This window comes from Hemitrygon akajei, chromosome 6, assembly GCF_048418815.1.
Source record: "Hemitrygon akajei chromosome 6, sHemAka1.3, whole genome shotgun sequence".
NCBI lineage: Eukaryota > Metazoa > Chordata > Chondrichthyes > Myliobatiformes > Dasyatidae > Hemitrygon > Hemitrygon akajei.
Window position 1 is genome coordinate 41,452,057 of NC_133129.1, and position 252,396 is coordinate 41,704,452.

At 41.2% G+C, this 252,396-nt stretch overlaps 3 protein-coding genes across 3 annotated transcripts; 2 read left to right on the forward strand and 1 right to left on the reverse strand.

The window, feature by feature from the left end:
• Nucleotides 1-22,681: 22,681 nt before the first annotated feature.
• Nucleotides 22,682-37,232, reverse strand: bhmt (betaine-homocysteine methyltransferase). Its single transcript, XM_073048218.1, has 8 exons — nucleotides 37,080-37,232; nucleotides 36,238-36,370; nucleotides 35,227-35,345; nucleotides 34,487-34,678; nucleotides 29,778-29,925; nucleotides 27,300-27,482; nucleotides 24,082-24,310; nucleotides 22,682-22,928 (listed from the first exon to the last, which is right to left on the reverse strand). The coding sequence occupies exons 1-8, from the start codon at nucleotides 37,200-37,202 to the stop codon at nucleotides 22,736-22,738; spliced, it is 1,320 nt and encodes a 439-aa protein (XP_072904319.1). The 5' UTR covers nucleotides 37,203-37,232; the 3' UTR covers nucleotides 22,682-22,735.
• Nucleotides 37,233-37,396: 164 nt separating this feature from the next.
• dmgdh (dimethylglycine dehydrogenase) lies at nucleotides 37,397-151,057 on the forward strand. Its single transcript, XM_073048217.1, has 16 exons — nucleotides 37,397-37,662; nucleotides 39,107-39,284; nucleotides 47,271-47,369; nucleotides 53,569-53,733; nucleotides 55,851-56,055; nucleotides 94,120-94,368; nucleotides 97,641-97,839; nucleotides 101,657-101,826; nucleotides 104,462-104,615; nucleotides 120,424-120,589; nucleotides 127,509-127,639; nucleotides 128,693-128,910; nucleotides 140,488-140,645; nucleotides 144,517-144,576; nucleotides 145,134-145,268; nucleotides 149,236-151,057. Exons 1-16 carry the CDS (start codon nucleotides 37,523-37,525, stop codon nucleotides 149,452-149,454), a joined length of 2,646 nt encoding a protein of 881 aa, XP_072904318.1. The 5' UTR covers nucleotides 37,397-37,522; the 3' UTR covers nucleotides 149,455-151,057.
• Nucleotides 151,058-165,775: 14,718 nt separating this feature from the next.
• arsb (arylsulfatase B) lies at nucleotides 165,776-246,478 on the forward strand. The gene is made up of 8 exons (XM_073048219.1): nucleotides 165,776-166,084; nucleotides 182,688-182,874; nucleotides 183,844-184,034; nucleotides 186,740-186,947; nucleotides 210,296-210,539; nucleotides 225,632-225,702; nucleotides 243,606-243,734; nucleotides 244,929-246,478. Exons 1-8 carry the CDS (start codon nucleotides 165,788-165,790, stop codon nucleotides 245,189-245,191), a joined length of 1,590 nt encoding a protein of 529 aa, XP_072904320.1. The 5' UTR covers nucleotides 165,776-165,787; the 3' UTR covers nucleotides 245,192-246,478.
• Nucleotides 246,479-252,396: the final 5,918 nt, after the last annotated feature.

Below are 252,396 nucleotides of genomic sequence, written 5' to 3' on the forward strand. Positions count from 1 at the left end.
TCGCTGTCAGGTATGTGGGTGGGGGAGCTACTGCACAGGGCTGAAAGAAGCTTCATAAATTTGTAAAACTAGTCAGCTCCATCATGGCAACTAGTCTTTGTAGTGTCCAAGGCATCCTCAAGGAGAAAGGTAGCATCCATTATTAAGGACCCCCATCACCCAAGGCATGCCCTCTTCTCATTGTTACCATCAGGTAGGAGGTACAGAAGCCTGAAGTCACACACTCAGTGATTCAGGAACAGTTTCTTCCTTTCTGCTATCCAATTCCTGAATGGACATTGAACCCATGAACACTATCTCACTTCTTTATATTACTTCCAGTTTTGCACTTTTGAAAATCTATTTAATATACATATACATACCTACTGTAATTGATTTCCTTTTTTTTTCTTTCTATATCATCACATATTCATTGTACTGCTGATGCTAAATTAACACATTCCACGACACGTGCTGGTGATAATAAACCGGATTCTGATTCAGATAGAGTAGGTGGCTTTCAATAGGCTTAATAGACATAAACCACTTTTTTATGTTAATACAAACACTGTTGCATAAGCTACATCACATTTATTTCTTGCAAGGGATGGAAACATTACTGGCAAAAATCAGTATTTATTGCCTTTGAGAAGGTGGGGAAGGTAGTAAAGAATTGAACTGAATTGACTTTATTTTGTACATCCTTCACATACATGAGGAGTAAAAATCTTTACGTTACTTTTCCATCTACATGCACAATGTGCAATTATAGTAATTTATAATAATTTATAATAAATAGAACAGTCAGTGTAATATAGAGTACACTCAAATCAGTGTGAGTTCATCAGTCTGATGGCCTGGTGGAAGAAGCTGTCCCGGAGTCTGTTGGTCCTGGCGTTTATGATGCGGTACCGCTTCCCGGATGGTAGCAGCTGCAATAGATTGTGTTTGAGATGGCTTGGGTCCCCAATGATCCTACAGGCCCTTTTTACACACTTGTCCTTGTAAATGTCCTGAATCATGGGATGTTCACAACATCCTCTGGTGAGGTGCCGGAGGACTGGAGGATAGCTCATGTTGTTCTGTTGTTTAAAAAAGGCCCTAAAAGTAATCTGGGAAATTATAGGCCGGTAAGTTTGACGTCAGTGGTAGGCAAATTATTGGAAGGAGTATTAAGAGGTAGGATCTACAAGTATTTAGATAGACAGGGACTTATTAGGGAGAGTCAACACGGCTTTGTGTGTGGTAGGTCATGCTTAACAAATCTGTTAGAGTTTTTCGAGGAGGTTACAAGGAAAGTGGATGAAGGGAAGGCAGTGGATGTTGTCTACATGGACTTCAGTAAGGCCTTTGACAAGGTTCCGCATGGGAGGTTAGTTAGGAAGATTCAGTTGCTAGGTATACATGGTGCGGTAGTAAATTGGATTAGACATTGGCTCAATGGGAGAAGTCAGAGTGGTAGTGGAGGATTGCTACTCTGGGTGGAGGCCTGTGACTAGTGGTGTGCCACAGGGGTCAGTGCTGGGTCCATTGTTATTTGTCATCTATATCAATGATCTGGATGATAATGTGGTAAATTGGATCGGCAAATTTGCTGATGATACTAAGATTGGAGGTGTAGTGGACAGTGAGGAAGGCTTTCAAAGCTTGCAGAAGGATTTGGACCAGCTGGAAAAATGGGCTGAAAAATGGCAGATGGAGTTTAATACAGACAAGTGTGAGGTATTGCACTTTGGAAGGAAAAACCAAGGTAGAACATACAAGGTAAATGGTAGGGCACTGAGGAGTGCAGTAGAACAGAGGGATCTGGGAATACAGATACAAAATTCCCTGAAAGTGGCATCACAGGTAGATAGGGTATTAAAGAGAGCTTTTGGTACATTGGCCTTTATAAATCAAAGTATTGAGTATAAGAGTTGGAATGTTATGGTGAGGCTGTATAAGGCATTGGCGAGGCCAAATTTGGAGTATTGTATGCAGTTTTGGTCACCAAATTACAGGAAGGATATTAATAAGGTTGAAAAAGCGCAGAGAAGGTTTACAAGGATGTTGCTGGGACTTGAGAAACTGAGTTACAGAGAAAGGTTGAATAGGTTAGGACTTTATTCCCTGGATCGTAGAAGGATGAGGGGAGATTTGATAGAGGTATATAAAATTATGATGAGTATAGATAGAGTGAATGCAAGCAGGCTTTTTCCACTGAGGCTAGGGGAGAAAAAAAACAGAGGACATGGGTTAAGGGTGAAGGGGGAAAAGTTTAAAGGAACATTGGGGGGCTTCTTCACACAGAGAGTGGTGGGAGTGTGGAATGAGCTACCAGATGAAGTGGTAAATGTGGGCTCACTTTTAACATTTAAGAAAAACTTGGACAGGTACATGGATGAGAGGGGTTTGGAGGGATATGGCCCAGGTGCAGGTCAGTGGGACTAGGCAGAAAAATGTTTCGGCACAGCCAAGAAGGGCCAAAAGGCCTGTTTCTGTGCTGTAATGTTCTATAGATGTGCTGGGCTGCCTGCACCACCCTCTGCTGAATCCTGTGACCATGACTGCCTTCATGACACTTGTGGTCCATGTGTTGAAGGAACTTCCATGGACCTCTTTGAGAAAGTGCTCAAAGAATTTGACCCTGTGCTAATGAAGGACGAGTAAAATATTTCCAAGGCTTGTTACTGTGCACTTCATATATAGCTTGGAGGGGAGCTTGTGATGATGTTCTCATTTGCCTGCCGTCATTGTGGATTTTAGAGGTGCTGTCACAGAGATTTTATGGATACAGAATTGGAATCAGGTTTAATATCACTGGCACAAGTTGGAAATTCATGTTTTGCAGCAGTCGTACATTGCAATACATAATTTTTAAAACTATCAATTACAATAATATATATATTACTGATGGTAGCAAAATGAAAGTGAAGTAGTGTTCATGGGTTCATTGTCCGTTCAGAAATCCGATGGAGGAGGAGAAGTGGCTGTTCCTAAAATGCTGGCCCTGTGTCTCCAGGCTCCTGTATGGCCTGGAAGGTGGGGTTCCTTGATGATGGACATGCTGTCCTGCAACAGCATTCCATGTAGATGGTGGGGCTAGGGGCTTTATCCATGATGGGCTGTGCTGTATCCAGTACTTTTGTAAGCCTTTCTCTTCAAGGCATTGGTGCTTCCATAGCAAGCCATGATGAAATCAGTCAATATGCTCTCCAGCACACGTCTTTAGAAATCTGTCAGAGTTTTAGATGCCAAAATCTTCACAAACTTCTAAGTAAGTAGAGGTGCCGCTGTGCTTTCTTCGTAATAGCAATTACATGCTGGACCCAGGATAGATCCTCTAAAATAATAAAACTGAAGAATTTAAAGTTGCTGACCCTCACCTCCTCTGATCTTCGGAAGAGGTCTGCCTCGTGGACCTCCAGTTTCCTCTTCCTGAAGTCAGCTCTTTGGTTGCTGACATTGAGAGAGAGGTTGTTGTTGTGGCACCACTCAGCCAGAATTTCTACCTCCCTTATTTGTGGCTTCCTTGATTCAGCCAACAACAGTGGTGTCATCAGCAAACTTTAATAAGGCATTGTAGCTGTGCTTAGCCTCACAGTCATAAGTATAAAGTGAGTTGAGCAGTGGGCTAAGCACACAGCCTTGTGGTGCACCTGTACTGATGGTGATTGTGGAGGAGATGTTGTTGCCAATCCAAACTGACTGGGATCTTCAAATAAGGAAATTGAGGACCCAATTGCACAAGCAGGTATTGAGGCCTAGGTCTCGGCATTTATTGATTAGTTTTGTGGTAATCTAGTACTGATTGCCAAGCACCCTGATGTGTGCATCTTCACTATCCAGATGTTTCAGGGCTGAGTGAAGAGCCAATGAAATGGCATCTGCTGTGGACCCGTTGTGATGAAAGCCAAACTGGAGCAGATCCAAGTTACTTCTCAAGTAGGATTTGACACTTTTCATCACCAGCCTCTCAAAGCACTTCATCACAGTGAATGTGAGTGCTAATGGATGATAGTCATCGAGGCAGTTCACCACATTATACTGTCACCACTATAATTGAAGCCTTCTTGAGGCAGGTGGGTACCTCAACTGCTGAAATGAGAGGATAAAGATATCAGTAAACACACCAGGCAGTTAATCAGCACAGGTCTTCTGTACTTGGCCAGGTACCCTGTCTGGACTGGATGCTTCCAGCAAGTTCACCCTCCTGATGAATGCTTTCACGTTGGTTTCAGAGACCAAAATCACAGTGTCTGTGGGAGTTTGTGAATGTTTTATCAAGCATAAGAAAGCATTGAGCTCATCTGGGAGCAAAATCTTGTCACTTATGTCGCTTGGTTTCACTTTGTAGGAAAATAGCATTCAAGCCACAACTGGTAAGCATCCTTCAGTGATTTAAGTTTGGCCCAGAATTGCCAGTTCGCATATGGGATGTCTTTCCAGAGATCGTACCTGCACCTGTTGTATTTTACTGGACCACCGGACCTGAATTCCGCTGATCTGGTCCTCAGCAGATTGTGGATCTCATGGTTCATCCAGGGCTTCTGGTTGGGGAGACTCTGAATGACTTTGTGGGGACACGCTCATCAACAGCTGTTCTTATAAAGTCCAGGACAACAAAGGTGTATTTGTTCAGAATCACACATGTATGATTAAAGTGAAATATCTTAAATAAACATCTGAAGAAAAACATCAATTTCATTTTGAAATTTTTATTTGAGAGAATAAATATTAACTCATAAAATTAATTTTATATTCTTAAAATTGTTAAACAATAATCCTGACAAGGTACTTCATTTAATAATTCATTTGGAGCTCAGCAATGAGCTGTAATTTTCTACTTATATTTCAGAAAGACTAGTTGGCAGATCTAGTTTTAATTATGTTCCACATTAACTTTGGCTCTAAACTGTGGCTCTAAGTTTGTCTTCATATTTAAGCACCCAACCAACAATGACCTAAGCTCAGGAGCGCTCTCCATAAATCTGATTATCACCCTTTTCTCTTTTAAGCAACTTCCTTAAAGCTACTTCTTTTGGCTAAGCCATCAGTCATCTGCCTTCTTGCATTATAAACATTTTTTAAAATCTCTCCTTTGATGATGTTACTAGTGAAGTCCCTTATTCATCATTATCATGCTAAATATGCTACATAAATACAAGGTATCGTTACCAATGCAGTTCATCACAAGATTCAGTTTTAACCACTTTCATAAGCTAAATTAACTTATTTATCTTTGTATCTCCAGCTCTAAAGAAACACTAATTGGTGTAAACATAAAAACAATGAAGAGATTACAAAAATAATCTTTCAACATCATTTAAAAGCTAAAGTGAAAGATTAACTGGATGAATGTGTGTTCATTTTCAGGGTGAGTTTTAAAACTGATTTGAGCAAAAAAAAAGCTCTAGAATTTACACTAACAGCAACTTAATTTCCCCATTGCAATCAGCTTCTTGAAAGGACCTGAAAACTTGTTTAACACTACCTTGGACTATATTTTTCCTCTTATTGTATTCTTTATTTCACACATGCAAGTTACAGTGCCTATAAAAAGTATTCACATCCCCCTCCCCAGAAGCTTTCATATTCTATTGATTTACGGCATTGAACCACAGTGGATTAAATTTGGCTTTTTTTTTACACTGACCAACAGAAAAAGACTGCTTCTTGTCAAAGTGAAAACAGATCTCTATAAAGTGATCTAAATTCAAAATAAAACACAAAATAATTAATTGCATAAGCAATCACTCCCTTTAATACGACATGCAGAATCATCACTGGTGCAGCCAATTGGTTTTAGAAGTCATATAATTAGATGGCTACCACCTTTGTGCAATCAAGGTGTTTCAATTGATTGTACAAAAATACACCTGAATCTAGACAGTCCAACAAGTGTAATATCCCAACTGTTAAAGGAGACCAAGGCAACCTGACGGTTGTGTGGTTGGATTTAACCAATGCCTATGGTACAGTGCCACACAAGCTCATTGAGACAGCACTGAAACACTGCCATATCCTGGAGAAGGTCACCAAAATCCTGGCAAGCTGTTTCAAGGGAATTCACCTAAGGTTCAGCGTGCAGGACTACGTAACATCATGGCAGTGAGTAGAGAAGGACATTGGGACTCGCTGCACTATATCCATAGCCCTCTTCGTCATGGCCACGAATCTACTTATAGAGGTTGGGAAAAGAGAGACCAGAGGTCCAAAGACAAGCATTAATATCTGATGCACCATCAATAACTCTCGGAGATGGGAGGGGAACGATAGGCTTTTATTAGCTGCAAGAGACCACCACACAACATCCTGGAGACTGAGGGGGGAGCAGTGTCTCCAATCGCCTTTATACAGGGGTCTGTGGGAGGAGCCACAGGAGCAGTCAGCAGAGGGGCGTGTCCAGACAGGTATATGTAGTTTACCACAATATCAGACAGCTGCCAAGCAGAAGATTTATGGATGATCTTACAACTACAACCACAACACATATCCAGGCCGGATGGGTACTCCAGGCAATGGACGAGACAGCCACATGGGTGCGAATGAAATTTAAACCTGCCGAATCAAGGTGTTTGGTGATGAAGAAAGGCCAACTTACCCAGAAGTTCACCTTGAAGATCCAGGATGAAGAAATCCCGTCTATCATAGGAAACCTCATCAAGTGCCTAGGGAAATGGTATGATGACAGCCTGAAGGATGTCAACAACAGCAGATGCCTGGAGAAACAAACAACAGAAAGGCTGGTAAAGATCGACTAATCAGGTTTACCAGGAAAGTTTAGGGCATGGATCTTCCAACATGGGCTCCTACCCAGACTAATGTGGCCAATGATGCTGTATGACATTCCCCTGTCAACGATCGAGGGGATGGAGAGGAAGATTAACCGGTATCTGAGCAGGTGGTTAGGAGTACAGCAGTGCTTCTCTTAAACAGGGCTACACAGCAAGTCAGCCAAGCTCCGGTTGCCCCTCTCCTCGTTTGTAGAGGTATTTAAGGCAGGGAAAGCAAACCTCATCATGACCTTCAAAGACTCCAGGGATGACAAGATCAGTGAAGCAGGAGTCAAGATACAGACAGGGAGCAAATGGAAGGAGGCAGGGGCAGTAGAAGAAGCAGAGTCCTGACTTCACCACAGAGACATTGTCCGAAGACTGCGTAAGGGCAGACAGGGCCTGGGATGTGAGTCACAACCAGGTGGAGGGAGGTCAACCCTAAGGACAGAGACCTGACTTCGCCACAGAGACGTTGTCGGAAGAGTGTGTAAGGGCAGACAAGGCCTGGGATGTGAGTCATCAACCAGGCGGAGGGAGGCCAACCCTAAGGACAGATGGCACTTGGTCCAGCAGGAGATAAGGAAGAAAGAGGAGGAGGATAGATATGTGTGAGCAGTGGAGATGGGGAGTCAAGGGACCTGGACAAAGTGGGAAACAGAACAGAGAGTGTTGACATGGGATGACATTTGGATATATACATCTTTCCAACACCAGTTCTTACTGAGGGCTGTGTACGATGTACTACCAACTCCAACAAACCTGCGGAACTGGGGAATAACAGAAGACCCAATGTGCCAACTGTGCCAGAAACCAGCCAACCTAGAGCATATTCTTTCTTCGTGCCAGGTTGCCCTTTCCCAGGGATGGTACAGATGGAGACACGACCAGGTTCTGAGAGCTCTCACCCACACTTTGGAGACAGAGAGGAAAAAGGACCACAAAAAGGACAGCCAACCAAACTTCATCAGGACCGGCGAACATGCTGCAGCAACAAACAAGCGCAGAGACGGCATCCTGAGCATGGCAAAGAACTGGGAGATGAAGGTCGATCTTGAAAAGAAGCTGGTGCTCCCACCAATAGTAGAGACCACACTTCGCCCAGATGTTCTACTATTGTCAGAGAGTGCGAAGAAGCTCGTGGTGATAGAGCTAACAGTACCATGGGAGACCTGATGCCAAGAGGCCAATGAGAGGAAGCTTGTGAGGTACGAAGACCTGGTGGTGGACTGCAGACGGCAAGGCTGGCAGACGTGGAACTTCCCTGTCGAAGTGGGGGGCAAGAGGATTTCCCACCATGTCATGCTGGAAGATGATGGCAGCTTTAGGGATACAAGAGAGCCGTTAACACCATGGCTCAAGCAGCAGAGAGAGCGTCCAGTTGGCTTTGGCTGCGAAGGGACGATAGTAGCTGGAAGTCTGACCACCGGGGGTAGAAGATTGATCACCTTCTGCTGTTGCACCATCCCCAGAACGTTCCAGGTTAGGGGATGAAGTGTCTGGAGACAGATGGACCCGACTGATGACTTGACGGTCCAGCAGCGGGAACATCACAGCTGTTTAAGAAAATGCTCTTATTAACCATCTATCAGTATATATAGCAGAATTGGTTGCCATCACTTGGAGGAAATCTGTTCTTGCAAGATTGTAATTTGTTCAGATTTTTTTGGGGTTTTTACTAGTCTGAAAACAGGTCATTCCAGCAGTAGGTCAGATTTACTGCTGGAAGCTCTTCAAACTTTATTTCATGTTCAAAGTATTGGATTGCATGTCTCTTCTTTTGGGCCCCTGCACTTGGAGGTGTTGAGGGGAATGAGTGGGCTGATTGTTTAGCCAAAAAAAGCTGTTGAAAATTCAACTGACCCTCCACTTAGCAAATCTGAAGCTAAGGGGTTGGTGGGGCTAAAAAATTAAGGGATTTTGGCAAGATTTGTGGGACAATAGACACAAGGGGAGACACCTTTACAGAATACATAAAACTGTTGGATTGATGGGAGAAGGGGGTAAAACTAGAATGGAAGGAATTATATCGATTTGACTTAGAATTGGGTATAATTATTGCTTTTATGTTGTTGGAAACATTACTCTGGGTGTGTAGATTTTGTTGTCATTATGGAATAGTTGAACACCTTTTACAATGTGAAGCATATAAGGTTGAAAGAAAGCAAAAGCAGGCTGCACTTACCATCTTTGGGGGTTGATAGTTTTCATTTAAAAACTACTAAGTTATGGAAGAGACTTTAATTTAATTCACAACATTGTCTTCCATTTTTTATCATCTATAGGGATTTTAGTGGTAATTTAGTTTTCATTTGATAAAGAACTAGTAAGGGTTTTATTTCCCAACTCTGCACTGCACTCCTGTCCAGTTGGTGGCTGTACTGCACCCTTACATTGGACTGCCGACTGCCATTAAAAATCAGAAGAAGAAGACGAAGTTCCAGCTGCTGGTGAGTCAGTATCCTGGCAAAAACAACACCACGAAGGCAAAAGAACACTCCAAGCAACTCTGCAAAAAGGTTATTGAAAACCCCAAGTCAGGAGATGGTTACAACAAAACTTCCGAGTCACTGAATATCTCTTGGAGTACAGTCAAGTCAATCATCAAGAAATGGAAAGAATATGGCACAGCTGTAAATCTACCTAGAGCAGGCCATCATTAAAAGCTGAGTGACTGTGTAAGAAGGGGACTAGTGAAGGAGGCTGCCAAGTGACCTAAGACAGCTCTGGAGGAGTTACGAGCTTCAGTGGCTGAGATGGAAGAGACTGTGCATACAACTGCAGCTTTATGGGAGAGTGGCAAAGGGAAAGCCACTGTTGGGGGAAAAAAACTGACATGAAATCTCAGCCAGAGTTTCCCAGAAGGCAGGTGGGAGACTCTGAAGTCAGCTGGAAGAAGGTTCTATGGTCTGATGAAACCAAATTGAGCTTTTTGATCACCAGATTAAATGCTATGTTTGATGTAAGCTAAATACCGCGCATTATTAAAAACACACCATCCTTACTGTGGAGCATGGTGGTGGCTGCATCACGCTGTGGGGATGCTTCACTGCTGCAGGCCCTGGAAGGCTTGTGAAGGTAGAGGGTAAAATGAATGCAACAAGATATGACTCCAAGCATAAAGCTGAAGTTACACAGGAATGGCTTAAAAACAGCAATGTTAATGTCCTGGAGCAGCCACATCAAGTCCAAACCTCGATCCAATTGAGAACTCGAGAAGGACTGTTTATTCATGAGCCCCATGCAATCTGACAGAGCTTGAACAGCTTTGTAAAGAAGAATGGGAGGAAATTGTAGTGTCTAGATGTGCAAAGCTGACAGAGACCGATCCACACAGACTTAAGGCTGTATTTGCAGCCAAAGGTACATCTGCTAAATACTGGCTTGAAGGGGATGAATAATTATGCAATCAATTATATTGTGTTTAATAATTGTAATAAATTTAGAATAATTTAGACTTTGTAGAGATTTGTTTTCACTTTGACACAGAAGAGTCTTTTCTGTTGATCAGTGTCAAAAAAGCCAAATTAATTTCACTGTGATTCAATGTTGTAAAACAATAAAACAAAATAAATTCCAAGGGGAGGGGGGTGAATACTTTTTTATAGGCGCTGTATGTATAACTTGTATATACAGTACTATTGCAAAAGTCTATAGAGCTAGAGTGCCTAAGACTTTTGAACAGTACTATATTGACAGGCTGCACCTTCCAGATCCATGGCCACTACCATCTAGAAGGATGAGAACAGCAGATACCTGGAAACACCACCACTTGGATACCCCCCTCCAAGTCACTCACCATCTAGACCCGGAAACATATCACCATACCTTCACTGTTGCTGGGTCAAAAATCATGGTATTCACTCCCTAACAGCACTGTGGGTGTACCTACGCCTAAGGGACTGCAGCGGTTCAAGAAGGCAGCTCATTTCCACCTTCTCAAGGGCAGCTAGGGACAGGCAATAAATGCTGGCTTAGCTGTTGAGGCCCACTTCCCGTAAATGAATGAAAAAATATTTGCCAATGTGGAGCAGAGAGAGTTTGTAAATCTGGCAGAAACTAAGGATGTTGGCAGTGGTGAGGGTGGAGTGCTGCAGGAGGGGTGTGGGACGGGTGGCAGAGGAGGAGTTCCTGAGTGCGGGTTGTCATGGACACAGACACACCCAGCCTGAGACACCAGGCAAAGTAGTTTGAGTCCTAACAGTTGGTTTATTGATCATTACAGAATGTCTCTCCGGTGCTTCCTGCTCCCTCCCCATGACCCTTTCCCTCTCTCAGGGCTCAATGGGGACCCATATCAGAATCAGGTTAATCATCACTCAAGTATTTCATTTTTTTTGTGGTAGCAGCATCGTGCAATATGTAAAACTACTTCAGTACCATGCAAAAGTCTAATGGCACCCTAGCTATATATATGTGCCTAAGACTTTTCCATAGTTCTGTAGTTAATGTTAATTTCAGTTTGTGCTAATTTGTTTGCCCTCATATTGTAATGTATTGTGCAGCTAATTTTCACAGGCCTTCATACACAAGGTATAAATTCACGTTTATTCTTAGTGTATAAATGCCAATGACAATAAACTTGAACTTGTACACACCACTCTGGCATGCAGGGCAAATGAAACATGGCAGTTTATTGTTTTCTAAGTAAAATATTGATCTTTTAAAGAGAAGTTTAGGTGTTGAAATAGAGTGAACTACTTTAGAACTAAGAATATACCATATAATTTTATTGGCAGATATGAGCACAAAAGCAACAGCCTGGATTTTTATGAGCAGATTATAGAGGGCACTGGTCTGCAACTACATTAATTAGTAAGTACATTATCCAACATCTTATACAACTCTAAATATACAGTGTTTTAGACAGTTCCGCATACAAGGTTAAAATTCTTATTCAAGATTGCTTATGCATTTGTTGGCTGTTAATCTGGGCTGCTGTGAGAGGATGAACGCCGGAAAGCGCCCGGCCCAGATGGGGTACCTGGCTGAGTACGAGAGACCTGTGCTGATCAACTGGCTGAAGTGTTCAACAATATCTTTAACCTCTTGCTTCAGTATTCTGAGGCACCCACCTTCTTCAAGCAGGCTTCAATTATACAGGTGTCTAAGAAGAATGTGGCAACCTGCCTCTATGACTATTGACCAGACACACTTATTTCCACTGTGATGAAGTGCTTTGAGAAGTTAGTGATTGAACAGATCGACACAGCAACTTTCATCTGCTCCAATTTGCCTACTGGCACAACAGGTCCACAGCAGATGCCATTTCTTTGGCTTTTCACTCAACCCTGGAACACATTGCCAGCAAAGATGCATGCATCAAGATGCTTTTTATTGATTACAGCTTGGCATTCAATACTATCATCCCCTCAAAACAAATCAATAAGCTTCAAGACTTTGGCCTCAATACCTCCTTGTCCAGCTGGATCCTCAGTTTCCTCAGTTTTGGATCTCACTTATTTTGGATTGGCAACAACATCTCCTTCACAATCACCATCAGCACAGGTGCACCAGAAGGCTGTGTGCTTGGCCCCCTGCTCTACTCGCTTTACACTTCAGACTATAGTTAAACACAGCTCCAATGCCATATTTAAGTTTGCTGACGACACCACTGTCGTTGGCCGAATCAAATGTGGTGATGAATCAGCATGTAGGAGGGAGAATGAAAATCTGGCTGAGTGGTGTCACAACAACAACTTCTCACTCAGTGTCAGCAAGACCAAGAAGCTGATTATTGACTTCAGGAGGAGGAAACCGAAGGTCCATGAGCCAGTCCTCATCGGGGGATCAGAGGTGGAGAGGGTCAGCAACTTCAAGCTCCTCAGTATTATCATTTCAGAGTTCCTGTCCTGGGCCCAGCAAGTTAGTGCAAATATGAAAAAAGCACAGCAGTGCCTCGACTTCCTTAGAAGTTTGCGGAGACTTGGCATGACATCTAAAACTTTGGCAAACTTCTAAAGACATGTGGTGATGGGTATATTGACTGGCTGCATCACTGCCTGGCATGAAAACATCAATGCCCTTAAATGGAAAATCCTACAGAAAGCAATGGATACAGCTCAGTCCATCACGGGTAGAACTCTTCCCACCATTGAGCACAAAAAAAACGGAGCGTTATCACAGGAAAGCAAAGTCCGTCATCAGAACCCCTGCTACCGAGGTTCTGCTCTCTTCTTGCTGCTGCCATCAGGAAGAAGGTACTGGAGCCTCAGGACTCATGCCTCTGGGTTCAGGAAGAGTTATTACCCCTCAATCATCAGGCTCTTGAACCAGAGGAGATAACTGCATTCAGCCTCATGTGCCCCATCACTGAACTGTTTCCCACAAACTATGGACTCGCTTTCAAGGACTCTTCTTCTTATTTTCTTGTTATTTATTGCTTATTATTATCATTTCTATTTTTTGCATTTGCAAAGTTTGTTTCATTTTGCACACCAGTTATCCACCCTTTTGGGTGGGGTCTCCCCTTGATTCTGTCATGGTTATTGGATTTACTGAGTATGCCTGCAAGAAAATGAATCTCAGCGTTGCATGTGGTGGCGTACATGTAGTTTGATAATAAATTTACTTTGATCTTTAATCTTTTCAAGTCATGAAATCTCTACAAATATGTGGCGTGCATATATTGGTTTCATGTGACATGTCAGAAGCCTACCACAAAGTATATTATCATGGATACTTCAATACTTTACTTCACCTCACATACCTTGTAAGTCCAGTCAAATGAACTTTACTAGTTCCCTTCTCTTACCTGTCTTGAAATACCTCAGAGAAGGATTATACTTAAAGCAAAGTCCACAATCTATAAATAAATAAAACACCCGCTGTGCCTTTTTACTTCAAGTTAGTTCCAGATCATAAAATTCACATGGTGCTACTCCCAGCATGCTCTTCTGCACTGTTCGATGTCCACTGGACATGTTTGATTTAGTTCTTGTTACACAGTTCCCTTCTTTTTTCTCCATACTGCCTTTCCTCCTAATCCCCTACTGTTCTCCATCCTTGCTAATTGATGTCGAGTACCAGTCCAAAGGCCACTTTATCAGTTCTCTCCTGTACATAACAAAGTGGCTGCTGAGTGTATGTCCATGTTCTTCTGCAGCTGTAGCCCATCCACTTCGAGATCCGATGTGTTGTGCTTTCAGAGATGCTCTTCTGCAAATCACTGTTGTAACACGTGGTTATCTGAGTTACTGTGGCCTTCTTATCAGCCTGAGCCACCCTGGCCATTCTCTCTGACCTCTCTCTTAGGTAAGGCATTTTTCGCCCGCAGAATCGCCACTCACTGGATGTTTTTTTTGTTTTCGTTTAGTGTTTTTTCTGTAAACACTAGAGACCGTTGATCATGAAAATCCTAGGAGATGAGTAGTTTCTGAGATACTCAAACCACCCCATCAGGCACCAACAATCATTCCATGGTCAGACTCATTTAGATCATATTCTGAAATTTGGTCTGAGCTACAACTGAACCTCTTGACCATGTCTGCATGCTTTTATGCATTGAGTTGCTGCCACATGATTAGCAAATTAAGATTTGCATGAACAAGCTGGTGTAAAGGTGTACCTAATAAAGTGACCACTGAGTGTATATTAGTGTGTCCAACTCAGAGAGCAATTGATTCCATTGGAAGCCACCTGAAGTACTTCCGCACTTATCACTTATCATCGACCCAAGGAAAGGATGGTGCCCTAGCGACGAGGCATGGGTAGGGGTGACTTGCTTCATCAGATTAACCCACTGAGCCTCGGCAGGTTAGAAAATTCTCCACGAGGCTCAAGGACATGAGGGCGTATAAATTAATGTCACTCCTTGCTGCCATACCAAGTCTCTTAAACTTGAAATAACCATGGAAAACACAAAATAAAATTACCATTAGAGTAGAAAAATGTAAATTGATCTTTGTATGACAAAAATACAATCCTGGAATACAGAGAAATACTTCTGGAAATCTGAAGTAAAAACACACAGGGCTACAAATACTCAGCAGGTCAAGCAGCTTCTGTGAAGGGAGAAGGAGATAAAGTTTCAGATTAGTTGTCCTTCACCAGAATGTGAGTTCAGAAATGAGTTGTGCTTTATGTAGCAGAGAGGGACAGGCATGTGGATGGGTGGAATCCAAGGTTGATCAACTGATATAATGATTTGGGACAGTGCCGGTGATAGATAAATAAGAGCAATTGAAATGAGAGCAAAGCGTGTGTTGAAATTCTGAGAGGCCAAACGTAGCAAGAATGAAAACAGAATGCTGGAAATACCCCGCAGACCAGCCAGTATCTCTGGGGAGAGGAAAACAGACTGCTGATGGAACAGAACTATAAATAATGATCCCTTTGTTCTACTTCATGTGGTCTTTAGCTGTGCATGATTTAAAAGGGTATTAGCTGAATCATTCAGCTCCAAAATCATTCTATATTAGCTGCTATCTTTTACAAATGTTATCTTGAGCATCTAACTATTGTTGGCAGAATTTCTGATGATGAAAAGAAGGCATACAGGAGCAAAAAAACATCAACTGGTTGAGTGGTTTCATAGAGTCACAAAAAAGTACAGCTCAGAAACAGGCCCTTCTGCCCATCTGGTCAGTGTTGAGCCATATGAACTGCCTACTGTCATCAATCTGCCCTCCATACCCTTGCCATCCATGTACCTATCCAAACTTCTCTTAAGCATTGAGGTTGAGCTTGCATGCACTAGTTGTACTGGTAGCTCATTCCACACTCTCACAATCCCCTTTAACTTTTCACTTTTACCTTTAACCCAACACCTCTTGTTGCAGTCCCACCCAGCTTCAGTGGAAAGAGCCTGCTTGCATTATCCCTATCTATACCATACATAATTTTGTATACCTCTATCAAATCCCCTCTCAATCTTTTGTGTTCTAAGGAGTACACACCTAACCTATTCATTATTTCCTTATAACTCATGTCTTCCAAACCCAGCAACATCCTTGTAAATTTTCTCTGTACTCTTTCAACCTGTTTACATCTGTCCTGTATGTAGGTGACCAAAACTGCACACAATACTCCAAATTAGGCCTCACCAACTTCTTATACGACTTCAACATAATATCCCATCTCCAGAACTGAATACATTGATTTAGAAAGGCCAATATGCCAAAAGCTTTCTTTAAACCATATCTACCTGCGATGCCACTTTCACCGAATTATAGACCTGTATTCCCAGATTCCTTTGTTCTACCACACTCCTCAATGCCCTACTGTTCACTGTGCAAGGCCTACTCTGATTGGTTCTACCGGAGTGAAAAACATTACACTTGTAAATTCCATCTGGCATTTTTCAGACCGTTGTTCCATTTGATGCAGATCCCTCTTCAAGCCATGATTCGCCTCCTCTCTGTCCACTACATCCCCACTCTTGTTGTCATCCGCAAATTTGCTGATCAGCTGACCACATAATCATCCGGATCATCGATATAGATGACAAACAACAAAGGACCCAACACCAATCCCAGTGGCACACCACTAGACATAGGCCTCCAGTGAGAAGGGCAACCATCTACTACCACTCTCTGGCTTTTCCCACAAAGCCAATGTCTAATTCAATTTACTGCCTCATCTTGAATGCTGGGTATCTGAAACTTTTTGACTAGCCTCCCATGCAGGACCTTGCCAAATGCCTTGTTCAAGTCCATGTAGACACCATCCACTGCCTTGCCTCATCCACTTTCCTGGTAACTTCCTCGAAAATCTCTATAAGATTGGTTAGACCTACCATGCTTTAAACCATGCTGGCTATCCTCAGTCAGTCCGTGTCTATCCAGATGCTGATGTATCTGGTCCTTTAGAATACCTTCCAATAACCTTCCCACAGCTGATGTCAGACTCACTGGCCTATAACTTCCTGGTTTATGCTTAAAGACTTTTAAACAGTGGAACAACATTGGCTATCCTCCAATCCTCTGGTACCTCTCCTGTCGCTAAGGATGATTTAAATATCTCTGCAAGGGCTTTGGTATTTTCTGCATTTGCATCCCATAGGGACTGAGGGAACACCTTGTTAGGCCCTGGGGATTTATCCATCCTGATTTGCCTCAGAATAGCAAACATTTCCTTCTCTGTAAACTGTACAGGGGCCATGAAGTTGTTGCCGCTTTGCCTCACTGCTACAGACTCTGTGTCCATCTCCTGAGTAAATACTGATGTAAAAAATAACTTAAGATCTCCCTCATCTGTATTGATTCCACAAATGGATTCCCATTCTGGTCATCCAGAGGACCAATTTTGGCCCTTGCAATTCTGTTGCTCTTAATATATCTATAGAATCCTTCTCTATATATCTACAGATTCGCCTTCACCTTGTCTGCCTGAGCAATTTCATGCCTTCTTTTTGCCCTCCTGATTCCTTTCTTAAATGTTCTCTTGCATTTCTTATAGTCCATAAGTACCTCATTTGTTCCTACCTGCCTATACCTGCTATGCCTCTCCTCTTTTTCTTAACCAAGACCTCAATATGTCTTGAAAACCAAGGTTCCCTACATGTTATCTTTTACCTTTTATTCTGACAGGCACATAGAAGCTTTGTACTCCCAAAATTTCACTTTTGAAGGCCTCCCACTTTGCCAGAGAACAGCCTGTTCCAATCCACACTTACCAGATCATTTCTGATACCATTAAAATTGGCCTTAATCCAATTTAGAATCTCAACCCATGAACCAGATCTACAGTATCTTTTTGCATATTGACATTGAAACTAATGGCATTGTGGTCACTAGAAGCAAAGTGTTCCTTTACAGTAAGGGATTTTCAGTCAATATCTGGAATGTTAAAATCACCTACGATAACAACCTTATGTTTCCTGCAACAGTCTGTGACCTATTTATAAATATATTCCTCTAATTCCCTAGGATTGTTGAATGGTCTGTAGTTTAGCCTGATTAACGTGGTCATACATATCTTATTTTTCAGTTCCACCCATAATGCCTCACTAGACAAGTTCTTCAATCTGTCCTGATGGAACACTACCAGGACATTTTCCCTGACTGGTAATGCCATCCCTCCTCCTTTAATCCCTCCCACTCAGTCACGTCTAAAACAACAGAACCCCGGAATACTGAGCTGCCAGTCCTGCCCCTCCTGCAACCAAGTCTCACTAGTGGCTACAATTTCAGGTGTTGACCATGCCCTGCACTCATCTTCCTGTACTACGATTCTTCCTGCATTTAAGTATAAGCAGCTCAGGACACTAGTTGCACCATGCTCAACTTTTTGATCCCTGACTTTGTCTAAAGTCTTAACAAAATCTGTTTCCACAGTGTCTCCACTAATTGTTCTGGCACTCTGGCTCCTGCAACTCTAGATAAACCCCACCACGCAGCATTAACAAATCTTCCCTCTAGGATATTAGTACCTCTCCAATTCAGGTGCAACCGGTCTCTTCTGTACAGGTCCCATCTTCTCTGGAAGACAGCCGAATGATCCAAAAATCTTATGCCCTCCATTTCACACCAACTCCCTAGCCACGTGTTATATTGTATAATCTTCCTTGTTCTGGCCTCACTAGTACTTGGAATGGGTAGCAACCGAGATCCCAACCATGAAGGTCCTGCCCTTTAACTTGGCACATATCTCTCTGAACTCCCTATGCAGAACCCGGTCACTCATCCTACCTATGTCACTTTTATATACATGGGCCACGAGCTCTGGCTGTTCAATCTCCCACTTAGGTATGCCGAACACGCGATCCGGGATATCCCAGACCCTGGCACTCGGGAGGCAACATACCATCTGGGAATCTCGTTCTTGCCCACAGTACCTCCTGTCCATTCCTCTAACAAATGATTCCCCTATCACCACAGAATGCCTCTTCTTCCTGCTCCCTTTCTGAGTCACAGAGATGGACTCAATGCCAAAGATCTGATGGCTGTGACTCTCCTCTGTTAGGTCATCCCCCAACAGTATCCTAAGGGATGTACCTGTTGTTGAGGGGGGATGGCCACAGGGGTACTCGGCACTGGCTCCTTCACCCTTTTCCTCTCCCTAACTGTCACTCACTTTCCTGTGTCCTGCACTTCGGATGTAACTACCTCTCTATACATCCTATCTATCACTCCTTCAGCCTCCTGAATGATCTGGAGTTCATCCAGTTCCAGCGGATTGTTAGAAGCTGCAGCCAGATGCACTTCTCACAGGTGTAGTCATCAGGGACACTGAAGATCTCTCTGCCTTCCCACACCCCACAACAGGAGTATTGCACTATCCTTCCTGGCATCCCTGCTGTCCTAGCTGAGCAATAAATGTAAAGAAGGGAGGGGAAAAACTCTCCTATACAGCTTTTCTTTATTGCCTTCACTGACTTAAGCTTCTCTTCACTGAAGCCTCAATAACCAAGGCCTCAAAATCACCACTCTAACTCTGACCACTCCAACAATGGCCGCTGTGCTTGCCCCTGCCTTCCTTTAATTTGTTCCTGTTGATCAATCCCAAATGGCGAATGGTTGTTGGTCAGAGCTCCCAAAAAACCACCGTGAGTTGCTGCCAGAGTGATATTCCCCCCTCTCAAGGTTCTGATCTCCCGATCAGTGACTGGTCAAAGCTCCAAGAGTAAAAACTGCCACTAGTTGCTGCCTTTTTCTACTCGGTCAGCGGACCTGAGTTAAATCCTGATTCCGTCCTTTCAAGCTTCTGATCTCCCAGTCACTCGTTGGTCAAAGGTCCAAGAAGCGACAACCTTGCACTCAACATCAGTAAGACCAAAGAATTAATTGTGGACTTTACAAAGGGTAAGACAAGGGCACACACACCAGTCCTCATCTCAGGACCAGTAGTGGAAAATGTGAGCCATTTCAAGATCCTGGGTGTCAACATCTCTGAGGATCTATCCTGTGCCCAGCATATCGATGCAGCTACAAAGAAGGCATGACAGCGGGTATATTTCATTTGGAGTTTGAGGAGATTTGGTATGTCACCAAAGATACTCAGAAATTTCTACAGATATACCATGGAGAAGATTCTAACTGACTGCATCACCATCTGGTATGGTGGCGGTGGGGGGGGGGGGAGGGGGCTCTCTGCGCAGGATCTAAATGAACTGCAGAAATTTGTGAACTCAACCAGCTCTGTCACGGGCACTACCTCCCCAGCATCCAGGACATCTTCAACAGGCAATACCTCAGAAAGCCAACCCCTGACATTAAGGACCCCTTTTACCCAGGACACAGCTTCTTCCCATTGCTACTATCAGGGTGGAGGTACAGGAGCCTGAAGGCACATACTCAATAATTCAGGAATAGCTTCTTCCCCTCTGCCATCAGATTTCTGAATGGACATTAAACCCATGACCACTACACTACTTTTCTCTTTTTGCACCTTCCATTTAACTTTTTTTATATACACAGTATATAATTACTGTAATTTTTATTATTATATATTGCAATGTATTGCTGCCACACAACAAATTTCATGGCATGTGTATGTCGGTGATATTAAACCAGACTCTGACTCACAGCATTCATGCCACGTGCACACACTCATGGTATTGATACCATTCTGGTGCTTAGGCATATTTAAAAGACCCATTATGTTAGAACCTTTAATAAGACTTATTAGGAAAATAGATCATGGTACATATCTGCACTCTGTTTGTCCTTCTTGAAATGTGCTGCAGCTTTGCATTCATTTACAGAAGTAGATTAATACCAAATATTAGGTCATTTTGTAAGCATCCAGTGAACTATCTGTGGTAAACTATGTATACCTGTCTGGACACGCCCCTCTGCTGACTGCTCCTGTGGTTCCTCCCACAGACCCCTGTATAAAGGCGATTGGAGGCACTGCTCCTCCCTCAGTCTCCGAGATTTCGTGCTCCCTTTTTGCTGCTAATAAAAGCCTATTGTTCACCTCCCTTCTCCGAGAGTTATTGATGGTACATCACTATCTCCCAGTCACATTAAGTAAATGTTACTACAGAACTCAGAGGTGCAGTTTCATGAGGGAATCTAATTTGTCCTTCCATGAACTCACTAACTACAAGATCCTCAGGAATATTGAATACCACTTAAAAGCTAGGGAAACCTTTGTACAGAGTCATAAAAGTGCACTTTGGAAAACTAGCTGAACATTCTACTCAAAGCTAAACACAACTGCACTTATCAAATGTAGTTGTTTGCTCTTCACTACTTCTCAGCACTGCTGACTCAAGTATTTTGCAGAGATCTCTCAGTGTAAGTGCTATATTTGGGCTGCACATCTCCACCTTCTCAGGATTCATTTACTCTAATTTGATCAAAGATCTTCCTTTCATCAAGTGAGATGTAAATGCTGTATAAATTGAAGTGAGGGCCAAACATATACGTAGGGCCTCTGATTCACAACATCATTTCAGGATTCTGTGTACAGGCTGCTTCAAACTGAGTGAATGCTATTTGAATCCAAGTCCTAACAAGCTGAAGTGCTACTTTCCCCTTAAGTTCTGAATTTCCTTTTAAGGCAACTAAACTAGCAGTCATTCACTGTTTCTCCCATTTTGGGTAAAGCACTCTGTGCTAGTCATGAACCAGATAAGAGGAAGCTTTAATTAGGAAACTATATATACAAAATACTTCCAATTATGACTGAGTTCGGGAGAAAAGAATCATGAAAAGAAAGATGAATATGGTAAGCTGGTTGCTAAGTTACCAGCGAAAACATGGAATAATGTTTTTAGTGCTGTGGAATAGGCCTTCCAGTCACCAAGGAGAAACTGTATACAACATAAAAACCCTTTAAGAATGCCAGCCTTCTTGGCGATGTAGATGCAATTTTAAATTTGGTACAGTGATATTGTCCCTATATTAAATTGCGGAATCCCCTCATGTATGTATATCTTTTCACTTTAAATTTTCCTTGAAAGCACTCTATACGCAGTTAACATGTGCTTAGGAGTCCTTTTCACTAAACCTGTGCAACATGTGTCCACTTCCACTACCCAAAATTAGTAGAAAATATGTTCAAAGTAGCATGGTGGTACATTTTATAGAAACTCACCCACTAGAATAGTACCACAGTGAGAGGGTTGATTAGTCAGGGCTCAAATGCAATGGGGGTGGAGGGAAGAAGAGGAGAATTGGGCAGAATAGATTGCTCCTACGTCTTGTGGTCTTAGAATTTATTGATTAAGCGGAAGTTTTGCATTTTTTCCAGAATAGGCTAAATACACAGAGCATTTACTTTTCAGTTCTCAGTAATCTTTTAAACTGCAAAATCATCAGCCATAAAACTGCCTATTACTTCCCCCAGTAAACCATCATGTGAGAACGTAAGATCAGAAAACAAGGTTTAAAAGCACCTTCCCCTCTGCCAGTACTAGCTAATAGAATTTCATACCTATACATTTTGCCCTGGGGTGGCCAGGGATTACAGATAGCAGCCTAGAACTGAGTGACAGATGCCAAGGGCAGATCTCAAAAATGACATCTCTCGTATTTAAAAATAAATGCTCTTAACCCTTGTTGGAAGTACATTCTAACCCTGTTTTCGAAGAAAGCTCAACAAAACTTTATTGAAATGAGCAAAAGACAAACTGCTGGAGGAAATTGGAGGGTCAAGCAGAATATGTGGTGGAGGGAAGGATGAGGGAGGTCACACGCCTCTCACAGAACAAGCCCCTGCATCAGAATTGAGAGCGGAGTGGAAATATAGCCAGTATGCAGAGCAGAGGATAAGGGGGTGAGACTGAGAAGGGGTAAAGGATGGCGGACAGAAGGAGCCAAGTAGTGGAGGGTTTATTGAAGACTCGCTGAAGTGCTCAAGTCCTTGTAATGTGACTTGTCCTTTTGCCCACGCAATCCTTCATTAAAGCTTACTATGTGGTTAAGCAAACGCAGATTAGAGACAGTGGTGTTTCTCAGACCTCTACAACAGGAACACAACCAGCGTTTTATACTGGAATCAGGAAGGCAAAAAAAAACCTCACTATATACATAAACTCAATAAAATACAAAATAATATTCAATGGATCAAAGTTTTATTCACATATTTAGTATTTCTGTCTGCACAGAACATTAAGCTACCACTCCAGAAAAATTCTTCTGCTTCTCAAACACGTCTTTCAACTGCTTGACAGATGTTGCTTCCACTTGTTGAACTAGGTCAGTGTGTCCTTTGGTCATACCCCAGCTGTCTGGCTTTGAAAGGGAAGCTGAATATGGTCGGCCAGATGCAGGCTTTAGATTCTCCCAATATGCCTGCTGAGCTCTGTAAAGCAATTCATGGAAAATGCTTTAATATTAGTGAGGAACCAGGCACAATTTCAGAATCAGAATCAAGTTTACTATCACTGGCACGTGATGTGAAATTTGTCAACTTAGTAGCAGCAGTTCAATACAAAACATTATATAGAAGATAGATAGATAAATAAATAAATCTTACTCAGTATACTTTATATAGAATACATATATTGAATAGATTAAAAATCATGCAAAAAACAGAAATACTAAGTATTAAAAAAAAGCGAGGTAGTGTCCAATGTCCATTTAGGAATCAGATAGCAGAGGGGAAGAAGCTGTTCCTGAATCACTGAGTGTGTGCCTTCAGGCTTCTGTATCTCATACCTGATGATGACAGTAAGAAAAGGGCAGGCCCTGGGGCTGGAGGTCCTTAATAATGGATGCTGACTTTCTGAGACATCGCTCCCTGAAGATGTCCTGGGTACTTTGTAGGGTAGTACCCAAGATGGAGCTGACCAGATTTACAAACCCTCTGCAGCTTCTTTTGGTCCTGTGCAGTAGACCCCCCCCACCCCCCCTCCATACCAGACAGTGATGCAGCCTGTCAGAATGCTCTCCACGGTACAACTATACAAGTTTTTGAGTGTATTGATTTGATGACCTAGCAAATCTCTTCAAACTCCTAATGAAGTATAGACACTGTCTTGTTGTTTATACAATTTATTATATGCCAAAAAAAACGTCTATTGCATGTATCATCATGTTACCACATGATACATGCACGCCTTGCTTAAAGTAAAACACAAAGTTAGACTCACGTTTCAAGTGCCCATGTCTTCCTTTGAATTAATTTAATGGTTTGAAGTTACAAAACATAACAGGTACCTTAAAAATGTTGTTACCCTACAGTATTTCAGTAAAAGTATTTGAAAAAGACAAAATGCTGCAAAGTTATTGACTGAATCATTGAGAATTGAAAATTTACTTTTGAGCCCTGCTGTTGTAATTTTTGCCTCAGAATTTGTATCAAAGTAATGAGAATGTTGAATAGGTTTACTCAACTTTGCCAAAATTTGATTAAAGGTATGAAATAAAATAAAAGAAAGTTGGTGTCTGATATTTTGTATGAAATTATTTCCAATAGATTGTGTGAGATATATAACACAGGAAATTTCTCGTACCTTGCTCGCACCCAAGGCTTTGTATGCATGGCAAGACCACCTCCCCAGGCATCATGTTTCTCTGAAGCTACAGGAAGGAAGCCCCTCTCAGCTGTCAATTCTTCAGCTATGGCCCTAATATGATAAGGTTCAAAGCCACAGCAGCCTCCAATGTATCTGACTCCCAGGTTGTACGCACTCCTGGCATATTTATGAATGTCCCATCTGGTGAGAACTCGTGGCTCCAGAGCTTTTAAAAGAAAGAAAAAGAAATTTATAAGTCATTTTTCTACAAATTTTATGCCATATACTGTGTCCATTGGTGCTAAAATATCTGATCCTTAACACTAAGGAAACTCAGACATGGTTATTAATGACATGGGCGCACGCACACACACACACACACACACACACACACACACACACACACACACACACACACACACACACACACACACACACACACACACACACACACACACACACACACACACACACACACACACACACGATGTTGGAGCAACTAAGAAGGATGGCTTTTGCTGGCAACTAATATCTAGCTTTTAAGTTTCTGATTGCAGTGTGGCAAAATTCTTTCCATTCATCCAATTCTGGTGGACAGTACACCATAGTGGTGGTACCTATGAGAATGCATACACCGAAGAAGAGATCCAAAACAAGAGATATATCAGCTTCATCCTTTTAATAGCATGTGGACACTAGAAATGGAAACCTTACTGATGTTTACATTCACCTTCAGCATTAATCTTGAAAATGCCAATGGGTCAATACCAGAAGGTATAATCCTGGCTATGTTTCAAAGAAATTTAGGTACTTCTTTTCTACATTTTTGTCTAGTCATGTGTTAGAATACAAAATTTGCAAAGCCTTCCACATTCACCTTAAAAAAAATCAGATGAATACCTTTGCTTTTTGTCATTGACATGTGTAAATGGTACAAAAATCATTACTAATCAGCTACATTTTAATGCCTTTCTTCCAAGAAACCCACTGGGACTGGAATGTCAAATTCTCAACTTTTTACTGAATGATCCACATCTAAATATGTAAGCAATGTAGGGAGACATTTTGCTTGGACTAACAAGATTAATATAGACACAGTCTACCATATAACAAGAAGAAAATGATAGCACTAAAAACATTTGTGGTAATGAGAGATCATTGGCTTTGATCCAACTGGGCATGATAAACCTAGTGACCTTCTGTACATAATTTGTGCCTCAAGTGCCGGTAGATCATTGGTAGATTTAGAATCCAAGGACTAGCAGTAAGTCTCAGAACCAGATTATCAGGTATTTTTAGAGTACAGCGAGCAATCCAAAGTTAGGTAGAAAGGACAAGGTATAAATAACACATTATCACTGTACTACTGACTGGGTAGCATTGGGTAAAGACTAAAATAAATACAAGGACATTCCCAAATTCAGTTAACATTTCCAAATTTCATGCTCTCAAACTTACTGATACTTATTGGACATCAACTTAGATAATTAGAACCCTGTGAGTTTTAGCCATTGACAAAATAATTAGTTTGCTCACTGACAGAACACATTCTGTATAACAGAATTGTAAAGCACAGGGGAGGACTTTTGGCCCATGATGTTGTGCAGAAGTAATTAAGCTAATGACACCTAATTAAACTAATTCTTTGTGCCAAAAGTTATCCATATCCCTCCATCATATGCCTATCTAAGAGCCTCTTAAACACTTCTCTTGTATCTGCCTCCAACATGACCTCTGGCAGTGCACTTGAAGCACCTACAACTCTGTAAATAATTCCTCTACTGCATAGCTCCTTTAAAGCTACCCCCTCTCATTTTAGTTCATGTCCGCTAGTAATAGTTTTACTGACTATCTCTCTCTACCTCTCAAGCTAATAAACTTCTACCAGTCCACCCTCAGCCTCTGCCTCTCCAGGGAAAACAGCTCTAGCTTTTTTTCTCCAACTTCGTCTTAGAGCACATGCTCTCTAATCCAAGCAGTAGTTTGGTAAACCTCTTCTGCACCCTCTCCAAAACCTTCAATCATTGCTTTAATGGAGCTACAAATTAATGTGAAAGAAGATAACATTCTCCAAAAGATTTGCACAAGATAGTAAAATCGCTAAAATAATTACTAAGTTTTAGATTTATTCTCAGTAAAACCTATTTCTAGCTCTAAGCTGCTTGAATTCCCGTTACGGATTTTTTTTCTACAAATCGGTTTTTGGTTAATACTTTTTGCATGAGTAGGCTTACTTTTTTATTATTATCACCGGGGTGCAATGCGCCACTTCTAATCATCCAATGTGGCACTTTTGGTGCGTGCGACATAGGTTGGCCATCCCTGGCCTATGGCATACTTGCCTTTATTAGTTGATTTAGCTTTAAGAGTCAGAAAGTTATGTTGAAGGCTTATAAAACTCAGGTTGGTCTACAAGTGCAGCTTACCACTATCCCACTGTATCCTTTAACAGTGTTCTACACTACCTACACACTATCTTGAACTTCCAGTACTGCCCCTCCCCTCTATTCCCCATCCCCTTTCCCTCTCTCACTTTCTCTCCTTGCCTGTCCATCACCTCCGTTTGGTGCTCCTCCCCATTTTACTCTATTCCATGGCCTTCTGTCCTCTATCAGATTCCCCTTTCTCCAGCTCTGTATCCCTTTCACCAACCAACTTCCCAGCTCTTTACATCACCCTCTCCCTCCCGGTTTCACCGATCACCTTGTGTTTCTTCCTCCCCTCCCCCCACTTTCTAACTCTGACTCCTCATCTTTTTTCCTCCAGTCCTGCTGAAGGGCCTCAGCCTTAACGTCGACTGTACTCTTTTCCATAGATGCTGTCTGGTCTGCTGAGTTCCTCCAGCATTTTGTGTGTTGCCACAGCATCATCAATCTAAGTATCATCTGCGAACTTACTAATGCTGCAATCTACATTTTTGCATAGACCTCCAGCTAGAATAAGATCCAATGACTACCCTGTCTTCTATGGGAAAGCCAATCATGAATCAAAATGGCCAGGTTATCATGGATGCATTTTTATCTTCTGGATGAGCTTCTATGAGGGAAGCTTTGCTAACAAAGATCTTGACATTTTCTTGTTTCGCTTTTCTCCAGATTGTTGTCCCACCTCAACTACATAGAGATGCAGTGACAATCGGAAAGGGCCTAGTTCTCATTTCAGTCTTATCTGCAACCATGTCAGAAGGAATTTGAAGAAAGAAATTTAAACTTTACCAAATGGGAATTCTGGTAGATCAATGAATCCCTGCTTGTTACAGTCGGGTGTATGGAAGGCAAGAGGCTGCAACATTAAGTAAGCCTTCAGATTTGCAGCTTCTAATCCTTCTTTCATAAGCCTTATAGTTTTAAGGCAAGTGGTCGGATCAAAATGGCAGTTCACTCCAACGAGGTCAGCACCTAAAAAGTAAGAATTTGGACATTTAGCAGCGGAAACCAAATTTAGCAGTCTTAACCAAAATTTCTTAAATCATATATACAAACTATTATCTAAAATAAAACATTCAAGTACCTTCATGACCTGGAAATGGAAATACCACTTTTGCCAGTGACTGCAATATAAATAATTGGTGCTAATTTGTCATCATGATTTTGTTATATTTTGGTGCTACAACTCAACCTACTTCATTCTCTAGTCACTAGCCAAACTGTTCAAATTGCACAAAGAAATGCAGTAATGTCTTGATAATAATGGCATGGTAGTGTAGCGCAACATTTTACAGTGGCTTAGGGATCAATTCATGCCACAGTCTGTAAGGAGTTTGTACATTCTCTCAGAGACCATGTGGGTTTTCTTCAGGTGCTCCAGTCTCCTCCCATATTCCAAAGTTATACCAGTTAGGGTTAGTAAGTTCCGAGTATGCTACGTTGGCACCGGAAGTGTGGCAACACTTGCGGGATGCCCCCAACACAAATGATGATGCAAACAATGCATCTCACAGCGTGTTTCAATGTTGTATGTATACATGACAAATAAAGTTAATCTAAAGAGTTGGAGAAATTTGAAAATATGTACAGCATGCTGATCCTAATCAGCATTCTTTTCCCCAGTAGCGTATCAGTGAGCCGTGAAACTCCCCTCCTGCCAGCAAACAAATTGTGTATGTAACTGAGAACTGCTGGAGGGTCTCGGCCCGAAACGTCAACTGTACTCTTTTCCAAAGAGGCTGCCTGGCCTGCTGAGTTCCTCCAGCATTTTGTATGTGTTGCTTGGATTTCCAGTATCTGCAGATTTTCTCTTGTATATAACTGAAGTGCCAAATGAGGTGAGAACTTGGAAGTGCATAGGTAGAGTAGTCAATGAACCATCTAGCTAGAATAATGTACTGATTAAGAAGCTGATTCTGCTAAGTGTCTGGAGCATGGTACAGGCCAAAGAAATATTTATTCTTAGAAGGCAGACAGCAAAGTTGTATTGCGGTCGTAGTAGTGGCAGTAGAGGACTTCAAGGTCTGGTTATTGTGGAAAGAGTGCTGTAGGTACCATGGGAAGTGTTATGATTTCTTTATTCAAGTGACTCTTCAATATAGCAAATCAGATACATAAAGGACTTGGGCAGAAAACTTAGCCTCTGGGATACTTTGGTAGAAATGTTGCCAGTGAAATTCAAATTGTGTAGCCCCATGATGTCTGTTATGCAACAGGAATTTTATATCAAAAATCTATTCAGTAGATTTACGAATGTTGGCTTTGAATCTTAGCTGGGCAACTTGGAATTCAAAGCAGGAACTCTTCACAACAGAAAGAAAGGTTAAACATAGAACACAGAACAGTACAGCGAGGGAACAGCCATTCGGCCCACAATGTTGTGCTGAACCAGCTAAAAAGCAAATCAAAAACACCAAACACTAATCCTTCCTGCCTACACCACGTCCATATTCATTCATGTACATTCATGTGACTATCCAAACATCTCTTAAAAGCCTCCATTATATTAGCCTCTACCACCATAGCAGGCAGCACATTCCAGGTACCCACAACTCTGAGTTAAAAAACACCCCTCATATCCCCCTTGAACTTACCCCATTTTACTTTCAAGCACTCCCTCTGGTATTAAACCACATGGGAAACTGTAACTCTGAGGAGCCAGTGTAGGCATTTCCAGCATAGGGACTGAATTTTGTGTATTAAAATTTACCTGAATACAGACTTCATCACTCTCTGACTTGTCCAATCAGAAGCATTATCTGGCTAAAGAATGATTGTTGGCTCCGTACAACTGCACCAGCCAAATGCAGTCAATTAAAATTAACCAGAGAAGGTATTGTGGTTAGGAAGGGCTAGTCTGGTTGTGCCACAGTGGCATTTTCTGCTGTTTTGGTGGATTCCAGCCAGAAAGGAAAAGTGAATTGCTGTTGATCTGGAACCTTGCAATTTTCTAGACGGATGATCCCATTTGAATACAATTTAATGTAATGACCCGGCCAGTATTACCTAATTGATTTGAGAATTTCAAGCTTTGCCCTAGATAGTAATTTATACATTGTTAGCCAAATTCTTCACAAATAAGATATTATAAGGATGCAATTTTGTGCTTTAGTATAAGCACTGGTGACAAAGCCTGTGCATTGTCATAAATTTCCAGAAAATTAAAATGAAAGTATTTAATAAACTATATAAAAACAGAAAAATATACAAGAACAATATTGGGAATAGCTTCTTTATCCAAAAGGAAAGTTTGGGGAATTGTCTTACCTGCCTTCACAAGTCTGACAGCACATTCCCCAGCTGATACTCCATTCAGGTCACCCTCTGGACCTATGCACATGGTGGCAGCAACTGGTTTGCCGGATTCCTTCATAACATGGACTGCCCATTCTGCTTCCTCCACATGTTCAAAATACTGCAAGGAAGAGCAACAGGGCATAATATACAAATCTGACTTGCCCAGGATCAAGCTTCCAATTACAAAATAGTCCCACAAAAACCTACGGCTCGTACTTTCCTCCCAGCTGATGTTAGTGAAAGGTTAGTTGCAAGCAGAATGTTAAGGAGAGCATTACATAATTCATCTGCACTTAGTTTAAATGTTTCTATCTCTCAAATGCAAAAATGCATTGAAACAGATAGGTCAAATTATTTATCTGGAACTTTTTCTATGACCCAAGGCAGAAAACACACAAGTGACTAAAAGTATAGTTGAGTAAATGTAAAAGGTTTTACTTCTCAGCTCTTTGTAACAGGACAAAGAACCTTAGAAATACTAATATTCTACTTGGAATTAATTTTAATCTCCTCTAATTTATATATATAAAAATGATTTTCCCAGGTTTGCTTAACCTCGCTTATCATCTCTGTGGTATGTAAATACCACTTAACAGTAATTTACATTTTGTGTTAAATACAGAAAATATGCAGTATTTATGAACAGCAAAATATTTGGCAAAAATACCATCTGACAAAAAAAATTAGAATGAAACAAATTTCAAGTGAAAACTGGGAGAAGAAAGAAAAAGCACTGGAATATGGAGGGGACTGAGGGAGATTGAATCACACAGTAAACAGCTGTTGTCGCATTGCTCCAGGCGGCAGATGTGATACTGACCTTGGGCATCATTTGTGTGGAGTTTGCAAATTCTCCTCATGATTATATGGATTTCCCCTGGTGCTTTGGTTTCCTCCCACCTCCCAAGGGTATGCTGCTCAATAGGTCAATTGACTATCATAAATAGTGCAGCTCGAGTGGCAGAAATTAAAGTTTAAAGTTGAATTGAAGTCAGATGGAAAATTAAAATGACAGGCAAATTTGGAGATGCAAGATCCACTGAGTTTCTCCAGCAGTCTGTGTTTCGTATGAGCTCAATGTTCTGACAGGCTGGACAGAGACATACTGTAAGCTGTCACCCACTCTCTGGTTTTCCCGTATCTAGAAAAGTCCACATTGTAACCAGAATCCAGTGAAAGGAGCACAAGTACATTGCTGTTTCAGCAGAAGGATAGATAACATGGAAGGGTGGTGGGAAAAGGCCACAGGGTGTTGTATACAGTAACTTACAATTTGAAATGTTTTGCTTAAAAACTCTTTGATTTCCATTTCCATATTTTACAGAACTTGAAAAATGTATTTTGTATTATGGTCCAACATGTACTCTTTGTTTCTTGTGATTATTTTAAAAGGTTATCATTATTAGCTTGTTCTTCCAGACCATCTTATTGAATAAAATCATATTTTGATTCAGAAGAAATAGTTTGTTTGTGGATCTACTTGGAATACTGTATTTACATTAGAAAGAACACAAGCCAAAGTATTCGATGAAAGTGCAATTAAATTAATAGCAACTAATTAACTGGATTTTTTAAAAGTTTGAAAAGAATGGACATTTACTGCATTCCTAAAAGGGGTGACTTTTTAACAACTATGGCAAACTGCTTTGGTAAAGTAACTGTAGTAGGATAAAGGTGAAAGAAAGGTAGCTGTGGTACTAATGGATTGAGATATCATGTAGTAGCTCCAATGTAACATAAATGCATTAGGATATGATAAAGGATGATGCCAGCTGTCTGCTAAGTGTATTAAGGAATGCTCAACAACTGGCAATTATCACCAAATGAGCAAAGATCTGATTTTTCAATACATACCAAAAAGGACACATGAATCAACTACCAGGAGCCACTCACAGTAAAAACGAAATTTATTTTTCTTGCACAATGAACACAGCAGGTTATATGATGGTAAAAACAAATACATTTTATTTAATTGTTTGGTGCTTGAGGTGCAGGGTTCCTCATGTTGCAAACAAATGTTTGTCCTTGCTCCCCATTTGAGGCAGACTAATTTATTCTGTCCACCAGTGCAGTGAATATAGACAAATCACTGCCTACATCATTGTCACAGATATTCTTTCTTATACAACGATTGATAGCTCCACATTCATTAGTTCTGTGCCAACTGATTGCCCCTATACTATTCCTTAAGCTTCATTCCTGGAGCGCAGCTCTTCACAATAATAACTGGTTTATGTTTGCTTACAACACAAACAAGAATTCCAGCTGAGCCACACTATGACCAGATACATCATAGTGTGCGCATTGTCAACTAAACCATGCAAGTCAAACATTGGACTCGACTTGCAAGGGAAGGTGAGTGACCCCTTCTTCTGAAGGATAAGGGCAAAAGCTGCCTTGATCCTACATTGAAATTGGTTGGTTTGCAAGGGGACTTCCATTCTCCTATTTCAAGAGAAAAAGCTCTTCAAAGAAGTTTGAAGGGGATTTTTAAGACTTTAGAGCAAAGATAGACAATCTTCTTCAGGATCAATTACCTTTGCCTTCAAATGTTTGGCTGACTAATCAGTCCTCAGCCCTTTAAAATTTACATGAGACCCAGTGAATTCCTAATTCTTGGAGAGCCCAAGAACTTCCCTAGACAGGGAGGTGGTAAATTCACCTTTCACTCTCAGTAATTTTAATGGATAAATAGAAAAGATGAAAAATAATGCCTCATTCTTTTCTTTTTGAAAGGACAGTTTAGAGAATTTGCTTGCATTGCGCTCATTTGGTGCACCTGACTTTCTGAATGCCTTTTATAGCTAACTGCAAAAGTTCTCTGTGCTTGCTGAATCCAACTGTGAACATATATATTGGAGCTCACCTCCCATAATAGCAATGGGAATGTTCACAAGGAGCTCCTACTTTTTCTACTGTTGGCATTGTTATGCATGCTTGACACAGAACCAATCCTGCCAGATGTTATACACAATCTGACCTTCTGGCATTGTGCATCAAGGCAAACAAATCTTCAGCATTCAGGATACTAATAATGAGCAGATGGGGCCGCCTTTCATGCATCCACTGGCTGATTAACTGACACGCAAGCCATTCTGCCCTTCTTCCTCAGCATCAGCTTGATCCAATGGGAGATAGGTCAAGTGATGCTCTTCAGTTGCATCTACTGAACCAGTGAGTTCTTGAAAATGGGACATTCAGTACTTAAGTACAATTGTCCATTTGAGAATAGTTCCATCTCTATATACGTTTCCATGATTGGAATGATCCTGGCTATACAAAACCAAAATGCCTGGACTTGTTTAAATCCAGCTGAGACAATATCTCCATCATGAAGTAGTGCAATTCATGACAAAATGATTGCACTAAGGGCAATTAATTTTTTTGATTGCTGCAGATCACCTTTCACAGGAATTAGTCAGGGCAAACAAAGAAGTGCATTAACAGCCCTTCTATGCCTACACAGCCAACATCTACATCATGACCATGGTAATCTAGTACATACCCTCCAAACTCCAACACTCTGCAGACTCACCTTCCCGATTAAATCAGCTATTACCTTGCTTGTGTGTAGCGAGTGGTGTCTGATCATAGTGCTCCGTGTTATGCCCTTCTATAAAGTAGGGGATTGCCTTTAAACAGGAGAGCATGAGATGGTAATGTGGGCACATAAAAAAAGGAATTTTTAAAAATATTTATTTTCATACCTCAGTCAATGCAATTAAGCAAAGATTGCTGCTTCATTTCTGACATTTTTCTGCATTAATGAAGCAGTTCCAGCATTTATTTTAATAATTAATTTTCTTCATGTCCATCTATGGCCTGTTCTATTTTATAGCAATATTTTCACCTTACCTTTGCACTCTTCTTTAATTTCCGGGACCTCCTGTTGGGTCCTCAAATAGTTGATAGAGCTCTTCATCAGTAGGTTACTGTCACACTTGTTTACTTCTTAGAATATTTGGGATGATCATCCCTCACCAACAATCTGATTGGTGCTTCAATCCAAGGTAATCAATACCTGCAGTGCTTGGCCACTAAATTGTGCTTTTCTCAATCTTCGTTAAGCCATTTTACACAAATATTGTGCACTTCACAGCTGAAACTTTAATATTTATATACTGGTTAAGTAGCTTGTTAACTTCTTTTAGGAAGTGTTAAGGTGTATGGTGACTGGCTGCAATTTTTAGTTAAAATATAAAATGAAACCGCATTCTAAGCCACGATTGTTAGTGAACTACAAATAAACAGTAGAAGCAGCACTTTGAATTTTGAATAAAGAGGAAAATATTAGCCGCTGTTTATAAAACCGTAATGACCACTACTAAGCAGAAATACCCGGACTCTGGCTCAAGAAATTGATGTGTACTTACCAAGAATGGGAATAAGAGCTTTAGTTATTATTGAAAGATACTTTATCACTTGCTTGCTTAGAAAGAAAATGCAATCCTCATGCAGGAATAATTGCAGCAGTCTGCAATTATTCAACCAAGCACGATTCACATGGTCAAGTAATTAGGATTTGTTAGGCACTTTCCAACAAAAAAGTTGATAAAATGAGTATGTTAAAAGTCATCCAAGTAACTTGCATTGTTGCAATATGCAGTATCAACATATTGGCATTTTATTGTTAAAGAAGGTAAACATTCAGAAACTAGTTAAGTGGAAAGACTGCATACCTCGGCAATAAGGAAGTCCACATTCTTCTTGACAAAAACATCCAGTTGCTTTCTGAAGATTGCCTTTACATCAATCTCACTTTTGTTGCTGAGGTAAGATGGAGTTTGGCTGACACCACCAGCAACCAGGGCATCTCCTTCATTAGCTACCTCCCTAGCAATATCACACGCAGCTTCATTCACTTTAGAGCCCTGAATGAAGAAAATAAATTAATTTGCTTTAAAAAGCCAGACAGTACAGAATTATAGATGTTATGACAAAAACATTGCACTGTATATTAAGTCAATATAAAGCCTTATGCACAAAAATCTGAGAAATAGTTCAGTAAGCATTTCCATTTTATACTGTCATATTACACCTTCCAGTCATCTAACTCTTGGTCCCAGATGCTGCTCCTCTTGAATATTCCCTGCCCTTCTTTCCATTGTTTATGCCTGCACTTCTAGCCACATTGCTCCCAGGTTCTGAAATATCTTTAACTTGCTCTCACCTAATTACCACTTAATTTCACTATCAAGATTTGATTCACCCCTCCAAAAACATTCTTTGACTCTACTGAATTACATGTGCAAAACACAGTGGTACATTTTCTATGTTAACATTGGCATTTAAATACAAATTCTTGAAGGGAAAATATTTTATGATAAATATCCTAAACAGTCTACAATTACATTATTTAATATCTACATAGTGGCCAGAAACTTGTAGATAAGTAACAAATTAAACAAATTCATATTACTGTAATTTTTTCCTCCACGTAATTTCCCCTGTTCATCAACTTGTCTTCACTTGCATAAAAAGTGAATGTCTGTAAGACTGTGGAGCCAGCTCTGAGGAACTCACGGTGCAGCTGCTTCACTGTAAAAGTTAAAAATAATGTTAAATTACTTTAATTACTACCACATTAAAAAGATTAACTGACTATTCAGTTTTATAGCATTAAGTAATTTAGATAAAATTATTTATTGGTTAATGCTACTTTCAACTATGCGGGAAAAAAAATCAGAATACATCCTGGTATGATTATTTCATTGCGTGTTAATCAAGTAATGTATAAAAGAATTCTTTGCCAGTATAATTAAGATAACCAATTACCTTGTTGAGTAGATAGAGTCTATTTGAATCTGGATTAATTATGTGTGTTTATAGTTTTGATTATGCTTCAAAAATCTCTTCTGAAATAGGTTTAATTGATGAGCAAATTTCAATTTTATTTTCATTAAAAGCTTTTTTGCTTTTATGATTCCTGTCAAGTTTACTTGTCACAAACAACTGTTAGTTTGTGTTTTAAACAATTAAATTAATTGTAATTCCTGAAATTCAAATAGTTGTGTGCAAGTCAACTAATACGTACATCAGGTATAAATTTTAAACAAATAATCTACTGAAAAATTCATGGAACTGGATTTTTCAATTTGAGATGCAAATAGTCAGCTTTTTGAAATCTTCAACACTGATATGTAGCCAATAATATTCTGTAGAAGACTAAACCCTAATGTTCTTCTGGCAAGTTAGCAACCACCTTAATAAGATGGAGTGGAGAGCAAACCAATGGGTTCATTTAAAATGAACTATTTTATTCTGACAATGATAACTTGGTGCTCTAATCGCAGTGGTATTATCCAGTATGTTGTTGGATTTCAGCTTTGAAGATTTTAGACCTGCCAAATGACAGGAAGCGTGTGTGATAAAGTGTACAGAAAGTATTTTAAGTTGGTATTAAAGTCAGCTTTTGCTTTTGTGGCCTTACCTGCCTCTGGATGCTCAACTGTTGCTTCTGGAGTCCAGGGACCAGCTTTGACATATCCTCTCTTCTCAAGAGCAAAGACAAATCCCCCATCTCCAATAATGATCTCCCCAGCTGCTAAACGCTCCAGAAGTCCCTACAATAAAATGTCGCATCTTAACCATAATGATTCAATATACAGTTTACATATTAGAGTTTAAACATAATTTAGAAAGGCACGTTGTCTGTGTAATCTACCAGATCCTGGGCTGGGCTCACCATTGATGTTACCTAATTTCTCTGAATTCACCCATTAGGCAGTCATTTGGTTATAGTAAAGAAAGTGTTCAAAGTATTGAAATTTATAAATAAATAGTAAACAGGAACGCGAATAACCTTTAACGATCAGGACTAGCAAACCCGCCCGTAATTGTATCGAAGCTGCATTGCGGTAAGTGTGAAAGAGAAAATATCATCCTGGCCGTTAGATGAAGTTAGTTAAAAACAAAATAAATTGCCCAAGAAAGCCTGCTGCAGTAGACAACTTTCTCTTCAGTATGCGCACTTGGGGCGACTTGACGCCAGCCTTTATTCGGCGCGCAATTATCTGCGCCAAGTGCATCTCTCTAGTGAAGGTGTCGTGGCTGAGGACGGGAGGGTGCAAGCACCGCGCCCGGCCCAGGGGTGTCGCGACGCGTCAAGGAAACGCTGGAGTTAGGGAATCGCAACACCACGGCAGTGATACTCGTCCACCAAAGCAACGGCATTTCTTCCTATAAAAAAAGCAACAGATCCATCATTGACAACGTTAACAAGGTGACAACTTAGGCAAAGAAAGCAATCTTAAAACGACATAAAGATGTTACTCTATATGCTGTGCTCTTTCCGTCGCGTCCCACAGGTGGCATCTTGTCAGTCGCGATTGTGTCACTCCTTATTCCACTTGAACTTTCACCGATCTCCGCTGCACAACTTCGGTCCTTAAACATTTTTATACAGACCGCCAAACGTAACGCGGACGCCAGCGATCCACCCCTAACCTCTCATTGGTGGCTTGCGGCATCCTGGAGACGGCATGCTTCCCTCTCATTGGTGCTCCTTGCTTTTCTATCATTGGTCAGATACGATCCGCTCTTTCATTGGCGGGAGATATCAGTCTCCTGTTCTCTGATTGGTGGACACTTCTTGCGTATTCCCAGTTATCGACGGGACAAGGGTACGAAGAGTTTCGGCTTGACAGAAGGCTTTAGAGGTGCTGAGAGGCAACTAGATTTAATTATTTATTTTCTGTTTCGGGCCGTATTTGACAATGTCGCGGTTACTCAAAGCTTTTCAAGTCCAAGTTCTTCATCGAAAATTGCCATTACAGACAGCTTTAGCAGGACGCTGCCAGTGGATTCCTGCCCGTTGTGTGGGCAGCACAGCACCCACCAAACCATCCAAGGAAGGGTGAGTGCTTTCTGAAACCCTGCCTTTGCACGTCTGAAACTGTTCCGTTTCTGACAGCTCAGTATATAATCTTGTGGACGTGATCATATCAGTTTCAAAAAAGTATTCTGACCATATTGAAGCCAGTTTTTCTTTCACCTGCGCGCATGTTAGATCGTTTAAATATTGACTTTCTTGGATTTAACCTCTTGACGTGAAGTGCGGAAAAGTTAAATGGGGCAGCCTGTTGAGTTTAAAATGGGTGATGGGAGCGGGTTAAATTTAATGCTGAAGTGTTCTGGAATGAAGAATGAGAAAAGGCAGAATAAACTATAAAGTACAATTCGAAAAGTGTTGCTGCCGCAAACCAAATTGTACTTCAGGTAAATCAGTGATAATGAATCTGATTCTGATTTGAAACGGAGTCATGTGTTCATAGTTGAAAGTGGCAGGCTAGATTGAGGATGTAGTTAAAATGCAAACGAAGGGTCACGGCCCGAAACGTCGACTGTACTTTTTTCCATAGATGCTGCCTGGCCTACAGAGTTCCTCCAGCATTTTGAGTGTGTTGCTTGGATTTCCAGCATCTGCAGATTTTCTCTTGTTCGCACACGGGATCCTTGTTTTTATGAATGTAGGTATGAGGTACACCACTGAAGTATTGTCTCCCGTGGGAAAACAGTAAAAGATACGGAGTGAGTGCCAAAGATATTTAACAAAATTATTCCAGGATGATAGGGTTGGAGTCCTGTGGCGGCCACCTATAATCATGAAGGATAACGACAGAATGGATAACGAAAGTGAGACAGAAAATCGCTTTCCGTTAATGGTAATTCCAGATCAAGGAGACATACAAAGAAGATAATTGGCCAAAGGTGCAAAAATGATATGAGGGAAAGTAATAAAGCCTGCCTTTTCAGGGCTAATATGGAGGTAGGTGCAATTGTAGTGTTCAGCAGGGAGCTGGATAAGTTTCTGAAAGGAAAGTACCGGGCAATGGAGAACAGGTTTGAGGAGTGGGGCTGACAAGATTGCTTATTGCTAAAGGGATTTCCTAAAAGGATTATGGAGCAAATAGCCTCTGTCTGTGCTGTAACCATTGGATGTTTCTGTGAAGTATGTAGAGATAATCCAAGACTGTGAATTGATCAGGTATGAACTTTTGTCAACAGTCATTACTTCCTTGGACTTGCTCATCTTTTTGCACCGACGTGCCAGGTTCATTTCTGCATATCTACTGTACATGTAGTCAGCAGGAACGGGATGAGTTGGAGGGCATTTATGTTCTATAGTTCTCTATGCGTAAACATGCAGCAACAGTTTTTAAAGCAAGTTGAGGGTATACGCTTATGTACATGTATTATAATAGAATAATTACTAACAAAGTGTAATTGGGAGCATATTAATTGGAACAGTTGCCACACTGAATATACAAGACTAATTCTTTTGTCCCTTTGTAAACTAGGAAAGAAAATGAGCCACCTTCATCCTCCTTGAAAAAGTGGAAAGATAAAGCTGAAACGGTTATAATTGGAGGTGGTTGTGTCGGTGTTAGCTTGGCTTATCATCTTGCCAAAGCTGGGATGAAAGATGTTGTTTTGCTGGAGAAGTCTGAGTTAACAGCTGGTTCTACTTGGCATGCGGTAAGGAAATTGCCAATTAATTTTCAATCTATTCAGGATTTTCTTTCTAGCATGTTTAGCAGGTCTCAAATCAATATTACCTAATATAAAGCAGAAAATATGGGAAATACTCAGTGGATCATACAGAAAGTGTGAGAATAAAAAGTGTCCATTCAACCCAGAAGCTCTCCAACTTGCTGAGTATTTACAGCATTTTCTGTTTTATATGTCGTATTTACAGCATCTGCAGTATTTTGCCTTTAGAGAATTTGTTATATTTTCTGCCTGTTGAAGGAAAATAATCAACCATAACTCCATGGCCAACAGAATTGCAGTGATGGACTGCAGGGAAGAAGGTTTTGCCTTCGCACAGTGCTTTTAACATTTGTAGCACATCCCAAATATCTTCCCACCATTATATGTAATGAAATACATTTACAGGAGTCCAAGTAAATTAGCAGATATTTTGTTTTTACAGCAAGTATAGTCAAGCAGCCAAGAGGCAATTGATCCTTTTACATTGGTCATGATAGCTGAAGGGTGAATGTTCGCAAGAACTCAGGGTGAACCAGCTAGTACATCCTTTATGCAAACTGATAGCTGAAGGGTTGCACTATGAGTCAAGTCCTACTTTAGAGATGATGAACACACAAATACACTTCATGCACAAGTCTTAAGAGTGCTGCACTTCCAGGAGTGTCCTCTTGGATTAAACAAATCCATTCCAAAATTGAAGTGAAGATTGCACTGGTGACATTTTCAAGAAGAGAAACCTAAAACTAGCTTATCTGGTCATTGCAACATTTCTGTTTTCAACCTACCTGCTGCTTTTCTTATGACTACATTTCTTGCGACCACATGACTATTATTAAAAAGTACTTCAATAGATATGGAGTGCTTGAGACTGTCTGTAAAATACAAAATGCCAGTTTAATACCCAAAGATTGTGCACACTAATTATTTCATTGCAGTGTGCCAGGTTCAAGTGAGAATGAATTCTGGAAAAGCTTAAGTTTTGCATAATGCTTGAAATATGTTGCCAATCAGTATGGGGTTCATGTAAGAAACATGAGGGTAAGGATGAGTCGTTCAGCAATTCATATCTTCCATCTGACCTACTGTTAGTGTTAGTATTTATCTTCTCTCTGGGACAGAGCTTTGTACTTGGGGATTAAGTATTACTGAGTTAGTGTATGGAAGATGCACAGTCATCTCAGAAAGAAAGAGCGAGAGATAGGAGGGATATTTGAATTGTACTTTTTTGCCGTTGTATTTTTTGAGATAGGCTTTCAACCACATTCTGGAGTTGTAGTATTCTATATGATAACTGGAACCAGTGATATCATAATTGTTTTCTGTTAACTACTTCTCATTTTTTTTTTTGGAGGGGGTATCATGGGGCAACGGCAGACAACTGGCTTCCGCGACGGAATCACGTGATTTGATGATCATAAATATTATGGGATTTTGTAAGGAATTGTGTCCAGAAATTTTATTTACTGATGTATATAAAAACTATGATATTCCGTAATGCCTCAAATTATTCTTTTGTACTTATTGCACTTTGTATTGCATGTGTGGATCCACTGTAAATATACAGTTTAAATTTTCTATTTATTTTGATGTCAAATGAAAATTGTAATGTGATATTTTTACTTTTTCGGTTTTGCAGAATGTGTTCTAGTGCAGAATGTGCATGTTAAATGTCCCCATTTCTACTTTAACTTTATTAATGAAATCATTAATTAATAAAACATGTCAGTTAAATTGTATTATTGTAAACTTTTAAAAAAAATGTTTTTCTACCATAGCCTGTGTATTTGTTTTATTCAGGATAAGTTACTCCACATGTGCCAAACTGTTCTTAGTGTAGTATATATAATGTATCTACTGGTGTATAACCTGCTAAATGATTCTTTCCTATTCTTTATATAATTAAATCTATATTCTGCTGCATTCTAAAATTTCTTGGGCTTGGACATAAGGCTGAAAGGCCTCTTATACTGTAGTTTTCTATGATTCAATGGCGGTTAAATAAAAGTTAATAAAACTGTTGCAAACAGTGATATTCACTTCACTAGTACCAGCCTACCTACCATCAAGGAAATATATACAGAAAGATGCTGGAAAGGGGCCAGTAACGTCGTGAAGGATCCCACCGACCCTGCTCATGGACTGTTTGTCCCACTCCCATCAGGGAGAGGCTAAGTAGCATTCATGCTAGGACCAAATTTCAAAGTAAATTTATTATCAAAGTCCATATCTGTTACCATATACAACCCTAAGATTCATTTTCTTGTGGGAATTCACAGTAAGTACAAACAAATATAACAAAGGTTGTTATATTGGGGGTGGTAATGGGGACACCCCTCTACTTATTAAATGTTCCCAATGGCATGCACCTCAAATAGCCTCTGACAACCAAATTCAGCTCCTGGTCTTCACATGTGGCTTAGCTACTAAGCCCAGCAGAACAGTTTCTACTGACAGGAGAAGGAGCAAAGACAGGTTACTGGCAAATTAAAACCAGTTGCTTCGGGCAGATGGGGCTCATTAGCCATGGTTGGGAGCTCATCTAGGACAAGGAAACCTTCGCTGCCTTGTGGCTATACCCACTCATGGGTATACCCCGAGGGAAAAATCTGGAACTGGAGCCCCTAGGGCAGTCCTACATAAAGTTCCATGCTGACTGGCAACTCCTGTGACACTGCTGGTCTCTGCCATTCCTTTGGGTTCATCAGATGCTTGCTACATGGGAACAGCTTGCTCTCGTACTGCCAGGCTTGCATATCTAGACAGCTGGGACGCAACGGCCATGGTCAACTCTGACTGATAGAGATTCTCAAAATACTGAATACATGAGATGAAGGATCCTTGAAAGTATGTCTATTGGTTTTGAGAACAGTTCGGTGATGAGGCAAGTGAAGTTGAATGAATTTATCCCCCCTGGTTCAAGAGCCTGATCATTGAGGGGTAATAACTGTTCCTGAACCTGATGGTGTGAGTTCTGCTTCTCTTGCACCTCCTTCTTGATGGCAGCAGTGATAAAAGAGCATAGCCTAGATAGTGGGGGTTGTTGATGATGGATTCTGCTTTCCTGCAACAGTGCTCCATGTAGGTGTGCTCAGCGCTGGGGAGGGCTTTACCAATGATGGACTGGGCTGTATCCACTACTTTCTGTAGGCTTTTCCATACCAGGCTGTGATGCATCCAGTCAATATACTTTCCACTGCACATCTCTAGAAGTTTTCTAACTTCTAGATGACATGTTGAATCGTCACGGACTTCTAAGAAAGAAGAGGCACTGTCGTGCTTTCTTTGTAATGGCACTTACGTGCTGGACCCTGAACAAATCCTCTGAAATTGTAACACTGAGGAATTTAAAGTTCCTTTAAATTGACGTTCTCCAATTCTGATCCCCTGATGAGGACTGGCTCATGGACTTCCGTTTTTCTCCTCCTGAAGTCAATAATCAGCTCCTTGTTCTTGCTGACATTGAGTGAGAGGTTGTTGTTGTGGCACCACTCAGTCAAATTTTCAATCTCCCTCCCATATACTTGTTTGACACCACCTTTGTTTTGGCTAATGACAGTGTTGTCATCAGCAAGCTATGGCAGTGGAGCTGCCTCATAATGCCTCATAACTGTCATAAGCCTCACAGTCATAAGTGTAAAGCAAGTAGAGCAGGAGACCAAGCACACAGAATTGTTATGCAGATGGAGATCATAGAAGAGATGTTGTTGCCAATCCAAACTGACTGGGGGTCTCCAAGTGAGGAAATTAAGAATCCAGTTACATGAGTACATATTTAGGGTCCCCAAGCAGCAAGGCTGATCAACACCTCCGCCCACTAACCCACCCCTCCATATCCCCAACCATCATTACTTTATCATTTCCAGTCAGGTACCTTATGCATAGACAGTCCTGTACCTATCGTCTCTTATGGGCATATAATCAATCTATGTATATAAGTTATCTTATGTATTCGTGTTTATTATATTTTTTAAATTTATTACTGGGTTCTTTATCTTACTGTGTTTTTTTTAATGCTGCATCGGATCCAGAGTAACAATTAATTTTATTCTCCTTTACACTTGTGTACTGGTAATGACATTAAACAATCTTGAAAGTGTTTGGTTATTTCTTGGAAATTTTTACAGTCCAGTTATGCAGAAAGTGTGGCAAAGTTATAAATGGACACATTTTGCCAAGTTATTATAAGCTCAGATAGCCTTAACTGTTTTCTTTTGCACAAATGGTGACAGATGAATGAATGTGACACAGACTTCCTGACAAGGTGGGAAGAAACACTAGAGTGCAAAATGATATCACTTTCCACCATTGCTAATGTGGAAATGGAAGATTCATAAGGGAAGGTGATCAGTACCTCCATTTGGTAAATATATGATAAACAGAGGAGTTGAACGGGAGAAAATTATCAGCAAATACTTCAAAATGATATGAGTTAATCGTTCTAAAGAGTTAATTAATGTTTTACTTTTACCACTTATATTACAAAAATTGGTGTTGAAGAGGCTACAGAGTGATGTTGATCAGCTGTAAGTTGGCCAGGCCAATGGCAGGTAGAATTTAATCCTAAGACATTTGTGCTAATACACCTTAGAGTTCAAATAAGGGTAGGACATGTACCACAAATGTGAGTATTGAGGAACAAAAGGACCTTGGTGCACAAGTCCAAGGATGACTGAAATGTATTTGCATATGTAGATGGGGTTGCAGGCCTTCATTGCATACATGCAGGGAGGATTTGTAAACGCTATGTAAATCACAGCTGGTGCATTGTATACATTTTGGTCACCACACTATATGAAGGAAGTGATTGCACTGGAGACAGTGCAAAAGTAATTCACTAGGATGTTGGCCGGGATGGAAGTTTAATTATGAAGAGGGGCTGAACAGGCTAGGCTTGTTTTCCTTGGAGTAGAGGAGGCCAAGGAGGGACCTGACGGGTACTCAAGATTACGAGAAGCAGATAGAGCAGATGGTATGATGCTGTTCCTCATGTGACAGGTATCTGAGACTAGAGGGATAAGTTCAAGGTGAGTAATAAGAGATTTAGAGGAAATCTGAAGAATACGTTTTCACTAACTATGGCTGCAATTGCCAAGGTGTTCTAGGTTATAGACCAAGTACTGATAAATGGGTTTAGGAAATGTTAGTACCTTGTTGACATAGTGGTGGTAATCTGAAGGGCCTCTTTCTGTGGTGTATGTTTCCATGATTCATCATTATGAGACTTAGATTTAAAATTTTAATTGCATTTCTGGTCATTTTCTGGAATCGTTTTGAAATTCAAGGAATTTGGGGGAGGGAATAATAAATTAATTGAAATACAGTGCAGGCCTTTCCAGCCCTTCAAGCCATGCTGCCCAGCAACACCTGACAACCCTGATTTAACCCTAACCAAATCACAGGACAATTTGCAATGACCAATTAACCTACCCAGTATGTCTGTGGACTGTGAGAGGAAACTGGAGGATCCAGAGAAAACCCACACATCCCACTGGGAGGATGTAGAGATTCCTTGGAGAAAATACTGGGATTGAACTGTCAACTCTCATGCCCCGAGCTTTAATGGTGCTGTTTTAACTGCTACACCACCAGGGTGAATTATGCTTAAGCATCATCAGCAAAAGTAAATATGATAACAAAATGTTTGCTAAGCGTATTAATATCATCCAGTGACAAAACAATACAAACAATAAGGTAATTGAAATCAAATATGACTTTGGGGCTTATTTCTTGAAGGATACATCTGGAAGCAGAGGAATTGTTTTAAAGATGGTGAAATGCGTTGTTTGCTTCAGTGACCAACGAGGATGTGCTGGGGACATCCTGCAAGTGTCACCAGGCTTCCTTTGCCAACATAACATGCCCACAACTTACTAACCCTAACCCCTCGTCGTTGGGATGTGAGAGGAAACCAGAGCACCCAGTCACGGAGAATGTACAGATTCCTTACAGGCTGTGGTGGGAATCAAACCCAGGTCACTGGCACTGCTACCCACTAAGATAAACATATCAATGGTTATACAACATTAAAAGCCATTTTATTAAAAAAGGACATAAAGACACTAGAAGATGTGAGAATAAAACATTTGAAAGGATGATATCCAGCCTATATTACGGTACATACTATTAAAGGCTGAACAGATGTAGCCTCTGTATGGGTGACCAGTCAAAGGCCTTTAAAATTATGGAAGGCTTCAAAATGATGAGTCTAAAGAGATTTCAAATTCGGAAGGCTAAATATGAGAGCCGCTAATCACTCAGGATAAATTCATCGAACTGGGAATTTATTAAAAATATGCAGTTTGAATCCAGGAGAATTTGCTGCAATAAATAAGAGATTTGTTTGAAGAAAAGCTAATATATAAATAAGAAAAAATATTTTCTCTGATATGATTAAGTAAAGACGATTGTGAGGTGGATTGACTGGAGCACAAAAGTGATACAGACCAATTGAACTAAATGGTTTATCTGCTCTTTCTTCCACTGTATATAATTGTACAAAATAACAATGCAAAAGAAACTTCTGTTTTTGTAATTTAATCTCTTGAATCTACATTCTGTTTCACTTGATTCCAGCTGTGTTGCAAGATCTTATATTAATTGGGACATCGTTTAAATTATTTGAACTACTGCATTGAGTCCAAAGCTCCTGGGATGAGCTAAATTAGATTGGGACTTGCAAATTATTTCAAGAGAGTTAATTTATGAAATCCTATCTAAAGCATTCAGTACAGTGAATTGGAAGAGCATATTCTGATACAATAACAAACAATCTGCTGGAGGAACACAGCTGCTTGAGCAGCGTCTGTGGGAGAAAGAGAATTGACAACTTTTTGGATTGAAATCCTCCCACGGATGCTGCTTGACTTGCTGAGTTCTAAAAAGCAGATTATTGCTCCGCACTCCAACATTTGCTGTCTCTTGTGTCTACAGGAATACAGGTTCTGTTCTATGTGCATACCAAAATAACCAAACAATTTTCATTATTTAGCACCTTTCACTTGCACAGGTTATACAAAAGTTCCTTAAAAGTCACTAAATTGTTTTTGAGATGTGGTAATAATTTAATCAGCCAGTGTAGAAGTCAGTTTCCACACAATATCTTCCACAAAAACCAGTGAAATGAACAAATGGATCATTGGTCCTGGAGGGTGCTCTTGGATTAATGGACAAAAGTAGAAATCTCCTGCTCTTTCAAGCATTTTTCCTTTCACATAAAATGTAGGAGACCTAACACTTTTAATGGCTTAACTTCCTGACAAGGTGATAATCATCAGAAGTTGAGATGCAAGAGGATGCCGAAACTGGAATCAGGAGTAACAAGCAATCTGTTGCAGGAATGTAGGAGGAGAGGAATCGTCAACTTTTGGGTCAAAACCCAGCATCAGGATTTTGACCCAGTAGAAATCCCGGAAGCATTATTCTAGATTGCATTGAGTTAGACTTGTTAGACTTATAGGTGAGCATGCTATCATTAAGCCAGACTGGCATTGTTACTGTCCCTGGTTGACCTTGAAGCTGCCACTGTTATCGGTTACAGTACACGTTTGAAAATCAAAATTATAGGTTATTTTATTGAAATGGAAATAATAGCAGAACAATTCTCATTGGATTTCACAACACCATTGCTATGTCTTCAGGAGAATCCCATTGAATTTTTTTGTATAGAATTACCTGCTTTAACACATTGACTGCATTACAATAATGAACAATGAAGAATACGATATGCATATTGCTAGGCTTCAAGGATGAAGAGGCTGATATGAACCTTTAATAATTCGGCATTCAAAATTAAAGAGAGGCATTCGAAGATTTACAGTGATACTATGAAATGAATATTACTTTGAATGTTAATTCTTTATAAATTAAATGCATATTTATATCCCCTAATGACAAACCACCAACAGACTCATTTTGTTCAAATTTGCTTCTACAAATTTAGGCCTTAAACTCAAACATTTTATCTTCTTTCAGGCTGGTTTAACAACATATTTTCATCCTGGAATCAATTTAAAGAAGATTCATCATTACAGCATCAAATTGTATGAAAGTTTGGAGGAAGAGACAGGACAGGTGAGTGTCTTCATTAACCTGTACGGTTCTTCTCCATCTATTGTGTAATTGTACAGTTGATACCATATTCTTGACCACTCAGAAAAGCCTGTGACCTTTCAAAGTTCATTCTGAAATAGGTGGTGTTAGAGTCTGTAAAGAAGGCTATCAAAAATTACAGGGGGATCGAGATGTACTGGGTAAGTGGGTTGAGGATTAGCAAAGGGTTTTCAATTCTGATAAATGTTGCAACATGAGAAATCAAACCATAGTAGGACTTTTACAGTGAATGGTCAAAACCTGGGGAGCATTGTGGAACAGAGGGATTAAGAATCATGAGTACATAGTACGCTAAAAGCAACATTGCAGATAGACAGGATAGTGAATAAGACATTTGGCATGCTGGCCTTTATCAGTTAGGGCAGTGGCTTTAGAGGTTGGGATATTATTATTGAGACTCCACTTGCAATATTGTGTACAGTTTTCATCACCCTGTTATAGAAAAGACATCATTAAACTGGATTAAATGCAGAAGAGATTTATGAGGATTCTGCCCAGAACCGGAGCCCCAGTCAGTAAGGGAAGGATCGGTCAGGGAAGGTGTTGAAATACAAAATCGAAATAACAGGTGTGATGGGTCGGATAGTTTGAAGTGTGTATATTTTAATGTTAGGAGTATTATAGGTAAGGGTGATGAACTTAGATCATTGAAAGTACGTGGAACCGTGATGTTGTAACCATTACTGAAACTTGGTTGAGAGAGGGACAGGAATGGGTGACAATGTATCAGGTTTTCAAAGTTTTAGCAAAGATAGAGGAGGATGTAAAAGAGGAAGAGGGGAGTTGCACCACTAATCAGGGACAATATCACAGCTGCACTCAGAGAAGACATAATGGAGGGGCAGACACTGAGTCCGTTTGGGTGGAACTCAGGAATAGGAAGGGTGCAATCACTCTGATGGGATTGTATTACAGACCCCCTAATGTAATCCTACATAACAACCCTATTAATTTTACACATTTCCTTAATCTGATTACATGTCTGTCCGGGATATTGAGGGACAGACATGTAATCAGATTAAGGAAATGTGTAAAAATAATAGGGTTGTTATGTAGGATTTCAACTTCCCTAATATAAATTGTGACCTTCTTAATATGAGGTGTTTAGATGGGGCTGATTTTGTTAAGTGTATCCAGGAAGGTTTCTTAAATGAATATGTGGATGGTCCAACAAGAAGAAGGGCCATGCTGGAGCTGGTGTTGGGTAATGAGCCTGGACAGGTGACTGGTAAGGAGACGAACACAACTCCTTAACTTTCACGATAGCTATAGATAAGGATAGGTATGGTCCTTGTGGGAGAGTTTTAAATTGGAATAGGGCAAATTATGAGGGCATTAGGTAGGAATAAGAAGTGTTAATTGGGAACACCTTTTCTCTGGCAAGTCCACCATAGATATGTTGAAAGATTAACAAAGTTCAAGAAAGTTGTGTTCCTGTTAGAAGGAAGAATGGGGATGGAAAGATCACAGAACCTTGGATGTCTAGAGAGTTGATGAATTTAGACAAGAAGAAAAATGGAAAGTATGTAAAGGTTCAGAAGTTAGGATCAAACAAAGCACATGATGAATATAAAGAAGCCAGAAGAGAACTAATGAAGGGAATTAGGAAAGTCAGGAGGGGCCATGAAAAGTCCTTGTCAAGTAGGATTAAGGTGAATCCCAAGGCATTCTATACACACATCAAGAGTAAGAGGATAACTAGGGAGAGGGTGGGACTACTCAAGGAGAAGGGCGGGGGGGACATTTGCTTGGATACAGAGAATATGAGTAAGTACTTTGCTTCAGTACTTACCAAGGAAAAGGACGTGGAGGACCAGGAGATCTGTGCTGAATGTATAAATATGTAAGGGTGTTTACAAGTTAAGGAGGAGGAAGTGCTGGGCCTTCTATGAGCATTAAGGTGAATAAGTCTCCATGGCCTGATGGGATTTACCCCAGGTTATTGAAGGAGACAAGAGTCAAGATTGCTGGGCCCTTGACCAGTATCTTTGTGTCCTCCATGGCTACATGCAAGATCCTGGAGGACTGGCGAGTGTTGTACCTCTATGTAACCCCATGGTTAAAATTTTTACTCTTATGCTATAGGTATTTCATTTTAGCAGCTCTGCAAGAGCAGTCTGTTCAGCTTTCAGCTTATTTGAGTTTGAGCTAAGATAAAAGGCTTGTTATTCAACTTAGGAATGTGCTGTCAGTCAGTCAGGATAGTGGAATTGGGAGGAGGTTCTGGAGAGTGCTGGGTTGAGGGTCTTTGTTGCCGTGAGCTGGAAGAAGGCAGTGGAAAGGATGGCTGAGGGTGCTGTCCCTGTGGCACAAGGTACTTTGTGCAGATGAATAGCTTCAAGAAGGAAGAACCAATACTCCCGTAGGAGACCCGCTTGTTTGAGATGGATTTCGAGCGATGTTCAGAAGGTGGTGTGTGCTTTCACGCAGACCAAGGGCCCAGCATGAGAGTGACAGACAAGCTCAGGATTTGAGCAACTTAAGTACACATTTGACTGTTTAAGAGTAATGGGCCCTTTTTGTTTTTTGTTTCTTTCTTTCATTTAATAACTGTTTGTTTAAATTAACATTCTTAAATATACTTCTTTATAAATTGTATGCACTGTGTTATTTCTTGCTGGGGGGCAGTAAGTCATACAGCAATCACACAAACTGGCGTTTGAGTGGGCGAGACATCCCAACCTCATGGATTTGGCAGAACCAAAGTTGTATGCATCCTAGACATACGAAGCCGGAGAAAGGTGGGTTTATCACTGCAAAATCTAGTGGCTGTTAACAAGGGGCAAACAAGCTTGTTTTCCAGAGACGCCCAGAAAAAGGATGTTTCATTTATTTAAGAAGGGAACAAGGGAAAATCCTTGGAGCTATAGAACTATAGTCTCACATCAGTTGTAGGGAAATTGCTGGAGAAAATTCTTAAGGGATAGGATATATGAGTATTTGGAAGCCCATGGTATGATTAGGGAGAGCCAGCATGGCTTTGTGCCTGGAAGGTTGTACCTTACCGACCTGACTGAGTTTTTGACAAGGTGATGAGAGAGATTGATGAGGGTAGGGCAGTGAATGTTGCCTACATGGACTTTAGTAAAATGTTTGACAAAGTCCCTCATGGAAGGCTAATCAAGAAGATTAAGATGCATGGAGTCTGTGACAAATTGACTGGCTTCTGCATAGATGACAGAGGGTAGTGGTTGAAGGGACTTATTCGAGCTGAAGATCTGTAATTAGTGGATCTATGATGGGATCTCTGTTGTTTGTAATGTATATAAGTGACGGATGAAAATGTAGATGGGTGGGTTAGTAAATTTGCAGATGATGTCAAGATTGGTGGAGCTGTGGATAACATAGAAGACTGGCAAAGAATATAGTATGATACATAACAGTTGCAGATATGGGCGGAGAAATGGCAGATGGAGTTTAACCCAGATAAGTGTGAGATGTTGCATCTCAGTAGGGCAAATGGAAGGAGACAGTACACAATTAAGGGTAAGATCCTTAACAGTGTTGCTGAGCAGAGAGATCTTGAGATCCAAGTTCATAGCTCCTTGAAAGTGGCTACCCAGGTCAATAAAGTGGTTAAGGCGGCTTATGGTATGCTTGCTTTTATTAGTCGAGGCACTGAGTTCAAACATCAGCAGGTTATTTTATAATTTAATAAAACTGTTGTTAGGCCACATCTGGAGTATCGTGTACATTTCTAGTCGCCCCTTTATAGGAAGCATGTTGAGGCTTTGGAGAAGGTGCAGAAGAGGTTTACCATGATGATGCCGGGTTAGAGGGCATGTGCTATCATAAAAACAACCTGGGTTGTTTTCTCTGGAGCATCAGAGGCTGAGAGGAGATCTGATCGAGGTTTCCAAGATTATGAGAGGCATAGATAGAGTAGACAGGGAGTATCAGTTTCCCAGGGTTGAAATGTCTAATACCAGAGGGCATGCATTGAAGGTGAGAGGAGGCAGGTTTAAGAAGGGTGTGAGGTATAAGTTCTTCATTCAGAGTCGTGGATGCTTGGAATGTACTGCCTGATGTAGTGGTAGAGACAAATACATTAGAGGATTTTAAGAGACTTCTGGATAGGCACATGGATGTGAGGATGATGGAGGGATCTGGATGTGGTGTAGGTAGGAAGGAATACTGTTTGGGTGATTATGATTGCTTTTTAGCTGGTTCCACACAACACTGTGTGCTAAATGGTTCGTACCTGTGCTTTACTGTTCTATGTTCTGTGTTCTATGTAATAAAGGAAATAAGGCTGAAGAGAGGAAGGACTGGAAGAAACATCAGGCTAATTTATAAGAATATTTGGTGCAAGCAAGTGGCAAAATGAGACATATTCAAGTAGCTGAAGGTTAACAAATAAATAAAACTGAACCTTCATGTGCTTCATGGTCATAGAGGAAACTATAGATTTCTCTTCAGCTTTATAGTTAAATTTCCGATGTATGGCTGCTGGTGCAGGGTGATGGTAGAGAAGGTCTGAAATATTAAAGGAAATAGATTAAAGGTAATTGTACCAGTAATAATGGACTGTGCACAAATATTTTAAAATGCTGTAATCAAATTTAATCATGCCTTTACCTCTACAATCAGAGACAATTGTATTCACAAATTAGAAAATAATTAACACCTCTACTTAGAATGAGGAATATATGGAAAATCACAGCCTACAAAGCTCCCCATCAGTCACGGGTGAGCTGCAGTGGGGAGAGCGCATTGGGAGTGCATCAGCTTCCATAAAGAATCACGCTTCCCCTTAGATATCCACGTCCTGTGCCAGAACAGTGGAAGATGTTAAATACTTTATTTGAAACAGGATCCTGCAGTTCATGGAGAATCCCTTTCGGATTTTGATGAATCCCTTTCAGCCTTTTGAGTGGATTCTAGCCCGCAGGGTAGCAAGAACACACCACCATCACAGTCCGTTATGTCAAGTAGTTTTTACAGATTATTAGCTGCTTTCTCAGTTAGGTTGCTAGTTAATGTCTGGACATTTGCTGTTATGTTATTTTGTCTTTGGAAAGAAGATTTTCAGCTAATTAAAATATTTTGCTGATGTCTTTCTGTTGCTGGTCATTTTACAAGTAATGTGACTGTTGCCGTACTGCCATTATGGTGGGTGTGTAGGACATTGTACAGGAAGCATTTTAAAAGTTTGTGGCTGGCTCTGACAGTGCGAGGCAGCTAATGCAGGTTGAGCACCCCCGATCCAAAATTCCAAAATCCAAAAACCTCCGAAATCTGAATTTTTTTTGAGTGTTAACATGACATCACAAATGGAAAATTCCTCAAGGCGCTGGGAAGACCCTCAAGAGATGCACTGGTTTCCCCACACCACAGTCAGTTCTGATAAGTGACCTCACATATGTACTGAACAGAAGTTCATGAAAAATAGAAAAAAGACTGCATTAAGCGAAAAATGCAGATCTCACACTTGTATTGAAAGTGTGACATTGATGTCGGAGTGAACATATGCTGCTTAACGGTATGATGATCATGAAACAAGCAAAAATCTATCACGGCAAGCTGAAAATTGAAGGTAATTGTGAATATTCAGCAGGCTGGTTGCAGAAATCTAAGAAAAGGCATTACATTTTTAAAGATTTGTGGTGATAAAGTGTCTGCTGATCATGAAGCAGAGGGAAATTTATTGATTGTCGCTGATGAGAATCTAACATGCTGAACCGCCGCATCGGTACATATGTGTGATGAATACACGTAAGACAAAGACTGTAACACACAGAGTCGGGAGTAAAGACTGTCCAGCTGGACAGCCGAGGTAGTGATAGCTTACCTTCCTGATGGTTCAACGTGTATGTTATTGTTTTATGCACAAACTGATTACAATATGATATAGATATAGAACTGCCTTCAGGGTATATGTATAAGCTGTATATTCAATGTAAATGGATTTCATGTTTAGACCTGAGTCACATCCTCAAGGTATTTCATTAGATAAATGCAAATATTCCAAAATCTGAAAAAGTCTGAAACACTCCCGGCCCCAAGCTTTTCGGGGAAGGGTTGCTCAGACTGTCGTAGAACTGATAGCACAGCAAGCCTTTATTTACAACATATAATTTCTTGTTTGTATTTTTTTAAGTTGCATGAAAATAAATAAAAGGGTCCCCAAATTAATCATGCCTTGGTATGATTTCCATAGGCAGTTGGCTTCCATCAGCCCGGCAGTCTCCGAATTGCTACTACCCCGACCAGGGTGGATGAATTTCATTACCAGATGACCCGGACACGGTGGAATGTGACACCACAATTCATGATTGGCCCTGAAAAGGTGCAGGAACTCTTCCCTTTGATAAATATTGACAAGGTAAACTGGCACTTTGTTGACTTCATATTAATCAATTATTTTGCTGACATACCATTTGTCTTCTGCAGTCTCTTGACCTTGAATTATTTAACTTTTGTAACTGATTTTGAAAATTATTGCCAACAGGTTGGAAAGCTTTACTTGGAAGTGTCATTGCACTGCTTTGCAAAATAATTTTACCTTCCCTTTCCAAAGTGACCTTTTGCATCAAATAATTAAAAACATGTTATGTAAATATTTAATACAGATGTTTTCTCCATGAAATGTGATAAGGAACAGGGTACATAGATTGGAATCTACTTTCAGCATATTTGGGAAGTTAGTTGAGTCTGCAGTTTGCTAAAATGTATCGTCATCATTGTCTTACCTTCTGAATTATGTCAGAAAATACTTTTACATTTACTGTATTTCTATGACATTGATTGTAATATGAAAGAAATTATCACTCCTCACTACTGCATCATAAATTGTACTTTTTTCCCCTTCATTTTTAAAATTGATTTGTGGGAAATTAATGCTGCTGACAAGATCACCATTTCTTATTCCACTTCAATTGCCTTGGGGAAGGTGGTGGTGAGCTGCCATCTTAAACTGTTGTAGTCCATATGGTGAAGGTATTTCTAGAGGAACTGGTGGGCAGTTTCAGGAATTTGTCAAGTGACATTGAAAGGTTTTTACTTTTAAAATCTAGACAGTCCAAAAGTGTTCTTCCACAGGAGGAAACAAAGTGATAGTATTCATTTCAAGGAAATTGTTAAGGTTTCTTCCAGTGAAATTATCTGTTTTAAAGTGCTATGAATATAAAAATAATCAGAGGATAAAGCTACCTTTGGCTACCAATACTATACGTGCAACAGTGATGACTGCTGGTTGAATCCATCTTCTACACATTCAAACCACACTTCTTTCTCTATTGGAATGTCAGGGTGGAGTTGTATGTGGAGGTGTGGATATACCTTGTACCTTCCAGTGATACCATGTGGAAAGACGTAATCATGTCAACAAAGGATCCTTTCACTGTATTTTGGTATTGGTGTTATTGGTTTATTATTGTCACATAATAATAAAGCAATAGCGGGGTGGAGATACGCCTCTACCAAAGGAGGTGTAAGGTGCTTTTTCCCTCCGCTAGCCAGAGGAGCAGGCGGTGGGTGGTCGTATGAGCAGCTGGTGTACATCACAAGTCCTAGTTAAGCGCCCACTGATGCCAAGTAGACAGTCTCTGAAGAGTATTGATAATGGTTGGGGTCAACGGTCTTGTAAAGACACTGCCCAGAAGAAGGCAATGGCAAATTACTTCTGTAGGAAGATTACCAAGACAGCCATGGTCATGGAAATGCCATGATCGCCCATGTCATAACGGCATGGGATATAATGAACAAACAATTGTCAGATACAGTGAAAAGCTTGTCTTGCATGCTGTTGTAGAGTCGTAGAGTCTCTGAGCACAGGAGCAGGTTCTTTGGCCAACAATTATCCTGCCTAATCCTTTCGGCTTGTACCCGGACCATAATGCTCCATACACCTCCCACCTCCCATCTATCTACTTATCCAAGCTGCTCTTAAACGTTGCATTCTAACCTGCTTCCACTGATCTACTGGTAGCTCATTCCACACTCACACCATCCTCTAAGTGAAGGATTTCCTGTCAATTACTCCCTAAATATTTCACCTTTCACCTTTGACCCATTAGTTCTAGTCTCATCCAACCTCAGTGGAAAAAGCCTGTTTACATTTACCCCACAGTATCTTTTATCCTCTCATAATTTGTACACCTTTATTAAATCTCCCCTCAGTCTTCCATGCTCTGGAGAATAAAATCCTAACCTATTCAACTTCCTCTTTCATACAGCGCAAATCATTACACAGTGCATTGAAGTACTGCAAGTTAAAGCAATGATGTGATGGGATGGACTTTCCTAGTGGTAAATGTCAGCACTGTCCTGATACAAGTCTGGCAGCTAGATTAAGATGAGAAGTTTTGAGTATTGTGTGTAAGATACGAAAGAACCAAGTAATCCCATTGCCCTTAAGAAATTAATTTTTTAAAGAAGATGTTAGTCTTACTCAGAGTTTTACATATGTTTCTCAGATGGATGTTACATGCTATCTTCTAGGTCCTGGTTGGATTATATAACCCTGGAGATGGCCACATTGATCCTTATTCTCTCACCATGGCTTTGGCAGTTGGAGCACGTCTCTATGGGGCTGAGTTATACTATCCTGCTGCAGTAACCGGTCTTTCACAAAGATCTGATGGGACATGGGATGTGGAAACAGTAAAGGGAGCAATTCATGCTAAACGAATTGTGAACTGTGCAGGTATGGTGGTATCTCCATATTGAAGAGTAAATTCAATCTAGAATCATACAGACTGCAGTATTTCTTGATTGTTGTCTTACATTCTTTTACAATTGCAGATTAGATATGATTGCGTACACTGTTCTCAATCTATAGATTCCTCAGAACCATGGACAATTTATTTTGTTATGTATTAAGGTGGCATACATCTTGCCTGCCTAAGTCAGTGATCCTGATTTATCCCCCTTAAGTGTGGCAATACAAAAATAAATCCCTACTTCAGCCTTTGGAGGTTCAGTGCATGATCCTAGTCTAGACTTTTAAGGTATGTCTCACAATTGTAGTCCAGCTGACCTCCTATGCTGTGGATGAAGTCAGTTATCCTGATACAGCCTTTTAGATTGGTGCAGAGAGTTCCTAGGCAGACATCTCCCTTTTTGAACATGGAAGAATGCTGAAAACCAATCTTTGACTCCTTTAAGACACTGTTGCTGGAGTTAATGATAAGAATATGTTAGAAAGGCCAAGAATTCAATATGCGTATACTGTAATTGATTTACTTATTAATTTATTATTATTATTATTATTATTATTTTATTATTAATTTTTTCTTCCTCTTCTACATTATGTATTGCATTGAACTGCTGCTGCTAAGTTAACAGATTTCACAACACATGCTGATGATAATAAACTTGATTCTGATTCTGAACTTTCAATTGCATATCTTGAAACTACAGTGTTTTGGAAGAACATTTTAATATGTTGTTATCTGTTGGTATAGCTAAGTAACCTTGATATGAATGCTAAATACAAATATTTTGACTTGACTTTAAGTTGGAAGTACAACTGTTTAGATTCACAAATCAGAAATGGTTGGTTGGAAGAAGCATTGTTATTGGGTCATTGATAGCAGTTTATTGTCAAGCTTGGCAAAATATGTCTCAAAGGAGTTAGTGTGTATTTAAAATGATTATTCTTAAAATTACTCATGGAACATTTTGTATTTAACTTTCATTTAATCACAACAGAGTCCAGGTTTTTAGGATCAGAAATTGGCCATTTGATGTGTGAAATAGATGTGTGAGGGCAGGGCTAATTTATTGAGTTAATATCAATGGCAACATAACATCAAAGTACAATCTTCCTGTTGAATTTTTTTAAATTCAACTGGCAAATACATTGTTGTAAGAAGAAATTCACTGGAGAACACATCACAGGATGCAAAAAAATGTATTCTTTTAAGAAGTATTTATCTGTGAACATCTATGTCCCTGGAAGGCCATCAATAATTGTCCTTGAGACAGAATCATAGAATCTTAGAAATCTACAGCATATTACAGGCCCTTCAGCCCACAATGTTGTGCCATCCATGTAACCTACTCTAGAAACTGCCTAGAATTACCCTACTGCATAGCCCTCGATTTTTCTCCATGTGCCTATCTAAGAGTCGCTTAAAAGACCCTACTGTATCTACCTCTACCACTTGCTGGCAATGCATTCCACACACCCACCACTCTCTGTGTGGAAACTTACCTCTGCCTGACATCTCCCTTGTACCTACTTCCGAGCACCTTAAATCTGTGCCCCCTTGTGTTAGCCAATTTAGCCCTGGAGAAAAAGCCTCTGGCTATCCACACGATCAATGCCTGTCATCACCTTCACTGTGGTGAAGATTTCTCCCGAAATTCATTTAGGTAGGGCATTGTGGTAATGACTGGGGTGGGATGGGGAGGGCTACAGTATATTAGACATTTTGAATGACAGCTCAGTTCAGGTCATGCCTTGTTCTTTTTTTGACTAGTTCAATGTATCATCTGAATGGCTTTATTTCTGCCAAAGCAATACACCTTCATCACTTGCTCGGGAACGTCACCTTAGATTTTTGTACTGAGGTCCGTGAACTGGGCAACCTACCTATAATGAGGGATGTAGTGACAAACCATCGTGAAAATAATAGGATTAAGCAGAGTCAACATGGATTTCTGAAGGGGAAATCTTGCTGAAAATTTTTTTTGGAGTTCTTTATCAATACAGCAAGCAGAGTACATAAGGGGAATGAGTGGCTGTGGTAGATTTAGACTTCACAAAAGCTTTCCTTAAAGCCCTACAAAGAGGTTGGTTGGCAAGGGTTAAGCACCTGGAACTGCAAGTAATGTACTGACATGGATCGATTAGTTATTGGGCAGGGTGCAAAGAAGAAAAAACAGATTCTTCGTAAGTTAGCTGAACTGCAGTTGGCTAAGAATAAGAAAAATGCCACGAAATGGACATGTTGTATTTGCCTTTAATTTTTCAGGAGAGGATAAACTTTTCAAGTTATTGTTGAAGTAGAGACAGTGTTCAAATGTAAGGTATTTTTACACAAACAAGAGAAAATATGTAGATGCTGGAATAAGGTCTCACTTAGGTTGGAGGAACAACACCCTATATTCTGTTCGGCTATCCTCCAACCTTATGGCATGAACATTGATTTCTCAAACTTCCAGTAATGTCTCCAACCCTCTTCACCATTTCCCATCCCCTTGTCCCTCTTTTATGTTATCTCCTTGCCTGCCCATCATCTCCCTTTGGTGCTCCTCCCCCCCCCCCCCCCCCACTTCTTCTTTCTTCCATGGCCCTCTCTATCTTTTACCAATCAAGTTCCTAGCACTATGCTTCGTCCCTCCCCCTCCAAGTTTCACCTATCACCTGACATTTCTCTCTCCCCTCCCCGCACCTTTCAAATCTACTCCTCAGCATTTTTTCTCCAGTCCTGCCAAAGTGTTTTGGCCCAAAACATCGACTATACTTTGGTCCATAGATGCTGCCTGGCCTGCTGAGTTCCTCCAGCATTTTGTGGGCATTTTTACACAGCAAGTTTCCACAAACGACCAGATTATCTGAATCAGAAAAGTTACTTGGTTAGACATTAGAAGCTATTCTTTGATTTAACTAACTCCATGAGATCTCTGCTACAACTTGAACCAGTTGAGATTTAGACCTAACATCTGAAGTAGGACAGTTGAGACGTTCTTGGTCCTTTCATACATGTCATAGTGGGCATGCTATGTGTGGCACTTTTGCAGGCTGCCCCCAGCACATCCTTAGGTTAGCGCAAGCAATGCATTTTACTGTATGTTTCAATTTACATATGATAGATAAATGAAATGAGTGAATGAATGCATCTTGCTCTCCCCCATCTCCTCCATACCGGGCGTTCAAGAGAGTCAGGGAAGTGAAGTTTGTGCAGTGAAAATTTCGACTGAGAAGGTGTTCAGGAAGCTTAATGGTTTGAGAGTGGATAAATCTCCTGGTCCTGATGGAATGCACCATCAGGTTCTGAAGGAAGTAGCTGGAGAGATTGTAGAGGCATTAATAATATCTTTCAAGAATTGATAGATTCTGGAATTGTACCGGATGACTGGAAAATTGCAAATGTTACTCCACCATTTAAGAAGGGTGGAAGGCAGCAGAAAGGGAACTATAGACCTGTTAGCCTGACATCAGTGGTTGGGAAGTTGATGGAATTGATTGTTAGGGATGAGATTACGGAATAACACATGTCAAGATAGGCCAAAGCCAACATGGTTTCCTGAAAGGAAAATCCTGCCTACTAGCCTACTGCAATTTTTTGAGGAAATTACAAGCAGGGTCAACAAAGGAGGTGCTGTAGATGTGGTGTACTTGGATTTTCAGAAGGCCTTTGACAAGGTGCTGCACATGAGGCAGCTTAGCAAGTTAAGAGCCCATGGAATTACAGGGAAGTTACTAGCATGGGTGGAGCATTGGCTGATAGACAGATAACAGAGAGTGAGAATAAAGAGATCCTATTCTGGCTGGCTGCCGATTACCAGTGGAGTTTCACAGGGATCGGTGTTGGGACCGCTGCTTTTTACGATGTACAGTATGTTGATGTATTACGATGTATGTTAACTAACAAAGATAAGTAGAGGAGCGGGTAATGTTGAAGAAACAGAGAGCCTGCAAAGAGACCTTAATAGTTTAGGGCAAAGAAGTGGCAAATGAAATACAATGTTGAAAAGTGTATGGTCATGCACTTTGGTGGAAGAAATAATTGGGCAGACTATTATTTAGATGGGAAGAGAATTCAAAATGCAGAGATGCAAAGGGACTTGGGAGTCCTTGTGTAGGATACCATAAAGGTTGACCAGGGTGAGACGGTTGTGAAGAAGGGGAATGCAATATTGGCATTTACTTCTAGAGGTGTAGGATATAAGAGTAGGGATGTGATGTTGAGGCTCTATAAGGCACTCATGAGACCACACTTGGAGTATTGTGTGCAGTTTTGGGGTCCTTATTTTAGAAAGGATATACTGACATTGGAGAGGGTTCAGAGAAGATTCACAAGAATGATTCCAGGAATGAAAGGGTTACCGTATGAGAAACGTCTGGCAGCTCTTGGGCTGTATTCCCAGGAGAATGAGGGGGGATCTCAGGGAAACATTCCCAATGTTAAAATGCCTGAAAGTTTAGATATGGCAAAGTTACTTCCTATGGAAGGGGAGTCTAGGACAAGAGGGCATGACTTCAGGATTAAAGGACGTCATTTAGAACAGAGATGCTGAGAAATTACTTTAGTTAGAGGGTGGTAAGTCTGTGGAATTTGTTGCCACGAGCGGCTGTGGAGGCCAAGTTATTGGGTGTATTTAAGGCAGAAATAGATAGGTTCTTGATTAGCCAGGGCATCAAAGGGTATGGGGAGAAGGCAGGGGAGTGGGGATGACTGGAAGAATTGGATCAGTGCATGACTGAATGGTGGAGCAGACTCGATGGGCCAAATGGCCTACTTCTGCTCCTATATCTTATGGTCTTATGGTCTCTTGTTTTTGGTTGGCTATATACTGCAATATTTTACTGAGTAAGAAAAATATTACTTTTGAGTTGATAATACTTATGAAAAATTTAGGTTTTCAATGACTGCCTGTGTACTGGATGACAGTGTATGCTTTGCACGTTCACAGGCAGTGTGGAGACGGCGAACAGCAAGTGTAATTAATTCAAATTATCACATGGCTTACATTTTTGAAACCCTGATTGGTAAGCCTTCACTGGTAAAATTTTCACAGCCTTGTCATAAACTCTTCATAACTGTGTGCTGATTCAGAAGTATTTTGACCATATTCTTAACTCTAAAAGAACATAGATTATAGACAGTACAGCGCAAGAATAGGCCCTTACTAAAAAAAAGTAATTAAATACCTAACTAAACTAATCATTTTTGCCTAACAATGGCCATACCCCGTGATTCTATGCATGTTCAGATGCCTGTCTAAGAGCCTCTATTGTATTTGCCTCCACTACCATGGAAGTGCATTTCAGGCACCTGCCACTCTGTTATAAATAATTGTCCTACACATGTCCTTTCAACTTTCTCCGTTTCACCTTAAAGTCATATCATGCAGTATTAAACAGTTCAATTTTGAGAAAGGATTCTGCTGTCTAATTGTACCTCTCATAAGTTTTTAAACTTCTGTCAGGTCTCCACCACTCTAGAGAACAGAAGCCAAGTTTGTCTGACCTTTCCTAATATCAGATGCCCTCCAATCCAGGCACTTTGACTTTAATTTTTTGGTCAATCTCTTTTGCAACCTCTTCACAGCCTCCACATTCTTCCTATAATGGGACAACCAGAATTGAATGCAACATTTCAGACATGACCCAACCAGAGTTGCTAGCACAACATAATTTGCTAACACTTGAACTCAATACCCCAACTAATAAAGAGGGACATTTTATAAGCCTTCTTTACCACCCTATCACCCTGTGCAGCTATTTTCAGGGTGCTATGGACTTGGACTCCAAGATCTCTCTGTATATCAATGCTGAGGGTGCTGCCGTTATCTGTGTACTGTCCCTTTAGAATTGAATTAGTAAACTATGTTTACCCATCTCCCTTGTATTCACTTACTTGCCCTGTCTTCGATACCTTCATTTTAAAATTCTTAACCTGGTTTTTTCCCAGTGGCAGTGATAGTCTTTATTCTTGGGAAGATAGTGTTAATTAGTTTTGTTGTACTTGTCTTCATTAAATGTGATAAGCATTCTTCCACAATATAGTTGTGTAGAATTGAATTGACTTTATTTCTTACATCCTTCATATACATGAGGAATAAAAATCTTTATGTTACGTCTCCGACTATATGTGCAATGTGCAATTTATAGTAATTTATAATAAATAGTATGTACAACAGGACAGTCAATATAACATAGAAATATAGTTGTATCAGCATGAATTAATTAGTCTGATGGCCTGGTGGAAGAAGCTGTCCTGGAACCTGTTGGTCCTGGCATTTAACTGCAGTACTGTCTCCCAGATGGTAGCAGCTGGAACAGTTTGTGGTTGGGGTGACTTGGGTCTCCAATGATCCTTCGGGCCCTTTTTACACACCTGTTTCTGTAAATGTCCTGAATCGTGGGATGTTTACATCTACAGATGTGCTGGGCTGTCTGCATCACCCTCTGCAGAGTCCTGCAATTGGGGGGGGCGATGCAAAAAAAGTGTTACAGTTACAGATAAAGTGTAGTGTGGGCAAATATTAAGATGCAAGGGCATAGTGATTTAGGTTGTGAGGTCTGGAGTACACCTTACTGTACAAGGGGGTTGGTCAGTTGTCTTATAACATCAGGATAGTAGCTGCTCTTGAGATCATGCTACGTGCTTTTAGGCTTTTGTATTTTCTGCCTAATAGGAGAGGAGAAAAAGAGAGAACATCCAGGTGGATTGGCTCTATGATTACGTTTGCTCTTTGCCAAGGCAAACAGAGTCCTTGGAGGGGAGGTTTTTTTTGATGTGCTGACCTGTGGTGCCAGGCAGAACTGTTGCCATACCAGGCCACGTTCATCCAAATATGGCTTCATGCACCTATACTGAGTTCATCAGTTTCATCAGCCTTGCCTCCAACTTCTATCCTGGCCTCAAATTCACTTGGTCCATTTCTGACATCTCGCTCCCCCTTCTTTATCTCTCTGTCTCCTTCTCTGGAGACAAATGGTCCATCAACATCTTTTTTAAACCTTTCAGTTCCCATAGCTATCTTGACTATATCTTTTCCCACCTTGTCTCCTGTTAACATGGAACTCTTCTCAGTTCCTTTGTTCCGCCTCATCTGTTCCTGGGATGAGGCGTTCCTTTCCAGGACATCAGAGATGTCCTCCTTCTTCAAAGAAGTTCCCCTTCCTTCACCGTTGATGCTGCCCTCACCTGCATTTCCTCCATTTTCCAGACATTTGTACTCACCTTATCTTCCTACCACCTTTACAGGGTTAGAGTTGCTCTTGTCCTCACCTACCACCCCATGAGTCTCCGCATCCAACACATCATTCTTCGCAACTTCTGTCATCTTCAGTGGGATCCTACCTCCATCAAATCTTTCCCTCACCCCCCCCACTCCACTTTCCACAAGGATCACTCCCTCTGTAATTCCCTTGTCCATTCATCCCTCCCCATTAATCTCCCTCCTGGCACATATCCCTGCAAGCAACAGAAAAGCTACACCTGCCTAATCAGCTTCTCCCTTACCACCATTCAAGGTCTCAAACAGTTCTTCCAGATGAGGCAATATTTCACATGCAAATCTGCTGGGGTCATCTATTGTACCCGGTGCTCCCAATTCATCCCATTGGACATTGGTGAGACCTGATGTAAGATGAGCACTTTGTTGAGCACTTTCACTCAGTCTGCCTAAAGTGGAATTTCCCTGTGGCCAACTATTTTATTTCCTATCCCCATTCCCATTTCAATGTGTTGGTCCATGACCACCTCCTTTGCCACAATGAGGCCATTATCAAGGTGGAGGAGCAAAACCTCATATTCCGTCTAGGTAGCCTCCAACCTGATGACATGAACATTGAATTCTCCAACTTCCAGTAATTCTTCCCCTCCCCTTCTTTCTTCCATTCCCTATTCTGGCTCTCCTTTCTCCTCCTCACATGCCTATCACCTCCACCCTGGTGCCACTCTTTCTTCCTTTTCTTCTATGGTTCACTCTCCTCTTCTGTCATATTCCTTCTTCTCTGGCCCTTTACCTTTCCCACCCACCTGGCTTCACCTATCACCTTCTAGCTAGATAGTCCTCCTTCCCCTCCCCTAATCTTTTTATTCTGGCATCTTCCCCTTCCTTTCCAGTCCTGAAAAAGGGTCTCAACCCAAAACGTCGACTGTTCATTCATTTCTGTAGATGTTACCTGACCTGCTGAGCTCTTCCAGCATTTTGTGCGTACTGCAAGCAAATAGGCTGCTTTGTCTGATGCATCTATAACAAATAGGTGAGGGTCAACAGAGACATGCAGACTTTCTTTAACCTCCTGAAAATTAGCTGTTTATTTGAAAGTCATTGGATCTGCATACATCCAGGCAGGTGGAGAGATCCATTGCACTGCTGACGGTCAGGTAAAGTCTATAAGGCACTACATGTTGAGTGAACTCTGACCCTCATGTCATAATGGTGCTTACTTGGAGTCACAAAAGACTACAGCTACAGGCATCTGAAGTGATAAACAGACTGCTGGAAGAACTTAGCTGGTCGATCAATATCTTTGGGGAGGGAAGAAATTGCTGACCTTTTGGTTTGATACTCTGCATGAGCACTCATAAAATAAATGGGTATTTATTTGGTTGGTCCACCTGCGTTTCTAATAAATTGCAACCCCTATGATGTGGATGGCATGACGTTGTGCACTTTAATACTGTTCAATTTCAAAGGCAGATTGAAGATGATTGAAGATCACTCTTTGGTAGTTGTGAGGTGCAAATGTTGTTTGCTTCTTTCCAATCCCAGTTCTGGATATTGGCTAAGTCTTATAGTATGAAGGCATGGACTGCTTCTGTGGAGTTGTGAATGGAGTTCAACATTGTAGAGTGAATATCCCTGCTTCTGTCTCTTGCTGTGGGGAAGCCATTGAAACAACATCTGAAGGAGGTCGGACCTAGGCATTATTTTAGGAAGTTCTTGGAACACGTCCTAGAGCTAAGATGATTTATATCCAACTGCAAACATTTCCCTTTGTGTCAACTATGGAGAATTTTCTTTTTCCCTTGAATTCCATTGACTTCAAAATTATTGGAGCTTCTTGATGCCACACTGATCATTTGCCCTGAGATCATGAGCTCCTCTGCAATTCAATTCTCCTTGTCATGTTTGGACCAAGAATGTAATGAGTTCTGGAGCCACGTGGCCCTGGTGAGCATCATTGAGCAGATGTACCACTTGTTGACTTTGCTGACTGATGGGAGAGTAATTAACTGCATTAGATTTATCCTAATTTTTGTGAGACTTACTTGGACAGTATTCTATATTACTAGTTAGATGAGGGCATTGGAGAAATATTGCAACACTTTGACTGTAGACTCATTTAGTTCTTAAGTATGTATCTTCAGAATGAAGCAAAGATGTTCTTGGCTGTTTCTATATATTCTGAATAATGAATTAAGTTAACGAAGATTTATTTTTTGTGATGGTAAGAATGTCTGGCTGAGGCTGATCGAAGGTGGTTGAAAAATTGTTATTCATTTCTTTGACGATCATACGATGGGCTCACCATCATCAAATTTGAAAATGGCTTTGAAGCTTCCTCTTGTTAGTCATCCAGTTGCCCATTGCTATAAATAGCTGAATGTATCAGCATAGTTACATGGGTTGTGCGATTGTTTGACTCTGCCCTAGCAAGTAGTTATTGGAGTTTCACACATAAAATGGTGGAGGAACTCAGCTGGTCAGTCAGCATCTACAGAGAGGAATAAACAGTTGACGTTTCAGGTTGAGACCTTCCTGATGAAAGGTCATATGTTTATTTCTCTCCATAGACACTGCCTGACTTGCTGAGTTCCTTCAGCATTTTGTATGTGTTGCTCTGGATTTCCAGCATCTGCAGAATCTCTTGTATTTAAGTTTTCAGAGTTTATCAAGTAAACTCAGAGTTATCTATTGCACTTTGGAAGGAAAAACCAATGTAGAACATATAAGGTAAATGGTAGGGCACTGAGGAGTGCAGTAGAACAGAGGGATCTAGGAACGCAGATATAAAATTCCCTAAACGTGGCGTCACAGGTAGATAGGGTAGTAAAGAGCTTTTGGTTCATTGGCCTTTATATATCAAAGCATTGAGTATAAGAGTTGGAATGTTATGGTGAGGTTGTATAAGGCATTGGTGAGGCCAAATTTGGAGTATTGTGTCCAGTTTTGGTCACCAAATTACAGGAAGGATATTAATAAGGTCAAAAGAGTGCAGAGAAGGTTTACAAGGATGTTGCCAGGACTTGAGAAACTGAGTTACTGAGAAAGGTTGAATAGGTTAGGACTTTATTCCCTGGATCGTAGAAGGATGAGGGGAGATTTGATAGAGGTATATAAAATTATGATGGGTATAGATAGAGTGAATGCAAGCAGGCTTTTTCCACTGAGGCTAGGGGAGAAAAAAACCAGAGGACATGGGTTAAGGGTGAAGGGGGAAAAGTTTAAAGGGAACATTGGGGGGCTTCTTCACACAGAGAGTGGTGGGAGTGTGGAATGAGCTACCAGATGAAGTGGTAAATGTGGGCTCACTTTTAACATTTAAGAAAAACTTGGACAGGTACATGGATGAGAGGTGTATGGAGGGATATGGTCCAGGTGCAGGTCAGTGGGACTAGGCAGAAAAATGTTTCGGCACAGCCAAGAAGTGCCAAAAGGCCTGTTTCTGTGCTGTAATGTTCTATGGTTAAGTGGTCCATTTGGCACTGACATAGTATTCTCTGGCCCTTCATGATCCTGGACAACAGCTCTGCCGAGTACTGCTGGGGTCCGCTTGAATATCTCTGTAACAATGGAAGTGTTATTTCAGTACACCATTGATCTGTCATGTCTGGTTTTGTGTGGCACTGTTGCTTTCATCATATGTGCACTGTGCAAATATGCAGGAGTTTCACATCAAAGATGTCAGGCTTGAGAATGCTTTAGTTTGCTATGGTAAGCAAGTGCAACAGGTGAATGGACTGATAATGGATGAAAACATCATGACAGCTGTTGTGGTGCTAGTTACTGACTTAAACGATGCTCTGCCTGTGATCACAGCATGTGGGGACTAAGACAGTGGAAATGCATTTGGTTTTGTTACAGGACAGAATTAGGATGTGATGACTGTGTGATGAATCTCTTGTGTGCATGCAGTATCTTTTATCCTTATAAAATTGCTTGTTATCTCAGCAGGTTAACAGGAAGCATAAAAGGAGTGCAAATAACTTTTGTTGAATAGATAACCTCAGTGACCTCCCTTAAAAAGAGTGGAAGCCAATCTGTGAATTGTAGTGATTATCGCAAATGTCAGCCTACAAGGAACAAGGACCATGGAGGTCCATTGATGTGATTACTTTTAAACAGCCATCATTAATGCAGTTGTTGCCCTGCTCCGAGGGTACAATTATGACCACAGCAGGTGACAGAATTGAATGGGAAAATATTACTAAAGCCCTGAAATTTTGCAGATTGTTCTTTGCTGATGCTGAGGAAGGAGAATTGCTTGGTAATCTCCATGGGTGGATGCGGAATCCTGCTCAGATCTCTTTCCCATCTTCCTTCTCATTGAGCAGTTTCACCCACTTTCTTTGCCATTTATTCATTCTTGCACCCATGTTAGGTGTCAAGTGAACTGCCTTCTAATACCGTGGAACAATTGGTTTGTGCAGAACCCTTGCAATCCATGAAAAGGCTTTCAGCGCTGCCACGTCACCTTTGGTTGCTACTTGAAATAATTGTGGTTAGTATCAAAGTCTTGAATAGTCATTACTGTGTTTATAAGAAGTCAACCTATAAAGGATAATCAACATTACCTCTCATTACTCTTCCTTTTGCTAAACACCATACTCAGCTGTGGTAAATCAAGAGATAATGCTATCGGTATGATTATAAATGTTACTGCCTGTTATGCCACTGGTGTTTAGGGCAGCAACAAAGGACCCCCATCTCTGATGGTGTTCAGGGCCTCCTGCGTCATCTCAGTAGCTTCCCCTCAGTTTTCACTACTGTCAGTCGCACAAGTGCTGGGTGGGAACTTAGGAATACAAGTACTCTCAGATGTAGAAAGAGTCTTTGTTGCTGCTTCCATAACAGTTTTGTTTGCTCAGGATCGATAGCCCTGAGTTGAATCCCTGAATCTGGAGGACCAGTCTGACCTCTACCCTTTGACCTGTTTGGCATGGGTGATCCTACCAAGAGTCAAGGCACAAGGCCCTGACTCCAGCCAACTTGGCACTCTGGGTCTCGAGGCATGCAAGTTTACAAACCCAACAACAAGGTTGTGGTCCTCTTGGAGGATGATTGTAAATGTTGCTGTTGGTGTCAAATTGTTGCAATAATAAATGAAAATTCTGGAAACATTCCACTGGTCAGGCAGCATCTTTTGAAAGAGAACCAAAGTTATTTTTTCAGATCAAAGCTCTCCATTAGATCGGTGAAAATGAAAAAAAGCAAGTTAATTTTAAGATGCCAGGAGGTGGTGAGGAATGGATAGGACAAAAGCAATATCCTTGCTCTGCCTGGGTATCTCCTGCACAATAATTGACACAACTTCTGACTAGATATGAATATCCCACACTTCTACTGTCCCCAGAATTGCAGCAAATATCAAATCCTCTGGCACACAACATGCAAAGCTCTCCAACCATGGATTACAGGAGAAATTAAAGTCTGAATAAATCAAATGAAAAGCCTTATAAAACTATCAGAGAGAAACACAATAAACCCATGATTTGGGAATGTTTTGGAAAAGGAGATCAAGAAATTTTTAAAGTGCAGGAAAATAGAATATTAGAGTAAATTAAAGGGGGGATATACAGATATATAATAACTTCAATAGAAAATTAAATAGGAAAAGACTAACAAGGCAAATGTGCATCCCTTACAGATAGGTCAGGAATTATATTTTAGGGTGTAATGAAATGGCAAGTGAATTAAACAAAGTTTTGCATTTGTATGCATAGAAGAAGACACAAGAAACATATAAGAAATACTGAAGAACCAAGGAATCAATGCAAACAAGGTTAAAAAAAAGCATAGAATACTACTAGACAAATCAATAATTATGAAAACTGGTAAATCTGAAGGATTTGATCTATGTCCTTGAGGTTTGAAAGAGAGGACTGTGGAATTAATGGATGTTTTGTTCATCCTCTTCAAAAGTTCTGTATATTCTGGAATAGTTCCTGTAGAATAGTACAGACCAAATGTGATCTCACTACTTGGGAAAGGAGAGGGACAAAAAAAATAACAAGTTGGCAGACTCTGAGTAGTATCTGTCAAAAGAGGGGCGATTGAATAAAGATAGGTTCTTTAGAGTTAAAAATGAATGAATGGTGACCTCTTACAGTTCTCAACAGAATGAATATGGTGAGCTATTTCCTCTGGCTAAAGAGTCCAGGACAATGGGGTAACACTCTGCAATAACGGTGGATAATTTGTGTCCATATTTTCTCGCAAAGAGTGATGAATCTTTGGAACTGTACTCCAGAAAGCTCCTGAATTAGGCAGATTGGGTGAAAGATAAGGACCAAGGTAACTCTACCCTCGTTATGTCTTGGGGGAGGGGGGGAAGGCAGAAATGTGGGAAATGAAGGAGATGCAGGTGAGGGCTCCATCAACCACAGTGGAGGAGGAAGAAGCCCCATTTCCAGAAAAAGGAAGGCATTTCTGATGCCCTGGAGTGTAAGGTCTTATCTCAACAACAGAAACAGTGGAGACAGAGAAACTGAGAGAAGGGAATAGCGTCCTTACAAGAGACAAGGTGGGAGAATGTGTAATCTGGATAGCTGTTGGGGTCACAGCCCAAAACCTTGACTGCTTATTCATTTCCATAGGTGCTACCTGGCCTGCTGGGTTCCTCCAGTAGTGTGTGTGTGTGTGTGGTGTGTGTGTGTGTGTGTGTGTGTGTGTGTGTGTGTGTGTGTGTGTGTGTGTGTGTGTGTGTGTGTGTGTGTGTGTGTGTGTGTGTGTGTGTGTGTGTGTGTGTGTGTGTGTGTGTGTACGCGCTTTGGATTTCTAGCATCTGCAGATTTTCTCAAAGCTGTGGGAGTCAGTGGCTTTGTAATAAATGTCAATGGATGGACTGTCTCTGAAGAATGAGAAAGAGAGATCAAGAAATTGGAGAGAGATATTGGAAATGGTGGAAGTGAATTTGAGGGCAAGGTGAAAGTTAGTAGCAAAGTTGATAAAACTGATGAGTCCCGCGCAGGTGGACAATACAGCTATTTTGAAGTTCATTGGCGTCTTGTTTTGGTGAACTCTGTTTTTAAATCCAGACAATAAATGTTTAGTACATTATCTTAATTAGTTTGGCACAATATTATGACCCAAAGGGCCTCTGTATGTACTCTATGTTTTATGTTACCGTCAGTAATTATAAATGGCCAGAATATTCTTTGAAGCAGAAATGTAAACTGACTTAGCACTGACAAGAGCTTTGTAATTTTACTACTGTTGACATCAAGAGCAAGAGGCCATGTTCTTTTCTTGCTGCTGCCAGCAGGAAAGAGGTGCAGGAGCCTCAGGTCCCATATCACAGGTTCAGGAAAAGTTATTACTCCTCAACCAGCAGACCCTTGAAGCAGAGTGGATAACCTCACTCACACCAACACTCCACTGATTCCTATGGATTCACTTTCAAGGACTCCACAACTCGTGTTTTCAATATGTATTATTCATTTATTATTATTATATTTTGTTTTTCTTTTTTGTATTTGGACAATTTGTTTTCTTTCTCACATTGGTTGTTTGTTAATCTTTTTCATTGATTTATTGAGAGTGCCCACAAGAAAATGAATCTCAGGGTAATATATGGTGACAGATATATGTACACTACTTTGATAATAAATTTACTCTGAACTTTGTGAAGAAACAATATTTGTCTGATGCTGCAGCACATATTTGTTCTGTGCAGTTTGCAACTCCGTGAAAAGTGTTCGCAAATAAGGGAGAGAAGACAGATTTCCCAAACTCTGCTCGAACGATGGCAATGCTCCAAATAGATGTCAGGGTCACGGTACCATTGATTCTTCACCACGAATCATGAAAGACATTTTCCTGACCTTTTAGTACTAATTTCAACCAATCTAAAATTATTTCTTCATCCTGCATGTTTTTACTCATGTTAACACCAGAAATTAATACTCACAGAGAATCAAACTGGATAACGGTCTGAATGCATTACTTAAACTTGGAATGTTTTGCATCAATAAACATTCCATTATTTTAATAGAACTGAACAACACTGTAGAATTAAATGCATCAAAATATGGGCCACAGGCATCAACAGGAATGATAAAAAAAAACCATCCTTCACTACAAACAGGTATACGATAAGGTCCATTGCATGATAAACAGCAGATGGACAATGTTAATCCCATTCAGGGCTGATGATAATTGCTTGCAAAGGTGTGCTTTTTGTTGTTTGTCATGACACCAGAGAAAGCTGAAACAAGCAAAAATTGCACACCTCAGGGATTTCAGTAATTGCAAAAGGAGCTGAAAAATTTTGCCACATAGGTTTGTTTAGGGACTAATTCATAAATTATGGTAGAAGTTGACCTGTGTTCCAAATGAACTGAAAACTATTAAACCAGAAAATAAGCTGCAACACAGCTGTGCAAAACAGTCATATGGCAGAGAAACAGGCCCTTCAGCCCACCATGTTAATGCTATCAAATACCTATCCATATTAATCCCATTTACCAATACTTGGTCAGTAATGTATTATGCCCTGGTGATTATATGTTCATCCAGATTTGATACTTTTGTGATTTAGGGTCTAGTCCTGCTGGTCTGCTCCTAAAATAACCACCCATCGTCTTCGTAGCCAGCATCTCTCTTGACTGAAGACGGGGATAATTTGTCTCGCCTGCCAACATCTTAAGTCAGGTGACCAGTCCACGCAGGTGATGGTGGTGCATTGCAAAACTTGCTCCCCAAAACAAACATGCCAGCATTTGACTTGTTAGGGGAAGCTAGCAATGGGGCGTAGTGAAACATCTAGACTTCTGAATCTGCAATCAAATATCTGGCCCACAACCTTTAACACACATATGTAGAACTTATTTAATTCCAAATGGCAGAATTCTGTTGTTTTTTTGGGGGGGAAATTGATGTCTAAAGCAGTCAAGGTAAGTGCAATAACCAAATAGTATCTCATTGAAATTATTCCAGTACATTCTTTTTCACTCCGTATTCTGTGAATCTTGAGATTTCACATATGCTTTGTTCTGAATAAGAGGTGCATTTTGGAATAATATACAGCTGACTTATTAATGATGAACTCACTAAAAAATCAAAGAAGTATCTCAAGCATCCTAGTCTTCTACTCCACTGTTATCAGAAATTACAGAACTTGTTGTGATGTGAATGCTGGGTTTTTCTGACTTAGTAAAAACATTATTCGAATGGGATGTCAGAGAAATAGTACTGCAGCTGCATTAATGCAGTTCTGTTCTCAACTAAACTTCCTTTTTAAAATTCTTTAATCAGGTTGTCAGGTTGGAGCTGGTGACTAGTGGTATGCCTCAGGGATCTGTACTGGGTCCAATGTTGTTTGTCATATACATTAATGATCTGGATGATGGGGTGGTAAATTGGATTAGTAAGTATGCAGATGATACTAAGGTAGGTGGCGTTGTGGATAATGAAGTAGGTTTTCAAAGCTTGCAGAGAGATTTAGGCCAGTTAGAAGAGTGGGCTGAATGATGGCAGATGGAGTTCAATGCTGATAAGTGTGAGGTGCTACATTTTGGTAGGAATAATCCAAATAGGACATGCATGGTAAATGGTAGGACATGGAAGAATGCAATAGGACAGAGTGATCTAGGAATAATGGTGCAATAATAGTTCCCTGAAGGTGGAATCTCGTGTGGATAGGGTGGTGAAGAAAGCTTTTGGTATGCTGGCCTTTATAAATCAGAGCATTGAGTATAGGAGTTGGGGTGTAATGTTAAAATTGTACAAGGCATTGGTAAGGCCAAATTTGGAGTATTATGTACAGTTCTGGTCACCGAATTATAGGAAAGATGTCAACAAAATAGAGAGAGTACAGAGAAGATTTACTAGAATGTTACCTGGATTTCAGCACCTAAGTTACAGAGAAAGGTTGAACAAGTTAGGTCTTTATTCTTTGGAGTGTAGAAGGTTGAGGGGGGACTTGATAGAGGTATTTAAAATTATGAGGGGGATAGATACAGTTGACGTGGATAGGCTTTTTCCATTGATAGTAGGGGAGATTTTAACAAGAGGATATGAGTTGAGAGTTAAGGGGCAAAAGCTTAAGGGTAACACGAGGGGGAATTTCTTTACTCAGAGAGTGGTAGCTGTGTGGAACGAGCTTCCAGTAGAAGTGGTAGAGGCAGGTTCGGTATTGTCATTTAGAGTAAAATTGGATAGGTATATGGACAAGAAAGGAATGGAGGGTTATGGGCTGAGTGTGGGGCAGTGGGACTTAGTGAGAGTAAGTGTTCGGCACGGACCAGAAGGGCCGAGATGGCCTGTTTCTGTGCTGTAATTGTTATATGGTTGTATATGGTTATAGGAGACTTTCTTTACTCAGCTCCGCAGAAATACACTGAGTGAGAACATCTTTTAATTAGGACCTCTACTAGCATGGAAAGGTAAACACTGTTAACTGTACAGAACAATTTATAATGCAGCAGTAAATACGAATTATTTTTTAGATTTCCACATTTCTGATGCAGCTGCTCTGCCATTCTTGTTTTCCCCAGGTAGTCAGTATGCTTGACAGCCGAGCTCCATACATCTCAAAACAATATGCAATGTTGCTATCCATTGCTTACGCTGTCATTGATAATTATGATTAGCATGGGAGGCAGAACCTCAGTGGTTTGCTCCATAAGGAACTTTTCTAAAGACTTTGATCATATGGGTGTTCTGTGCAAGTTCCTGAGAGCAGAACAAAGCTAGCCGATGAAGGGAGCCTGTAATCTCCAGCATGTGTACTGTGCAGTACAAACATGTACTGTAGATATATAAATAAGCTTTACTTGTCACATGTACATCAAAACATACAGTGAAATGCTGTGTTTGCATCAAATCAAGTCAACGAGGATTGTGCTGGACAGCCCACAATTGTCACCACACTTCTGGTGGCAACATAGAATGCTTACAACTCACTAACCTTAACTATACATCTTTGGACTGTGGGAGGAAACTGAAGCACCTGGAGGAAACCCACATGGTCACAGGGAGACATACAAACCCCTTACAGGCAGCAGCAGGGATCGAGCCTCAATCTTACAGCTGTAAAGTGATTACACTAAGCACTACGGTACTGTACCATCCAATGTTGATAGTCAGAAAGTAAGATGATAACTTGGTGGTCCAAGTAGCTTTGAAGGAAAATTTCTATGAGTGCGTGTCAGTCCTTAATCTAATATTTAATGATTGCAACATTGAAAGTAAAGGTATAGAAGCTGTTTGCTACAGCATGCCTGAAATGATAAAAATGTTTTGGCTCTAGAAATGAAAGGCTGGAACACTGCTGAAGTCTTTTCCTGACTGCAGCAGGTTCTTAAGCTGAAAATAGAATGTGAGCCAGCATCCATAATAGGCTGCATTTGGTAGAACAGGGTGAGCATATTGCAAGTTAATTATGTAATGGAACAAAATGCAAAATCAATTTACAAGCACTTGAAATAACTCACTTGCACAGATTCCCTACGGGAAAGGAGTCATTTTCTAAGCCTGAAAACAAAAACAAAGTTTGCTGGATGATCAAATTAACTATATTTACTTTAAAAACCTGACCTAAATGTGACTACTACCAAAGGTAAATGGTCAGTTTTTAAATAATATGTTTGCTAAGAAAGTCTAATGCATCAGTTTGTGCATGAATTGAGATGCACTGATCAAATACCATTATAGCTCCTTTGTATTACACCTGTAGTGTGTCGTGAAAAAAACTGATAGCAGAGTCATTAACCATCTCCATAGGTAGTTTAAAGAAATGTATTTTTAGGGTGGTTGATTCATTTTGTTCAAGCCAAAAATTCTGATAACTTGCCACTAATTTGATACACTTCACAATTTTAATGTGTAGCAATTAGTTGACACAACTGCTGAGGTCACAAGTGGAAGGCTGTATTTGAATTTTTAGTGTGAATTCTGTCTTTATGGACTATAACCACGGGCTGTGTGCTAAATACAGAATAGTGCCCACCACATAGTGACTTTTGCAGACTAAAATTAACAGCGTTTTTCTTACTTCCAAGTTACCTTGTCTCAATCATAACATTAATACTTCGGGACAAATTCTACTCAATAGCAGAACTAAAGGGCAACAAAATAATCACATTTAGTTTAATTAACATTACAATGGCCATCTTGATTTGTGGATAAAAAACATTTGCAGCAATGAACTTACTATAAGTGATGTGTTTTGTAGAGAGAATTGTTGGTTAGTTTTACCAAGCCAGATAAGTTAAATTGTGCTGTGTTCTCTTTTACAAATTTCTACATACCCATTTCTCATTAAAGTCAGCCATCTGGCAGACACAGACATAGACAAGACATTCTTCATTCTTACAGGCAGTGTCTTCAAGGGTCCAGTCATGGTGAGACTTTGTGAACTCACTTGATGTCTTCACGTGAGTTCACTTTGTTGCAAATGAAACAGGTCTGATAGACTGTGGCCATCCTTTGCTCATGGACTCATAATTCAGTGACTCAACCCACCAGATATTTATTAATCTCAGGTAACAGCTAGAACTTGTTGCCATCATTTTGGAGCCTTAAAGTCATTTCAGTGTTTCTCCTTAAATGTAGCTTATCTTTAAATGACTACAATTTAAGTTAATTTTAACTTTCAGCAACAAAACATAACGTGCTGCATCTTCCCAATTTCAAATGCCTTTTGTTCCTACAGCACACATTGTAAAATATCTAAATGATTAACAGATCCTCACAAATTTCAGGATGATGCAGATGGAAAGGCAGGATGAGAAGGAATGCACACACTTCATGGTGAGCTGTTGTAAGGTTAGGTGAGCAGCAAATTGGTTATCTTGGGAGAAAATGAGAAATTGCTGATTTTAAAAGAAAGGGCAGAAGAACATTATAAACACAAGAGATTCTACAGATGCTGGAAATCCAGAGCACCACACACACACACACAATGCTGGAGGAATTCAGCAGTTTGGGCAGCAACTATGGGAAGAAATTAATATGGGACATTTCAAGCCGAGACTCTTCATGTCAACTGTTTATTCCTCTCCATAGATGCTGTCTGGCCTGCTGAGTTCCTCCAGCGCTTTCTGTGTGTTGCAATAGAACGTTGTTATTTAAGCAGTGAAAAAGTGTGGAAGAATGTACCTCTGCTTCGTTAGAAGTTTGCAAAGATTTGGCATGATGTCTAAAACTCCTACAAACTTATACAGATGTGTGGTAGAGAGTATATTGACTGGCTGAATCATAGCCTGCTAAAAAAATACCAATACCCATGAACAGAAAATCCTCCAAAATGTAGTAGATATGACCCAGTCCATCACGGATAAAGCCCACCCCACCATAGAACATGTCTACACAGAACATTTTCTCAGGAAAGCTGCATCTATCACCAGGGATGCCCACCACCCACGACATGCTCTCTTCTCGCTGCTGCCATCAGGAAGAAGGTTCAGGAGCCTCAGGACTTATACCACCAGGTTCAGGAACAGTTATTACCCCTCAACCATCAGGCTCTTGAACCAGAGGGGGTAACTTCACTCAACTTCGCTTGCCCATCACTTAACTGTTCCCACAAACTATAGACTCACTTTCAAGGACTCTTCATCTCATGCTCTTGATGGGTATTTATTTATTTATTTATTTATTTATTCATTTATTTATTTATTTATTTATTTATTTGCTGTTATTATTTTCTTTCGTATTTGCACAGTTTGTTGTCTTTTGCACAATGGTTGTTTGTCCATCCTTTTGAGTGTGGTCTTTCATTGATTCTATTATGGTAGTTGGATTGATCGAGTATGTCCACAAGGAAATGAATCACAGAGTTGTATATGGTGACGTATTTGTACTTTGATAATAAATTTTACTCAGAACTTTGAAACAAAGATAGTTAACACATAAGTGGAGCAGGAAATAGAATCATAGAATTGTACAGCACAAGTTAGTTGCAGAGTTGTTGTCCCACTTCTGTGCTGACTTTTGCCTTCTACAGTGGAATGTTGGCCCCAATTTCAAAGGGTTTAGATAATAAAAGTCAAAGATATATTGCAATTGTACAAGGCAGTAGTTAAGCCTCATCTAGAGCACTGTGAATAGTTTTGGTCCCCATTTTTAAGGAAGGATGTTCCTTCATTAGAGGAGATTCAAAGAATGTTTACTTGGATGATCCCAGAAGTGGAAGGATTGCCCTATGAGGAAAGGTTTAACAGGCTGATACTCATTAGTAAATTGGTTTATTATTGTCGTATGTACAATGAAAATTTTGTTTTGCATGTGTCCCTACACACAATTTCATCACACCAGTACATTGAAGTAGTGCAAGGGAAAACAATTACAAAATGTAGAATAAAGTGTTACAGAGAAAGTGCAGTGAAGGAAAACCATTAGATGTAAGGCCATAACAAGGTAGATTGTGAGGTCATGAGTCTATCTTACCATACTAAGGAACAGTTTGATAGTCTTATAACAGTGGCATTGAAGCTGTCCCTGAGCCTTATGGGACTTGCTTTCAGACCTTTGGATCTTCTGCCCGATGGGAAGAGAGCAAAACGAGGATGTCCGAGATGGACGTGGTCTTTGATTACACTGGCTGCTTTACTGAGATAGCGGTAAGTGTAGACAGAGACCATGGAGAGGAGGCTGGATTCTGTGAGGTGCTGAGATGTATCCACAACTCTCTGCACTTTCTTGTGGTCTCAGGCAGAACAGTTGCCATATCAAGTTGTGATGCCTCTGCTAGTGTGTTTTCTATGGAGCATCTATAAAAATTGATAAGGATCAAAGGGGATGTGCCAAATTTCTTAAGTCTCTAGGTGTAAGTGTACTTTCCTGGCCACATCATGGAACATAGAATAGTACAGCACATTACAGGCCATTCGGCCCACAATGTTGTGCCAACCCTCAAACCCTGCCTCATCTATTTAGTTGGGGCAGAATTAGTTATTGATTCACCTGTAGGAGCCCCCTCGACCTCAATGCTGCTGATGTAAACATTAGCATGTGCACCACCCCATAAAGTCAATGATCAGTTCTTTTGTTTTGTTGTCATGACACTATGTCTCTTGGCTCTCAATCTCCTTCCTATCCTTTGATTCATTGTTATTTGAGATTTTGTTCACTATGGCAGTATCATCTGTAAACTTACGTTGGAGTTTAGAACCTGGAGAGGTGATCTTACTGAAATGTATATTATTCTTGGAGGTCTGGATAAAATAGAAAACAAGAGAGCCTAGAATAAAGGTGGGAAGCAGGAGATTTAAGAAGAATCATATGGGTAAGGCTCTTTGTAGACAATGGCTGATTTCTGGAATGCACTGCCAGAGGAAATAGCGGATATAGTTACTATATTTAAAAAGCATTTGGGCAGACACTTAAATAGACAAGGCATAGGGTCCTAATATAGGCAAATGATATTAGTGTTGATGGGTAATGGAAATGATGGACAAAGGACCCATTTCTGAGTCTAGATGATTACTTCCTTTCATGGAAGAGCTCAGACCTTGAGGGCCTGATCTCACAATAAGCCAAAGCTCAGTTGCTAATACTTTCACTTCTAAATTAGAAATTTTGTGGGGTTCAAATCCCATTACAGATACCTGATAACAGAATTAGAGATGCCCCATTTCAAACTGGAGATTTTGTAAGGCCCTGTCTGCAAACTCGAGTGGATTCTGTAGTACTATTTTAGAAAAGAGTAGAATGTTGCCTTGACCAATGTTTGCCTCATAATCAATGTTGCGCTGTGAAAGTTTAATAAGTGTAGCAATTAGTTGACACAATGGCTGAGGTCCCAAGTGGAAGGCTCTGGTGTTGCGTGAATGAAATCACCAGAGAGAGAGTTACTGGTAGATACAAAGCAGCTTCTTTATTTGACAAAACAAGGTACAGCAGCAGGCTTTCGGTGGAAAGTTCTGTTGGCCCAGTGTGGGGCTCAATATTTATTTGCTAAACACAAAGGGCAATCCCTATTTACAAAGTATATACAATGCTTTCTTTTGAAGCTACATACAAACTTTTCACACCTTCTGATTACATCCATCCCACTGGCGCCAACAGCATCTGGACTGGTATTCAGGAATTCATTGCTCCAAACTGAATCCACAATACATTTATTTGATATTTTACGTGCTTAACATGAACAACAATCCATATTTACAAAGTATAGATAATGCTGTCTACACCTTCTGGTCTACATCCATCCCACAGGCACCAGCAGGAATACAGAATTCCAGTATTCACAGCTTTTAGGAAATGCATTGTCAAAGAACAGAAGGCTGGTGGCTGAAGCCATTTGCTAAGTGTAAATGACCTGAACTCAAAAATTACTCTAACAAGATCTATTTGAAATTTGGTGTGAATTCTATTTTTACGGCCTATGACCACGGACTGTGTGCTAAATACATAATAGTGCACACCACCTAGTGATTTTTGTAGACCTAAAATTAACTTGCAATGTTTTTCTTACTTCCAAGTTACCTTGTCTCAATCATAGCATTAATATTTCGAGACAAATTCTACTTGACAGCAGAAACAAAAAGCAACAGAAGAATTATTTTTAGTTTAATTAATATTACAATGGCCATCATGAATTGTGGATAAACAACGTTTGCAGCAATGAACTTACTATAAGTGATGTGTTTTGTAGACAGAATTGTCGATTAGTTTTACCAAGCCAGATAAGTTAAATTGTGCTGTGTTCTCCTTTGCCAAGTTCTACATATACAGATCTCATGAAGTCAGTCAACTGGCAGATGCAGGCATATACAAGACATTCTTCATTCATCCAGTGGTGTCTTCTAGGGTCCAGTCATGATGAGACTTTGTGAGCTCACTTGATGTCTTCAGATGAGCTCACTCTGTTGCATATGAAGCAAGTCTGATAGGTTGTGGCCATCCTTTTCTCAAGGACTCCATTGTTCGTAATTCAGTGACTCAATCTACCAAATACTTGCTATTCTCACATAACTGCTAGAACTTGTGGCCACCATTTTTATGTATTGAGATACATTATGGAACATGCCCTTTGACCCTTCCAGCTGTGCCACCCAGCGACCCATCTACAATGGTGATAGAACATTAGTGAACCCTGTAGAATTTTCTCTATTTCTGCACAAATGTGACCTAAAATGTGATCAGATCTTCATGTAAGTCCTAAAACTGGATAAAGAGAACATAATTTAAATAAATAACACAAAAATATTATAGTTGTTCATTTATTTATTCAAAAATGATCCAATATTACATGTATTTGTCAGGGAAGGTATGTGAACCTCTAGTGTAATGCCTTCTACAAAAGCTATTTGGAGTTCCAATCAATGAGATGGAATTGGAAGTATGGGTTGGAGAGGTGCCCTGTCCTATAAAAAAGGACACACAAAGTCAGTTTTCTGACAGAGCCCACTCTTCTCAAGAGAGATCTGTTTATGTGTTTCAATCAAAACAACTTTCAGAGGACCTTAGAAAAAGAATTGTAGAGATGCATGAAGCTGGAAAAGGCTACAAGAGCATTTCTAAAGACCTGAGTGTTCATCAGTCCACAGTCTGAGAAATTGTCTCCTAATGGAAGAAATTCAATATTGTTGCTACTCTCCCTGGAGTGGGCATCCTGTAAAGATCACCCCAAGAGCACAACGTGCATTGCTCAAGGAGTTTAAAAAGGAATCCAAGGGTAACAGCAAAGGACCTGCAGAAATCACTAGAACTTGTGGAAGTCTCTATTCATGTGTCCACTATATTAAAAAAAACACTGAACAGTATGGTGTTCATGGAATGACACCATAGAGGAAAGCACTACTCTCCAAAAAAAAAAAGCTGCTCATCTCAAATTTGCAAAGGACCACCTGGATGTTCCACAGTGCTTCTGGGCCAATGTTCTGTGGACAGGCGAGACAAAAGTAGAACTTTTTGGCAGAAATGCACATTGCTATTTTTTGGAGGAAAAAGGGCACTGCACACCAACACCAAACCTCATCCCAACTGTGAAGCATGGTGGAAGGAGCATCATGCTTTGGGGCTGCTTTGCTGCCTCAGGGCCTGGACAGCTTGCAATCGTTGAGGGAACAATGAATTCAAAACTGTATCAAGACATTTTACAGGAGAATGTCATGGTAGCAGTCCGTCACCTGAAGCTTATTAGAATTTAGATAATGCAACAAGACAATGATCTGAAAAATGAATAAATCGACAGAATGGTTTTAAAAGAAGAAAATTTATGTTTTGGAATGGCCGAGTCAAAGTCCTGACCTTAATCTTATAGAAGTGTTGTGGAAGCCCACCAACACCCCAGAGTTGAAACAGTTTTGTAAGGAGGAATTGTCTAAAATTCCTCTAAGTCGATGTGCAGTACTGATTAACAGTTACCAGAAATGTTTGGTGGAAGTTGTTGCAGTACAAGGGGGTCACACCAGTTACTGAAAGCAAAGGTTCACATTTTTTCCAACAAATACATATAATATTGGATTATTTTTCTCAATAGATAAGTGAACAAGTATAATGTTTTTGTGTTATTTAATTAATTAGGTTCTTTTTATCTAGTTTTAGGACTTGCATGAAGATCTGATCATATTTTAGGTCATATTTATGCAGAAATAGATAAAGTACTACAGGGTTCACAGACTTTATAGCACCACTGTATTTAACTCTAACCTAATCACAGACCAACTTACAATGACCAATTAACATATGAACTGGTGGGTTTTTGAACTTGGGGAGGAAACCAGAGCACCCTGAAGAAACCTATGCGGTCACAGGGAGAAGGTACAAACTTCTTCCAGGCAGCTTGGTGATGAGCCAGAATCGGGAAAGGTATTATAGGAATACAAGTCTCTCTTTTCTACAATACAGGACAGAGTGAATCACATCCCTTTCATAAGCTAAAATATTATCGATGCAAACCACTCAATAAAATTGCTGGAAAATCCAATTTATCGGTTACTTATTTGTTCCATTCAAGTGCTTGAACATGTTTGCACTCTTCATTAGTCCTGCTAAAGGAAAATACCAGCTGTTGTTTATCTTATGTGCTGGTGTTGGCTATCTTGAAGTTGCTGAATGAGCTTCTTCCTTTTTTAAACCATCCATGTGAGCCAATATTTAGTGAAATAAAATGCTATGTATTTACTGAGCCTTTACATTTCTCCTCTTTTATTCTCTCCTATCTACACCCCTGAAAGTAAAGCTTTTTTGACCAATGCAAACAACTAGCATTTCCCTCCCCACCCCCACACTTCAACATTCACCCCTTTTCTCTTACCTTTAGATGGTTCCAAGACAACAAGACAATCAGTCAAATCTACTACCTTACTTCTGTATTTGTTGTTCATCTGTAACATTTGACAACAAGTATAGATAGTTCAACACACACAAAATACTGTCGGAACTCAGCAAGTCAGTCAGTATCTATGGAAATGAATAAACAGTCAGGTGGAGACCCTTCATCAGGACTGAAAAGGAATGGGGGGGGAAAGCCATATTAAAAAGATGGGGAGTGGGGGAGGAGGACAAGCTAGAAGGTGATAGGGGAAGTGAGAAGCTGTGAGGTGTTAAGTGAAAAGGGCAAAGACTGGAGGAGAAGGAATCTGATAGGAGAGAGAGTGGATCATGGGAGAGAGGAAAGGAGGAGGGACACCAGGGGAAGTAAGAGGCCAGAGTGGAGAAATGAAGAGTACTATTAGAAAATTGTCTCCAACACCATCACCAGCTTCATCAACTCTGGAGATCTCATATCCACAGCCACTAACCTCATAGTTCTTTGACCTGGCTCTGTTTGTTTCTACCACCTATCCAAGATCCACAAACCTAACTATCCAAGTAGGCCCATTGTGTCTGACTCACTGAACTCGTATTTGCATAGCTTGACTCTGTCTTATCCCCCTTGATCCAGTTCCTTCCTACCTACATCACTACACTTCATGTGCTCGCTATCTCTTTAACAACTTTCAATTCCCTGGTCCTTATCACCTCTTTTTCACCATGGATGTCCAGTTCCTATACATTTCTATTTCCCATCTGGAAGGACTTATAGCTTTCCGATTCTTTCCTGCCAACAGAACAAACTAGTTCCCCTCCACCACCACCCTCCTCCATTTGGCAGAACTGGTCCATACCCTCAACAATTTCGCTTTCAGCTTCTCCCACTTTCTCCAAACTCAAGGTGTAGCCATGGGCACTAGCTATGCCTGCCTTTTTGTTGGCTATGTGGAAGTGCCCATGTTCCAAGCACTCCCTGGTAATGCTCCCCAATTTTCTACGCTGCATTGATGACTATATTGACGCTGCTTCATGCACTTGTACTAGGCTCGTTAATTTCATCAACTTTGCCTCCAACTTCCACCTTATTCTTAAATTCACTTGGTTCACTTCTGATATGGCTCTCCTCTTTCTCAATCTGTTTGTCTCTATCACTGGACACCATCACTGACCTCATAGGAGACTGTCTACCAATATCATTCATAAACCTACCGATTCCCACAGCCATCCTGACTATGCCTCCACCCACCCTCTATCCTGTAAAAATAATGTTCCCTTTTCTTGGTTAATTTGTTTCCACCATATCTGTTCCTAGGATGAGGCTTTCACCAGGAGACATAGATGTCCTTCTTCAAAGAACAGGGTTTCCCTTCCACCAGTGATATTGCCCTCACCCACATCTCCTCCATTTCATGGACATTCCAGGTCACCTCATCTTCCTGCCACTTTAACAAGGATAGAGTTCCTCTTGTCCTCATCTACCATCCCATGAACTTCCACATCCAACACATCATTCTCAGCAACTTCCACCATCTTCAATGGGACTCTGCCACCAAACACATTTTAACTCCCACCTACTCTCTGCCTTGCACAGTGATCATTCCCTCTATGATTCCCTTGTCCATTCATCCCACCTCATTAATGTCCCTCCTGGCACTTCTGCAAGTGGACGAAGTGTTACACCTACCCATTCACCTCCTCTCTCAGCTACGTTCTGGCAGCAAGAAGTCCCTCCAGACGAGGCAACACTTCACATCTGAATCTGCTGAGGTCATCTACTTGTATCTGCCACTCCCAGTGCAGCCTCCCTTGCACTGGTGAGACCGGTCGTAAATTGGGGCACTGCTTTCCCAAATACCTCAGCTCCATCTGCAAGAAGTGCAATTTCCCGGTGGCCAACCATTTTAATTCCTATCCCCTTTCCTGTTCTGATATGTCAGTCCATGGCCTCCTTTTCTGCCATGAAGAGGCCACTCTCAGGCTGGAGGAGAAACATATCATATTCCACATAGGTAGCTCCCAACCTGAAATCATGAACATTGATTTCTCCAACTTCTGGTAATGTTTTCCCCTTCCCCTTCCTTCTTCTTCCATTCCGCACTTTGGCCTCTTAGCTTTTCTCCTCACCTGCCTATTACCTCCCCTGGTGGCCCTCCTTCTTGCCCTTCTCCCATGGTACACTCTGCTTTCCTGTCAGATTCCTTTTCCTCCAGCCCTTTGCCTTTTCCACTTATACCCATTCAGCTTCTTGTTTCATCCCCCCCCCCCCCCTTCCACTACCTGGCTTCACCTATCACCTTCTAGGTTGTCTTCCTCTTCTCACCTTCTTATCCTGACTTCTTCTCCCTTCCTTTCCAGCCTTGATGAAGGGTCTAGGTCTGAAACGTTGACTGTTTATTCATTATTATAGATGCTACCTGACCTGCTGAGTTCTGCCAGCATTTTGTGCGTGTTCCTCTGGATTTCCAGCATCTGCAGGATCTCTTGTGTTTAGTATTGATAGTTCATTTGACAACAATGTTATCAATACAACAAAGCCATTTGTTTGAACTTTTAGAAAGAATTTCTGGCTTAGGAATCCTAAATGATTTTCAGTTCCATTTCTTGGGTGAATACTTTCATAAGCAAAGGTGATGGCTTGTGGCAATATTAATGTGATCTTCCACACAGCTCTCCACTGATTCAAACCCATGTTGTGGCTGCTTTCCTTATGCTCCAAAATAGATGAAAAATGTGTAACAGAAAGACAACTACTACTTAACTTTATTTAGCAGAACATAATGTCCCAAGGTACTTCATTAAATTTCTAATTTTGACACAAAGCTTCATAAAAATATGTTTGGGCACACGGTGAAAAATTAGACTTCAGATATAAGTTTTCAAAGGGAAGAGACAAAATTCTAGAGGTAATAGCCTTGGCATTTCAAAAGGTAATCCTCAGCAAGTGCTTACATTTAGAAAGAATAAAGTGCAAAGGAATTAGGTAGTCCTTTCAGGGAGGGGACCATGCCAGAACATACAGTGGGAAATGAACTTGGCCAGGTGAGAAAACTTTCAATAAGAGAGCATTTTGACAACAGTGATCTTAATATTGTAAATTTAATGACAGATTGAATAAGAATAAGACTGGACATCAGGTAAAGTGCCAAATTGGAATTATAACAATATAAGACGGGCAGTGCGGAGAATAGGTTGGGGACCCCTGTTATTGTGTAAATCCCCATCTGACTTGTGGGAGCTCTTTAACAGTTAGCTGGTTAGAATCAAGGCAAGCATGTTCATGTGAAGATGAAAAAAAGGGTGGCAAGGCTCTGGAAATTTGGATGACAAGAAATTTTAAGTTTAGTCAGAAAGATAAAAGGATTTATGTGTAAGGTTTAGAAAGTTAAAATCGGACAATGCTGTAAGAATATAAAGAAAGCAGGAAGGAACTTAAAGTAAGAATCAAGGGGACTGAGAGGGACCAGGACATATCCTTGACAATGTGTCTTATGCATATATTACAAAATAAGAGAGAAGCTAGGGAAGGGGTATTTCCACTCAAGGACAAAGGAGGGAATTTATGCCTGGATCCAAAGGAACTGGGTGAGGTATTTGTCTTCTCCAGATAGACACGAAACAAAGAAAGAATATGAAAGTCATTCAGAGAGAAACATTAACCACCCTCCCCCCACTTGCACACGCACAGTCACACTCACACTCGAATGGCTATATCCACCAAGGAGAAGGGCGTGGTTGAAGTGAGATCAAGAAGAGCTCTGTGTATATTCCAGGGCATGTTTACATGAAGAAAGAGGAGACGTTGTCTCTCTTGATGAACATGAAGGGAGATAAGTCTCCTGACCCTGATGAAATCTTAGGTTACTGAAGTAAACAAGGCAGGACATTGCTGAACATTGACAGATATCTTTGTATCCTCTTTAAGCACAGGCAAGGTCCCAGCAGTCTGGGGGATAGCCAATGTCTTTTCCTTTGTTCAAGAAGGGCAATTGGGATAATTCAGAAAATTATAGGCCAGTGAGCCTTAAACAATAGAAGAGGAATAATTGGAAAATTGAAGGATAGGATTTTCTTGCAATTTGAAAGATGTGGACTTATTAGGGGAAGTCAGCGTAGGTCTATGCAGGGGAAGTCATGGCTTTAAAATTTGATTAAATTTTTTGAGAAGATACAAAGATGATTGATGAGTAAGGGAGGAAGTTGTCGTGGATTTTAGTAAAGCATTATAGGATCCAAGTGAGTTGATATGTTGATTCACAGTTGATTTGGTCATACAAAGCAGAGGATAGAGGTGGAGAGATGTTATTTTGACTAGATTTCTCTGAACGTTTATTGTTTATAATGCATATAAATGATTTTGTCAAAAACATGGTTGGTCTGATTAATGAGTTACCAGATGATACAAAAATAGTAGAATTGCAGATAGTGAGGAAGTTTGTCAAAGGATACTGCAGGATGTAGATCAGTTGGAAATTTGAGCAGAAAAATTGCAGAAGGAATTTAATGTAAACAAGTGTGAGTTGTACTTAGTAATGTCAAAAGTAAGGGGTAAGACACAGTAAATGGCAGGATGCTTTTAGAAGCATTAGAATAGGGCAGGGTAGTGGGGGTCAAGTCTATCGCTCCCAAGTGCAATACAAGTTGATAGGATGGTAAAGAAAGTGTAGCGAATCCTTGCCTGTATAGGTCATGGCATTGTGTATAAAAGTTGGGAAATCATGTTACAGATGTATGAAACTTCAGATTGAAGACCTATCACAACTGAGAAAGAGAGAAAGCAAACAGGTCGGGATAGCAGAGAAGGTGGTTGAAGGCAATGGTGGAATAAAGGGAATGTCAAAAATAGGGTGAATGGACTCCTTAGTCTGTGTGATGTGTTGCTAATGTTGTGAAGACTGGTTTACATCATATCGATGACCTTCTAGGATGTGCTGAGCTGCCGGAATATACAAATGAAAGAAAAAAAGAGGAAGAAGAACAGAATGTACAAATGACAGGTGCTTATACAAAGACAAAGAAAGAGCAAGGTATCTGAAGTTGGAGAATTCAGCACTGAGTGCTGCAGGCTGCAATGTGCCCGATTAAAATTGAAGTGTTGTTAAGTTGGGCCTCATTGTAACAGTGCAGGAAGCCACGGACAGGCAGGTCAGAGTGGGAGAGGGATGATGAATTAAAATGGCAGACAACCAGAAGCTCAGGCTCACTATTATGGGCTGACTGCGAAGTGGTCATCCGATCCGTGTGAACAATGAATGTTGTGTTATTTTGTATGTTTAAGACTGGGGTGGATTTTAGGATAACAGAATAAGACTGCCAAGAATATTCTGTGCATCTCAGCTTTAACTTACACAGAAATTCCAGGTCACTGTGTTTTCAGATAACGTTGTTAAGATGTAATATTTAAGTGAGAGATAGGACAAGAAGACCAAGACATATCCACACTGGTTACAAGAAGTAGTAATATGGACTCAGGAAGAGAAGCAATTAGATTTGATTCTCTGGTTATAACTTTTGGCGCGTGGTTAAGACTTTGGGCTAACGATCTGAAGGTTGTTAGTTCGAGCCTCAGCCACGGTAGCATGAGCAAGGCACTTAACCACACACTGCTCCTGCACATTTATAGCCCAGTGGTGACAGTTGATGCCGTATGGACAAGACAGATATATAGGAACATAATGAGATGTGTGCAGGATCACCAAGTTTGTTGAAACTGAGGTGGGAAGAGGATTCTCTTGACATCTACTCTGTTAAGCCCCTCTCCCCCTGAATCATTTCTGTCGCAAATACTTCATCTCTCATTGTTCTACATTCCAGAGACTACAGGCTTAATTAACTTACAAACACAAGGAAATCTGCAGATGCTGGAAATTCAAGCAACACACACAAAATGCTGGTGGAACACAGCAGGCCCTGACTCGGTCCGAAATGTCGACAGTGTTTCTCCCTATAGATGCTGCCTGGCCTGCTGTATTCCACTAGCATTTTGTGTGTGTTGCTTAATTAACTTAGTCTTTTCTTATATTAAAAAAATCTTCATTGCAGGAATCAATCTTGAATCGAGGTTTGTGAAGGGCCAGGATGAATGAGGAGGAGTTATCTTTGTCCCACACACACAGAATGCCATTACTGACTATAGTAAGAGAGAACTTTCAGTACTCAGACAGAATGGATAGACCTGATTTGTGGTTTGTGTGGACTGAAGGTTTCTTTTCTGGAGAGGTATGAAATCAGCAGATCTGAAGATATTACAGTACCAGAGAAGAAAGCAAGAGAGAGAATTTATCAATGACATGTGGCACAGGGGAAATTGGATGGTCAACTGCTTGACACAGACACGGTTAAGAAAGTAGGAAACATAAGGGACCGCAGGTGCTGGAATCTGGAATGATACGCGAAGTGTTGGATGAACAGGAGGATAATATTCATCCCTTCCTTCCAGCTTTTTATGCTGGAATCTCCCCTCTTTCAGCACAGGTGAAGGGTATTGATCCAAATCATTGATCAACTCCCCCGCATGGGTGTTGGCCACCATTTAGTTCAGGCTCCCTTTGCACTACTGGCAAGATTCTGGCAAGATGTACAGAAGCTGTAGGTCTCACACCTCCAGGTTCAGGAAGCCACCAGGCTTCTGAACCAGCTAACTTCATGAACTGAATCTATGACCTACAGCCTCACTTTCAAGGGCTCTTTACTACTCTTGTTCCCAGTATTTTTTTTATTTGCATGGTTTGTCGTCTTCTGTCCTGGTTGTTTGTCAGTGTTCAACTGTTTATATATAGTTATTTCATTAAATTTTACTGTATTTTCTTGTGAATGCCTGCAAGAAAATGAATCTTAAGATAGTACTGTATATGGTAATGTATAGTATGTAGTTTGATAATAAGTTCACTTTGAAATTTGAACTTAGAAATATGAAATTTCAGTACTTTGAAAAAATAAGGAGGTGAACTCAGGGTTAAAGGGAAGATCTGGTTAGTTGGGTAAACACATGATCACCTAAATAGACATGGATTCACTCAACCCAACTCTACTGCAATGTATGCATAAACAGACCTTCAGTCGGAATGGATGTCCAAGGACATCAGAACACATCAGAACAGTCTGTCCTTCAAGCATGGAATGAAGTAGGTGGACTTCAACATGGCACTAAAAGTCATATTCGAACCTGTTTCAGAACAGCTCCTCTCAGTCTTTCTCAGTGCTGACCTGTCAATGTCAAAAAGAACAACACAAAATGCTGAAGGAACTCGGCAGGACAGGCAGCATCTATGGAAAAGAGTGAAGAGTCGCTGTTTCGGCTGAGACCTCATCAGGGTCTCAGTGTCAATGTCCATAGATGGTACCTGTTCTGCTGAGTTCCTCCAGCATTTTGTGTGCGTTGCCTTGGATTTCCCGGATTTGCAGATGCTCTCGTGTTTGTGACCTGTCAATATCAACATGTTTACAAAGTGCAGCATACTTCAGTTCACTGATGTTTTGTTTGCCAGGGCAAAGGATTTTCACAAAGGAAGAAATCCAGCAGCAGGGAAGAGCTCTTCATTTTGTATTTTATTTTTGAGGTCGCCTGCAGCACAGAAACAAGCACTTTGTCCCATCACGTCCATGCTAACCACGGTAATAATCCATACCAGTCCACCTTGCCTGCATAGCCTGCTACACCTTGGTGACTCAAAGATAAACATTTTTAAAGATTGACTATATTTGTGACATAGTCATCAAAACATTGAAACATACAGTGAAAGGGTCATTTGCACCAACGACCAACAGTCTGTGGATATGTTGGGGGGCAGCCAGCAAGTGTCACCATGCTTCCAGAGCCAACATAACAGGCCCACAACTTAACAACACCAGCAATTAGGTCTTTGGAATGTGGCAGGAAACCGGAGCAGCCAGAGAAAACGCACACTGAGCATGTATCACATCTTGTCCATTATTGCCCAGGACCCTGAAAGCAGCTATAACACACTTATTCAGTGGTAGTTTTCTATAGTATTATTTTACAGAATATTCAGAGGGGTTAATGGGCTACTTGATTAGCTTATACACCAGTCAAAAATATATATACACAGCTGGTAGAAAATATTCTGAGGCACTGAGTATATAAATATCATGCGCTGAGGCATACTGAAGTAAAGCTTGCTGTCCTTGGTAGCTCTGGTGGTGTGTTATTACCTTGTCTCAGACGGTATCCAAAATGATTGTAGCATGTTACATTTCCCACATTTGCCGTAGAAGGGAAGGTGCCTTTGTCTGCTTTCGTAAATGATAATTGAGGGACATTAGCTGATAATCCTTCCTGAAAGCATCTTTGAAAACATTGCTCATTTCCAGCAAACTTACATATTTCTATTGAAATTCAAACAAACACAGGTGAAAGTACACTCAGTGGCCACTTTATTAGGTACACCTGTACACTTGCTCGTTAATGCAAATATCTGGTCAGCCAATCATGTGGCAGCAGCCTAGTACATAAAAGCATGCAGACATGGTCAAGAGGTTCAGTTGTTGTTCAGACCAAACATCAGAATGGGAACGGTGTGTGATGTAAGTGACTTTGTGGAATGACTGTTGGTGCCAGATTGTTTGAGCATCTCAGAAACTGCTGATCTCCTGGGATTTTCATGCACAACAGTCTCTAGAGTTTACAGAGGATGGTGCGGAAAACAAAAAAAACACCCAGTGAGTGGCAGTTCTGTGGGTGAAAATGCCTTATTAACGAGAGAAGTCAGAGGAGAATGGCCAGACTGGTTCAAGCTGACAAGAAGGCAGCAGTAACACAAATAACCTCATGGTACAACAGTGGTGTGCAGAAGAGCATCTCTGAATGCACAACACATTAAAACCTTGAAATGAATGGGATCCAACAGCAGAAGACAAAGAACATACATGCAGTAACCACTTTATTAGCTACAGGAGGTTTCTAATAAAGTGGACACTGTGTGTACTTTTCCACTGAGCTATCTGAACAAACACTCTTGATAATTAAGATTGTGATGCACCATCAATAACTTTCAGAGACGTGAGGCGAGATATAGGCTTTTATTGGCTGGAAGAAAGAACAAGCAGCAAGTGACCATCACTCAACATCCTGGAGACTGAGGCCGGAGCTATGCCTCCAGTTGTCTTTATACCGGGGTCCGTGGGAGGAGCCACAGGAGCAGTCAGCAGGGGGTCCGTGGGAGGAGCCACAGGAGCAGTCAGCAGGGGGGGCGTGTCCAGACAGGTATATGTAGTTCACCACAGATTGTAAGATTACTAAAGCATGATGAGTAATCTTAATATGCTCCTAGTCAGTGTTGGTGAACCTTTTAGAGACTGTGTGCCTATATTGGTGTTAATCTTCTAAAAAAACATGTCATGTGCTTTGATAATTTTGAACAGAGATGATCATTGATCAGTGAATTAGGAACAAAAATTATGGACAGTTTTAAGGAGAAAGGATGAATCCTATTGCTTATTTATGTGTATTCATTGTTGTGCTGTTAATAAAAGTGTAACAGAGACAGATTAAAATATATGAAGCATGTTAGATAACCTGTTCTTCTCACTTGCCTATTATTTCCCTCTGGGTCCCCTTCTCCTTCCCTTTCTTCTATTGTCAACTCTCCATTCTTATCAGATTCTTTCTTCTCTGACCCTTGACATTTCCCACTCACCTGGCTTCACCTATCACCTTCCAGCTAACCTCTTTCCCCTGCACCCACCTTTTTATTCTGGCATCTCCCCTCTCCTCTCAGTCCTGAAGAAGGGTCTCGGCCTGAAATGTGGACTGTTCATTCTTTTCCATAGATGCTGCCTGACCTGCTGAGTTCCTCCAGCATTTTATGTGTGTTGCTGTTCAAAAATTAACGTTTATCTTTATAAATTCTATTGAAAATAATGTAATTTTTAAATAGCACCTCATATATAGCATAAGAATTGTGAATGTGAAATTTTAAGTTTTGGGGCATATTCATTAAACATAAAGGAAAGAAAAACAAATACACCTAACATTCAGTGAACCTTTCGTTGCTGCACTGACATTTTATATCCAGCTTACATGTGGTTGTTTTGAGAGCTATACAAATAACGCCAGTTTCCTCAGTAAGTCTGCCTCGGTAATTAGACTTGATTAAGTTCAACACTGCAAACAATTACTCACATGAATATCCACGGTGGTACTAAACTACATACAGTATGTATTTGCTTTTATTATCACTGAATACCCAGTGTTAATCAGAAACGACAGAAGAAAAAATATAAGCAGACTGAAATCAATGCCAAATGGCTCAGTTGTTTACTGTCCAGATACTGATGTGTACTCCAGGTCTGCAAGGATTTCAAAACAATATCTATCATCCAACACCATGTGTTCTTGCAACCATCTAGCTGGCAGCAAGCTAGCGCAAACCTTTTCCTGTGAAAACATCTCTTGGGCTGCAAAATATCATTCACTGCTTCATTTGGCAGTAAAGATGATCATTGTGATTCTTTTTATTAAGGGCGGTTTTAAAGAATCGAGGGGCCGCACTACATGCCACGTGCCAACAAAATTTTTGCATGTGCCATCTTGGGCACGTGTGCCGTAGGTTTTCCACCTCTGCTAGCTTGAGCTGCATGCACCTTTGAAAATCTACACCCTAAAGTTAACATCTCCTGTAGTTGGTAGCTAGTAGTGTTACGTACCCTGTAACTGGGTCACTTACCAGCAAAGAGTAACAGTAGCAATAAATGTTAGAACAATGTGGTCTTCTTCTCTCCTTGTTCTGGAAATGTGAAGATGGCTGCCTGCATAATTCAGCTTTGAATGCAATTTAGCTGGGCAGATCATCAGCTGGCACTTCCTTCTTGTTGGTGCCACCCCTGCTATTTTAATTTTACCACTTGTCAGCACTGTTGATTTAAATATGGGGAAGAAGGGAAAAGAAATTTGACAGCCTTTGCAGTATTTAACATGTCCAGATGAAATACCTATGACAGGGAAGCCACATTTTTTTAAAATCAAGTGTTTCCTTAAGTAATCTTAAGGCTTCTGATTTGCTTCCTGAGAGTACAGCATTCTGAGAAATGGTTGCAAGCTAATCATAATTGAGAGTTAAATCATCCATCTCATCAGACCTTTGAAAGGCCAGGAGAAGGGGAGCAGCCTGATTCATTAAATGTACTATTACAACTTCAGTAAGAGAGGATACAAACCAATCAGGTTTATATGATGAACGTCCAGGAAGAATGGAGAACGGAAGAGATTTAGAGTTCTATATATACATCACTTTGATGCCAGGTTCATAAAATTAAGTTCTGGATTATTGGAATGACAGAATTGAAATGTTACATTATAAGGGCATGTTGTTTTTTAACAACTACAGCTGGTTAAAGCACTGTGAGCTCTTCTCAAGCAATTTCCTGTGTTTAATTTGTTTAGGTAAATGCTACTCTTTTTCCATTCAATTAATCTCTGAGAAATTTAAAGCTCTCAGATAGTACAGTCATTTAAAACTATAATCTTATTTAACAATTTTTAATATACTTTGAAGTTTGCTTATCAACTGTTAAGTATTCACTCCAGGCTGTGCTAATCTGTAGGTATTTTTTTTTTGGTAACTCAGCACTTCTGTCACATTGGTTGTGATTAAGGAAAAGTTAGAGCTAATGTTTCCCGTTGCTTTTGGTGTAGGATTTTGGGCCCGTGAAGTTGGAAAGATGATTGGGTTGGATCACCCTCTTGTCCCTGTCCACCATCAGTATGTCATCACGTCAACAATTCCAGAGGTGAAATCACTGAAACATGAGCTTCCTGTTCTCCGTGACCTGGAAGGCTCATACTATCTTCGCCAAGAACGTGATGGTCTACTATTTGGTCCTTATGAAGATAAGGAGAAGATGATGATACAGGACTCTTGGTTAACAGATGGTGTCCCACCAGGTAAAGGAAGATGTTATAAACTGATGTAATATATCAGTGACATGCTGTAGTGTATACAAACATTGAAGGAGTAAATAATACCTTGATGTTTATATACATTATATGTGAACATTGAAATATGCATTAAATTAAGGTAATAATGTGGGAAGTTTCTTTTCACTAGATAAGGTGAACTTATTTATTAAATAATACTATTTAATGATTTTGCTGCTGTTAACCTACAAAGCAGATCTGCCCATTCACACCCCCCCCCCCCATGGGTTTGGTGTTGGGTTGGGTTAAAAATTGAAAAATGATGTTAGGTTGTCAGAACCGCTTGCGATGGTGAAGGGGTCAGAATATTGGCAAAGCTCTTTGTGATCCAGGAGGAATACAAGTATTTCCCTGGTCCTTCAAGGAAGTTTTCAACCTCCCACAGCCTTGATTAGGAACCATTCCAACTACTACCTCAGTTACCCCCTTCATGCACCATACCCCTCAAGACAGTCTACCTCTGTTCAGCCCCCAATAACTGACATACACCCAGCACTGATTGTCAAACCCTAGCTTGCCCACCCCAGTCTTATTCATTTAGCTCTTTTTGATCAACTCCCTGTTCTCAACTCTTCTGGGAACCCCAACAAATTATCTTGTTCACCCTGCTGCTACTTGAATGCCGCCTAACCTGCTGGGTATTTCCAAAACTTTGTTTTTTATAATAGTTAGTTTAATTTCTTTTCCTTTAAGGTGGTAAAATGACTCAAATCACTTAAGTGGAGCATCCTCATAGTTTGATACCAAGCCAAAGCAGGAAATAATATGATAGAATACTGAAAGCCTGGCCAGTGGGTAATTTTAAGGAGAGCATTAAAGGTGAATAGTAGCCAGTGAAGAAGGGAACTGGGAAGTTTAGGACTTAGATGGTTGATGATCTAGGTACCAGTGGCGCTATGAATAAGTTTGGGAATGTCTAGGATATCAGAGTTCAACAAATGTGGATTTAACACATTTGAACCCGTGGATGAAATGCTTATTCTTGGTAGTTCAGGTGCCAGTATTGGACAACATCCTGACAACATTTTGGTCAACAAATCAGATTTCACCCATTTCTAGTGAGCAAAATGGGGGGGAGGGGTGGTTCTGCTGCTGCTGTGCTAAATACAAAATCAGGGTCACCAAAATGGACACAAAGTTCTGATGTCCTCAATTTAAGAATTCCCTATTGCAATTTCTTCCCGTTTGCAAAGGATAGAACTTGTGTGTCCGAAAAACAGGCTTGTCATCTGATTTGTACGCAGGTGGATCAGGGATGTTAAAGTAAATTCTCCCTGCAGCTATATAGGCCGTCAAGGAGCCGAGGGAACATAGACAGGGAGGGAGTAAAATAGAAAGAGAGAAGGAAAATCAGGACTGAGGGGTGAATTTGCAGATAGAAAGGTTCAAATAGGGAAGCATGGTGTGATGGGGGACAGTCACACTATGTAACTGCCCGTTAAGGCATTGTGCAGTAGGTGGGCCAGTCCTACAGATCATAGATCCAGTGTGCACAGATATTATGTTTTTTTTAATTAGAGCTATCAGTAAACAGGCAGCACCTATAAACCATTTGTGGGAATCACAGACAACAGAGACATAAAGAGATACTTCACAACACAGAAACTGGCCCACAGAGAGACAAGAGATTCTGCAGATGCTGGAAATCTTGGGCTACACACACAAAATGCTGGAGAAAGTCAGCAGATCAAGCAGCATCTATGGAGGGAAATAAGTAGTCGAAGTTTCGAGACAACACCTTTCATCAAGTCACTTATCATCAGTCCTGATCAAGCATCTCGACCCAAAACATTGACAGAAGCTGGTCCTTTATCTCACTGAGTGTTCAAGACACAAATGTTCTAGTGGAGACCCTGTAAGGACTGTTCCTGCCTTGTGCATGATTGCTTCCTTCCTTAACTGTGAATGAAAACAGAAATCACAGATCTCAGTTTTCTGATCCAAAAAACATTTTGATCGTGTGTAAATAGCACTGTGGCTTAACATATAATCCATGGACATCTTCATCTCCCAAATCCAATTTCTAGGCCATTGTACATTTATTTCTGGGCAGCAGATATTTGAATGGACTTAATTTTATGTGAATTGGAAAATGGGAGATTAGTCAGCAAACCTGGAGCATTTGAGTTTGAAGATAACATAAATATGCTCAAGTCATAAGCAGCAGAAGCTCAGGCAAGGATGGAGAAGTGTGTTCTTACAGAAGTGCAAGGCGGTGGTCTTTTTGATGAAAAGGACACAAAGTAGAAACCTTAGGTCATTGTAAAGTCAGGCATCAAAGATTGAAACAGCTTATTTTGGAAGGCTGGAGAGGTGGACGGAGTCGGCCATGACAGAACATTGTAGAATGCTAGAAATAATGACTTTGCCATGCAAAGTTGCCACACAATGCCCAACTTACCTAGGGCATTGTAAGATGCTGAGATTGCTGGTGGTGAGGCAGAGATGATTGCACACGTGTAGTAGAGTTGTCATCGGCTCATGGCGATCCTACGGACAGGGTTTTCATGGAAAGATACAGAGGTAGACTGCCAGGGCTTTCTTCCGCGTAGATACAGCCACTGCCCAGGTTGGGACCTGGCTGGATTCGAACTCTGGACCATTCAGTGCTAATGCCACTGCACCACTGGCCAGCCCAAGGACTCACTATGAACTGTAAAATTACTGTAATGAAATTGTCTAGTGTGATTTGTAGAAATAGAAATAATCTCTCCATCAGTACATCAGTATTTACTTGAATAGAGTTAAATGAAGTACAATACACAGCTGATGTTTACTGTTTAGACATAATCATTGTGTGATTTGGGATGAGGCTGAAGTAAGCAGACATAGTTTCTTTTTTCTGGCCTGAATCCAACAACTGTCCTATCCTACCAATAAAAGCCTTGACTAGAACTGGCACTCTCAGACAACTTTGATCTAACTCAGTTCCCACTGTCACTCTAACATGACCTGATTGTTGCTAGCAGCTTTAATTCAAAGCAGTAATTTTGTGAGCTGTAAACTGATTTCTGCCCTTGATAGTGTCCAAATGTAAGCAAGCATTGATAAACAACTTTGAAGATTGAGCACTACAGGGTCCCATCAATATGAGACTCTATAATCTGTATGAAAGCACTGAGTTTTTTTTACCACGTTGCATGTCAACCACATTCAGAATTAAAATTTTTGTGATTCACATAGCAGATGTGTCATAATCTATAAATACTCAAATGTTCCTGTATGATGATCTATTCCAGGGTTTGGAAAGGAACTTTTTGAATCGGATTTGGATAGAATCATGGATAATGTTGAATGTGCTATGGATATGGTCCCAGTTTTGAAAAAAGCAGACATAACTAACATAATATCAGGACCTATCACATACACACCAGATATACTTCCTATGGCTGGACCACACCAAGGTGTACGGAACTATTGGGTGGCCATTGGATTTGGGTAGGTACCTCAATCTATTTCTATTCAATCATTATCATTAAATTTTAATTCAATCATGATTACCTCTCAACCATCGGCCTCTTGAACCAGAGGGGACAACTTCATTCAACTTTACTCACCCCAACACTGAACTGTTCCCACAACCTATGGACCTCACTTTCAAAGATTCTTCATCTCATATTCTTGATATTTATTGCTTATTTATTTATTATTATTTTTTCTTTCTTTTTCGTATTTGCACACAGTTTGTTGTCTTTTGCACATTGGTGGTTTGTCTGACTCCTTGTGTATAGTTTTCATCGGTTCTATTGTGTTTCTTTGTATTAACAGCGATTGCCTGCAAGGAAATAAATCTCAGGTCTGTATATGGTGATTATCTATGAACTTTGAACTTTGATTTTAGACACAGCAGAAAATGTTATCTGCTTCGAAGAAATCATGGCACTTCCAGAAATTTGCTAGTTTCTCTAAGTTGACAGGATAGGGTAGTTAAAACCAGTCCCCATTAACCTCCTCTATCCATCAGTATCTAATGATTGAATGTCATCCTGATGTGGAATTGAAATGCAACAGTTCTGATCAGATATGATTCACCATATTTAGTGTCAAATCCAATTAGTAAGTACTTGAAACTATTGCTTTATTCTGATCCCATACACAGATCATGCTGGGGTGTTAAATGTGAATAAAGAATGTACTGGTGTCAGCACTGACTTGTGCTGTTAAGTCTGAAGGTTGTGGGCTCGCACTCCATTGAATGATGGAGCACAATTCATCACAGCCTTTAAAAATCATAAAGTATGTTACATTTTTCTATTTTAAGTCCCTTTAGCAAATGGCATTATGGATTTGACTCAAGGATCCAATGTCAAATACGAGCAATAAGCAACAAATCAGTAACAAATCTTCATTGTAGCATCAAGGATGTGATTCACAAGCCTTTTACCAATGAAATGCACTGCCCGGTAAAATGGATTTTGTATTGCTGAATAAATATTTTTTTTAAATCAAAATGTAAGTGGGTGGAGAAAGAGCAGAAGTGTGAGACTAAATAGCTGGCAGACAAGCACAAACACAGTGTTCAGTTCAGCCAATGCTCCTGTGCAATAAATTGCCAGAGACTTCAACTTGGGTGTGACTGGGTGATTGGCAAGCCACTCCTGACCCTTAGGTGTGATGCATGTGTGATTCTAATACATGATTTCAGTCTGCATGGGCCTGATGTTTCTCATCTTAACATAAATTCACAGCATATCACAATCAGTTTTAGTATGCGTACAAATTAACCACAAGGTATTTAAAATAAACTACATTCTTCAATAGGCTTCATACATTATACTGAAATTTTGAACTCTCAAAGGAACCTGACATTGTCATTGTCAGAATTTTATGTGAAAGTGGATAAGGTGACAGAAGTAGAGCAATTGAAATGGAAGATTTGGAAACCCAGGTGGTTAAAGTCATAGATGTGTTCACTCTTATACATAAATATGAGAAACCCCGGAAGTGCAGGTTGACATGTTAGATAATTGAAAATGATACAATAATCTTAACATGCTTGATATTCTAGAGAATGCAAAGGGATTTATCTCTCCTTGTCGAATAAAGCAGCCTGGAAGCTTGCAGTTTGAAGATTGAACAGGAAGTTATTTATCATAATGTCAAGCTCATCTTTATTTATCTTGATTTATGGCAGGGTCCCTTCACTCTTCCAAAAAGTTCGAAATGAATGTATGTCATATCTTGTTTATGTTATTCTGATTGAAAATACACATCAAAAAAGATGATTGATCTCTGAAGTCCTGTGAGAGGGCCAGCAAGATGTTGTGGTGAAAATCAGTGAAGGGTTTCTGGTTGCTTATCCTTCATCGGGTGATTTTCTGGCATCAGTGTGAGAGGCAGGAAGTAAAAGCAGAAGGTGAAGAGTGAAGCTGGGTAAGCATGTGGAAGTTTTTTTCTTTCAGGTGAATAGTCACTTTCTTCATCAGTCCCAGAAGCTGGAGTGCAGTTACATTGAATCCTTAATGTAATATTACCTGGCAGCCTTTTGAGGGCTATTTTTACTCAAAGCCCACAAAGTATCTTTGAGTATGTTGCTGGGTTCAGGCCTCCATGCAAACTGGACCATTTTTATTGATTATTGACCCCCATGTATGGATATTTGAGAGTTATCTGTGCATAATTGGTAAAGCTTAAAACAGATGCCTGCATTAATGTCTTTTTAATCAAAGACACAAGATTATTTCTTAGCTGTATCCAGTAATGGATCAGTCGGTCTTTATGAGATGTCTTCTGGAAGTCCATTTGCCAAACATTCATATGATACTTAAAAATTGTTGAGACTTAATCCATGAATTTCAGTGCTGGATTGTAGGAGCTCGAGTGAACAATTTTGCACAGGCAAGTGGTATATTCTTTCATACATTTGTACCTTCTGCCTGATGAGAGAGGGGAGAAGAGAGAATGCCTGGGGTGGATGGGATCTTTGATTATGCTGGCTGCTTACCTGAGGCAGTGAGAAGTGTAGACAGGGTCCATAGAGCAGAGGCTGATTTACATGATGTACTAGCTGTGTCCACAACTCTCTGCAGCTTCTTGTCACACGCAGGGCAGTTGTTATTCCAGGTCATAATGCATTCAGATAGAATGCATTCTACAGTGCACAGGTAAAAATCAGTAATGGTCAATGAGTACATGCCAAATTTCATTAGCCTCCCAAGGAAGTAGTTGTTGCTTAAGATTAATCAACTGAGCCAGCATAATTTTACTGGCACATGGATCCCAATGACTTCCTGTTATTTGTTAAGCTAGGACTAATGTTTGGCATTGACTTGCAATTTTGTTGATGTGCATGAGGAACCACAAATTTCTGTTGTCAGATCTAACCCATCCAGCTTCACATAATACACAGATTGACCAGTTAATCATTAATAGTTCTCTAGAATATTGACCCAGCTAGTTCAAATATTGGACAACAGAATCTAAAACCAATTTTAAACAAATCCACCATTACCTGATGGACCTTGAGATCTCAAAGATATCATGCTTATCTTCTCCCCAAAGACAAAAGAAACAACTTAGCTGTTAGACTTCTGTTGATTATACTTTTGACTCCTCATTAGGTAACAAGTACTAAGATCTTTGGATCAGCAGAGCAAGGAGCAGAATAAAATGTAAAAGCTGTAAATATGGATGTGGACTACTAGGTGAAGTGTTGCAATAGGTGGGATATCTTTGTTATGCAGACTAGGGGAGTATTGTAAGTTTTTTAAGACTTTCTTCTACCATACTCTGTGGGTCAACTATGTAAGGAAGCAACAGGATAGGGGAAATAATTTCTCTGGATGGGGAAAAAAATCTATTGCCATCTAGCAGAAGGTAATGGAACCTCCAATGTGCATTATTGTCAAAGAACAATAATGTTCCTGTTGGAAACATTCATCTAAGGTGTGTTATTCCTGACTACTCTGCGTGTGTCAGTCTTGAAGGTCCCCTTCATTTGCTACTATTTTCTGAGCTAAATAGATTTCATATGAACATCTACTGGCTATGCCAGAGATTTGCACCCATTATTCCCTATGTGAAGATGTCCTAACAGTGGGCCATTCTCTCACTGGTTACCCAGACACACTTGAACAGTACCATCACAAATGAAATATTTTAACCGTCTCAAGTCTATCTGCCAATGAAATTGGATATGTATCAGAAGACTCCAGAACTGATAGGTTTTAAGGTAGTGGGACCTGTATTGAAAATGCTGCTAAACTATTGAACAGAATGTATAATTGATTCAAAGAAAAGCTGTTTGTATTTCCAGGTATGGAATCATTCATGCAGGTGGGATTGGAAAGTATCTTACTGATTGGATCATGGGTGGAGAACCTGATTATGACCTGATAGAAATTGATCCCAATCGCTTTGGAAAATGGACAACAATCAGCTATGCAGTTGATAAAGCAAGAGAATCCTATGGATTCAACAACATTGGTAAGAGGTATTGCTGGGACTGGATATATCTATGGAATAAGGTTATCTTTGATCATTTTAATTAGTATTTTTAATATTAGATTGGAATAAATATGAAGTGATTATTTGGTTTATGTCTACTTTTGATTGTGTTTCATAATTACAATAAAAATATAAGGATCTTCACGCTGACATGCATTTATGCACTGAAGCTCTTAATTGGACTTTTGAGATCTTTTAGTATAAAGAACTTAAGTCACAATGTCAAAGCATTATTGGGTTAGAGTTAGCTCATTTGTTAAGTTTGCAATGAGTCAGTACCCACTTCATTGACAGCTTGGCTGATTAATTAGGCTTGAAGTGTTCAATTTTATCTTGAGGGTAGAGTCCTATTTTTTCATGTCTCTGATATCCTTGGTCAAATATCCTTGATCTCAAATAGAATGCTACATCAATCCCATTTTTAAAACTAATTTAGCATTTTGTTTTATATTATTCCTCTCAATGAATTTTAATTTGTTGTGAAGATCAAGTTTATCCAAAAATACTGTTTGCATACTAAGCACACTTCATCTAGCTACCCTCTTGAACTTATACATATGTAAAAGCTTGTTAATGTACTCACCTTTACCTTCTAATTTTCCTCTCTTTGTTGTGCAACTTCATTTGGCTTTACATTGTTTAAAACTGTTGTAAATGCTACTCTAAAACATTTTTACTATCGAATTATCTCCACTTTATTCTTCTTAGAATGTCAATCATGTATCTTTGCTCGCTTCCATTCATATTTATTTCTGTCTACAATCTACTTTCCAATTTCCTTGCACTATTGTACCTGATGTTATGTTTTGACACTGTTTGGATCTATTTATTAAAATTCTCCACTTAAAACCATATGTTTAGTAAGACAATGTTTCTAACACTAATTAGCATTCATGCACATGGTTTGGTCAATAATTATATTAATATTTGTAGGATCCATCTATGTACAAACTGACTTACCATGCCTCTTCCACAGACACTTCTACCTCTTTGCCCATCCTCATTCCCTAAAATAAAGACAAGCACCACACCCCTTCTTGTAGGGTTCACTACATGTTGCTTTACAAACCCTTCCTGGATGCATTTAACAAATTCCATCCTATCCATGTCCACTACACTAAGGCTATATGAGTCAGTAATGGGGAAGTGAAAATCTCCTGCTATTTCAACTATATTGCTTTCATATCCTGCTGCCAGTTGTATCTTTATTTGTTGTTCTTTGAATGAGAAGGAGTTGTGGGTATTTTAATAATAAAATGCAAAAGGATTTTGACAGAATAGGTATAGACAAACCAGCCCCTTTCACAGATAGGCCAGAAATTAGAGGAACTAGGATGAGGGAGATTGGTAAGAGAGCAGAAAGTGACATTTGAAGACCTTTTTAATGTGAGTATGGATCTGGAATGCACAGGGTCTCTGGGTAGTACAGACATTCAGAGAGAACTCACTATTTAGTACAGTACACCTCAGAAAAGGTCCTCAGCCCCTGATGTTGTGCAAACCCTTTAACATTCTCCAAGATCAACCTAACCCTTCCCTCCCATATAGCCCTCCATTTGAAAGGAAAGATATACCTTGTAGGCTCATTGGTGAGGATAAGGGAATGAGTCTAGTGGACTGATTTCACAGAGAGTAGATAGGAATTTCTGTGCTGCGGTATTTCTGTAATTCTGTGAATCCGTTTTGAAAAAAATTTCCTTTTAATGTAGGTCAGCATAAATCCATAACTGTTATTTTTATGACAAAACATATAGTCCTGCCTTTCAAGTATGCATGAAGTAAAGTTAAAGTGAAATTGTTAAACCCTGAGTAGCAGAGATCAAGGAAGGATATGACAGGAAGATAAACTGAATGATGATCAAGGAGAGAGATTTACATAGTTAAGAAAACAGAAAGACAGTATCATTTAGAGGAATACTGCAGCTGCTGGCAATCTGAAATTAAAATAGAACTTATAGGTATTTCTGTTAAAATGTGTGTATTCAGAAGTGAACTGGTGACTTGGTGATTGTGATTGATGAATTGGGAAACACTATTTGTATTAAACAGGTCAAATTGGTTATAACACGAGTTTGAATAGGAACCAACCCCTGAATAATCATTGTCTCTAAAGTGCACAGGTTGCCAGTTTGACCACAGAAGGCAATTTATGAAAATTACCTTTGGATATTGGCAAACAATATCTTCCATCAGTGCTTGTGCAGTGATAGTCTATTAAACAGTATAACATACAGACATAAGTATTTTTAGCTTGTAGTAACAAAATAAGCTTGCACATATTAAAAACACCTTTATTATTGAAAACCCTGCAGGAAAAAGAAGGTTTGTTATTACGAACCTGAAACTCTCTAGCCCCAACGTTATTTTTCCCATTGGTACACAATAGTTTTTGTAATGCAGTTTTCTGTAACACAGGGTTTCTTAGGAATGCAACTGTCACGTTGCAGCAGAACTACTTGCATTTGAAACATTAAGTCAGTCAAGCAAATCTGTGGCACTGACACTGGCATTTTAGTGTGGTTCATGTTTAAAACGAATGATATAATTATCAATATTAGGATCATCAACAACGTATTAGCAAATTGTGTGACAGATTTTCTTATTTATTATTTAGTTGGATATCCCAAAGAAGAGAGATTTGGAGGACGGCCAACAGAAAGAGTAAGTGGAATTTATGAAACGTTGAAAGACAAGGCATCCATGGGTTTCCATGCAGGCTGGGAGCAGCCACATTGGTTCTACAAACCTGGAGATGACGCTGGATACAGGTAAGCGGCTCAATTGTGAATGAGTGTTAGAGGCAGTTTAAACCCATGTGTATTCACGTAGAAACAAATCCAGCAGAAACTATCAAGCTTTCAGTCCGCTATGAACATCTCAGTATTGAGAGATTGCTGGCAGGATAAAAAGTGATTTAATAAGGCAGTGTATAGACGCAGTACATAGCCAGAACTTTTATAAGCCACTGACTCAATTCAGCTTATTGTTTAAAAGCCAGATGCATGGTAGAGGTGACAGTTTTATCTTAAAAGAAGTGTATGCTCTGGAAACCAAAGGATTGTTTAAACAACAAACTGGTCCAAATATAAAATTATATTAATTAATTTTTGAAAATACAGTCAGCTGAAAAAAGACATCAATTTTGCAACTCTGTTAGCTAAATAAGGAGAAAATCTATTTTCTGGAAAGATAGAGTGGGTGTATTTTCTATCATGATATCAGTGCTGCTATATTTGTGATAGGGCAATAATGCCAGCTACATAGGTGAACTAACAAGGTCACATTTATTTAAATGTTTATAAGCCTGCTCCTGGAAGTCCACTTGGGAGCTCTCCACGTGAAGGTAGGAAATCTTGTGCAGAAAATTGGTGATGATGTCGATAGCACTGCTGATGGTAAATGGCACCTGTGATGCCACTCCGTCATTCTCAGATCCTCCCTTCTCGAGGCAACTTCCCACACAACAACAGGAAATGAAACGCCTGTCTTTTTTTTAATTCCCTCCTTTCCATCTAAATGCTCTTTCCAGTGGAAGTAGTAATTGAGAACATGGAACATGGAACAGTACCGCACAGCAACAGGCCCTTCGGCCCACAATGTTGTGCTGAACCAGCTAAAAAGTAAATCAAAAACACCCAAAAACTAATCCTTCCTGCCTACACAATGTCCATACCCTTCCATCTTCCTCACATTCATTGCCTATCTCAATTCTCTTAAAAGCCTCTGATGTATTTGCCTTTATCACCATACCAGGCAGCGCATTCCCTGTACCCACCACTCTCTGAGTAAAAAACTTACCCCTCACATCCCCTTTGAACCTACCTCCTCTCACCTTCAATGCATGCCCCCTGGTATTAGACATTTCTACCCTGGGAAACAGATACTCCCTTATGCCTCTCATAATCTTATAAACCTCAATCAGATCTCCCCTCACCTTCCGCTGCTCCAGAGAAAACAACCCAATTTTGTCCAGCTTCTCATGATAGCAGGCATTCTGGTAAACCTCTTCTGCACCCTCATTCTTCCTATAACGAATATAGACCGGAACTGTATGCAGTACTACATTTATTTAATCAAATGTAGTATATTGCATCCCATGTTTGTAATGTGGTCTCCTCTAATAAAACAGAAAAAGCTGGAAATATTCAGCAGGACAGGTAGTCCGTGGAGACAGAGAGATGGAGTTGGCATTACAGGCTGATGCCCTTTCGTTTGAGCATAGACCTGAACCAGATTGGATGCCCACTCAGAACATCTACCTTCAGCATGAAGAAGCGTCCCTCAGCTTACAGTTGCTGATCACTTTACTCCTCTGTCCCAGTCGCAATCTGACCTCTCTCCTGCATTGTCCCAGCATAGCTCTTCATGAACTCGGGAAACATGCATCTCATATTTCCCATATCTGCTTGTGGCACATAAGGAGGCCATTTGGTCCATCAGATCTATGACATGATCTGACTCTCCACATTACAACTTTCTGGGCTTGGCACTAAATTTCACCACTCTAGATAATCAAATGTTCTAGCTTTGTGTCTCATAATTCCAACATTCAATTTTATTTTATATCTCTTTGCCACTTAATTTCAACTGTTATTATTTTGTATCAAACCAGCCCAGGCATACAGTACCTGTTGTTCCTTGCTGGCCTCTATCACTCAGCCGGTATTCTTCATTCAATCTGACCTGGCCTCCAGCATCTTACATACTTTCCCTTTTACTCTCTAGTTTCTCCCCCTTTGAAAATTACTTTATTTCTACGCTTTTCCAGTTCCAATGAAGAAAACATCATCTTTGCCACCAATTTCCACCCTGCCCTTAAATTCACTTGGTCATTTTCTGACACCTCTCTCCCCTTTCTCGATCTCTGTCTCCATCTCTGGAGACAAGCTATCTACCGATTTATTTTATAAAGCTACTGATTCCCACAGCTATCTTGACTACATCTCTTCCCACCCTGTCTCCTGTAAGAATGCTACTCCCTTTTCTCAGTTCCTTTGTCTCTGCCGTATCTGTTTCTAGGATGAGGCTTTCCATTCCAGGACATCAGAGGTGTCCTTCTTTGAAGAACAGGGTTTCCCTTCCTTTATCATTGATGCTGGCCTCACCCGCATGTCCTCCGTTTGTGGTCAGCCCATCTTCCCACTGCCTTAACAAGGATGGATTTCCTCTTGTCTTCACCTATTGCATCACAAGACTCTGCATCGAACACTTCATTCTTGGCAACCTCTGCCATTTTCAGCAGGTCCCTACCACCTTTACCTCCCCCCTCCCCAAACACTCAGCTTTCTGCAGGGTTTTCACCCTCTGTGATCCCCTTGTCCATTTTTCCCTCACCACCAATCTCCCTCCTGGCGCATATCCCTGCAAGTGACAGGAATGGTACACATGCCCATTCACCTCCTCCCTCTCCTCTGTTCACCTGTGAAGCTATTGGGGCTCTCTACTGTATCCAATGCTCCCGTTGCGGCCTCCTCTTCACTGCTGAGACCGGATGTAAACACCAGATGTAACTTTTTCGAGCACCTCCTCTCCTTCTGCAAAAAGCAAAATTTCCGGTGACCAACCATTTTAATTGCTATCCCCATTCCTGTTCCAACATGTCAATCTGTGGTCTCCTCTTCTGCCACGAAGAAGCCACTCTCATTGTGGAGACGCAAAACCTCTAATTTCGTCCAGGTAGCCTCCAACCTGATGGCATGAACATCGATTGCTCCAGTAATTTCCCCCACTTCCTTCTTCTTCTGTTCCCCACTCAAGCCTCTTACCTCTTCTCCTCACCTGCCCCGGTGCCCCTCCTCCTTCCCTTTCTCCCACGGTCCACTCTCTCCTATCAGATTCCTTCTCCAGCCCTTCACCTTTTCAACCTAGCACCTCTCAGCTTCTCAATTCATACCCCTTCCCCCACCCACCTGGCTTCAGCTATCTACCTCTAGCTTGTCCTTCTTCCTCTAGCCCCCCCCACCTTTTTGTTCATTTCTGTAGATGCTCCCTAACCTGCTGAGTTCCTCCATTTTGTGTGTGTCATTCTGTTTGTCTACAGATGCTGACAAAATATGTCCCCAGTCATATTTTCAGCAACTGTAGTACTTTTTTAAAACTATTGTACCTTTTACTTAATATGGAATGCGTTCTTCTGCTGTGCTTTATCATTTCTGGCGGAAAACATATCCAATCAAATTACATGTAGGAAATCATAAAGCCAATCATCTCAGCTCCTTCTCAGTGCATATTGAAGTGCAAAGAATAACCTTGTCTGGAATGTTACTAAAAGAGTGCATTTGAAACTTGCGAGGAGTATTCACGTTGTTGCCCATAGGGCAGCATTGAAGGTCCTTCAGCTCTCGTGCTGTGCAGAGCTTCCTTCATCATGTCAGTAGCTTCACTACTGTCAGTCATGCAGGTTCTGGGTAGAGACTTATGATTACCATAGCACTCAGCTAGCTGTACATGGATACTTCATTGCTGTCTCCAGAACAATTTTGTTTTACCAGTCAGGGTTGCTAGCCCTGAGCTGAACCTCTGAACCTGGAGGACCGGTGGACCACTTTTAGTCTGGCCTCTACCCTTTGGCCTGTTTGGCATGGGTGACCCTACCAAGAGTCAAAGCATGAAGCCTTGACTGCAGCCACCATAGCTCTCCAGGTCATTGAGACACACAAGCCTCCAAACCCAACAGCAAGGTTGTGGCCCTCTTGGAGGAATCAATTGTAAAAGAATTACTCTGAGATCTGGATTATGGAAACAGAAATGTATTAAAACAGGACTTGTGAGGAAAAGTGGAACTTTGGTCATTCCACCCTTTCATTATAGGGGAGGAGGGACATGAACCGAACTCACAAACTTGTGCAGTTCCTGTCACTGTCCTTGTAGTATATCAGTTACTGAAAACCAGTGAACGGGCTCTCCATTGACTCTGATAGTTTATTTGATGTGTGGTTGAGCCATAGGAATCAGAAAGCGATTTAGTTCTTAACCTGTGTTAAAGTAGGTGGTGTCTGCCAAATAACAGTATGTACCCTCTAGCTGGCCTCAGTTTCTATAAATTGCAAAGGGAAGGTTTGATGGGGGTTGTTAAACCCTGTCTATCCAGTGAAATTCGTGATCTTGCAGCTGCAGTATGTAGAACATAGAACAATATATCACAGGAATAGGCCCTTTTGCCCACAATGACTGTGTCTACAATGATGCTGATTTAAACTAGTCCCATATGCTTACACCTGATCTATATCCCTCCATTCCCTGCCTTGTCATATGCCTATGTAAATGCCTCGTTAATGTTGCTGTCATATTTGCTTTCACCAACCCCAATGCAGCACACTCCAGGCACCTTCTGTGTTTTAAAAAAAATCTTGCCTTGCAGATCTTCTTTAAACTTTTCCCCCTCTTACCTTGGATGTACATACTGGGAGAAAGATTCTGACCTTCTACCCTATATGTGCCTCTCGTAATTTTATACTCTTCTGTCAGATCACCTCTTCAGCTTCTGGCAGTTCCAAAAAAAAGACCAATCCAAATTTGTCCAACCTCTCCTTATAGCTAATACTCTCTATTCCAGGCAACTTCTTGGAGAACCTCTTTTGCACCTTCTCCAAAGCCCCCACATTGTTCCTGCAATGTGGCAATCAGGACTGCACACTATATCATGCATGGCTGAACCAAAATCTCCATAAATATTGGTTGAGGGCAAATGGAATGCTGATATTTCCACTTGACATACTGTATATAATAGCCTCATGTGTTAGGGATCTTCAGCCTGTGGGACTTGGTATCATCAGTGGGTCAACAAAGTAAAAAATTGAAACCTTACTCCCAAATGTAGTTTAGACTCAGAAATATCAACTCATAAGCTGTTAAAACAGAAAATTTTAGAAACACTCGGCAGATCTGGCTCTATTTTTAGAAGCAATGGCAGAGTTACCATTTCAGGACTGAGACCATTCATTAGAATTCCAGTCAGTCTGATTTTCACATCATCTGGAATTTTTCCAGGTTTAATTGTATATTGCTTTTGCACCTCCAGTCCATGAACATGAATTTTTAAAAAGTTTTAATAAGGTTTTTTTTCTTTAAAACTTGATCTATTAGTTATAAATTCATTATTTCTGCATTTGTATGTTTACAGATGAGTTAACTATGTCCCAAGACAGGAATGTACGCTCTGTGGTTCTATGGAGGACAGAGAGACAAAAAGAAGAGGAGGAGAAGCGAGAGAGAGAGAGACCTTTTCTTTGCAGCTTTATGTGTAAAAGCTTCTATAGTTAGAAGGGGATGCTGATAGACTATAGTGGGGGTTTGCCCAATAAAATGTAAACTGTAGGAATCTGGCCTTAGAACTCCACTTCCATGACGGTCAATATATTGGATGTAGAGAAGTCTTTCTTAAAAGAAATCCATGCTTTATCTATTTGTATGATTGGAATTTGAATGAAAATTAGGATTATCTTTAGAAGAAAAAAGATACAAAGGTGAAATTCATTTGGTAGAGTCTCAAAATCCCCCTCTGTCACCTCACAGTTTTTCCTTCTGCGAAGCTCGGCCATATTTCACTCCTGACGTAATGGTGAGTGAGTGGGGGCTATTTTTGAATGGATGAGGAGACAAAGAAGACTTTCTGAAGGTGAGATGAGAGCAGCAGATACAATCCCTAGGCTAGGTAGCTTACTTCCTATTATTCTTCATGGACTTCATACTTTCTAAAATGTTTTTCATGGATTGGAAGGGAATGAATGCCTCCCAACAACTGAAGAAAAAAGAGAAAAAACAGTGAATTGTGACGCAGTTAGTTTATCATCAGTAGTGGGCAAACTGCTAGAGTCTGTGATAAGTTAAACAGTACAGGATATTTATAAAATCATAATATGATTAGGCACAGACTACACATATATCAAAGGGAAGTTATGTTTGACAAATCCATTAGAAGTTTCTACTAGTGTAAATTAGGAGGAACAAGTGGATGTAGTGTATTTGGATTTCAAATAAGCTCCTGTAGGATTGAGTAAATCTATTATCCTGGATTCAGAATTGCATTACAGACAGAAAACACAATATAAATAAACTGATCGCTATTGAGTTGGCAGGATGTACTGTAACTAGTGGAGTGCCACAAAGATCAATGCACTGGCCTCAGCAATTAGCAATTAATGTCAATGACAGAGGAATGGAATACTAATATTTGCTCTTGATACAAAGGTAGACTAGAATAAAATGTGCAAGGAACATACAGAGAAGCTCAGTGAAGATACGTATAGATAGGTTAACTGCAAAGTGACAAATGGAGTACAAGATAGGGAATTGTGACATTATCCACTTTGTAAAGTAGAATGGAAAAACAGAATATTTCTTTTAAGTATGAGAACCCTATAAATAATGGTACTCAGTGATATTCAAGTGCCTTTGAACATGAATCGTAGAGATTTAACATGTTTAGGAAAACAAATCGCAGATTAACCTTTATTACAAGGGAATTTGAGCAGAAGAATAGGATGTTTTGTTGCAAGGACCTGGTAAGACCAGACCTAGAAAACCATGCATAGTTTTTGTTATGTTGCCTAATGAAGAATATGCTATTTTATATGTCATGGAACAAAGATTCACAAGATGAGAGGAGAAAATGAGTCCAGTAAACCTATATTCTCTGCTATTTAGAAGAGCGAGACATAATCCCACTGAAGCAAGTTTGGGGTTATGGGGAGAGGTGCAATGAGACCTTTTACTCTGACTGAGAGTTGAAAATTAAAATTACCATTTCAGGATAATGATTTGGCCAATTAGGATTAAGAGAAGAGGAAATATCTTCGCTCTAAGGGTTGTGAATATTTGGAATTCCAGTCTGAAGGTTTGAAATGGTTATTCCTTGAGGATATTCAAGAAAGGTAGCCTCTTGGACATTTAGGGAATCAAGGGAAATGGGAGTTAGGGCAGGAACATAAAACTGAGGGAGGTCAATCATGAGCAGTCTGAAGTATGGACCTTTCTTGCTCCTATTTCTAACAGTTTTATTAATTTCCAAATGTATAACTGCTGGAAGCTGTTTCTTACAGAGACAGATTTTGGACAGTGCATAGAGGGGCATTATTGAACACAGAATGGAAAGCAAGAGTTAATAGTTATTCAATAGTTCTAACAATGGTTTGCCAAGTCCAAAAAGGAGTCAGTCTTTGTAAACGTACACAAAATGCTGTAGGAACCTAGTAGGTCAGGTAGCATCTTTAACATACTTACAGAATTCTAACTTGGAAAAGTTGTGTTTGGAACCTACTCAACATGTCCCTGAAAAAGTAGAGATCTAAAAATTGCATGTAGATACTGAGGCTCTCTTGAGTGCACGTGAGTCCAGTTGGCATTTATATGCCAAATGTGTGTCTCTTCTCCTCTAACATAAAATGTTATTCGGGTTCTAAGGCCTCAGCTGCGGACTAATTAAAAGAAAGTAAAAATTGTAGAAATCATGAGGAAGGCAGTGGAAAATCACTTCAGCCACTCTTGAAGTGTGTAGATCATAAATCTTGTGTGAAACTTCCTTGGACACCACTAAGGATGGAAGACAATATTTGGGCTAGATCTCCAGTACATACAATTACCAACAAAATATTATATGCTCTACATGGATATATTGGTCTGTGCTTTCATACATTCATTTTCTTGAGTGTTTTGTAGCAGTCTTTTAGTTTGTCAGCTTAGATTTGCTTTGTGCAAAAGTTGGCATCTCAGGTTCCAATTTGAAATAAATATCTCAGATGTGGATTTTAGCCAGACAAACCAAAAGAGACGCATTTTAAATTGTCCTATGGTTTGTAAAGATGTAGCTGACCTCAGCTGACTAAAATAGCAATGCTGCACTGGCCTCACTGCTCCTTTGCTTTGGAGGAAGTCAGGTGAAATTCCTGCTACTGGTGTCATTTGAGTGGAACTAGTTTGCACCTTTAGGAGAGGCAGGTAAGATAGAAATCTGAATTTTATTTCACTTCTTGTTTTATATCCAGTTTTTTACAAACTTTTCATTGGTCCTGAAGTCATTAATGTAATGCTATGACTGGATTATATAGGCAAAGTTGGAATGGGAGTCTTGAAATAATCTATTGAGTTTGCTGAGCCTTACTATCTATTTAATGATAAACTGATGAACTTACAGTAAAATGGTGGCACGTTTGGACATAGCAGTCTCTTGGGGGAGTTTTTTTTCCTTTGTTAAATGTGTTCTTTATGATTGCAAGGCAATACTGGGTTCCAAGATTTTCAGGTACTGCAGATCTACCCCATCACTCATTGATCAGAGTAGCCGGCCAGGGTATTAAAGGAGCTGGCTGGCATGTTGGAGGAGCCGGATTGGGGTTGGAGGAGCTGCCTGCTACTCAAAAGCAGTGAAGTTGGTGCACAAAGGTGGAATGCAGTGTAACCATGGGTGATTGTCTTGGATGTTTCTCGCAAGATTCTGTTGGACGGTGATAATGCAAGATGTCCTAGGACTGTTTCACTGTGTGGTGGGGAGGCAGGTGGCAGGGAAGCTACATTGTCTCTGTTGTAACAAGGACTAGGCCTCAAGCCACAGGTTTGCATGCTGCTACAGTCCAGGAGTGGAGACGCTGGAGGCAGTGCAGTGTGGCGTCCATGCACAGTTGGGGACTGGCCTCTCCCATTGTTGCTGCCCTCCAGTGTTCCATCAGTGGAATGACAGCTAGATCACACGTATCTGTGCAGTGCCGGGAAGTGTTGGGAACATTAATTAGTGGGACATGTCGCTCAGGGCTTGATTAGATTTGATAAAAATTAAAATGGCTCTGAAGTATTTTTTTGGGATCCATATGGATGTATTCTCTTTAGAATATGCTATTTCAAGAAAGAGAATTTTTCTTTTTGCAATGTTCTCTTCTATCCAAAGGCCATAGATTTTCTTGCTAGAAAATAGAATTGTCTGAGTGGCCATCATATTTAATATGAACTTTGGCAGTAAGTAGCAACAGGATTTCAACATTACCATATGCAATGACCCTGACCTCAACAGTCGTCCAAACAGGTACATTTGCTGCTGGATTAAAGTCAAGAACAGGATGTTATCTAATCTCCCTTTCCTTAAACCAACATTTCTGTGATTGAAAGAAACATGCACAAAATGCTGGAGGAATTCAGCAAGTCAATTGATAGTGTCTCCTATTATTGTCTAAGCAAAGCTCATCTTATTCTGTATAAACCTTGGATCAAATTACTTTATAAAGCCTGGAAATTGTACCACACAATTGATTGATTATTGAGAGAACCAAGGTAATTGTTCCAAGAAAATCTCAATCCACTAATGCATAACTTCCTTCTTGATTTCCTTTTAATACTTTTATTTTAATGCTTATTAAATTTATTGAACTATTCACTGTTCTAATGCAAAAAAATGCAATGAATGGCTGAATTATTTGGAATCAACAAGTAATTGATTGGAATCTAAGACTGACTTGCTTGCATTAGAAACAATTACAATATTTTCCACAATGGAAAATCTGTCAATAAATTATACTAAGTAAGTATTGTAATATTCCTAAGATAATAAGGAAGAAGGAAGACCACAAATATTGGGTGGAGTACAAGTTGGATGCTGGTTATCCCCAGGGAAACATAGATCTTATTGAATTTAACAGCAGGACCTTAGGATCATTTTATTCTCTATCCCACCTTCTAGGCAGTCAAATCTTGCTTTCTATGATACTTTTGTTATTTCTCTGGACATCTGAGCATGTTTCCACTGTTGCTTCTCAATTTGCAGAGGAGTTTGGGTTGAGTAGTTCATTCAATCTCAGACATGTCTCCTGATCTCGAGTGCAGCATCAGAGAATTTACTGAAGTCTGGGCTCAGAATCTCAGGGTGAATTCGATTCAGCAGTTGCTTCAGATGCAGATACACACACAGACAGTCTGACCATCTCAAAAGAAATGTAGGCTGAATGTCCTTCCATTTGGAGAACTGGTTCTTAGGGTAGAACTGGAAGGATGATGTTTGCATCCGAGTTAAATATGAGTGCTTGGGAAATCAGTAGAGTTCTTGGTCTGTCCTTATTACATCTGAAAACAGAAAATCCCTTGCAGTACAAAAGAAAGATAATGAGTCCACATTAGTAATTATTTTTCATCATTGTTAGATGCACTTTATCATGTGCCTCCTGTACCTAGTAAAGTGGCCACCGAGTTTATGTTTGGGGTCTTCTACTGCTGCAGCTGATCCACATCAAGGTTCGACGTATTGTGCTTTTCTGCACACCACTGCTGTAACGTGCATGTGGTTATTTGAGTTACTGTCGCATTCCTGTCTGGCCATTCCCCTCTGACCTCTCTCATTAACAAGGCATTTTTGCCCACAGAACTGCCGCTCGCAGGATGTTTATTGTCTTTGTTACGAACCCCGTAACTGGGTCACTTACCAGCAAAGATAGAGAGGTCCATTGAAGTCTGATGGTACTATTTTTAACAGTATTTATTGATAAAAATACACAAAAATAATATCAATGCAAACATACAGATAATATAAGTTGTCAGTACTAAATCTAAAAGCGCGGGTATAATAATAATCAATAAGAAATAGCTCTATCGTTGTCTAGGGGATAATGTATTGTCCAATGGAAATATAAAAGTCACTCAAGTTCATGCAGGCTTCAGCCTTTGGTTGGAGAAAGACGGATTTTTAGAACTTGCCAGCTTTTCCTTTTTATGATGTCAATCCTTCGAAATTTCATTGGTGGTGATCTCTTCTTTAGCTAAGCCGTCTTCCGTGGTAAGGCCCCAATCCCGGCAACGGGAAAGGACACACGTGGGCCCTCCACCGGCTGTCGCTATTAAACGCTGTCACCAGATTTCTAGTGTTTCTCCTGGTGCGTCTGAAGGGGTTGTTCCCCAGACCCTCTTTTATCCTTACTCACAGGGTCTCAGATGTCAATCAGGTTGGGATGATGCAATCCCTCAACCAGCCCCCTCTGCTCATTCCCTGAGGGCTTCAATGAATAGTACAGTACTCAATACACAATTCTGTCTCCAAGAGACAATGGCCGTTATCCATGGCTTTGTATCATGGAGGCCAGGACACATTCCAAACGTTTCTCCCTCATTTCCTGGGTCTCCTGACCTGAATTAATAGCGATCTTGCGATTCTCAAAAAGGAGGGGGCTACTTTGTACCCTTCGGCCCCTCAGAGTTGGGGCACAGTCGTAACATCTTTCTCACCATTTACTGTAAACTTTAGACAGCGTAGTACATGAAAATCCCAAGAGATCAGCAGTTTCTGAGATACTCAAACCACTCCATCTGACACCAGCAGTCATTGCACGGTCAAAATCACCTAAATCACATTTCTTCCTCATTCTGATGTTTGGTCTGAACAAGAACTGAACCTCTTGACCATGTTTTCATACTTTTATGCATTGAGTTGCTGCCACATGATTGATTAAATATTTGCATTAACAAGCAGGTATAAAGGTGTACCTAATAAAGTGCCACTGAGTGTTTGCTTTAATTCAGAACATTCTAGTTGACGCCAGACGCTTGTGCTTTCAGGTCCATGTCTAGAAATGCCAGTACAGAACTATAGGTTGAGACAAGAGTGCAAAATTCAGATGAGCTGTCTAGACTGGTGTCCATTTATGAAGGAAGTACTGACAGTGCCATTGAAAGTAAAAGAAAGCAGCTGATGCTGGAAATCTGAAATAATAGAGCATGTTGGAAAAATTCAGCAGGTCGGGCAGAAAACATGGAAAGAGAAATATATGTAAGATTCCAGGTTAAAAACCTATTGTCAGAACTGGGAAAGAGAGAAACAAGTCAGTTTTGAGTTGCTGAGAAGGTGGAACGGTTAGTTAAGCCCATCACCCCTACTGGGCATAGGCTGCTAACAACAGCTCACCAGAGTCCTCTGTCCTGGGCCAGACTTTCAAGTTGTCCTCAGGTGTAGCTCATCTACTTGGTGTCAGCTTCAAGGTCAGCAGATCCAGAGGATTTTCTTCAGACGGCTATTAATAAAGGTCTGTACTTTCCTAATGAGAGTCCTTGTTGTCCTCCAAGTCCCCGCCCTGTACAGAAGAACTGACCAAACACTGGAGTTGAATAGCCTGATCTTAGTGGGCTGTGATAGCTCCTTTTAGGGCCAGATGTCCTTGAACTGGATGAAAGCTGCCTTCGCTATGCCAGTGCTTGCCTTGACATCTGCATCGGTGCCGCCCTTCTGTCAATGACAGTGCCCAGTTAGGCGAAGACTTCTACCTCCTTAAGTGGACTTCCCTCGAGAGTGACTGGGCTGATGTAGACTGAGTTGATCTTGAAGGCTTTAGCTTTCTCTTTGTGGATGTTAAGCCAACTTGTGCTGATGTGGTTGCCAGGCCTGTTCTTTTTTCCTGCATTGGCTTGTGGGTATGGGACAGGGCGACTGTATGATCAGCGAAGTCCAGCTCGTCCAGTTGTTTCCAAAGAGTCCACTGGATCCCATTCCTTTCCAGTGCTGTAGATGTCTTCATAATCCAGTCTATGATGAGAAGGAACAGGAAAGGGGACATCAGGCACTCTTGTCTGACTCCTGTCTTCACCTGAAAGCTGCTGGTGAGCTGTCCACCTTGGTTGACTCTGCAGGACATTCCCTTGTATGAATTCCTGGTCAGTCCGACCATCTTGCCTAGTACTCCACAGTGCTGCAGGATTCTCTACAGGTTCTCTCTGTCCAGGTGGTTGAAGGCTTTTTCATCATCAACAAACATGATGTACAGAGATGAATTCCACTCAAATGACTGCTCAACTATGATGTGTAGTGTGGCTATTTGGTCAGTACAGGATCGGCTCTTGAAAAGGAAGCCCCCCCCCCCTTTCCTGTCAGGTGGGTTTAGAGGTGTGGGTCTTTTCAGCAGATCTTCAAGTGTTCAGCTGCTGCTCTGTTCCCACTATGGCCTTTCCATTCCTGTCCTTGACTGGCCTCTCAGGCTTGCTGTACTTGCCGGACAGTTTCTTGGTGCTGCCGTACAACTTCCTCATTGCCACGTCCCACTGCTTGTTTTGCTTCTTCAGCCAAGTTGTGTATATAACTGTGCTTCTCTGCTTTAGTGTTCTTCTTCACTACCATATGAACATACCACTCCTGTGCTTTGGCCTTTCCCACTCTAGTCCTGCTGTTGTTCATGACTGCTTTCTTCTGTCTTCTGTCTTTATCTAGTGTAACATTTCAGATGAGATCTATTCTTCCTGCTGGTTCTTTTTGGCTCCTTGTACCTCTTGAATTGCCGAGACTATGGTCTCCATTACCTTCTGCCATTCATTGTATAGGTCCTCTTCCTCGTGCAGTTCTTGCAGCACGTGGAACTCGTTGCTGAGGACAGCTTGAAATGCTTATTGAGGTGTGATGTCTGATAGAAGAAATGGCCAGATTGTGAAAGAGGTTACGTGAAATTGGAGTATCTGTTATTGATTCTAGAAGTTTGCATCATGCACTGTCAGGGGTGATGCAGGCACTTTAGAGGCTCCTAGATAGACACATGAATTGGTGGTGCTGGCTAGAAGAGCCGTATGGCCAACTCCTGCACCTACTATCTATTGAATATGCAGAGATTGGAGGGAAATGGACCATATGCAGAAAGAAAGAATCACATGTCATTGCCTTAATTAGTTTGGCATAACTTTGTGGGCTGAAAGGCCTGTTCCTATGTTGTTCTATGCCCAGATGAAAGATATATACATATATGAACCTTATTATAACAATGCAAGACTCCAGTGTGGGAGTTGGACCCGGACAAAGTTGCAGGTGTTAGAGTGCTCTGAGTCACCCCTGTAGACTGAACTCCAATGCTCTTGAAAGCAGACACACAAACTGCATTTCTTTTTTTTCTAGTGTAGAGGAGACCTAGATTTGTAAATGGAAAATATAGTAAACCAAGAATGAAAGAAGCACTTGAGATTGCTACTTCACTTGGCAGGTTGCAGTCCCTGAAGTCGCCTGGGGAAGAGGGTGAGCGGTTAGTGGAGGCGGATGTACAGATCATGGATCTGTAAAAGGGTGGAAGGATAATGGTGAAATCTTGTTAAAGCTGGTGGAAATTGTGAAGGGTGATCCAGTGAGTATGGTAGTTGGTGGGCAGAAGATATAGTCCACACAAACTCTGTCCTTTATCCAGCAGGAGAGCGAGTGAAAGCAGATGTGTGAGAGTATTTGAGGTGCTCAGGGGCTCCAGGTTTGGTTCAGGAAAAAGCAAGATGTTACAGAGGCATGAATGTGGAAAGCCTTATCATTGGGGCATATACAACATGGAGAACACTGGTGAGAATGGAATGGGGTCCATATAAGAGACAGGCTGGGACTAATTATATTTGAAATGGCTGTGGGAGTTTGAAGGCCATGTTAATGCTATACTCAGTGGCCATTTTTATTAGGTACCTCCTGTATCTAATGAAGTGGCCACTGAGAGTACGTTCGAGGTCTTCTGCTGCTGGAGCCCAACCACTTCTAGGCTCAATGTGTTGTGCATTCAGAGATGCTTTTCTGCACACCACTGTTGTTACACGTAGTTATTTAAGTTACTGTCGCCTTGCTGTCATCTTGAACCAGTCTGGCCATTCTCCTCTGATCCCTCTCATTAACAAGGTGTTTTTGCCCACAGAACTGCCGTTCACTGGATATTTATTGTTCTTCTCACCATTCTCTTTTAACTCTAGAGATGGTAGCGCGTGAAAATCCCAGGAGAACAGCAACTTCTGAGATACTCCAGCCACCCCATCTGGCACCAACAATCACTCCATGGTCAAAGTCACTTAGATCACATTTCTTCCCCATTCTGATATTTGGTCTGAACAACAACTGAATCACTTGACCATGTCTGCATGCTTTTATCCATTGAGTTGCTGCCACATGATTGGCTGATTTGATGTATGTATTAATGAGCCAGTCCACAGGTATACCTAACAAAGTGGCCACTGAGTCTGCAGTCTCAGTTGGACATGCAATATAAAATCCATAGGCACCACGCTGAAGAAGAAGGGAACTTAATTATTTCTACCTACTAAAGACCGATTATCTAGAAATTTCCATGTAGGATTTTGCTATATTCAATTTGGCTACCTTATTTCCTCCATTAATGAGTACACTTCAAAGGGAACTAATTGGCTGTAAAGCTCTTTGAGATGTTCAGAGGTTGAGAAAGAAATGCAAGTCTTTCTTTTAGTGTGACCTTTTGCCTAATGATTCTTAAGCATCAAGTTACAAAGTGGAAATGGAAAACATTTGGACTGTTATACTTCCGACAGCTATTTAAAAGAAGACTATGTTCAAGTCCGCTCCAAAAAATCTAGGATAATCTTTCAGACCGGCATTGAGCATTTAGCATTTAGCACTTCTAAAAATGCTCGGGAGTGCTTCCTGTAAATAGGTTGTGCCTTTTCCTCCATTAAAGCAGTGACTACACTCCAAAAGCATGGAAAGGATTGTAAAACGTTTTGGATGTTCTAAGCTCATGAAGGGCACAATATAATTAGAAGTTATTTTTGTTAAATATTTTGAAGAGAATACCGTAGTTGTTCAATGTAAATGTGACTTACAAACGTTTTCTAACATGGCTTTGTTTAACCCATTCCTAGACCTAGTTTTCGCCGAACAAACTGGTTTGAACCAGTCCGTCGAGAATGTAAACTGGTCATGGAAAATGTTGGCGTTTTTGACCTTACACCTTTTGGCAAATTTTCAATGAAAGGAAAAGACTCCTCCAAGCTATTGGACCGCTTGATTGCAAATGTCATTCCAAAGGTTAGTAGATATTTGCAATCATATAGGATTTGACAATCTGACAATATATATATATTCATTTTTACAATGGTACACCTTTCTTGATATTATTTCCAAATAAAAATAATTTTTATAGGACATTAACGGTAAAGAAAAATTATCAGGTTCATGTTGTAACATGTCATGCATTCTATGATGTTAATTTCTCCCCCAAATCCCCTCAAAATTAAAAAAAAACAGGATTTCCAGTTTGAATCTTGCCATGGTTCTTGATTCATAGCTTTTGATTTCTTCCCTTCCCCCTAATAAAAGACTACCTGCAAGTATATCTCTATTATCACTTATCCTCAATTTGTTGGAATCATGAAGCTGGCCATTACAAAGCTGCTCAATACCGCTTCATTATGGCAATTAAACCATGGTACCCTTTCTCATTCTCTATAATTTCTCCTCCATGAGCAGTGTAGTCAAACATGTTGTCTTTCTTCTTTTAAATAGTTGTCAGAAGTATGACAGTCCAAATGTTTTCCATTTCCACCTCTATACCAATGGTGTTTTTGAATACATCCTGTTTATCACATGACAGCAAGTGTCTCTTAAAACAATTTCTCCTCCATTACCTATACATTCACCTACATGCACATCAAAGTTCAATTCTGCAACACTTCTTTTCTTAACCCAGAGCTATTATTCCAGTGCAGTACTATTATTCCAAAGCTAAGATGTCCAGCTAATGTCTCCAACACTGTCGTTAATTTCATAATTATCATGTTGTCCAGCTCTTCCTTATGGCATCACTTTATGGCTCCACCTTGTAAATTGAAGCAAGAGGCGGAGAGAGAAGAGGTAAAAGAAGCTCGGAGAGAAGCTTTTTTTTTAACTGATTGGGGCAAAGAGGCTAGACTGCGCAGGCGCGTGACGTAGTGCGCCAAAGGTTTAAAAAGGAGAGGAAGTTTTCAACGGTCATTTAAATTGAAGCAAGAGGCGGTGAGGGAAGAGGTAAAAGAAGCTCGGAGAGAAGCTGTTTTTAACTGATCGGGGCAAAGAGGCTAGACTGCGCAGGCGTGTGACTGTGCAAGCGCGTGAAAGTCGGCCTCTGAGATCAGCAGGGGAATTTTAAAAGCGAGCAGAGGCTGAGTTCGAGCTTAACTCCAGGTGAAGTAAGGCCGGGTAAGCTCCTTTAATTAATCTAATTAGCTTAGGAGTAGGTAATGGAGGCAGCAGTTAGGGCAGTTGAGTACTCCGTTTGCAGTATGTGGGAAGTCAGGGCGAGCACAGCTGTCCCTGATGACTACACCTACAAAAGGTGCATCCAGCTGCAGCTCCTGACAAACCATGTTAGGGAACTGGAGCTGGATGAACTTCGGATCATTCGGGAGGCAGAGGCAGAAATAGACAGGAGTTTCATGGAGATAGTCACCCCTAGGAGTCAGGAGACAGGTAGTTGGGTGACTGTCAGGAGAGGGAAAGGGAATAGACAGGAAGAGCAGAGCACCCCTGTGGCCATTCCCATCAACAATAAGTATACCGTTTTGGATACTGTTGGTGGGGACAACCTACCAGGGACAAGTTGCAGTGGTTGCGTCTCTGGCACCAAGACTGGACCCTCAGCCCAGAAGGGAAGGAGGGAAAAGAGGAGAACAGTAGTGGTAGGGGATTCAATAGTTAGGGGGACAGATAGGAGGTTCTGTGGAAGAGATTGAGAATCCCGGATGGTCTGTTGCCTCCCTGGTGCCAGGGTCCGCAATATTTCAGATTGAGTTCTCAGTATTCTCAAGAGGGAGGGTGAGCAGCTAGATGTCGTAGTCCATGTAGGGACCAATGACGTGGGTAGGAAAAGTGAGGAGGTCCTGAAAGGTAAGTTTAGGGAGCTAGGTGCCAAGTTAAAGGACAGGACCTCCAGGATAGCAATCTCAGGATTGCTACCAGTGCCACGTGCAGGTGGGTTTAGAAATAGTAAGATTGTGCAGATCAACACGTGGCTGAAGACATGATGCAGGAGGAAGGGCTTCAGATTTATAGATAATTGGGCAGTTTTCCAGGGAAGGTGGGACCTGCTCCGGTGGGACAGTTTACATCTGAACTGGAGGGGGACAAATATTCTTGCAGGTAGGTTTGCTAGAGAGGCTCCAGTGGATTTAAACTAGATACGAGGGGGGAGGGGAACCAGAATGTAGGAACAGATGTATGGGAGAAGGAAGAAAAAGAAGATAGTAAAATTCTTTGTACTGTTAGAGATAAACAGAGAGGAAGAGGTGGAGAATTTCTTAAATGCATTTATTTTAATGCTAGGAGCATTGTAAGAAAGCTGGATGAGCTTAGAGCATGGATTGATACCTGGAAATATGATGTTTTGTAGCTATTAGTGAAACATGGTTGCAGGAGGGGTGTGATTGGCAACTAAATATTCCTGGATTTCATTGCTTCAGGTATGATAGAATCAGAGGGACAAGAGGGGGAGGTGTTGCGTTGCTTGTCAGAGAAAATATTACAGCAGTGCTCTGGTAGGATAGATTAGAGGGCTCGTCTAGGGAGGCTATTTGGGTGGAATTGAGGAATGGGAAAAGTGTAGTAACACTTATAGGGGTGGATTATAGGCCACCTAATGGGGGAGTGAGAATTGGAGGAGCAAATTTGCAAGGAGATAGCAGATATTTGTAGTAAGCACAGGGTTGTGATTGTGGGAGATTTTAATTTTCCACACATAGACTGGGAAGCCCATACTGTAAAAGGGATGGATGGTTTGGAGTTTGTAAAATGTGTGCAGGATACTTTTTTGCAGCAATACATAGAGGTACCGACTAGAGAAGGGGCAATGTTGGATCTTCTGTTAGGGAATGAAATAGGTCAGGTGATGGAGGTATGTGTTGGGGAGCATTTCGGGTCCAGTGACCACAATGCCATTAGTTTCAATATAATTATGGAGAAGGATAGGACTGGACCCAGGGCTGAGATTTTTGATTGGAGAAAGGCTAACTTTGAGGAGATATGAAAGGATTTAGAAGGCATGGATTGGGTCAATTTGTTTTATGGGAAGGATGTAATAGAGAAATGGAGGTCATTTAAAGGTGAAATTTTGAGAGTACGGAATCTTTATGTTCCTGTTAGGTTGAAAGGAAAGGTTAAAAGTTTGAGAGAGCCATGGTTTTCAAGGGATATTGGAAACTTGGTTAGGAAAAAGAGAGATATCTACAATAAATATAGGCAGCATGGAGTAAATGAGGTGCTCGAGGAATATAAAGAATGTAAGAAGAATCTTAAGAAAGAAATTAGAAAAGCTAAAAGAAGATATGAGGTTGCTTTGGCAATTAAGGTGAAAATAAATCCGAAGGGTTTCTACAGTTATATTAATAGCAAAAGGATAGTGAGGGATAAAATTGGTCCCTTAGAGAATCAGAGTGGACAGCTATGTGTGGAGCCGAAAGAGATGGGGGAGATTTTGAACAATTTATTTTCTTCGATATTCACTAAGGAGAAGGATATTGAATTGTGTAAGGTAAGGGAAAAAAGTAGGGAAGTTATGGAAACTATGACGATTAAAGAGGAGGAAGTACTGGTGCTTTTAAGGAATATAAAAGTGGATAAATCTCCAGGACCTGACAGGATATTCCCTAGGACCTTGAGGGAAGTTAGTGTAGAATTAGTAGGGGCTCTGACAGAAATATTTCAAATGTCATTAGAAATGGGGATGGTGCCGGAGGATTGTCGTATTGCTCATGTGGTTCCATTGTTTAAAAAGGGTTCTAAGAGTAAACCTAGCAATTATAGGCCTGTCAGTTTGACATCAGTGGTGGGTAAATTAATGGAAAGTATTCTTAGAGATGGTATATATAATTATCTGGATATTCAGGGTCTGATTAGGAACAGTCAGCATGGATTTGTGTGTGGAAGGTCATGTTTGACAAATTTTATTGAATTTTTTGAAGAGGTTACGAGGAAAGTTGACGAGGGTAAAGCAGTGGATGTTGTCTATATGGACTTCAGTAAGGCCTTTGACAAGGTTCCGCATGGAAGGTTAGTTAGGAAGGTTCAATCGTTAGGTATTAATATTGAAGTAGTAAAATGGATTCAACAGTGACTGGATGGGAGATGCCAGAGAGTAGTGGCGGATAACTGTTTGTCTGGTTGGAGGCCGGTGACTAGTGGTGTGCCTCAGGGATCTGTACTGCGTCCAATGTTGTTTGTCATATACATTAATGATCTGGATGATGGAGTGGTAAATTGGATTAGTAAGTATAGATAGATAGATAGATAGATACTTTATTCATCCCCATGGGGAAATTCAACTTTTTTCCAATGTCCCATACACTTGTTGTAGCAAAACTAATTACATACAATACTTAACTCAGTAAAAAAAAATATGATATGCATCTAAATCACTATCTCAAAAAGCATTAATAATAGCTTTTAAAAAGTTCTTAAGTCCTGGCGGTAGAATTGTAAAGCCTAATGGCATTGGGGAGTATTGACCTCTTCATCCTGTCTGAGGAGCATTGCATCGATAGTAACCTGTCGCTGAAACTGCTTCTCTGTCTCTGGATGGTGCTATGTAGAGGATGTTCAGAGTTATCCATAATTGACCGTAGCCTACTCAGCGCCCTTCGCTCAGCTACCGATGTTAAACTCTCCAGTACTTTGCCCACAACAGAGCCCGCCTTCCTTACCAGCTTATTATGCAGATGATACTAAGGTAGGTGGCATTGTGGATAATGAAGTAGGTTTTCAAAGTTTGCAGAGAGATTTAGGCCAGTTAGAAGAGTGGGCTAAATGATGGCAGATGGAGTTTAATGCAGGTAAGTGTAAGGTGCTACATTTTGGTAGGAATGATCCAAATAGGACATACATAGTAAATGGTAGGGCATTGAAGAATGCAGTAGAACAGAGTGATCTAGGAATAATGGTGCATAATTCCCTGAAGGTGGGATCTCATGTGGATAGGGTGGTGAAGAAAGCTTTTGGTATGCTGGCCTTTATAAATCAGAGCATTGAGTACAGGAGTTGGGATGTAATTTAAAATTTTACAAGGCATTGATAAGGCCAAAATTGGAGTATTGTGTACAGTTCTGGTCACCATATTATAGGAAAGATGTCAACAAAATAGAGAGAGTACAGAGAAGATTTACTAGAATGTTACCTGGGTTTCAGCACCTAAGTTACAGGGAAAGGTTGAACAAGTTAGGTCTTTATTCTTTGGAGCGTAGAAGGTTGAGGGGGGACTTGATAGAGGTATTTAAAATTATGAGGGGGATAGATAAGAGTTGATGTGGATAGGCTTTTTCCATTGAGAGTAGGGGAGATTCAAACAGGAGGACATGAGTTGAGAGTTAGGAGGCAAAAGTTTAAGAGTAACACGAGGGGGAATTTCTTTACTCAGAGAGTGGTAGCTGTGTGGAACGAGCTTCCAGTAGAAGTGGTAGAGGCAGGTTCGGTATTGTCATTTAAAGTAAAATTGGATAGGTATATGGACAGAAAAGGAATGGAGGGTTATGGGCTGAGTGCAGGTCAGTGGGATTAGGTGAGAGTAAGCATTCGGCACGGACTAGAAGGGCCGAGATGGCCTGTTTCTGTGCTGAAAATGTTATATGGTTATATGGTTAAATATTCATCCTTTTCTGGTTTGGAGAGCATTTGCTCATAAGCTCCAAAAATACAGAAAGCATATAAAATAGGAGCAGAAGTAGGCAACTTGCCCCTTCAGGCCTGCTCACCAATCAATGTGATTACAGTTCCTTCTCATGATCCCACTCTCTTCCTTTACCCCTTTATGCATTTTCAATTAGAAATTTATTTATACTTCTTAAAAATATTCAACTACTTTGCTTTCTCTGATACCATTTCCACTAATTCAGCATTAACTGAGTGAAGAAGTCTCTCTTTCTCAGTCTTAAATCTAACTTAACAGTGTGACCCCTTCTTAGGGACCAGGGTAATGAACATCTTTGAGAGCATGTGCCCAAATTGACAATAATCTTATAAAAGATTTTCATGCCATGGTAAATTAAAGCAGAGATTATGATCGATAAATGAATTTAATAACAATAATTATGGACTTTTTAAGGGAAAATTATGAGTCCTGTTGATTACTTAAGTGTGTTCATTATTTTACTATTAAAAATATAACAGAAATAAAAGAACCATTGTAGAAAACCTGTTCAAATATTATTTGTTAAAATATTATTAATATTAATAATTTTAAAAAGAAATTGAAAAATAACATTGCTAAATAGTATTGTTATTGTACCTCATATTTAACATAAGAAAAGTGAACATGAAATTATAAGCTTTGATGCATAGTCATATAGATATAGAACGAAAATAAACATGTTTTACTCTCATTGAGACTTTGGTTGCTTCGTTAATGAAGGACCGAAGGAAAAATATAAACAGAGCAAAGTCAATAACTGGCCCAACAGTTTGCTCTCCAAATACTGACGTGTACATCAGATCTGCAATGATTTCAAAACACGTCATCCAATATCACGTCTTCTCACAAATGTCTAGGTGGTACCAAGCCAGCATGAGATGTTTACCATGAAAACGTCTCGCTGCTACTGGGTTGTAAACAATTGTTCACTACTCCATTTGGCAGTAAAGATAATTATTATGTACTTTATTATAGGTGGGGTTTAAATGAACGTGTGCCAACAATATTTATGTGCTTGCCATCTTGGCACACCATAGATTTGCCAGCCCTGTGAAATTCTTCTAAATTTTAGTGAATACAAACTTAGTGTGCCCTGTCCAGTGCTTCCAAGAATGATCTTTAAGAATTAGATCCATGCCCCTGGTAAGATCTTACAATAGAACTGGAGTCCAAAGGACAGCCATAGGCATTGGCAGCAGCAGGACAGCTATAAAAGGATAGAGAATGACGATTGTAATGGTAAAGTTCTAAAGTCGACAGAAGTTACCCATTTTCATTCTCTCTCCTCTCTCACAGCTGGGTTATATAAATATCAGTCATATGATTACCCCGAAAGGTCGGGTTTATGCAGAGGTGACAATCAGCCATTTATCAGAAGAGGAGTTCCTGCTGGTGACGGGGTCAGGGTCAGAGCTCCATGACTTAAGGTGAGCTCTCATTAAAACAAACTATAACTTCATTTATTTTCTCCATCTTGTTTGGTTGAGTTAATTGGAGCAGATGCCTCCTTTGAAAAAAGAATAATAGATTATATTGTATGTTAAAAAGAAAATGATTTAAACCTTTATTACCTTCCATACTTCAGCTTCTTTGTCTGCATCATTACTTTCCAAATAAGAAAGCAGAGCAGAGTGACTGCAGATTTACTGTCTCGCAGAGCACATTGGTTGAATTGTTTTCTGATCGGGACGAGACAGTTATCGTTTTACTTGTCCACAGGGGCATCTGTTTTACTTATTCATTGACAGAATGTGGGCATCACTGCACAGATTGGCATTTACTCAAACAGATTGGTTTACCATGTCATGTTGAACAGCCAATCATTTAAGGATAAGATTCTCGTCACCTATTGGTCATCCTGGGCAAAGACAGAAGGCACCCTCTCCTAGAGTAGGGGAAATTATACAGTAACTTGGCAGTACTGTAAAGAACTTACTATCCATTGAAATCAATGGAATAGACATCAGAATATATCCAGATTGGAGAGCTGATCCAATTTTGCCTCCAATACTTTATTGCCGAAAGTCAAAATTACTCCCTGTAGGAATTTATAAGATTGTTAGATTTGTGGCATATATGAATTTTGGTAATATTGTACCTTGGTTATAATTTTGCTCAACAGTAGGACCTTTTTCTAGATTAGATTATCATAGATTGATATTAAGGAAGTTGTCTCACTATGTTCTCAAGAACAATTGGGGATGTTTACAACGTTTAGATTGAAAAAAAGATGCCACTTGAGGGCATGAGCACACTAGGCAAGAAATTTAAATGTTTCCTTGTTCAAGTATGTAATGGTCTCTACTGTGGGCAGGAGAAAAGCAGCTCATAATGAAACTGAACTCCAAAGCCTGGCATATTGGTAAAAGCCTGTCCACTGCCCCACCACATGCAGGCATTTTAAACATTTACTTGTTTTTTTTCTTCTTTCAAAGGTAGAGATTTACCATTCACTTCATCTATTATCTTCATGTTTGTAGATATATAGAAGAAGAGGCAACTAAAGGTGGCTATGAGGTTGATATTCGTAATGTTACTGATGAAATCGGGGTGTTGGGTGTTGCAGGTCCATTTTCACGGAAGGTTCTCCAAAAACTCACAAAAGTAGACTTGAGTGGAACAGCATTTAAGTTCTTGCAGTGTAAGCCTGTTACAATGGCTGACATTCCCCTCACTGCAATGAGGATCTCCTACACAGGTTGGTGTCTAATTACTAATGGTTTGGCTCACAGCGTTGCCTCAGATGTTTCCAATTGTAGAAAGTTTGTAATTAAATAAATTGCTGCAGCTAAAAAAGTTCTAATGTGAGTAACTTTACAAATGGACTTTCCTGAACCAATTAGAAATTTTTATTAGGAATTTTAATACATAAGACATAGGAGGAGAATTAGGCCATTTGGCCCATTGAGCCCATTCCATCATGACTAATTTATTATCCCTCTCAACCCCCTGTATCTGTGAATTTTCTTATTTGATGTAATTAATGAGATGGAAATCATGTAAAATTCATTCTCAGACTCAAAATCATACACAAAAGTTTGTAAAATTATCCCTGGTATTTGTCCGATTTCTCACTGTTGAAACTAAAATTTGGTCTAAGGGAAAAAAAGAGCTCCATGGAGTCAGAAGACAATTCACAATCCTGTACCCAACTGCACAACTACAGTTGTATTTTGTGATTATAATGTGTTCCTGTAAATAAGCTAATTATCTTTTAATTCACTTGTGAAAGTAGGTTGTTTTTGAAGCAATTCTAATTGGGTAGGTTTTGCTTTCTTGTTTTGTGTTCTATATCGCCTTAAATTTGCATTAATTTTGCAGTGCCATATATGGTAATAATGAAATTAAATAAATACATAGAACACCAAAACATTTGTCTTCAATCCCTGATACAAACTCCATTTCTAGCTATTGACTCTATCCCTCTGTCTTGGAACTGAAAATAAAGCAGGCTGTTGAAACGTTTGTGTCATATATGATCCAAAAATGAGATGTGGACCATTTCTCTGAGACATTATTTAAAGTTATTTTCACTTCTATGGGTCAACCTAATGTCTTTCTGTTGAATTCTTCAGCCACTCTCCATCCATGCCATTACAACTCTAAGGCTTGACTTATCCAATACACCCTTCCCTTCTTTCTCTTGTTCTACTCACTGAAGACTCCCATGTTAGAAATTCATCCCCGGGCAGCTGTGGTAAAGCACACTAGCCGCATTGATGCATTTTACTGTGCCTTGGAAGTTCATCCGGTTTATTACTTCCTGGCCTAATTAGGAGGGCGGCATTGCCAAACATGAGTCAGGCCTAGGAAGAGGTCTTAGTGTGGGAAACAGTGATCAACATACCACAAGGATTAGAACAGCTACAGAAAGGGATGTGGACTGTGCCAAGGTGAATATTTCAAGAAGGGCCATTTCCAATGTAATAGTAATAAGTCTGGCCCAGCCAATTTGGGATCAAAGCCTGGCAGACAAGATTGTAATTGAATAATAGGATGTTTCGGCTACAGTTTATTTGTGCTCCCGGAAGGAGGAGGGCAGGGAGGTTAAAGACTGAGCTTCCTAGGTGACTAAAAATATGGGAAGTACAGTAGAAAAATGAGCTAATGTCAGATTGATCACTTTAGTGAGAAGCAAGTAGATTTCAGAGGAAAGTGAAGAAAAAACTAAAAGGGACAGAGAAAATGAAAAGGGCATAAGAAAAGATAAGTGCCAAGTGTAAAAAGAATTCCAAAAATATTCTTTAGGACATAGAGAAGGATTAGAAGAGGAGAGATGTGACAAATCAGAGATTAAAAAGGAAATCTATTCATGAGTAACAAATGCTAGAAAAAAATCATAAGCAACAGAATTAGTGGTCACTTGGTTAATTCATAGAGAAAGCCAGGATTGTTAATGGCAAAACATTCTAACTTGCTGATATTTGTGAGGAACTAACAGAAATGAAATATGTACTACAGTTCATACTTTATTAACCTTGAATGAAATATGCTTGGTGTATGTGGACTTCTCAAAGCCATTCGAAAAAAATGCGTCATAATCCATGTGTTAACATTTAAGATGGAAAGAAATGGAATAAGAGAGGCCATAGTAGCATTGGTAGAAACTTGGCAGGGAACAGGAAATGTAGAATAGGATGTCCCTAGGGTCCATATTAAGACTCTACTATTTGTAATATTTGCTAATAAACAAGGAATTTCCAAATTTCTAGATAACACAAAAATGTGGAAGCAGAGAATAGAGGAATATTGATATTGTAGAGGCAGAAGGGATTATTTTCATTAGGGCACTAATTACTAGTTCAATTGGTTAGGCACAACATTGTGGGCTGAAGGGTCTTGCACTGTTTTATGTTCTACCATGAAGAATGTAAAGAGGATAGTGATTGACTTCAAACGGACATTAGCAGCCTGGTGAAATGAGCTGATAGCTGGCAGGTGAAATATGATGCTTGGAAAGAAGACAGTGAAGATGTAATATGAACTAGATGTATAATTTTAGAAGAAATTCAAGAATAGGGTCAGGAGGGTTTACAAAAATTATTTCAGGGATAAAAGGAGTTGATTAAAAATAGAAAATGCTGGAAACACTCAGCAAGTCTATGTAAGTAGAAACAGAATCTGTTTATTTTCATTTCCATTTAGGGATTTTATTTATGTGGTTAAGTTAGATAAAATAGAAGTTTCTCTCCTTTAAGGAAGAAAGGTGTTTCAGAAAAGACCTGCAAAATGTATTTAGATCATAAAACCATAAGACATAGCTGCAGAATTAGGCCATTCAGTCCTTCAGGTCTGCTGCGCCATTCCCATCATGGCTAATTTATTATCCCTCTCAAACACATTCTTCTGCCTTCTCCCCGTAACCTTTTACTATTAAGAACCTATCAACATTCACCTTAAATATGTCTTGGTCTCCACAGCCGTCTGTGACAATGAATTCCACAGATTCACCACTCTGGTTAAAGAAATTCCTACTCAGCTCTGTTCTAAATAGACGTCCCTCTATTCTGAGGCTGTGCTCTCTGGTTGTAGACTCACCACTATAAGAAACATCCTCTTCCCATCTACTTTACCTAGGATTTTCAATATTTGATAGGCTCCAATAAGATCTGCCCTCGTTCTTCTAAATTTCAGTGAGTAAAGGCCCAGAGCTATCCTCATACATTTCTCATACGTTAACACTTTCATTCTCATGAACCTCCTCTGGACCCTCTCCAATGACAGCACATTTTTACTTAGATAAGGGGTCCAGAACTGCTCACAGTATTTTAAGTGCAGTCTGATCCCAGAGGAAAATGAATCTCAGGGTTGTATTTAGTGGCATACATATACCTTGATAATAAAATTTACTTTGAACTTCAATGTGCCACGGAGGGCATAAACAGACACGATATGGGCAGGTGGGGTGAAGAATGAAAAGAGGGATTGAGATGAGGAAAGATTTTATGCTGTGAATGGTTAAGATATGGAATGATTGCCAGGGGTAGTAATGGATGCAGATTCAGTTGTAGCATTTAGGAAAGGAGCTGGGACAGGAACATTAATATTTGTAGAACCATGCAGAGAAAGTGGGTGAATGGGATGACGAGAGCCAGCATGGTCTCCTCCTGAGCTGTCACTATTCTGTGATTGCAATAAAATAAATTTCAAAGGCAGAGTGCAAGGTGCCATTGAATCTCTAGGCACTAAGCAGTTTTAAATTTAAGCAAATGCTCCTGCACTACAGTTCATACTTTATTAACCTTGATGGTAAATGAGAGCTATTTCTGGCAGCTTCCCCAAATAAATAACAATAAGATTATTCCAGGAGACTGGCAACTCATCTGGTTCTGTTTGTCGTTAAAGAAACAGAGGAAACAATCGCAAAATTCCAATTATCATATCATTGCAATAGTGCTATCTTAATAAGTGCAAACACTCTAGGAAAGTGTCTTGTAATCAGATTATACTAAAAATTTTCTGCATTGAAATCATTGAACAGATTTGAGAAATGTGGAGCCAGGCTGCAGATTATAGTAAATGTTCCTGCAGAAACCTTTAGTAACACACACAAAGTGTTGGAGGAACTCAGCAGGTCAGGCAGCTCTATTGTAAGAATAAAAAGTTGATGCTACAGGCCAAGACCCTTCATCATGCTGCACTCCTTCAGCATTCTGTGTTTGTTATTCTGGATTTCCAGCAACTGTAGAATCTCTTATGCTTATATTGCAGAAACTTCTGTTTTTTTAATTTTATAATGACATATTAGTAATTAATGACTTTTCTTACCTTTTTGATTTTTCACAACGATATCCTAAAAGTTTTTTGATGAGGAGAGCATATTAATTAACTGCTTTGCTTTAATGCTAATGTAGCTAATTTAAAGGCAATTTAATTATGTTTAGTTGTTTAATTTATTTGTCTTAAATATGTATCCTGTTATTCAATTATTAAAGTTTTGTAAGCAAGATGGAATGAGTTCACACTAACACTTACCATCATTAACCATTTTCAATTTTATCTTTAGCTATTTAAATCCCCTGTCATTATTTTAAGATTCCTTCGAATGATCGTGATTTTATTATAAGATGAATTTTGACACATTCTTGAGAAAATAACATTTTATTTTAAATGAAATAAATGCAAGGACATGTCACTTTACTATGTGGTAGGTGAATTAAATCTGAATGACACTTGCACCAAAAATATTTTAAAATTAATCCCTTGTTCTTTTTGATTCAGCAGCAAGATGTATCCATAAACAAAAGGTACTAGATACTTGTTAAAGGTTATAATTAATTACTTTATTAGAGATATATAAAGAATAAAATATAGAAAGGTAAAATGATCAATGAAACAGTAAAAGAGTCAAAATAATACTTAGCAACAAATCACAAAACCACTTCATACAATATACAGCTGGGGGGAACCACAGATGCCCAACAGCTTTTCCAGTCTCTCTCCCCCACCACCCCTTTCTCAATGTTCTTTTCTCTTATCTCCAAATCTTAGTACTAGTTGCAAACCCAGACTAAGAGAAGATTCGCCCTTGCACAAAGGAGCTGCCCCTTTTTAGATGCTCCAAGATCCCTCAAAAATCTAACATTACTTTTCCAAACAAATAAGTTCTTCACCATTATCTACCCTCAAGGCTGTAGACTGGTACTCACACTAAGTTCTCAAAATGTGGTTGTGGACTGGTTCCCTTGTACTTTCTCGAAACATTCTCATATCGCAGACTAACACCATTTTGTCTTACAAACTTCCATTTTGTGTTACATATTTTAGCACTTCCATTTTAAATCTACCTTTTTACCTTATAACACTTGATTAAAAATCTGACAAAAAGGATCTTGCCTGTGAAATGGGATACACAGTATGTACATTGTAAAGTAAATGTAATACATAATCTAGATGGTTATTTGTAACCATTTTTTAACCAAATAAAATAGGTCAGATTTGACATTTCAAACACACAATATAAATTGTCCTGTGGCATTTATAGCATTTATTTTGAGGTAAATAGCTGTAGAGATTACTTGTTAGCCTTGAAGGTAAAGTAGGGTTAGCAGGTTTTAATTGTTACAGCGGCGATGGTCTCAATGACGTTTGACATCATTTTTCTGTGATTCAGTTACTAGTTTAAAATAATTAGTCTTGAAGTTTTACCAAAATCTGACTTCAAAAGTAAGTGAAACCAACTTTCTAAAGTGAAGGACAAAATGCAGCTACAACTGAATTGAATATTTGGCACAAGCAGCCAAGGACACATTTCTACACTTGGTTTCAGGGTCTTTTCAATTTATACCCTCAACATTTTGTGATTAATCTTGGAGTCATTAAACTCATATTGCTTTGCACTCTTCAATCCAACCTATATTCACAGTCAAGTATTTTTACAGCTAACTTACTGAGAAGCTGTGTGATTCATGCATCATATACTCCACCAGTACTTCCAACCCAAACATTGACACTCACATACACACAAATTATCTGGTCATTGTATCTTGCAAAAATGCAGCTTTTTTTCTATGAGCATGTGTTATAATTTATTCTGACTCAGCTACCCAATGTCAACTACCCAAATGTTCCAGCATAAGCAAACTTGGTTTGATCAATCCATGGCCTTGGTCAACCACTTATCCTATAAACAAAGTCCAGTTCTTCTAAGCAGTGACGCACACTACAGATTCAATGGCCTGGACTTCATTGACATGGAAGGGTTGGGGCGTCACAGAGAGTGATGGCTGGGAGTTAGCATGGAGAGCAATGTCATTTCTTTCTCTTAGCCCCACACGAAGAAGAGAGGCCTGAGAACTAAATGTAATGATGTGAATTTTTGCATAGACTGGTTTCTTAACCACATAGTAATGAGGAATCACCTCTGGCACAGTAGACCCTTAGACACAGATCTTAAATCTGACATCCCCATTTGCTTTTCCAGAGTTCAATCTTTGCGTTCACCCATTGGCTTCACTGGCTACCAACAGAAGGATCCCTACGTTTTTCTCACCTCCTTTAGTGGTTATTCTGTTTTTGGTGTTCCTCTACCACTAGAGGAAAGAGTGAACCTATTGATAATGTTCCTGTTCAGTCCCATTCTGTCTAGCCTCCATTCTAATAGTCCTTTCCATTTTGTGCCTGTGCCATTTACTCCAGCCCAACTCTTTCTGTTTCAGGATTCCCAGTCTGCAGTCAGACTTTTCTCCCATCATTCAAGTTCAGTGTCCTGACCACCATTTTCCATCATCACATGCTCTTCCCAACCTGCATTCAGGATCCTTGACGGTTTCCATTGCTCACCCCCTTTCTCTGGTGTCTGCAGCTCTGTACGATCCTTATCCAGTTGGATTCCTAGCTGTTTCTCCGTGGTGTGATGGTATTTGAAATCACCTCCAAAATGAAGAGCATTGCTGTGCCGCCGGGAGTGAGTGATGTATCATTGGAGAGGGATATATGACCTGGCAGACTGCAGTCACAGGGTAGTTTGATGTTGATGGCTGCAGCTGTTGCTGTCCAAAGGCCTCAGTCCTCCCTGGACTCTGGCAGAAATATCCAGAAGCTAAACGTCCCATCTTGGTCGTTTCAGAGAAGATCATGCAGGTCAATTACCTCAGTGGGGATTCGGAGCGTGTTGGCCTCACATTTTTCTCGATGCTCTGAGAAAAGGGCGCAGCTACTCTAGCTTAGGTTGTTACTTTACATTTCCGAACTATATCCTTTGTGAGTTCAACTGGAGGATTTCACCAGCAATTAATTCTTTAAATAACCACAATTTATGGATGGATTAAAAGGTGCAGCACATTGTACTATCCAGAACAAATGAGTATCTGCACTTACTAAAAGTTGTACAATTAGCTGGCCTCACATGCACAGGAGTGAGAAGAAATCACATTGAAACACAGAATTTTTATGGAGTTTAACAAGTTTTGTTGGTGAGGATATTATTTTCTGACTGGGGAGTATAGAACCAGAAGTTGCCACCTCAAAATAACATTGTCTTTTGTTAATGCAATGTAGAGAATTTTGTTCATCTCTCCCAGCAGAATCAGATTTGTTACCACTGACATACTGTTGAGAAATTTGTTGCGTTGTGGCAGCAACACAGTGCGGCAGCAATGCAGTGCAAAACATAAAAATCACTAAAAAATAGAAAAAAATACAGTCCAGTATAAAAAATAAATAAATCATGCAAGAAGAGAGCAAAATAGTGAGGTAGCATTTGTGAATTCATGTGCTGTTCAGAAATAGCCTCAAGATTCAGGGGAGTAGATTTAGGATGGAGATGAGGAGGAACTACTTTTCCCAGAGGGTGGTGAGTCTGTGGAATTCTCTGCTCAATGAAGCAGTTGGAGGCTACTTCAGTAAATATACTTAAGACAAGGTTGATAGAGTTTTTGCACAGTAGGGGAATTAAGAGTTATGGGCAAGTAGGTCCATGGCCAGATCAGCCATGATCTTATCGAATGGTGGAGCAAGCTCGATGGGGCAGATGGCCTACTCCTGCTCCTATTTCTTATATAAATCTGATGGCAGAAGGGAAGGTGCTGTTCCTAAAACACTGAGTGTGTATTTTCAACTTCCTGTACTTCTCCTGATGAGAGTGGCAAAATGAGTGCACGTCTTGGATAGCGAGGGTCCTACATGATGGATGCTACCTTCTTGAGGCATCAGCTTTTGAAGATGTTCCCAGCGGTGGGGAGGCTAGTGCCCAACCCTTTTCCCAATCCTGTACATTGGTGCCTCTGTACCAATACAGTGATGCATCCAATCAAATGCTCTCAAGGTACATCTGTAAAAATTTGCTAGAGTCTTTAGTGACATGCCAAATCTCCTCAACTCCTAATGAAGTATAGTCATCCATCTATGCTCAATCGTTGAGTATATTCTAGTCTGAGATCCAAAGATTATTGGGTATTAAGGGTTTAAAGAGGTCTAAATAAAATGCAGAGAAGAGGAGTTGAAAAGAAGTTCACCCTGAAAAGACGAAAAGGTTTTTTCCTGCTGATATTTCATGTTTATATTCGCCATGTCCAAAGGAGAAGCATTAAAGATGTTGTCTTCTGCACAGTTTGCAGGAGTCATGATGAGTCATTTACTTCATTTATTGAACTGTATCTACACTGTTAGCTCACAACTAGAGGATTATTCTGAGGTTGATGCTCCTCATGATTGGATAGATGGAATAGAAAAGTAAATCTGTGGAGTGGGAGATCACAAATTGAGCTGGAGACAGTTCCTTGAAGACTTTACGCGCCAGCTTTAAAAAGTGAGCAGGGCTTGTCATGTCTTGCCTGTGGAGCGGGAAATTGCTGGAGTTATTAGTAACTTAGCAAGGGCCAATAAAAAGAAGCAAGGAGTAAGTGGAGTGGCCATTGTGTGAATGGGCCAGGGTTAGAGTGGGAGGCTTTGGCTCAACAAGCTTTGGCAAGAACAGGCAAGAGGCTAAGGGTGCTGTGTCTTTTGGAATCATTTATTTAACTGTAGAACTTAATCTTAAGAAATTAGAGCCAAAGGTATAACAAGTGTAGTCTTGATGGTTGGTTAGCGCAGTGGAATGGCTCCTCCTATAAGATGTGGGATTGCAGGGTACCTAATGGTTTCTCTGACAATTATATAGCTGAAGGGGAACCAATATCCTGGCCAAGAGATTTGCTAATGCTACTTGGGAGGGTTTTATCTAGTTTGGCAGGAGTTGGGAACCAGAGGGATGGGGAGGAAGGTAGATGTCAGTGCCAGTAAAAACAGGCAGAAGCAAAGTAAGAAATAATTTGAAGTGTGTGCATTTTAATGCTAGGAGGGGTAAAGGTAATGAACTTCAAGCATGGAACAGTACATAGAACTATGATGTTGTGCCCATTACAGAGACTTGGTTGAGAAAGTGACAGGAATTGGGTGCTTAATGTTCCAGGGTTTTGATGTTTTAAAAAAGATAGAGAATGATGTGAAATATCACAGCTGCACTCAGAGGGAACATAATGGAGGCTCATCCACTGAGTCTATATGGATAGAACTCTAAAATAAGAAGGGTGCAGCCACTCTGATGGGATTGTACTACAGACCCCCTAATAGCCACCGGGATATTGAGGAACAGATATGCAAGCAGATTAAAGAAGGGTGCAAAAATGGGGTTCAACTTCCCTAATAGGTCCAGCAAGAGGGTGGGCTGTACTGCTCCTGGTGTTGGGTCATGAGCCTGGTCAGGTGACCGATTTTTCAGTGGTTGAACAGTTTGGGAAAAGTGACCACAACTCCTTAAGTTTTAAAATGGCTATAGATAGGTATGGACCTTGCGGGAGAGTACTATATTGGAGAAGAGCAAATTACAAAAGTATTAGGCAGGAACTAGGGCAGGGGGTTCCATGGACCATTAACTGAGGGATCTGAGGACCCCTGTTTGGGAACCCCTGAACTATGGACAGTTAATTCGGAAAAGCTGTTTTTGGGCGAGTCCATATCTGTCATGATATGGGTGTTTAAAGACCAATGGCATAGCTTACAGGACAGGTATGCTCAAGTAAGGAGAAGGGACAAGAATGGCAAGGCAAGAGAACCTTGGATGATGAGAGAGGTGATTAATTTAGACAAGAAGAAAAAGGAAAATAATGTAAAACTTCGGAAGCTAGAATCTAACAGAACCCTTGAGGATTATAAAGAAACCAGAAACGAACTCAAGAAGCGAATTGGGAAAGCCAGGAGAGGCCATTACAAATCCTTGGCAAGTAGGATCCCAAGGCATTCTATACATACATCAGGAGCAAGAGAATAACTAGAAAGAGGGTAGGACCACTCAAGGGTGATTGATAAAGACAGAGCTGTGGTTGTTATTTATATGGATTTTGGTAAGGCATTTGGCAAGGTACCTCAGAAGAATCTCACACACAAGATTAAGATGCATGGGATCCATGGTGAATTGGCCGTTTCAATTCAGAACTGGCTTGCCAATAGAAGACATAGTGTAGTGGTCAAAGGGATTTATTCTAGCTGGGGGCCTGTAAATAGTGGTTTACCACAGGGATCTATACTAAGATCTCAGTTGTTTGTTATGTACATACACGAGATGGATGAAAATGCTGATGAGTGCATTAGTAACTTTGCAGATGATATGAAGCCTGGTGGTGTTGTGGATAGCCAAGATGACTGGCAAGGAATACTACAGGATATACATCAGTTGTGGATACGGGTGGAGAAATAGCAGATGGAGTTTAACACAGCCAAATATGAAGTGTTGCACCTTGATAGGTCAAATGCAAAGAGACAGTACACTGTTAAGGCAAGATGAATAGAGGGATCTTGTGGTCCAAGTTAATAGCTTTCTGAAAGAGGCTACACAAATTGATAGAGTGGTTAAGAAGGCATATGGCATGTTTGCCTTTGTTAGTCAAGGCATTGAGTTCTAAAGTGAGAAGGTTACAGTCTGCTGCAGCTTTATAAAACTCTGGTGTGTGTCCCCCCCCCCCATTATAGGAAGGATGTTGAGGCTTTGGAGAGGGTGCAGAAAGAGGTTGACCATGGTGTTGCCTCGAATGAAGGGTCTGTGCTATAGTGAGGGATTGGACACACTTGAGCTGTTTTCACTGGAGTGGTGGAGGCTGAGGGGAGACCTGATAGAGGTTTTCAAGATTATGAGAAACATAGATATAATAGACAGACAACATACTTTTCCAAAGGTTGCAATCTCTAATATCATAGGGCATTCTAAGGTGAGAGGGGGTAATTTCAAAGGAGATGTGAGGGGCAAGCCTCTTACACAGAGAGTGGTGGGTGCTTGGAATGCGATGCGTGGGGTGATAGAGGCAGAAACATTAGAAACTTCTAAGAGACGTTTATATGTGCACATGAATGAGGAAAATGGAAAGATATAAACATGGTGTAGGCAAAAGAGATTAATTTAGTTAGCCATTTGATTATTAGTTTAATTAGTTCAGCACAACATTATGATGTAATGATCTAGGTTCTATGTCCTATGTTCTAACTCCTTTCCAATATAATGATCATTGCACATTAGTAAGTAATAATATAAATGTTGTTACATTAATAGCAAAAGTTAAAGCAAGGTAAATACTTGAGGTTTCGTTATACCTTGCAGTGCAATTTTGGCCACCTTCATTTCCAGTCTAATCTCCCACAGCAGAATTACGACGTATTGGACAGTTAGTAATGTCTGGATTCCCCAAGTGTGTCAAAGAGGGGTAAAGGTGATATCTATGCTTTTGCTCTTATTATGTGAAGCTCAATCGTATTAATTCACTAGACATGGTTTTAGGGTTGACTGCATTCTCAACTGTCTCTCTAGGTGAGCTCGGCTGGGAACTGTATCACAAGCGAGAGGACACTGCTGCCCTCTATCATGCCATCATGGAAGCAGGCCAGGAATTTGGAATCGACAACTTTGGAGCATATGCCATGAACTCTTTGCGGCTTGAGAAAGCATTTCGAGGTTGGGGAGCAGAGGTCAGTATGGAATATGTTTCTTTCTCACCCTCTTGGGATTGAGAAAAGCACCTACACATAAGGAGAGTCTCAAAACTGTCCTACATTAAAAAGATAAAACAAGTGGAATACATTTTAAGTAGAAGCATGTAAAGCAAAAAAAAACATGTAACCTACTAGATGTCATTATTTTGGAGAGCAAATTATTTTAACTCTTTTGTTTTGGTCAAATCCTATATGACAGGATTTGGTTTGGGCAGGTAAAATTTGGAGTCAGGAGTATGTCTGCCCATAGTCACTGCAGTAAATTTCAGAGGAAAGATTCAAAAGTATTTTGTGGGGGAGAAGGACATACGTAGTTGCCCTCTCCACTCTTTCCTTTCCATTTCCTTTTCTCTGTTCTTTCATATGCTGATTCTGTTATAGGATACCAACTTGAAACATCCATCTGTGTCCACAGATGCCTGACCTGCTGGAGGATTTGTTTCTTGTTCCAAATTTCAACATACGTAGTCTCCTGTGTTTCCTGGTCTCATCTCACTTGGGGAGAATCTAAGATATTTGTCTCATGCTCTTCACACGCCAGGGATCAATAAAAGCAAAGGAAAAACTGCTGGTGAATTAAAACCAGAAAATGTTGGAAATACTCAGCAGGTAGTTAAAATTTCATGGCGATGAACTGATTGAGGATTATTGACCAAAAGTGTTAACTTTCTTTGTCTCTTAACTTTGTTGCCCGACCTGTTGAGTATCACCAGCATTTTCTGCTTTAAACCACGCATTAGGGAATTCTGTTTTCTAATTGCTTTCTGAGTAAGGAATTTCTTCTTATTTATCTGTTCCACTTACTGATAATCTCTTTTATATTTGGCTGTTAGTTTAGACTGAGGCCTTGGTACGACCCTTTGAATGACCCATAGATGGGCTGGATTTAAATCAAAATTACTCCCTTGGATTTTGATATGGACAATAAAGTTTTGCAGTGCTGGAAATAAACAGAGGTGTACAACTCCCTCTGAAACCTCTTCTTTTTTTTTAAATTAGTTTTTTAATACATTTTCTACATAGCTACAGATTAAAAAAAACCCAGATCAAAATGATACAGTGCAAAAATAAACATACAATAATATGATACAAAGAAAGATAATTGAGAAAGCACCCAAATTTAAGACATGTAAAATTAGTATCCTCCCCAAGCCCCACAACAAAAAAAAACTCCAGACCAACCACAACACAATATAGAGAATATAAATCAGGACAATCAAACCCCCAAAACTGTAAATACACTTAGCAACAGAAGATATTAATGCCTACTACCAAAAAAAAGGAGCTGAAAGCAAGGGACCGAAAAAACTCTGAAACCTCTTCTTAATCAACCTCTTCATAATATCTTTGTGTTCAATGGAGTTAACACAGCCAAGAGCATGAACTGATCTCTTTTTGTACTCTAAAGATTCTGGTGCAGAATTAAACCTGTTCTGCCCCACAATGGTCAATCTGAGTATTGTTCACGTGCTGGAATGTATGTGGCTAAAGTCATGAGAAACATTATTAATTTTGATGATTTGATTAAATCCCACACCTTAATACTGCCTATCTCATGAAGAATTAACAGAGGATGGATAAGTTTTGCTTGGGGTGTTTCCTGGTGAGTTCTCAACATCATCGTCAACCTTGGATAAGTACATGGATAAAGGGAGTTTAGAGGGAAATGGCCCAAATACAGGCAAGTGGGACTAGTTGGCCAGCACAGACGAGTTGGTCTGAAGGGCCTGTTTCTATACTTTGTTACTCTATGACTCGGGATGTTTAGACATGGGAACAGGATAGGTCTGGGCTTCCTTTATTAGTGTGATTCACACTTAAGATTGAATTTTATTTGGATTGATGCAACATTCAAAGAGCTGGAAAGCCAAGTCAATTTCTCATGTTTTCTCCCATTTCAACAATTATTCCACCTACTCCCTCACTACTCAAAACAATTGCCTACTGGCCAACACTGCCAATTGCACACACCATACACCTCTTCTCTTCCTTCCATCTCTAAACTTCCAAGCTGTACTCATATACTCTATAGACACTATTCTGGGCTATATCATGGAAAGAAATTGACAGACAGACTGAGGGATGTGCTCAAAACTCCTTGAAAAAAATGCAATATCCCCACTGAGGTCAAAGCATCTCAAAGTACATTTATGCCACCATATACAACCCTGAGGGTCATTTTCTTGCAGGTAGTCAGTGTAAATGCAAAGAAACAATAAAATGAATGTTAAAAGCTGCACACAACAAGATGGACAAAGAAATAATGTGCAAAAGGCAACACGCTGCAAAAAGAAAGTAATAAAAATTAATCAATAAGAGATATTAATAATAATAAATAAAGTAAGTCCATAGCTTGTGGGAACAGTTTGATGCTGGGGTGAGTGAAGTTATCCCCTTTGGATCAAGAGCCTGATGGTTCAGGGGTAATAACTGTTCCTGAACCTGATGGTGTGGGTCCTGATGACTCCTGTACCACCTTCCTGATGGCAGCAGTGAGAAGATAGCATGGGCTGGGTGGTGGGGGTCCTTGATGATGAGCACTGCTTTCCTGCAACAGCTCAGTTGTGGGGATGGTTTTACACTGATGGACTGGGCTGAATCCATTATTTTTGCAGGATTTTCTGTTCAAGGTCATTGGCGTTTCCATACCAGGCTATGATGCAACCAGTCACTATACTCTCCACTATACATTTGTAGAAATTTTAGCTGTCATGCTCTAAGAAAGTAAGGGCACTGCCATGTTTTCTTTGTAATGGCGCATACATGCTGGACCCAGAGCAGATCCTCTGAAATGATAATACTGGGCAATTTAAAGTAGCTGACCTTCTCTGCCTCTGATCCCCTGATGATGACTGGAGGAACTCCAGTTTCCTCCTCCTGTAATCAATAATCAGCTCCTTGGTCTTGCTGGAATCGAGTGAGAGGTTCCTGCTGTGACACCACTCAGCAGTGTCTAGTAATCCCTGGCCTACAACTTCTCCAAGTGGAGAAGGAGCGTACAGAAGAGTATTGAGAATTGAGACCATAAATTCAGAGCTCACAGAAGCCTTGTGTAAGCAGTACAAGGAATGAATCACCTCACAAACTACCGGTGGCTCAGCTCACCAATCACCAATGTGTGGAGGAGTTTGCAGTAGACTTCATTAGCCACCTCAGAAGGCACAAACAAAAAGTGAAAGCTATCCTTGGTCCAAAGGATCTGCCTAAGAAGAAGATGGAGATGATATACAGGCATTAGGAGTCATCTCCCACTTTGCCTAATTAACCATTCTTAACTTGTACATTTAAGATCAATAATCAGGGTCATCAGAGCCAAATCTGATCACAAAATCAGAGGAAGACCTGCAAATCATTTGACTGAAGGAGTGGCTGCCTTTTTTCTTGTGGATTATTAGGGAAGTGGCACATAGGAGGAGTCGAGGCCACCAGAGATCAGCCATGACCATGTTGAATGGCTGAGCAGCCTTTAGGGATTTGGTGGCCCTATTCCTGCTCCTATATCCACGTGTCTGCATGTTTATCTCTAACTTACACTGAGAGCAGCTACCTCAGCATGAACTGGGAATTAACTACGCCTGTCTGTGGGGTTCAGTGACACAACATTGAATTCATTCAACACCGCATTTTTCAAACGACTTCAAATTTACTTTCTAAATGATTCCCTGCTTAGGCGCTGAGTAAGTGGATCTTCTCAGCAGCTATTATCTAATACAAGTTATTTTGTAACCCTCATCTCACAGTTTGTATAAATACATCTTCAGCATTGTGGTATGATTTGTAAAGTACCTGATTTGCTGAGGGTTTAATTTTTTTAAAAAAACATGTATGTATCTTTTTTATCATCCAGATGAACTGCGACACAAACGCCTTTGAAGCAGGATTGGACTACTTCATCAAGTTAAATAAGGTAAGGGTGATTAATAAATGTCAAATATTATCACCAGTTGCATGGATTAAATTCATTGCCCCGGCCATTTGCATCCACAGGGTTATTTCACTCCATTCCAATCAAGTCATTTTGCACTCAGAAACGGGCCACCACATTTACGCTTTAATGCCTATACTGTTAATCCATTTAATGCTGACCATTTTGTTCGGATCTTCTTTTTCCATCCTCTTACCCTCCCTTTCATTTCTATTCTATCAGGAGTTAAACAAATCTTAACAAGATCAGAACGTAGTAATTAGCAGGGGCTGATTACAAACAGTCACATTTCAACATTATAATTTCCCCTTTCCATTTCTAACACACAAAAGTGATACTTTTTAGTGCAAAGTCGTACTGAATATGAAATACATATTTTAATAAGAGGATCATGAGGATGAAATGTGCAGGGTTGTTGTGCCAAATATAAATGTTTTTCATATGCATGTGTAACTTCTTGACAAAGGAGAATGTATTCAGAATTTTATTCATATAGTGTATAAACAGCTAGACTGTGTTGTTTGTCTTTTCCCCCTCAGCCAACAGAATTCATCGGAAAACAGGCGTTAGAAAACATCAAGAAAGAGGGGGTAAAACGCAAGCTAGTGTACCTCACCATGCAAACCGACAATGTGGATCCTGAAGGAAATGAGTCCATTTGGTATGAAGGCAAGGTGAGTCCAAACAAAACTTAAATGCAATTTAAAAAGTATCATCAACAATGGGTAAAGACTTGGATCATTGTCAGCGAGAGATAATGTGCTGGAAGACTGAAAGGTGGATAACGTTGTGCCTTTTTATTTAAGGGCTGCAAAGATAACCCTGGAAACTATAGACCAGTAAGCTTAATATCTGTGATGGATGTTTACTGGAGGCGATTCTGAAGGATAAGGTTATACATGCACTTGGAAAGACGGGGTTGATTAGAGATAGTTGGCATGACTTGCTGTGTGGGAGATCAGGTCTCAGGAATTTGACTGGGTTTTCTGAAGAGGTGTCCAAAAAGGTCAGTGAGGACAGGGTGGTAGATGTAGTCTTCATATATCCTTTGGTAGGGTTCTGCGTGGGAAGCTGCCGTGAAACATTAGTTCATATGGGATCCAGTGAGTGCTGCCTAGTTGGATAAACAATCGGCTTGATGGTAGGAAGTCGAGGGTGATAGTAGAAGATTGTTTTTCAGCTAGAGACCCATGACTAGTGGTGTTCCTCAGGGTTCAGGGCTAGACCCATTGCTATTTGTCATCTGCATTTATGATTTTGATGAGAATGTACAAGGCATTCTTAGTAAGTTTGCAGATTTCTAAAGTAGGTGGTGTCATACATAGTGAAGATGGTTATCAGGAACTAGAGAGAGATCTGGGCCAGCTGGGTAAGTGGGCCAAGGAATGTTGAATGGAGTTCAGCTCAGGTAAGTGCAGGGTTTGCATATTGGAAAGATAAATGAGGGTAGAACTTTCACAGTGAATTTTAGGGTCCTAAGGATTATTTTTAAAACAGAGTGAATAAGGACTACAAGTGCATGGTTCACTGAAATTGACGTCACAGCTAGAGAGGGTGGTGAGGTATGCTAACCCCATCATACTTTTGATTACCAAGGTTCCAAACATAATCTCTTTCTGAGACTAGTCCTGGTGAAGGATTTCAGCCCTAGGTGTCAACTGTTTATTCCCATCCATAGATGTTGCCTGACCTGCTGAGCTCTTCCGGCACCTTGGGTGTATTGCTTTTCAACTCTTTAACACCTACTGCTGATCGATGTATTGGCTCTCTGCTGGACAGTCCCTAAACATGGCTTGGAAATGCATTTAGAAAGCAATTTGGAACATTTACTGTGTTGAGGAAAGATTGTTGTCATTAATGGAAAGGTGGAACAAAGTGTTCTTTATGATAGAGAGGAAATAATGAAATTATGGAGCAACATCCACTTCGCTGACCACTGACAAAACGTTTAATGGATGCACAAATTATAGTGGTAGTGCATGAAATAATCCACTGCAGGGTAAATGAAATGTCTTCCTCAATTAAAAGAGATTGTATAACAATGAAAAACAATATACAAGAGTACTATATAAGAAACGCAAAACTTTTTAACAATACTGAAAACACTCCAAATCTGTGAAGAGAGAAGCAGGGTTAATGTTGCAACTTGATGGCCTTATGGCCAACCTGACAGATATGTGAGACGTTACAAATACCGAGAAAGGGGAAGCAGGAAAGAGCAAAAGGGAAAATTGTGAGCTAGCGGAAGGGTTGTTGGTTACGATAAAGAAGGAATGACCTCGTCAGCAAATGTGTGTGATATTAGAACAAGTAAAGAGGCTAAAGATAGTCTGGAAGAAATTTAGCAGTATCATAACCTAGTCTGCTGTCGAAAACAAAATGGGAACAACCAGTTAAGTGAGATCATTGATCCTGTGTTGAGTGCAGGTGACTGTAAAGTACACAACTGGAAAATGAGTAGCACCCGCATAAGTTTCAGTGAAATAGAATAGGAGACCAAGGACACAGAGATCAGAAGTGTGATTCAGAATTAAAATGGTAAGTAGTCTGAAACCTAGCATAGCGCTTACAGAATAGAGCCATTCAGCTAAGTGATCACTTAATCTGCATCAGCGGCAGAGATAACAGAGTACTAGAATGAAAGAAATGAAAAGAATACTCTTTTTCTGAAAGGAGTGTTTGGAGTCTTGGATGGTAGGGTAAAATTAAAGAACGGGTGTTGTTTATCCTGTATTTGGTCAAGTAGGAAGAGGAGCAGCGTTTGGTCTGAATAACAAGAATCCAGTGTGCAGTGCAGATAACGTTGTAAAATAACGGGTGCAAAGTGTGTTTGTTGATGGCATTGCATTGAAGGGTGGTTTAAATCCCAACATGTCATGTGATGGGTATGGGGGCTGATGATGAGGACAAGTGGGACGCCATCATAATCAAAGGAAGGGACAGGGGTGATATCAACAGTGCATGAGCCCTGTCATCAATGCTGGAAGGGAATGTTCTATTCAGGAAAGAAAAAGTAAAAAAAAGGGATGAGCTTTATAAAGATTAGCTTTACTTGTCGCATACTGTATCCATCTAACCATACAGCGAATTGCGTTGTTTGCATTAGATCAAATCAACGAGGATTGTGCTGAGCAAGTGTCGCCACATTTCTGGCACCAACTTAGCATGCACACAATTCACTTACCCTAATCTTTGGAGGCAACTGGAGCACCTGGAGGAAACTCCCACTGTCAGGGGGAGATTGTACAAACTTCATAGAGACTGTGGTAGGAATCACATCGCAACCTTACAGCCTGTGCTGTAAAGTGTCGCATTAACCACTAGCTACCGTGCACACTGCTTGTACATTAGCCATCCCATTTGAATATTATAAACTAAGCTTATAAGGCAGCATTGTCAGAAGATATGTAATGAAGGTAGAAAAAACTGTGAGAATGGAATAGATTCCATGCATGAAATGGAAATGGAAGATATCATGGGGGATTTCAAGATGCAGGTAGATTGGGAAAATCAGGTTGGTGCAGGATCCCAAGAGAGGGAATTTGCAGAATGCCTACTAGATGGCTTTTTAGAGCAGCTTGTGGTTGAGCCAACTAGTGGGAAGAGAATTCTGGACTGGGTATTGTGTAATGAACCAGACTTGATTATTTAATTAGGGAGCTTAAGGCAAAGGAACACTTGGGAGACTGTGATCATAATATGATAGAATTCATCCTGCAGTTTGAGAAGGAGAAGATAAAGTCAGATATGTCAGTATTACAGTGGAGTAAAGGGAATTACAGAGGCACGAGAGAGGAGCTAGCCAAAGTTAGTGGGAAGTTAGAGGATTGGAAAATTTTTAAAAACCAACAGATTGCAATTTTAAAAAACTATAAAGAGAGAAAAGATGAAATACGAAGGTAAGCTAGCCAAAAATATCAAAGGAGCTGACAAAATTTTTTTTTCAGATATAAGGAACAAAAGGGAGGAGAGAGTGGGTATGGGACCACTGGAAAATGTGTCACCAGGGACAAAGAAATGGCTTTGACAAAGTAAATGCTTTCTTGTATTTCCTGTAGGAAACACGGGGACCAACTTGCAGACAGCTAAATTATTTAACAATAGATTCAAGCTCAGTAATCTGTTATAATGTTGCAAAACACAGTACATGTAGTCACACACAGCGCGTATTGTTACAATCCAGCACATACAGTCACAAAGTAATGTTAGCACATGTCCCTGAGTGACATGGCCTACAGATTGACAGGTCGATGTAAAGTGTACGGTGTATGTTTATGTAAGGCGTTACTGGCTCTATTATAATAAAACAAGCAATAGTATAAATATGTGAAATTGTCATGACTGAACCTGGTATAAAATCATTGAGTTAAAAACTAAATAGAATCATCATTAGTATGTAATATGAATGGCTGCTGTTGTCAGTGGAATAATACCCCCAATGGTGCAGCAACAGTCTTGCGATACAGTATTGGTGTTTTACCTAACGTACAAATGTGAGCACTTAGTGTTTGCTATCCCTTTCACTTCCACTGTTATTGAGAGCCCTGTTGGAGAGCACAAATTTCACCAAAGGATCAAACCTAGGTGCCACTTCTCTAACGAGATAATTGAGCTTATGAAGCATTATTCTTGTGTATTAAGGTTGTAGGTAACACTACATCTGGAGCATACAGTTACAACACACAACAGAGTGTGGCCTTCGCATATGTGCCTGTGGAACTCAGCAAAATAGGGCAGCACCTGGAGGTGGAGCTGCTAGATAAAAAGTACAGTGCAGCAGTCGTCCAAGAACCATTGGTATTGACGGACCCATCTCGGGCTCGAATGAAGAAGAAGAAGAGTGAATCTTCAAATGTTTGATGGAAAGTATTCTTAGTAAAATGAAAGTAATCCTGAATCAAAGAATTATGTCAATGCTGTAAGATAACATTGAAACAATGTAACTCTTAAGCTCTTTAAATGTGAAATGTAAGTAGAGAGTTGGGAATTTGTAAGTAATTTTAATCAGTTACTTTTGCAATCTCCCTCTGTTTAACTAATAGGGACATCTATTTTACAAATATAGTGAAAGCATTGGATTATATTTTAACAAACAGTATATGGTAGGAACCATATTTATTGAGCCGTGCTTAAACTTGGACCAACCTTCCAATTACCATGGATCTCGTGTGTGCGCACGCAAAGATGCTAACTTCAGCAAAATGCCTTGCAGAAAACATCATGTACTCTCACTGATGTTCTGTAACAGAGTGTTAATCTTTCCCATTATATGCACAATAGGAAAATATTCCCTCAGTGTCAACAAAACACTCTTCAGCCCTAGTCTTATTGTAATCCAAAGTGTTGAAATTCCACACTCTCAGCACCGAGTGAAGAAGTTCCCCTTAAATATTTCACCTTTCACCCCTAACCTATGACCTCTAGTTTCAGTCTCACCCATTCTCAGTGGGAAAAGCCTGTAATTAATCATTACTGATTATTAATAACTAATAAAGACTGAATAATTATCCTCAGTTAATTACTTGTGCACAAAGAAATAAACAGCTGATGCTGAATTTGGCTTTAACTTTGTAGATGCTGGTGGGGGTCACATTTCAGAACATGAATCCGATGCTTAAGGAAACGTTCATTTCTATAACTACAACCACAGACTCTTTTAAGTGAAAGAGTTTACAGTATTTCAAAGTTCAAGTTCATACAAGATCAAATATTCACAACATTAACTTATTTCAGCAGCTGTCTGGAATAAATTTCAAATAATACTCTTATTCAGTGGTCTTCTGTGTTGCAATTTCTGTACAGTTATTGGATGAGCGAGAGCCAAGGAAGTGCCAAGGATGGATACATTAAATTGAAATCAATTTAAATTCCACTAATGGCATTGTTGAACTGAAATGTATTTCTGCAAAATAAATTATTGTGCTTTCTAAATCCATTCTGCAATAAATAACAACAATATATTTTTAAGTAATTTGTCAATAAATGACAATGAAAACAAGTAATTTGAAAGCCTGCTTTTCTGATAGAAAGTTAAAGGGGACTGTGGTAAATGACTTACGGGTATGCTTCTCAACAGCAAAACATATAAAAGTTAGAGAACTTGAAGAATGATAGGGACAACTTATATGTGTTCTCTTAATCAACTTGTAACTTTAGTACTATATATAATTTTCTCACTTGAGAATTGTTAACAAGTTGTAACACTTTTTTTGAAACTGGCCATACTACTGTGAATGATATGATTACAAAAAATAGTATGGAAAATAATGGAGGTAAGAAATCTTTATTTGTAATTCATAGTATGAAATGTGAACTATGTATCGTTAAATGGAATGTTACTGGCTGTAAACTGCTGTATGTATTCAGTTTGATTATGAAAATCACTATCTACTCTGCAAATAAATTTCAGGAAACCCCTTTGATGGTTTTCTGTTTCGTTATAATAAATAGGATTCTTGTTGCATTGAATTTATACTTGTCTTTTGTTTCCAGAATTTGCTTGCAGAAAATATTTAGACAACAGGTAGTTGGATGAGATGAAATGTTTCTTCGATAACTGATCTGTCCTTGCTTGTCCCTGTTCCTTCACACCCAAAAACATGCTTAATTGAGAAATTACCAAGTTACTGTACCTCTGATTTAATTTCTTCTTTACTCATGCCTGCTCTTCTTTGCAGTTAACCTGTAACTTTAGAGGAGGCATGGAACTTCACAGGTTGCTTAATCTTTCTAATTAAATACAATCTTATAATAATCTAAACCGGTCTATATTCCATACAATTTAAGCTCATTTATGCTTTCCCAGTAAAGGGAACAGCACTGTAGCTCCAATACTAAAGCTCACTCTTCTTTCCAGCCTAGCTCTTCTCTGATAGGTTGTGATTATGGGATCATCTGACATTTGAATGCGGTTTCTGACTGACATTGAAGCATGGTTGCAATTTATAGTACTGAATTTTTTTCCAGTACCTTGATCGTTGAAGAAAACTACTCAAAAGTTTCCATGGTAGAATATTAAACAATACTAAATCAAGACTTTTTCAAAATTCCCAGTCAAATTTCATGGATTTCCCAGTTTAATTTCACGCATGTTCCTGCTCTGAAGGAAACAATATGTCTTCCATTTTCCTGCAGCAAGAATCTACCCAAATGCTATCTGAGCCCTAACCCTGATCTGGGACTATCTTTAGATGTTCTCTCTCCTTACGGACCTATCAGGCATATCTCATATGGGATTCTGTCCTGGTTCTTCGACCCCATACCTCCAAACTTGTTCAGAACGCTCTTCATCTCCTCAGCCTCCATCCTGGTGTAAGTGAATTCTTCTGATGCTTTCCCTACTTATGGAAAATGCAGTTGTTATTCTACACTAGCATCCATCCTTTGTAACTCTCTCCCATCTTTCAAACTCACTTTCCTCTACTGTCATTACATGTGATTTTACCCACCATTTTTCTTGCAATTTGGTGATTGAATCTCTCCAATGAGATCTGTTATTGTTGCTGATTAACTGGGCTCTGAAAACACAGACTCATTCCTCAATCACACTTTATTTACTTGTGCACAAAGGGAGCAGCCTGGCGCCTGCCACCCCACTGTTCTGAGGTCTGAACAAAGAAATGCCATTTTAATACTGAATTGATTCGTTGAAAATAGATACTGACCAATTGGTAACCTTATGCATACTTAAGTCCCTTCTTTGTATGATCAAGCACCAATCACACTACGGTAATACAGATATTAATAGCCAGTAGTTTGTCCATGTTAAAGGGCAATAGTATTAAATAATTAAAGTAACTGACCTTTAATAAGTGTCACCTTCATAAATATCCTTATCCTATTTCCTTCTGTCAGATGGCTCTGATCCCCTGCTGTGCAAAGGGAAGCAATGCTCTTCAAAGACCCTTCTTGCCTGGGTAACTGTATTATATTCTTCGCTGGACCTTATCTTCACCCTTGTCACAACTTACACACTATGTTTCTCTCACAGTGCATAAGCAACGAGGTGGAAGGGTTTTGGCCCAAAATGTCGACTGTTTATTCCTTTCCACAGATACTGCCTGACCTGCTGAGTTCCTCCAGCATTTTGCGTGTTACTTACATTTGCAATATCTCTTGTGCTTATGGTGGATTTTTTCCTCTTCATTTCAACCAGAGTCCAACTTTCCTCACGAATTGGATCTTCTGGGAGCAGGGCCTGAAGTTAATGGAGATCTGATTCAGCAGCTATGGCCATTCTATCCAAAGCGAGATGCCCTACTGAATATGAGCTTAATGTCAACAATTTAATAGTCTACATTCCAGAACTTTCTAGAAATCCTTATCTCTGAATTTGAAATCACCTTTAGGTTGCCATAGCCAGGGGTGGTGGTGGGGACAAACTCCCACTACTTAATAAATGCCCCCAATGGCATGCAGCTCAAATAGCCTCTGACAACCAAGTCCAGCTCCTGGCCTTCACATGTGGCTTAGTTACTAAGCCTGGCAGAACCGTTTCTACTGACAGGAGAAAGGGTGAAGGCAGTTACTGATGCCTTAAAACCAATCGCTTAGGGCAGTTGGGGCTCGGCAGCTGTGGTTGGCGGGAGATGGAAAACTCTGATCTCAAACCTCACTGTCTTACGGCTATAGCCACTCATGGGGAAGGCTTTGGGAGTAAACCCAGCCAGAAAATATCTGGAGCTGGGGTCCCTAAGGCAGTCCCTTTGAGTTCAATGCAGACTGGCAACTCCTATGATGCTGCTGGTGCCAAACAGTAATGCTCTCTGCCGTTGCTTAGTGTTCATCAGGTGCTTGGAGAGGTGGAGCCTGCTACATGGGCAACAGCTTGCTCTCCACATCATACTGTCCCGGTTTGCATATCCAGACAGCTCGGATGCAATATGCATGGTCGACCCTGACTGACAAGAGGCCCCAGCATCAAGACACAGACTAACTCCCATTTTATGAGCCAAGATGGTGTAAAACCATTTTTAATTTTGACCTTCTAGATTTGTGATTTACCCAACAGCAGGACTTCCTTACCACCAGAAGCATCGTTAACCCACAGTAGTGTTTTGTAACACGAACGGATAAGCTGTTCAAACCACATGATTGCAAATATTCTCTGCAAATATTTTCTGCAACTATTTTCTAAACTCCTTTCCCTCTGGTGCTTGTTTTTGTTTGAACTTTGTGAGCCTTCTTTATTGCTGTCCACTCCCAGGCTGGTTCCTTTAGTCCAGCTGGTGCCATCGCCACCTCCCACACAGCCCATGTTTACTTATAAACTGATAAAACTATTTTTAGTGGCGGCATTAAGTTCTGAGAAAGTGGTCAGCTTTTATCTGCCAGATCGTTTTACACAGAAGGACTAGCCAGTTCACTTCCAGCAGCTCTCTTAACTGGTACAGCCTTTATGCAACTCCAGATACACATACGTCGTTGATTTTTAATGCCCTCCTCAATCAGAGGCAATTAGAGATGAACAAGTGTTGCATTGATGGTTACATCAATGAATAACATAATCAATCCCTCTAACCTTTTTATCGATATGTTTTAATGCACCCATTCATGAGCTGTTTTGCTGAGGAATTATGTGCCTCATAAATTTATGCAAATTTCCTGCTATTATGTTAATGGGATCTGAATGGGAAGCGGATGTGGAAAATTTCCTTTTACAATGCGGGTGTAATTGTAGCAGGGGAGCTTACCTCGTTAAGAAGGCGTCTGGTGTGTTGGCCTTCATTAGCTGGGGGATTGAGTTCTAGAGCCTTGAGGTAATGCTGCAGATCTACAAAACTCTGGCTAGACCACAATTAACTTTAGAGAAGGTGCAAAGGAAATTTAAGGACATCGGAGCAAAATTAGGTCTTTTGGCCCATCAAGTCTGCTCTGCCATTTGATCATGGCTATCTCAACCCCATTCTCATGCCTTTTCCCTGTAGTCTTTGCCACGCTGATTAATCAAGAACCTATCAACCTCCGCTTTAAATATAGCTCCAAGTACATGTATTAAAGTATACTGTATGCAGGCAGCTACAAAACAAAGAAACACAATAGAACCTATTAAAAAACCCACAGGACAAAGACTGTCCAACACACAATGTGCAAAAAAAAGATAAATCGTGCAAACAGTAGCAGCCAGAACGTTAACTGCAGAGCCCCCAAGAGTGGAGCCAGGTCAGCACTGAGGTGAGTGCAGATGGCAGCAGGTCACAACTGCAGAGACAGGTCAGTGCAGACTGGTGAGCTGAACACCGGTTCATCCTTTGCCCTTGATCAAACCACACAAGAAGTAAACTAAACCACATGGAACACAAACTGCAGAGTCCCTGAAAGGGAGTCCACAGCTGCAGAACCCATTCAGGCACCCAATGGCTCCAGGGCAACAGCTGCTCCCGAACTTGGTGATGTGGAACCCAAGACTCCTGTACCTTCTGCCCAACGTTAGAAGCAAGAAGAGAGGGAGACCAGTCAAACTCGGGCAGAGAGCGCTGAACACCTGGTCATTTTCCCCTCTCGTCCTTGACAATTTTAATCTTCCTCGATACTTTAATCAGCACAGAATAATGAAACCGACCTGTGTTCATACTCAGCGATGGCCCTCCCAGCCCTACCTGCACGCTCGAGAGTCTAGCTCACCAGATCACCCAGAAGGTAGCTTAGTTGGTTTGAAAGAGCATCTTTAGAAGGGAAATTACAGGCTGCTGACTGCAGCGATCAAAGTTCAGAAGAAGTACATGTGACAGAATATCTAAAAGTCTTGTGAGCTGTCTGCCATTGGTTACTGGTGCTATCAATGACTCAGCCTCCACGGTCGTCTGTGGCAACAAATTCCACAGATTCACTACACTCTGGCTAAAGAAATTCCTCCTCATCTCTGTTCTAACCAGGCATTCTCTGTTCTGAGGCTGTGCCCTCTGGTCCAAGTCTCACCCACTGTATGAAACATCCTCTCCACATCCACTCTATCTAGGACTTTGAATATTCATTGGTTTCAATGAAATCCTTCCTTATTCTTATAAGCTTCAGTGAGTACAGGCCCAGAGCCATCACTCGCCTCATGTGTTAACCCTTTCATATCTGGAATCATTCATGTGAACCTTCTCTGGATCCTCTTCAATGCCGGCATATCTTATAAGGGGCCCCAAAACTGCTCACAATATTCCAAGTGAGGCCTCACCAATTCTTTATAAACCTTCAGCATTACATCTTTGCTCTTATATTCTAGTCTTCTTGAAATGAATGCTACCATTGTATTTGCCTTCCTTACTACCGACTCAACCTACAAGTTAATTTGTAAGGAATCCTGCACACATTTCTCCCCATTTAGAAAATAGTCTCCACCTTTATTCTTTCTAGAAAAGTAAATGACCATACACTTCCCTGCATATATTTTATCTGCCACTTCTTTGGCCATTCTCTCAATCTGTCTAAGTCCTTCAGCAGACTCTCTGCTTCCTCAACATTACTTGGCCCTCTTCCCATCCTCATATCACCTGCAAACTTGGCCACAAAGCCATCAATTCCGTCATCCAAATCATTGACGTATAACATGAAAAGAAGCAGTCAATACTGATGACAGTGGAATATTAATAGTCACCAGCAGCCAATCAAAAAAGGCCCCCTTTATTCGCACCCTTTACAGCCTGACAGCCAGCCAATCTACCCATGCTAATATCTGTCCAGTAACGCCAAGGGCTTTTGTTGAGTAACATCATGAGTGGCACCTTGTTCAAGGCTTTCTTGAACATCCTCTGGCTCTTCTTTGTCTATCCTGTCTGTTACTTCTAACAAGAAATTCCTCTCTTTATTGCTTTTTCATTTGCCTTCTGTTGGTTTTTAAGTTTCCCAAACCTCTTACTTCCCATTAATTTCTGCTATATTATATGCCCTCTCTTTTGCTTTTATGCTGTGTCTTTGACTTCCCTTGTCAGCCACGGTTGGATCTTCCTCCCTTTAGAATACCCCTTCATCTTTAACATGTATTTATCCTCATCCTTCCAAATTGACCTCAGAAACTCCAGCCATTGCTGTTCTGCCACCGTCCCTGCTTCTGTCACCTTCCAATCACCTTTGGCAGCTCCTCCCTCATGCCCCTGTAATTCCCTTTACACCACTGTCATACTGATACAATTGACTTTATCATCTCACTCTCAAACTGCCTGAGATACTTACTTGCACTTTTTGAAACTGTGATAGAATTCTTTGAAGATTCAAATGCTTCACTCGATAATCAACTCAAGAATATTAGGCATGACATTGCTTATTTGTCTGTATTATTCACAAAGTTTAAATAAACCAATCTTCATAGAATCATAGAAATCTACAGCACATTACAAGCCCTTCGGCCCACAATGAGCCAACCATGTAATCGACTCGAGAAACTGCCTAGAATTTCCCTACTGCATAGCCCTCTATTTTTCTAAGCTCCGTGTACCTCTCTCTCTTAAAAGACACTTTTGTATCCTCCTCTACCACTGTCGCTGGCACACACCCACCATTCTCTATGTAAAGGACATCCCCCTTGTATCTGCTTTCAAGCACCTCAAAACTATGTCCCCTCGTGTTAGCAGTTTCAACCCTCCAGACTATCCACAACACCCCCAACTTTTGTGTCATCAGCAAACTTACTAACCTGCCCTTATATTTCCTCATCCAGGTCATTTATAAAAATCACAAAGAGGAGGGGTCCCAGAACAGAACCCTGCGGAACACCACTGGTCACCAACCTCCATGCAGAATACAACCCATCTACAACTACACTTTGCGTTCTGTGGGCAAGCTAATTCTGGATCCAAAAAGCAAGATCTCCTTGGATCCCATGCCTTATTACTTTCTGTATGAGTCTTGCATGGGGAACCTTATCAACTGCTTTACTGAAATCCATATACACTACATCCACTGCTCTACCTTCATCAAAGTGTTTTGTTACCTCCTCAAAGTATTCAATCAGGCTCATACGGCATGACCAGCCCCTGACAAAGCCATGCTGACTATCCCTAATCAGATTAAGTCTCTCCAAATGCTCATAAATCCTGCCTCTCAGGATCTTCGCCAACAACTTGCCCACCACTGAAGTAAAACTCATTGATCTATAACTACCTGGGTTATCTATACTTCCTTTTACGAACAAGGGAACAACATTTGCAACCTTCCAATCCTCTGGTACTTCTCCCATCCCTACTGATGATGCAAAGATCATTGCCAGAGGCTCAGCAATCTCCTCCCTTGCTTCCCACAGCAGCCTGGGGTACATCTCATCCGGTCTGGCGATTTGTCTAACTTAATACCTTTCAATGGCTCCAGCACATCCTCCTTCTTAATGTCTATATGCTCAAGCATCCCCACAATTGCCAACGTCCTTTTCCCTGGTGAATACTGAAGCAAAGTATTCATTAAGTACCTCAACTACTCCGACCCAATGCACATTTCAACTATAGCACCTGATTGGTCCAATTCACACACAGCTCATTGTCTTGCTCTTCACATACTTGGAGAATGCCTTGGAGTTTTCCTTAATCCTGCTCGCCAAGGCCATCTCATGGCCCCTTCTGGCTCTCCTGATTTCATTCTTGAGCTCCTTCCTGATACCCTTGTAATTTTCTAGAGCTCTAACAGTGCCTTGAACCCTTTGTAAGCTTTTCTTTACTTCGTAACTGGATTTTCTATATCCTCTGCACACGGTCCTTTTACCCTACAATCCTTTCTCTGGCGCAATGGAACATACCTATGCAGAATGCTATGCAAATATTCCCTGAACATTTACCACATTCCTGCCATGCATTTCCTTGAGAACCCGCTTCCAATTTATGCCTAATTCCAAAGCTCCTGCCTAATAGCATCATATTTCCCCCCACCCCAATTAAGCATTTTCCCAATTGTCTGCTCCTATCCCTCTCCAGCGCTATGGCAAAGGAGACAGAGTTCTGGTCACTACCTCCAAAATGGTCTCACACCAAGAGATCTGACACCCGACCAATACTAGATCAAGTACAGCCTCTCCTCTAGTTGGCTCATCTAAATATTGTGACAGGAAACCTTCCTGAACACACCTATCCATCTCCACCCCATCTAAACCCCTCGCTCCAAGTAGATGCCAGTCAATATTAAGAAAGTTAAAATCACCTGTCACAACAACCATATTATTATTGCACCATTCCAGGATCTGCCTCTCTATCTCCTCCTCAATGTCTCTGTTACTATTGGGGGAGGGTCTGTAGAAAACACCCAGTAGAGTTACTGCCCCCTTCCTGTTTCTGACTTCCACCCACAATGATCCCTCCATGACTTCCTCCTTTTCTACAGCCATGATACTATCCCTGATTAGCAATGGCACTCCCCCACCTCTCTTGCCTCCCTCCCTGTCCCTTTTGCAACATCTAAAGTCCAGCACATTCAGCAGCCATTCCTGCCCCTGAGACATCCAAGTCTCTGTAATGCCAAAACATCACAGTTCCACGTATTGATCCATGCTCTAAGTTCAACCACCTTGCTCATGATTCTCTTTGCATTAGACACATCTCAAACCATCAGGCTGAGTGCATTTTTGTTTTATCGTCTGCCTCTCCTTCCTCACAAACTCTCTTACAAGCTGTCTCTACTTGTGCACTAACTGCCCCATCTCTGCCACTTCGCTTTGGTTCCCACCCCCCTGCAAATCTCGTTTAAACCCTCACCAACAGCATTAGCAAACCTCCGTACCAGGATATTGGTTCCCATCCAGTTCAGGTACGACCTGTTCCAATTGTACAGATCACTCCTTCCCCAGAAAAGGTTCCAATGATCCAAGAACTCGAAACTCTGCCCCCTGCACCATCTCCTCAGGCACTCATTCATCTGCGCTATCTCCCTGTTCTGGCCTTCTCTGCCTCATTGCTCTGGGAGTAATCTGGAGATTACCACCTTGGAAGGCCTGCTCTTCAGCCTCCTTCCTAATTCCTTTAATTTATTGCACAGGACCTCTACCTCTCTCCTGCCCATATTATTGGTACCAACATTTACCATGACCTCCAACTGCTCACCCTCCCCTTCAAGAATATTCTGCAACTGCTCAGATATCCTGGACCCTAGCACCCGGGAGCCAACACACTATCCTAGCATCTCTTTTGCTGCCCTAGAATCTTCTATCTGTCCCCCTAACTATCAAGTCCCCTCTGACTATTGCTCCATCTGACTTCACCCTACCCTCCTGAGGCTCAGAGCCAACCACAGTGCTATTGGTCTGGCTGTTGCTGCCGCCTTGCCCAGATAAGTCATCCCCCACAGCAGTATCGAAAGGTGTACACCTGTTACTGAGGGGAATGACCACAGGGGGACCCTCACTGACTTATTTCTCCCTTTACCTCTCTCGGTGTTCACCCATCTACACCCCAAATTCTGCACTCAGGGTGTAATAGCCTGCTCAAAAGTGTATTTATCAAATGCTCTCTCTCCCGGATGATCCTCAGTTCATCCAACTCCAGCTCCTTAATGCGGTCCTTCATGAGCTGGAGTTGGATGCACTTCCCGCACTTCAATTGCAACAAAATTATGTGAATCTTATCAGTCAAATCAGTTGTCTTCCCATTTCTGTCCATTAACCCTATTTAAGTACAGCATTGGCCACGTGACCTTTTCCAATTTCCGAGCCTCTATTTTCTTGAGCTTGTCTGTGCCCCTCACCCACTCTCTTTTAAGCTATGAAGATACAACTTCCCTAGACGCTGATTTTCCACGTTGTGCCTCGCCATTCAGCCTTCGACTCATTTGTCAAGTTGTTGATTATGCCACTGCTTTACCCTCTCCTGGGTCTGCTCTGGAATGAAACACTCCTGTTCTCTAACCTGTTTACCTGGATTAGAGAGCACGTCTCAGGACAAAAGGTCGAGCAAGCTAGGGTTTTTCTCTTTGGAGTGAAGGAGGGCGAGCGGCGGCACGATAGAGGTGTATAAGATTGGCAGAGGTAGCTTGGACAGCTAGTGCCACTTTCCCAGGGCGGCAATGGCTAACACCAGACTTTAATGAGAGTGGAGGAAAAATGGAAGAAACAAGCTTTTTTTATATATACTCAAAAGAGCAGTAATGCACTGCTAGGGTGGCAATAGAGGCTGATATATTAGGGATATTAAAGACTCTCTTAGGTAGGAATACAGAAGAAAGAAAAATGGAATGTTGTAGGAGGGAAGGGTTAGATTGATTGTGGACTAGGTTACAAAACAGTGCGCCAAAGGGCCCATAGTGTACTGTACTGTTCTATGCTCTATCCAAAAATGTGACATGAAATCTTTGTCTCTCTGAGAAGACAGATAGGACAGCTTAAATCATGGTCACAGTTTAAAAAGGAGTCTTCCTGCAGAAGGAGACCAAGAACTAATCTATTAGCAAGCACTTCTTATGGGACTTCCATGTCACTTTGAGTTCCGCAGTTCCTGTCAGGTGTATTCTTTTACTTTAAGAGCTATCTAGTCGGACACCAAAGCCCTTTCTAGGTGCAGCGTGAGACGGCTTCCAGCTGTTCCCACCCAGCGGGATTTTTGTGAAGCAAGCTTGAATTAATTCTGACAGGAAGTGGGAAGCAAATGGCCCACTTAAGTCCTGGTCACTGTGGTTTTCAAGACAAATATTATCCCACACCAGCACAGGATAAGGAAAATAATAATGAAAATGCTGGCACCGTAGGAACTAAAAAATAAAAATGCTGGAATTTTATTACTCGCTTCAGGTCTGACCTGCTTATTTCCAGTATTTTCTGATTTTGTTTTAGATAACTTGGAATAACATTTGAGCAACGGGAAAAGAGAGTTGCAGTTCAGCCAACTGTTTACCGTTGTCCCTAGCAGTATGGGACCATTGGCAAGCCTATTACTGGAACCTGCTCGGTCCCAGCATCTGTACATCGGCATGAATTTTGCCAGCTGTTATGGCATTTACCACAGAATTTGTAACAAAAGGCTATTTAAAATATAATTCGCACTTCCTTGAACTAGGATTTATCATCCAGTGTCAGATTAATCTGCATCGTAAGAGCCTTCCCTGCTATAAAACCATCGCATAGCTCTGATCCACTTTGCTGGTCCACCAACAAAAAAGATGGTCAAAGCCTTGGCGTTGTTTTTGCTTTAAAAGGGCACATATCCCACTTGGACCAAATGACCTGTAATATTCTCAGGTTCTACCAGAGCATTAAAAGCTTATTTTTTGAATCTCTGGGTGCTGTGACCGAGCTAAGGTGAAGGTAGGAGCCACAACTCCTAGTCATCTACTCTAACTGAATTAATTGCAGATATGTGATTTGTGCAATTGCTTTACAGATACTGTGATATAGCTGTACGGATTTTTGGACCACCGTCACCTAGAGCTGGAGGCTATGTCCACAGATCTGGCACTAAACTCGGTAATGCTCCCTGCCTTCATTTATGCTTGAGAATTAGAGACGACTGACTACCTATCAGCAGCTTTGCAAGTTCACTGTAAGAATATGCCAACCCATGTCAGTGTGCTCTCCCGGGCCAGCATCCCCAGTACGGAGGTCCAGTTACACACAGTATGCGATATTGGGGGGGGGGGGGGCATATCACTTATACACCCAACACCAGAACACTGAAACAGACATTCTACACCAGTCTCTATCGTGAGGTACGTGGAAATGATGCAAGGCTGAGCTCAAAGCTTCCACGTAAAAACAAAATGTTCACTTACTTGTCAGCACATTTAAATGCCTAAATACTGCTGTGATTGAAGGAGCCTCGCTGTAGGACACTTACTATAAATAAGGATCAATTTCCAGCCAAGTTTCAAGTGGATCCCTGCTGGGCAACGCGGCAGCTGCTATTTTAACAGGGAACTGTTTATCTGCATTTTTAATTTCAGAACTGGACAACGCTTACATCAATACATTCAATGGAAGTTAGTTAAAGATCTGAACTTTTGGGAAAATCTTCAATATTCAGTGACACCTGGAACTCATTAAAAATAAAAATCTTGTTAATAATGCAAAACACGTTTTTAGATACAATGAACTTTCTTAAAAATATTAAAACTTCATAAGTAACTCCACCTAACTTTGTCCTGGCAGTCAAAGTGTCTTTTATTCTTGTTCATTAGCGCTGTAGTTGCACCAGGTTTAATCCAGTGCAAACTCAAAGTCAAGTATTCAGTGAACCCAGCTCTATTGGCGAAAGAAACTGACCACATCATAAACTACCTACCCAACTGGCCCATCAAACACCACTGCCCCTGCTGCGGAAGGGTCTCACTTCCTACAACGGCCTCATTGGCTATTTCAGAGCCCACAAAATCAAGAGGGGGAGGGAGTCATCTTTGGCCCAAGGGAAACTTCCGGCAATCATTAGAAATACTCAGATCAAGTAGTACCTGTGAAAGAAAGACAATTATCATTTCAGGTCAGTGACCTTGCGTCCAAACTCAAATTTATATTAAGCAAAGGATTGGTTATATTATGTCCACTTAGGAATAACATAATAAAGCCTTTTTTTTTTTAAGGTCACCATAAATACTTTCCCTGCAGTGTGGAAAGTCCAAAAGTGTAATGTTCTGTTAAGTAGGCTGAACTTGAAATACATTAGCTCTCATTATCAATCCGTAAAGAGTTAGGGATACAGAATTCCCAAGGATAAAAAGAAAGTGATGCCACTAAGACCTCCATCAATGCATCTGATAACCTCAAATAAACAAATATGCCTATAATGTTTTGAAAATGTTGAAGTGCATTAATAAGAACATTTAAATGCCTAAATACTGTTGTGTTTGAAGGAGCTTCTCTGTAGGACACTTTCTATAAAAAAGGATGTTTCCAGCCAAGATTCAAGAGGATCCCTGCTGGGCAACACGGCAGCTGCTATTTTAATGGTTTATCTGTATATCTGCATTTTTTATTTCAGAACTGGCCAACACTTACATCAATATATTCAGGATTAAATTAGCTTTATTTGACGCATGTACACTGAAATGTAGAGTGAAATAAATGCACTGCTCAGCATCAACAACCAACACAGTCTGAGGATTGCTTCCGATGCCCACAGCTCATGGACCCTAACTGTACATCTTTGGAATGTGGGAGGAAACAGGAACACCCCAAGGAAACCCATGAGGACACAGGGAAAACGGCCAAACTCCTTATAAGCAGCAGCAGGAATCGAACCGCCACACCCAAAAGCTGTTTCTTGCTTATGTGATGGGTTTCTCTGTCAACTATATAACTGATTATAGGCTTCTACTCCCTTTCAAATAGTATAAATAAAGGAAATATTATTTCAGATGGCAATATGAAAAATATCAAAAAATTAATATTTGAGAAGTACAAGACCAGCTGTGAAGCAACCCTGCCGTGCCCACCGTACAGTATATCAATGACGATGATGACATTATTAGGTGGATGGTGGCATGACAAGCAAATCCAACGGTGATGAGGATGAAAATAGAGATATTAATTTTGAGGGGTTTGTTCCAGAAATGATGGGTCCTCCAGGTCAGGGGGAATTGATGAGGTGCTCGGACTCCTTTTCAGAGGTGGTGACGTGGTTCGTTCATCCTTCGGGCTGATAACCGTTGAGCTACTAGATGAAGGCTGGGAGGGAGAGGGAGTCTGGGAGCAAGGTGGTGGTGGGGAAGAGGTGCATGCTTGCAATCTTTCTGCTGGCTTGTCTTGTGCACTGACCATTGGTGTGGAAACCTGTACTGCCGCCTTCTTTAATTCCCTATAGATTTCTGCATAAGGAGTCAAAGCACGCTCTATATCCCTTTTAACTTGATTGCTACGCTCACAAGACGGGTCATATTTAAACAGTAAATCCATCAATGCTTTTGATGCCCCCATGACTTCCGCCATCTTCTCAAGTGTCCAGATGGGGGATTCCGTATCTTCCTTCTCTTCAGCTGATTCCTCGGACTCACTTTGTACTAAATCTTCCAAACGCTCCATTGTTATCTCTTTTCTTTCAAGTAAGTCGGCAACCTCTTCCTCTGCCATGTCGGAGAATCCTTCTCCTCCGGTTTCGCGAGGCACTTTAACGATGCGGTAGAGCAGCACGGACTTGGCCACGTTGCCAGCGGTGCTGCTGCACATCAGGAGGGTCACGCGATCCTTCACGGCCTTGAAGCCAGAAGCCCTTTTCTCCCCGTGTGAAATGTACGTTCGCATTGGCACATGCTTCCACCACGGCGCCATTTTGGCTGCATTAAAGACTAGCTCAGGTCCATATCCTTTCCCTTCAGCACGCTTCTGCAACTCCTCTGGGTGGCCCTCAGCATCCTCGTGATCTGCTGATGCCGTGTCCCCTCGCAAACTTACATTTTGTAACAAAAACCGCTTCCGGAAATTATCAAACCATCCTCTGCTGGCAGTAAACGTTCCCTTAGTGGTTGTCACACCCTCATCAGTGGCCTTTTCTCTGAGCACATGGTACAGTTCCAGAGCTTTAGCTTGGATTGATGCAAGATCACAGCTGTGTTTTTCTGATTCATGCCCTCTATCCACATACTTAGAGCCTTTTCCATTTTCACCATAACTTCATCTCGCAACACATGAGCCGATTTTGCACTTTTGGGATCACTAAAGGCTACACTTGCGCGGATTTCTTTTGCTTTGGACTTGATTGAACGAATGGTTGATTCATTGACACCGTAAAACCGCCCAACCGCAGCACCACTTAAGCCACTGTCCAGCTTATCCAGGACTTCCAATTTTTGTGCCAATGTCATCACTTTCTTTGGTTTCCTTCGTATCTCACTTGTTGATTTACGTTTTGACATATTAACACTGCAAACAGCACGACTTAAACTACGGCAAGAGGAATCCGCGTGGAATTAAAATAATTATGCTGGAAACTCAGATCAGACACGGTCTGCGGGGAGATAATCAGTTAACGTTTCGCCTCATTATCAGAAGTCCAGACGTGGAACTGGACGAGACAACAGTGCACAGAAACTCACGTCCATCTTTTAGGCGATCCCGTTCTTTAGGTGCTTCTATTAAAGTGGGAACCAGTGGTTTATTTCGCGAATACGAAGTCAGCGAATAACGAGGACTTGCCGGAGTTCCTCCAAGAAGGGCGCTTGCGCAGCAGCGGAAAGGCGCCGAAAGTGACCTCTGGACCAATCACCTGCCAGAGATGGGGTCACGGGACCCGGTGACCTGCGGCAGAAAGGCTGGATCTTGTGAATGAAAGACCGGGCCACGTGATCAACCACATGACATCTCCCCGTGTGTTTGATGTCTTCCGGCTACTCTGCGATCTTCCGGGCTTCACGGAGGATGGCGCGGCTGCGGTCGCCGTTAGTTTTGCTTCGCCTTCATCTTCTGCTTTCCACTGCTGCTGCTGCCTCCCGGCCGCACATCGTGTTCATCTTGGCCGATGATTTTGGTTGGAACGACATCGGGTATCACGGCTCTGAGATTCGAACCCCTGTCTTGGATAAGCTGTCCAACCAGGGGGTCCGACTGGAGAATTACTACGTGCAGCCCCTGTGCACGCCGTCGCGTAGTCAGCTCCTGACCGGCCGGTACCAGGTAAAATATGCTGGGTTCAGTGTCCTCGCATTTAGAGAAGCTTTAAGCAAATCGTCCTGCTGGGTCAGGTACGTGTGTGCGAAGGGAGCTGGGGATTATACTAGAAATGCGGTGATGTTGGCTTAAAACGGATGCGGGTTTAATTGGGTCTCGTTCGCCTTGAGAAGACTGAGGGGTGACCTCGTAAGGACACAAAACTGTGAAGAGTTTGGTAGAGTAGAGTTGGAGAAAATATTTCTGCTTTTGGAGAAGAGTATCGTTGGAGACTTAAAATCAGAATCAGTTTTATTATCACTGGCATGTGACGTGAAACTTGTTAACTTAGCAGCTGTAGTTATGTTATATGGTAGTTCAATGCAATATATAATCTAGCAGAGAAAAAATATAAAATAAATAATAATAAATAAACGAGTAAATCATGTACATGTTAAAAAGTGCAAAAACAGAAATACTGTATATTTTTTAAAAAGTGAGGTAGTGTCCAGAGAGTCAATGTCCATTTAGAAATTGGATGGCAGAGGGGAAGAAGCTGTTTCTGAATCGCTGAGTGTGTGCCTTCAGGCTTCTGTACCTCCTACCTGATGGTGACAGTGAGAAAAGGGTATGCCCTGGGTGCTGGAGGTCCTTAATAATGGACGCTGTCTTTCTAAGTCAACTCTCCATTAAGATGTTCTGGATACTTTGTAGACTAGTACCCAAGATGGAGCTGACTAGATATACAACCTTCTGCAGCTTCTTTCGGTCCTGTGCAGTAGTCCCTCCATACCAGACAGTGATGCAGCCTGTCAGAATGCTCTCCATGGTACAACTGTAGAAGTTGTTGACATGCCAAATCACTTCAAACTCCTAATGAAGTATAGTTGCTGTCTTGACAGTGCTTCTCCCTATAGATGCTGCCTGGCCTGCTGTGTTCTACCAGCATTTTGTGTGTGTTGTTTGAATTTACAGCATCTGCAGATTTCCTCGTAGTTGCTGTCTTGCCTTCTTTATAACTACATCGACATGTTGGGACCAGGTTAGATTCTCAGAGATCTTGACACCCAGGAACTTGAAGCTGCTCACTCTCTCCACTTCTGATCTCTCTATGAGGATTGGTGTGTGTTCCTTCATCTTACCTTTGCCGAAGTCCACAATCAGCTCTTTCGTCTTACTGACATAAAGTACCAGGTTGTTGCTACGGCACCACTCCACTAGTTGGCATATCTCACTCCTGCACGCCCTCTCATCACCACCTGAGATTCTACCAACAATCTCCAAATTCTACTATCATCAGCAGATTTATAGATGGTATTTGAGCTATGCCTAGCCACACAGTCATGGGTATGTAGAGAGTAGAACAGTGGGCTAAGCACACACCCCTGAGGTGCGCCAGTGTTGATCGTCAGCGAGAAGGAGATATTATCACCAATCCACACAGACTGTGGTCTTTCGGTTAGGAAGTTGAGGATCCAGTTGCAGAGGGAGGTACAGAGGCCCAGGTTCTACAACTTCTCAATCAGGATTCTGGGAATGATAGTGTGAAATGCTAAGCAATAGTCGATGAACAGCATCCTGACTTGGCTGTTTGTGTTGTCCAGATGGTCTAAAGCCATGTGAAGAGCTATTGAGATTGTGTCTGCCATTGACCTATTGTGGTGATAGGCAAATTGCATTGAGTCCAGGTCGTTGCTGAGCCAGGAGTTCAGTCTAGTCATGATCAACATCTCAAAGTGTTTCATCACTGTAGATGTGAATGCTACTGGGTGATAGTCATTAAGGCAGCCCACATTATTCTTCTTAGGCACTGGTATAATTGTTGCCTTTTTGAAGCAAGTGGGAACTTCTGCCCGTAGCAGTGAGAGGTTGAAAATGTCCTTGAATACTCCCGCCAATTGGTTGGCACAGGTTTTCAGAGCCTTACCAGGTACTCAATTGGGACCTTCTGCCTTGCGAGGGTTCACTTTCTTTAAAGACAGCCAAACATCGACCTTTGAGACGGAGATCACAGGGTCATCAGGTGCAGCAGGGATCTTCACAGCTGTAATTGTGATCTCCCTTTCAAAGCCTGCATAGAAGGCGTTGAGTTCATCTGGTAGTGAAGCATTGCTGCCATTCATACTATTGGGTTTCACTTTGTAGGAAGCAATGTGTTGCAGTCCCTACCAGAGTTGCCGTGCACCTGATGTCACCTCCAACCTCATTTGAAATTGTCTCTTTGACCTTGAAATAGCCCTCTGCAAATCATACCTGGTTTTCTGGTACAGGCCCGGGTCGCTAGACTTTAATGCTACAGATCTAGCCTTCAGCAGATGACGTACCTCCTGGTTCATCCACGGCTACAAGAATTTAGTACAAGATAGTCACCAAGAGAGTTTGGGATAAACCTCTTTATATAGCAGATGCTGAGAATCTGGAACTTGCTACTGCAGGAATTGTTAAATCTAGGTACAGATGTATTTAAGGAGAGTGTGAATAAGGGTATAATGAATTTGGGAATAAAGTTAATGCTAATATCTTTAACAAAGGAAATGACAGGTGGGGGTTGAGTGGTGTATAAATCCTGTTATAGACAGAATGGTCTGTTTATGAACTATTAATTCTGTGCACTACTCTGGTGAAGTTATGGGCAGCTCAATGTGGAAGGGGAACGGAATTTAACTAGAGCTGAGGGTGGACATCACAGATTGCATGGAGGCGATGCAATTGGTCTCACCAATGTGGAGGAGGACATATTAAGAGCACCGAGTGCAGTAGATGAGGTCGAAGGAGAATCGCAAGTATCTTCGCCTTGTTGGAGATGTTGTTTAGATCTCTGGTTGTTGGAGAAAGAGGAGGCGCAAGTGCAAGTGTTGCACGTCACACAATTGTCAGGGGCCAAGGAATGGTGGTTGGGAAGGAGGAGGAGATGTCACTGGTGGTGGGATCTCATTGCAGAGGGCGGAAATTACAAATGATATTGTATAGGACATGGACGATTCCAGGGGGAAAGGTGACGTCTAGAGAGGAGGTGGTAGAAAAGCTACAAACAGAGCAGGCTCCATCAGCCACAGTAAAAGAGAAGCCAAATTTCCTGGAAAAGGGGGATACTTCAGCTGGAAGGCCTCATGCAGAGAGGAGATGCAGCAGACACCTAGAAATTGGGAGAAAGGGGAGGCACCCATACAAGAGACAGGGTGGGAAGAGGCTTAGTCTCGATGGCTGCAGGAGTCGGTGGTTTCACAGTAGATATCAACGGATGGCTTATCTCCTGAACTGGAGACAGAATTCTAGAAAGTTCAGAATACGTTTATTATCAAACTATTTACTACCCAGAGATTCATTTTCTTGCAGCCAATTACAGGAAATAAAGAAATAAAATAGAAATATACGACAAAAAAACTTTACAAAATTAGACAAAGACTGACAGTCAACCATTGTGTAAAAGAAGACAAACAGTGCAAGTAAAATTAATACTGAGAAGCTGAGTTGTAAAGAGTCCTGAAAGAGTGTTTGTAGATCCTAGAATCAGTTCATGGTGATGAATGAAGTTATCCACACCGGTTCAAGAGCCTGATGGTTGTAGGGTAATAACTGTTTCAGAACCTGGCGGTGTGGGACCTTAGACTGATGATTAAGACGAAGACTTAATGATTTAGATGAAGAGATTAAAAGTAACATCAGCAAATTTGCAGATGACACAAAGCTGGGTGGCAGTGTGAAATGTGAGGAGGATGTTATGAGAATGCAGGGTGACTTGGACAGGTTGGGTGAGTGGGCAGATGCAGTTTAATGTGGATAAATGTGAGGTTATCCACTTTGGTGGCAAGAACAGGAAGGCAGATTACTATCTGAATGGTGTCAAGTTAGGAAAAGGGGAAGTACAACAAGATCTAGGTGTCCTTGTTCATCAGTCACTGAAAGTCAGCATGCAGGTACAGCAGGCAGTGAAGAAAGCAAATGGCATGTTGGCCTTCATAACAAGAGGAGTTGAGTATAGGAGCAAAGAGGTCCTTCTGCAGTTGTACAGGGCCCTGGTGAGACCACACCTGAAGTATTGTGTTCAGTTTTGGTCTCCAAATTTGAAGAAGGACATTCTTGCTATTGAGGGAGTGCAGAGTAGGTTCACGAGGTTGATTCCCAGAATGGTGGGACTGTCATATGTTGGAAGATTGGATCAGCTGGGCTTGTATACACTGGAATTTAGAAGGATGAGAGGGGATCTGATTGAAACATATAAGATTATTAAGGGATTGGACACGCTGGAGGCAGGAAGCATGTTCCCGGTGATGGGTGAGTCCAGAACTAGAGGCCACAGTTTAAGAATAAGGGGTAGGCCATTTAGAATAGAGTTCAGGAAAAACCTTTTCACCCAGAGAGTTGTGGATCTATGGAATGCTCTGCCTCAGAGGGCAGTGGAGGCCAATTCTCTGGATGCTTTCAAGAAAGAGTTAGATAGAGCTCTTAAAGATAGCAGAGTCAAGGGATAGGGGGCAGGAATGGGGTACTGATTGTGGATGATCAGCTGTGATCACAGTGAATGGGGGTGCTGGCTCGAAGGGCAGAATGGCCTACTCCTGCACCTACTGTCTAAGACTTCAGTACCTCCTGCCCAGTGGTAGAGGGCATGGGCTGAATAGTAGAGAACCTTTGAAGGATGCTGCTTTCTGTGGCAGTGCCCTGTGTGAATGTATTCAGTTGTGGGGAGGCATTTGGCTCTGATGGGCTGGGCTGCGTCCACTACTTTCAGTAGCCTTTTCTGTTCCTGGTCATTGTTGTTTCCAAACCAGGCTGTGATGCAACCGGTCAGGATACTCTGCATGGTGCATCTATATAAGTTCGTCAAAGACCAAAGGCCTATACTGTCAGTGGGGAATGCTGGCGGTGCGCAACGGGTTGCTGTTCAGGTGGTGGCAGTTGTCCAGTGGTGACAGACATCTCTTACACCTGGTGGTCCCCCGAAGGTTCTGTGCCACGGTGCTGTGGTTGGTGCATGGGCTGGTGGCAGCCGGCCATTTCAGAGTTGCAAGGACATTGGGCAGGCTGCATAAACGCTTCTACTGGCCTGGTTACAGGCAGGAGCTGTTTGTGCACTGCTGCAACGCTGTGACTGAAAAGCCTGAGAAGGTAGGTATTGGACTGAAAAGTTTGAAAATGTAGATATTAAGAAAGAGGAAGAGCTGGAGCTTTTAGAAAGCATCAAGTTGGATAAGTCACCGGGACTGGATGGGATGTACCTCAGGCTACTGTGGGAGGTGAAGGAGGAGATTGCTGAGCCTCTGACAATGATCTTTGCATCATCAATGAAGATGGGAGAGGTTCCAAATGATTGGAAGGTTGCACATGTTGTTTCCTTATTCAAGAAAGGGAGTAGAGATATCTCAGGAAATTATAGGCCAGTGAGTCTTACTTCAGTGGTTGGTAAGTTGATGGAGAAGATCCTGAGAGACAGGATTTATGAACATTTGAAGAGGCATAATATGATTAGGAATAGTCAGCATGGCTTTGTCAAGGGCAGGTTGCGCCTTACGAGCCTGATTGAATTTTTTGAGGATGTGACTAAACACATTGATGAAGGTAGAGCCATAGATGTAGTGTATATAGATTTTAGCAAGGCATTTGATAAGGTACTCCATGCAAGGCTTATTGAGAAAGTAAGGAGGCATGGGATCCAAGGGGACATTGCTTTGTGGATCCAGAACTGGCTTGCCCACAGAAGGCAAAGAGTGGTTGTAGACAGGTGATATTCTGCATGGAGGTCGGTGACCAGTGGGGTGCCTCAGGGATCTGTTCTGGGACCCCTACTCTTTGATTTTTATAAATGACCTGGATGAGGAAGTGGACGGATGGGTTAGTAAATTTGCTGATGACACAAAGGTTGGGGGTGTTGTGATAGTGTGGAGGGCTGTCAGAGGTTACAGTGGGACATTGATAGGATGCAAAACTTGGCTGAAAAGTGGCAGATGGAGTTCAACCCAGATAAGTGTGAGGTGGTTCATTTTGATAGGTCAAATATGATGACAGAATATAGCATTACTGGTAAGACTCTTGGCAGTGTGGAGGATCAGAGGGATCTTGGGGTCCAAGTCCGTAGGACACTCAAAGCAGCTGCGTGGTTAAGAAGGCATATGGTGTATTGGCCTTCATCAATCATGGGATTGAGTTTAAGGGCCTAGAGGTAATGTTGCCTAGGTAGTTCTAAGGTAAGGACATGGTTTGGCACAGCTTTGTGGGCCGAAGGGCCTGTATTTTGCTGTAGGTTTCTTATGTTTCTAAAGCTTTTGGTGACGTATTGAGTCTATGCAAACTTCACAGAAAGTAGAAGCACCAACAACAGTAGAGGTGTGATTGTGTCTTCTTTGTGGTTGCACATTTCTTGTAATTGCACTTGTGTGCTTTCGGAAATGGTCCATGTGAATTTGAGAGAGGTGCTGTTGAGGGCAGCCTTGGAACTGGAGACTAATGGAAGACTTTGAGTTCAGTAGGGAGCCTAGAGAAAAGGAAGCCTGATGTAATGGAGAAAGCCAAGCACAGAGTATACTGGTATACTTTATTAGCATGTTGGCTTGCAAAATAAAATATGAAGAATAATCTAGAAAATTAACAAGGAACTTACAGATGACCCGTGAGGGAGTAATTAACATTAGAAATTCTAAGGTGGGATGTTGAGTTTCATATCAAAGCTACTTAATGTGTTAGGATCAATAAATACTGGACGCCTTGAACAACAAGGAAGAGGTGTGGTTGATTGGAGTGGTGGTCCCAAGTTGGATAGTATCTTGGCAGACATGGAGGCTGGCTGTTCAGGCAGCTTCCCACCATTCTCTACTGAACTTCGGCGCCAAAGAGCCCTGTTCCTCTTTGCCGTGCTTCTCTCCCCAGTCTGCTATCCTACTGTAATTGTTTCTGCTGCCTCCGTTGTAAGGAGTGAGATGAGCATTGTGACTGAGAAAATCCCTGTGCTTCAACAGCAGCATATCATGGCGTGCAGTCTGTGGCCACTTCATTAGGTATCTCCCGTACCTAATAAAGTGGCCGCTGAGTGCTGATGTTCATGATCTTCTGTTGCTGGATCCCATCCACTTCAAGGTTCGATATGCACATTCAGAGATGCTCTTCTGCACAGCACTGTTGTAACACGTAGTTATTTGAGTTACTGTCGCCTTCCTGTCAGCTTGAACCAGTCTGGCCATTGTGCTCTTAATAAAAGGGTTTTTTTTGTGCACAAAAACTGCTGCTCACTTGATGTTTTTTGTTTTTTCACACCATTCTCTTGTAAACTCTAGAGACTGTTGTGCGTGAAAATCAAATCCCAGATCAGTTTCTGAGATACTCAAACCACTCTATCTAGCACCAACAATCATTCCACTTAGTCACTTAGATCATATTTCTTCCCCACTGATGTTTGATCTGAACAACTGTACCCTTTGACCATGTTTGCATGCTTTAATGTATTGAGTTGCTGCCACATTATTGGCTGATAATATTTGCATTAATAAGCAGGTGTACCTAATGAAGTGGCCACTGGGTGTATCTGATGTGGTTTCTGACACAATGTCTCAGCCAGTAACAAATAAACGCCACTAGGTGGCGCCGCTGCTCCACACTTCAACTCTGTGTCACGTCTCTTCTAATATTGTTCTGGGGGTTAGTGGAACCGGGGGAGAAGTGGATTTTGAATAAGATTATTATTTTTACTTTATGTCTCAAATTACAGTTGCAGTTCCAGGAGCTCAGATACCACAAAGAGGAACCAAATGGGTGCATACATTTTTGACGTTAAAGTTGAGAGAACAAATGGTAAAAAACGATGGTAGCATGGTGGTAATTACTGTTCCTTCACAACTCCTGGTATCAGAGTTCAATATCGATCTCATCGCTGACTGACTAGTATAGTCACATCCTCCTTGTGACTTCCTGGGATTCCACTACGTGCCCTGGCTTACTCCCTTGTCCCAAAGGTGACTTGTAGATTAATTGGCCGGTAGTGAAGGTGTGTGATAAGAGTCAGAGAATATGTGAGGGGGAGAGAGAGGGAGATTTGAAATGTTGGGACTGAGACAGCTTGCAACCCTACATCCTTCTGTGACATAATAAATAACTGACTCTGTGGGGGAAGGCTATTGCTACACCTATCACTTTCCACCTGGTACTCTTCCCCTCCCCCACCTTTTTCTGGCTTCCTCCCCCTTCCTTTCCAGTCCCGATGAAGGATCTTGGCCTGAAACATCGACTCTTCATTCCATTCCAGAGGTGCTGCCTGACCTGACTTCCACCATTTTGTGTTTGTTTCTCAATCCATTCCTTTTAATTAACATCTTGAATTAACAATGTGCCTATTTGTATGATGTTATGGTCATTGCTATTATAAATCTCAGCTAATTTGAACTCTACCATAGTGGTTTCCTTTGGGGGGACAAAAGACATATATAAAAGGAATCTGAACTGTAGACTAAGAGGATAAAGGGCTCCCGTCAAGTCAAACATAAGGCATGTTCTTAGACTGAAGGTGCCAGCTGTACAACACAGCTTAAAATGATCAGAAGAGAAGGCCGCTGTGGTCTGATCTGAACACTCCATGGAGGTCAGGTGTGTTCATCAAGTTACTTTTTTAAATCCAAATTCAGGTTAACAAAAACAATATCCTTTTTTTTTGATGGTTGAGAACAAAATCAACCTTGAACTTTCGAGAAAGCGAGACCTGAAGTCTGTTTTCCGCAGGATCAGAAGGAGTGCTGGCTGGCATCAGCCGGAATGCACACCAGGCTCAAACTTGATAAACGTTGCTGGGGTGAATACTCTCTGCCCACTACAGTGCTGGGTAATATAGTTTAGTATCTGTTTTGGTCATGTAGGTGATCATTTTAATTGTGAGTATTAACCTTTTGGATAAATAGACTCAACTACTTGTTTTTGTATTTGTGTCAGGTTAAGTCACCAATCTTATCAAAAATCCGGCAGATTGTTCTATAGTACTTTCTGAGTGTAGTTTAGCAAGGTAGTTGGCTTACTAAATAGTTTAAGTCATTAAAATTAAGAAAAGGTGGTTACAGGAATGATATTGCTGGGAAGTAAACCACTGTCTGTTACTTTGAGTTTATCTGAGCAGCAATGTCTGTGTGCAGTTATCCATTTAAAGGGACCTCTTGTGTTTACAATTCCTTTGTGTAGTGATAGCCTGTTCTCAAGTCAAGTCAAGTCACTTTTATTGTTATTTTGACCATAACTGCTGGTACAGTACACAGTAAAAATGAGACAACAATTTTCAGGACCATGGTGTTACATGACACAGTACAAAAGCGAGACAGAACTACAGAAAAAAAAACAGAAAAAAAACACACACAACAACTACACTAGACTACAGGCCTACACAGGACTGCATAAAATGCACAAGACAGTGCAGGCATTACAATAAATAATAAACAGGACAATAGGGCAAGGCGTCAGTCCAGGCTTCGGGTATTGAGGAGTCTGATAGCTTGGGGGAAGAAACTGTTCCATAGTCTGGTCGTGAGAGCCCTAATGCTTCGGAGCCCTTTCCCAGACGGCAGGAGGGAGAAGAGATTGTATGAGGGGTGCATGGGGTCCTTCATAATGGTGTTTGCTTTGTGGATGCAGTGTGTAGTGTAAATGTCCGTGATGGTGGGAAGAGAGACCCTGATGATCTTCTCAGCTGACCTCACTATCCGCTGCAGGGTCTTGCAGTCCGAGATGGTGCAATTTCCGAACCAGGCAGTGATGCAGCTGCTCAGGATGCTCTCAATACAACCCCTGTAGAATGTGATGAGGATGGGGGGTGGGAGATGGACTCTCCTCAGCCTTCACAGAAAGTAGAGACGCTGCTGGGCTTTCTTTGTTATGGAGCTGGTGTTGAGGGACCAGGTGAGATTCTCCGTCAGGTGAACACCAAGAAATTTGGTGCTCTTAATGATCTCTACCGAGAAGCCATCAATGTTCAGCGTAGAGTGGTCACTCCGTGCCCTCCTGAAGTCAACAACCATCTCTTTTGTTTTGTTCACATTCAGAGACAGGTTGTTGGCTCTGCACCAGTCCTTTAGCTGCTGCACCTCCTCTCTGTAAGCTGATTCGTCGTTCTTGCTGATGAGACCCACCACGGTCGTGTCATCAGCGAACTTGATGATGTGGTTCGAGCTGTGTGTTGCAGCACAGAGTGAATGTTCTGGGTTATGTCTCATAGCTTTATACTTTATACAGGTTTGTAATAACTTAAGGGAAGTGTGAGAAGTCTGGTCAATGTAGTTCTCAGTATTTTTTATTATTTACTTTGTATTTGCACAGATTGCTTGCTTCTCAGGGTAGTATGTGGTAACATGTACAGTTGCAAGAAAAGAAGTTAGTGAATGCTTTGCAATTACCTAGGTTTCTACATTAGTCTCTCCTAAAATGTGGTCTGATCTCCATCTAAGTCACAATAATAGACAAACCCAATCTGCCGAAACTAATAACACACAAACAATTGTACTTTTCATGTCTTTATCGAACATGTTGTTTAATCATTCACAGTCCAGGCTGGAAAAAATACGAGAACCCTTTATTTAATAACTGGTAGACTCTCCTTTAGCAGCAATAACCTCCACCAAACATTTCCTGTAGCTGCTGATCAGCCATGCACAATGGCAAGGAAGAATTTTAGATCATTTTCCCATACAACACTTTTTCAGTTCATCAGTATTTCTGGGATACCTTGCAGGAACAGCCCCTTCCAGCTCACGCAGTAGTATCTCAGTTGGGTTAAGGTGTGGACTCTGACTTGGCCATTTCAAAGCACAAATTTTCATCTCTTTTTAAACCAATGTGTTGTTGATTTATTCTTACGTTTCAGATTTGTGTCTTGTTGCGTCATCCAACTTCTGTTAAGCTTCAGGTGACATACCGCTACCCTGGCATTCTCCTGTAAAATGTCTTGATACAGTTTTGAATTCATTGTCATCTCAATGATTGCAAGTTGTCCAGGCCCTGAGGCAGCAAAGCAGCTGCATGCCATGATGTTCTTTCCACCATGCTCCACAGTTGGGGTGTGGTTTTGCTGTTGGTGTGTAGGACTTCAGACCTGTTGCCTTGACGTCGCACGTGATGAAGACCATGGAGCGGCTGATAATACAGAATCTGAGGCCACAAACCAGGCACGCCCGGGGTCCTCTTCAGTTTGCGTATAAGGAGAAGGTGGGAGTGGAGGATGCTATCACGTATTTGCTGCACAAATCCCTCTCTCACCTGGATGGGGTCAGTGGTGCTGTGAGGATTACATTCCTGGACTTCTCTAGTGCCTTTAACACCATCCAGCCCAAGATCTTAAAGCACAAACTAATGGAGATGGGAGTAGACTCTCACATGGTGGATTGGATAGTGGACTACTTGACAGATAGACCTCAGTATGTGCAGTTGGGAGACTGTAGGTCTGACACGGTGGTCAGCAGCACAGGAGCGCCGCAGGGGACTGTGCTCTCTCTGGTCCTGTTCACCCTGTACACATCAGACTTCCAATATAACTCGGAGTCCTGCCATGTGCAGAAGTTCGCTGATGACACGGCCATAGTGGGGTGTGTCAGGAATGGACAGGAGGAAGAGTATAGGACACTGATACAGGACTTTGTGATATGGTGCAACTCAAACTACCTGCGTCTCAATATCACCAAGACCAAGGAGATGGTGGTGGACTTTAGGAGATCTAGGCCTCATATGGAGCCAGTGATCATTAATGGAGAATGTGTGGAGCAGGTTAAGACCTACAAGTATCTGGGAGTACAGTTAGACGAGAAGCTAGACTGGACTGCCAACACAGATGCCTTGTGCAGGAAGGCACAGAGTCGACTGTACTTCCTTAGAAGGTTGGCGTCATTCAATGTCTGTAGTGAGATGCTGAAGATGTTCTATAGGTCAGTTGTGGAGAGCGCCCTCTTCTTTGTGGTGGCGTGTTGGGGAGGCAGCATTAAGAAGAGGGACGCCTCACGTCTTAATAAGCTGGTAAGGAAGGCGGGCTCTGTCGTGGGCAAAGTACTGGAGAGTATAACATCGGTAGCAGAGTGAAGGGCGCTGAGTAGGCTACGGTCAATTATGGAAAACCCTGAACATCCTCTACATAGCACCATCCAGAGACAGAGAAGCAGTTTCAGCGACAGGTTACTATCGATGCAATGCTCCTCAGACAGGATGAAGAGATCAATACTCCCCAATGCCATTCGGCTTTACAATTCAACCGCCAGGAGTAAGATATGTTAAAGTGCCGGGGTTAGGACTCAATGTATTTAAGTAAACTACTTAAGAACTTTTTAAAAGCTATTATTAATGCTTTTTGAGAGGGTGATTTTAGATGCATATCATATTTTTACTGAGTTAAGTATTGTATGTAATTAGTTTTGCTACAATAAGTGTATGGGACATTGGAAAAAATGTTGAATTTCCCCATGGGGATGAATAAAGTATCTATCTATCTATCTTATCTATCTATCTAGTACCCTCTTTCCTCCAAATATAGTGGTGTGCATATCAATGGTTCCATTTAATATCAGAGAATGTATATAATATACAACCTGAAATTCTTACTCTCCACAGACATCCATGAAACAGAGTTTTTTAAAAAAAAACAAAGAATGAATGACAGAAAAAAGACTAGAATCCCAACCCCTGACCCCTCCCATGCGCAAACAGCAGCAAGCAGCATCGGCTTCCCCCCACTTATTCTAGAATGAAGCATCAGCATTCTCACCACCCACCATGCCAGCAACAGCAAAGCCCCCAAAGAGAGACCATGGTCTACAGTCCATCAAAAACTGAACCGCCCACTCAACATTTCGACATTCTGCAGACTCCCTCAGTAGCAATGAAGAGACAAATATGGCTCCTTCCACGGTGATGGGGAGACAGCAGTTGTTATTTTGATGTTCCCGTCAATCTGAAGCGTTTTGCCAAAAAGTTCAACTTTTGCCTCATCTGTCCACAGAGCATTGTCCCGGTAGTGTTGTGGACAATGGTGCATCCAGGTGATCTTGTGTAAACTTGAGACGTATAGCAATGTTTTAATTTTTTTTTGGAGAGCAGTCGTTTCCTCTATGGTGTCCTTCCATGAACACCATTCTTGTTCAATGGTTTTCTTCTGGGGACACAGGAACAGAGACTTCAGCAAGTTCTAGAGATTTCTGCAGGTCTTTTTCACCCCCTTCAGCATTATTCCTTGTACTCTTGGTGATTTTTGCAGGACACCCACTCCTAGGGAGAGTAGCAACAATACTGACTTCCCTCCATTTGTAGACAATTTCTCTTTCTGTGGACTGATGATCACTCCGGTCTTGAAGAAAGCTTTTGTAGCCTTTTCCAGTGTCATGCATCTCTACAAGTCTTCTTTGAAGATCCTCGGAAAGCTGTTTTGATTGAGGCATGGTGCACACTGATGAGTGATTTTTGGGTTTAGGTCATTTACATTTAGTAAATGGCTTTGGCTACCAATCTTATGTTCCTTGATAAGGTGTTGTGGATTCAGTATGGGACAATGCATTCCTAAGAACTGCAAATCTCAGTCAATAGACGATGGTGGCATCTGTGGGATGGATACAAATCAGAAGGTGTGAAGTTCGTATATAGTTTCAGAAGAATGCATTGTCTATACCTTGTAAATATGGAATTGTCCTTTGTGTTTAGCAAATAAATATGGAGCCCCACGCTGGGCCAGCAGACTTTTCCACCGAAAGCATCTCCATATGATGCCTGCTGTACTTTGTTTTGTAGCTACCAGTAATTTTCTCCTGCAAATTCATTCACGCAACAACACACATAAACAGATCTTTCTTGAGAAAAGCAAGCTCTGTCAGTAACCTGACTTTGTGTCTTTTTTATTGGGCAGGAAACCTCTTCAACCCACACCTCCAATCCCACCTCATTGATTAGAACAGCGCACTTTTTTGAGGTTCACATACTTTTTTTGAACCTAGACTACGGTTGTTTAATTGGTGTACTCAGTACAGACAAGAAGAAGTACAATTGTTTGTGTGTTATTAGTTTAGGCAGGTTGTGTTTCTCTATCGTTGTGACTTAGATGAAGATCAGACCTCCCTTTATGAGTAAATTGTACAGAAATCCAGATAATTGCAAAGGGTTCACAAACTTTTTCTTGCAGCTGTATGTACATAGATAATAAATTAGCTGTGAACATTGAATGAGTGGAGCTGGATGGGAATATGACATTATGTTCAGCTGTGTTGAAAAGTGACGAGTCCATAGCTTGCTGTGTACTGCTTCCAGATAATAGACCTTACTGAAGCATTCTACCATAACTTCGTAGAACAGAAACCAGTTTGCTCTGTAGATGGCTTTCAATTGCAACCTGTTCTCAACTCTGAAGAGATCGTCAAAGCACAGAACAGTCAATTCCAACCTGCCTGAAAACACACCTTTGGCAGCAGCATGTTTTTCTCCCCCCTTCATCCCTGCCGGCTAACGTAGAGCTCCAGTGGATCGCTTGACATGTTGCAGAAAGTACAATGAGCAAAATTTATTTCCGTGAGTACTGAAGTGTTTCAGGATCATGGCTTTGGAGAGTTAGACACATTACCTAACTAAGCACAACGGGGAATGGGGGGGCGGGGGGTGGAGGCAAATTTTCAGGGTACTGCCTCCTTATCTTGAACATCCAAATAGAATCAAATGAGAGAAGACCAGACAGTCAGGCAGACAAAATATATTAAATGGCATTAATTGAAAGTGATTATGAAAAGAAGTGTCATTTTTTAAACGTTTCCTATGGGGGCTGTAACTTTTGAGTAGCCAACTTCAGAGGCATTTATGGTGTCTCAGAATGCAGTACTGGATTCTTCGAGTAGATATCCCAGTGAGTATGACAACAATAGCGTAATTGGAGAGAATTAATAATAAACCTACTGAAGTTTTATTTGTAGGAATGGGGTGAACAGACTGGAGTGTGGTACCAAACTGGACAGCTTTTTCAACAATCTGGAGCTGTGTGCTGAATAGTGTCTCTGTGCCCTAGGCTTACACAGTGGAGGAGGTTTGCTGAGAGTTAATGAGTACAGCCAGTGTTTTTAAATATAAGAATATTTTTACCAAAAAAATGGCCAATCAGCCTCTCAGATCTGCTCAACCATTCAATAAGACAATGGCTAGTCTCTTGGCTCAATATTTTCCTTTATCATCTGCATATGCTTTGATTACCTCGTCCAAAGATCTATGGATTCTGCCTTTCATGTGCTTGTGAACTGAGCTTCCAGTGGGAGATTTTGTCAATGCTAACGGAGGAGAGTAAAGGATAATCACTCAAACTGAGGGATAATGGAAGTCTAACAAAGTTTCTGAAGGCAGTGCACAAACAAGTCTCTCAATTTATTTTGAGGTGGAAGCGCAGAGTCAATGGACATCGATACTGCAGGAGTAATGAGCAAAAATTATAGATGGTGGAGTTCAGAACAGTTCAGAGTTTTATAGGGTAATAAGATGAGGTATCCATGCTGAGGTCTGGGTAGGCAAAGCATGATGAGCATCTGAAGTACTGTGTGCATAATAAGGCCAGGGGTCGTCATTGTCGAACCATGTCATATGACATGGGCGATCACGGTCCATGACCATGAGTATTCTTGGCAAATTCTTATACAGAAATGGTTTGCCATTGGCTTCTGGGCAATATCTTTACAAGATGGGTGATCCCAGCCATTATCAATACTCTTCGGAGATTGTCTTCCTGGCGTTCAGTGGTGGCATAACCAGGACTTGTGAATAGGTACCAGCTGCTCATTTGGCCATCCACCACCTGCTCCCATGGCTTCACGTGATCTTGACTGGGGGAGGGGAGGGGTTGAAACAACTTGCCCAGGGGTGACCTTCTGGCTCACAGAGGGAAGGAGTGCCTTATCTCCACCAGAACCCAGGGGTGGCCCTGAGTAATGAGTGGACTGTGGGGTCGGAGGTTTATTCTTGCCTCAAATAGAAACACAGTGTACTCCACTGTGAAGTCCCTTTGAGGTATGCCTACCCTGAAGAAGCTTAAATCTTCTTTTCAATGGGAGTTCGGTTAGACCCTCTCTCACAGCTCACTCTTTGTGGTGTTCCTGCCGCCTACTCCCCATCTGGCTTCTTCCTCCTCCTTCCTTTCCAATCCTGATGAAGGGTCTTGACCCAAAACATCCACTGTTTATTCCTCTCTGTAATTGCTGCCTGATCTGCTGAGTTCCTCTGGCATTTTGTAAGCTTTGCTCTCAATTTCCTGCATCTGCAGAATCTCTTGCATTTAGAACTAGGGTCTAGTTTTTGCATAAGAGTTGGAATAAGTAAACAAAAGTTTGGAGGAAACTAAAATAAATTAATCTTACTCTTTATTGTCCAAACAGTGTGAGATCATTTTCTACTCCCTAGATTTTGACCATCGTTACTTGTATCTAAATTAAATTCCCTTTCTTATCTTTGTAACTTCATCTAAAATTGTCATTAATATTAGCAGCTCTGTAATGTTCTGTATTTCAGCATAAATTTCTGTGCAGCATGAAGCAGTGGACCCCGATAGATGTAGTCCGTGCCAGTAGATACTTCCAAAGTGTTAATAATGGCTCTGTGCTGTCATTTGTTGCGTGGCAACTGTTCTCACATAAAGCCACTGAGAGCTCAATTATTCATGGTGTCTCTTCAGATTCACACAGGTTTCCAGCACGAAATCATCTGGCCTTGTCAACCACACTGCCTCCCGTTAGATGAAAAGCTTCTCCCTCAGCTGCTCAAGGAGGCGGGTTATAGCACCCACATGGTGGGGAAATGGCACTTGGGCATGTACAAGAAAGAGTGCCTCCCGACGAGGAGAGGATTTGATTCCTACTTCGGTAACTACACGCTCGCAGTTCATTACAGTTATAATTTGGAATGGTAATTCTTCCGAAATGTGATAAAGTTGGTTCAGTTTTGTAACATTGCAAGAATAGCCTTTCCGATGACCACTGTAGATGTCAACAGCTGACAATTGCAATATAAATGTTATACTGAGATACCACATCCTAAATTGTTTTTGCATATTGAACATGGGCCACGGTCTGTGCATGACAGACCCCCTCATATTCCAGATCTTACTTTTGAAAACTATTGAGAATCGAATTTCAATTGCCCTCAAAGAAGCAATGACTTCTGACTTGGCTAACAGACTTTGGATAGCAGAGTGAGTTTTTAACATAATGTTTTCCAAGTGCTTTCGTGCAATTGGATAATCTACTCATAGGCCTGCCATTAGAGTAACCATGGCAACAGTTCGATAGCACTCGGTCCTGTTAGCATCAGTTCCCCACGTGCATGAACTCTTCAGTAGCCGGTAGGGAATTTTGAATGTTATCTTTCTATTTCTGCCTTTCATTCAGACGTAGCATTTCTCATGCACATATTGAACACCATGTTACTTGTTACTGTATTTAGTGGGCTGTACAGCATAGAATGAGGCCTTTCTTCGTGATGAGCCTTGAAAAGAGTTGTTCATTTTAGTGTAACTTTCTTCTATGTACAAGCTTTTTCTGGTTGTTTGATGAAATCAGATTCCACCAACCTTATGAAGTTTTTTGCAGATTTTTACAATTAACCCTTGCTTCTAGTTCAGTCAGTTACTAGAAAGACTGTAGTTTACCATTTTTTATACCATTCATGTTAAAGTTATGTTTTAAAGATCCATCCAATATGGTGTGTTATCTTGGAACTTTTGATGGCATATCTTAATGATCATAGTAATGATAATTGTCTGTTTTCAAGTCCTCACTTTGCCTACAATAATTTTAAATAATGTTGTTTTCTTTGTTGCTTTAACATTTTAGGTTACCTGTTGGGCAGTGAGAATTATTATACTCACGAGCGCTGTTACTTCATTGCCCCATTAAACATCAGTCGCTGCGCACTGGACTTGCGAGACGGGGAGAATGTTGCGACCGGGTTTACGGGTGTGTATTCAAGTCACTTGTTCACACAGAGAACCATTGACATTCTGTCAAAGCACAACCCTGCTCAGGTGGGTACTCGTCAGGGAACATTTATAAAGCCTGTTTTGCCAATGCAGCTGCTGTTTTTATGGTAGTCACAAATGGAGCCCAATTTTCAAGTGTAGCTAATCTAATTTTTGCCAAGGGCAGTGGGGGGAGGGGGAGATTGATCTGCACTGAAAACTAAATTGAATGATGTGCCCAATGTCATCAACCAACGTGACAGGAGGAATCTTTACTACCAAAATAGAGAAGCAAGTGTTCTAGGGTAGATATGAGATAAAGTGATTTGGTGCAGAAATAAGTGACCCCCCCCCCCCACCCCCGAGCTGAGTGTATCAGTAAGCATGGAAGTCAGGGACGCTGTCAAACAAGAGAACAAATAACTTCAAAAGCAAGTACAATTTTCTTTTCTCTTTGTTCTTAAGTACTTTTTACAAAGAAGTATCTATAAAAGAGATTGATAGATTCTTGATTAGTCAGGGCATGGATGGATATGGGGAGAAGGCAGGAGATTGAGGGGGAGGCTGAGTGGGACGTGGATCGGCCATGATGAAGTGGCAGTGCAGACTCGATGGCCTAATTCTTCACCTATAGCTTACGGCCTTAAGTGCGATCTCGCTAAGCTTTTAATCTTAATGGGATCACAATGGCCAGGTTTTTAAAGCTGTACATTGTACATTTGGTATGGATCTAAATATTTTCTGCCCATAGTGGTGTGAGCAAAGTATTGCGAATAGAAGGGCTGACTTTTACTCCCCTGGGAGCAGAGGTAACCTGATTAATAGCCCAGAGAAGAATCTAATTATCTAAATACTTCTATAGTAATTTGCATTTCATTAAGCAGCATTAATATATGATGAAAAGTTGTTGGGGCTTTAAATTGTTCCATCATACCTTTTCTTTAAAACTTGAGAAATGAAGACCTGTGCTAAATTAAATACAGTTTCTCTAACAAGTAGAGATTACTTGTTCTCCACTTCATTTGTTTCTGACGTATTTGAAATATGTACATATGCTAGCAAACAGTACTTGAATTTTAAAATTTGTCAATGTTTCTTAAAATAAATTAGATTTTACTCCCAACTATTTGATAAAACTATTTGCTCCCAACCCAAACTATTGAAGATTCTAAGGTATTGTTAAAAAAAAAAGCAGGAAATGTTGGAGCTTTTCTAGTCATAGACATCAGTAATGAGAAAGTTAACGTTTAATGTCATTAAACTCAATGCCATTTAAAAAAAAATCCCTTGACCCATTTTCCCTGAAGAATGACAGAATTATCAGTCTTTCTGTTGCTCTCCCAAGTAATAATTCCCCTGCTCTTTATTGTACCGAACAATCTACTTGTAGACTAGACGAACAAGAAACTTGTAAAATATAAACTAGCAGTTAAGTTTATCATTCTTAAATGCAGAAGTTCATTTCTACCTCTAATCTTGTTTGTTAATATACCATTATTGAGAAACCAATCTAAATTAAATGACTCAAGAAGAGGCTGGATAAAGATAAAACCACTTCTTTGCCCCAGGGGCAACCTGATAGTAGTTCATAAACTTAAGAGACATAGATAGGGTAGAAGGTCAGTCCTTTTTTCCCTCCAGGGTGGAAATGTCAAATACTAGCTTTAAGGTAAGAAGGGGAAAGTTTAAAGGAGACTTGAGAGGCATTTTTATTTACATGGGGAATGGTAGGTACCTGGGATGTGCTGTCAGGGGAAGCAATGGAAACAGATAAGATATAGGAGCAGAATTAGGCCATTCGGCCCATCCAGTCTGCTTCGCAACCAAGATAGCAAAGTTTAAGAAGCATTTAGACATGCACATGAACAAGTGGGAATGGGAGGATGTAGACCTGGTGCAGGTGGATGGCACCCGTTTTAAATTACCGTCATAGTCAGCAAAGACATAAGCACCTATTCCTGTGCTGTACCTTTCCATGTCCTCAATGGGACAGCTTTAGACGAGCCTGGAGATCACATATTCAAGTGTTCTCAGATGGCAAGTCAAGTCGAGAAGGATGTAAACAGGATCCTGTGCTTAATAAATAAGGCATGAAGTACCTGAATATTGAAATTGTGCTCATGCTTTACAGATGACTGGTTATAGCTTGAGAGTGGTGTCCATTTTGGGCACCAAGCTTCATCAAGGCCTCAGAGAGACCACCAGATCTTGTGGCGATTGACAGCAAGGATGGGGAACTCCGGTTATGTAGAGACACCAATGAAAGCGGGATCGCTTTTCTTGGACAGGAAAAGGTTAAGAAGGGAAAGCTTGCCAAAGGCATTAAAAAGCCTGGTATTTTTGGAAAGTCTGTTTGGCAGAATTATTAGTAAACAAAGAATACAATGGCTAGAACAAAAAAACTTTTTTTAAAAGCAGCTTGTTCCTGTTACAGCTGTAAAAACAGCTGTAAGTGTAGTGGAAGAAGACCCAATGTCCTAAAAAGGAAAAAAGGTCAACTTGCAGGGCCAAATGGTTCTCCTATGCTAGGAAATTCTGTGGAAGAAATAGTTATGAATGAGTCAGCTGGTGGTGTCAATAACAAAGTAAACGGTAGAACCTTGGGCAGAAGTCTACTTGTTCTTGATATGGACCTAGCAAACTGCACTTCAGGAAAATGTCAAGAGCAGCCCTGAATGAAAAGGTAACCAGCCTGATGTTATACGGGGGGAGTTTTAGTCGCCTTAAACCAAACAGCTGAATATAAAACAATGTGTGCACTCTCTTTGCAGCCTCTGTTCCTGTACTTGGCTCTCCAGTCAGTTCACGAGCCCCTTCAGGTGCCAGAGGACTACATGAAGCCGTACAGTTTTATCCGCGATGAGCATCGGCGCCACTATGCAGGAATGGTGTCGGCGATGGATGAAGCTGTGGGAAACGTCACTGACGCTTTGCACCGTTATGGATTCTGGAACAACACTGTCTTGATCTTCTCCACAGGTAGGTCAAAGGACTTGAATAATACAGGGCCCTCTGATGGATTGTATTAGCTACAGTTGTGGCCCAACGAGGTTCCTTTGTCATTCAATGTTCTATAGAGTTCCGGTGGGCAGCTTGCTTCCAGGGCCCAAGCAAAGTTATTAGTAGGCCAAGCCAATAACTGTAAAATGCTAAATTGAAATGTATTATCAAATTCACACACAAAATGCTGGAGGAACTCAGCAGGTCAGGCAGCACCTATGGAAAAGGGTAAACAGTTGAAGTTTTGGGCCGAGACCCTTCTTCAGGACTGAGAGGGTGGGGTGGGGGGGGGGGGGAATGGCTGAATTAAATGGTGGGGGAGGGGAAAGGAGCTGGCTGGAAAGTGAGGGGTGAAGCCAGGTGGGTGGGAAAGGTCAAGGACTGGAGAAGGGTAAGAGAGTGGACACTAGGAGAAAGGGAAGGCGGAGGAGACCCAGGGGGAAGTTATAGGCAGGTGAGAAGATCCAAGTGGGGAATAGAGGGTGAATTTTGTTCACTGAAAGGGGAAATAGATATTTTTACCATTACGTTGGAGGCTACCCAGATGGAATATAACGTGTTGCTCCGCCCTCGCCTAGGCACAAGAGGAGGCCGAGGACCAACATGTCAGTACGGGAATTGCAATCGGAATCAAATTTATTTATTGAATTTACGTCACCATATACTACCCTGTGGTTCATTTTCTTGAAATCATCAACAGTAGACCAAAGAAATGCAATAGAATCAATGTAAAGCTACGCAAAGAAAGACTGACAAGCATACAGTATGTAAAAAGGTGTGTATGCAGCATATCATACAGTTATAGTTTCACAAACTAAAAGCTTTATTTTAGTGTGGAGACACAGGAGCCTGCAGATGTTGGAATCTGGAGCTTAAAAAGACAAGCTGTTGTTAGTGGAACACAGCGGCAAAGGGATGGTTGACGTTTCGGTTTGAGACCTGCTCCGAGCCCAGTTCCATCAGTCTATCTGAGCTTGTTTGTGACACTTCTATATTGCAGGGAGGCAATTTCTGATGACGCTTGGAGGCTGGAAATCTTATTTAACAATAGTGAAAAGGCTGTGACCAGTGAGTGCTGGGGCAAAGTGTTGATCAGCCTGAGAGTGGGGCCAGGGACTGGAGGCGGCCTGTGCTGGGGTCGGACGCAGACGAGGTCTGTGTATGTGAGGGGGTGGGAGTCTCAGTATCTTGGGTTTCTCTAGTCTCAGGGTAGTAAATGGTGGCATGCACTGTACGTACTTGATGATAAGTTTAGTTTGAGTGGGTGGGAGGGTGGGAGAGGACCTGTTTTGCTGTCGTTTTGTTTGTTGCTGCTTGTGTTGCTCCGCTAAGAATTGCGGACATGCTGTTTTGACGCTGGAATGGGAGGTAACACTTGTGTGCTGCCCCCAGCACATCCTCAGGTATGTTGGTTGTTAACACAAACAATGCATTTCACTGTACGTTTCGATACATCTGTGTATGAATATCTATTTCTGCCAGTAAGTAAAATTCACCCCTCTCCCTTCCATTCCTCTGCACTCGGACCTTCTCAGTTGCCTATTTCTTCCCCCGTGTCTCCTCCTCCTACCCTTTCTCCGATTGCCTGTATGTGATAAATCTGAATTAGAAAATCTTTCTCAGCTGCAGCTGAGTTTTCTTTTCCTGGCTAATGATTCTTGTATTTAAAACTGTTTTTCTATTGTGTAATGTTACTCGAGTGGAGTGAAGGATAAATAATAAATAAATTTTTGTAAACAAAAAGGAACTTTAGTATGCAGTTCCCCTTGGCTGCTCGGCCATTCACTGAGATTATCGATAGTCTAGTTGTTATTCATATTACCACTTTCCTGCCTATTGTTTATAACCCTTGAATTCCTACGGTCAAAGAAAAATCCATCCCAGCCTTGAATATGTTTAATAACTTGGCAACGCCAGCTTTCTATGGGTCTGCCTTTTCAGGCAAAAGTGACTGCTGACCACTGTATATCTGCTGTAGGCGTAGCTGTGTGAAGATTTGATATTCCTACACAGGGATCTGTGTGACTGTGGGAACTTGGTAGCTTTTGTTTTCCTATTCTACAACATTGCTCAAGTGTATCAGCTTGAAGTACTAATATCCAGTTACTGCAAGGTCATGCAACCTTGTATTGCGTGTTGAATTTCTGAGTTGTACTGGAAAAACAGTGTTGTATTATCCGCCGTGTGCACAGCTTGTGGGATGCCCTACAGATGAGAAAAGTTTCCAGTTTGTCTAGGGTGCTAGCAGAGTTCTAGGTTGGTTGATTGGTTTATTTTTGCAATGCAGTGCAGAGTAGTCCCTTCGAGCCACGCAACCCTCGACAAACCCGAACCTAATCACAGGACAACTTGCAAAGACCAATTCAAGTCAAGTCACTTTTATTGTCATCTCGACCATTACTGCTGGTACAGTACATAGTAAAAATGAGACAATGTTTTTAAGGACCACGGTGTTACATGACACAGTACAAAAACTAGACTGAACTACGTTAAAAAAAAAGAGGGGAAAAAAACACACAACAACTACACTAGACTACAGACCTACCCAGGACTGCATAAAGTGCACAAAACAGTGCAGGCATTACAATAAATAATAAACAGGACAATAGGGCAAGGTGTCAGACCAGGCGCTGGGTATTCAAGAGTCTGATTGCTTGGGGGAAGAAACTGTTACATAGTCTGGTCGTGAGAGCCCGAATGCTTTGGTGCCTTTTCCCAGACGGCAGGAGGGAGAAGAGATTGTATGAGGGGTGCATGGGGTCCTTCATAATGCTGTTTCCTTTGTGGATGCAGTGTGTAGTGTAAATGTCTGTAATGGCGGGAAGAGAGACCCCGATGATCTTCTCAGCAGACCTCACTATCCGCTGCAGGGTCTTGCAATCCGAGATAGTGCAATTTCCGAACCAGGCAGTGATGCAGCTGCTCAGGATGCTCTCAATACAACCTCTGTAGAATGTGATGAGGGTGGGAGGTGGGAGATGGACTTCCCTCAGCCTTCACAGAAAGTAGCGATGCTGCTGGGCTTTCTTTGCTATGGAGCTGGTGTTGAGGGACCAGGTGAGATTCTTCACAAGGTGAACACCAAGAAATTTGGTGCTCTTAACGATCTCTACCGAGGAGTCGTCGATGTTCAGTGGGGAGTGGTCGCTGCATGCCCTCCTGAAGTCAACAACCATCTCTTTGTTCAAATTCAGAGACAGGTTGTTGGCTCTGCACCAGTCCGTCAGCCGCTGCACCTCCTCTCTGTAAACTGACTCATCGTTCTTGCTGATGAGACCCACCATGGTTGTGTCATTGGTGAACTTGATGATGTGGTTCAAGCTGTGTGTTGCAGCACAGTCGTGGGTCCTACCCGGTAGAGTCCTTGGACTGTGGAAGGAAACCGGAGCATCCGGGGAAAAGCCACGCATTCCACCGGGAGAGACTTCTTACAGAAAGGCACCGGAATTGAACTCTGAACTCTGGAACGCCCTGATCTGTAGAGGCAGCACGCTAACCATTGCGCTACCATGGCACCCAGAGGTAGTGAAGCGATTACTGGTTCTTGCCTCCAGCAATGGGTCTGTTAACAGAGTTAATGAAACAATGTGAGTAAAAGGATGACGACTCAATCTGTGGAGAATAAATTCAGTGTTAGATTTGCCGTCTGTGCTTTAAGCCGTTTGTTATCTTTCAGTGATTTTGAAATTGCAGTGACCGGTCGTTGAGTCCTGTGGTTTTTATGGGGATGAAGAAAGCTCATAGTTTCTGGTGCACATAACTGCAGCGTGATGGACAGTCTCCGCAGTCTTTAATTCATTATGTAATCCCAGCTGCAGTTCATTATCGCAAGAATGGCGTATGGTGCTCTTAATTGGCTCAAAAACCATTCAAACATTTGCTTTTATTCTGACTGCACAATAAGCGCATAGTTGAAAGTTAATTGGAAAAGGAACAAGGGATGGCAAATTATTTTCATGCAGTGAGCTGTTATGATCTGGAATGCAACGGCCCATCTGAAAGGAAGCCGATCTTGTAATTTTAAAAAGGGAATTGCACATACAATTGAAAAGGGAAAATGGTGGGGGGGGGGAGTACTGGGAATTTGAAAGAGCTAATGCTGGCACGGTGATCTAAATGGCTGCCTTCTGTTTTGTGTGAATCTGTGAATATCTGACTAGGGTGGGGGGGATGTAAAAGCGGGGGTATCTTGCTGTATACAGTATGTTAATGAGAATGGGGTATTTCAACTTTTCCAAGGGCATCTGGGATTATGTTGGTGTGAAGGGCTTAGATAGGCTTGGAATAATGATAAGGGGTCCAGAAGAGCCTTTTGAGCCAAAACGTAATTCTGTCAGAAAATACCATGTGCAGTTCTGGTTACCACAGTGGGGATGGGATTGCATTGAATAAGATAGAGGTTACTTCGTAAGAAGAGATTCAACAAGTCATTGTATTTCAGTTATGAGGAGAGACGGGACGGTCAGGGTCTGTGTTCCTTTGAGCTGAGGAGGCTGAGGGCACTCCTGATTAAAAGGAATGAAATTATGAGGGGTATTGATAAAGGAGAGAAACTTATCCTCATAGATGAGCATAGGTTTGAGATTAAGGTCAGGAGGTTTAGAGAGGATATGAGGAAGAACTTTCTGACACAAGGCAACTGTAATATGCTGGGTGAGGGGGTGATGGAAGCAGAGACTCTTGGAACATTCTAGAAGTATTTAAGCAAGTCTTTAACTTGCCAAGGCTTGGAAGTCTATGGGTCAAGTGTGGAAATAGGATTAGTACTTGATGACTGGAATTGACATAGTTTCTAAGCTTTTCTCAATGCTAACTGATTTCCCAATATACCTCAAACACGAGGACATCTGCAGATGCTAGAAACCTAGAAATTCAAGCAACACGCACAAAATGCTGGTGGAATGCAGCAGGCCAGGCAGCATCTATAGGAAGAAGTACATTCGACATTTTGGGCCGAGACCCTTTGTCAGGACTAACTGTAAGAAGAGATAGTAAGAGATATGAAAGTGGGAGGGGGAAATCAGAAATGACAGGAGGGGGAGGGATAAAGCTAAGAGCTGGAAAGGTGATTGGCAAAAGGGATACAGAGCTGGAGAAGGGAAAGGATCATGGGACAGGCGGCCGATGGAGAAAGAAAGGGGGAGGGGGGAGCACCAGAGGGAGATGGAGAACAGGCAAGGAGTGATTGTGAGAGGGGCAGAGAGAGGAAAAAAAGGGGGGAGAATAATAAATAAGGGATGGGGTAGGAAGGGAAGGACTGGCATTACAGAAGTTATAGATATCAATGTTCATGCCATCAGGTTGGAGACTACCCCAGTTGGAATATTCTGTCTGGGTAGCCTCCAACCTGATGGCTTGAGGATTGATTTCTCTAACTTCCGTTAATGCCTCCTCCTCCCCTTCTTACCCCATCCCTAATTTATTTATTCCCTCCCGCTTTTTCTCTGCCCCTCTCACAATCCCTCCTTGCCTGTTCTCCATTTCCCTCTGGTGCTCCCCTCCCCTTTCATTTTCCCTTAGGCCTCCCGTCCCATGATCCTCTACCTTCTCCAGCTCTGTATCCTTTTGGCCAATCAACTTTCCAGCTCCTCCCCCTCCTGTCTTCTATCATTTCGGATTTCCCCCTCCCCTTCCTACTTTCAAATCTCTTACTATCTTTTCTTTCAATTAGTCCTGACGAAGGGTCTCGGCCCAAAAAATCGACTCTACTTCTTCCTATAGATGCTGCCTGGCCTGCTGGGTTCCACCAGCATTTTGTGTGTTCCAGATATACCTGCTTGACATTTTTCTTGTGTCTCTCTGGTAGAAGTGAGAACAGTAACCAAAGGGTTAAGGAATGTATTGAAGTCAGTGAGTGAACTGAGGTAATGGGAACAGCTGAATTGCCCTGGGGTAATGGCTTCTACCTTTGCTGAAGCTGATTCATTCCCCACAATGTTTCTGTTTAAAGAAGCTTACAAAGAAAAGAATAGACCTAAACATGTTAAATTAATCACAGCCTATGTAGTGTTGATGTAGAAGTTGTTCGGCGGTGTTTTTATTCACAAATCTAATGCCTTGATGAAATTAAAAAACTCAATGACATTATTTGCATCAGAATACCTCTGTATGACATATCACATAGATATGACATTAATTGGTACATATGATTGGTGATCTAAGAAAAACCCTTTAAACTGCACAAGAGCATGACAATCTCCTTTGGGTTACATGTAGTGTCAATTATCCTGTTTCCTTGCCCTTTCTTTGCTTAGATTGTTGTTACCAATATTATTTTGTTGGTATTTTGCTTGCTGGTATATCTTTCTTAATGGAGTCTTATCATGTTTTGTACCTTTTTTTTCTAAATCAATGATTTATTTTTATTCTCTAGGATTATATATCTGACATGGGATAGATGCCGTTTCTCAATGACACTTGATCATTTCTGATACATTTGACAACAATATTTACTAGTTTGTCTCCATATCAATCTTCTAGGATTATGTGTAGGAGATAAAAACAGCAACTTTTAATTCACTGATCGCATCAATGGGATTTTTTTTAAATTGGGGAACATTTTTTCTAATTATCTTCCTGTTTTAGGAATTCTGAACTTTTACTGCCCTGTTTATATAATTAACATTGCCATGTTGGCAGGAGTCCTAGACAGCACTGGGATTTTGTTGGATAAACACATTGTTATTTTAAAGACCAGGAGCTGTCTGCCATTCTGTCTGTACATTCTTCCTGTACTCTGCGCTATGTGCTGCACGAGCTATTGTTTTCATCTCCTTTCTTAAAATCTTTCCTATCTGTATCCTGATCTGAAACTTGCTTATTAGCGTTTTGATTTGTACTGTTCACTAGAGTATTCATAATGTGCAACATTTGAGTTGCACCTCTTTTCACTGTCCAGCTACTGGATGTACACTTGCTGGAAATCGTGTTTGAGGCCAATTGGACAACACTTGCCAAATGAACAGTTACAAGAAGTGACACAAATGTGTTAAGTGGTGGTTTGCACGCCACAGAGCAGCGGTTCACCAAGAACAGAGAAGATAAAAGCGGCCAGAATAGTTTGTTTTATTGCACTTTCTCCAAGGCCTTGTCAGCTTTCCTGAGTTGTGGTGCATAACAGTGAAAACAATACGCCGGCTGAAGCTTGACCAAACTTAGTTAAATGCAATTTCCTTGCTTTTTTATGCAGAGATTTCATTTTTTTTTTTAAAACTCACTTTCTAAATTTGCCCTACTATGTCATATAGCTGAATGAATACAATGAATACAAATATACTGGACATTGTTTTCCAAGCAAGTATCTGATTTCTAGCTTGTCTTTGTCTTAACAAACATCTCCTTAACACCATTTTTCCAATCAACATTGTATTTACTGTCAACAAATGAATAGTTTCCACTTCCTACTGTACTTTGAAGTGATGGTGAGAAAGGGAAGATATGTTATCCAATGGATATATCAGAGAGAATGGATTACTGGAAACAATGTAGGGATGGAACTAATGAGATTGCTGAGATCAAGCACAGACTCACTGGGCTGATGGGCCTCCAACATAATGAAAAATATATTTTGAAGAAAATTTCTTTTATACTGTCTTTAAAAATGTATAGATAAACTATTCCAGGCCACACGCTGGTGAATTTCCTCTGCACTGTCTCTAGCACCCTCACATCTCCAACTTTTAAAATTTGCTCCAAATCTTTTGTTTATCTCGCCCTTCCTTTCACCAGATTATTCCTTGTTACAGATTTTTTTCTTTGTGGTTTGGAGCTGTATTGAACTTTGCTTTGGAATTGTTTTGGGGGTATTTACTGCATTAACGGTGCAATATCAATGTATGTTCTTAATAAAAATGGTCTATTTGATATATCTTCAAAATACTGTTTTGAAATTTTAAGAGAAAAATTCCGCAAATGCTCGACATCTGTAGATAATGTGTCAAGTTGTGTCAATGTACATGTAAAACACTTTTTAAAATGCACTATCACTTTATTCAACCTTCAGCTCTGATTTATTCTGTTCTCTTTGGTTAATCAGTTGGTCACTCTTACTTTCTCTAGGTCTGTTTCCTCCACACTACACTCCCTACCCCACCACCAGTACAAAACTTTAGAAATTTCTGTTCATCTTAGACCACATTCTGAAAAACCATTATATGTTGAGTTTCATTGTGGTATGGCAAAGAAAATAGTGTGATGAAAGACTTACAGGAATGTTGAAAGGGGGGAAAACCCCAACATTCGAGATCAGATTGTGTAGTTCAAAACACCAGAAAGCTAATAATATTTAGTTTCAATTGGGCAGTCCATTCCAAACCACGGCAACTGATTTTTCCCCCGTCCATTTTCTCTTTTCAAAGTTGTAATTCAACGCCACCTCTTTGCTGTCACTTGTTTGTGGGGCTATAGTAAATGTCTTATTAGAATTTAGTTCTCATTAATTTTTGAGAATCTTGAATTGTACATTCTTGAGTTTAAACTTCAAGTTAATCTATAGTTAATCTTTTAAGTTAACTATAAACCTCTTCATAACTCTAATACAATTAATATTCTGTTTGATTTATTTAAATTTCCTCAGCACTTTGGACCAAAATAGATCGCTTTCAAATATTAATTGCTACCTAACAGATTTGTTAAGATCTTGGACCGTGCATTTTGTTGAATGGACACACAGCCCCCATTCATTGCCTGTGTGTGCCTCATGCCTGCACTGACCAACCCAGAGGCAGAAGGGCAATCTGTCCGGGATTCTAGTGTTGTGGTCTGGGCAACAGCACTACCTCCAGCACACAGGAGAAGGTTAATGCCTAACATTGAAAGCCTTCTCTCCGAGTTTGCTAGCTGTCAAAATGATAGCTTTTAACATAGAACAGTAGGGCACAGTACGGTCCCTTCAGCCCATGATAGAGTGCAGACCTTTAGAAACCTGATCCAAGATCAATCTAACCCTTCCTTCCTACACAGTCAGTAACACTTCATGTTTCAATGCATCCGTGTGCCTCAGAGTCTCTTTTATATCAGCCTCTAGCATCATCCCTATCATTTGTTATTTTTAATGACAACCATTTTTTTATTCATTTGAGGGATGTGGGCTAAGCAAGCATTCATTTGCCTTTGAGGTGATGATCAAGTTCTTGAAGTGTGGGTATATCCACAATTGTGTTAGGGAGAGATTTCCATGATTTTGATCATTAAAACACTTAATATTTTTTTAAAAACTTGATTTGCTGTAAATACATGCAACACATTAAAAACATTAAAACAAAACACCTATTTTGTTTAATAAGGGACCAAACTGTCTCATTACTTCCTTCTATGTAGATCTGCAATCCCCATTGAAATCAAAGGAATTGTTGGTCCTGCAATAGATCTAACCTGGTACAACATTGTAAAGTTTTTCTCCAGCCTGTTGAGAATCTCAATCTTTGAGTTCTGTGGATAGGTGACACGGGGAGTCCAGTGACAGAGCATCTTGATATTTGCAGGGTCCTCTACTACCAGTTATTTCGGGGGCTTCCATATTTAACTTCGCATGCATGTATTTATCAGCCGAGTCTGGATCATAGAATCTTGCAATTGTAAAAAAAACTAAGGTGTTTTAGACTGTGATGCCTTTGATACCACAAATGAAATGGATACGTGTTACTTTTTTGAAAAAAGGATTACCTGTAGACCTAGGGGATTGGTGATCTTCCAGTTTCCTCGTTAGCACATTAGATCATTAGTCTGCCAAAGCAAGGGCGGCTGCTGAAGATGCATTAGTGGCGCATGAGCAGCAGGAAATGAACGCTCCTGCTGTACTCTCGCGTACAAGAAGTGTGATCCAGCAATGATTTCTTTTAAAGCCGTTCAAGAATAGCCTGTGGTCACCGGGAACGTTTAAAGCCTATTTTGTTACACTGATCTCATAATGTGTCACAGATCCAAAGTTTGTTGTGGATCTGGACGTAAAGTAAGAAAGAGTGAGTAAATAAAGAGAAGCAAGTATCTGTGTAATCTGTATTTTTGTTCTTTACTAAGAATGATTGTATCCACAACACACAGTTAGAACAATGTAGGAAATTCATTGATCTATACTGTGATGCACCTCATTGTTCTGCAGAAACACGGGTTTTAAAACTCCTCTGGGTAAAATAACAACTTTGTATACTATATAGATTTTTTTCTAGTATAAGAAAAGATCATGTGGTGGTAGAGCATTTATATATTTTGATCTGGGTCCACCGTACATTTGATAATGCCTAATCTCAAAGTAAATCAATGAAGTCAGACACTATACAAGATTTGTTTTTGATTTATTCATTTTTTGAAATGCAGGTGTGGCTGGCACAACAAGTTGCTTCTCTTTCGTTACCCTTGATGGTGAGACAACTTGAGTCGCTGTAGTCCACGCTCCAGATTTAGATTTATTTCTTAGTCTCATGTACGTTGAAACATACAGTGAAATGCACCATTTACATTAACAACCAACACAGTCTGGGGTCAGCCTGCAAGTGTCCCCATACATTCTGACACCAACATAATAACCTCACAACGTTCAGCAGGAAACAAATCAAGTTTAATTATCATTTAAACTATATGTAGATACAGCTGAATGTTCCTTTGGGGTCAAGGTGCAAAACCTTCAAAATAGCAAGCAAACGTTCAAAAATAGTGAGTAACATAAAATAGTGAGCAAAAAAAGCATAGTTACTCAAAATAAAACATATATAGTTCAAGGCCCTGAACGACAATGTACGACAATCAATGGTACAGTCCCTTGACAGTGCGTGGACACACACCATCCGGACTGTCATTCCACCACTCGAACATGGGAGGGCAGCACTGGGAGAGGCCAGCACCTAGCCGAGCACAGGCGCCACACTGTAAAACGCTTCCACATCCCTCATCTGGTCTGCAGCAGCAGGCAAGTCCGAGCCTTGAGACCTAGTCCTTGCTACAATCGAGGCTACACAGCTCCCGTGTAGTCCGTCGCTCTCCAGCAGAGTCTTGCGATCACAGTGACAGGTTTGAGACAATCTCCCATGGTTATACTGCACCAGCTCCGTTGTTTCCCAGCAGACAGCGATATTCGGCTCTTCCGTACCCAAACTGGCCCCACTGACACCTCGGCCGGCAGCGCTCTGATGGAGTAGCCCTGCAGTACACAATATTCTTGGAGTAGAATTATCTTTGGATTTTTTTTTTAAAAAAGCACCAATTTTACAAAGAAAAAGAGCAAAGCACCTTCGGTTGGTCCCTGTGAGTAGTTGTGCTGCCATCTTACCAGAAGAAAACAACATGCAGCCAACATATAGCCATCAACAAAAATACAAACCCCTTTCTCACCCTTCCACTCTCACACACAGAGGGGCCTCCAACCCCAGGTTAGGCTGCCTCTGGGCCTCTGACCACCATACTCTCCAACTGGGCAGGTAATTCCAGAATTTAGACAGCAGTGATGGAGTGATGATATTCTTCCAGTTGGCAAATACAATTCCAAGTTTGGGGGGCAGCTGACAGTCTTTCCACCTGCCTTCTCTGCTTGTCTGTCTGGTGGATTTGGGTGGGGCTGTGACTGTGATGAGTAATTGCATTGCATTTTATAAACAGTCATAATATGCCAGCTGTGGAATGAGCATTCAGGCTGGCAAATGAACTGGGAGTCAAACAGCCTGATTGTTCAGGTTTTTGCCTGGATGAGCACGGCTCCAAAACAACACACTTAGTACAGAGTATCCCAGGATGTTTGTGCCTTGCCCCTTAAATTTTAGAAAGACTTCTGTATGGCAGGAGGCAAATTGTACCCAGTTTGCAGCATACCCAATCTGTGACCTGATCTTGTTGTTAAGTGGTTGTCTAATTGTGCTTCTGGTCAATGGTGACCCCAGTGTGTTTACTCCGAAATAGTAATGCTGCTGCATGTGAAAACTGGGTGAATTATCTTTCTGTACTGTGTATGTTAATCAAAATGGCTTCTTTGTTTGTTAAAAGTAAAACTGCTTCTTTGTTATGCTAACTGGTGAGGGAGTGCTTTTCTTGCAGAGCACTCTCGAAGCTTGTTTGGGTTAAAGTTGCTGATAACGGGGATTGTATTCATTTGTTAACCAATTGGGTTGGATGTTATTTTCTCTTGTGGGTCTGGGAGTTGGGATTGTGCGGTCTTTTTGGGAGTCGGGAAGAAGACCGCATGGAAGGCGGACGGGTGCGGCACTGCTGGTCGATCACCGAGGGTGGTCCCAGATGCGCGGGTCGTGGAGGTCGGAGAAGAGCGAAGAGTGGTCAGAGGGTTCGATGATTGAGCTCCAACGATGTGCACTAATTGACTGAACTCTGATAAGTTTTTGGCGCCTTTTCTTTATTTTCTTTCCCTTCATGTATACTGTATCATTATTAATCACTTAGTTCTAGTAAGATTTATAAAATGTATTCTGTAACGTACCTAGTGTGAGCTTGATATTGTGTGTGTGAGTTTGTATTAGCGTGTATTTCACAGCATCCACGTATACAGGAGGCGGGGTTTGGCGGGTGGACGAATTTTCTCCTAGACATACACCAGCAGGTCGCGTAAGCGTTACATTTCCTTATGCTGATTATCATCTGTGGTATGAATATTTCTTTTCTACACGAGCCCCTGCCTGAATGCTGCAGGCAAACACACTCCTCCAGACGGACTGCAACTGATATTGAACGTTGTGTATTCATCAACAACGTTGGAGAAGAAAGATGATTGATAAGGGGGCTGAAACCATGGCCATTGCACTGAGGAACTCTAGCAGTGAAACCTTGGGACTGGCATGATTGACCTACAGTGAGCACAGGCCTATTTATGTGAGATACAATTGCAACTGATAGAGGTTTCCCCCTTGACATCAATCACCTCCATTCTACCAGAGCTTCACGTTCCACACTCGGTTAGATGTTGCTTTGTTCTCTAGGGCAGCTATTCTCACTTCCATCTTAAATCTGGCTCGTTGATCGATATTAAGGGCTAAGCCAGTGTTCTGGCGAAACCCAGACTGTGCACTGGTGAGTATGTGGCACTCGAAGCAACGGCTCATTCCAGCTTCCATCACATTTAATGATTGTAAGGACTAACGGAATGGTAATTAGCTTGTTTGGCTTTATCCTGCCTTTTGGCAACAGGACATAACTGGGCAATTTTCCATTTTAGAAACTTTAGTGTTGTAATGGTATCAGAACATCTTGGCTGGAGGTGCAGCTAGTTCTGAGGCTAATGTCTAGAGCATTACAATTGGGATATTGCCTCTTCCCATGGTTTTGTCCAGTTCTCTCAACTGCTTCTTGATGCAGTGAATAAAATTGGCCAAAGATTGGCTTTTGCGATGTGGATCATTGAAAGAAGTCTAGATGGATCACCTGTAGGATACTTCTGTCTGAGTGCAGTTGTGACTGTTTTAATCTCATCTTTCAGCTCTAGACCTGTCTATCATTGTTCCAGCAACTTCATCTTAGCAGCTGTTGAATTGTACAGCAGCATTCATGATTTGGTGTGCCAGAACTGTGAGGGTTTGATCCAGTCCTTTGGTGATTAGATCACTTAGCTCTGTCTGTTGCTGGTTAACACATGTGGTCCTGTGTTGCAGCTTACCTGGGTTGGTGGCTTCCTTTTAGGTGTGCCAGTTGATGTTCCCAGCAAGATGATGCATTTCTCTGTATGGTTTGATGATAGAACTCGCTGGTCTCTTTGCTTGATAGTAAAACCTTTAGTACAATGAGGGACATAACTTGCCGTGAGAAGAGTTTCTGGTTTTGGGAGAATCTAGAAACAGGGTGGGGGGGGGGAACTGTTTAAAAATAAAAGGGCCACATTTAAGACTGAGATGAGGTGATTTTATATCTCTGTCTGAGGTGATTAAAGTCTTTGGAGCTCTTTCTCAAACGGCATTGGCAGTGGAGTCTTTAAGACAGTGATAAATTGATTCTTGATTACAAGGGCGTGGAACTTTACTGCAGATAAATGGGAATGCTAAATTAAGGTTACAATCAATCAGCTGTGAACTAAAGGGGCTGAGTGGTCTACTCCTCCTTATTAGCATGTTTCTGTTTTCCTGTGGAAGGCCCATTGTACAATACAGGACGATTTGCACTTTAAGCATGGTAGAATATCATAGTCTGGGGATGTCTTAAATGAGCAGCTCTCTTACCTCCCCCCCCCCCCCCCCCCCCCCAACCTCCAGGCAGCGCCACCTTTGCGTATTATGATCTGTAGGTCGTGAAGTTGTTGGAAATGTGCAATTTCAAATTAAAATGAACAACTGCCAGTTTTAACAACCAGCAGCTTAGAACACCATTCATTCTCTTTATTGTTTCTATCCGTTAGTGAACTAAAACAGTACAACATCAGAAATGCTTGAACTTACCCACAGATACATTCAAGGTGTAAGGTATCGATGGAAAATATCACCGTACCAAAGCCCAGAGGTGTTCATCATTCAGTGTATAACGGGCCCTGGTTACACTTCAATGAAGGTAATTTACATCTTGAGGCCTTATATGCAGACCACTATTCCTCTGTAGTGAATTTAATTTATAAAATGGATCTCCTGCTTGTGTTAATCATTATAAAGGAATTTGCTGATGATTAATAACAGACCTGAAGCATGGATGGTGATGGACTTGGGGTTTCTAGACGGTAGTAAAAGGAGTGTTTAGTAATTAGCACACCTGAGTTGTGAAGCACTGTCTAGACTTGTGCCGCGAAATCTAAAAGAAGTCCTTCAGCTCTGCAGAAATGAATCAAAATAATTCTCATTTCTTTGTTTTGAACTTTGTTCTGTAGAATTAGCTCAAACAATATACCTAAACCGCCTTCTGATGAATCACTTCTTGTAAAATGGCACACCATACACATTTATATGTGAAATAGATTTGCCTGCTGTAAAGCTAAACTGAAAAATGGGAGCCTTATACAGTTTGGTTACAAGAATTCTGTTTAATGTTTAGCCATTGCCTTTAATGCATTTAGCGACAGAGTCAGGGTTAAACAGACCCTGTAGCCAAACTCCCCATGCCGACTAAGTTAGCAGCCTGAGCTAGTTCCATTTGCCTGTGTCTGGCCCACAACTCTCTAAATCTTCCATCCTTGTTACCTATCCAGATGTTGAAGTCATAATCTTATGTGCCTCCACCACTTCCTCTAGCAGCTCGTTCCATGTACCCGCCACTCCCTGTGTGGAAAAAGTTGCCCTTGGGTCCTTTTTGAATCTTTCCCTTCCCACTGTAAGCTGGTGCCCTTGAGAACTTGGAATGAAGTTTTATTGTTTTTTTAAAATCATAAATAGGGAGAGGTATTAATGTGGCTTTGTTAGTATATTACTTTTTGTCTCCAATGTAACTATACCTATCTTTACGAAACATTCCTGATGCAGTACCTACTAAGTACCACTAAATGTCCTGAGCATGCTATGAAGGTGGTGTACTGTACAAATATCAACTTGGCTGTACAAACTTATGACATCTAGTGGTAGAAGTGTTGCTCTTTATGCTGCTAGTTATCCATTCATCTCTGTTCAGGTCAATGTTCCCATTTTTGTTCACCAAGGACTTTTGCATGGGTTGCAAAGTGTGCGCGAGACTTATTTTTGGCCAGCACACACTAATGATTTTATGGTTACTGGCCCATTGCTAAGCCATATGACACAATAATTATAGCTGCTTCATTTTACTAACTGGCACATCATGGTAAAAGGGGGCCTGGGGATTTCTTTGTGGTTTCAGTATAATTGTGCATTGTAATGCTGCTTCCACAAAAGCTGCACTGTTCTGGTTGTAACTCTTTTGCACAATACTGTCTGCATCTGTTGCCAGTGAGTTGGTGGCTCAACATAAATATACTTGTGTTGTGCGAGGATGGCAATATCTTCAAAGTTTCTACAACAAAAATCAAATATCACAAGACAGTCAAATACTCATACTGATCCAATTATAACACTTTCCCCTGCTATGAAAGCATGATATGAAGTGTTTCCTCTTATTTTTTGACAAATGGTATGGTTTTAGTTTCAGCTACACACGCATACACACATTGCTGGAGGAACTCAGCAAGTGCAGCTTTTATGGAGGGGACAGACAGTCAACATTTCTGGCTGAGACCCTTCATCAGGTCCTGATAAAGGATCTCTGCCCAAAATGCCTGATGAAAGGTCTTGGCCAGAAATGTTGGCTGTTTATTCCCCTCCGTAGATGATGCCTGACTTGCTGAGTTCCTCCAGCACTGTGTATGTGCGTGCGCATGCGTGTGTGTGTCTCAGTATTTCCAGCACCTGCAGAATCTCTTTTGTTTATGGTTTTAGTTTGGAAGTCAATTTTATATTTTAAAGATCTCACATTCTTGAGCTTGCAAATTTTGGCTCTGTGTTCCTCCAGATTTAGTTTATAGCACAGGGCTCTTAATAGAATTGTAACTGACAACTGGGCCTTGAGTAGCCTAGGGTGCAAGATCATGAATGCCTCCCTAAAACTCTCCCAATGTTTTCTGCTCACTTACAACACTATTCTAAGTTTGCCTCTTTATTCATTTGTTATAATAACTACATGTCAATTTTTTTGTTAAGTGTTGGGACACTTTACTAAGAGATGGTAAATAAGAAAATTGCAGTATTTAGTTATTTTTCTAAATGTATATTAAAATTGGTTTTCTCTTGGACTGACTCATTGGACTTTCCTCCTTGTAAAAAAACCCTTTCTCCTCTCCTCACCAGGGGCAATAACAGTGTTAATTTATAATCTTTCAATCAAGTGGACTTTAAGGAAGAATATTCAGAATATAGTAAAATTTTGTTTAAAGACTGTTTTGACTGAACTACTTAACATTCAGTGAAAATCATGAAGGTGCAAGTTATCAGTGGTATGGTAGGAAAATAAGCAGTTAGAAATAATATAAAAATTTAAGGCAAATGTATATATTTTTAAGATACAACAACCCAACAGAACTAGCTGTCCAACAGGAACTGAAGAGAAGCTGAATGTAGATTTAGATCAAATGTTTCCCACAAGAGCAGTAAGACTGAGGCTATGGAAAATTTCAAATTTCAACAAAGCAAGACAGAAGTATTCTAGAGAGAAATATAAAAACATATTGTAAAAGCTTCTCTAGATTTGTACAGAGGAAAAGATTAACAATTATGAAGGTGAGTCCTTACAGAGTAAGCAAATAAGGAAATTGCAGTGAAGTTACAGAAATAACTTGATGTGAAAAGAAATCTTCCTGAAGATAGTGAAGAAGAATAGGAATGAGGAGTTGAAAGAAGTTAGCATTACTTAAAACTACTGGAAATACTAATGGACTGAATCTCAAGAACCTGATGACTTGTGTCCCTAGGTTTTAACAGCTGTGCTTACAAATGGTAGATGAGTGATTGTCCAAAATTCCATATGTTCAAGAATGGTTCCTCAGTTTGTCATTCTACTATTTCAGAAGAAACAGAATAGTGAGCTACATATCAGTGAAAAAGTGGTAGCAAAGCACTTAACTGATAGGATTTGGCAGAGACAATATGGATTTTATATTGGAAAATCATTCCTGGCAAAGCTGTTTATAGATTTTTGGACATGTAACTAGTGGAAAAGGAACTGATGAAACTTGTATTTGAACATTGGGAATGGCTTTGGCAAGAGATGATGAAACAACATTAGAACAAGTGGTATGAATTGCCTGTGTGTAACCTACTGTTGTGAATTAAGATTTGGGGATTAATGGCCAAAAGAATACTGATTAGGAATAAACCAGTCATTTTTGGGTTGAGAGGCTGTGACTAACAGACCATTACTGGGGTTGGTGCTGGGGCTCCAGCTATTCTTAATCTATATTAATGCTTTGAATGAGGGGACCAAGTGTGATGTGTCCAGATTTACTGGTGACACAACATAGTGTGGGTTTTGAGGAGGAAGGTATGTAGGAGCCTTGAGGAGAAATGGACAGGTGTGGTTGAATGACCAATTTCGTATAGAAGTAGTGGAAATAGAAAAGCTGAACCTTTAAATGTTGAGAGACTGAAAGTGTTGGTGTTCATGAGGATCTGGATGTCCTTAATACAATAAAAATGTGTGTGTGTGAAAGTATGGCAAGCACATAGAAGGGCAAAGGGTGAGCTTGTAATTATAGCAAGCAAACTTGAGTATGAGCGATAGCAGCATTCTGCAATGATACAAGTTCCTGGTAAGAATGCAAATGATGGTGTCTTCCTTGTTTTATTTCTCCAAGCTACAGTTTTCCCCTCTTGACAAAAGTCACTGACTTCATTTATTTCCTGCAACTCTGCTGTCAAATCCTCTCTCCAGTCCATCCCTGGTCTTAATTTTCCAGCTCACTGGCTTCCACATCCAATGGATCAACTTTTGTATGGGCAGTGAAAACTTGCACATCTTCCCATCCCCTGCCCTCTCAAAGTCATGGAATGACCATGCCCTTTGTGACTCCCTAGTCTGCTCTTCCATCTCCATCAATCACTTTCCCTTGCACTGATTTTTTTTTCCTCATACACCCACAGGCCATATAACCCACGCGCCTGAGCCGTTCGTCCCCACCATTCAGCGATAACAACAGTCCTTTCAGATGAAGCAGCAAATTATTTGCCTTTCTATCAATATAGTCTCATACACCCACAGGCCATGTAACCCACGCGCCTGAGTCGTTCGTCCCCACCATTCAGCGATAACAACAGTCCTTTCAGATGAAGCAGCAAATTATTTGCCTTTCTATCAATATAGTATTTTGCACTTGATGCTCATGGTGTGGTCTTTATTTTGAGGCAATCAAAAACACAGGCAACTCTGCAGATGTTGGAAATTCAGAGCAACACAATGCTGAAGGAACTCAACAGGTCAGGGGACTAAACAGTCGATGTTTTGGGCTGAGACCTCTCTTTTCCCCTCACCACTTTATTCTGGCTTCTTCCCTCTTCCTTTCAAGTCTTGATGAAGGGTCTGAGTCTGAAATGTTGACTCTTTATTCCTCTCCATGGAAGCTGCCTGATCTGCTGAGTCCCTCCAACTTTTTGTTGTTATGTGCAAACCAACTGGCAGGAGTATTCAAGATCATCTTCAATCCTACTGCTGCAGTAGGAGGTTCCCACCTGCTTCAGAAGAGTGGCAATCATACCAGTGCCCAAGAAGAGCAGGGTGAGCTGATTGAACGGCTATCGCCCAGTGGCACTCACATCTACTGTGATGAACTGCTTTGAGATGTTGGTCATGTCTAGAATCAACTCCTGCCTAAGCAAGGACCTTGTCCTGCTCCAATTGCCTATCGCCACAATAGGTCTACAGCAGATGCAATCTCACTGACTCTTCACTTGGCCTTGGATCACCTGGACAATAGCATTACCTATGTCATGCTGCTGTTTATTGACTATAGTTCAGCATTTAACACAATCATGCCCTCAGTTCTCATCAACAAGCTACAAAATCTGAGTGTCTGCACCTCCCTCTTCAATTGGATCCTTGACTTCCTCACTGGAAGACCAGCGAGATCTATGGATCTCACTGTGGAAATCTGTGGATCAGAAGTAACATCTCTTCCTCACTGGCACACTTCAGGGGTGTGTGCTTAGCCCACTGCTGTACCCTGTCTACACCCACAAATGTGTGGCTAGACGCAGCTCAAACAGCATCTACAAATTTGCTGATGATGTAGCTATTGTTGACAGAATTTCACATGGTGATGAGGAGGCATGCAAGAGTGAGATAGGTCAGCTAGTTGAGTGGTGTTGTAGTAGCAATCTTGCACTCAACATCAGGAAGTCCAAGGAGTTGATTGTGGACTTCAGAAAGGTGGAAAATTAAGGACACACACACCAGTCTTCACCAAGGGATCAGAAGTGAAAAAAGTGAACAGTTTCAAGTTCCTGGGCGCAAGCATCTCTAAGGATCAATCCTGAGCCCAACATATTGAAGAAATTACAACGAAGGCATGACAGCGGCTATATTTCATTAGGAGTTTGAGGAGATTTGGTATGTCACCAAAGACGCTCACGAATTTTTCAGATGTACCGCGGAGAGCATTCTAACTGGTTGCATCGCTGTCTGATATGGATCTGAAAAAACTGCAGAAAGTTGTAAACTTAGCCAGCTCCATCATGGGCACTAGCCTCCCCAGAATCCAGGACACCTTCAAAAGGCGATGACTCAAAAAAGATAGCATCCATCATTAAGGACCCCCATCACACAGGGCATGCCCTCTTCTCATTGTTACCATCAAGGAGGAGGTACAGGAGCCTGCATGCCCACACTCAAATTTTCAGGATCAGCTTTTTCCCTTCTGCTGTCAGATTTCTAAATGGACAATGAACCTATGTACACCACCTCAGTAGTTTTTATTCTCTTTTTGCACTACTTATTTAGTTTAACTTTCTTTTTCATATATACTTATTGTAATTTATAGTTATTAGTATGTAGTGCAATGTGCTCCTGCCACAAAACAACAAATTTCACTTTGTATGCCAGTGACATTAAATCTGATACTGATCCTCTCTGGATCCTGCATAACTTCCTGAGTGTTTCCATCATTTTCTGTTTTAATTACAAAACTCTTAAGGGGGAGATGCAGAGATGTTGGCTGTGCCGTTGACCATTCAGGACCCTCATGAGGAATTGCCCCCCCCCCCCAAAGGGTATTGAATCTTTGGAACTCTCCCCACAGGCTGTGTAGCTTCAGTCACTCTATTTGTTTACCTGTAAAAGCCTGCAAGAAAATGAAGGTCAAGGTAGAATATGGTGATAAATGTGAGCTTTGATAATAAATTTACTCTGACTTCGAGTACGGTATATTTAAAGCAGTCGCTGTCAGATTTTTAGATAATGATGGATAGGGCGTTAATGGAGGAAAGTGGCTATGAAAGGGAAGGGAGTTTGGATAAAGATCAGCCACAATCTTATTGAATGTTGGATAAACTGCCTAGGGCCAACTAGCCTACTTTTTTCTGTTTTAGTGGTCAATTCATATTCTTATTTTTATCAACTCAATACCCTGCTGAAGTGTGTCTTGCAGTAATTGAAGTGTAGTGTTGCCTGCCTATGAACGTAGAACCGTGAAACACAAACAAACTAAACCAAAGATATATAAATAAATTTCAATATTTCACTGTTTTAGTACCATAAAAGATACAAGTAGAATGCGGCCATTCAATTCATTGAGTCTGCTATGCCATTCGATCGTAGTTGATTTATTTTCCTTCCCAATCCCTTTCTCCTGCCTTCTTGCTGTAACATTTGGCACCCTGACTAAACAAGAACCTATCAGCCTTCAATTTAAATATACCCAATGACTTGGCTTCTGCAGCTGTCTGTGGCAATGAATTCCACAGATTCACCACCCTCTGCCTAAAGAAATGCCCCCCCCCCCTGCATTCTGAGATATGTCCTATATCCGCATCCTAGACTCTCCCACTATGGGAATCTCCATCCACTCAATGTGGACCTTTCTCCCTTTCACGAATAGCAATAACACTCTTGCTGTCTTTACCATCACCCTTTCCCCAAACGAAAAACAAATTTATCTTCAAGCGGTCACACACTTGCACAACAAAATACTGCATTAAGGTCTCAGAGTCTTGTGTCTCTACAGGCTCCACAATTGCTTTCTGCCTGCACTTTAAGCATAAATGTCCTGAAATTCCTGAAGAGAAATCCTGGAACAAAGGATATTAAAACCATATATTTGTCCAACTTGGTCGCCAATCTAAACAAACTGCTTTGAAAAGATCCCCAGGGATGTCAATCATGGAAGATTATGAATTGAGTGGAATGCCTAGACTTATTAATCCTTCGCAATGTTCTCAAGTCTGTGATTACAGGGTCATTCACCTCTCTAGTTAGCTATATGAGACTATCACTTAGCACAGAACAAAGCCAAGGCCCTGCACTTAACAGATATTTGCATGCTAAATCCCTTTTTTTTGGTCATTAAGGGGAACCAAGTTCAGTCACATTAATGCATTTGCCATATCAGACCATAATTATACTCACAGCTGCTTGATGAATCAGCTCGCTGTTTAGAAATGTACTTCACCCAAACCCATGAACTGTGACAGGCAAGAAGCTAATCTTTTTATGGCAAAGCTCCTTCAGATTTTATGCCATTCTCATTGTGCTTATTGTAGCTCAATCTATTGTAACAGATTAATAAGATCAGGCCTGCAGTTACTCTTGTACAGCAAGCTTATGATTCGGAGTGGTTTTGAAACTGGAGAAGGGGCACAGCACAGGAAAGCTAGAGAATCTCGAAATGATATAATTATCATATTTCTTTGTGGAAAAGAAGCAAGCCCTGCATTCTCAGTGTGCAGGGGCAGGCTAAAGCAGGGATGCTTTGCTTGTCTTGAGCTGCTTGCTGTTGACCAGGGCCTTTAGGGACATATAGCTTAGTGATTTAAGTTGTCCTGATGGTCTGCGTTTGGAATTGAGGGTGACTACTTTTCACTGAGGAGTGGAAGGTGTCGATGTTATTACGCTGGTTTGATGGAATGAGGAACTAATCCAGTGGCAAGGAGGTCCAAGTCAGTTGAATGGACGTGCACTTGTAGGGACGTGGATATATACTCTTGTCTTCTCTGCTCTCCTCATCTCTAGCCCCTTTCTCCAACTGCTTCCCTCCATCTGCCCGCTCATTTGCTTTCTCCCCTCCCTTTGCATGCCTCCTGGTTACCCCATTTCCTCTATCTATCACGTTTGATTCCTGGTCTGTGCACGTGTCTGAGAAGGAATTTCTGTTCTCTGGACTCTTATCTGAATAGCTCTAGACTCCTCATCTTTTTTTCTCCTGTCCTGCTGAAGGGTCTCGGCCCAAAATGTCGACAGTGCTCTTTTCCATAGATGCTGCCTGGCCTGCTGAGTTCCTCCAGCATTTTGTGTGTGTGTTGCTTTGAATTTCCAGCAACTGCAGGTTTTTAGAATTGTATCTTAGAATTACTAGAACTAGGGGACATTGCCTTAAGATACAGGGGAGTGATGGAGATGAGGAGAAACTGTTTTTCCCAGAGAGTGGTGAATCTGTGGAATTCTCTGTCCAGGGAAGCAGATAAGGCTTCCTCACTAAATATATTTAAGAAACAGATGGGTTTTTGCATAGTAAAGGAATTAAGGTCATGGGGAAAAGGCAGGTAGATGGAGCTGAGTTTACAGACAGATCGGGCATGATCTTATTGAATGGCGGGGCAGCCTCAATGGGCTGGATGGCCTACTCCTGCTCCTATTTCTTATGTTCTTATCATTTGTAGAAAGTCCCTCATAACGAAGTCTAGTACCATACGTCTTCCCATTTGTACCTGCATGTTTCTTTCGGCACCCAAGATAACCAAAGTGCTTATCATATTTTCTGATTCAATTTTTAGACAATGGAGGACAGACCTTATGGGGTGGAAACAACTGGCCCTTGCGAGGAAGGAAGTGGACGCTGTGGGAAGGTGGAGTCCGAGGTGTGGGCTTCGTCACCAGCCCCTTGCTAAAGAAAAAGGGCAGAGTTAGTCGGGAATTCATTCATATCTCTGACTGGCTCCCTACTTTAGTGTCTTTGGCTGGAGGAACCACTAAAGGCACCAAACCACTGGATGGCTTTGATGTGTGGAAGAGTATCAGGTATGGTATGTCTAGAATTACAGCAATGTGTATGTTCAGTACAAATCTTTCTCACTAATTTGAAGAAGTAAGATTTGTAGAAGCACTTTCTGACCTTGAAATAGCTATCCTTAAGAAAAGGTTGCAAGATTGTTGGCAATATAATTCTATTCTGAGCTTTCCAGATGAGTACTTTAAAAGCTCTCCTAGCCTAATGTTATTCAAAAACAATGGTGGCCTGGGATCTTTGGTAATATTTTACCTGTAGATGAGACTTCAAGCCCCATTTTAGATGCTTCAGAATGACATGGTAATGCTCCTATATTGAGGTGCATCTTTCAGATGTGGACTACCTACAGGGTGGCAGCTCACTAAGGCTTCTCTGTCAGCATTTCCCAGACCTAGGGCTTCCATCACCAAAATAATTAAGGGCGTTACTCAAAAAAAAATATTGCCTATATTGCATACTGTTCTAATTCGAAAATATTTGACGTTCATTGTCCAGGGGTTAAAATTTTGGAATTCTCAGCACAATATCACAGTGGGATTATCAATACCACTAGCTCAGCCTTCCACTAAGGAAATGTCTCACTGCCACCTCCCTGAGGAACATTGCAGATGGCCACTAAATGCTGGGAATGCCAGTAATGCATACAATGTGTCATTAAATATGAAAATATCTGCCCCTTCAAGCAGATTTAAAAGGTTCTTTGGCAGATTTTTTTAAAGTGAGAAATTCTGGGGACCTTCATTTGTCATTTGTTCCTCAACTTCGCGGAGACTCTCATAGTCACTCCTTGTGAGTTTTGTTTTTCATTATCAAGGCTACATACTAATTTTCTCCAACTGGTCCACTTGAGCTTGCTTTCATTTATCCTCAACTACATTCTGTTTTATTCCCTCTTCAGTAATTTGCACACATTAGTTGTGGCTTTACCTTTGTTATCAGAGCAACTAAAATTCTACAGGTGCTACATTCATTGTGTACTCCTTATGAAACTTTGGGAAGTTAATTATTTCCTTGAAAAGGAGAGAATGGTAGAACTATCTAATTTTAATACTGAAAGGAAAACAATTAACTGTTTCATATTTAGCAATGGCTGAGTTCTGGTATTTATCACATTAAGAAACATTAGATGAGATTGTTAGGGCCTTGGTCCAGATAGTTGCATCCTCTCTAGCTACAGGTGAGTTCCCGAGGACTGTTGAGTGTTTAGTATTGGTTTATTATTGTAACATGTACCAAGGTATGGTGAAAAGTTTGTCTGTCTTACTGTTCATACAGATCAATTCATTACACAGAGCACTGAGGTAGAACAAGATAAAACTCTTAACAATGTAAAATAAAGTGAGCAGCTAATGTTCTAACATTTAAGAAGGGAAATGGTCCACTAATCATAGGCCAGTGAGTGTCATGTCAGTGATAGGGAAGCTATTGGAGAGGATCCTGGGGGAGAGGATTTGCAAGTTTTTGGAAAACCGTGACCTAATGAGGGACTGCTTTCTGTGAGACAAGTCATGTCTTACTAGCTTTTTTTTGAAGAGGTGGTTAAATGTGTTGAATAAGGCAGAGCTGTGGAAGTGGTCTACATAGACTTTAATAAGGCAGTTGATAAGGTTCCTCATTATAGGCTCATCCAGGAGATTAAGGTTCAAGGGATCCATGGTGACTTGGCCGTTTGGGTTCAGAATTGGTTTGGCTAGAAGGCAGTGGTCATTGGGACTTGTGCTGGCTGGATATCTGTTCCTAGTGGTGTTCTGTACTAGAACCTCTGCAGTTTGTGATATATAAAAGACCTGGACAAAAATGTGCTTGGATAGGTTAGTAAATTTGCCAACAACGTAGATTGGTTGCATTAGCAGTAGTGTTGAAGATTGCCAAAGGAAACAGTGGGATATAGATCCAGTTGCACATTGGTGGAGAAGTGGCAGATAGATTTTAATCTGGCCAAGTATGAAGTATTGCAATTTGGGAGATTGAATGTAAAGGGACAATACAGTTAATGGCAAGACCCTCAACAGTGCTGATGTACAGAGGGATCAAGGGGTCAAGTGCAAGGATTGAAGAGAGTGATGGATTTGTTCCTGTGCTGTACACACTTGTTGTATGTTGCATTGCATTTCATCTTGAAAGCAATTCTACTGATAGTAGGATCACTACAGAATGGACTATTAAGATCTGCATCATTTAAGGTAGAATTTGATCTGGTAGCCTCTGCATATTGGGCACTATGATTCGGATTGTTTTATATTCAGCATTATCTGTAGTCAGAATCAGGTTTGTTAGCATTACAGATGTCCCCCACTTTATGAAGGTTCACTTTACGCCACTTTGCTTTTACAAAAGACCAACATTAGTACCTGTTTTTGCTAACTGAAAGAAATCTGAAGAGGATTTTTGCTTTTACAAAAAAAGGCGCCATATATAATGTAAGGTTTCACCTTGTAGGAAGTAATGGCCTGAAAACCTTGTCAGAGTTGACTTGCATCCAATTCCATCTCTAATTTCACGTGAAATTGTCTTCACTCTCACAATAGCCTTCAACAGGTTGTACCTGGACTTCTTGTGGGGTTCTGGATTGCAGATTTTGAATGTAACAGATTTAGTTCTCAGCAGAATTCTGGTCTGGGTATGATCCTGAAGGTACACATTTATCTATGCAGGAGTTGGTGACAACTGTGGCATATTCATTCCGATCCATAGGCTGTCCAGCCCACTGATTCAAAGCCGTCCTGTAAGCGCTCATCCGCCTCTCCTGACCACCTTTAAGGTCCTCACCACTGGTACTCTGACCCTCAGGCTCTGAAATTTACCCATCCTACAACCAATAGTTAATAAAGATCAGTTGATGCACTTGGAAAAACAAAATAACTAAATGTTAGAAATCTGAAATTAAGATGGCCATTATTGGATACACTCAGATCAGAAATCATCTATGGAAACTAAAACATAGCTAATGTTACAAGCTGTTTTCTGAATAAACCCAATTAATTGGAAGATAGTAATTGTAAACAGCTGCTCATCAAAAGAGTTAGCGAGACAAAGCACATTTAGCCTAACATCAGTAGTAAGGAAATTATAGAATCTATTATTAAGGATGCAGCATACACTTGGGAAAATAATTATTTGCACAATGACAGAAGAACTTTATGAAAAGGAGATAGTGTTTGGCAAATAGTCTCTAGAATGCACACAGGGGTAGATAAGAGAAACCAATGGTAGTTATATATTTATGTTTTCTGAAGGCCTTCAATAAGATGCCTGCTGAAATTATTATACATCTTTAGGGTGTGTGGAATTAAGGGTAATAATTCTGCAAGGCTTGAGGATTGACTGACAGGCAGTACCAAGGGGAGGAACAAATGGATCATTTTGGGTAACCCTGGTGAAGCTAGCAGATTACTGCTTCCCTCCTTCCTGCAATCTAGATCAATGACTTGGATTGGGGGACGATCTGAAGCTCTTGTGATTATAAAACTGTGAATGTAAGATACAGCCTTCAAAGGTACGTCGTTTGATTAGCTGGGCAAAAAGACAAGCAGTAGTTGTCTGAAATTATCCAATTAAAAACAACACAGTAGATTTTTTTTAAAAGAAGAATGAGGAACTAGTAAACATCATAATTCAAAGGGAGGTTTTGAAGATATGATGCTAGTTTAGCATCTCAACTCCATTCCTTTGGAAATCCTCGCCAACACAGAAGCTGGTCTCAGCCAATTAACTCCCCATATCACAAAATAGCTGGGAATACTGGAAACAGCAACGATCTTGTAACTAGACAACAGTTCAACTCAACAGAAAACCTGCATTCCAGAACTTCGGCCAAGTTGTCCAGCACAGTTACAACATCGACATCAACCCAACAATATGGAAAATCAGCCAGGTATGTCTTCTGAAAAAGAAAAAAATGCAATCCAACAAATTGTCTGCTCTCAATCATCAGCAAAATCGTGGATGCCATTATTAACAGTGTTATTAAGTGTCCCTTATTTGCCATAATCCACACAATGATGCATTTTTTTTGGGGGGGTGGTTTGTGGTTTGCCAGACCATGTGGCTCCAGACCTCTGCAGCCTTGGTCCGAACATGTATCAAAGATCTCCGCCAATGAGAAGAGGTGAGGGTAACTGCCTTGGTCGTCAAGTAGGCGTTGTCAGACGAGCAACAAGGTACACTGGTAAGTTGCAAGTCAATGAGCACTTGAAGGAGAACCCTCCTTTGGAACTGCTGAAGATGTGGAACATTTAATATTGCCCTTTCCATTGATGCTGCCTGACCTGCGGAAGTTTGTTTATTTATTTATTTATTTAAATTAGTTTTTCAAAACATTTTACAAAATTAAAAACCCCAAATCCCAATGAGGAGCATTAATACAGTGCAAGATTAAACATACAATAACAATGTGCCACAAAGGAAGAGAATTTAACAAAAAAAGCACCTAAATTAAAGACAAGTGAGCTTAGCGTCCTCCCCAAGCCCCACAACACAAGAAAAAAACAACTCCAGACCAACCACCACACAGTATAAAGAGTATAAGTCCGGACAGTCAAACTCCCAGACTGTGAATACACTTAGCAACAGAGGATAATAATGCCTACTACCAGAAAAAAAAAGGGAGCTGAAAGCAAGGGACCGAAAAGAAAAAAAAAGAAGAAAAAAAAAACCCTAGTCAAGAGGAAGGTTATGAAAGTACTCGATAAAAGGTCCCCAGACCTTATGGATCTTTAGATCCAAATTAAGAACCGATTGAATAGCTAAGGCAGATTTAGTAGGTGATCTGGTAACAGAGGACGATCGGTCCAGTTTAGGATCCAACCAACAGTTGAAATCACCACCCAATATAAGAGAGTATGAGTTTAAGTCTGGTAGTGAGGAAAAAAAACGTTCAAAAAAGTTAACATCATCAAAGTTGGGGGCATACAGGTTTGCTAGTGCAACTTTAGTGTTATATAGTTTACCAGAAACAATAATAAAACGGCCATTTGTATCAGATATTTTATTATGGAGTTCAAAGGGAATATTTGAATTAATAAGAATGGAAACTCCCCTAGCTTTAGCGGCAAAGGATGAATGAAAATGCTGACCCGCCCACTTTGACAGAAGCCGGGAGTTATCAAAACAACGAATATGAGTTTCTTGAAGGAAAGCAATGTCAGCTTTGAGTTGTTTGATATGTGAGAATACCTTCCTCCTTTTAACAGGGTGGTTCAGTCCCTTTACATTCCAGCTCACGAATTTAAGTGCACTAGCCATTATCAATTACTAATGCATAAAAGGCAGCAGGCATATAAAAAGTCAAGCAGTACAATAGCAGTCTGGGAGCAGAGATGTAAACATAGATTCGTAAGGTCAAAATATAAACATGTCCTAAGCAATAAAGAGATGTTGGAACTGGAAAACCCACCCCATCCGCACAACCCAAAACTAGACGGCTACCAAAACAAGTAGCTAGCTCTACCAAAAAAATTAACCCAAATACAACTTCCAGATCTGTGTCATTAACAACATTTCCGTATAAATATTATAGCAAATAATAACTAGTTTATGCACTAGAAAACATAACTACAGATTAGAGCACCTTCTGCAGAAATATACAACTTAATACAGAGAAAATCGGAAGAAAACCAAAACTAACCTACCCACGAAACATTATAGAAGAATAAAGTAAGAGAAAGGGGAAAAAAAGTAAGAAGGAAAAAGAAAAAAAAGAGGAAGGGGAAAGTTATAAATTCAAGACGAGTGTTTATCAACCATTTACAGAGAAGGGAGAAAAAAATTCAGAGATTAGAAAAAAGGGGTGAAGAAAAGAAAAGGATAAAATAAATAAATATTTAAAACAAAGGAAAAATAAATCAGCAGTTGAACTGTGAACCGACAAACAGGAAGGCCTTCACTAAAGACTTCGAACCTCCAAAACAAGTTAGAATTAGTTGCAGAACTCGGTAGGTAAAGTTATACAAGAATAAAAATAGATTACACACACACCAAGTCCCGGGAGAGATTGTCAACGGCCCTGAAAGTTTCAATGAATAATGTCTGAGTGATTCAAGTGAATTCCGAGTCCAGAGAAAGTAATTTTACTACGAGGAGAACTTATCCACCATTTTATGAGGTCCGATCAGATGCCGAAAATGGCTGGATAGCCGGAAGACTTGCCACAAACGCTTCAGCTTCCTTCGCTGATTTGAACCACTTATATTTCCCGGTATTAAGCTTGATTCGTCGATCAGCAGGGTTACGAAGGGAAGGTTTGAAACCACGATCAAAAAGCACTTTCATTGCGCCTTTAAACTCAGCGCGCATCTTTAAGGTCTGGGGTTCAAAATCTTCCACAAAGCGAATGGTTGTATCCTTGAAGGGAAGCGACCCCCTGTGACGCGCCTCTACGATCAGACTGTGTTTTACCTGGTATTGATGGAAACACAAGATTATTGGTCGCGGGCGGGAGCCCAGAATTCCGGGGGGAACGTAAACTCTGTGTGCCCTTTCGAGCTCGGGCGGCTTCGGAAGCAAATCTTTCCCGAATAACTCACAGAGAAACTCCACGAAAAACTTCACGGTTGATCCCTTTTCGGTCGCCTCTGGTAATCCCAGAATTCTGATGTTACAGCGTCTGCTACGATTTTTGAGATCCACCATTTTGGAAAGAAGTTTGTTAGATTTTTCCTCTAAGCTGGAACAGAGAGTCTCCAAGTATCGAACATGACTTTCTAAATCTTCAGAAGTCGAATCGATGCGAGATAAGTGTTCAGCATGTTTGTCCACTTTATCGTTGATCCAATCCAGTTTGTCTTCTAACTGTTTGACAGCGGTTTTAAATTCCTTTAAGATTTCGTCTCGGAGCTTTCCAAGCGCCACTATAGTCTCGTCCAACGGGGTCATAGCTTCTTTTCTCCCGGATTTAGAACTCTTGCTAGACATTGTAAGTTAGATATATTCACAGGCAAGTAAGAGATACCGAAATAATTCCTAACTAAGGTTTAAAAAATGGAGACATTTAGTGCAAAGGTAGCGACAGTAACGGAACAAAAGTTCGGAGCAGCTAAACAATCGCCATCTTACCGGAAGTCCTCCTGGAAGTTTATTTAGCACTATTTTTCAGATTTCAAGTGTAGAGAAATCAAGGAACGAGAATAAAGCAGATCTTTTGTAGATGTTCTTGTGGGTGGCTAAGCTCTTCCAAACTGTCGCACGGTTGCCTCTAATTTTTCTTTTAACTTTACACTGTACGCACTTCAGGACTTTGGGAACTGAGTGCATTTTTTTAATTAAAGGAAGAGTTTGTGATAAGTAAGGATTTTTTTTTGAAAGCTCCTTATCAGTCCTAAATATTTTCATTATCTTGTGGCGACCCACTTTCTGTGCAGGCGAACCGGCTCACAAATAGCCAGCGCGCAGGGGGAGACTTTGGTAATGCACCTCTGACGTCATTTCCGCCCGGAGAGGGCGGGCGCTAGGGATTGAAATGCCAGCACCGCAAAGTTTGAATAAACTAGTCTTGAAACGACTTACCGACTGCGTGTCGTTATTTCAGCGCTGTGTGTAGCACATCGCTACATTGGTGACCCCGACGGTCCAAACGGGATTTGGACCAAAGATGACCGACTCTTCATCTGTTCACGCAGTTTCGCTAAAACTGCCGACTTTCTGGACGCTGCGACCACGCGTGTGGTTTAGCCAAGCAGAAGCCCAGTTCCAGATACGGCAGATATCCTCTGATTCCACACATTACTACCACGTGGTGAGCGCCCTTGACCAGGAGACGGCCGCCCAGGTTGCGGATTTCATACAGTTGCCCCCGGAAGAAGGCAAATATGAAGCATTCAAGGCGCTGCTCATTGGGACGTTTGGCCTCTCACGGTGTGAGCGGGGTGCCCGCCTGCTTCACCTGGACAGTTTGGGAGACAGACTGCCGTCAGCATTAATGAACGAGATGCTGGCCCTGGCTGACGGACACAAGCCCTGCCTCATGTTTGAGCAAGCGTTCCTAGAGCGACTGCCCGAGGACATACATCTGCTGCTGGCTGACGCAGATTTCTGCGACCCCCAGAAGGTGGTGGCCCGGGCAGACGTCCTGTGGAAAACCATGAGGGAGAGCGTGGCGTCCGTCGGTCAGATTACCAGGCCACGCGCCCAACAGTGGACCCCAGGCAGGCCTGGCCTGGCAGTGGGGCGCACACAACACAGAGGCAGGAGTGAGGAGGCCAGTGAACAGTGGTGTTTCTACCACCAGTGGTGGGGCACAAAAGCCCGCCGTTGTCGCCCGCCCTGCAAGGGCCAGTGCCAGGGCCAGCTGCCGCTAGTGACTATGGCGGCTGGCCACCAGGACAGCCTCTTGTACATCTGGGACAAACAGTCGGGACGCTGCTTCTTGGTCGACACCGGAGCAGAGATCAGTGTCTTGCCCCCAACGGGGTACGACACCCGCAACAGGAAGCCAGGACCCACCCTGAGGGCCGCAAATGGCAGCACGATACGGACCTATGGCACCCGCACAGTGCAGCTGCAGTTCGGCGCCAGCCGGTTCACGTGGGTCTTCACACTGGCCGCGGTGGCCCAACCACTCCTGGGTGCGGACTTCTTGCGAGCTCACAGCCTGCTGGTCGACTTGCAAGGGAAAAGACTGGTACATGCTGAGACTTTCCAGACGTTCTCCCTGGGTGAAGCCAAGTTGCCGGCCCCACACCTGGACTCCATCACGCTGTTGGACAACGAATTCACCAGAATCCTGGTGGACTTTCCATCGATTCTGGCACCGCAGTTCACGGCAGCCATGCCCAGACACGGGGTACAGCACCACATCCCGACCCAAGGACCACCCCTCCACGCCCGCGCATGAAGGCGCCCCCCGGAAAAGCTCCGCCTGGTGAAGGAGGAGTTCAAGAGGATGGAGGAATTGTGGATCGTACGGAGGTCCGACAGCCCAAGGGCCTCCCCCTGCACATGGTGCCCAAAGCAGCTGGGGGTTGGAGACCATGCGGTGACTACCGCAGACTGAACGAGGCTACCACTCCAGACCGCTACCCCGTGCTGCACATACAGGACTTTGCAACAAACCTGCACGGGGCAAGAATCTTTTCCAAAGTGGACCTCATCCGGGGATCCCATCAAATCCCGGTGCACCCTGAAGACATCCCCAAAACAGCACTCATCACCCCGTTTGGCCTGTTCGAGTTCCTCCGAATGCCGTTCGGCCTGAAGAATGCCACACAGACGTTCCAGCGGCTAATGGATGCGGTGGGACGCGACCTGGACTTTGCGTTCATCTATTTGGACGACATCCTTATAGCCAGCAGTTGTCGTCAGGAGCATCTGTCCCACCTCCGCCAGCTCTACTCCCGCCTGAGTGATTTTGGCCTCACGATCAACCCAGCCAAATGCCAGTTCGGTCTCGATACCATCGAATTCCTGGGCCACAGGATTACCAAAGACGGGGCAACACCTCTGCCCGCCAAGGTAGACGCGATCCACCACTTTGCCCGGCCCAACACGGTCAAAGGCCTGCAGGAGTTCGTTGGTATAGTGAACTTCTACCACCGTTTCCTCCCCTCAGCAGCCCGTATCATGCGCCCTTTGTATACCCTGATGTTGGGTAAAGGCAAGGACATTACTTGGGATGAGGAGGCTGCGGCTGCTTTCGTTAAAGCCAAGGAAGCCTTAGCAGATGCCGTGATGCTGGTGCACCCCAGAACAGACATTCCGACCGCACTCACGGTGGACGCATCCGACACAGCAGTCGGTGGGGTGCTGGAGCAGCTCATCGAGGGGCGCTGGCAAACCCTGGCGTTCTTCAGCAAGCACCTACGACCACCCGAACTCAAGTACAGTGCTTTCGACCGGGAGCTGTTGGCACTGTATCTGGCAATCCGGCATTTCAGGTACTTCTTAGAAGGCAGGCCGTTCACTGCGTTCACGGACCACAAACCGTTGACCTTTGCATTCACGAAGGTGTCCGATCCCTGGTCGGCTCTCCAGCAGCGACATCTGTCCTACATCTCCGAGTACACGACAGACATCCAGCATGTCTCGGGAAAGGACAACGTCGTGGCAGACGCACTCTCCAGACCAGCTGTCCAGGCCCTGTCCCTGGGGGTGGACTATGCAGCACTGGTGGAGGCGCAGCAGGCAGACGACAAGATGCCCAGCTACAGGACCGCAGTCTCGGGTTTGCAGCTGCAGGACTTTCTCATAGGCCCAGGTGAGAGGACCCTCCTGTGCGACATGGCTACTGGCCAACCTCGCCCCATCGTCCCGGCAGCCTGGAGGCGGCCAGTTTTCGACTCCATACGTGGTTTGGGGCACCCATCTATCAGGACAACCGTCCGGCTGGTCTCCAGCAAGTTCGCGTGGCACGGACTTCGCAAGCAGGTCAGTGAATGGGCCAGAACGTGTGCGCAGTGCCAAACAGCCAAGGTGCAGTGGCACACTAAAGCCCCGCCGCAGCAGTTCGAACCCACCCACTGGAGGTTCGACCACATTCATGTGGATATCGTGGGCCCCCTACCAGCATCCCGAGGAGCGTGGTACCTCCTCACGATGGTAGACCGGTTCACGAGGTGGCCAGAGGCGGTCCCGCTCGCCGACACATCTGCTGATTCCTGCGCCCGAGCACTGATTGCAACCTGGGTAGCACGCTTCAGGGTACCGGCCCACATTACCTCCGACAGAGGCTCCCAGTTCACCTCCAGCCTGTGGTCGGCTGTGGCCAGCCTGTTGGGAACGCAGCTACACCACACTACTGCCTACCACCCACAGTCGAACGGACTGGTGGAACACTTCCACCGTCTCTTGAAGTCGGCTCTCATGGCCCGCCTGAGAGGACCTAACTGGGTGGACGAGCTTCCCTGGGTCCTGCATGGAATTCGTACAGCGCCCAAAGAGGATCTGCACGCCTCGTCGGCCGAGCTGGTGTATGGCACGCCCCTGGCCATCCCGGGGGAGTTCATATGAGCCCCAAGGGGGCAAGAGGAAGAACCCGCAGCAGTCCTGGACAGGCTACACGAAAGGCTCGGCAACCTGGCCCCCGTACTGACTTCACAGCACGGACGGACCCCGACCCATGTACCCAAAGACCTGCAGAACTGTAAGTTTGTGTTTGTACAAAGGGGCGGACACCGGGCACCGCTACAGCGGCCGTACGGGGGGCCATTCAAGGTGAACAACAACAACGGGTCCACGTACGTTCTGGACGTTGGGGGGAAAGAGGAGGTTTTCACGGTGGACCGACTCAAACCAGCCCATGTGGACTTGGCGCAGCTGGTCGAGGTTCAGGCACCGTGGCGCAGAGGCAGACCTCCCAAACAGAGGCTGATCCAGACTGTGGACATTGGGGGGAGTATCGCCGGTTCTGGGGGGCGGGGGGATTATGTGGCGACCCACTTACTGCGCAGGTGAACCGACTCACAAATAGCCAGCGCGCGGGGGGAGACTTTGGTAATGCACCTCTGACGTCATTTCTGCCCGGAGAGGGCGGGCGCTAGGGATTTAAATGCCAGCTCTGCAAAGTTTGAATAAACTAGTCTCGAATTGACTTACCGACTGCGTGCCGTTATTTCAGCACTGTGTGTAGCACATCGCTACAATCTCTTTTTTTAATTTATATCCTTCATGTATTTAACCTGAGAATTATTTTACTGAAACCCTGAAAACAGCTGTTTGAAAAGGAAGTGTAATCAGAAATGATCAGCATTGGCACAGTAGGGTAGCGGTTAGCATAATGTGTAATTACCAGAGCTATCTGTGAAGAGTTTGTACATTCTCCCTGTGAACGCGTGGGTTTCCTCCGGGAGCTCCAGTTTCAGCCCACGTTCCAAAGATTTGTAGGTTAATTGGTCACACGGGTGTAATTGGGCGGCATGAGTTTATTGGCCAGAAGGGCCTCTTACTGTGCCGTATCTCAAGCTGGTGAATAGGAGAACAACCACAACTATTGTTCTGACCTGTTCTGCCTTTTTCCTCAAAGGGCCAGATAATTATTCCATCCTCTAGCTTATTTTAATACACACAGGATAAGTAAGCAAATACATGAGAGGCAATTTTAAACAGTGTGTAGAAATTAGAAAATTAACTTTCTTTTTCTCCTTGAATACTGTGAAATGTTGAACTTGGTTTACATGAGTTGATGCTAAGTTAAACTTACAGCTTTTACACATCCTGGTAAATCTTACATAACCTTTGCAGAATTAGAATCTAAATGGAAATGTGATGATGCATAAGTTTAAATTTTTAAGGCTTCCCTTCTTGTGATCTGAACAGCTGAGTTTTGCAGTGTGTTGGGGATGTGTGAATTAGCCTTGTTACTGGGAGCTTTGACTTTTGCGCTGCAAATGAACTGCTCAGTGACCAGAATCAGAATCGGGTTTCTTATCGCTGGCATAAGTTGTGAAATTTGTTGTTTCATGACAATGCAGTATTTGTTTCTTGGTGTGATTTGTGTTATATTGCTTGTTTAGTTCTTGCCATCTATTAATTTGTATTGAAGGTTGTTTTCTTGGCTACTGAATTAGTTAATGAATTGTCATATTAGTTATGGATTTGAAGTGTAGAATTAAAAAACAAAATGCTGACCATTTAAAATAAAGAGATTAATGACTTTCTGGTAAAAATTTAAATTCTGCTTTCCTTCCTTTAAAATTTGTGTAGATCATTGGCAATAATGTTTTGTTAATTGTTATTGAGGTACTTCAATGTGGGACTCTTTGGAGGGAACACCTTTATTAAACTGAGGCCGTTTGCCCCCTAAATCAAGGCCTTAGCTCTAATTCTGCATCATCCCTTGAACAACACTGCTGCTAATATTTTGTCCGTTATAATTTCAGTGTTTCTCAGATCTTACTCTACATAATAACTGTACATAATAATAACTTATTATTTCACTTTTCATGCAGGCAATGTAGTTCAAAGTGCTGTGCAATGGATAAAGTGCAAACATGACGATACAGTCAAATTTTTAAAATAAAAGTCAAAAAGATGTTAATTTAAATGGTTTTTGAGCTATTTGACTGTTATGTCTCCTAGGCAGGTCTCTTTAATATTTTCTTTGCTGGCCTTGCTACTCACAATGGGGCAGATTTGCAACTACCCTCTCAAGATTTCACTGCATCCATAATTTCAGTTCTAACACATTTGGAGAGTCCTTATTGCACAGGAAAAAAAGGTCTTCCGTCTCTTTATCTGGGACATTGCTTTAAGGTTCCAATGTAAAGTGATACTAAAGTTCTGACCTGTTTTGGGATAATAAAAGATTGCAATATAATAAAATGTAATGAGGAGTAATGTTTTCAGCCTGCTCCATTGTAAGGCTGATCTCTTACCTCTTCCTGCACAATCCGTGTATCCTCTATTTCCCTCTGGTATCCAGAAAAGTGTCCATTCCTATTTTGAATGAAGTCTCCAGGGTAGAAAACTGTAAAGGTTCACTAACATCTTGAGTGATGGTATCTCTCCTCATCTTGGACCATAATGGTTTACTAATTGACACTGACCCCTGGTTCTAGACTTCTCAATTGCGATGACATCTTTCCTGCATTCAGCTTGTCAACCCCAGTAAGAGTTTTGAAAGTTTGAATGAGAACTGATTTTTAACTCTACAGAATATAGGTCCAGTTTACTCGATCTCTCCTTGTACAGCAAATCCTGGAACCAGTTATATATGGTTATATATAGTTATATGGTTAAGTGATAAATAGAGCCCTGGGTGTTAGCTGAAATAATTTTTTTGGGGGAAAAATTGTAATCCCACTGTGAGCTAAAGCCCTCTTTTTATTCTGTTATTTCATAATGAAATTGCATTGGGTGGAACATAGAACTACAACACAGGGCCTTTGGCCCATGAAGTTGTACCAACCTCTCTAGATCAATCTAACCCTGCTTACAACCTGAATTAACACAAAAATGTAGGAAACATTTGTGTCAAGAGAAATGGTTAACATGTTGGTTGATAACCTGATGAAAGCTGATTGACCTGAAGCTTTACTCTGCTCTAGTCTGCCGAGTGTTTTCTATTTTGTCTCTCTTTTAATTCTCTTTCTGTCTCAGCACAGCTGAGATGGAGTATAACTTTCTCTCTGCTCCCCAAGCAGTGTAATACAATATCAACTGTGTGTGGTAAACAGGCAGTAACAGCCCGTCACTGCTTCAGCTACCAAGCCAACCTATAAAATCTGACACTCCACTGAGGACTAACTTGACGCTTGAAAAGTATACTGAACCACCTGATGCCTGGACCAAACACACAATAATCATTACTAATTTGAACCAGTTTTACTGTATATGCGAGTACATATTTGTCTTTTTCCAGTAATTTACCTTTTCTCCTCCTCTTTGCCAGAAACTTCTTCTACAGCTTCAGTTTGACCTTTTAATATCTATCTAACTGAATCAATTGATTCCAAGCTCTTTTTCCACTTTATCAAAAGTTACCAATATTTCATTGTGTCAGTAGTAAATGTAATCGTTTCTGCTTGGGAAATAGTCCTGGTGTGGATGGGTGGGGGGAGAATCAGGGAGAATTGATGGGGGATGTGAGAGAAAATGGGTTATAGTGAAATAAACGAATTTACTCTGATAGCCAGAATTGATGGACCAATTTCTCTTTTCTCATAAGAAATTCCATTTTCTTTCTAAAGAATGAAGCAAGGGAGAAACAAAGGAATAGTTGTGTTACATAGTATAAAATATACTAAGAAAAGTAATTGTTTCATAGCAGAAGTGAACCAGTTGTACCCAGGCAAGTTGATCACTAAGACAGCAATGACAATCTAAGATAAAGTAGAGCTAGGAGTGTCCTTTTCCAGAGAATTGAGGTAAAAAGGAAAAACAGCGCACAACTTAAACAGTGTTAGAGTACTGGATGTTAATGTTTTCTGAGGAATTGACATCTTTGTAAAAGTCTAGTCAGATGTCAGTGAAATTTATTTAAATTGCAATTCACCGTTAATGGAGATACTTAATCAGACAAATATTCCACCTCCCATCCTGATACACAACCACTATACTTCCTTTAAATAGTGAATAAATAGCTTGAAGATCTATTGGATTTTGAACTACTTGGCTTTATGATGTTAAGGCGTACAGTAGGCTTTAAAAGTAAACTTCAATTCTCTCTCCTCAGTGAAGGACACACCTCACCCAGAAATGAACTGCTTCATAACATCGACCAGCTCTTTGTTGATAATTCTCCATGTAAGTATGACTTTTTTTAAAAGAAGACTCTTACTGGGTGATTTAATGAGTGTACACCAGTCAGTCACCAGCATCCTTGGTCGTAAGGCCAACAGTGGAATATCCCTTCCTGCTATTCACTCTGCATCCATCCAGCTGCAGGTAATGGGGCAGCCAGTACAGAAGTTAAGGACATGAGAACCAGAAACAAAGAGCAGGCCATTCAGGCTCATGTTCCTGCTCTGTCATTCAGTATGATCACGTCAGGTCTCTTATCACTACACAACTTTCCTACCTGAATCCTACATCCTTTAGCTCCTTTAATATCCAGAGATCACTGATTTCTGACTTGATGTACTTTGTAGTTCAATCTCTTTAACCTTCTCTGCTATTCAATCCCAAAGATTGACTTTGTGTTTAGCAAATTAGTTACTAGCTACTGACTCCTAGTTTTGAACACCTCTTCCAGCAGAATGAATATCTTTGCATCTATTGTCAAGGCTCTTATGTTTCACTGAGATAATTTCTCATTCTTTTAAACTTGATAGTCTGGTCTCATTAATCTCTTTTTGCATGACAACCCTGCCAATCCTTTGATCTATGTCTATAGTTTTCAAAATTGTTTAATATAATTTCCAGTACACAAGTGTAAAGGAGAACAAAATAATAATTATTCTGGATCTGATGCAGCATAAAAAAACACAATAAGATAAAGTATACAATAATACTAATAAAAACACAATAAATGTAAATACATAAGACATAGGAGCAGAATTAGACTATTCAGCTCATCAAGTCTGCTCCGCCATTCCATCATAGCTGATTTGTTATCCCTCTCAACTCCATTCCTCTGCCTTCTCTCCATAATCTTCGATGTCCTGACAAATGACGAACCTAGCAACCCCCACTTTAAATATCTACTCAGTGAATTGGCCTCCACTGCCATTAATAGCAATGAATGCCACAGATTCACCACACTCTCGCTGAATATATTCCTCCTCACCTCTGTTCTAAGTGAACATCCCTCTATTCTGAGGTTGTGTCCTCTGGCCCTAGACTCGTCCTCTATAGGAAACATCCTCTCCACATCCACTCTATCTAGGCCTTTCAACAGTTTTATAGGTTTCAATGAGATTCCCCCCTCATTCTTCTAAATTCCACCAAGTACAGCCTCATAGCCATCAAACGCTCTTCATACATTAACCCTATCATTCCCAAAATCATTCTACTGAAACTCCTCCGGATCCTCACCAATCTTTTCTTGGATAAGGGGCTTAAAACTGCTCACAATACTCCAGGTGCAGTCTGACCAAAGCCTCAGCATTACATCCTTGCTCCTGTCCACTTAGAATGAATGCTAACATTGCATTTACTTTCCTCCACATTGACCTTGGGGAATCCTGTACAAGGTCTTCCAAGTCCATTTGCATCTTTGATTTCTGGTTTTTCTCCCTGTTTAGAAAACAGTCCGTGCCTTTATTCTTTCAAACAAAGTGCATGACCATACACTTCCATACACTATATTTCATCTGCCACTTATTTGGCCATTCTTCCAAACTGTCCAAGTCCTCTGCAGACTCCTGGCTTCCTCAAAACTACCTGCCCATCCACCTCTCTTTGTATCATCTGCGAACTTGGCCACAAAGCCATCAATTCTGCCATCCAAACCATTGAAATATAATGTGAAAAGAAGCAGTCCCTGGGGAGCACCAGTAGTCACCAGCAAAAGTTTGCAAAGCCCCTGTTTGGTAGAGGACTCTATCACATTATTTGTTTTACATGTTGGTATTGAGTAGGCATATCTTTCATCACAGGGATGCCTGAACAATAAGCACCTAACCTTGATACGAGGAACCCTTCAGTGAATACCGGTGCCTGAAACACTGACATTTTTGCCTGCTTGCATTGAGGGCCTTTGGGTATTTCAATCTGGATTAATAAAATTCTTTTCTCAGTTTCACACCCAACCCCAGCTCCCTTAAGTATTTGAAGGATTGCAGGAAATAATTGTAATTCAAATGCAGGTATATAGAAATATAATTTCTATAATCTTGTATTTGAATTGCAATTATATTCTAAATGCATCTCCTGAAATATGTGCAAGTTCAGAGCATGGCTTCTCACTAGTGGGCAGAAAGTTTTCACAGGATTCCATCTCCTGATAGACTCTTCATTCATCCATACCTTATCTATTGCTTACTCTTGAAGGTACTATACATTATGGCTTCACCATGGTGCTCATATGCCTTACTTGATGATGCCCTACTGCCCCTGTCGCTGGATGGCAACGACTTGATGCTGGACTGAGTTGTCATTGCAGCACTTGAAACACCTGATAATGTCGCCTTTTCACTGTAGTGTTCTCGCTCAGGTGTAAGGGAACGCTGAACTAAACACTGAGGTAAACCGTTGTCAATGAAAACAGGATCGCAGTAAGATTACCCGTTTTCTGTTCACTCTTCCATATTAACGTATGGTGAAAACTGTTGATAAAACAATACAAAATTTGTACAGTATTTGTTTCCTTCTTGATATCACATTTACATCGTAAATACTTGCAAAAGTAAACTACAACAACTATATTACATTAAAATGCAGCATACAGTCGGAATCTACCTACGCCATTGACTGCTTTAAATACACTTCAACACAAACTATCCGCAACTCTTTAACTAACGAAAACATAAACCTTATCAACCGTCACTACTTTTAACAATCAGTGTTAACATTTTAATTCAACACATCGATTATCTCATGAACTTACGGCATTGCTTCACTATGTTTCAAATGCGTAGAAAGACAACTTTTCTTACGCTGATCTTGCACATGTGAGCCCCCTCCTCCCCATGAAACCGGATGTGACGTCATCGCATGCCGCGATATATCACAGACAACGAATTTACTTTAAACAATCCTAACTTTAACTAAAAAATGCTAACAAACGAATTACTAAAGTGAAAATATTATAAACTAAACAAATGCCATAAAGGCAACACACTCACATTACAACAACTGTCTTGGACGTTTCTTTTGCGACAAGACCCACAGGCCTGCTTCCTTTGTCTGGTGGAGAGACGGGTGATGAGGCAGCGGAGTCGCCTCAGTCGTAGCTGGGACTAGGCCTAAGCGTTGTGGCATGGTGTCCAGTCTTGTCTGGGGGTGGCCTCTCCCATCGGTGCTGCCTCCAGTGGTGGATCGGTGGAATTACAGGCGGACTGCCAAGAACCGTCAGTTTGCGGGACTTGTTGCTCAGGGACTTGGACTAAGAATTTGTTTTCTTACATGACTGTGTTCTTTCTTTTTTTCTCTCTCCTTTCTATGATTTTGAATACACATGTATGCTTTTTGCACCTTGGCCCCAGAGGAATGTATGGTTTGAATAACAATTAAACTTGATTTGATTGATGCACCTGAGCAATTCCTAGGCACTGAGTAGCAGTTCACCCCTAAAGCATGAAAGCACACGTCCAAATCCGAGACATAATAACCGTGAAATTATTTCACTTACTGCTCTTTATATGTAAAGAAGAATTTAATAATTCCAAATTCAATTACTGTGAACTATGGCTCCTTATTACAAGTAGCCTGTAAATGGTAAATTATTTTTACTATATTTTAATATCTTTCAGTTTGTCCTTTCAAAATTGATACACCTTAATACAACAGTTTATCTTAACTAAGCTAGGAGGGAGATGGTTGAATTTTGACAGTACTGAAACCTCTAAGCTCGATATTTTAGAATGAAACTCCACGGGGGATTGTCTTGGCAAACCAACATTTATTATCCACTACCAAACGTTGACTACATTAGGGCGGCTGCAGGAAGGTGTGTGAGTAAGTCTCAGGAACTACAGTGTGCTCACAGTAGCAAAGGGAAGTAATAGTGTGCAGTGGATGTAATGCTACATCAGGACCTTTATTAAATGAAAATACAGTACAATTAAAGTCCAGCTACTGAGTAGTGTGCAATAGAGGCATACTTAACTAGTAACTATGCCCCAATTGACTCCCGTTCATCTAGGGTGAACTTGACACTGACCCCGCCAACTCTGTAATCCCTGACACTGTTTTATCCCCCCTTGTTCAATCTCTTCCCACCTATGTTCGTGACACTTCTCACACTTTGAATTTTTTCTATGATTTTAAGTTCCCTGGCCCCCACCGCCTTATTTTCACCATGGACGTCCAGTCCCTATATACCTCCATCCCCCACTCGGACGGTCTCAAAGCTCTTCGCTTCTTTTTGGATTCCAGACCTAACCAATTCCCCTCTACCACCCCTCTCCTCCATCTAGCAGAATTAGTTCTTACTCTCAATGATTTCTCCTTTGGCTCCTCCCACTTCCTCCAAACCAAAGGTGTAGCCATGGGCAACCGCATGGGTCCCAGTTATGCCAGCCTTTTTGTTGGCTTTGTGGAACAGTCCATGTTCCAAGTCTATATGGGTATCTGTCCCCCTCTTTTCCTTCGCTACATCGACGACTGCATTAGCGCTGCCTCCTGCACGCATGCTGAGCTCGTTAACTTCATTAACTTTGCCTCCAACTTTCACCCTGCCCTCAAATTTACCTGGTCCATTTCTGACACCTCCCTCCCCTTTCTTGATCTTTCTGTCTCCATCTCTGGAGACGGCTTATCTACTGATATCTACTATAAGCCTACAGACTCTCACAGCTATCTGGACTATTCCTCTTCCCACCCTGTCTCTTGCAAAAATGCTATCCCCTTCTCACAATTCCTCCGTCTCTGCCGCATCTGCTCTCAGGATGAGGCTTTTCATTCCAGGATGAAGGAGATGTCTTCCTTTTTTAAACAAAGGGGCTTCCCTTCTTCCACCATCGACTCTGCTCTCAAACGCAACTCTCCCATTTCCCGCACATCTGCCCTCACCCCATCCACCCGCCACCCCACTCGGGATAAGGTTCCCCTTGTCCTCACCTACCACCCCACCAGCCTCCAGGTCCAACGTATAATTCTCCGTAACTTCCGCCACCTCCAATGGAATCCCACTACCCAGCACATCTTTCCCTCCCCCCACTTTCTGCTTTCTGCAGGGATCGCTCCCTACGCGACTCCCTTGTCCACTCGTTCCCTCCCCATCCCTTCTCACCAATCTCCCTCCTGGCACTTATCCTTGTAAGCGGAACAAGTGCTACACCTGCCCTTACACTTCCTCCCTCACCACCATTCAGGGCCCCAGACAGTCCTTCCAGGTGAAGCAACACTTCACCTGTGAGTCGGCTGGTGTGGTATACTGCGTCCGGTGCTCCCAGTGTGGCCTTTTATATATTGGTGAGACCCGACGCAGACTGGGAGACCATTTCGCTGAACACCTACGCTCGGTCCACCAGAGAAAGCAGGATCTCCCAGTGGCCACACATTTTAATTCCACGTCCCATTCCCATTCTGATATGTCTATCCATGGCCTCCTCTACTGTCAAGATGAAGCTATGCTCAGGTTGGAGGAGCAACACCTTATATTCCATCTGGGTAGCCTCCAACCTGATGGCATGAACACTGACTTCTCTAACTTCCGTTAATGCCCCTCCTCCTCTTCTTACCCCATACCTGACATATTTAGTTGTTTTTTTTCTCTCTCTCTCTGCCTGTTCTCCATCTCCCTCTGGTACTCCCCTCCCCCTTTCTTTCTCCCGAGGCCTCCCGTCCCATGATCCTTTCCCTTCTCCAGCTCTGTATCACTTTTGCCAATCACTTTTCCAGCTCTTAGCTTCATCCCACCCCCTCCGGTCTTCTCCTATCATTTCGCATTCCCCCTCCTCCTCCTACTTTCAAATCTCTTGGAATCTTTCCTTTCAGTTCGTCCTGACGAAGGGTCTCGGCCCGAAACATCGACAGTGCTTCTCCTTATAGATGCTGCCTGGCCTGCTGCGTTCCACCAGCATTTTCTGTGTGTTGTTTGAATTTCCAGCATCTGCAGATTTCCTCGTGTTTGCTCTGTAATCACGTTGGTGTGGACATAGTGTGATGCACTCCAGTACACACCCACAACATAAAGTATCAGACAGTAGACAGTATGAAAGTAAATGATTACACTTTATAATTTTACTGGGACTAGGAGGTTAATAGAGAAACAAATGCAATTAGAAAAGTGGAAAAAATTAAGGCTCCACACTTATCGGAGTTTATCAGTTTGTGCACAAAAATCGTTGGAGCTCAAGAAGCTGGGTAATCTCTCCACCATTCGATCTCCTCGAACTCCTCGACCCTCGGCCTCGGACCAACCACGGTGGTCGACCAGAGCGCTTCCTGCACGTCCTTCCTCTTCGCCTCTCCACTCTGAAGATCCCAAAACTTGTGCAAACTAACAGCTTTAGACAGACAAGAAAGAATAACATCTCTCCCATTGGATAAAAGTCCCATTATCACTAATCATAACCCAAACATGCTGCTACAGAAAACCCATTACCTCAGCCATTAACATTACAAGTAATAGTACTAAGATCCCTAGACTGAGTTTTTTGGGGTGAGTGGTTCAATGCATTTCTTTAAATGGGCACTGTGGCTTTAATCCTCATTTTGTTTAAAATTGGGGAACTTGTCCGTGTTGCCCAGTTTTTAAATGGGTGCCTAGCATATAGCATATTAGAAAGAGAAGAGATTCTGCAGATGTTGAAATTCCAGTGAAACCACACACACACACACACACACACACACACACACACACACACACACACACACACACACACACACACACACACACACACACACACACACACACACACACACACACACACACACACACACACACACACACACACACACACACACACACACACACACACCAACTCAGACAGCATCCATGGAAAGGAATAGAGTCAACCTTTTGGGCCAATACCCTTTATGAGGAATATTAGCCTTTTTGTAAGGGTGTGGGAAGTCGTACTGCGATTGAACTTCACTGAACGTGCATCTAGAATGCCACAGGCATTTATGGTTTCCTTGTCCAGGTAAAGTATACTTGCCTCAAAGGAAGTGTAATAAAATTCATTACTCTTTGGGAAAAACAGGCTTATGAGCAATCAAATAAAATCGATCTATATCCTTTCATTAGAAGAATGAAGGCTGATCTTATAATGACTGAGGTGAATTGACCCAGATTATGGATTGAACAAAAAACAGTGCATTATGCTGGGAGAACTTGTCTTCTGGGAGGAAAATAGAAGCACCTGCTGGCTGTCTAGACAGCTTACAGCTGCCATAGGAAACGGTTGTTCATCAGTTCCCAGGGCAGCCCTGAGATTTCCATATCTCCAATAAGGAAGACAAGTAAAGCCTTTGGCAAATTTTAAAACTAAAGGCATCTACAAACATTTCTCCCTGGTGCTGGTTCCCGTAGCATACTCGCTGATTTGTGATTCCTTGTCGTATTTCCGTCTTTGAAGGTCACAAAGTGAGGGAGGGTTCAAACAGGATTGTAACACTTTTTATTTAAAAGTGCCAACAAATTCATCTTAAAAACACAAGGTACCCATTGAAATGCTGAGTGCTTCATTCATACTTTAGACGAGGTTAACATTAATGCAGAAAACTAGGTCCAGTGCAAGTGACACACACAAAATGCTGGGTTCCTCCAGCATTGTGTGTGTGTTGCTTAGATTTCCAGCATCTGTAGATTTTCTCTTGTTTATATCTAGTATAAACGATATTGATTAAATTTTATTTAGCTTTACTGAACATGGCTCAGGGCATTTTTTTAAAATAGAACCTTTCTGCCTGGTACAAAACAGTGGACTCTCTAACTGAAAGTTTCTTCACATTCTGTGTGAACGTGTCTTTTACAGTATGGTTGAAAAGGTTTCTTGAGCAATTTCTGTTCCGTTATAGTTGCATCACAATTTCTACACAGTGGGAGATGGTTTGGTTACCTTCTGAAAACTAGACCTGGAGGCTGCACTGACTCCTATAGGAAGGATTAATTTTACGCATTGGTTTGTATATAATCCTCCTGTGCTGACTTGAGAGAGTGCCTGACTTCTTTCAAGAAATGTAACTATTCTGCTTCAGGGATAAGCTTTCTTTGTTGCAGTCAGTAGAACTGTCTCTTTACATGGTTTGCTGTAGTGCAGTATTTGATTGCTGAGTAAATGCACTTTGCTGATAAATATTACGCTATCAAATGCCACGCGATCAAACCTGTTGTTTGGACAATGATGTCAGTGGATGCTGGTTACAGCAGGATCTGTTTTCTAGGGTTAGTTAGAAGGGAATAATCACCCCATTGGAAAAAATACTCTAAGTGGGAATTTTGAAAATGTAGATAAAATAGGTTCCTTAAGGTTGTCATAACGGGGTGGGGGGCCGTGTAGGTGGGGTAAGCTCCCACTACCTATTAAATGCTCCCAATGGTGTGCATCTGTCTGACAACCAAGTCTAACTCTTGGCCTTCTTGTGAACTCTGCAGAACTGTTTCTCCCAACAGGAGAAGGAGCAAAGGTGGGCAAAACCAGTTCAATTGGGCAGTTGGGGCTCATCAGCCATGGTTGGCAGCTCATCTAGGAGAAGGAAAACTGAGCTCAAACCTCTGCTATACCCACTCATGGGGAAGGCCTCAGGAGCAAACTCTGAGGGAAAATCCAGAACCTGAGTCCTGCGATGCTGCTGGTGCTCGGTTTTTGTCGTTCCTTTGAATTCATCAGGTGCTGCATGGGTAACAGCTTGCTGGATATCATAACACCCTGACTTGCGTACTGGCTTGTGTGTCGACTTCAACAGCTTAGAGTCTGACATCCGTGGTTGACTCCGACCAATGGAGACCATCAGATGAAACAGCAGCAAAAATAAACTTGTGAGAACCAGACCAGACAAGAATCGAAATTTTCTCACAGTGAAATGGAGCAGATGAATAATAATCTGCAAAACTAAGTGACTTCAAAGACTTTTCTAAGGTCCAAAACTATGGCGCGAAATAAGAATATAAGTAGCCATTTCATGACATGAATGCAAATCACAATTCAGAAGTAAGCTCAAGGGTCACCTGGAGTGTATAATTCATGGAGAATGCCTCGGGTATGAGTGCAAGTAAAACATTATAAAATGTACCTTTTTGCCATAGTTTCTGTCAGCCACATTTTACTGAATACAATTTATTAATCTCCGAAAGGTCAAGCAAAATGGTTGTAGTTATTAAGTGTCTTAGTTGCACTTATAACTGGGGCTGGGGGTGTTCAGATCCAGATTTATTTTATTATATATGCACTGAAACATACAGTGAAATGCGTATATAATAAAATTATTTGCTTTGGCAACAAACACACCTATGGGTGTGCTGGGCACAGCCTGCGAGTGTCACCACACACTCCGGTGCCAACATAGCATACCCAAAATATTTGGCAGATCAACACAGAACACATCAAAGACTTCCATATGATGATTAGGGCAGACCCAGTACTTTAGTGGAGATTTAAAACGTTATAAAACCTCCAACCTCTGTGGTTTGGGGGAAAGTGTGCCTCAAGATATAAGCTTGCTGTTTTTATAGTATATAGTTGCACTGTGGATAACATAGTTACCTGTATTCAAATGATCCAGGTTCAATCCTAATTTCTGATCCTGCCTGTGTAAAGAACTTGTGAGCACATGGATTTCCTCCTAGTGCTTTGGTTACTTCCCACACCTAAAAGTCGTGCTGTTTGTGAAGTTAATTGGCGACTGTAAATTACTCCCATGTTGGTCAGTGTTTGGAGAATCAAGAGTGCTGTTGATAGGATGTGTAAAAGTGAATAAATTGTGAGAGAATGGGATTGATCAGAGAGCTGTCATACACTCTGAACTGAATGTAATATATAACGTAAATGCTGTCACCAAAGTTATAGTTTTAAAATAGTAGAAATGGTAGGCTTAATATGGAGTTTGTTAATGAATGCCAGAAATGGCTCTGTAGACCACTCCAGTGTCTCAAAATCTTCTGGTAGAGGAATGGAACACTACCCATTTAAATTAAATAAAACTAACCATTTTATTCTCTATGTTAATGGATTACTTTAAGCTGTTTGAAATATTTCCATACCTTTTTTTTTTGAGGTTGAGTCTGTTTAGTTCAAAATGTCTGTGGTTGTAGAAATATTTCCATTTATTTCTGTAGCAGTGAATCCAGCACACCAGATTGGCATTACATCTTTCCAGATGCTACTGAAAACCTTGTAAAATGCAAAACAACAAAATCCAGTCTTTTGCTGAGAAGCAGATAGATACTGGAAAGATGAAAAAAGGGTGCCATAGCTCTGCAAATCCTTTGGGATGGCCAGCATGATAGCATAGTGGTTGGCATAATGCTATGACAGTGCCAGCGACCCGCAATCAATTCCCGTCACTGACTGTACATTCTCCCTGTCGTTGTACGGGTTTTGTCCTGGGGCTCGGGTTTCCTCCCAAAGACCTACAGGTTAGCAGGTTAATTGGTCACGTGGGTGTAATTGTGTTGCGCGGGCTGGTTGGGCTGGAAGGGCCTGTTACCTCTAAGATAAATAAGACCTTCCGTTCAACGAATTGCTTTTAAAGTGTGACCTCTGAGTTTGTGACTTTATAGAATAAACCAGTGATTTAAAATATAACCTAAAAGGGATGTCCTGCTCTTGTCAATGGTGATTGAGCTACTAAGTTCTATGTAGTTCGGGACTATTGCACACGGAGTGTAGAAGCAAGTGAAGATCTTTGGGTAAAATTGCTGAATTCTGCATCCAGAGAAGGAACTGATGAATGGGCATCTGACAAAATCATTGCAGTTTAAAAAGCATAATTTGCACATTCCTTATAATAATGTTAAACTGACAAAATACATAATATGAAAAAAGCTTTGCTCTCTAATCTTCTTGTGTGTATATATGTATGTTAGTGTGTGTGTATTTATTTATTAAATTTGTGGCCAGGCTCTTTAGAGCATTGAACTTTAGATTGTAGGAATGCTACTGTGCTGAACAATCCTGCACTGCCAATATTTCTGAAACCAGCGTGGTTTTGCATTTTCTTTGAGAAGATTAGGTAGGCCTCCGTTAGTCTCGATAGACCATGGATTTGCACCTTGGAAGGTTTCCAGGGCGCAAGCCTGGGCAAGGTTTTTTTTTTAATGGAAGACTGGCAGTTGCCCAAGCTGCAAGTCTCCCCTCTCCACGCCACTGATGTTGTCCGAGGGAAGGACATTAGGACCCATACAGCTTGGCACCGGTGTCGTCGCAGAGCAATGTGTAGTTAAGTGTCTTGCTCAAGGACACACGCGCAGCCTCAGCCAAGGCTCGAACTAGCGGCCTTCTGATCACTAGACGAATGCCTTAATCACTTGGCCACGCGCCAATACTTGAGAAGATTATGGCAGCTCTTGTGAGCTGCTGCACTGAATTTGTATCCTCCTTTATCTTATGGTTATAACTCGTGTGGATATCTTTTGAGTACACCCTTCCATCATTAACGTGTGGCCATTGGTATCTTCTGATCATGTGCTAAGAATTTCAATGTGTACAGCCTCTCGCATCTTTCAGGGCTGTGAATGTCACAACCCAGAAGAAAGCCATTCAGTCCATCAGGTTCCTATCCGCTCCCAACATAAGAACATAATAGATTAGGAGTAGGCCACTCAGCCCTTCAAGCTTGCTGCACTGTTCAATGTATAAAAAATTATCTGCCCCAGGGATAATTTCTTCCGTTATTCCCATGGAAGGATCCCCAGTCACCATCTCCTCATTTCTATCTGCTCCTACAAACATATTCTCTGTCACACATGTCCGTCAGTTCCCCATTGACCCTTTGTCCTGTTCACCTTCAATTCTACCACCACACCGTTAGAATATGGGAAGAACCCAGAGTCCCAAAAAGCAACACACACAATTAAAAAGGGAACATGCTAAGTTTGCTTAGGTCTGGATCAAGCCTGGGTCCCTGGAGCTATGGCTGTACCACAATGTGTCTTCCACTCTTGTCAGAAAGGGATTTGATGTGCTGGGTGGATGGATTCTTTGGGATATTGTGTATACCTGTTTTCACTTTAGTTCTGTGTTGCTCCTGTCATAAACACTTGGGTGTTCAGTGCCAACCCATGTGTTGTTTTTTTCCTTTTTGTTGTGTTATCCTGGGCCAGGGCTTCCTGCTATTGGTGAGGATGTTATTTTTTTCCCCTCACAGATACTTTGAAAATGTTTGTGAAGCATTCTCCTTGTCCTGGAAATCTCTTGCCATGAAAGAGTTTGGAGAAGAAAACTTGGGTTTTTGTTGGGCATGTGGACAATATGGCATCTCCACCAGAGTTGGTTGATAGTGTCAATACCTGGGAAGAAGATACGATCTTTAGATCGCTTATTCTACCGATGGGTTTAGAATATTTCATGGAGACTGTCCAGTACTTTGAAGTTCTTTCTGTAGGTTGTTCCTGACTCTGGCTACATTATCGGAGTTATTGGTCTGAAAAATGTCTTTTTCTTAGTTAGCTAAAGACACCGAGGGCAGTGATGTATTTCAGATCAATGTCTGCCTTCACTGAGAAATGGCTCTCAATGTGTGGAAAGTGGCCTGCATCAGACAGTATCTGCATCTTGTTGTGCTGTCAGGGTAGGATTGTAAAGGAACTTGGGCTTCTGGATGCTTAATATAAGGCCCATCCTCTTCTCTGTTTTTTTTTTTGAAGACCGTATTTAACTTGGATCCCAGCTGTGAACACCTTTTGTGTTTTAAATAAATTGCTGAGACTGGATGTTGGAGATTAATATGTTGATGCTTTGGAGGATTGGAGCATATGATAGTTCAGCCTTGTCCTTGGAAACTGTGACTTCAAAAGGAGGCCTTTGCTGTGTAGGACCTGGATCGATACAAATAGGAACAAGAGTTGGAATGGCACTTACTTCTCCTTCAGCCTTCTGCTCACTATCTTTATTAACCTTGAAGAGTAAGCAAATGCCCAATAAAAAGGATAGAGCAAGCGTCATGTAAACTGCACCTGGTGAGATCTAGTGAAGAAGCAATCTGAACGACAGATGGAAATGTGATGACTAGAAACCCATGTGGCATTATGAAGTAAGGACTGGTGAATGTCCTGATGTAGCTGTGCATGGTAGAAGCTAGAGTTTCATTGTTCTTGGGATCAGCATCAAATGGGGACAATTATTAAATGGATTAGAAGGAAAAGGGAAAGATTTCAGCTGCTATAGAAAGTTATGACCTTCCATTGCAAAGTTGTATATTTTACTCTGCTGAAGGAGTTCTGTAATTGCAAATAGGTAGTTCTCCTATATCCTGATGTTGCTTCGTATGGCATGGCCCAGGAGGGGCAGACACGAGTCTGTCCATTCGGGTGCTCGGTGGCATCTCGTCCACAGCCATTCCAATATGGGTGGCCCTGAGTTGGCATCTCCTGATGGAGTCCTTGAAGCACACAAGCTCCACATGACGTCAGTGGGTTGAACCAAGTTGATGTCCTGATGTGACCAAGTTGACAACCGTGTGGATATGAAGCTTCAAAGATGAAATTTCTACTGCTTCCATGAAGACCATATCAGAATCAGAATCAGACTTTAATCGCCAAGTACCTATGCACATACAAGGAATTTACTTCCGGCAGATGTTGTCTCTCTGCTCACAACAATAATAATGATAAATATAAATGAAAATATAGATTATACATACAGGTAGTGCAATCCAAGTAATAGTTAGCCGACAGTTAACCGGCAGTTAACTGTTCAGCAAAGTGACCGCAGTAGGGAAAAAACTTCTCCAGTGCCTATTAGTCTTAGTCTGGAGGGATCTGAAGCGCCTACCAGACGGAAGCAGATCAAATAGTCCGTGCGCAGGATGGGAGGAGTCCTTTATGATGTTCCCCGCCCTCTTCTTCAACCTGGAAGAGTACAGGTCCACAATAGAGGGCAGGGAGGCTCCAATGATGTGCTCGGCAGTCCTCACTGTGCGCTGTAGTCTGGTTCTATCCTGCTTGGTGGCGGCTCCAAACCACACAATGATGGAGGTGCACAGGACAGACTCAATGACTGCAGTGTAGAACTGCAGCAGCAATTCCTGAGGCAGACCGTATTTCCTCAAGAGCCGCAGGAAATACATCCGCTGCTGGGCCTTCTTCAGGATGGAGCTGATGTTCTGCTTCCACTTCAGATCCTGAGAGATGGTGGTTCCCAGGAACCTGAAGTTCTCCACGGTGGACACAGGTGTTTGGCCCCAAATTCCTATTTCCTTCACCAATCTAAACAATGGCCTGAAGTAAAATTGTGAAATTTGAATTTGTTATAGACATGGATTTCTGCAACATGACGGCAGGGCCTTAAATCCAATTTGTCCATACTGGCCAAGATGTCTTCTTAAGCTGGTTTCATTTTCCTGCAATTGGTCCATCTCCCTCTCAATCTTTCCTATCCATAACCCTGTCCAAACGACATTTAAATGTACCAGCCTCAAACACCACATTTCATCTTTCTGGGTGAAAAATCTTGCCTTTGGGTCTACTTTAAGTCTTCACCCTCTCACCTTTAAATCTATGTCTGCTAGCTACAGACTCTCCTAGTGTAGAAAACAAAAGTGAAAATTCATCTTAACAATGTCATTCAGAATTTTACAAACCTCTAAGGTCACCTATGACCTTCTTCACTTGAGGAAAGATGGTTCTAATTTGTCCAGTCCATCTTTATAACTCAAGCCCTCCAGGGCCCTATTGTTTACTTGCTGTGTTCTGCCCTGGTTTAAATTCCTAAAATACACTACTTCATACTTGCTTGAATTCAATTCCATCTGCCATTATTTTGCCCATTTTTCTAGTTGGTCTAGATCCTGTTATAGCTGCTTTCACTGTCTACCATTCCACCAATTTTAGTGTCACCTGCAAATGTGCTAATCATACCATTAAGTTCTTATCCAAATTGTTAATATATTGTGTCAAACATTAGTGGACCCAGCACCATTCTACTGGTCACAGGCCTTCAGTCTGGAAAATCTATCCTCTGTTTCCTTCCTCCAACCCAACTTTGCATCCAAATGGCTAGCTCACTGTGGATTCTATGTGATCCAACCCAGATCAGCCTACCATGTGGAACCTTGCCAAAAGCCATGAAGCCATCATATCTACCTTTGTCAAATCTTCTTGGTTACCTCTTCAAAAAAAAAAACTCAATCAAATTTGTAAGACAATTTCACACAAGAAATGTAAACTATGCCTAATCAGTTCTTGCCTTTCCAAATGCAGATAGACCTGAGAGTACCTCACAGTACCTTCCCACCATTGATGATGGGGTCGTTGGTCTCGAATTCCTTGGCTTGTCCTTGTAGACCACCCTAAATAATTTGTGTTGATCATGACACGGGAGTTGATCTTCTGTGAAGTGGTGGTAATAATTGCAGACAGAAGTCCCACTCCAGTGATCTGACAGCAAAACCTAATCTGATTGTTGTGTGGGGAGTTACACAGCATTGAAACAGACTGTTTTGTTTAACTCATCTGTACCATCTGAAAAGTGCCTAGCTGAGCTAGTCCTATTTGCCTGTAATTGACTGATATCCATCTAAATTCTACTTTTCTCTGATACTCTGGCCAATATTTAGCCCTTAACCAACATTAGTAAAACAGGCTAGTAATTGCCATATTGTATTTATGTAGGTGTAATGTGCCCCAAATTCTTTGCTACATTCCCATTTTTTGCTTTGGTTCAAATGTATTCCATTGTTTGCAGGATGATTTGGGGCATCCTGAGATACAGACGTGCTGTAATTCTTGAAGGGAGGTTCATTTAAAGTGGGCAGGTCAATTGGTTTTGGCAGCTTCACAGTTAAACTTCACCTTGTATTATTTTGATATTCATACATGCACTTTACAGCTAGGATCAATGGAAAACCACAGGCAGATATTGCCCCCCTTCCTAGCCTGCTGCTCCTAAGTTGTAAGATCAGTTAACTTGAGCAGGGCTCAAATTTAGCCTGTAGCTGCCAGTATTTCATGTTGCAAAGAATTTAATTTTAAACAGATTTGTAGAGTTCACGTGAATTTTATGGATGTGGAGTGCGAAATAACTTGCAACGCATATTTAAGACTGACATGTAGCATTGTTCAGAATGTATTATCTGTTTACATAGTGAACACCAGAAAGAAATGTTCTGCTTTTTATTCTCATTAATCTTCCTTGTATTAATAAGGCAAATTCCCATTTAGTGATGTACTGTATGATTGAAATCTTCATGCTCCTTTTATGCAAGCTGCCAAAACACTTATTGTAAGATGACTCTTACAGCAGTCACACACACTGGATAAAATGTTCCATAATGTAACTTCCCTTTTCCCAAGGTAGTGACCTCACAGCTTTCAACAACTAATATCTTAAACAGATCGGTTTAAAAATACCTTGGGGAGCATTACTGGTGAAGAAAAATCCTGGGCTGTCTGAAATGTGTAGAAACAATAAAATGTAGACAAGGTCAGCAATTTTTTTCCCCCAAGACCCCGGTGCAGTTGTGTGTGTATGTTTGTTTCGAACAGTAAAACTTTCCACATTTTCTAACAACTCTGTCATTTTTTTTCTGGTTTCCTCATTCACCACTCCCCCCACCCCCACAGCATTACAAGCTATCTTTTTTATAACTTTTTTTTTCTACATCATTTCTGCTTTTCAAATAGTCTGCCTCTTGCCTTTTTGTCTGCTCTTCCCTTGAAACTACTTTCACAATGCTAGTGTTTTCTAAGGGATTGTTATTTTTGGCCTGCCTTGTGATATTTGTCTAACTGAATAAACTGACTCCAAACTCCTTTTTCCTCTTTTCCAAGTTACTAATGTTTTTCTGTGTTTAGTAGTAAATCTAACCATATACTGCGTAGGAATAGCCAGCCGGTGGTGTAGTGGCATCAGCACTGGACTGCGAGGTGAATGGTCCCACATTTGAATCGGGCCGGCTCCTTACACACTTTCCATCCGTGCTTGGTTGAGCATTGAGCTAGCAACCCAACCTCCTTTTTAAAAAAAAAACAAATGCTCAGGAAATGGCAAAATGTGCCACAAGGCGAGAAAAGGAACAAGAAGAACAATAACCATCGGAAATTGTTCCGAGTGTAGGTGGATGGTAGATGAATCAAGGGAGAGTTCATAGGCAAGTGAGGGAGATGAATTCCAGGGAATTGAATGGGATCACTCCCTGCCAGCCAGTATACACTCGATGGACCAAGTGGAAAGCTTCTATATCATAAAAATATGAACTCTATTACATCATCTTTTGGAGCTGTTATTAACCACGCATGAAATTACTTTAAATACATAGTTACTCTAGTCTTACTAGTTTCATTTGTTCTTAGCTTGTGGTAGCCTCTCTCACAACAGCTCCTTAGAGAGTTTGGCTCTGCCAATTAGTCAGTCTGTGCCAGCTTCCAGAGGATTATACCTCTTGATATTCTTTTTCATTTTGCTCTCAGTTCTTGATATTACCTCAGTTGAACTTCCTTTCCTGTTCCTATCGATCATTTGTTCCAGCATGGACCACAACAACTGTCTCTCATTCCTCACCAACTACTTCAAGATGTCTAACACCTGGTGGGCCACACACCAGTTGGAACTCTTACTCGTGGCTCCAGAGGTGCTGTCTCTCTCGTTATTTTCATGTAATAGAATGACTCACAGCAGGGATGCTTTTAACTATTAATTATCTCTAAACTCTGGAAATTGATATACTCACAAGGAATTAAATAAAAATGGAAAAGTATGCCACAGTGTGGAAAAGTAATATGAAGTCATATTTATGATTCAGTCAGCATAACTTATTTTTGCCTTTGGCATTCCTGAATTATGTTGTCTACTGCTTATCTTTATTTGATCAACAACTTAATTGTGAATTTTATTCTCATAGACCATTAAAACGTCAGTCTAAATACTGGTAACAGAGATTTGGGTTCTGATTCTATCTGTTCTGCGTCACCTTGTTGTTAAGCTTTTCTGTTGGTCTTGTAGGTCCTGTTTCACCCGATAAAATTGCCACATCCAGGGTACAACAGACAAAATGGCAGAATTCTGTCTTTAATGTGTCAATTCATTCAGCAATCCGTTCTGGGGACTGGAAATTATTAACTGGATATCCTGGTACGTACTAAAATTATATGCACAGTATAATGTAGTAACTTTTCTACTATTCTATGATATAACTAATTATGATTACAGGAAGGTGTGAAACCTACAATCCATTGTCTATTTGAAAATCATCTGATGCAAAATTGGGCAAATTACATTTTTTTTAAAAAGGCATTTTAGGAAGTTAACAGGCAGTAAACATAATCCAGATTGGTTCTCTAGTTAGCTGTTACTGTTTAGATGAATGGCACGTATTAATTTTGCTTTCAAATAAGTATATGCCAACTGGACTGGATTTATTGTGAAGTGACTTGATATGTCAAGATATCAATTAGATTGAAAGAGTACAGAGAAAATTTACAAGGATGTTGCCAGGACTTAAGGACTTGAGTTATAGGGAAAGGTTGAATAGGTTTGGAATTTATTCCCCAGAGTGTAGGAAAATAAGTGATTTGATAGTGGTATATTAAAGTATGACAGGATAAATGCAAGCAGGCTTTTTCCACTGAGGGTGGGTGAGACTAGAACTAGAGGGCATAGGTGAAGAGTGAAAGGTGAAATGTTTAAGGGGAGCTCCACTTAAAGGGTGATGAGAATGTGGAATGAGCTGCCAATGTAAAGTGATGGATGTGGGTTTGATTTCAACATTGAAGAGCAGTTTGGATAAGTACATGGATGGGAGGGGTATGTTGGGCCATGGACCGGGTTCACGTCAATGGGATGAGGCAGATTAATAGTCTGGCATGGACTAAATGGGCCTAAAGGGCTTGTATTTGTGCTGTAGTACTTGCTGACTTTGACCTGTTAAAATAAGGTCCATATTGACGTGAATCAATATATCCTTAGATTCAGATCTTCCTACAAGCATTGATTGATATTATTATTCACATTAATCGTTAGCTCCTTGAGTCTGTGAACAGTTATGTAAATGCATGTCTATATTTTGCCTTGAGGTTCTGAGGAGTTGGGACAGAAATCTGTAGTTCATTAGTGAAAGTTTTGTTCAGTGTGTGCTGCCTCAAATTAATTGATGCAGTCCTTAGCACTTGAGTAATTGTTATTCTTAAGTCTGTTATCCTTGTTTGCATAATGCATACCAGTGATGCTTTGAATTGTTTTTGTCACTGACCTAAGTTATTGAAGGATTGTTTCTGACTGTGCAGAAGTTTCTATTGTACTAATAGGAAATATTCTATTTTACTTCAGGCTGCAGTTACTGGTTCCCTCCTCCATTATTCAAGCAATTGCAATCAGCACCATCCGATTTGCCAAAGAAAAATCTTTGGCTTTTTAATATTACGGCTGATCCGGAGGAGAGGGTTGACCTTTCTGATCACTTCCCTGAAGTTGTTGAGAAGCTGCTGTCAAGACTTCAATACTACCAGGATGGTGCTGTGCCAATTTTTTACCCTGATGATGACCCAAAGTGTGATCCTGGCAAAGGTGGGGCCTGGGGACCCTGGGCCTGAGAGCCAAACTTGTTTACAGCTCATGTTTATTCAAACATTGTCATAAGCCACACAATGGCATTTGTGCTGAAGTGCTACTTTTGATTTCCAAATCTGAGAGTGTCCTTTGATACTTTCTGAAACTGTACTCGTCCAAAGCAGGCCTTGAAACTCCAGATCTGTGCACAGTCTCTTTGTGTATATATTGTTTAGAATTATCAAGTATTGCAATGGTATTATAGCTGTTTTTATAATCAGAACTGTGACTAATGTTGATGATATAAAGACAAAGGGCTGGAAAAACTAAAATGCTCAGAATGTGTCAGTGGAGAGAACAGTAGAGTTAACATTTCAGGTCAATGACCCTTCATCAGTTCTAACCAGAGACATTAAGAACATAAGACATAGGAGCAGAACTGGGCCATTCGGCCCATTGACTCTGCTCCGCCATTCTATCATGCTCTCAGTACCATTGTCCTGCCTTCACCCTGTAATCTTTGACACCTTTACTAATCAAGAACCTATCAACCTCAGCTTTAAATATACCGAGTGGCTTGGCCTTCACAGCCAGATGTGGTCATGAATTCTACAGATGCTCCACCCTCTGACTAAAGAAATTCCTCCTCATCCCTTGTGCTAAAGGGATGCCCTCTGGCCCTGGACTCCTCCACTACAGGAAACATTGCTTTTTTCTCTCCACTGAAACTGCTTGACCCACTCAGTATTTCCAGTGCTTTTTATTTTACATTTCCAGCATCTGGATTTGCTTGTGATTTTGGGAATCTGCAAGGACTGTTCTAGAGATACTCAGCAGGATAGGTAGCTTCTGTGGAGACAAACTGACTTCATGTTTTTGGTTGACATCCTATCAGGAAGGTCAATTAAATTTGAAATGTCAATGGTTTTTACCTACCTTGACGCTGCCCGATATGAGTGCATATAGCATTATTTTATTTTCAATGTTGGTTGTGTAATTTCTCCCGCTAGAGTTTCTCCAGTGCTTTCTGGTTCTGCTTGCTGTGGAAATGTGCCCTTCACCTCCAGTGGAAAACTGCCTTTCTGTTCTTTTTCGGCACACGGGGCAGATTGAATTCTCTGGGAGAAGGGATGCAGCTGAGCACTCAGCTGTGAGATTGGTTACTGCAGTTGGATTTGAACAGCTGAGTCTCATTGTGGAAAGAACTGCAGCCAGCTCGTGGATCCAGAGAACAATGGGGCTGACTATTGCAATCGCCTGTCTGTCTCATCAGTTCAACAGTCCTACAGTTTTTTCACACAACTGTGAAACTTGTGCAAGCTCCCAACAAAGAAGGGGGGGGGGGGGGGGGGGGGGGGGGGGTGGGGGTGTGTGTGTGTGTGTGTGTGTGTGTGTGTGTGTGTGTGGTACTTTTTAAAAGCTCTGGTTACTTCTGTGAATGTTTTTTCCACACCATGTCACCCTTGAGGCTCTCCTTCATTTGCCCTCTATCTGGGCAGTGGCAGTTGAGCTGGTACTCACAACTGAATGAAATGTCAGTTTTGCACTCTGTCAGTTGACTTGCACAATAGCCAATTATGGAGTTTGGGGGGGGTGGGGGGGGGGCTGCTTATGAAATTTCAAGCTCCTTTCTTCCAGGATAAAAGAAAGTCGCTGAAGTTGAGATTGTCACTTCAGCCTGGAAACTAAAGGCCATTTGGAGAAAGTGACAACACTTAAAAGGGCATTATTTACTTCATCAAGGAGGGTCTAAAACAGGTTAAAAATCACAAGCTGAAACAAAGTTCCATTGAATGAAGACTGTCCAACCTCGTGCAGGAGAAAATTATAAAACTCCAAAGTGAGAATGGCCAGCTTCAAAGGCCTGAGAGTACAGGCTACATGTAGGTGAAAAGTTCAGAGTGAGAAAAAGATCTTAAGAACATAGAAACATTTCTTGGAAGCTTAAATCATAGATTAAAGAAATTACTGATCTTTAGATAATGGTAGTATTTGAGAAGACTGAATGCTAGTGGAAAAAGAACAGAGGCTGGAGAATAATTGTTCGCTATTGGTGTTACTCATGTACAAGCGATACGTAGACACACAGGACCAACAAGATGGTGTTGAATTAAACAACATTCCAAGGTCCACTCATAATTGATGCATGAAAGGAATATTAGGAAACAAATTGACCCACCAAGTGAACGAAAGAGGCACACTCGTTCTTTTTAAAAAGCAGCCATAAATGCCTGTTTATGAAAGGAAGAGCAAAATTACCTGCAGATGGTTCTTCGGAAAGGAATTTAAATGCTATAAAGCCTTATTCTGGCTTTGTTTCCCAAAATGACCAAGCCTGGCTGTAGTCCTGATTTTTTATTGGCGCACTTCGCCAATAATGTTCGAAACCAGCGGTGATGCAGCATCTCACAGAACTGCTGGCAGCACTACGTTACTGCTGCAAAGCCAAAGAATCTGGGCAAGACCAGGTGTTGATTATTCCCCATTAAATCCTATTTAATCAATGACATGTAAAGTGGTAAGTCAGCTAGCATCCTTTGACTGACCAGTCTTCTAGTAATAATAACTGAACTCTTAACGAATTTTTCAACATTCGGTTCAGGGAAGGTGAGTGAGTTCACCCTTCAAGGGTTCTGTGTCTGTGGTCCTGTTTCAGCCTAATTTATTTTGTAGCAGGGGCCTGCAAGATTTGCAGTATCTAGGGAAATAGCTGTGACAAACCCCAAGTGCTGCTGCACGCCGTGGAGTTGAATGGAGATTTGTTTTTAAGCTCTGCCTTGACCAGAAATCTCAACTGAATCAGCAAGTTTGTTAAACTTTAAAATGTTTCCTCCTCCACTTTTCATCCACTTAGTAACCCCTGGATGCTCAGTGATACAATTGTTGAGGTTGCTTATTTTTCTAAGGTTTGGCTTGGTGGTTGTGTGGCTGTAATAACAGAGTCTCGGGTTTCACTGTCCTCGCACTGATACTGCAAGGATATAAGCATGCAACTGAAAGTCAAAATAGAGAAATTGTCAGAGAGTCACTGCTCCACCATTTGCAGTTTAGTCTTCAGAACTCAGTGTTGAGAAATAAAGAACTTTATAAAGTAAAGGTACAAAAGACTTAAGAGGCTGAAATCTGGAGCAAAAACAAAACAAGGTGTTTGAGGAATTCAACAGGCTGGGCAACAACTGTGGAGGGAAATGGACTGTTGATGTCTCGGGTTGATGTTCTTCATCTGGATGGAAGGCTGGTGGAGATCTGGTTTGTATAAAGAAGGTGAGGGAGTGGAGTGAAGTAAGAACTGGCAAGAGAGGAAGGAAGATGGGCAGACGGAGGAGGGGAAAGTGGAAATAATAGCTGAGGCTGGGAGGTGATAGGCGCTTGGGAAGAAAGGTGATGGATTCTGATGGGAAAGGAAGGTGCAACAAGGAATCATGTAAGGGAAGTGGTGACGGGCAGGTGGGGTGGGTGAAGTGGGTGAGAAACAGGGTGAAAAGGGTGTTGGGGTATGTGGAGTGGGGTTGAGTAGATCAGGAGGAGAGAGAAAAGGGACCAAAATTACAGAGCTATAAAACATACTTTCTTGTCACATAACATTTTGTATGGAGTACAAGTGAGTTGGGCTTAACCCCATTATTGCTACTTAACAAGATTGTATAGAGTGGAATTTACTTAAAAAGAAAATATAATGGATGTGAAATATAATTTTCATATAGTATCTACCTCAATCTTGTGTATGTTCCAACCATTGTTCTACACTATAAAACCTGAATGTGAATTTTATTTTAAACTACTTTGGGGAATTCTTTAATGTAATTGATTGCAAGGCCAGCTTGATGAGATCACCGACACAGGTGCCAGAGATAACAAATGATAATCAATGGCACATGACTTCAGTATGAGGTGGGGAGGTGGGTAAGTTCACTTCACAGATCACTAGAATCATATGGACAGCTCTTGTCAGCTCCACAAAATCCAAGCTTTGAGATGCTACATATACAAACCTCATGTTGCATTATTTTCACTTCTTTCAGTTCACTGAAACAATCCGAGTAACTGAAATATATTTTGACTGTGCTGATTTCAAGGATGTTTCCAATTTACTCCAGGCTGTTGCAGCAGTGAGACCTTGGAGCTTGAATGAACAGGCCACATGACACACATGAATCTCTGTTCAGGTGCAATGTAATAAATTTCAATATTGGCATCCACCACAAAGCTATTGCCAGCTGTTTGTGCTCCAATTTTAAAAAAATTGTTATTTGCCTCTAACGTAGAAAATCCATGCCTTTCATAATAAGATATTTATTTGCAATCTTTCTTCAAATTTTCAATTTGCATCACAGAATGATGTGGGCAGCAGCAAGGGAAATTGGGCTTGGGGTTTACTGAACAGGGAATGTCATCTGTCCATTTCACTCCGTTATTTTAGAAATGTTAAGGTACAGACACCCAGAAGCTTGACACCTCTGTGACGCAGAGTCTGGCCAATCCAGTGTGAAGATATACATGTAACTCAATGAACTATAATGATGAACAAGCAACAGACAGCTATACAAATATTTGGTAAGCCCATCAGTGTTAAGTGGCTAACCTAAATTCTGAAATGCTTCTTTATTTGCACAACTACAGTGTTGAGTGATAAAGTTGCAATAAAACAGTGATTTTCTGCCATGTTTGTGATGAATAATTATTAAAGGTTAACTTATGTAATTATTCATTTGTGTACCGGTATTTTCTCTGTTTTCATATTTGCTTTCAATTATTTTGTCATCCCTTTTCTCTTTCATGACCTCAGAGTTGTTTAACCTGGATTGTAGACCAGAGAATCTGCCAATTTTCCCGTGTTCGCTCCCAGCTGTCTTCAAGTTTAAAACCAGCCAATGAGTTCAAGTAGGAAATTCTATCAGAGGGAACTCAGTCCAGCTTTGCCTTTTGTTCAACATGTACACTTAATGTTTGAAGCAATCACTTGGCTTGAATTGCCTGTTACAGTAATACACTCGGTGACCACTTTATTAGGTACAGCATTACCCTTTATTAGGGTTACTGTCGCCCTCCTGTCAGCTTGACATTCTCTCATTATCGAGGCAATTTTGCCCACAGAACTTCTGCTCATTGGATGTTTTAGACCTTTTATCTGCTCTCTCTAAGATTACCCATTTCTCTTCCACCACCACCACCACCTTGGTTCATCTGCTGCTGAAGTCTCGTCCATTACCCCTCGTTACCGCTAAACATGCCCATCTAATGCACTCCTGGGTCTCCTTCCTTACTCTCATTTGTAAACTTGTTATAGAAAATGTTAGACATGACCCTACTTCTATTCAGTCCTCTTCCTGGAGCATGCCTGCTCTTGATCTTCGGGATTAGCTGTTGGTTAAACCAGGAGAGCAACTTGATAATTCCATATCCTTGTTTCTAGATGTGCCCCTTAATTACTTGTGTATTCTATTATGTCTCTGTCCCTCTGAGATGTCTTTGCTCCTCTAATCCTGAATCCTGGAGCTTCCTTGAATTCAACCACTCCACAGGTGGTGGCCAACTCTTCACCAATGATGCCTTAAGAATGGAAATCCCCAAAATTTCTTGGATCTACCTCTCTTTCATCAAATCTATAACCAACTTTTTTGTGTAAGACTATTTTGTTACTTAATGTGTTTGATTTTAGTTCTTGATTTGACTTGCACTTCCAATTCAGATTTATTTAACACACTTACATGAAAACATACAGTGAAATGCATACATTTTCACCTTTGGATGTGTTGGGGGTGGCCAACAAGTGTTGCCACACAGTCTGGCGCCAAAAGAGCACACCCACGTTGCTCAGCAGAATAACACGTAACAAAACAAGCCCCTTTCCTCTCTCCCACCCTCCCTCACACTCAGACACACAAATGGCCCACCAACTCCAGGGCGGGCTTCAGTCATCAGGCCAAGACGTCCAGATTTCTGATCAGTCTTCGAATTTCAATCTTACACAGATTATAAGTGACAGCCAGGGACTTCCATTTCAAGGTCTTCAGGATCAGTGAGAAATTTCACAGCCTTCCAATCATAAGAAACCGAAGCAGGATTAGGTGATTTGGTCCCTGCTCCACCACCAGTAAGATCATGACTGAACTTTAACCTCCCTGCCAGTTTCCTATAAACCTTGAAGTACTACCACCAAACACCTCCTTACCTCCCCAAACCCCACTCTCTGTTTTACACAGGGATCGCTCCCTTCATGATTCCCTTGTCCAGTCATCCATCCCCACTAATCTCCCTCCTGGCACTTAACACTGCAAGCAACAGAAATGCGATGCCTGCCCACTCACCACCTCCTTAACCTCCATTCCGGGCCCCAAACAGACCTTCCAGACAAGGCAAGGCTTCACCTGCAAATCTGTTGGGATCATCTACTCTATCTGGTGATCCCAGTGTAGATTAGAGGAAAACTTTGTTCAACACCACCGCACCATCTGCAAAAAGTGGAATTTCTTGGTGGCCAACCATTTAAATTCCTGTCACCGTTCTCGATCTGACACGTCAGTCCATGGACTCCTTTTCTGCCATGACGGGAGCAGCACCTCCTATTCTGACTAGGTAGCTTCCTTTCCCCTTAGCTCTTCTTCAATTCCCCATTCTGCCCCCTTGCCTCTTCCCCTCACCTGCTTATCACCTTCCTCAGGTGTCCCTTCTCCTTCTCATCGTCCAATCTCCTCTCCTATCAGACTCCTCCTTCTTCAAACCTTTATCTTTTTAACCTATCACCTCCCAGCTGCTTATGTCACCCCTCCCCCACTACCTGGCTTCACCTATAACCTTCTAACTTGCCCTCCTTTCCCCCCCCCCCCCCCCAACACCTTATACTGGCATCCTCCTGGTTTTCAGTTCTGAAGTATGGTCTCAGAATTTATTTATTTCCATAGATCCTGCCTGACCTGCTGAGTTCCTCCAGCATTTTGTATGTGTTGCTCATGATTTCCAGGCAGTTTACTTGAATTCCATAAAATTTTCCTGTCCAAGTTTATCCTGTCTCAATCTGCAAAAGACCCATGTTACCTTTAGCTAAACCTTTCTTTTTCACATATTTATAGAAGTTTTTATAGTGTTAAGTTTGTTTTTTGCTTGGTTACTATTCTAAAACAATTTTACTTTGGACTATTTTCCATCTTTAAGATTTTGATAAGACCACAGCATGGTATCATTTAGGAGTTAGCAAGAAAGAGCAAGGGCAGCCCTTTGTAAGGAATAGATAGAAGAGCAAAATTTGAAG

Excerpts from the sequence above, each read along its gene's own strand:
- arsb (XM_073048219.1), top strand. The coding sequence starts at position 165,788 with ATGTCTTCCGGCTACTCTGCGATCTTCCGGGCTTCACGGAGGATGGCG. Across the intron at positions 186,948-210,295 it reads TGTCTTGATCTTCTCCACAG|ACAATGGAGGACAGACCTTA; the intron begins GTAGGTCAAAGG and ends TTCAATTTTTAG. Across the intron at positions 243,735-244,928 it reads ATTATTAACTGGATATCCTG|GCTGCAGTTACTGGTTCCCT; the intron begins GTACGTACTAAA and ends ATTTTACTTCAG.
- dmgdh (XM_073048217.1), top strand. The coding sequence starts at position 37,523 with ATGTCGCGGTTACTCAAAGCTTTTCAAGTCCAAGTTCTTCATCGAAAA. Across the intron at positions 94,369-97,640 it reads AACAGATGGTGTCCCACCAG|GGTTTGGAAAGGAACTTTTT; the intron begins GTAAAGGAAGAT and ends GATCTATTCCAG. Across the intron at positions 101,827-104,461 it reads CTATGGATTCAACAACATTG|TTGGATATCCCAAAGAAGAG; the intron begins GTAAGAGGTATT and ends TTTATTATTTAG.
- bhmt (XM_073048218.1), bottom strand. The coding sequence starts at position 37,202 with ATGTTTAAGGACCGAAGTTGTGCAGCGGAGATCGGTGAAAGTTCAAGT. Across the intron at positions 36,371-37,079 it reads GAAAGAGCACAGCATATAGA|GGACTTCTGGAGCGTTTAGC; the intron begins GTAACATCTTTA and ends ATTTTATTGTAG. Across the intron at positions 24,311-27,299 it reads TCTACCAGAATTCCCATTTG|CTCTGGAGCCACGAGTTCTC; the intron begins GTAAAGTTTAAA and ends TTCTTTTAAAAG.